The following is a 209,668-nucleotide window of genomic DNA, read 5'->3' as shown; positions in this document are numbered from 1 at the left end:
CAGTAATCTGCCCACAAAGTGAATGAGTTTGGAAGCAGATTCTTGCAATATGTCTCATACCCACCCCCAACACCTTGATTTCAGTCTTGTGAGATCTTGAAATTAGAATTCAGCCAAGCCCTCCCAGACTCCTGACCTACAGAAATGTGAGCTAATAAATGGGCATTTTTTAAGTGGACAATCCAGTAGTTTTTTAAATATAGCCATAAAATTGTACAACCATCATTTCTACATAATTCCAGAACATTTTCATTGCCTCTGCCCCCAAACAAAGCCCATACTTATTAAGTAATCACTCTACATTCCCCCAGCCCCAGAAATCACTAATCTACTTTCTGTCTCTATGGATTTGCCTATTCTGGATATTTCACATAAATGGCATTGTACAATATGTGGCTTTTTGTGTCTGAATTCTTTTGCTTAGCATGTTTTCAAGGTTCATCCAAGTTGTAGCATAGATCAGTGCTTCATTTCTTTTTATGATTGAATAACATTCCATTGTATGGATATACTACATTATATTTCTCCATTCATCAGTTAACGGACATTTGGTTTGGGCTGTTTCTGCTTTTTGGCTATTATGCATAAAGCTGCTATGAATATTTGTGAGAAGTTTTTGAGTAGTCACACATCTTCAATTCCCTTGGGTATATACCCAGGAGTGGAATTGCTGGGTCATATGGTAACTCTATGTCCAACTTTTTGAGGAAGGGTCAGACTGTTTTCCAAAGTGACTTCACTGGTTTAAGCTCCCACCAGGAGTGTACAGTGGGAATACATGCACAGCAACACTTGCTATATCTGTCCTTTTTATTAGAACTATGCCAGTGGGTATAAAGTAGAATCACATCATGGTTTTGATTTGCATTTCCTTAATTACAATTGATGTTTTGTAGGTATTATTATAGGCCACCGAATTTGCGGTAGTGTGTTACAAAGCAATAGAAAACTAATCTAAGTGCCTTCTTTTACCCAGGTGGTAAAAAAGGAAATGGAGCAAAAGTTGATTAAAAAAAAAAATAAGCCATTTGAGTTGAGTGGCCAAAGAAGGCAATAAATGACATTCTCATAAAGCAGATCTGGACTGCTGCGAGTGTGAGTACAGACATCTAAAGTTGAGGCACAGGGCTAAGTCAAGAACAAGGGCAGTTTACTCAGTTATGAAGGTATGAACAGCGCAGCAGACATGGAGTGAACCAGACGAATATTGGTAATAAGTTGCTTCTGGTGTTTTGCTAGTTTCCATTTAATCAGCAACAAGTATGGTTGTATTAAAGGTGCCTCAAGGTCTGAGATATGTTTGATATTCAGCCACAAGTCCCTTGTAGCAGGACATCCAGATGGATGGAGACCCCATCACTTCTTAAAATACATTTCTGGGCAAGCCCCAGGACATGTTTCAATATCTCAAACTCCACTTCTTTGGTCTGGCCAGGGGAGCTTTAGAGGACATTCCTCTCCACTTTACAACTTTGATTGACTGATTCCATTCATTCATGAATGGGCCAAGTTCTGTTCTTGGCCCTGAGGACACAGCAGTGAACAGATCCTATGAGGCTTATGTTTTAGGTGGGAGAGTGGTCAAGAAGCATAAAGTTAATACAAAAGTGAATTATATACTTGCAGAGTGTTGGTGTTATGCAATTTAAAAAGAAAAGAAAAAGCAAACCAGGGTAAAGGAGCTCAGGATCCAGAAGGTGGGAAGGTTCAACTGCAGTGAAAGTGTGGTCAGGGAAGGCCTGCTGAGATTTGAGCAGACTTGAAGACAGTGAGGATTTGGGAAGGTAGATATCTGGTAGAAGAACGTTCCTGGCAGAGAGAAAAGTTACAACAGAGATCCTAAGGCACGATCATGTCTGTTACGCTTGAGACACAGCAAGGGGGTTGGTGCACCTGGAGCAGAGCAAGGAGGAGAGTAGAGGAGATGAGGTCCGAGTGTTAGTAGAGCCAGACCATGCAGAGCCTTGCAGTCATTGCCAGGACCTTGGCTTTTAGGTTGAGTGAAATAGGGGCTTTGGAGGCTTTGAGCAAAGAGTTATGAACCCTAGCTTAGATTTTTAAAAGGATTCTTCTAGCTGCTGTGCTGAGAATAGATGGGGTGGGGGTGTGAGGTTGGGGCAAGGGCAGAGGCAAGAGGGCTTGTAGAGAGGGGTTGTACTGCACTAACCCAGCTGCAAGACAACCATTGCTTGGTTGACCATGGTAACAGGGGTAGGAGTAGGAAGTAGTCAGCTTTTCGATATAGTATTTGAAAGCAGAGCTAATGGAATCTCATGACAGAGTAGATGTGTTAGGAGTAGAGAGGGGAGACAAAGAAAAGATTAAGACATAGTGCCAAAGTTTTTGCCTGAGCCACATGAATGAGGGAGTTACCCATAAGCTGAGATGGGAAAGGCTGTATATATAGTGGGTTTGTGGGTGATCAGGAATTTAGTTTTGGATAGGTTAAATTTGAGAGGTCTATTGGATATCCAAGTGATTGATACCACATAGGCTGATAGATACGAGTTTGGAGTTGATTGAGAGATCTGGCCTGAGGATAGCCATTTGACAGTCATCAGCATATAAATGGCATTTAAAGCAAACCTGAAACACAATCCTTGGTGCTTTTGACATATAGGATTGTTTCCCTTACCCTGAACAAATTCATTTTCTTTGTGCCCATGAAAATTTCTATTTTGTTTCTGAGGGGCGAGTCTTATCCTACCACATCTTGGTGAAGTTGGAAAGGTGCATTGATTTTGCTGACTTAAAATCTCAAGCCCCTGGGATTTATTATTCTACTCCGATCTCTGTTACTACATTATTCATCAGCCTCTTCTCCAGGTGACGTCTCTGAAAAACAGGGCAGCATCCCCGCATTGCCCTTCTTTCTGGGTCATACCTGTGGATGCTATGCCAGCGTTATTTGGCCATCTTTCTACCTCTTCCTGCATTTTCAGTTTGTTGATAGTTTGGAGTCAGATCGGAAAGCTCTTGGTGTGGGCCCCAGTATACCGTCTGTATAGGGAGTGTTAGATGGTGTTTTTAATTCAGCAAGTCATAGGATTTTAGGCCAGTCCTATAGACCATGCTCTCAGGGGCAGGAGGTGAGGCTAGCTGCCAAAGATGCCTCTACTGCCCCAGCCCCTCACCACAGGGATTTGGGATGTGCCCCGGGATGAGGTGTTCCTGACTCTTGTCAGTTGACTATTCTCTGCCCATTTCAGGAATAGAGACACAACGGTCTGGGGTGGGTGCGGCATGTGAAACAGACGGGATTGGAAGTCAGGGCGTAATAAGAAACTGACATCCGGGTTCCCTGTCTTGTGTCACTCTGGAGTAGAGATTTGGGGTCTCCTAGAGTCACAGTGAAAGTGATTGAGCTGGAACACCCCTAGGAGCTTGGCCTGGTTCCTCTCTACAAGCCCCCTGCCCTTTCCCTCCTCTGGGTTCTTGCTTCCCTCTTCCCGCGGGCCTGGTTGTCCTGGGCTCCTCCTCCCCTGCTTCAGGAGGAGAGGGGCCAATTCAGGGACCTGTGACTCAGGCGCGGGTTGGGGAGGATGTTTTGGATGCCGCTCTGCTGACGCTGGTGCCCTCTGTTCTTACATCCTCCTTAATTTACTGCCTGAGGAGGGGGCCAGGGCTCTGGAGAGGGGATTAGATGGTCCACACTGATCTGAGGCAACAGCTGCTGGGCTGGCGGCCGAGGAGTGAGCAGTGAGCAGGCGGTGGGGGAGGCTCATGCCTCCATCAGGGCCGGAAGGGAACTAGGCAGGCATCCGGATGGTGCCCTTAGGTAAGGGTGGCTCTGGAGGAGGCTGCTCTTGGTCTGAGGGATAGGGCTACAAGACCTGTCTGGTCAATAAGGTCAAATCCAGGTGTCACAGGAAGAAGGCCTAGAGGGCCAACTGGTCAACCATCTTGCCAGCTTTCTGGAGAATATTGGGAAGTGTTTTCTTTAGCCTCCTGAAATCCAGAAAGGAGAATATTGGCTCTGGGGCCCTGGTCCAAAGGGAAGTCTTGCCAAGCTCTAAGCTGTCATGTAGTTGCATGAGAGGCCCCCTAAAGTCAAAGCTGTTACACACCAGTTGGAGTGATCCCTTCCACCATGATGGCACTCTTCTCTCATTGACTCTCCACTCACAAGGCAGAAGGCAGACTAGACAGTGGCATTTCCATTTGACAGATGGGGCAACTGAGACCCACAGAAGTTGAGTGCCTTGTCTCAGGTCACACTTGGGGTTGGTAGAATGGATATGATTACAGCCCAATGCTCCTAGCTAAATTGCTCTGCTTCTTGAATAGCAGAGCAACACATTGATATTTGGCACTGGAGGCCAGCATCTCTTCTTCCTTCTAGTTCATAATTCCACGTGATAGTTTTGTCTAACAGAAAATGGCCCAAACATGGGAGCCATAAGCCTGAACTCTTTGAATCAATTAATGTCCCCTTTTGGAGACTTGGTTTTCCCGTCTGTATTATGGATATCTTGAATAGCACTATGACTGTCCTCAAAAGCATAGCAGTCTTGTCTTAATCACTCAAAGGACAGGAAAGACACTGGGGATCATTAAAAATATTGCAGTGAAGATTTGGGCTCTGGAGTCAAAATATCTAGGATCAAATAAAATCTCTGCCACTTACTAACTTTATTTTACCTAGTAAGTTTCTTCCCCTCTTTGAGCTCAATTACGTCATTTTCTGTAGACAAGAGGTAATAACACCTATCACACGTGGCTGCTAGGAGGATTAAAACACAATGAATGCTAAAGGCCTAGCATTGTTTTTGGGGCATAGTAAAGCTGAGTGAATTATAGAAAGACTAGTGGTAATAGTACTTCTTGCTTATTGATACATGGAGCCACTGAGATTGAGGCAAGAACTCCTGGGCTAGTGGACGGTTTACAGCAATGCTTCTCACTCCTGCTGACCAATCAGGATCATTGCATTGGAGATGGATGCTTAACAAGGTTCCTAGGCGATCCTCAGGCTCTCCTGAGGTTGGTAATCACTATCATAGAGGACCTGCTTTGATGGTCAGATAATTACTGTATCAGTTGTTTGTAGGTAAACAGGTGCTCAGACATTTAATAGTTTAAACATTTTCCCTGATTGGCACTTTCACTACTAATTAACTCCTAAAGAGCTCTTCCTTTTCTGGGTCATGAGCAGGAATTCCCCACTGGGGGTTCCCAATTAATGAAGTTTGCCCAGCTTGAGGGCCTCTGGGAAGCAGGCAGGACTAATTATTCTCTACCACCCTCCCGCACTGAAAAAAACCCTGGCCAAATCCTCTCCCTATCCTTCATCAATCTTGTCCCGGCCTCCAGCTGGCTTGCATTAGCTCTGGTTTTCCAGCCCCCAGGGCTGCGGCTGTAGTGGAGGGATTGAGCCAGTCCAGGCTGGATGGATCTGTCACCTGATCCTGGGTCTGTGCCGCAGCCAGTCCTGGAATCTGGGGCAACGTGATCCCGCCCTGCGGGAGCCCCTAGCCAGGCCAGGGACGCCATGGTGGGGCTCAGAACATCCTGGCTGTCCAGGGACCTCTGTTTAAGCCCGCAAGGATAACATCCGCAGACTCTCAGAGCACGTCCTGTCTAAGCCCCTCACCTTAAAGAAAAGAAAACTGGAGCCTAGGTTGGTGAGGCACCTGCCTAAGGTCACATGCTTGTTCACAGCAGAGCCCCGGTCTCTCTCCTCCTAGTGCAGGACTCTTTTCCTGGCTCCTCCTGGAGAAGTTTGTCTGCAGACCTATTGTCTGCATGATGGGATCAGATATGGAGGCTCCTGCTCAACCCCAGACACCCAGAGCAGAGGAAGTCAGGGGAAGGAGGGTTTTGGACTAATGCACATGATCCTTTGACCCAGATTAAATAAGTCGAATTTCAGGTCATTTAAAGGAGAAATTTGGAGAGTAGCAAGAATGGAAATATGGAAACAATTGAAATAAGGGTGATAAGTTTTTAAAATATCTTTTATAGATACTGTCATTTTTTAGTACAATTCAAGAACATAGATGGTTTGGCTGTGACACATGGAGACACTCTCCTCTGGAATCTGAGTTTGCTTTTTACCATGTCCTGCTTGCTTCACCCAGCAGTATGGAAACCCAGACCATGAAACAAACTTTTATAGAGGAAAGTTTCATTTTGTTCTTCAGTTGTTGAGGGAAAGGTCAAGATAGTTCTCCAAAGACTGATCTTTTCCACATCATTCCATTTTTTAATGCCTGGATATTTTTGCATCTCACTCAGACCTAATTCTCCTGTACCTGCTAAATAGTTTGAGGCAAATCTCTAGGACAAGAAATGGTTCTGTTAGAGTTCTGAGGGCAAGGACAGTGGGGGCCATATCGCTATCTGGTCTTGGTCTTAAAAGTACTGAGATGCCAAGCAGCTCTTAACTAGAGAAGGCGAAATGGCCACCTTCCCTTAGGGGCAGCCTGGAGCTCAGAGCTGGCTTCTGGCATGAGTCTTTGAGGGTGTGAAAATGTGCCTGCCCTTTAGTAAGAGTGGTCATTTGCTAAGAAAGGACCTACTATATCCCAAGGGCTTTGCAGACAATTCTTTTGTAAGGTTAAGTATTTTAATCCCTATTACACACTTTAGGAAATGGAGGCTTAGGGCAGTCAGGTGATATGTCTAAGGCTACTAACCTACCAAGTGGCAGAGCCAGGATTTGAACCCAAGTTTATAGGATTCAAAAGTCAGTAGGTATTTCTTCAATGCCTTTTGGGTAGAAGTGTGGAATACCATATATCCCAGTTTGGTTGAGATACACTGGTTCCCGTTTCTTGCTCCCTTTGAGTTTATTTCCCTATTGTTTGCTCTCAGAGTTCAGAAAATTGTTTAGGAAGGTTCCGTTGAGTGTGTGTAGCCTCTGGTGTTGCACCACAAACCCCTGGCCTGCCCCTGATTTCAGCCACAGCAGTAGTGGACAGTTCTGTGCAAGCTTGGACTCAGTCTCAATGTCCTACCGCAAGTAGGAGCCAGAGTCTTTCCAGATTCTGATCTGAGGTTTCTTTCACGACACAGAAGCTTGCTTACAACCTGCAAATGCTGCCTAGAGGCACAAGGCAGTTAACTTCCCTAGAAACAATTTTCAACCAGTAAGGGGAGATGGTGGATAAAGACTCCGGGTATCACCTGTCAGGTGCACACTGCAGGAGACGTTCTATAAACTTTTCAGAGATTCCAGAAGAATTGAGCCCCTACACCTATAGACATGAGTCCAAGGAAACACCCTCATTTTAGATTTTCCTACTTCCCTATCTCACTCTTGCTACTCCTATCTATCTGTGTCCTCAGATCAACTTCCAAGTAGATAACATTCAACAAGTCCTTGTCTCAGGTTCTGCCTTCTGGGCAACCCAAACCAAGATGGTTTGCCTGTGCCAGGAGGGCTGTTTGAATTGGGGAGCAGCACCATGAGGGGCAGAGGGAGTGACACCTGGTGACAGCAGTAGGAAAAAACTTTACACAAGGTAAATTCTAAGGGTTGTAGCAGCTGGGGCCTCCTATCCTTCTCTGGAGATTCTCCTCATATCAAACTCCTGGAGCTCCTGAAGTTTCTTTCCAAGAGGGAGGCATCGCATGGTTTGTGGGGGCCTGAAGACATGTGATTTCTTGACATTTGTGGCAGTGGGTGGGATCCTCACTCAATATGGTGATTTAGGAGGGGGTTAGAAATGTCCCTAGGCCCTTGGTGATGGCTTCCCCGGACTGCCAGTTGACTAGTGGGGTTGTCTCAAGCAGTGACTATCAGCAAGGCTGTCCCTGGGATGACTGACACCTGACCGCGATTTCAATTAGTCAGTTTCATTGGTCACAGAGCCTGGATCTTGCAGGACACGGGGCAGGAGTGCTGTTTTACCTGGTAGTATCTTTGGACCTGATATCCAGCCTCATCCTAAGCCTCTGTATAAAAACAAAGCGGGGGAATTTAACCAGGCAGAAAAATCAATTTAAATGCTTACAGAGAAACAGTAAGGCCCAACACTGCCGCCTCATTTTCATGAGGTGAGTCACTCAAACCGTTGACCTCATGGCTGATCTATGAGCAAAGGCGTGCTGGCAGTTGCTGCTGGCACAGGAACGGCTTCAGACCTGTTTCCTGGAACACTGGCGCCAGGCAGAGCTCAGAGTGGCCTTTTGCCATTAGGTCAGATCACCTCTCCGAGGAGCAAGTTCCCAACACAGAGATGCAGGCTTTCCTGTGACTCTGTGACTGGTCAGTTTCACTGAATAATCCCCTTTTCTCAGTTATTGCCTGGCCGGTTTAATCACCCATCTGTCACAATATGCAGCTCTCATTGGTCAGGTTCACCATATGCTCTCCAAAGCCCTTGTTCTATGATTGGTAAGTTCCACCATCCAGTCAGCTGAAACGAACCTCTGCTTGGTCAGCTCTCATAAACCTTCCATCCAGTTTCTAGGCTAGTTCCTGCTATGATCATCTGAATTTATGCTGCTCTCATAGACCTAATGTGAGCATTCCTATTTCATTCCTTTTCCCTGTCTTGTAGGTTTAGAAACAAAGGTTTGGAGGTGAAAAAGACCTGGGTTTGAATCCCAGCCCAGCCACTTATTAGTTTCATAATTGTAGACAAATTATTTAACTTTTCTGTGCTCCAATTCTAATAGCTAAGAGCCCTGGAGTCAGATGGGTTCAAATCACAGATTTATTATTTGCTGACTGTGTGATTTCAGATGGGTTACTTAACTTCTCTGAGCCTCACTGTTTTTGGCTATAAAATAGGGATATTAGTAGAACATACCTCAAGGACTTGTTGTGAGGCTGAAATGCCATAATTACTGTAAAGTATTTGGCACACAATAAGTTCTCAATAAATGTTAACTCTTTTTCTTGTGTATTTAGAAGGAAGGAAACTTGAAGAACAATAAAGACCCAGCCTTATCCTCAGGTAGCTAAATATTCCGTTCCAAAGGTCAGCCAATGTGCAGACCTGGGTGATGGTCAGGACAACCCCAGCAACAGGTCCCACCTGGGCTTGTCCCTTACAAGGTGCAGGCAGACACTCCAGGTGTGAGCCAGAGGGCCAGGAGGGGCAGCAGGATGTATAAGAACATTGCGTTAAGATCAGTGACTCTGAAAGACCCACATGAGTCAGAGAGGGCAATAGTATTGGCTATTAATTATGCTAAAGCACTCAATAATTAGCATGAAAGCATTAGCAAAGAAACAAACACCCACCTTACGTAGGATTCAGATACAGGATCTGGATTCAAACACATGACTGCAGAATCAGGATGTATAACAATTATTACAACGAAGGAGGTAAGATCTAAGGTTTCTGTTTTTTCTGTTCTGTTTTGTTTTGTTTTGTTTTGTTTTTTGAGACCAAGTCTTGTTTTGTCGCCAGGCTGGAGAGCAATGGCACAATCTCGGCTCACTGCAATCACCACCTCCTGGGTTCAAGCAATTCCCCTATCTCAGCCTCCTGAGTAGCTGGGACTACAGGCATGTGCCACCACGCTGGGCTAATTTTTTGTTTCTTTAGTAGAGACAGGGTTTCACCATATTGGCCAGGGTGGTCTTGATCTCCTGACCTCGGCCTCCCAAAGTGCCGGGATTACAGGCATGAGTTCTAAGGAATCTTAAAGTGCATCTTTGCACTGCTCTATTAATATGATTATCTGCCAGTTGCCCAATAACACTTAATTACCATCCTACTAGTCTTTAATTGGTTAAGCAGTGACAAGACCAAAATATATCATACAGATAAAGATAAAAGCATCAGTGGGTTTACAAAAATGGCACAAGAAATTGTTATACTGGTTAAATTCAGCTTTCGGAATTCAGACTTGATTTTGACAAAGAATGTTTCTTTTGCACTTATTACTCTAAAATCTTTGGATTAGACTATAATAATATAGACTATTTTTATGTGCAAATAATATTTTATGTGCCTATAATCATATAGCCTGGATTATTTTTATGTGCAAAAATTATGTATATATATATATATATATATATATATATATAGTCAGTATATTGTGAGGCGCTGTGAAAACTGGTTCTCGCCTGCCCTTTGCCAGAAGAATCTGAATGTTTGTATGAGTATTAGCAAGGATGAATGCTGTAGTGGTTGCTAGCCCTTTGAGACTTGGCTGTTTGTTACCTGAAAGTATATAGAAAAGTATATAGAAACTTTCATCAGAATTATATGGCAGGGATCATCTATAACTTAGAAAAAAAAAAACTTCCTGATACATGTTTCTCTTCTAAGTGGTTTGGGTTTATACCCTACAGCATTTCTTTTTCTTTTTTTCTTTTTTCTTTTTGAGACAGAGTCTTACTCTGTCACCCAGGCTGAAGTGCAGTGGTACAATCTCAGCTCACTGCAGCCTCTGCCTCCTGGGTTCCAGAGATTCCTTATGCCTCAGCCTCCCGAGTGGCTGAGATTATAGGCAGATGCCATCATGCCCGGCTAATCTTTTTTTTGTATTTTTAGTAGAGATGGGTTTCACCATGTTAGCCAGGCTGGTCTCAAACTCCTGTCCTCAGGTGATCCACCTGCCTTGGCCTCCCAAAGTGCTGGGATTACAGGCGTGAGCCACTGTGCCCAGCCTCAGCCCTACAGCATTTCTCCCATCGACTTTCAGGCTGTTGGGCTGAAGTAGGAAAGGAGAAAGAGATGATGTAAGAGAAGTCCCTTTAGACAGAAGGGGAAGCAGAGAGCTCTTCCTGAAAGGATAAAATAATATCAGGATGCTGCCTTAGTCCAGAGATACAGGGGAGAGGAGAGAGGATGGATGCCCTGATAAAACCACACACTTCCAAGTTTTAGGAAATGCTACAAGAGTTTGTGCTGTGGTTGCATTTTCTCCCTGCCCCACTCATATGCTGCACGCTGTGTCTAGACTGATAGCCCGAAGCAGCCTTCACATGATTTTAAAGAGATCCAGACGCATCTTCATGGCTGCGGCAAGCAGAAAAGGTGACGCGAATTAAGAATCGGCAGGCCTGTCTAAAGATTGCCATGGTGTGGAAGTCCAAGGACCCCCATGGCTCGGAAGTCGGAAGACTCCCATTACAAGAGGCTGGGAGTAGGCAGCCCAAAGCTGGGGTTTAGGTGGGAGCTGTAGCTGAGTTTCACAGGGTCAGTAGCTTGAGCAGGAGCCGAACAGCAAAATGACAGGGCTATCTTTCAGAATGTAATCACCGAGTCATTTGCCGGTACTGAAGGCACAGACTGAGATTGGTCAGCAACGGATAAGGGAAGGAGGAAGTTCACGTCTAGAGACCAGGTGGACTGATCTATCCCTTTCCCCCAGGTGAGCAGAAGCCATATGGCTTAGACCACAGGTCCTCCTCCATGCCATTGTGCTATGGAGCACCCCCTTTTCTTGTCAGTGCCTCTATAGCATTCAAGGGGAAGAAAGAGGAAGGAGTGAGTGGGGAGTACCTTGAAGAACTGAAGTACTCACCAAAAGAGCATGCATTTACTCCAAGGCAATTTTAACTTGAAGAGTTGGAGTGTACAATTCTTCCCCCACCTTCAGTTCATTTGGAGACTTTAAAACAAGTTGAAAACATATAGAGAACAATAACATATTTTCTAGCATAGTTGAGTTGTAATGCATAAGTTGTAATCCAGTTACAAAATGTACAGTGGACAGCATGCTTGCCCTAAAGGCTGTGTAACAACCAACTGTTTTAAATCACATTTCCCACATCGTAAAACTCTCTTGTTTGAAAGGATAGTACTTTAAATTTTTTTTGTCATATGCTCCAAAGCATAGATGGTTCTCTGATCTGCAGATTCTTTGGGGGAAAGGATTATAGTCCATCATTTTTCATCCTGTAATTGATACAGCAACTGCCCATTGAGACACAAGATTTCAGAGGCCAAATACAGCTACTGGCTTTGTTTGCATTTCACCAATCACATTAAAAGATGGGTGAAAAATCCAGTGTGGCAGACACACCAAAGGAATAAAAACAATTCTCAAGTAAGCCTCCAGAATTATGATCAATGCTGCTCTGTGAAAAATCATAAAAAAGGCAAATGGAAAAAATTAAAATTGAATTTGCCAAGATAGTTACTTTGAAATATTACAACCAGAGTGCCTGCATTTATGTTGTGTGTTCTGCAGTTTCAACAATTCCTAACACTTTTGATTTTGGCAGAATGTTCTTTCTCGAAATTAAAAATAAAGACCCTTTGGCCAGACACGGTGGCTCATGCCTGTAATCCCAGAACTTTGGGAGGCTGAGGTGTGTGGATAACCTAAGGGCAGAAGTTCCAGACCAGCCTGACCAATATGATGAAACCCTGCCTCTATTGAAAAATACAAAAATTAGCCAGGCATGTTGGCGTGTGCCTGTAGTCCCAGCTACTTGGTAGGCTGAAGCAGGAGAATTGCTTGAACCCGGGAGGCAGAGGTTGTGCCACTGCACTCCAGCTTGGGCGACAGTGTGACTCCATCTCAGAGAAAAAACAAACCAACTAACAAACAAAAACAAACAAACAAAAAACACCTTTAAGGAACTACAGGAGGCAGCACTTGACTTGTGAGGGTAGCATAGCTTAATGAAAAGGCTCAAAAATCTGGAACCTCCCACTCTCTCCCAACAGAAATTGCAAAATCAGAGCATACCCTTTGTCATTTGTATAAAGCTCTTCATAGCAAGAGAATATTGTTTGATTGTTATATTTTTGATATTTGTTTTACATTTTCTGTTTTTTTAAATGAATAGTATTTTGTTTTAAGCAGTGAACCAATTGGTGATTAGTAATGTGCCCAGTTATTATACTAAACTCTATTGTGCTCAGTGCTGGATGGAGGTATGGCGAACGTCACATTGTGGTCTGTTCCTCCTGCCAGAAGGTCTTGCTATTCCCCAAACATCTGCTTGGAACTCCCACTCTTGCAGTCCTGTGGGCGAAGGCACCTCCTTTATAAAACGTGCTCACCTGCACAGTGCGAGCAACGCAAGAAAGAAGTAGACAGGAGAGGAGGGTAGGAGACAGCCACAGAAAAACACTTTTACTGAGAATGTGCTGGGCACTGTGCCGAGCTCTTTATAAGCATATCGTTACTATTTTTTTTTTAAAAAAAACCTTTTTATTGAAGTATAATACACATAGAGAAAATGCATATAAATGTACAGCTTGATATATTTTCACAAAATGAGCACAGCTGTGTAATTTAGCTCCCAAATTGAGAAACAGGCCATAACAACACACCCAGAAGCCTGAAAGTGTCCCCTTCCAACACTTCTGACTCTACCAAGGGTAAGAGTCAGAAGGATAATACTATCCTGACTTCTAGCACTACAAATTAATTGTGTCTGGTTTTTTTCAAAAAAAATTTTTATGTTTTGAAATTATCTTAGACTTACAAGAAGTCACAAAAGTTGTACAGAGTGTTCTTGTGTACCCTTTACCCAGCTTCCCCCAATGATATATTACAAAATTTTTTTTTAATTTATTTATCTTTTTTTGAAATGGAGTCTCAATCACTGTCACCCAGGCAGGAGTGCAGTGGCGTGGTCTCAGCTCACTGCAACCTCCGCTTCCCGGGTACAAGCAATTCTCCTGCCTCAGTCTCCCAAATAGCTGGGATTACAGGCGCCTGCCACCACACCCAGCTAATTTTTGTATCTTTAGTAGAGACGGAGTTTTGCCATGTTGGCCAGGCTGGTCTTGAACTCCTGACCTCAGGTCATCCGCCCACCTTGGCCTCCCAAAGTGCTGGGATTACAGGCGTGAGCCACCATGCCCAGCCTATATTACAAAATTACAGTATATCATCAGACAGGAAATTGCTGTTGGTACAATACTACTAACTTTGCTACAGACTGTGTTCAGCTTTCACCAGTTTTTACATGCACTCATTGTTTTCGGGGTACAGTCCCATGAAATTTTATAATATGTTTAGATTCATGTAAATTACCCACTATGATCTTTCTAGAAAAGAGCCAGGCAGCCTGATTGCTGTTCTTTCTTATTTGTCCCAAAGAAAGAATAAAGAACACAGAAATATCTTTATGCACTAAGATGTTCACCACACCATTGCTTATGCCCGTGAAGACATCCAGTTTGGAAATAAGTGCTTTGCCTTAGAGCAATAAGGCCTCCATCCAAGGCCAGCCAGGCTGGTCCTCAGGATCCCAGATTCAGTACAGAGAAATAAATCTAATATTGACTTGGCTTTAAGAAGGCAGTCACAATACTTGATATAAAATCATTTAGTCATTCATCAAATATTTTTCAGTCACCCATTGTGTTCTATGCCCTGGGCTAAGAAGTGGCTATACAAAGATGACTCAGACACTATTTCTGCCCTTAAGGAGTTCATAGACTAACCAAGGAAGAAGAAATATAAGGGGTGAAGTAAAAGTCAATGTAAGTGCTGCCCGGACATGTGCAAGGTGTCCTGAGAGCCCGAGGAAAAGAGAGAGTTATTTTCCTTGGGAAATAAGGGAAAGCTTCCAGGAGGAGATGGTATCTGGATTTTCCAGATGATAAACTGGAAAGTAATTTCAGGCAGTGAAAGCAAAGGCGTAGAGAGGGATTCTGTCTGTGCAGCTGAATTATAGGGTGCATAAGGGTGGCAAAGTGCAGAAGAGGGAGGAGAGCAATTAGGACAGTAAACTGGGGTCACATGTGGAGGGTCCCGAATGCCAGGGTAAGGAGCATGGGCTGCATCCTGCAAGCTGAGTGGGCTGGAGAAGGGGGCATTAGGATAGCAAGAGAATGATGATTCGGAAATGTTTTTGAAAGACAGATTGGGGAAGGGCAAGAATGGAGACTGAGTGATCAGGTGGGAGCTGCTTGTAGTTTTCCAGGAGAGGAAGGAAGAGGCATGGGGACATGAGGGCTGAGGATGGAGGGAAACGGAGTCCGAGTGCCATTTAGGAGGTAGAATCCAAAGGCCCTGTGGGTCAAGAGGATGTGAGAGGTGTAATAAGTCTCAGGTTTCTGACTATGGCAATTGCATATCCTTTACTGAGATGGGAAACCCAGGAGGAGGAGAAGCTAAGGGGATAACAGCTGTGGTTCAGATCGTGTTGAGTTTTAGGTGCCTAAGAGGAGATATCAGGAGGCCCGTGAGTGGATGAGTCAGGGCTCAGAGAGAGATGGAGGCTGCGAGCTTGTTTTGGGCCTCACCAGTCTAGAGTTGGTGTTCAAAGCCTTTGGAGGAGAAGAAATGTGTATTGAAAGAAAGGACCTGAGGACAGAACCAAGAGGAGTCCCTACCTTTAAGAAAGGGAAAGAAAAGCAATAAAAAGACAAAAGGGGAAAAGCCAGTGAAAGAGGCAGAGAAAGAACCGTCAGAAGAGAGGAGGAGAGAGTAGTGTTCTAGGATGAGGAAGGAGGAGAGAGCAGGAAGGTAGGAGCAGTCAATATGTCCTATAATGCTGAGAGGTCCAGGTGGCTGAGGACCGTGAAGTGCCCATTACATGCAGGAATGAAGTGGTCAGAACAGGGTAGTTTCCACAGGGTGTGAAGAGTGGAATCCAGATAGCAAGACATTGAGTGGGAACTGGGGAAATGGAGGACAGTGAATGGAGACAGTGTCTTTGAGGAGCTCGACTAGAAAGAGAAGGGAAGAGACGGGCAGTGACGGCAGTGATCAGGCACGATGGAGGGTTGAAGGAAGGTGTGAAGCATGGTGGTGGCCACCATCCTCTTCCCACCCACTGCCAGTTAGGGATCTCTCTCCTCTTGCAGGGCTTCCCACAGAAGAAAGTGCCTGGGTCAAATGTCTGTCATTTTCCCTTTGGGTGTGTGAGTGTTTGTAGTGTGTGCATGCCTGTGTGCAGACAGCTGTAGTACGGAGCCTTTGGGTCAGAGCTCTGACTCCTCACCTGGTCTGGAGGCAGCCCTGGTCAGCCCCAAGATTCCCGAGAGGATGGGCCTGCTTCTTTTTCTCTAAGATGAGGACAAGGAGCTGGAAGCAGGCTGCGGACCATCAGGATCTGTCAGCAGCCCCTGTAAGTCTGCCCACCATCTGGGCCCTATCAGACGAGTGGGGCTTTTCCTACATTAATCTCTGATGAGCTTGGCCTGGCTTTCATTTCAAAAGGCTCCACTTCATTTTCTGTCTTCCACCCAGCCCCTTCTTTATGCCCCTTCCCCAGGACAGGACTAAAAATTATGCTTTCTCCCTTCCTTGGTTTCCCAACGCAGCTGGGGCCAGAGAAAGCTTTGAAATTGGAGCAAGTCTCAGGATGAAGAAAGAGGGGGTGCTGAGTAGGGGTGGGGAGGGACTGGAAGTGGAAATGGCCAACAGAGCCTCTGAGGGAGGGGCAGAGAGCAGAGATCTTTTGGTGACTGATTCTGACCCCTCAGGATCTCTGATCCTTTTCTTCTCATCTCCCACCAAATATCCATCTGTCACCCCTGTCCTTCCTCTCTTTGTCCCACATCCCTGGAAACAATTTCCTATAACTTCTACTCCTCCCATCCCCATGTGTCTCTGCAGACCAGGCCAACTCTGTGTGTCAGGGAGTGAGTCTGGGCAAAAGCTGACCTGTTATGCTTGAAATCGGGGGCTTTCAAGGCCATGAGCCAGGGGTTCTTGAGCTTGTTCTTCTATCTTCCTCCTTCCACATTCACTGTACAGTACAGGAGACCAGTGTTGAATGGCTGTGTGCCAAATGCAAAATAGGGTGTTGGGTTAACCAGTGAACAGAGTTTGATGTATCTCAGAGTCCAGGAATCCTGGAAGGTCAGAGCTAGGAGACACCTTGGGACATGTAGTCCAGCCCAACTACTGTACGTAAAGGAGTGCCATGGCCCAGGAGGAAAGAGTGATCACAGAGGGAGTTGGTGGCTGGGCCAGGATGAGAACCTGGCAGTAATGCTCCCATTCATGAATCGGTCTAGTGTGGGTCGAGCTACAAGCATAAAAGATGCTCCATGGGTCATAATTCAAGGACCAAGTGGTATCCACAGTCAAAGGGGGTCAGGGTTGTAGTAAAGATGTCTCATGATAGATCCGGATTCCACAGATTGGAGATGAGGGATGGGTTGGAGCCAAAGCCAAGGACCAGTTTGTAAGAGGATTGGGGAATGAGTGGAGGATAAGTGGCTCAAAATAAAAGGCAAGGAGCCCAGTCTTACTAAATTTCTCCTTCTGTGAGTCTGTGTCTTTCTGTTTGCATGAAGAGGAGATTCGTTCAGTGATGGAAGGCTGATCATATGGATGCAGGATGGATTTGGCTACACATAACAGAAAACCCAACCCAAATGGGTTTAGACCAATAAGAGCATCTATTAACTCACAAAATAAGTTCAGAGATGAAGTAAGACTCAGAACTGATTGATTCAGCAGTGCAGTCATGTCACCAAGGATTCAGGTTCTGTTACTCAGCTTTGCCTTACTCCATTTAATAATGTGGTTGCCTCTTAGTTGTAAGATAGCTGCCAGCAGAAAGCTGGGTTTTTTTTTTTCATTTGTTCAGTTTAATGGGAAAGAGGAAAATAATTTCTCCCCCAACATGGAATGTACATCTTTCTCGAGTCTAATTGGGCAACTTTAGGTTACATGCCCATTTCTGGACCAATAATAGTTACCAGAAGAACCCTGTGCTTATTGGCTTAGACCAGAGATTGGCAAACCATAGCTCATGGATCCAAGAAGTCAGGACATAAGCTAAAAATGGTTTTTGCATTTTTAAATGGCTACAGTGTAATGGTTATATAATTACCCATGTAATAGCTTTCATGTTGTTTTTTAGCCTTCAAAGCCTAAAATATTTACTGTTTAGTCCTTTAAGAAAAAGTTTGCCAATCCCTGGCTTAGACTAGTTAGGATCTACCCCTGACGTTGGGGGTGAGTTCAACTTTCTCTGAAGCCCATGACTATGCAGAGGACAGGCGGATATCTGCATAAAATTGGGTTTCTCTTTGTGAAGGAGAAGGTTGGTAGAACTGGGTAGAAACCAAGAGTGTCCATTGTAGCATAAAAGATAGCCATATAGTCAAATCTCATGAAAACTCAGGTGCAACCATTTAACAAGATTCACAGAGTCTCAAAAGTAGTTTGGGAACTGGAAGCTCATTTACAGTCCCGTGCTATCTGGTAACCTCTTCTTCAGCATGAAAAATATTTTTGCTTTTTCCATATCAGCCAAGATCAACCACACTCTTTAGTCTTTATGTCTTTCACATATAATTTTTCCTACCTTCTGCTTACTAGGATCCCTGCTTACTCTTGCCTTCTGCTGACTGATGCTTCTACTCTCTGTCTTTATTCACAGACAACATGATTACCTTGGAAAACTGTATGGAATATACAAATACACTTCTAGACCTAGTGAGTTTAGTCAGGTGGCATGATACAAGATCAATATATGAAAATCAATGGTGTTTCTATATTCCAGCAATGAACAATTAAAAGTTAAAATTTAAAGAATAATTCCATTTATAATAGCATCAAAAATATGAAATGCTTTGAGATCTATCTGTCAAAGACTGTGCAAGACTTGTGTAATGAAAACTGCAAAACACTGCTGAGAAAATGTAAAAGATCTGAATAAATCAAGAGGTAGCCTGTGCTCATGGATTAGAAGACATAATATTACTAAGATGTCAATTATCCTCAAATTGATCTATAGATTCAGTGCAATCTCATCAAAATCTTAGGCTTTTTTGTAGGAGTTGACATGCTGATTCTAAGATTTATACTGAAATGCATGGGATTTATAATAATGAAACAGCTATGAAAAAGAACAAAGTTGAAGGACTCACAGTACTTGATTTCAAAAGTTATACAAAACTACAGTTTTTTGTATTTGTTTTGAGTTAATTTTGGCACATGTTGTGAAGCACAGAATGAGCTTCATTTTAAAACATACAAATATACAATTGTTCTAGCATCAGTGAAAAGAATATTCTGTTTCCATTCAACAGCCTTTGTGCCTTTGGTGAAAATCTGTTGTCCATGTATGTGTGGATCTACTTCTGTCGTTTCTATTCTGTTTTATTAATTGATTAATCTATCTTTATGCCAATAGTAAATTGTCTTGATTACTGTTGTTTGGTTCTGTTTTTGGACTTTCTAGTTTGTTCCATTGATTTATGTATCTATCCTTTAGTCAATACCACATTATCTTAATTACTGTAGCTTTATATTAAATCTCTAGTTTGTTCCATTGATCTATGCATCTATCGTTTAGTCAATACCATATTCTCTTGATTACTGTAGCTGTGTATTAAATCTTAAAATCTAGTAGTGTAAATCCTCCAAGTTTGTTCTTTCTCAAAATTTCTTTGTCTACTCTAGTATCTTTGCTTTTTCACATAAATTTAAAAATCAGCTTGTCAATATCTACCAAAGAAATTCTGCTTGGATTTTTATTGGAATTCCATTGAGTCTATAGGCCAGCTTTGGGAAAATTGACTTTCTTTTTTTCTTAATTGAGACAAGGTATCTGTTGCCGAGGCTGGAGTGCACTGGTTCCAAAAAGGCTTATGCAGCTTCCACCTCGTGGGCTCAATCTATCCGCCCACCTCAGCCTCCCAAGTAGCTGGGACTATAGGCATGTGCCACAACACCTGGCTAATTTTTGTACTTTTAATAGAGACAGAGTTTCGCCATGTTGCTCAGGCTGGTCTCCAACTCCTGGGCTCAAGCAATCCACATGCCTCCCAAAGTGCTGGGATTTCAGGCATGAGCTACTGCGCCCGGATGAAATTGACATCTTAATGATACTGAGTCTTCCAATCCAAAACCACATTTATTTTGTTCTTCCTTGATTTCTTTCATTAGCATTTTGTAGTTTTATACATCTTGCACATATTTTGTAAGCTTTACACTTAGTATTTCATGCTTTTTGGTGCTATTGTAAATGGTACTTGCTATGGACTAAACTACATCCCCCCTCACCCCAAATTCATGTATTGGAGCCCTAATCCCCAAAGTGACTGTATGTGAAGATGGGGTCTTTAGGAGATAATTAAGGTTAAATCAGGTCATAAGGGTGGGGCCCTAATCCTATAGGACTGTGGGCTTAGAAGAAGAGGAAGCTCTCTCCCTCTCTCTTCTCCACTGCCACCCTTTCCACTTTCCCCATGTAAGGACACAGAGAAGGCATCTTTCTGCAAGCCAGGAAGACAGCTGTCAACTGGAACCAAACTGGCTTTCCCTTTGATCTTGGGCTTCTCAGCCTTCAGAACTGTGAGAAAGTAAATTTTGTTTTTTAAGCCACCTGATCTATGATATTTTGTTATGGAAGTTTGAACTAATACAGTACTTATTTTAAATTTTATTTTCAAAATATTTATTGATGATATATTGATGTGTCCTACAATCTCACTAAACTCACTTTTTAGTTCTATAGTTTCTTTGTCTATTCTTTGGAATTTTCTGCAGAGGCAACCAGGTCATCTGTGAATTAGAGATGGTTTTATTTTTTTTTCTTTTCAATCTGTATACATTTTATTTCTTTTTCTTGATGTTCTTCACTGTCTAGAACTTCCAGTACAGTGTTGAATAGAATTGGTGAGAAAAGACATCCTAGCTTTGTTCTCAAATTTAAAGGGAAAGCATTCAGTCTCTCATTATTAAGTGTGATGTTTCCTTTAGGGTTTTTTCAAATGCCCCTTATTGGATTGAGAGAGTTTTTGTCTATTCTTAATTTGCTGAGACTTTGTATCATAAATAAATGTTGAATTTTGTCTCATGCCTTTTCTGCATTTATTGAGATGATCTTATGTTTTTCTTATTCCTCTGTTGATGGCAAATTACAATGATTTTCAAATGTTGAACTAACCTTCCTTACTGGTGATGATATACTAACTTCCACTTGGTGATGATATACTACTCTTTTTCTGTACTACTAGATTTTATTTTCTAGTATTTTCTTGAGGATTTTTATAACTATGTTCATGAAGAATATTGGTTTGCAGTTTGTTTTTCTCATAAAATTTTCTTGTGGTTTCAGAATGGGGATAATGCCTGCCACATAAAATGAGTTGGGAAGTATTCTTTCCTCTTTAATTGCCTAGAAGAGTTTACATATAATTGTTATTATCTCTTCCTTAATATTTCATAGAATTTGCCAGTGAAGCTATCTGGTCCTGGAGTTTTCTTTGTTGGAAAGTGTTAAATTATTAATTAAGTTTCTTTAATAGAATAGTGTTATTCAGATTATCTAATTTTTCTTGAATAACATTTGGTTGTTTGTATGTTTCAAGAGATTTTTGTATTGCTTTTAAGTGGTTAAATTTATGGACATTATATTCTCGCAATAATGCTTTATTCTCCTTTAGTGCCTGTGGGATCTGTAGTGATGTCCCTTCATTCATTTGTGATATTGATAATTTGTATCTTCTGTCTATGATTGATCTGACTATCTAGAAGTTTATCAATTGTATTGCTCTTCTCAAAGAACCAGCTTTGGATTTCCTTAATTTTTTTCTATACTGTTTTCTTTTTAAATGCCATTGATTTCTGTTATTTTCTTTATGATTTCCCTCTTTCTACTTGCTTTGATTTAATTTACTCTTCTCTTTCTGTTTTTTAAAGTGAAAATTTAGAAAATTGATTTAAGGTCTTCCTTTTTTAAAAACATAGGCGTTTAATGCTATAAATATTAATTATACTGTACTTTACCTGCACCCCACAAATTTCAGCATATTGTGTTTTCATTTTCATTCAATTAAAAATATTTACTAATTTCTCTTATAACTTCCTCTTTGACCCTCTTTGACCCTCTTTGACAATAAATGCATTGATTAATTTATAAATATTTGTGGCTTTCCCAGATATTTTGTTATTAATTTCTAGTTTAATTCTGTTTGTTAAGAGATTTGTCTTTACATAATTTCAATTTTTAAAGCAATTTCTTGAAGTTTTTAATGACTCAGAATATATTGTCTCCTGGTGACTATTTCATGTGCACTTGAGAAGAATGAATATTCTGCTGTTGTTGGGTTGAGTTTTCTTTAAATGTCATTTAGGTCAATTTAATTGGTAGTGATCAGATCTTCTATATCTTTACTGATTTGCTGTCTACTTATTGTATTGATTCCTGAGAGAGAAGTTTTGATGTCTCCAACTATAATGGTTGATTTGTCTATTTCTATTTTAAATTCCATTTTCATTTCATCCAAGTTGTTAAATTTGTGGACATTGTGTTTTTCACAATCATATTTTATTCTTCTTTAGTGTCTGTAGAATTTGTATTGATGTCCCTTCATTAATGGCTGATGTTGGTAATATATTCCTCTCTCCCTTTTGTTCTAGATTAGTTGTGCTCCAGGAAAATCAATTTTATCAAGCTTCTTAAAAAACAAAACTTTGTTTTTATTGGTTTTTGTCTATTGTTTTTCTATTTTTATTTCATTAATTCTAACTTTATTATTTTATCTTTTTTATGTTTACTTTGGTCTTAATTTTATTTCCCTTTTCCAGCCACACAGAGTGGAAGATGAGATCAATGATTTAAGATTTTTCTTCTTTTTAAATACAGGCAATTAGTGTTATAATGTTAGATGTGTCCCACAAATTTTGACATGTTGTGTTCTAATGTACAATTATTTATAATTTTCTTTTTAATTTCTTCTTTGATCCATGGTATCTTAAAGGTGTGTTGTTTTATTTCTGAGTATTTTGAGGCTTTCCAGAAATCTTTCTCTTAATGGTTTCTAACTTAATTCCATTGTGGTAAGAGAAAATGCTTTTTATGATAGTGTTCTTTTAAACTTAGGTAGACTTGATTTATGGCTTAGAATATGGTTTATCTTTGCAAATATTCCATGTCCATTTGAAAAGAATAAGTATTCTGCTATTGTTTGATGGCATGTTCTATGAATGTAAATTAGTCCAGTTGGTTGATAGTGTTGTTCAAGTCTATAGCCTACTGATTTCCTGTCTACTTGTTCTATGAATTATTGGTAGAGGAGTGCTGAAATCTTCAACTATAATGATAATTATTTTTTTACTTCCTGTTTTTTGAAGCTCTGTTATTAGGTATATGCAAATTATTGATTGTATGTTTTCTTGATTAATTGACTCTCTCATCATGAGATAACCTTTTAAAAAATCTCTGAGAGTATTCCTTGCCCTGAAGTCTGCTCTGATATTAATATATCTACTTTCTTATGATAAGTGTTTGCATGCAATTTCTTTTTCTATTCTCTCCTTTTTAACTGACATGTGTCTTTATATTTAAACTGTTTCTTGTGACAGATATAATTTGACCATTTTTTTAAAGCCCAATTTTAATCTCTTTTTATTGGATTATTTAGACCATTTATTTTAAACATAATATAATGATGTAATATAATACTATGATAACTGGGTTTTAATCTATCATCTGGTTATGTGTTTTGTATTTGTTCTATTACTCTGTCTTTTTTTTCTTATTTACCTTGTCTCCTGCTTTCATTTAGAGGAATTATTGTTTATGATTCCCTTTTATCTCCACTATTTGTTTATTAGCTATAATTCTTTTGTTTAAGTGATTGCAGAACAGTTTAAAATAAGCATCTTTGACTTATCTTTATCACATCACATTCTACCTTCAAATACTATTGGAGGTATATAATTTATATATTATATGTAATATAAAATTTGTATGTAAATATATAATAAGTACAGAATTACATGAAGTATATAATAATGGCTCATAAAATCTTTGCAAACATACTTCAAGTAAGTTCAAATTGAAGTATATTATACCTTCATATAATATTCCCCATTGACTATTATACCATTGTATGTATAATGGACAACAGTATACATTATACAACCTTACAACAGTATACCTCCATTCCATCCTTTGTGTTATTGTAATCATACATTTTACTTCTTCCTATATAAATTACCACATGGAACATTGTTGTTTTTGTTTTAAAGTGAGTTTTTTTTAAAAAAACATATTTTCACTGAGGTATAATTTAGATAACATAAAATTTACCCTTTGTAAGTTTACAGTTCAATGACTCTTAGTAAGTTTATATAGTTCTGCAATCATTGCCACAATCAATTCTAGAACAATTATATTACCCACTCATCCCCAAATTTTCCTCCTGTCCATTTGCAGCCAATTCCATTCTCATCCCAAGCATCAGGTACCCACTGATCTGATTTCTGTCACTATACTTTTGGATTTTCTATGAATTTCATATAAATGGAATAATACTGTATATAGTCTTTGGTATGCAGCACCTCATGCTTAGCACAATGTTTTTCAGGCTCATCCATGTTGTTGCATGTATTAATAGTTCATTTCTTGTTTATTCTTGAGTAGTAGTTCATTGCATGTGTATATCGTATTTAGTTTGTTCATTCCTGTGTTGATGGACATTTGTGTTTTTTCCAGTAAGGACACATTATTATGTATAATGCTCCCTTGAACTTTTGCATGCAAGTCTTTGAGGGACACAAATTTCCATTTCTCTTGTGTATCTACATAGAGGTGGAGTTTCTGGGTCCCATGGAAATATACGTATAACTTTTTAGGAAATGTTTAAAATGGCTGTACTATTTAAATTCTTACCAGCAATATATGAGGGTTCCATTTATCCACATTCTCACCAAAACTTGCTAGGTCAGTCTTTTAGACATTTTTGTAGACATTCTAGAGGGTGTACAGTGTTACCTCATCATGGTTTTAATTAGAATCTCCCTAATAACCAATGATGCTGGGAATCTTTTCATGTGCATTCATATGCTTAGTTGCTATCATACAGTCAGGTGCCGCACAGCAATGTTTCAGTCAATAATGGACTGCATATACAAACGGTGGTCCCATAAGATTATAATGGAGGTGAAAAATTCCTATCGCCTAATGATGTTGTAGCTGTCATAATGTCGTAGTGCAACACATTATTCACATGTTTGTGATGATGCTGGTGTAAACAAACCTACTGTGCTGCCAGTCTTATGGAAGTATAGCATATACAATTATGTATAGTGCATAATACTTGATAATGACAATAAATGACTATGTTACTGGTTTATGTATTCACATACTATACTTTTTATGATTATTTTAGAGTATACTCCTCTACTTACATATTTTAAAATTAACTGTAAAACAGCCTTAGGGCAGGTCCCTTAGGAGATATTGCAGAAGGAGGCATGGCTATCATAGGAGATGATGCTCCATGTGTATTGTTGCCCCTGAATACCTTCCAGTGGGACAAAATGTGGAGGTGAAAGTGATATTGATTATCCTGCCCCAGGGTAGGCCTAGGCTAGTGTGCATGTTTGCATTTTAGTTTTTAATTTAAAAGTTTTTTAAATAAAATAAAAAAACTTTTAAATAGAAAAAGTATAGCTTATGGATGTAAAGATAGAAAACATTTTGTACAGTGTGTTTGTGTTTTAAGCTTAGTGTTATCACAAAACTCAAAAAGTTAAAAAAGTTTACAATAAGCTAAGGTTAATTTATTAAAGAAAGAAATATTTTAAAATAAACTTAGTGTAGCATAAGTGTACAGTGTTTATAAAGTCCACAGTAGTGTACAGTGATGTCCTAGGCCTTCACATTCACTCTCCACTCACTCATTGACTCACCCAGAGCAACTTCCAGTCTTGCAAGCACCATTCATATAAGTGTCTTTTACAGCTTTTAGATGTACCATTTTTTATCTTGTATACTGCAGTTTTGCTGAAACTTTTCTATGTTTAGATACGTAAATACGTACCATTGTGTTACAATTGCCTACAGTATTCAGTACGGTTATACTCTGTACAGGTTTGTAGCCTAGGAGGAATAGACTTACCATATAGTCTAGGTGTGTAATAGGTTATAACATCCAAGTTTGTGAAAATACACTCTAAGATGTTTGGACAACAAAATCATCTAACAATGCGTTTCTCAGAATGAAACCCCATCATTAAGTGATGCATGACTATGTCTTGTTTGGTGAAGTGTCAGTTCAAATTTTTGCTCATGTTCTTATTAGTTTCTTGACTTATTATTATTGCATGGGTGTATTTATGGACTCTACTCTAGTCCATTGACCTTTATGTACATTCTTAGGCCCACACTATGCTGTCTTGATTAATGTAGCTTTATAATAAGTTTTGAATAAAGTAGTTTAAGTTCTCCAACTTTGTTCTTTAGCTATTCTAGATTCTTTACATTTTCATATACATTTTAGGATCAGCTTGTCACTTTCTACCAAACAAGCTTGCTGGGATTTTGACGAGGATTTAGATTGAATATATAGATAAATTGGGGAAAATTGCCAACTTAACAATATTGAGTCTTCCAATCCATGAACAAGGTATCTCTCTCTAGTCATTCACATCTTTTAAAAATTCTCTCAGCAATGCTTTGTAATTTTCAGCATATAAGTCTTACACGTTTGTTAAATGTATTCCAAAATATTTTATTCTTTTTATACTATTGTGATTGCAATTATTTTCATAATTTAATTTTTAGGTTGTTTGTTGCTATTATATAGAAATGCATTCCATCATAAAGACACATGCATGTGTATGTTCATTGCAGCACTATTCACAATATCAAAGACCTGGAATCAGCCTATCAATGGTAGACTGGATAAAGAAAATGTGGTACATATACACCATGGAACATTATGTATCCATAAAAATGAATGAGGCCATGTCCTTTGCAGGAACATGGATGGAGCTGGAGGCCATTATCCTTAGCAAATTAACACGGGAACAGAAAACCAAATATCACACGTTCTCACTTACAAATGGGAGCTAAATGATGAGAAAACATGGACATGTAGAGGGGAACAACATACACTGAGGCCTATTGAAAGGTGGAGGAGGGAGAGGATCAGGAAAAATAACTAATGGGTACTAGGCTTAATACCTGGGTGATGAAATAATCTGTACAATGAACCCCCATGACATAAGTTTACCTACATAAGAAATATGCACATGTACCCCTGAACTTAAAATAAAAGTTAAAAGAAAAACGGAAATACAATTAATTTTTGCTTATTGAGCTTGCATTGCATTACCTTACTAAGTAGGTAGCTTTCTAGTCATAGTTCTAATAGCTTTTCGTGTTGTAATTTCCTTAGAATTTTTTACATAGATGATCCTCTAATTTCTAAATAAAGATAGTTTTTACTTTTGTCATTCCACTCTATGCCTTTAGGTTTTTTTTTTTTCTTACTTTATTGACTGGTAGAACTTCCTGTATGATATTTAATAGAAGTGGCAAGACCATAAATCCTGCAAAGTTTATATTTCTGGATAAACATTTAGTCTTTGGTTATTAAGTGTGATACTAGTTGAAAGTTTTTTGTAGATGCCTTTTGTTTTGTTGAGGACATTTCCTTCTATTCCTACTTCTTTGAGAGGTTTTTGTTTTCATCAATGAATGTTGGATTTTATCAGTGCTTTTTCTGTGCCTATTGAGATGATTATGTAGAATTTGCTCTTCATTTTGTTAATATGGTGTATTACTTGATTGTTTATTATTTGATTTTTAGATGTTAAATCAACCTTGCATCAGTAAGACAAATCTCACTTGGTCATAGTGTACAATCTCTTTTATACATTGCTGGATTTTGTTTGCTAATGTTTTGTTAAGGAGTTTTGTATCCATGTTCATGAGGAATATTAGAATGTTGTTTTGTTTCTTGTCATGTCTTTGTCCAGCTTTATAAAATAAGTTCCCTCCTTCTCTCTCTTCTGGGAAAGTTTATGTAAGATTTGTGTTACTTATTCCTTGAATGTTAGATGGAATTCACCAGTGAAGGCATCTGGGCCTGGGGTTTTCTTTGTGAGATAATTTTAATTATTAATTCAATTTCTTTATTTGATATATGTCTTTTCATATTTTCTCTTCTTTCTTGAGTCACTTTTGGTTATTTATATCTTTCTTATAATGTTTTCACTTCATTTAACTAGTCTAATTTGTTGGCATGAAGTTATTCATAATACTCTCATCTAATTCTGTAGGGTCTGTTTTGATGTCCCCTCCTTTATTCCTGAGTTTAATAATTTGCGCATTTTCTCTTCCATTCTTGGTCAGTCTGGCTAAAAGTTTATCAATTTTGTTGATTTTTTATTTTTTGAGGCAGGGTCTGGCTCTGTCATCCAAGCTGAAGTGCGATGGCACCTTTACAGCTCACTGCAACCTCCACCTCCCAGGTTCAAGCAATACTTCCACCTCTGCCTCTGGAGTAGCTGGGACCACAGGTGTGCACCACCACTCCTGGCTAATTTTTGTATTTTTGATAGAGACAGGGTTTCACCATGTTTCTCAGGCTGGTCTCGAACTCCTGGGCTCAAGCAATCCTCCCACCTAAGCCTCCCAAAGTGCTGGGATTACAGGCATGAGCCACCACACCCAGCCTGTTGATTTTCAGAGAGTATATTTTTACTTTCATTTATTTTTCTATTGCTTTTCTGTTTTCTATTTTGTTAGTTTCTGCTCTGATGTTTACTAACTTCTTTCTGCTTAGGCCTTCATTTTATGGCCTTCTGGAGTGAGAAGCTTAGATTATTGATTTTGAATCTTTCTTTCTAATGTGTTTAAAACTATACACTTTCCTCTAAGAACTACTTTACTTGCATTCCATAATTTTTGATGTATTTTGTTTACATTTTTTTCCAGTTTAACATATTTTCTAGTTTTACTTGTAATTTTTCCTTATTTTACTTTGAATAAATTTTCTTACTTTATTTTATTTAGAAATCTGTGTTAATTTTCAAGTATTTGGAAACTTCCAAGATTTTTTTCTTTGGTTGATGTTTTACTTAATTCCATGATGACTGGGGGACATACTTTGTATGATAACATTCCTTCAAAATATATTGAGATTTATTTAATAGTTTCAATAAAAGTGTTATTGAACACTTGAAATGTGTTTATTTTGCTGTTGTTGAGTGGCGTGATCAATATATATCATTTAGGTCAAATTGGTTAACAGGGTTGTTTAAGTCCACTATATCATTGCTGATTTTCTGTCTAGTTTTTCTATTAATTTCTGATAAGAATATTAACGTTTTCAGCTACAACTCTTGAATTGTCTATTTCTTCTTTTGATTATGTTAGGTTTTCCTTCATATATTTTGGGGCTCTGTTGTAAAATACTTTTACATATATAATTGTTGTACTTTCTTAATGTATTCAGCATATTATCATTATGAAACATCTTTCCTTGTCTCCAGGAATATTTCTTGTCTTAAAGTCTACTTTTGCCTATGTTACTATATCCTCTCCAGCTTTCTCTTGGTTACTATGTGCAGAATATAAAAATTTGTACTCTTCCCTTTCAAATTATTTGTTTCTGGATCCTGTCTCATGCATTCAGCATATACATAGTTCTTATTTTTCTTATCCAGTCTGACGATCACTGCATATATAAGTGTATGTAATATAACTATATATATCAGTTTTATTGCAATATAATTTACATATCACACAATTCACCCTTTTAAAGTATACCTATGGTTTTTATTATACGTTTTTTATTATATTCATAGGGTTGTGCAATCAACTGTTGAACATTTTTATCACCCTAAAAGAAGCCCAGTACACATTAGCAGTCACCCTCCATTTCCTGCAACATGCCCAAGCTCTAAGCAACCACCAATCAGTTTTCAGTTTCTACAGATTTACCTACTATGGACAATTTATATAAATGGAATCATGAAATATGTGGTCTTCTGTGACCGACTTATTTCACTCAGCATGATGTTTTCAAGGTTTATCCATGTCGTAGTATTTATCAGTATTGCATTCCATTTTATGTCTGAACAATATTTCATTGTGTGGAATTACATTTATCCATTCATCAGATGGCAGACATTGGGGTTGTTTACACTTTTGCTATTATGAATAATGCTGTTGTGAACATTTGTGTGCAGTTTTTGTGTGGACATATATTTCCAATTATTTTTGGTCTATACTAGAAGTGAAATTGCTGGGTCATGTGGTAACCCTATGTTTAACATTTTGAGAAACTGCTAGACTGTTTTCCAAAGTATCTGTATCATTTTACTTGTCACCAGCAATGTATGAGGGTTTCAATTTCTCCATATCCTCTTCAACATTTGTTATGATCTGACTTTTTGATTACAGTCATCCTAGTGGATTTGAAGTGATATCTCATTGTGGTTTTTATTTGCATTTATCTGATGACTAATGATGGTGATCTTCTTTTCCTGTGCTTCTTGGACATGTGTTCATCTTCTCTGAAGAAATGCATGGTCATATCCTTAGCCCATTTTAAAAAACTGGTTATTTTGTTATTGTTTATTATTGATTTGTAAGACTCCTTTATATGTTAGAGATATAAGTCCCTTATCAGACATATGATTAGCAAATATTATATCCCATTCTGTGAGTTGTCTTGTTGCTTCCTTTATGTTGTCCTTTGAAGCACAAAAGCTTTTATTCTGATGAGATTTGAAGTATCTATTTTTCTTTTGTCAGTGGGGCTTTTGGTGTCATATCTAGGAAAGCTTTATTTAACCCAAGGTCATGAAAATTTACTCCTATATTTTCTTCCAATAGTTTTATTGTTTTGTCTCTGACACTTGGGCCAACAATTTATTTGGAGTTAATTTTTATATATTGTGTAAGAAACAGGTCCAGCTTCACTCTTTTTCATGTAAATATCCAGTTTTTCCATTTGTTGAAAAGATTGTTCTTTTTCCCAGTGAATTGTCTTAGCACACTTTTTGACAGTCAATTTACCATAAATGTGAGAATTTATTTCTGGGCTTTCAATTTTATTCCATTGATCTATATGTTTACCTTTATGTCTATGGCATGGCTACAATTTGAAGTGCATGAGCCAACCCACATATAGGCTGATAGGCAGAGTGTGAAAACTTGTGAGTTTTGAGATGGTTAGGAATAACTTCTATCCAAATTGTTGGGTGACCACTAAGCTAAGCTACTCTAAGTACATCATATAAGTGGAATCATACAGCATTTGTCCTTGTGATTGGCTTATTTCATTTAGCATAAAGTCTTAAATTTGCATCCAAAGAGTAGAATGTGTCAGAAACTTCTTCCTATTTAAGAATGAATAATATTCCATTGTATGTACCACCACATTTAGTTTATCAATTCATTCATTGATTGATGCCTGGGGAGTTTTCATCTTTTGGCTATTGTTAATAATGCTGCTATAAACATGGTGTACAAATGTGTGTTTATGTCTCTGCTTTCAAGTCTTTTGAGCATTTGCCCAGAAATGCAATTACAGGATCATATGGTAATTCTATTTTTAATTTTAGGGAAACTACTATCCTGTTTTCCATAGCAGCTGCACCATTTTACATTCCCACCAGCAGTAAACAGGGTTGCCAAATTCTTCATATTCTCACTGACACTTATTTTCTAATTTTTGTTTGTTTAAATAATAAACATCCTAATGGGTGTAAAGTGGTATGTCTTTATGATTTTGATTTGCATTTACCTAGTGATTACTGATGTTGAGCATCTTTTCATATACTTATTATTTGTGTATCTTCTTTGAAGAAATGTCTATTCCAGTCCTTTGGTCATTTTTTAATTGTGTTGTTTGTTTTTAGTTGTTATTGTTGAGCTTTAGGAGTTATCTATATATTCTGGAATCCATTATTTCTTAGGATACCTTTTCTTTCTCTTCTGTCCCTTTGGGCCTTAAGTTTATGGATTTTAGATCTCTTCATACTGTTTTATAGGTCACTAAGGGTCTGTTCATTTTTTTTTCAGTTTTTCTTTTACTCTGTAATTCATTTTGTTATTTTATTTTATTTTTGAAACAGAGTCTCACTCTGTCGCCCAGGCTGGGGTGCAGTGGCACCATCTTAGTTCACTGCAGCCTCCTGAGTTCAAACAATTCTCCTGCCTTGGCCTCTCAAGTAGCTGGGATTACAGGTGTCCACCACCACACTCAGCTAATCTGTATTTTTAGTAGAGACAGGCTTTTGCCATGTTGCCCAGGTTGATCTTGAACTCCTGACCTCAAGTGATCCACCCACCTTAGCCTCCCAAAGAGTTGGGATTACAGGCGTGAGCCACCTGTTCCTGGCCATCACCCTGTAATTCTTTTTTTTTTTTTTTTTTTGAGATGGAGTCTCACTCTGTCACCCAGGATGGAGTGAGTGCAGTTGTGCCATCTTGGCTCACTGCAACCTCCGCCTCCCAGGTTCAGGTGATTCTCCTGCCTCAGCCTCCCGAGTAGCTGGGATTACAGGTGAGTGCCACAATGCCTGGCTAATTTTTGTATTTTCAGTAGAGACAGGGTTTCCTCGTGTTGGCCAGGCTGGTCTCGAACTCCTGACCTCAAGTGATCCACCCACCTTGGCCTCCCAAAGTGCTGGGATTACAGGCATGAGCCACCACGCCTGGCCCCTGTAATTCATTTTGGAAAGTTCCTCTTGTTACATCTTCAAGTTCACTGATCTTTTATTTGGCACTCTTTAATCTGTTGTTAATCTCATTTCACTTAAAACTTTATATTTTCATCTCTAGACTATTTTATTTTTTTAAATATCTCCCGTTTCTGTCTTCATTATGCTTATGTTTTTCTTTACATTCTTAAGCATATGTATAATAGCTACTTAAAAGCCCTTGTTTGCTAATATCATCATCTTTGTCATTTCTAGGTCTGTTTCTATTGACTGTTTTTTTCTCCTTGTTATGGGTCACGTTTTCCAGATGCTTTGCATGTCTAGTAATTTTAATTGGATTCTAGGCATTATTAATAGTATGTTGCTGAATGTCTGAATTTTTTCCCTTAAAGAATATTTAGACTTTCTTATGTCTTATAGCTACTGTGTGTCAGCATGGTCAATTTGAGGCTTTTTTCAAAGCTTAATTAGGGCTTCTTTAGGGTAGCCTTTACTCTAGGTGTAGTTTAATCCTTCTTCTAAAGTATGACCATTTCTGGAAGCTCAATTAAGTCCCGGGATGTTCAGTGAGGAGGTCTTTTCACTTTGGCTGGTAAGAAATGTAATGTCTCTCAGCTCTGCAAAAGCTCCAAGAATTTCTCAGTTTACAATTACCCACTGGTTCTTCACCTATCTTTATGGATATTCAGCCTACACATGTGCACCTTAATGTTCAACCACAGCCTTAATATATGCAACTTTCTGGAGTTCTTTTTCTACGTGGCTCCCTCATCTCTAGTATTCTGCCCCACATATTTCAGTTGCCTCAGACTGCCTGAATTTGATCTGTCTTCAACTCAGCGAGACCACCCTGCTCTGCTGGGACATGCTCTTCCCTGTCTCTTGTTCCAGGAAATGATCCAGGCAGAATTTGGAACTTTCTAGTAAGATTTATTAATTCTTCACCTATTTCCCTTCTCTGTAGGATCCTAGCCTTGCACTGCCTGTTGCCCACATCTGGAAACATGTATGTCATGTATTTTCACCAATTTTCTAGTTGTTTATAATTGCAGGGTAGGTTGAGTACCAGGTATTCTTTGTGATGGAAGCAGAAGCTATATATGGTTTTAATTTCTAGAAACTTTTTTTTCTGATTGTACTTTATTAGCCTCCTATTTTTTAGATACAATATCCTCATGGATCATCCTGGGAATATTAATTAGAATACTGTTCATGCTTTTCCTCTTCCTTGAATTGATTGACTTTTCATTGAGGGTAAGTTACCCTGCCATTTCAACTTGGGCACCATTTTGCCATTGTCCATTCTTTTCAAATAGATAATGAGTTTTAACTGGCTGGTAATATGTATAATAAAATTCTGGATTAATTAGAATTGGTACTGTGAGGGTTTTCTTAGCAGCTATGTAGGCAAGTGGCTGGAGGAGACATACCATAACCATTCACTCATAGTTGATGGTGATTTCTATGGTCACGGTCCTCTGATGGTGGAATCACAGGGATATTTACCAAAAATGATCTCCTCTAATCTTCATGTATTTCTCACAGTTATTGTAATTAATGTTCCAACTTTACAGTTGAGGAAACTGAAATTCAGGGAGGTTCAGTAATTTGCTAACATCACAGAACTCATGAGTAAAGCAACCAGGATTAGAGTCTGGACCATCTTTCTACCTATACGCTATGCTGCCTCCCATTTGCTTTATAACTTCAAGAAATTTCCTATTTCTGACCTATTGGTGGAACTCTTTCATGTTTTCCAGTACAGGCGCAGATATTTTCTAGTGTTAAAATTTCTTTTGTTTTTTCATCTGGCTTTTGTGAGTATTTTGAGAGTATTCATGACCTTAGTTTGTGTTTTCTCTTAATCTTAAGACTCTAGCCCACATTCTTTCCATATTGTAAACTATTTCCTTAAGTTAAGTTCCTCTTTAAGTTAAAGTCCTCAGTGGGACAACTGAGAAAAAGGAAAAGATATTTTTGAGGGACTTCATATATACTTTGTAAAATAAAATTAAATGTTCATAAATTTTACAAATACATTCCTATCAACAGTGCATCAAAATGCCAGCTACTCCATGGGATGTAGTTTTTAATTGGTGTCTCTGGAAGCCCCAAACTTTTAAGATGTTTAATGGTGGAATTTGAGGCACAGTGACACATGGGCAAAGGAGATATTTTTGGGAGCAATTTCTGCCCTGTACCTCCCAAATCCCTCACAGACCCCCTTTCTTCTCGGGCAGCCCCTCCTGCACATGCTGGGGGCAGGGCTTGGGCTTAGGGCACCTCTGCCAGGATCCCACTGATCTATGTTCTTGCCTGACACTCAGCAGCTGTCGTGGAGGCATGGGCTGCAGGCGCTGTTCCCCATGGGCCGTGTGCAGGCCGCAGGCCGGGGAGCCTTTCCCGCCCTAATCCGAGGGGTGCTGGCAGTGGGGAGGGAGACAGCTGGGTGTAACTGATCTGCAAAGGAATGGAATGGTGCAGGCCCCCCAGCACTGGGCTGGGCCGTCTGCAGGCTGCCTGTCCCAGCTGCTGAGCCTTAACCCTTCCCTCTCTTATTTCTTTCTCCCCTCCATTGGGAAGTTGATGTCAGCGAGCTTAGCCAAGTCCCGGGAAACCCCTTGAGAAATAAGCTTCCCTAGCTGGGTCTGTACACCTTGAAAAGGATCCAGCTAGGTGATAGTTTCTGTTGGGGGGCTTGGGTCCTACCTGGGAACTTCCTGTCTCAGATAGAGACAGGGCTTTTGGAAGGCCTAGTGGGCGACTCAGATAGTAGAGGCTGTAAGGTCAGCACAGGGAGGCCCACCCTAGGTTGGAGCTCAGGGAAGATTCTCTGGCAGAGGCAATGGAATGGGCACTCGGTTTGGAGTCTGGCGCTGCCTCCACCATTGCTCACTTTGCAGTGAGACTCTGGGTGAGTCACTGTCATTCCCTGGGATCAGTTTCCTAATCCTGAAAAGGAGGAGTTTAAAGATATTCCTCAAGGTTTAGGAAAGAAGGTTCATAGTGGAAACAATAGCTCCATTTATTAAATGCCTACCATAGGCCAGGACTCTATCTATAAACATTCTCACCATCACTTTGCCAGACTCTCATTTCCATTTTAGTGATGAGGAAACTGAGACTTGGAGAGTGTAAATCATACAGCTGTTCAGAGATAGAACCTACCCCACAATCTAGGCCCTTTACTAGATCCCGAAGATCAGCTCCAAGGATCCGTAAATGGTGATCTGGTTCAGTGGAACAGAGGCAAGATGGCATAGCTGGATAGGGCACACAGAGGCAAAGGCTTAGCAGTGAGCCCTGAGTCTGCTGGATGGAGGGTGGGCTGGGACTGAGTCCGGCTCTTTGCGCCTGCTTTTCTCTTGCCCTGGTCCCAGCTGGGCTGGGATTCCCTGGCTCAGCCCAGCAGCCTCACATATGAGCACAGCCTCTGCAGTTGTCCAGCCCTTTCCCATCCATGATCTCACTTGACCCTCTTGCCAACTCTGTCGCAGAACCTATTGCTTCTCCTCACCATGGGGAACTGAGGCTTAAAATTTGCCAATGTTCTACAACTGCTAACTGGCCAAAGAGAAACTAGAAGCTTCTTTCCACTGCTCCCTCTGGCTTCCAGGAAGAAGGAGCCTGGAGTAACAGGGAGGAAGAGCTCCCAGACACCCAGCAATCTTCTTAGTCTCTTTCTGGGCTGAGAAAGAAAGTGTGAGTGTGGGCTCTGGAGTTAAACAGTTGTGAGCTTGAGTCCTAATTCCTCCACTCTCAAGCTGTGCAAGTCACTTACCCTCTCTGAGCCTTAGCAGCCTCATCTGTTGTGAATGAAGATGTCGTGGGAATAAATGAATGACTGCTGGAGCCAGACCTGCATCTCCCCTCCCTGGGCAGAGCACAGGCACAGGCTGGCATGGGAAGCCCCAGTCAAGCAGAAACTAGGGCTGGGGGGCTAGAGGCCAAAGGGAGGGCTCCTAGGTGCTGCTGTGTTGTAGCTGCTCTGCAGGCTAGGCAGGGACTGTCGAGGGAGAGGAGGAAAAGGACACTCCAGGTAAGGCAAAGACACAGAGGCAGGAATGGACACTGTGTAGGAGGACCAGCTATAAGGTTTGGGTTTGGCTGGCTTGGGAGAGGTACGGTCTTCATGGCCAGTGAGAAACAAGCCTAGAGAATGGTTTATCTCTAGAGAAAGAGTTGTCCAAGGGTGCAGGGGCTGGACCAGTTACCCAGCATGCTGCCTGCCCATCTCCACCCACCCCCACCCAATCCCTGGGGTGCTGTGTTCTCTGGGCAAGGGGCCGGGGGCATCAGGGAGGTGGCAGAGGGAGGGGGAAGCATGCAATCCCAGCTCGGGAGAGACAGCTGTGCAGGCCTCCTGCCTGCTGCAGGGGATTAACTGGCACCGCACAGTATGTTAGGGAGCACCTGGCTCCCCGGTTCTGCCCACCCCTGCACCCTTTAACTCTTTGCTGTCTGGGCTCCTCACCTTCAAGCTTAGAGGTATGTTCACACTTATTCTCCAGTGTCCTCAGTGTTCCATGTTGGAAACAGAGATAAAGAAAGACCTAAGGTGGGGTCTGCCCAGCCAGAGGTATCTGTGTCATCACTGTCCCTCCTCACGCCAGCTATGGCCCTCTGAGACCCTGACTTTTCTCCACAGCAAAGCCTTTCTGTTTCCACTGGCTTCTCCAGGGCATACAGTCAAATCACTGCCTACCTCAAGTCCTCCCCTAACTCATGCGCTATCTCTTCTTTTCCAGTCACACTTTCTAGCATTGTCCTCCTCACTCTCTCCGCTTCCTCACAGAGACAGCACTGCCCACCAGACCCATCTTCCTGGGCACACAGCTGGACTACGTTCCCCAGCCTTTCTTGCACTGAGATGTGGCCAGTTCAGGCCAGTGGAATCCGAGTGGAAGGGAGTGAGCCACTTTCAGTCCTGGGCCCTGCAAGCTTCCCGCACATGCTCTCCCTGCACCTCGGCTGGCTGATGCCTGAGATCACAGAGACTCTGGGAGGCCCGCGCTGAAGGTGGTAGAACCTCAAGACAGAGGAGCCAGGATCCCTAAATCATTCTGGACACAAAGCTCTAGCTACCTACTTATTTTGAGTGTTTTTTTAAATAGGAGGAAGGAATAAGCTTCTATCATGTTTGAGCCTTGCTGTGTGTGAAAAAAATAAATGAGGAATTTGGTCCCCTCTCCTCTACCTCCCCATGTGGGACAACCCAGAAAAGCAGGGAAGAGGGGTCTGGAACTCAGAAAAGAGGGTTGGAAGGGGAACAGCTCTGGTGAAGGGAGAGGAACAGGATGTTACCCACGAAGCTGAAGTTAGATATGTAGCGTCTGACTTCCAATTTGAAGCTGTTCCTGAACCCGTCGTCTGCCTTCCCCAAACCACCATGACAAGTGTGCAAGACGTCAAGGCCTTGTGTGGTCAGAGGCTTGGGAAAATGTAAACAAAAGTGCCACACGTGGGTGAGGCCAGGGGGATCTGGGCCTGGGGAGGGGGCCTGTGCAGACAGTGCTTACCACAGTGACAAGGAAAGGGTTAAGGGGGTCTGTGAGCAGGATTGGCTCTCCTCACAGTGAGGTTAGTAAAATCAGCATGTCGCCTCCAATTTGCTCCGGCCTGACCTTGAACGTGAATCATTCTATCACAATGTCCTTATTGATTTCCACAGGAAGAGGATTAAGCCCAGAAAATCAGGGCGGGAACTTGAGCCTGCACCACGGAGAATGGGATGGTTCTGCAGCTCAAAACTCCTCGTGTTTGCAAATACGTCACAGGGGGCTGCAAGCTGGGCAGCCGCCCTGCTCGGCCACCAATCTCTCAGTGGCTCCGCTGGTCCCGGCCTTCTGTTTCCTCAGCTGTGTGTGGCCACTGGAGTTGCCTCAAGCTTTAAGTAATGCACAGAGTGTGGGAGGAAACAGGAATGGGGGAGATGCCACAGATGTCCCTAGGGCCTTCAGTCTATTCTAGTCTCTTCTGATGATCTCCTGGGATCTGAAAAGGCTATTCTAGGACCAAAGTTGCCACTGAACTAGTTGGTGGCTCAACAGCCAGGAAGGACCTTCCTCAATCTTGAAAACTCTTCAAGGGAATGAGACGTGTGTGTGTGTGTGTGTGTGTTGTGTTGTGTTGTATGTGTGTGTGTATTACCCACACAGGTGCATTAAGGAGGGATCATTATGTGTGAAACAACCCACAATTTCCTGTCATCATTTAACATATCCTGGAGAGCTCAGCATGTCAGTACCCAAAAGGGCTACATAATATTCACGAGTGTGGCTGTACCAGGTTGCTTAATCCTTCCCTACTGACAGGCATTTGCAGTTGTTACTAATTTTTAACACTCAGGACAATGCCGCAATAAACATCCTGGCGCATGCCTCTGCAGGAATTCTTTCTTTTGATGCTATCTGTTTCCTATTGCTCCTGTAACAAATTGCCACACATTTAGTGGCTTAAAACACACACATTTATTCTCTTTCAGTTGTAGAGGTCAGAAGTATGAAATCAGCTTCACTAAGCTAAAATCAAGGGGCCAGCCAGCCTGTGTTCCTTCTGGGGGCTCTAGGAGAGAATCCAGTTCCTTGATTTTCCAGCTTCCAGAGGCTGCCTGGATTTCTTGGCCAGTGGCCCCTTACACTAACTTCAAAGTACATCACTCCAACCTCGCTTCTGTCATCCCGTCTCCTCTCTCTGACTCTGACCTGGCTGCATCTCTTATATAAGGACCCTTGTGATTACACTGGGCCCACCTGGATGACCCAGGATAATCCTCTTATCTCAAGATCCTTAATCACATGTGCAGAGTCCCTTTTACCATGTAATGTAATATAAATATTCGCAAGATCCAGAAATTAGGACTTGTACGTCTTTGGAGGACCACTATTCAGCCTTCCATAGCTACCTAGAAATAGGATGTCTTAGTTAAAGGAGATGTGTATTTTACATTTAAATCACCATCTACAAATTGTATCTATTTGATATGAACACTTGCATTAACACTGCTGGCACTGGCTTTTTGGAGGGCAATGGACAACACTAATTAAGGTTCAAAGTCTTCACTGTTTCCTGCCTTCCCTACATTGCAAGACAGGGTTGGAGATTTTCCTCTCATTAATCTTTCACTAAATTGTCTTACCCTGAAAGAAAAAGTCAGTATCCTCAGGAGGGATCTAGGAAAATAGAACTGGGAATTTTGACCAAAAGTTTAGAGTGAGAAGTTGGCTTCCAGTAGGAGTAGGCAGGAGGGGTTGCCTGAGTGGGAGTGGAGGTGAGGTGGCTGGGGGGAACATCCAGGCATGCTGGGACTCCCACAGTAGGGTGTGATCACCAGGAGCTATGGCCATCTGAGAGGACACAGTGGGAGTACAGCAGGAGGGCTGAGAACTGCTGCCAACTGGAGCCAAGGAGGGCCAGGCTACTGAAACTGGGTCACCAACAATGGGTCAGATGTGGGGAACAGGTGTCTGAAAGCCTGGAGCCACCCTCCCGAATTGAGACTGCAGAAAGACATTTAGGCCAAGGCTGGCTGACTTAACCTGGTGCCCTCTGCCTCTGTCTACGCAACAGCTGATGAGGAGTGGCCTGTTCAAAAGCTGCTTTCCCATAACTGGACACAAACAGATGGGAAGGGTGATGAGGTGAGGAATGAACAGCCAGGGACACTATATAGCCAGCAATGGCTATAAAAACTTCCTTATGTCTTAGTCAAAACATCTTGCCATATAATAGAACAAGGATTTTAAACCTAGTTCACTTTAACAGCCATGTTCTGTTTAAAGTCATGTTCTGTTGAAATCAGAGTTCAAAATTCTGAAAACTATTGATTTAGGGAGTGTGTATAGCTAAGGAGATAACTGACTACAAGCCATGGATCACATCATCCCTGATAGAGAAGTTTGGAAGCCTTGTCCCACCCCATCTCTGGCTGTAATGATGAGAAATTAAGAAGTGTGATGTATGCATTTAAGGCTATAAATATTTCTCTAAGTACTGCATTAGCTGCATCTCACAGGTTAATGTGTCATAATTTCAAAATCACCCAGATCAAAATGTTGTCCAATTTCCTTTCTAATTTCTTATTTGATCCATTGATTATTTAGAAATGTGCTGCTTACAAAGCCATAAAGCTTCATTAGGAAAATTCATTTTCATTAGAAAAAGACTCAGGGTCCATGTTAGCAGACAGATGCACCATAAGAAGAGCTTACTTATGAAATAAAAGCCAAGCCTTCCAAGTGTTAGTTCAAAAAAAGATGTTCTACCCTCTCCAGGCAGGGTGAAGCTCTTGCACTGTAAGCACTGACTCCTCTAGGAGTTTGCCCTATTACTGTGGGGTGCTTTCCTAGCCTCCCTCCTTCTCCTTCCCAAATGGGACAACCCAGGAAAGCACCCTCCCATTTGCTCCTTAGGTGTACCAACAGTCCTTCACAGGTGAAGTGTCACTGACAGCCTGTCCCTGGGTGCTCCTTAATCCTACCACAGCTGACATGGCTGCAAAAACGTACTGAGCTCATTGGGAGAACAACAAGGAAAGAAATACAGAAATGTCAAGAGGCCAATATGAAACCTACTCTCTGGGTCTGCCCCATCCACATCTCCTGTAAGAAGCATCTGTCTCTGGGCCCACAGAACCAGGATCACTCCTCAGTCCCTCGCCTGGGTGCCAGCTCCCCAGCTCCCAATGTCCTCTTCCTTCTCCTCATCCCCTTCCTCTAGAAGCCAGTCTCCAGTCCATTCAATTCCAACCAGCAAACACCCACCAATGGTTCTGCTGTGAGTGGGGCATAGTGCTGGGATGGATGGGGCAGAAGCAGTGCTGATGTTCAGGGCCACAAAATAGAGTCTTCTCTTCACAGTGGACACTCCTTCAAGTTCGAAGTAAACCTGGCTCCCTCAGAGATGCTCAGAGGCCTGAAGTCGTCCAGTGGTTTATTGATGAATAAACAGAACACAAATATGGGCACAGAGAGGCTTGGAAACAGCAGGGGGCCATCTTGGCACAGCCTCCTCACCTCAAGGGGCATCCAGCCACATCTTCAGACACACAGGGCAGTGCTGGGGCCTGCACAACCTTATGTTCATGCCCTTCGGTTCCATGTGGCACAAAGTGGCACAGGGGGTGGGAGACTTGCAGAGTGGGGTGTGGAAGGGGACGCTGGCCCTGGCTTTAGGGGACGCTCTGGTTCAGTGACAAGGGTCTCACAAGTGCTCAGGGAGGCTGGGGCTGTGTTTTCCACTGACACCAACAGACACTCTCTTGCTAAACAGTCCCATGGAGCACAGAGGCTGGCACTGGCTGAGCCACACAACCCATAATCAGGCTCCTCTGAGCCCGACTCTGTCATGGCCTTGGAGAAAAGGCACACTGCAAAGCCTGGAGCTGCATTTGCAGGCTGAAGGTACCCCCTCAGCAACCTAGGGCCTCAAAGGCATGGGCTGTCAACCAGCATCCTAGATAAGTAGTGCTGGGCCCTCACTGAGGGTCTCACTCCCCCACTACCGCCTCACAAGGCCGGCCTGCCTGCTGGGAAGGTTGCCTTGGGGTAAGGGTACAGGCTTGGGTCTTCCAAATCCTTTCCTGAATCACCACATCAATACCAGGACACCAGGCACCTTTCTTTGGACTACAGGAGATGTGAAGGTCACTGAGTTCACTCTGATTTCACAGATCTTGGTGAGACAACCTGGGCCCTGGAATCCACCATCTTTGTCTTTGGGAACTCCTTCTGGGCAGCCATCTGCAGGCCTGAGTGTTGCAGGTATAGCCCTCTTTCCTTTTACTGTGTCTGGTTTCTTGTGTAGTCAAAAAGGCCAAGAGAATGGGCCACTGCATCCTGCCCCTGTGCTTGGTCTTGCGTCCAGCTGTGGTTCCCATGTAAACACCATGCACCTTCCCATCTTCCCACAGCTCTCACCCCCTCCACCAAGAGCTGTGGCCAGGGTCACAGAGGTTCAGAGGCTGCTGCCCCTGGACCTAAAGCCCATTTTCCATCTCAAACCAGGGACAGAGGTGAGCTCCCTGAGCCCTCAACTGTGGCACTTTCCCATGTGTGGAAAATGGGGAGCCCAGAAAGGGAGCCAGGATGGGCAGGGGTGACCCTTTCTGGTTACTCCTGTGACCTCTTCCCACCATTCCATGCTCAACACGTGCCAGGTTTCTACCACCTTTAATACCCCCATTCACATTGGGCCAGCTGGAAACAGAAAGTGGGGCTGGCAGAGGTGGTCCAGCTAGCCCGGGCCCCCAGGCCTCAGGACCACTGGCAGGCACAGTCGGTGGGCTCCTGCACTGTGTAGGGCACCCAGGTGGCATTGGTGGCACAGAAGAGCTGCACAGAGCGCCGCTGCAGGCCCACCTCACGGCAGCACTTGCAGAATCGGGCATAGGTGTTGATGTTGTAGTTGTAGATGCTGGCGGATGGGCACCTCCCATCGCAGGACACTAGGTTCACCTGGAATGGGCAGGCCAGTGAGGCAGTCTGTGGTGCTCACACCCCCAAACCCCCTCCATCCCATTTTTTGCTGCCCCACTGCCTTGTGGGCACCACGCACAGGGGTGCTGCTCCTGCATTCATTCTTGCGGATGGTCATGCGGATGGTCACCTTCTTGCAGGAGCGCCCATCCTCCTTACCTGGGGGGACAGGGGGATGAGGCAGCTGTGGCCAAGATCAGGCTTCTTCGGGGCAGCAGGATGGGCCAGCCCAGGGCAGTTAGTGTCATGCTGGAGGGTCTCTCTTCCAGCATTAGCACCCATGCATTAGTGCCCCTCCCCATCCAGGGAAAGCCTTTTAACCCAATGCCCTGGAAGGAGGTGGAGTCAGGAAGGCAGAAACAGAGCAGTGTGAGCAAGTGAGGCAGGAAGGCCAGCAGGGCCCCCTTGAGGACTCTGTGCTAGGGCAGAGAAGCATCTGGGGACAGAGTGAGGCTGCCTCCCCACCCCAGCCCTAATGCCTATTTCTAAGCTGTGTTGGCCACTTTACCCTTACCCCTCTCTGAGCTTCAGTTTTCCCATCCTGAGAGGGCTTCTAGCATTAAGATTATGCAATTTCCTAAATGAGTAGAAACCCCAATCTCTAGTGGGATGCTTCATTCTAATGGGATGCTTTGTTTGGTTTCCATAGCTATCAAATTGGACCAGGGATTCACCCATCTCACAGAGCTGTTACAGGGATGGAAACTAACCAGTGTGGGTTTCCTCTGCCTGGACCATGCCTCTCACAGACAACCAGTCTTGCGGCTCATTCACGCCCTCACCTCCTTTAGCAATTGGCTGCAATATCTCCTCTCCCAGGCATTACCTGATTCCCCTTCTTGAAGTTGCAACTCGCTGCCTCTACTCAGTCCTCCCTCCCTGACCCCTCCCTTGCTTATATTTGTCAAGGGGACAATCACTGTCTTGTCAGAGACACATCGGTAATTATGATGTTGAATCATAAGCTTTATGGCCTTCTTTTGCACAGGCCCCTTCCAGAATTTGTTGTAAGTTCTTTGTGCATTTTAAATAAATATTTCCTTTCACACTTTAATGTGAATTTGTACATTTTGTATTCTTCTTCTTATTGAAGCCCCCCACATTGCATAAGTCAGGCCCCACAAAACTCAATGCTTCCATCCTGGTATATATTTTTATACTTGTTATTCTGTCTCTCCCACTAAATGTCAGCTCCACAAGGCTCTACAGTGCCTAGAACAGTGTCTGGCACATAGTTGGAGCTCCACAAATATTTGCCAGGTACATGCACTCACTCTGTAACCCCAGGAATCCCTTTAGAAATGGAATGGAATCTTTTCTTCTGGTCTCTGAGCCTCACCACAGAGGTTTCCTACTACACCAGCTAGATGGCTGCTGGCCATAGCTAAGTCCACTTTGTCTTCCTCTCTGCTCCGGGAGGCAGGAGAACTAAGGGCTGTCCTGACATGGCCCTCTGGGTCCTGGACTAAGACTGGCTGAGTGACCAGCAAGAGCAAAGCAGTGGCAGTCCGGGGCGTTGGTGGGTGCCAGGTGAGCGGGCCCTGCTGAAGCTTTCCCATGCAAGCCCAGGGGATACAGCTCACTACCCAGCATGCACTGCAGGCCCAATAGCCTGTGCCAGACATGGGGAGCAGAGGCCCTCCCCCTCCCTTGCCCCCAGAGATCAGGCCATCTAGCAGAAGGGACATTGCTGGACATAGCAATGCGGCTGCCTGCCTCCAGTGCAGTGGGCTTCCGAGAGGAGTACCTGGGCGACAGTGGACACTAACCCGTGGAGGAGAGGCGGGACTAACGGGGACCACGGGAAACAGGGTCCCCGGGGAACCTGGGGAGAGGGACATGGGGTGCAGGTCACATGGGAGCACACAGGACATTCAGGGAACATGAGTTTGTGGGTCAGGGATCAGCCATTGAGGCCCCAAGCCTGGCTTTCTTGGAGTATGTGAACTGCACGTAACAGGGCCCCAAGTTCTACTGCCTTCTGGAGATGGGGTCTGAGCACCCTAGGAGGAGGACAGGCACAGGGGAAAGATGTGGGTGGGGGATTGAAGGTGGTGTAAAGCGGAGGCTGACTGGGATGTGCATGTGCACAGGGTTGGGGGCTACAGTTCTGGATGGCCAGGGCTCCAGGAGCCAGGTATCAGGACAGGTGCACAGAGCTCGCACTCAGACTGTCAGGGACCCTGGAGGCCTGAATCCCGCCCAGGAGGCTCCTCCAAGACCAGGGCGTCTGACTATGGGAGAATTTATGTGGGAGCATCTGGGCTGGGGGCCTTGGCAGGGGCAGGAGGAGGCGAAGTAACTGGTGAGCTACTGACCTCCTGGATGCTATGCCCCAATGTCCTCTGGCTGTGACAAGAAGCAGAGGTTTTGTGTGGGAACAAGGACATAAACATGGCCTCCAGCCATCTGCATATTTGTGCCAGTGCCATGAGCCCTGTGGTGTGGGTGTTATCCCTTCATCTACTCAGCCCAGAAGAGCTATCATTTTAGGTGCCAGGCCAGGAACCTGGTCCTCTGTCCCCTGACATGACACCCTGTGCCCCCATCAGAGCCCCCCACCCCTGGGCCCCCACCATGCTCACTCACAGGTCCTGCAGCATCCTTCCAAGGAAGGTACCACGGAACCCCCAACCTGGAGAGAGGAAGTCGGGGGAGGTAGGTAGGTGTGGAGACCCCTGTCCAGGCCGGGAGCCAAGATCCCAGAAACAGGCAGAGTACAGGAGTCTTGACTCTTCTCTCCCCGTGATGCCCCAGGGCAGGAGCATAGGCCCCTTGCCAGGCCATGGGAGAGCCACGGGGGCTAAGCTGCCACTAAGGCTGCACGTAGCCCCCTTGCGGCGGGAGCCTGGGTCAAGATGGTGCAGGGCCTCCCATCTTTCCTGGGGCAGTTCCCCTCATGTCTTCCATTGCCTACCCCACTGCCAGTGCTTCCCAGCACAGAGGATAAGGGAGGGGAGGGGCGCAGGGGTCACCCACTTGGGTCAGTGGCCTGGGCTCTACCTCAGCCCTGGACAAATCATCCTCTTCCTCTAGGCTTAATTTTCCCATCTCTAAAATGGGGGCAAGTATCCGTTAAAGCCCTCCTCCTCTATAATGAAATGGGTAAAACAATGGATGGGACAGTTCTTTGTACATAAGTGTATGTGTTGGGGGGCAGGTCTCAGTATGTGTGTGTGATTTTGTGAGCACATACATGAGCATCTGTGCGTACATGTGTGATTTTGCATGTGTGGGTGTGTGTATGAGTGTCATTGAGTGTCTGTGTATATTTGTTTTCTAGGGAAGAGTCGGAAATCTTCAAATGTCCACTGTTAATCTCAGGGACTTTAATAATTCAACAATAACCCCAAGCCTTCCAGGAAATCCTTTTCTCTGAGGTGCGCCCATACTGACAGTTGTCCATGCTAGTGCTGGACACCTGCCAGCCATCACAGGACTGAACTGCATCTGCGTGGCATGTGTGTGCAAGAGTGTGCTTATGTGAGTGCCTTGAGGTGTGATGACGCGTGGTGTGTGCATTGGCATGCTGATGTGAATGTCCCTGGAGTGTGTGGTGTGTGAGTGGCTGGTGGCCTGTGTTGGTGTCTGGCTGAATGTGCCTAGAACATGTAACAGTGTGTGTTTGTGCACATCTGCATGTGGTCATGTGATGTGTGAAGAGGCAGGGTGTGATGTGGTCAGGGCAAAAAGAAATGCAGAGAGACATATGGATTTGGGGTGGCAGTGCAGGCACAGGCTCCAGGGAGCCCTTCTTCCTGCACTCCTGCACACAGGGCCCCCACCCCACCACCAGTGAGACAGCTGATGCCCCTGGCCTACAGCCTCAGTGGAGAAGGAGGCACTGACCTTGGCACACTCAGTCTCATTGAGCGGTGGGCAGCTTATGGGAGAGCGGACGAGCACGGCACCCAGGGGCGTGCTGCTGCAGTGGTGGCGGGCGCAGTCTGCGATCCAGGATGCCCCGGGCTGGAGGGCACAGAAGTGGGTAATGGGAGCTGTGGCCAGATGGACAGCCTGCACAAACCCATAGGGTCTGGGAGCCTGTTTGTACCCAGCCCTGGCCTGCAAGCCAGAGAGGGCCCTAGTCCTGGTGTCCCCTTCTGGGACACCCTCCTAAGTGGGCAGCGAGGGGGCTGCTTACCAAGAACAGGGAGGTGGTGCCATTGGGGAAGGTGAAGAGACAGGACACGTTCCTGCAGGAGCCGCAGCAGGCAGCGAGGTCCCGCGGGTGCTCGTACTCCTGGTTCTACAGGCCAGGGCGGGGTGGGCCTCAGCCAGATGCCCACCTCCACCCTGGCTCTCCCACTGCCTGGTTATCTGTGAGGGACCCCAGAGCCTGGAAGGGCCCTCTGTAAGTGCTCGAGAAGAGGCGCTCCCAGCCTCCTTCTGTCACAGGCAGCTAATCATCCCTGTATCTACCCTGAGCCTCCCTCACAGCAAAGAGCATCTCCACCCTTTCCAAGCCACTTCTGCTAAGTAAGGATGCCAGTTTTTATTCCAGACAGACCTCCATTTGAGTCTTAGTTCTTGTAGGACTTTTGACAAATGACAGAGTCTCCCTAAGCCTCAGTTTTCTCCTCTGAAAAATGGGAATAATTCTAACCTCCTTTATCCAAGTAATATTTATTTAGCCCTTACTAGAAGCCAGTCACCATCCTAAGTACTAGGCATGAAGAAGTGCTCACCAAATAGTAGCAACACAAGCACGCAAACCAAAGGGACAGGGAATGTGCCAGGCATTCCGTAGGCACCTAATAAATGTGTGCTGTGTCTGTCAACACTCACTCTTTCCAGGCACTAAATCCGTCCCTTCTGTTCCCCTTCTGGCCTCTCCCAACCCAGTCCCTTTCTTGGCACTTTCTACAGAGGTTTCTGAGGGCCCCTCTGACTTGTCCTGGGGGTTTAGGGCAGCTTCAAGGGCTCCTCTGGCTCCTGGAGCACCCAAGGTCTGCCGGGCAAGCCCTCCCGACCCCACCCACCCCGCCCTGGGCTGCACCCTACCGCCTCGCAGTGGATGTCACAGAGCACAGAGGTGGTGTTGATCTGGTAGAAGCTGGTGAGAGGGTCAAGCACGGTGGTGCAGCGGGAGGTGTGGCACACGCCATCTGCAGAGAGCTCCACCACTGTCTGGCCGGGCTGCATCACACCCAGCTCGCGGCTCAGACACACCGGGGCCTTCACTGGATGAGCATGCAGGGCGGCAAAGGTCATCCAGAGCCCAGGCACCCATGCCCCTCCTGCCTGGCTCTGCCCCAAGGCTTCCCCCACTCACCACACTCGTACTTGGCGCAGCCACACACATTCTCCACGCTGTGCATGAACTCCTCGTCCAGCTGGGATTTCTCCCACTGGGTGGGGCAGAGGCAGTCAGCACCCTGGGTTGGGGGCCAGCCTGGCCCTCAGGAGCAGTCTGCCACCTGGGCCCCTCTCTACGTCAGTCCCTCCCTGTGGTGGGCAGGAGGGGGCTGGCAGGCCTGGGGCCCCTCAGCAGCCTGGAAGCTCAGTCCCAGTGTGGCTACCAGGCCTCCCCAATGAGGAGCACTGTCCAGTGTCCTCCCCTTTCACAGAGAGGGACAGAGCTCCGGGTGGCTCACACTACTTCTCACCTTTCTTCAGCAATGTTAAGGAGGGAGGAAATGGGGGACAGAGTGAGAGGAAATGTGTGCTGGGGTGGGGAGGGTTACATATAATTCAGAAAAGGACTGTAAACACGACTTCACATTTCTTAAAGTATTTTCACTTCCCTCAGTGGCCATGCAGCCTGGTGGCTAAGGGCATGATCTCTGGAGACAGATTTCCTTGGTGTCAGCCCTGGCTCCATGATATACTAGCTTCATGACCTTAACCTTAGCTTCCTTGTTTGCAGGATTGAAAAAACAACAGAATCAACCTCACAGGGTTGTTGTGAGAATAAATAATACACATGAAAGCCCTAGGAAAGTTCCTGGCATTTAGTAAGCTCTCAGTAAACATTAGCTACCGTCATGATTGTCATCAACATCATGATCATCATTGCCATTATCATCTTCACCACCACCATCATCCTCACCATCCCCACCACCACCATTGTCATTGCATTATCACCACCATCACCATCGTCACTGCATTATCACCATCACCATCACCCTCACTGTCCCCACCACCACCATCATCATTGCATTATCACCGTCACCACCACCATCATCCTCACCATCACCACCACCATCATCCTCACCATCCCCACCACCATCACCATTGCATTATCACCACCACCACCAGTACCACAACCACCATTATCCTTACCATCCCCACCACCACCATCTTCATTGCATTATCACCATCACTGCCACCACCCTCATCCTCACCATCCCCATCACCACCACCACCACTGCATTATCACCATCGTCACTACCACCACCATCCTCACTGTCCCCACCACCACCATCACCATTGCATTATCACCACCACCACCACCATCATCCTCACCATCACCACCACCATTGTCATTGCATTATCACCATCGTCACCACCACCACCATCCTCACCAACCCCACCACCACCATCATTGCATTATTACCATCATCACTGCACTATCACCACCGTCACCACCGCCATCCTCCTCACTGTCCCCACCATCATCGCCACCATCAGCATCATCACTATCATCTTCATGATAATTTTCATCTTCATTGTACTTAATCCTTACCACAACTCTAAAGCATGATTATGTCCACTTTACAAAGGAGGGCACCATACCCAGAAAGCCAGTGGCAGAGCTTGGGAAAAGAATGCTGACTTGCAACCCCGGGTTCCTTGCACTAGATTAAAGGAGCAGATTCTCTAGAGGAGGGGATAGAGAGGAAAGGAAAGGGGAGCAGACCAGGGAGTGTTGGGGGAGGAGCGTCTCCATACCAGATGGCACCGGGGCACCGGGATTGTGTCACAGTCACATTCTGAAAAACACAAGGGGCCAGGCCCCACTTCATCAGGGATGTCCAGGTAGGAATCCCCTGGGTACCCTGGACCTCTCACTGCTGGCACAACCCGTCTTCTGAAGACCCAGCTCCAGGCCAGGCCTGGGAGAGGAGAGGAAGAGGCCCAAATCTCAGCCTCCTTCCATCCCTGGGGGCAGGAGAAGGCCTGCAGCTCCGCTGGTTAGGTAGGTGGGCAGTGATGGGTTCTGAACACCAAGCTCTCCACTGGGTGTGGAGCGAGGATAAATAGGCAGATGGGCCAATCACAGGTTTCCTTTTGTCACCTGGATTAATCCCTTCACCTGGTCCAGAGCCTATTCTTTTTATTTATTTTATTTTATTTTTCTTTGAGATGGAGTCTCACTCTGTCGCCCAGGCTGGAGTGCAGTGGCACTATCTTGACTCACTGCAACGTCCACCCTCTTAAAGGCACCTACCACCGTGCCCGGCTGATTTTCTTGTATTTTCAGTAGAGACAGGGTTTCACCGTCTTGGCCAGGCTGGTCTTGAACTCCTGACCTCATGATCCACCCGCCTTGGCCTCTCAAAGTGCTGGGATTACAGGTGTGAGCCACCGTGCCTGGCTGCAGTAAGGACTTTTTAAGACGGAAACCCTCTTTGGAATGGGAAACTTGCTTTTTCCTTCTTTTATCCTAGAGAGAAAAGGCTGTAGGAATGCTCAGCACTTGGAGTGCGGATGCAGAAGGAAGGTGATTCTGGTGGCTTCCTCTAGAGACCCTGCAGGGGACAGATCTGAGAGGAGTGGACGGTGGTAGGCCGGGCTCCCTCAACCCCTCCTCAGCAGGGCCACTGGATCTCCCAGCGGGGAGGCTGTCCTGACCACGGACTCACCACAGGATTTGTAGGGGCAGCAGCGGTCGGGGCTCCACACCTCCACCAGGGCAGTGCCCAGGCCACACTGCACTTGGGGACAGCGGAATTTCTCACACACTGTGGGGAAGGAGAGGTGGGTGACACGTCAGTCACAGGCACCTGGGGATGTGAATCCTCAGAAGGGCAACACTGGCTAAAGAGAGGCTACCCCCAGCTCCTCCTTAGTGACCCCCACTGTCCTCAGAGCCCCAGGGAAGAGTCTGGGCACCCGAAGTCTCCCCAGGGAGCTACTTCAGGTCCTGGTGCTGTGCCTGTGAGGCACTGGTGACATGACAGGGTCAGAACATCAAGCTCATTAAATTGGGCCTCCTCAATCTGGAGTCACCCTGCAAGAGGTGGTCCGAGGAGAGCCAGCCATTAGGGTAAGGTCTGCTGACGGGGAACATCCCGCTCTAACACAACCTTTCCCACCCTGTGGAAACTTCATCCACTTGAGGCCCACCTGAGCATGCCCTGCTTCAGCTGATGCTACCCTGCAGGGCCCGCACTTCCTTTCTTCCTAGTCTTTAGGCTGACTTTTCTCAGTTCAGGATTCCTCAGCCATTCTCATTTGCTGGGAGAACAAGGCAAGGGGTGAGGGAACTCCCTGGGTGCAACGTTTTGGTGGATAGGGGAGGGGCAAGGGTCAGCACTAAAGGTGAGGATCTGAAAATTGTAAGAGTTACTTGATTTACTAATAAAGTTATTGGCACAAGCAAGGATTATCAAATGGTGTTCCAAAAAATTATGAGGGAGGGCATTTTTATGGTGTCAAAGTAATAGGCTATTTTCTGGTTGGAAGAGGAAAAATGTAAGATGGAGAGATCTTAGGATTATGGTCATCACCCTAATCTGGGCCAATGTTAACCTCAATTCTTGTGACTCAGCCAGATAGTGTGTGGCACCCGATGTGATGTGCTATGAAGCTCATGCACGCACTGTCTAGCCCCAAATTTTTAACTTGAACCCATCAATCCTTAGATGGAAATTTCAGTTTTAGGAAGCACAGAGGCCCAGGGAACAAGGTAAGCAGCTCCAAAAGAAAGCAACTGGCGAAGTCCAGAAGCGGGGCCTCTCTGCATGGTCATGGCATGGACTCTACAGTGGGAGGTCATACAGGAAAAGGGACCTGTGCTAGGATGAGAGATGTGAGGCATGTCATTATAATGCATGGTCCAGGACTGGATCCTGGATTGGACAAACAGGAAGAAACGGACTGGGCATGAGATGAGTTGAAAATGTATTAACATGGAAAGGTAGTGATTGTTCAATGAAAACAGCCAGTTTAAAAAAAAAGAGTACGTCCAGGATGAGCTGATTTTGGTAAACCACACACATCTATATAAAGCCATAGAGAGAATCTGGAAGGATATGTATCCACTAAAGCATTGGCAGTGGAATTATCTAGCAGGTAGGAAGGTGGTATTTTCATTTTCTTGCATTTACTTGGAATTTGTACTTTCTACAATGCATATACAGTGCTTTTGTAATAGCAAAAGTATGACGAAGACTGGGAGAAAGTGATGATATCAACAGCCTCTGTTTTGGAGCACCTACTGCATACCAAGGACCATTTGGTCCTTCACAAAAATTATCTCTAATTTCCACAACAGCCCCTCAAGGCAGATACTATAGCATCGCTATTTTACAAATGAGCAACCTTGGCTCAGAGAGTAAGGAACTTGCCCTGGGCTGCACAGCTGGTAGACAGCCCAACTGAGGCTCAGAAACCAACTGACTATGCCCATACTCCATCCATAGGACTAGGCTGCCCCCCGAGAAACATGGAAAGAAACGTGAATACAGGAGGAGGGCTGAGGGGGAGGGGTAATGATAGAAAGAGAAAGACAGAAGAGAAGGAGAAAGGATAGTGAATCTGTCCTCACATCTGTCTTGCAAATACTGTGGCAAGTGGGCCAACCAGCTCCTGGTCAGGTGCGGCCAGGTCATCTGGGCAACTCTCATGGGATGGGAGCCTACATTGTTTCGGAGGTGGCTCTTCACATTGAACCAATCAGAGAAGCCCTTGGGTGTCCTGGTGGAAGCCCCTCTCCTATTCTGTTCTGTGTAAGAAAAAACCTCATGCTTCTCCTATTATCAGTGTGCAAAGCAATTTTTGTAAATTGAATAATATTTAAATAGAACCATTTTGTTCATTTTCATCCATTAGGTTTGCTTACAGTCCATAATGCTGGCTGCACTATGCTTAACAGTTACTACTGTGGTACTATGCACATAGTGCATTCTATATCAAGGTACTATGAACACAGTACATGATATGCACATACTATACATGTCTACATGTATATACAGTATCATACATACAGGTACCAGGCCCTATAAAAATATTGGAAAAAGCATACTTTTATTTATAATTACAAAATAAAAGAGCTTCAGAGGTTTTGCAACACAGGGCCTTCTGTGATACAGCCTCCAGGAGCGGGCACTATGGCGACACAGTGGCGAAAGGGACCCTGAAGGGGAGCCTTGGGTCAGTCAGGGAATGAGGACTTCTTATCAGTGCTGTGGGGGATGGAGGGACCCAAGTATTTGTCCTTCAACCCTAGCCTCTGTCTGGCCCTTGGGGGCCTCCATGGAGGGGACAGGCCTGGACTTCCCACCCTCCAGCCTGACAGCCTGACCCAGCTTCTTCAGGTGGGCCTGCACTCGTCCTGGATTCAGCTGCTCGGCCCCTCCAGAGCTCACCACCTGGGGGCGCTCTGTTGCTCCCTGTCAACCCCCATTGGTCCGGGGTGGGAACTCTGTGAAGGGCCCCTTCCTGCCGCAGCCCGCCATGTGCCCAGCCAGGACTCACCACACTGGTACAGAGGGCAGCAGAGCTCCGTGGTATTCCTGTGCACGGTGAGCGCCTCCCCTTCTTGACATTCGGGGATGGAGTCTGGACAGTCGCCACAGGCTGAGGGGGAAGAGGGTCAATGCTGTCACAGCAGTGCTCTCATAGGGGCTTGGCACATAGCACGTTGCTGGGGGTGGGGCCTCCTCAACAACCCAGGTGTGGCAGGAGCTAACTAACGGCAGCATCGCATGGTCTCACGTGATCCGTTCTGGAATCAGAATCTGGAAGTTCTCCCTCATGTCCACCCAAAGGCTTACACAGAACAAGCACCAGTTTCCTCGTGCTTAGTAATCTAGGGGGAACACGGGGTCGGTGTCCTCTTCCTCCCACACTGTTTCCTGGACAGTGAGCTTGTCCTTCTCCCTTTGCCCACCCCATCTGAAGACCCCCAGCCTTTCCTCCCAGCTGCCCAAGGACACAGGGGTGAGGCCGGCGGACTGTGATCAGGCTGTGTGCGCTGGCGTCTGGTGGCGGCGACCCACCGCAGAAGTAGGAGGTGCAGCAGGAGTCCCCCAGGCGGCCCGCGATCAGGATCTGGTCCTGTCGGCAGCTGGGGACCAGCTCTGCCTCACAGAGATCTGGGTCACACTCTGGGGAAAAAGCTGAATTTAGGTGCTGGGAGAGGAACCTGCCTGGCCACCCCGGGGCCCCTGCCCCCAGAGCTGTCCTCCCCCCACTGCCCTCAGTCCGTCCCCCACCCTCCCCACCCCGGGCCTCTCACCACAGCTGTAGCTGGGGCAGCAGGAGTCCTCCTGGAAGTGGGTGAGGAGGCGGTGGCCTGGGCGGCATGTGGGGGCGAGACCCTCACACAGAGTCTGGTTACACACTGGCCCCGGGGACCACAGGGCCTGTCACCTCGGGGCCGGATGTCCCCACTGCTCTCCAGTGGAGAACACTGGACAACTGCCCAACCCCTGGACGCCTGGCCCCACTCCTCCCCCCAGCCCCCAGGACCCATACTCCTAGATGAGGTCATTGAGGGTCACACGAGGGTTCAGGGCTGGGACAGAAGATCAGCAAGAGCTAACATCCATTGACACGCACCCCATCTCACAGCAACCCCAAAGATGGGCCCGATCGATCATCAGCTCATGTCCCAGGAGAATGAACCAAGGCACAGAGGATGTGAAATAATTTGCCCGAGGCCACAAGGCTACAGGTGGGGGAGGAAGAGTGGCCAGGCTGCCTGGCTCCACAGCACTCCCTGCACTGACTCCTGAGCCTCCGCCCCTGCCCCCAGGGAGGGTTCTCCCCTCCTCCAAGCTCACCCCCTACAAGACACTTTGCTTTTCCTAGGCCTTGTCCTATCCATCAGGGTTGGTGTGCAGGGCTGGAACCTTTTAACTGTTTTACAGTTGACGTCCAAGGAAGTGAAGGTGGACACTCACCACAGACAGTCCCCAGGCAGCAGGGGTCCTTGGTGGGTAGGAGCAAGGCCACCTCCCCGAATCGCAGGCAGCTCTCAGGGCGGGGACTGGGGCAGCCCAGATCCACCGGGACGATGGTGTCTGAGGCTTGGCACTGGTGCTGGCAGCAGCCGCTGAGGGAGCTGTTCCAGGTCTCCCCCAGGGCCCTCGGCACCCCCATGCTGTCAGTGCAGGCTGCAGAGGGGAATGGCAGGGTGCGAGGGACTGAGGAAGGTGAGCCCAGACCTTCCCAGGCTAGACTCTCCCTGGGTTACTGGCCACCCCTAAGCAGACCTGAAAGGATGCAGACGGGACTCAGCTGTGGACAGCAGGAGGCGAGGCTGAGGCCGGCTTTGGAGGCCCCCCACTCAGGGAGGGGAGGAACCTACCGCACTTGGCCTCCGGGATGCAGAGTGCAGAGTGGCGCCGGTGTAAGATGGTGCCCTCGGAGCAGACGCAGCCCTCGCCCAGCACCTGGCAGTGCTCTGGGTCCAGAGGCCCTAGTATCCCATCCTGGCATGTCTTGGGTGGCTCACAGGCTGTCACACATGCCTGGTATGTGGAGTCGCTGGAGCACAGGAAGGCTGCAGGGGCACAGTGGGCACCAGGCCTACCTCAGACCCCAGGCAGGGCTACCCACTGAGGGCCAAAAGAACAGGAGGGGATGAGGAGAGGGCTCAGAGTGTCATCAGCACCTCAGCAGAGAGTGCATAAGTTAAAGGGCTTGGTGACATCACCTCCTTCCTTAGATCAGGACTCAGCGAAGTACAGCCCACAGCCCAAATCCAGCCCACTGTCTGTTTTCACAAATAAAGTTTTATTGGAACACAGCCATGCCTGTTCATTTATATTCTGTCTCAGGCTGTTTTTGTACCAAAAAAAGGTAGAGTTGAGGACTTATGACTGAGACCATATGGCACACAAGTCATCAAATACTTACTTTCTGGCTCTTTACTGAAAAGGTTTGCCAACCCCTTGCTCTAGATCAGTGTTTTCAAACTTTTTTGATTGTAAAAAGCAGATTTTACATTGTGGCCTAATACAAGCATGTAGAACAGTGGTCCTCAAACTCGACTACAAAAGAATCCTTTGGGAGTTTTTGAGGTATCATTGTGGGGAACCCACCCCAGGCCAGTTGAATCTCTGATTGTGGGGCCCATGCATTTTCAAGTTGTCTGAGTGATTTCAAAGGGTATTTAGGATTGAAAATCGCTTCTATATAAAATAAAAAATCTGTTTTACAAAATCATACCTAAACTTTCTATGAGCAATACACACTGGTATTTTCTATTCTATTGTATTTTTTAAAATGCTGGTGCTGACTCCCTAAATTGATTTCATACCCGCTGAGTTGGGATCCACAGTTTGAAGAACACGACCCAAGAGGACTTTTGTCTTTTCCTCTTTTACTTGTCATATTGTGGGTGTGGCCTTCCTGTGAGCCAATCCCAGCCTTTCTGGACAGGTTCACATTTATAAATCAACCTACCCTAGCCCAGGCCACCCCTGTCGACCCTACCAGTCAAACCTAATTGGGGGAGGAGGAGGCAGATCTCATTTCCTTCCTGCAGGAAGGAAGGGAAACTCTGGAAGAAGAGAAACGTGAGCAAAAAGGAAGCAGAGGGAATAAAGGTGTGCTGGACGGTGTCCGTGGGGCAGGTCTATGTGAGCACTCGGCACACGTTCCCCCACATCCTCAAAACCACCCTGGGCGAGGGCGATGGTTACAGTCTCCACTTACAGAGAAGAGACGCAAAGAAAGCAAATACTAAAATAACAATACAATTACTATGTGTTAATATGTTCATATGAATCATAATAAATATGTGTTCATTAGTATAAAATGTACTTTTATATAATATAAAAATTAAATATAAATTAAACATATGAAATATTTATAAATTTACTAATGTACATAAATCCATGAATGATTAAAGCTGGGAAAGCATACATGAACTTGGGGCCGGGAGCCTTTTCCCACTTTAACAGGGGACGGGAACAATAGTCACAATGGAGGGTCCCCCTGCCCCGCAAACTCACGGCAGTAGTCAGAGCGCCGCCACTCGATGCACACATGAAATTTGTGGCACATGGCCACGTACACAGTCAGGGCCACGCAGGGCTGCTGCACGTACTTGGTGTCCCGGATCCACAGCTCACAGAATGACTCCGGAGGCACCTGGACATATGCATCAGGCAGTGCTGGTTACTCGGATGGCACATATCCCAGTGCCCAGCTCCTCCCCTCCCTGCCCAAAAGGAACAATGAGCCTCTGCAGGTAGGTGCTGCCATCCCCAGCCAGCCCAGGAGGTGTCCCCAGTGCTGGACCCAGTTGGCACATACAAAGCGGTGGCAGGCACTGAAGGTGCGGTTGGACACCATGCGAAGGCAGGGCGAGCAGTCAGTTGTGGCGCAGCTGTCTGGGCGGAAGCGGGTCTGGCCCACTGAGGTCAGGGAGCTGGGCACCTGCCAGCTGTCCAGAAAGGGAGCAGGGTCCTCAGCCCCACCCACCACTGAGCCATCCTTCAGGGTAAGGTCATTGGCTGCATCTCCATCACAGATACCTGAAAGGGGCCAAACAATCCCAACAGCCACGATCATCACTACCACTCCCATGTCGTCAGCTCTCACTCTTTGTATTCCTCACAGTTCTTTGAGGTCAATAATACCATTATCCCCATTTTATACGTGAGGGAAATTAGGTGAAGGGAAGCTAGGAAACCTGCTACAAAAGAAAATGTCTTTGTACTTAGGAAATACACATGTATTTAGGGGTAAAAGGATACAATGTCTTGAAGTTATTTTCTAATGGTTCCGAAAAATGCATATATATATATATATATATATATATATATGTATTGCATGTGCATATAAAAATGTGTACACACACACACACACACACACAGAGAGAGAGAGAGAGAAGGAGAGAAGCAAATGGGGCAAATCTGGGTAAAAGGTGTACACTACTTTATACTGTCTTTGCAAGTTCTAAATTTTTATAAGCTTTGCTATATTACACCAAAATAAAAAGCTACCCCCCAAAAATCTGCTTTACCAGTGATTGCTAGCTGATTATAACAACTGTTCCTTCTTTTTCCTGGGCAGTCAGTGTATTTTTCCCAGATGCCCTTGCAGCTGGGTGAGATCATCCGATTGAGTCCCAGCCAATGGCATATGAGTGAAGGTGACGAGTACCACCTCCAGGCCTAGTTCATAAAAACTTCCCACCTGTCTCCTCTCCTGTGAATTTGGAAACTCATGTTGACATGGCAGAACCAGAAGATGGAAGGACTCTGGGTCTCTGAATCATTGCTATCCATTTGGGAACTTATGTATGCAGGAAATAAGCTTCTGTTGTGTTAAGGCACTGAGATGGGGGCAAGGGTGAAGTTTATCTGTCCTAGCTTTTAATGTGACCTAAACTTCTGGTTTCATCTCCCACATACCATCTATGTGCTCCAGACACACACTTTCCTGCCCACAACTTTGCTCAAGCTGCTTCCTCTGCCTGAAATACTTTCTCAGATGTCCTTCCTTCAAGGATGCCTCAGATGCACTATCCATGACATTCCAAAATCTGTGTAACAGTCATTGGCTTGCAGGTCAACCTTTCACAAAAGATTGTAGCTCTCTGAGTGCAAAGACTCATTTTCTTTTAGATTCTCAATTATCTCACCACTCCCCTAAGTTTTTCTGGCAGGGTGCCCAGCTGTCAAATGTTCATTCAAATAAAATGGAGATATAAATGATCCGACTTCTGTTCTAACACCTCTAACCATGATTCTGTGAATATAAAGCATGATTAAAGGCAAACTCTTATTAATATATTATTAATGGTTCCCATGGTCACACTTTGGGTCTTGGCTTTAAGTCAATGAGGGGTGTCCCAAAGGTATCCTAGGGAGGGGTTGGCTCACCAGGCTACTGCTGACCACAGTGCTCTTTGCTGGCAATGAACAGAGGAGAAGGAAGAAATGATGAGAAAAAGATGGTGGTAGTGATGGTGATGGTGTTGGTGGTGGTGGGGATGGTGGCATGTGTGTAAGAAGTGTTTAAGAATGGAAGCACCATAAAACAGGGATTTTGTCTGTTTTGTTCACTGTTTTGTCCCCAGCGACTGGTACATGGCAAATATGTGTTGCACAAAGGAAAGAATGAGCATGGAGCTGAACTTCATGTGTTAGTGCATGTGTAGAGGGAATTTGGATGCAGAGGGGCATGAATGTGAATGTGTGAATGATCACCGGGGTGCAGGTGGAGGATGGAGGGTGTGTGTGTGTATGTGTGTGTGTGTGTAAGTGTTTTTATCTCACCCATCGTCACAATCATGGTAGTCTGTCACGGAGTGCCCCATGAGTGTCCATGTGCTTATGCCCCGGCAATGAGCAGCGGCCCACATCCAGGCTTGTCCCATATCTCTTTTCCTTATGAGAATACATTCAATCCTTTAGGGCATGCTCTGCAATTGTGCTATGGTCTGAAGAGCATTAGTTCTGTGTATTGTGGCAGCTCTGCTGTGTGCCCTTGGGTAAGGCCCTTAATCTCTCTGAGCCCCCTTTCTTCTTTAGTTCAGTGGGGATACTAATGGCCATCTCTCAGTGCTGTTGTGTGGATGACCAGGAATAAGTGAGATAGACTGTGGAAGTGCTTTGTGAAATGCCCAGGCTCATGCAGATGGAAAGGATTATCCAACATTAGAAGGCTGTCAGGGAAGCTGACAGACAATCCCGGCTGAAGTGACAACTGGCTGAGTCCAGAGCCCTCTACTATCTCCCTACTGGCAGCTTTGGCCCCAGGACACAAGACGTTGGGCCTCCCTGCCCTGACAGCTCTGCTGCTCCAACCTCTGGCCTGGTATTCTGTCCCAGCCTTTCCTGCTCCAGGAGGAATTATGTGTGGGGGCAGAGGTGGACCTGGGAAGCATCCCCTCCCCGCAAGCTGGGTTCCACCTCACCGCACAGGCCATGGCCCTGGGCCTTGCTGGTTTTGCTGGCCTCCACGATCATGAGTCCTGAGCTGTGGAGCCACTGGATCTGGATGTCTGAGGGAGTCAGGATCATGTACATGTGGCCTGTGTCCTCAATTCTGAATCCATACCTGGTCACAGGTGGCCACACAGGCTGCGAGTCCACAGTCACCTTGGGAGGGAATTCAGTGTGAGCACAGCTTGTCCATCCATTCATTCATCCATCCATCCATCCATCTGTCCGTCCATCCATTCATCCATCCATCCATCCATCCACCCATCATCTGACAAACATTTATTAGGCATCTGCTATGTGCCAGGCTCTGTTTCAGGCACATGCAGCCAAATCACCGTCGAAAGTGGCATGTGAGGATTCTGAAAATATCTTTATTGGAAAAATACAATGAAACAAGAAATGCAACAACAGGAGGCAAGCTACATCTTAATGCCCAAATAAACACAAATCCTTAGCCCTTCCAATCACTCTCTTCTTTCCTGATTCTGTTCAGATCACTTCTTCTGGGAGTCTTTCCTGATTCTGTTCAGATCATTTCTTCTGGGAGAGTCTCCCTAAATTCCCAGCCTTGGGGCTACATACCCCTGCTCTGGGCTTTCCTCATCTCTGTGCTGGCCATTAAGTATCTGTTTCCACATCAAGATATCCAGTGAACTGAGTTTCTTAAGGGCAGATACTATGCCTGATTTACCTTTGAATCCCCAACACCTGCTTTTGAGCCTAACATAAATTGGGGCTCAATCAATATTTGTTAAATATGCAACACACTCTAATTCTCACAAACACTTTAAATTCAAGGCTACAACCTCTTCTACATATTAACAAGGTTAAATTTGGATGTACCATGGGTTATTACAATAGTTTTACACTGAAAAAAAATGGAATACAAAAAGATTAAGATTTTAAAGTATTTATAATGAATTAACCTCCTCCCTTCAAGATTAGACTGTTTTATATGCTCCTGAATGTCAAGTGGGTCAATAAAGAAATTATGAAAAAGACTGAAACTTTTCTTGAAACAAATGATAATGGAAACACAACATACCAAAACCTACAGGATACAGCAAAAGCAGCACTAAGGGGGAAATTTATAGCTATCAGTGCCTATATCAAAAAAGAAGAAAAACTTCAAATATGTAACCTAACAATGTATCTTAAAGAACTAAAAAAGCAAGAGCAAATCAAATCCAAAATTAGTAGAAGAAAAGAAATAATAAAGATCATAACAGAAATAAATTTGAAATAAAAAAATACAAAAGATCAATGAAACTAAAAGTTTGTTTGAAAAGATAAACAAAATTGACAAACCTTTAGCCTAACTAAGAAAAAAGAAAGAAGACTCTAATAAAATCAGAGATGAAAAAAGAGGCATCACAACTGATACTGCAGAAATTCAAAGGATCATTAGCAGCTACTATGAGCAGCTATATGCCAGTAGAAGAGAAAATCTAGAGGAAATGGATAAATTCCTAGACACATACAACCTCAAGATTGAACCACAAAGAAATAAAAAATCTGAAAACACTAATAACAAGTAATGAGAAGAAGCTGTAATAAAAAGTCTCCCAGTAAGGAAAAGCCTGGGATCCGATGGCTTCACTGCTGACTTCTACCAAACATTTGAAGAAGAGTTAATACCAATCCTACTCACACTATTCTGAAAAAATAGAGGAGGAGGGAATACTTCCAAACTCATTCTATGAGGCCAGTGTTACTCTGATACAAAAACCAGACCAGGACATATCAAAAAAAGACTGCAAGTTGTTATTTCTGATAAATATTGATGCAAAAATCCTCAAAAAAATACTAGCAAGATGAATTCAACAATACATCAAAAAGATCATTAATTGTGACCAAGTGGGATTCAACATATGCAAATCAAAGTGATACATCATATCAACAGAATAAAGGACAAAAAAACCATATGATCATTTCAAATGATGCTGAAAATGCATTCAATAAAATTCAACATCCCTTCATAATAAAAATCCTAAAAAAAACTGAGTATAAAAGGAACATACCTCAAAGTAATAGAAGCCATATATGACAGAACCACAGCTAGTATCATATTGAATGGGGGAAAATGAAAAGCCTTTCCTCTAAGATATGGAACATGACAAGGATGCCCACTTTCACCACTGTTATTCAACATAGTATTAGAAGTCCTACCTAGAGCAATCAGACAAGAGAAAGAAATGAAGGGCATCGAAATTGGAATGGAAGAAGTTAAATTATCCTGTTTGCAGATGATATAATCTTATATTTGGAAAAAACCTAAAGATTCCACCAAAAAACGATTAGAACTGATTTTAAAATTCAGTAAAGTTGCAGATTACAAAATCAACATAGAAAAATCAGTAGCATTTCTATATGCCAACAGTGAACAATCTGAAAAATAAATTTAAAAAGTAATCCCATTTACAATAGCCACAAGTAAAATTAAATTATCTAAGAATTAACTTAACCAAAGAAGTGAAAGAGCTTTATGATGAAAATGATAAAACACTGCTGAAAGAAATTGAACAAGACACAAATGGAAAGATAGCCCATGCTCATGGATTAGAAGAATCAATGTTGTTAAAATGTACATATTACCCAAAGAAACCTACAGATTCAATGCAATCCCTATCAAAATATTAATGACATTCTTCACAGAAATAGAAAAAACAACCCTAAAATATACATGGAATTATAAAAGACCCAGAATAGCCAAAGCTATTCTGAGCAAAAAGGACAAAACTAGAAGAATTACATTACCTGACTTCAAATTATACTACAGAGTTATAGTAACCAAAGCAGCATGGTACTGGCGTAAAAATAGGCATATAGGCTGGGTGCAGTGGCTCATGCCTGTAATCCCGGCACTTTAGGAGGCCAAGGTGGGCAGATCACCTGAGGTCAGGAGTTTGAGACCAGCCTGGCCAACATGGTGAAACCCTGTCTCTTCTAAAAACACAAAAATTAGCCAGGTGTGATGGTGTACACCTGTAACCCCAGCTACTTGGCAAGCTGAGGCAGGAGAATCACTTGAACCTGGAGACAGAGGTAGCAGTGAGCCAAGATCGTGCCACTGCACTCCAGCCTGGGCGACAGAGTGAGACTCTGTCTGAAAAACAAAAACAAACAAACAAAGAAACAGACATATAGACTAATGGAACAGAATAGAGAACCCAGAAACAAATTCATACACCTTCAGTGAACTCATTTTCGACAAAAGTGCCAAGAACATACATTGGGGAAAAGACAGTCTTTTCAATAAGTGGTGCTGGGGAAACTGGATATCTGTATGCAGAAGAATAAAACTAGACCCCTATCTCTCACCATATACGAGAACCAAATCAAAATGGATTAAAGACTTAAATCTAAGACCTCAAACTCTAAAACCACTACAAGAAAGCACTGGGGAAACTCTCCAGGACATTGGTTTGGGCAAAAATTTCTTGAATAATACCCCAAAAGCACAGGCAACCAAAGCAAAATGGACAAATGGGATCACATCAAGTTAAAAAGCTTCTGCACAGCAAAGGAAACAATCGACAAAGTGAAGAGACAACCCATAGAATGGGAGAAAATATTTGCAAACCATACATCTGATGAAGGATTAATAATTAGAATATATAAGGACCTCAAACAACTCTATAGGAAAAAAATCTAATAATCTGACTTAAAAATGCACAAAAAATTTGAAATAGACATTTCTCAAAAGAAGACATGAACAGTGATGCAAAAATCCTCAATAAAATATTGGCAAACTGGATCCAGTGGCATATCAAAAAGCTTATTCACCACGATCAAGTAGGCTTTATCTCTGGGAGGCAATGTTGGTTCAACATATACAAATCAGTAAATATGATTCATCACATAAACAGAACTAAAGACAAAAACCAAGGATTATCTCAATAGGTGCAGAAAAGGCTTTTGGTAAAACTCAACACCGCTTCATATTTAAAACTCTCAATAAACTACGTGTTAAAGGAACATACCTCAAAATAATAAGAGCCGTCTATGACAAACCCACAGCCAACAACACACTGAATGGACAAAACCTGGAAGCATTCCACTTGAAAACTGGCACAAGACAAGGATGCCCGCTCTCACCACTCCTATTCAACATAGTATTGGAAGTCCTGGCCAGAGCAATCAGGCAAGAGAAAGAAATAAAGTACCTCCAAATAGGGAGAGAGGAAGTCAAACTATCCCTGTTTGCAGACAACATGATCCTATATCTAGAAAACCCCATAGTTCCAACCCAAAAGCTCCTTCAGCTGATAAACAACTTCAGCAAAGTCTCAAGATACAAAATCAATGTATAGAAATCACTAGTATTCCTATATACCAACAATAGCGAAGCCGAGAGCCAAATCAGGAAGGCAATCTTATTCACAATTGCCACGAAAAGCATCCAATACCTAGGAATACAGCTAACCAGGGAGGTGAAAGATCTTTACAAGGAGAACTACAAAACACTGCTCAAAGAAATCAGAGATGACACAAAGAAATGGAAAAACTGTCCATGCTCATTGATAGGGAGAATCAATATTGTTAAAATGGCCATACTGCCCAAAGCAATTGATAGATTCAATGCTCTTCCTATCAAACTACCAATGACATTCTTCACAGAACTAGAAAAAAAACTATTTTAAAATTCATATGGAACCAAAAATGAGCCCGAATAGCCAAGGCAATCCTAAGCAAAAAGAAAAAAGCTGGAGGCATCATGCTACTCAACTTCAAACTATACTTCACGGCTACAGTAACTAAAACAGCATAGTACTGGTACAAGAACAGGCACATAGACCAATGGAACAGAATACAGAGCCCAGAAATAAGGCCACACACCTACAGCTGTCTGATCTTCTACAAAGTCACCAAAAACAAGCAATAGGTAAAGTACTCTCTATTCAATAAATGTTACTGGGATAAATGGCTAGCCATATGCAGAAGATTGAAATGAGACCCCTTCCTTACACCATATACAAATATTAACTTAAGATAGATTAAAGACTTAAATGTAAAAGCCAAAACTATAAAAATCATGGAAGATAACCTAGGCAATACCATTCTGGACACAGAAACGGCAAAGATTTCATGGCAATGATACCAAAAGAAATTGCAACAAAAGCAAAAATTGACAAATGGGATCTAATTAAACTAAAGAGCTTCTACACAGCAAAAGAAACTATCAACAGAGTAAACAGATAACCTACAGAATGGGAAAAATTTTTGCAAACTATACATCTGACAAAGATCTTACATCCAGTATCTATAAGGAACTTAAACAAATTTATAAGAAAACAACAACAAACAAACTACCCCATTAAAAACTGGGCAAAGGACATGAACAGACACTTCTCGAGAGAAGACATACAGTCAGCCAATAAGCATATGAAAAAAGCTCAACATCACTGATCATTAGAAAAATGCAAATCAAAACAGCAATGAGATACCATCTCACACCAGTCAGAATGGCTATTACTAAAAAGCCAAAAAATAACAGGTGCTAGCAAGGTTGTAGAGAAAAAGGAACACTTATACATTGTTGGTGAGAGTATAAATTAGTTCAACCATTGTGGAAAACAGTGTGGTGATTCCTCAAAGACCTAAAAACACAACTACCATTTGACCCAGCAATCCCATTACTGGGTATATACCCAGAGGAATATAAATTATTCTATCATAAACACACCTGCACACATATATTCATGGTAGCACTACTCACAATAGCAAAGACATGGAATCAACCTAAATGTCCATCAATGGTAGACTGGATAAAGAAAATGTAGTATATACACACCATGGAATACTATGCAGCCATAAAAAAGAATGAGATCATGTCCTCTGCAGGAACATGGATGGAGATGGAGGCCATTATCCTTAGCAAACTAATGCAAAAACAGAAAACCAAATACTGCATGTTCTCACTGATAAGTGGGAGCTAAATGATGAGAGCACATGGACAGGTAGAGGGGAACAACAGATACTGGGGTGTACTGGAGGGTGTCAGGTGGGAGGAAAGAGAATATCAAAAAATAACTAATGAGTACTAGGCTTAATACCTGGGTGACAAAATAATCTGTACAACAAACTCCTGCGATATGAGTTTATCTATATAAGAAACCTGCACATGTACCCCTGAACTTGAAAGTTATAAAATAAAATAAAAAATAAGACATCCAAATGGCAAACAGGCATATGAAAATGTTCTTACATGGATCATCAGAGAAATGCAAATCAAAACTATAATGAGAAATCATCTCGCTCCAGTTAAAATGGCTTTTATCCAAAAGACAGGAAATAACAAATGCTGGTGAGGATGTGGAGAAAAGGGAACCCTCACACTTTTGGTGGGAATGTAAATTAGTACAACCACTATGGAGAACAGTTTGGAGGTTCCTCAAAACACTAAAAATAGAGCTACCATATGATCCAGCAATCTGGGTATACACCCAAAAGAAAGGAAATCCGTATATCGAAGTGATATCTGCACTCCCATGTTTGTTGCAGCACTGTTCGCGATAGCTAAGATTTGGAAGCAATGTAAATGTCCATCAGCAGATGAATGGATAAAGAAAATGTGGTACTTATACACAACAGAGTACTATTCAGCCACAATAATATGAGATTCTGTCATTTACAAAAACATGGATGAAAATGGAGGTCATTATGTTAAATGAAATAAGCAGGCACAGAAAGACAAACCTAACATGTTCTCACTCAAGTGTGGGATCTAAAAACCAAGACAATTGAACTCACGGACATAGGTGAAGGGTAGTGGAGGGGTTGAGGAAGAGATGGGAATGATTAATGAGTAAAAAGAAAAATTAAAAAGAATGAGTAAGACTTAGTGTTTGATAGCACAACAGGGTGACTACAGTCAATAATAATTTAATTATACATTTAAAAATAAATAAAAGACTATATAATTAGATTGTTCGTAACACAAAGGATAAATGTTTGAGGGGAGGGATATCCCATTTTACGTGATGTGATTATTACACATTGAATGCCTGTGTCAAAATCTCTTATGTACCCCACAAATATATATACCTACTATCTACCCATAAAAATTAAAAATTAAAAAAGGATGAGACTGTTTTATGCAGCAAATTATGCAGCACGTGAACTATTATGTAGAGGGAGCCTCAGCCCAGGAGTCACAAAGAAAACTTTGTGACCCTAGGAAAGCCCCTGGCTCTCCTAGCCTGAGCCTTCCTATTTGTACAGACAGAGGATTGGGCTTCATGATCCATGAGCAGTCTCTGAGTTCTGGGAGTAAACATACATACCTGAAGCCCAGAGAGGAGCCTCGCCTGCATTCATAGGACTCCAAGCAAGGACAAAGAATAAAAGTTTAAAAACGAAGGACTTAGACTTCCATTTCTGACCAAGGTGGAGTAATAGGAACTGGATTTACCCTCTTGCCTTAAATGATCAAACAAACTGACAAAATATATAAAACAACAGTTTTCCAACGTGAACAGTTGGCAATGCAGGAGAGTGATCCCTGAAAACAAAAAATGGAAACAAATGAGGCAAGCCTTATGATTGTCCAAGGTTATTACTTAGAGAGTTTAGAGGCTGCAGTGCAGGGAGCAGGAACCCAGGTAGAGCCTGGTGGTTTCCTAGAGTTTAGAAGACAAGAGATAGACATTCACAAAGGCCAAGGTAGCTAGAGTTTGCATGGCAGACAGAGAGAGAGAGAGAGAGAGCTCTGAAGCTTTGCAGAATCCCCCTCCAACCCTGTCCTGACCCTGTCCTGAATTTTCAGCTGAATATTGATCAATGTATGTAGGTGAGAAAACTACCTGAGACTAGGGAAAGAACCACCTGAGAGGAACAGACAGAAAAATCCACAGAGCTAGCACAGGGCTGAGAATAGTAGAAAAACCTCCTAATATGTAGAGTATAGGGTAGGGTATGCAGAAGGGTGTTGCTTTAGTAGCAGGGAATTGATATGTAGGATAAAGAATAAAATCACACTCAGAATAAAGGCTACTTTGGCTTTACCTAACAAAGCTTAAAGGCAAGCCTCAGAAGGATCAAACTGTTTCCAAGTAGCAAAACTACTACAAAGCTCAAGAATATTTTCAAAAATAAAATGAAAGAATATCCAGCATCCAACAAGGCAAAACTCACAATGTCTGGAATTCAATTTAAAAACATTGTCAGGCATGCAAAGAAGCAGGAAAATACAACCTATAATGAAAGAAAAAATCAATCAGAACTGACTGAGAAATGACACACACGGTAGACAAGGAAATACAAACAATTATTTTTAAAATTGTTTTAACTATATGTGCTCAAGAAATAGAGGAAAACAGAAGGTGAGATGTTCATGATATAAAAAGACCCAAATCAAACTTGTGCAGATGAAAAATATCATGTCTGAGATGAAAACCACTGAATGGAATTAATATGTTTAGACACTATAAATGAAAAGATTAATGAACTTAGAGCAATAAATACTATCTGAAATGAAGCACAGAATTAAAAAAGACCCAAGAGAATGATGAGCAGAGAGCATAAGTGATCTGTGGGTCCACTTCAAGTATCCTAAAACACATGCAATTGAAGTCCCCAAAAGAGAAATGAATTACCAGGCCTATCATAACCAAATTGCTTAAAAACAACTATAGAAGGAAAATCATAAAAGCAGCAAAAAGGGGTAGAAAAAAACTACATTATGTATGAAGGAACAAAGAATGACAGCAGATTTCTTATCAGAAATAAGCAAGATAAAAGATAGTGGAACTTCATAACAGCACTATTCAAAATAGCCAAAAATATGGAAACAGCTTAAATGCCCATCAATAATGAATGGATAAACAAACTGTGGTATATACATACAATGGAATATTATTCCAGCCATAAAAATAAATGAAGCATTGATACATGCTTCAATGTGGATGAACCCCCAAAACATGGAGCTCAGTAAAAGAAGCCAGACACAAAAGGTCAGATATTGTCTGACTCCACTTATATGAAATATTCAGAATAGGTAAATCCAGAGACAACAGGCAGATTGGTAGTTGGCAGGGGCTGTGGGGAGAGGTGACTATGAAGAAACTGCTTAATGGGTATGGGGTTGCCTTTTGGGGTGATGAAAATGTTTTGGAGCTATACAGAGGCAATGGTTGCACAATATTGTGAATGTACTAAATGCCATTGAATTGTTCACTTTAAAATGCTTAATTTTATGTTTTGTCCATTTCTCCTCAATAAAAAAAAGACAGGAGCAACGTCTTATAAAGTACTGAAAGAAAAAAATATCAGCCTATAATTCTATACCCAGTGAAAGTATCTCTTAAAAATGAAGGAAAGACCAAGACTTTTTCTGACAAACAAAAGCTGAAAGAATTTATCACCAGTAGATCTGTACTACATAAGTGTTAAAGGAAGTCTTTCGAGCAGAAGAAAAATGATACCAGATGTAAATCTAGATTTACACAAAGGAATAAAAAGCACAAAATGGTAAATATGTGGTTAAATATAAACTTTCCTTGTTTTAAAAATCTCTTTAGAAGATAACTGCTTAAGGAAAAATAATAACAATTTACTGTGGAGTTTATAATAATTATAGAAGTAAATTTTATGACAATAACACAAAGGCTTGGTGAAAGGAAATAGCAGTATACTGTTGTAAAGTTCTTATGGTATATACGATGCAATATAATATTATTTGTAGCTAGTCTGTGACAAAGTAAAATTACATACTGTAATATCTAAAGCAACCACTGAAGGAGAAAAAAAAAGTACAGACAATAATCCAACATTGGAGATGAAATGGAGTCATTAAAAACAATCCAAAGAAGGCAAAAAAAGGAAGAAGGAGGGAACAAAGAACAGATGTCACAAATAGAAAATAAATAGCAACAATATATAAACATCACTATGTTGAGGACCAAATTAAACATAAATGGTATAAACATCCCCAATTAAAAGGAAGAGATTGTCAGATTGGATCTTTAAAAACTGAAGGCTCAACTATTTACCCCCTGCAAAAGTCCCAATTTTATTTGTTTGTTTGTTTGTTGAGACAGGGCCTCACTCCTGTCACCCAGGCTGGAGTGCAGTCGTGCAATCATGGCTCACTGCAGCCTCAACTTCCTGGGCCCAGGTGATTCTCCCACCTCAGCCTCCTGCATAGCTGGAACTACAGGCATGTGCCACCATGCTTGGCTAATTTTTTAATATATATATTTTTAGTAGGGATTCTGTTTTGCCATATTGCCCAGGCTGGTCTCGAACTCCTGGGCTCAAGCAGTCCACCCGCTTCAACCTCCCAAAGTGAAATTACAGGCATGAGCCTACATGCTGGCCAAAAATCCCACTTTAAATAAAAAGCCACAAATAGGTTAAAGTAAAAGGATTAAAAAAGATACATCTTAGATATACATATTAGGTATACACGCTAAAACCAATCAAAAGAAAGCTGGAGAAGCTATTACAGGCAAGTCAGACAAAGTGGAATTCAGAACAAAGAGTTTTACCAGGATAAAATGGCCATTTCCTAAGAATAAAAGAGTTAATTCATCAAAAGGACATAACAATCCTGCATGTTATGCACCTAAATAACAGAATTTCAGTATATGTGAATAAAAAAACTGATAAAACTCCAAGGAGAAATAGACAAATAAACAATTACAGTCAGATATTTCAACATTCTCTCAGTAACTGAGAATAAACAGATAGAAAATTAGTAAGAATTTAGAAGGCTTGAACAACACTATCAGGCAATTTGACCTAATTAACATTCATAGAACACTCCACCCAATAATAAAATACACATTTACTTAGAGCATGTTCTCGGACATAAAATAAATCTTACTAAATGTAAAAGAATTCAAGTTAGACAAATTATGTCTTATGAACACAATGAAATTAAATTAGAAATCTGTAACAGAAAGGCATCTGGAAAATCATAAAATATTTGAAGATTAAACAAAACCCTTAATTCATGGGTCAAATAAAAATCAAAAGGGATATTTAAAAGTATTTTGAACTGATTGAAAAAGAAAACAGCATATCAAAACTTGTAGGATGCAGTTAAATCAATACGTACAGGGAAAATTGTAGCACTAAATTCTTATATTAGAAAAAGAGGCCAGGCATGGTGGCTCACGCCTGTAATCCCAGCACTTTGGGAGGCCAAGGCGGGTGGATCACGAGATCAGGAGATCGCGACCATCCTGGCTAACACGGTGAAACCCCGTCTCTACTAAAAATACAAAAAAATTGGCTGGTGCCTGTAGTCCCAGCTACTCGGGAGGCTGAGGCAGGAGAATGGTGTGAACCAGGGAGGCAGAGCTTGCAGTGAGCCGAAATCACACCACTGCATTCCAGCCTGGGCGACAGAGTGAGACTCTGTCTCAAAAAAAAAAAAAAAAAAAAAAAAAAATAGAAGAAGAAGAAAGTTCTCAAATTAATGACATAGACTTCTTCCTTAACAAACTAGAAAAAGAAGAGTAAGTTAAACCTAAAGTAAGCAGAAGAAAGAAAATAATAAAGATAGCAGAAATCAATGAAATAGAAAACATAAAAATAATAGAGAAAACCAATAAAGCCATTCTTTGAGAAGGACAGTAAGTTTGATAAGCCTCTAGCCAGGCTAGTCAGGGAAAAGAGAGAAGACACAAATAACTAATGTCAGGAATTAGATATGGCACATAGATTCAGATCCTACAGAAATTAAAAGTATAGCAAGAATATATGATGAACAACTTAATGTTTATAAATTTAACAACTTGGATGAAATGGACAAATTCTATGAAAGATGCAAACTACCCAAATTTACCAAAGAAGAAATATATAACCAAAATAGCTCTACAGCTACTAAAGAAATTGAACGTGTGTTTTAAAATCTCCCCAGAGAAAAATCCAGGCTCAGATGGCTCCACTGTTGAATTCTACCAAATGTTTAAGGAATAAATATTACCAAGTCTACATATACTTTTCCAGAAAATTAAAAAGGGGAGAATACTTTCCAACTCATTATGTGAGGCCAGCATTACTCTGCTACCAATAGTAAACTATCATATTACAAGAAAAGAAAATTTAGACTAATACCTATCATAAGGATACAACAATATATAAAAAGGATAATATAACAAATGAAGTAAATTCCAGGAAGGCAAGACTGGGTTAACATACAAAAATCAATGTAATTCATCAAATTAATAATGTGAAAAAGAAAAACAATGTGATTATCCAAATAGGTGCAGAAAAAAGCATTTGACAAAATTCAACATCTACTCCTGGTAATAAAATCTCTCAGAAAACTAGGAATAAAAGAAACTGTTCTTAACCTGATAAAGGACATCTGTGAAAAGCCTACAACTAACATCATGCCTTACAGTGAAAGACTGAATGCCTTCTCCCTAAGATCAGACAAGGATGATTGCTCTCAAACTTTCTTACTCAGCATCACACTAGAGGTCCTAGCCAGTGCAATAGGTGAGAGAAAATAAATTAAAAGCATACTCATTGGAAAGGAAGAAATAAAACTGTCTCTGTTTGGAGAAGACATAATTGTCTATGTAGAAAAACCCAAAGAATTTAAGAACTAATAACTGAGCTTAGTAACGTTGCAAGATACAAGCTCAATATGCAAAAATAAGCTGTATTTGCATTAGTAATAAGCAATTGGAAAGTGAAACAAAAACAACACAATTACTTACAATAGCACCAAAAATATAAACTACTTAGGAATAAGCCTATCAAATATGTATAGGATCCTTACACTAAAAACTACAAAACACAAATAAAAAAATCAAAGAAGCCATAAAAAAATAGAGATGAACCATGTTCATGCACTGGAAGACTCACCAGTGTTAAGATTTATTCTTCTCCCAAATAATCTATATATTGAATGCAACTCGAAATTCCATGAAGACATTTGGTAGAAATCAAAAAGCTGATTCTAAATTTCTATGAAAAGTTAAAGGAATTAGAATAGCTAGGCCAGGCATGGTGGCTCACGCCTGTAATTCTAGCACTTTGGGAGGCTGAGGCAAGAGGATCCCTTGAGGCCAGGAGTTTGAGACCAGCCTGGGCAACATAGTGAGCCCCCATCTCTATACAAAATTTAAAAATTAGCTAGGCATGGTGGCATACACTTGTTGTCCTCTACTTGGGAGGCTGAGGTGGGGGGATTGCTGAGCCCAGGAGGTCGAGGCTGCAGTAAGCTATCATTGCACCACCACACTCTAGTCTAGATGATAGGGAAAGACCCTGTCTCTAAAAAAAAGAACAGACAAAACAATACCACCTAATTTTAAGGTTTAATAATAAGTAATGGTAATCAAGACACTGTAGCATCAGTGAAAAGATAAATAGGACAAAATAAAAAGCATATAAATTATCCCAAACATTATTTTTTTTTTTTGAGACAGTTTCGCTCTTGTTGCCCAGGCTGGAGTGCAATGGTGCAATCTCAGCTCACCGCAACCTCCGCCTCCCAAGTTCAAGTGATTTTCCTGCCTCAGCCTCCCGAGTAGCTGGGATTATAGGTGCGTGCCACCATGCCCAGCTTATTTTGTATTTTTAGTAGAGAAGGGGTTTCTCCATGTCGGTCAGGCTGGTCTCAAACTCCTGACCTTGAGATCCGCCCACCTCGGCCTCCCAAACTGCTGAGATTACAGGCATGAGCCACTGTGCCTGGCCAATTGGTTTTTAAATAAAGATTCAAAGACAATTCAGTAGAGACAGAATAGTCTCTTCGAAAAATGGTGCTGGAAAAATTGAGTATTCACATTTGAAAAATGTACCTCAACTCATACTTTGTACCATTTACAAAAATTAACCTAAAATGCAACATACACATAAAAGTAATACCTAAAACTATAAAACTTCTAGAAGAAAACATTAGAGAGATTCTGTGTACCTTTGGGCAAGGTTCATCAAGTACAACACCAGTATCATGATTCATAAAAGAAAAAACTGATAAACTGGACACCATCAAAATAAAAAAACTTCTGTCTTTCGAAAGACACTAGTAGGTGAATGGAAAAACACTCTACAGACTGGAAAATTAGATTTATATGTGATAACGGGCTTGTATCCAAAATACACAGGAGAAGTTCTCAAAACTCAATAGAACAACATGATCTTTAAAATGTGCAAAAGACTTGAACAGATACTTTGCCAAAGAGCATATACCATGGAAAATAAACCCATGGAAAGATGCTCAACATCATCAGTAAGCAGAAAAACGCAAATTGAAACCAAAATGAGGTTCTATTTGACACTTATTAGAATGACTAAACAAACAAACAAACAAACACATGCCACCAAGTGCTGGCAAGGATGCAAAGTTCCTGGAGCTCTCATCCATTGCTGGTGGGAATGCTAAATGCCTGCTCTGGAATACAGTTTGGCAAGTATTGTAAAGCTAAATACATCCTTCCTGTTCAACACGGGAATCTACTCCTGGGGGCTTTATCTACACAAAACCTGTATGTAACTGTTTACAGCCACTTTATTTGTTATTGTACCAAACTGGAAACAACTCAAATATCTTTCAACTGGTTAATGGATAAATAAACTATGGTACATACATAAAATGGAATACTATTCATCAATAAAAAGGATTGAACTACTGATCTGTGCAACAATGTGGATGAATGTCACCATATACTCTGATCAATTTATATGACATTCTGGAAAAGGCATAACTATAGGGGCAGCGGACAATGGTTATCAGCAGGTGGGGGGAGGGGTTGACAATAAAGAGGCAGGAGGTAGTGTTTGGGATGATAAAACTGTTCTATATCCTGGTTGGAGGTGGTAGTTACATGACTGTGGGTGCTTGTTGCAACTTGTAGAATTGTATACTAAATACGGTAAATTTTACTGCATGTAGATTATATGTTAATTTTTTAATGGAAAAATTTTATAAACTAAGAAATGAAACTCAGGGAGTTTTCTGTTCAAGCCTCCATCCCATAGGAAACCTACTGTCCGAAACCCCGCTCCTAAGAGCACCACAAATGTGCCGCACCCTGTGTTCAAGGGCAGATTCCAAAAGGAAGGCTGCAGATCAAGGCTCAGGAATTGGGGGCAGACTCACAACTTTGGGACCCGAGGAGGAGACAGATCAGTACCCTTTGCCCACCTGTTGGGAGGAGCAAAGGTGGGCCCTCTGGAGAGGATGCCCATATGGGGGTGGGCTGTTGTTGGATTCCCCGGCCTCCTTGACAGAGGTGAACTTAGTGAAGCCAGTGAAGCTTAAATTCACGGCTCCTCACTTCCTGGTAGGGGTCCTGGTAGTAATGTGCTCATGTGGTCATAGGTTTTTGTGAAAATTGCAAAAGTGAGATATTTTAGCCATAAATATTTAAACCCACTGTCTCTTGCCTTTCCGACTTTTTCTCTGTCACAACAATATCCCATCCCTCCTGGTATACTTCCCCCCCTGACATTGGTGTGGCCACAAGCATTCTAATTATAATCACTTCCAAATATACCTAATTTTGCATTATTTTCTTAAAAAAGGTCCCCTCCCCACCCCTGCCCTGAATCATGATTCAGCCTCACAGCCCCTCCACCCCTGGATGCCCTGTCCCTCAGCTGACTGTGGCCCTGCCCTGGAGGATGGCTGTTTGATGCACTCACCTTTCGGTTGAAGCGATCAATAGTGACCTGATGGGCCAAGTGAGTCATGTTCAACATCACCAGACAGAATGGGGGCCAGTTCAGGTGCCCCTGCAGAGAGAACCCAGCCCTCATCAACCTGGAGCCCTGTCCTCTGTCCCCCTCCAAGTGAGTGGGCACAGCAAATGTGAGTACAGTCTCCCCTGACTACCCCCTGCACTATGCCAGGGGCTCCCATCAGGCTGGGCAGATGGTGCCCAGGATTGCATGGAACCGTTGCGGCTCCATCTGACCTCATGCAAGCCCAGACCAAAACAGAAAAAAAGGAAGGAAGGAAGGAAGGAAGGAAGGAAGGAAGGAAGGAAGGAAGGAAGGAAGGAAGGAAGGAAGGGTAGGGCAGAGAGGGAGGGAAAGAAGAGAGAAGAAATAAGGAGAAAGACAGACAGACAGAAAGAGAGAGCGAGAGAGAAAGAAAGAAAGAAAGAAAGAAAGAAAGAAAGAAAGAAAGAAAGAAAGAAAAGGGAGAAGAGAAGAGAAAGAAGCTACCACTTTCCACCTGACTTATGGGGACATCCTAGTAGGAGATTCCCTGCAGCCAGCACCCATGACCTCGGGCCACACCATTGCAGTGACATCCCAGCTCCTCTGCACTTCTGTGCCATCCCTCCTACATGGCAGGAAGCTGGCACAAGCTGGGAATGGGACAGGCTGGGGCCAGGAGGTGGCACACTCCACTCAATTCTTTCCCCAGCCTCCCAGGGAGCCGTCACCTGGGAGGCCCTGCCCATTCCTGGAGACAGAGGGAGCTCAGGGGGGCTTCCACATCTGTCTTTGCCTCTGGTACCCTGGCTCACTGCTCTGTCTCCCCTTTTATCCTAGTCCCGTTCCTAGTCCCCAGCAGGGAGGGAGGTATGGGGCAGGCACCAGGTTGGCACTTTTGCAGTCCAGTACATGGACGGTGACCATTTCATCTGGGCTCTGGCTGAGGATGTAGATGGCCTCCTTGAACAGAGCTACGTGGCTCCCATCGAAGGTCACGAAGCTCAAGTCAGGGAAGATTGAGCACCGGCCTGGGGGAGGGGCAGGGCACAAGAAGAATAGGTGGATGCCTCCAAGACCAAGGCCGCCTAGGAAGATGGGGCAGGTTCCTGGCCCTCTTCCTGGATGGATGCAGAGGCCTGGGGTCTGGAGGGTGGCTCAGACCAGGCATCACACAGATCAGAGGTCACAAGCGTAGGAAATCTGCCAGGTCGGGGTCCCACAGGAGGGGAGTCTGGGACACACAGATCAGGGATGGCGGTCATGCTGGGGTAAGGATACAGGGAGGATGCAGGAGGCTCCGCTGATCCCATGACTCACAGGCACACTCCCAGAGTGGGCAGCAGCGGTCCCCACCCACCCGCACGGCGAGGCCCAGGATCCCACAGCGAGGGGGAGCAGCACCCTGGGGACAGTGCTGGGACTGATTCACGCGAATCAGCTGGCCCTCCAGGCAGATGTGGCGGACGCAGTCCTGCTCGGCGATTGGCTGGGTACAGAGTGGAGGAAGTGTGAGTGCCTATCAAGGAGCTACAGCCCACCCTGCAAGCTGTGATGGCACCAGATCCTTCCCACATGTAGGTCCTAGCGGGGCAGGGGACCTTCTAGGGAAAGAGGCCCTCACCCCCCACTCTCCACAAGCCATCTGGGGCCTGGCGCTGCACTTAGTGTGAGCTCGGGGGTCAGGGACCGATTCCCTGAGACCTCTGCAGATCTGCCTGGCCTGCGCTGAGAGGTCTGGGTACACAGGCATGTATACACACTAGCTCACACTCACAGAAACCCTAGCATACTTGCACAAGCCTATACTCACAAACACACACACACACACAGTTTCTCACAAAGGCACAAAGATGCACATGAGGATGTCTCAAACACCATTCCTCACACACACAAGAGCACATGCAGATACAGGAGCGCTCATATTGTCTCACACATGTGAACACAAACACACACAGCAGTCTCACACAGGCACACACTCACAAAGGCACACACCAGCACACACACATTGTCACCTGGGCATCACACTAGGCCATCCAATCAGCCCCCCAGGGCCTAGATGGGCCAGGCGGAACCCTGCTATGGCATCAGGGGCCAATAGGAGACTGGAGAATTTTTCAGGGACCAGGAGCATGGGGCAGGTATGAGGATAGCGACTAAAACTCCATCTAGCAGGGAAGAGGAAGGGATGAAGGGAGGGGTCACATACAGGTGGCCAGAACCCTGGCAAATCACTCACAACACAGGTGGTGGATGTATTGGCCTCAGTGGTAGTTGCCAAAGCCTCCGCCAAACCCTCTACGATGCTCAGGGCTGGGGCTGAGTGCCCAGATGGTTCTGTGGTGGCCTCGTCCACCGGCTCTGCTGCCAGGTGAGGCCCTGCCGAGGTTCCATGGGCCTCAGCCAGCTGAGGCAACAGAACCAGCATGCTGTCTTGGGGGGCCGTCCTGGCTGAGACACGGCTCAGGGGATAGGATGTGGGCACTGGCAGAGCTGTGCCTGCCTGGGCTCCCTCGGGCTCAGCCACCAAGGGCGTGAGAGGGTGGCTCGTAGCAGGCATGAGCTCTGTGGGCCCACCCTCTGCAGAACCATACATGGAAGTGGGCAGAGACACTTGCTTGGGTAGGATGGCCACCTTCCCTGTGGTGCTCTTTCGTGGGACAACAGATACCATGGAGGCTGTGCCCTCAGCCACAGGCAGGACTCCAGAGGTTGGCAATGTGGCTCCCAGCAGCAGGCCTGGAGCTGTGCCTGCTGCTGGGGGTGCTATGTGAGCGGGTGGGTGAGCCTGGGTCATTGCTGCTGGAGTGAAAGGCAGTACTGGGCTAAGTGTCTGAGCAGGCAGAGTCGTGGCCTGTGGCTGGAGTGGAGTGGTGATGACAGAGGCTTTGGGGCCGGGTGTGGCCACTGGGGCAGATGTGCCCACCTTGGCCAGGGGCAGGCTGGTGTCGGGAGGCAGGCCAGAGAGGAGCTGGGAGGGACGAGTTGACTCAAGGGACATGAAGGGTGTGGCTGCCAGCCCGTGAGTGGCTGTCGACAGGCTGGCGGCAGCTGGGGTCTCTGGGGGCAGAGCTGGAGACCTGGTGGCCATGGTGGTATGCTGGGCTGGGCGGGGTGGTGCAGTGGGGAGTGGGTGTGGCTGTGGGGAGGCAGGCGAGCCCATGGGCTGGCTGTGCCCGGCTTCGCCCTTCTCTGTGGATAGCACTATCTCCAAGCTCCTGGTTGCAAGGGGACTGACAGGAACCTGTTCTGCTGCTGTTCTAGCCACAGTTAGAGGGGTGCTGGGACTTGAAGCACTCTGGGCCTGGGTGGGCTGGGGGACCCCTGTCCTGCTTATGACCTTAGTTACTGCAGGTGTCAGCACAGCCTTGTGGGATCCCAAGGAGGTGGGGGACCTGGAGATGGCTCCAGGGGAAGCCACAGGTCTGGAGGAGGGACTTGCTGTCAAGGAGGGCTGTAGGGGTGTCGTCCTAACAGGCAAGGAGCCATGGCCTCGGACTGTCACAGCCTTGGTCATGAGCGGGAAGCGAGGGGCAGGGGGTGACCGGGAGGAGACTGTGATGTTGGGGCTTCCTGCAAAGATCACAGTCACCCTTGTTGTCTCCATGGCACCTGACACCATGCCAGGTGTGGGTGTCTGCAGTGCAACAGGGAGGGATGAGGACTCTGGTGTATGGGGGATGGCCAGGAGACTGGCAGTCACTCCCTTGCTGGCTGGGGCCTCTGTGGGGCCAGCGGGGAGTTGAGATGCAGTGAGCTCCAGTGGCTGCTGCAGGGTGGTCTGGGTGGGGCCTGGAGACACCACTGGCTCCTCAGTGGCTGTCATTGGTGGGTTCAGGGCTGTGGTGAGTGGGGCAGCTGGGGTGAGGGCTGGCCTGTGGGTGGGGATCCTGGGGCTTTCCTGTGACAGCTGTGGCTCCTCATCACTGGGAGTGGGCAACCCTTGACTGGGAGGGAGGGTCTCATTGCCAAGGGCCTCTGTGGGAACCCAAACTGCTGGCTCCACACCTGCGGAGACAAGAGAAGAGGTTCAGAAGGCGGGGTGACTGCTGCCCCTGGGGGTCATTGCTGGGCAGGGCTGTGGTGTGAGGCTTGAGGACTGGCACTCTCGGTGATGGGGTGAGGGCAGCTTCTGATGGCCAGAAGAAGTCAGCAGGTCTGGACTCTGCCCCAGACGTCAGACCCTGACCCCAGAACCAAGAGACCTCAGGTCTAAGTCTGGCTGCACCACCTTCTCACCATGTGACCCCACTCTGGGCCTCATATCTCCTCTCTGTGAAATGGGGCGAATAGACCGGATGAGGCCTCTGCGTCCCCTGTGCCTGTGCCTCTTTCCAAAGGTCCCTGTGCTGATCTTGCTTCTCTGGGACCTGGGAGCTTTGAGGCATGACTGCTCAGTGAGACCCTAGGGACTTAGAGGAAATCTGAGGGAAGGATGAGAAGTCTGGGCCACTTACAGTCCTCCAAGTAGACACATCTCTGTGTGACTTCATCCAGGACCTGGGGGGTGGGGCACACAGGGACACAGCCTTCTACCCTGAGGACAGAGCAGGGAGCAGTTTAAAGGCCTGAAATACAGGCAGGGCCATCTCTTTTTCTCTCGATTGAGCACAGGCCTTATCCTTTCTTATGACACATGTGCGTGCACACATGTGCTTATTACGTGTACACACACATGACCCTCCATAGAGATGCTGTCACATATGTACAGGAGCACACACACCCAATGTGTATGTGGCACACTCCTGCACACTTCTACCCCTCAGACCGAGAGGGAAACACACACACAAGCAAGGTACACTTCTGCACACACTCATGTACATGTTCACCTGTGTCTCTGCCTGGGCACATTCTCACATGGCCTCACGTACCCCCTCCAACCCTGCAGGACTCCAAAATTTTTACATATACATGCAAACACATCCACAGAGACTCCCACAAACATCAGTGAATACACCCTCACACATGCACACAGCTGCACACAACACCTGCATACATGCAGCTGTGTACAACGAATGCACAGTTGTAGTAGTACACACACAAACACACGCAAGGCTCTGCTGCATGCACTTCATGCACAAATAGATACTCACATATGCTGACATATGTGCATATACGGAAAGACACAGTTACCGTGGTACACACATCCCCATACACTCAACATATGAAACACTCATACACAAGTGCATGTGAGTGCACACACACACTAGTGCACACACTTTGGCTCCATGCCCACAGCCCCTGGCATCTCACCTGGGTACGTCCCGGCAGCTGGCTGCCTGTGGGTCCCGGCAGGTTTGGAAGCAGGGGCTGGCACAGGCATCGTAGCGCCACTCGCAGATGGGGTAGGCAGCCCCCGAGGGCTTGGCATCTAGAAAGTGAGATGGGGCAGCAACTGTGGGTCAGGTGAAGACACAGAGGGAGTCCCAGAGCTCAGCCCTGCCCCCCATCCTGTGGAGGGGACAAATGGACCCATGCAGGGAAAGCAAATGGGGAAAAAACCACGCTAAGGAGAAACTGCGTTCATGGTGGTTGGGGTGAGTGCCTGGGGGATCCTGGGGACGGGGCTCTGGGAGCTGAATGCAGGACTGAGGACAGGGAAGGACTGAGGACAGGGAAGCTCTGGCCCCGGCAGTTGGAGTGAGGCTTCGAAGGGTGACCGAAGAAGAGGCCTGGACCCCTGATCTCTCCCTTGGGATGCCCTGCCACCCACCCTGCCCGTCTGGGACCCTGGTGCTCAGGCTTGCCCTGCATCCCAGGACACAGTAACCTCCTCCTTGCCTTGTCTCTAGCAGGGCTATTGCAGAACTCCATGGAGGCGAGAGGCTCTCCTTTGCGGGGTGAGGGGAGGCACTGGGGGATCCCTTCCCCTCTAGCCCAAAGCGTTCCTGGGCACCTAGCCCCAGAGAGCTTGCAAGGGAGGTGTTATTCCCCAGACTCAGCCCTCTCTGTTCCCAGAGGGCCCCTGAAGGGCCTGAGAGTGCAGGTCGTGTGAGCACCACCCTCACTGCCCTGGCGGCTGGGCTAACTCTTAAACAGCACTGGGCGCTACCCAAAATATCTCACACGGATTTACTCATTCAACCTCATCATCGTCCTAGGAAGTAGGCGCTATTATTGCCCCCACTTTAGAGAAGAGGAAACCCAGGCACAGATGATGCTGAGAAAGTGAAAGGTTTTCAGAGGAGATGTTCTCAAAAGAGGCCCTTTGGCTAGCACCTTGACAAATGAGGGAAAAGTCTGCAGCCTATGGGGGGCTTGGAGGCAGACAAGTAGACCCCAGGCTACCTCGGCACAAGTGACCAGTTTCTGAACACACAGCCTGAACAGGGAGGAGTGGGTAGGCTCCGAAGCAGGCTCCAGGGAGCAGCCCCCACCGGCAGCTCCTCCAGACGCCCTAACCTGAACACTGCTGCCAGCTGTAAAGAAACCTGCTTTTCCAAAAGTCTAACTTACATTTAGGGAGCACCTACTATGTGCCAGCACAGGGCAAAGCCCGCGAGACACAGCCAGTCCTCACAGCCCACTTCCGAGACAAATATCCCCATTCCACAGGTGAAGAAACCAAGTCAAGGAGATGAGGGTTGTCCTCCAAGGGTCTAGGACCAGGGTCAGGATTTGAACTCAAGGCTGTCCAGCTTCAAAGCCTGGGCTCATGCCACTCTGCCCCAGTGTCTTCCGGAGAGGGACCCAAATACTCCCATCATGAACAAGTCTTGTCATCATGGCCAGTGATAAATCTGTCCCATGTCAAGTTTAAGGGCAGACTCGATAACTGACCGCTGAAGGGAAGAATGAGCTCACCCAGCCCTGGCTTGGGTGGGGTGGGTGATGAAATAAGGAGGCTGGCTGAAGACACATTTACTTATGTGTACATGCAAATGGATCCACCCACAGACACAGGTACCCCCAAGCCCCAAGCAACACAGAGAAAACAGTGAAGGAATTATGATCGCCTTCTCCAGGGTTTAGGCAGAGAACAATATTTTGGGGACAGACACACCTGGCAGGGCAGACCCTGGACCCCCTTGGCGTTGGTGGAAGGTCGGGGAGTTGCCCCATCCCTGTCCAGGTGCTTGGGCCTTCCATTGAGAGACGAGATTGCTGGCCCCCAGACCTATCCCCCTTGTGCAGTCCTTGAACTCATGGGGCAGACATGTGACCTCATCAGCAAGAAAACTGAGCCAGCGGCTACGCATGCTGCAGCCAGGATCACACCTCCCCTCACTTCCACAAAGGCTGCTATATTTTTAGACAGTGTAATTGGCCTGTGGCAGAAGGCAGGACCCAGGAAATTGGCTGGACCCCAAGCACACTGTCCGTGGCTCCCTAAGCTGTCAACATGGAGGTTGGGCCACCTCTCATCTCAGGGTGGCACCCATGTGGCCCCCTGTGCCAGGAGAAGGAGGATTCTGCCTCTTAGGGGTAATTGGAAGGGTGAAGTGGGGACAGGGTGGGAAGAGCAGTGGACTGAGAGGGCCAAAGGGCCGAGGGCAATGGCAGGGGGTCGCCTACCCAGAAGACGGAAGAGTGTGCCCCGGCGGAACACCTCTGTGTGTTCGTACAGCCGCAGGGCCAGCACCGGGCCCAACGCATAGAGGAAGGAGCTGGGCTTGGCCAGGGACTCCAGGGCCACCAGGCCTGCCTGCCGTGTGTCCCGGTGCAGCAAGAAGGAGGCATGCTGTTGGAAGGTGTCATGGCCCTGCCACTTAGCCAGCTCCAGAGACCCGTTGGCTGTGACGTGAAGGAAGAAGTTGGGTCTGTCTGCTGCCTCCAGGGACACCACATCTGGGTCTGCAGAGAACCACATGGGGAGGGTCAGTACAGGCAGAGGTCCAGACTGGTGGGCTGCGGGAACAGCATCCTGGCACACATCTGCTCTCTCAGCGACTCTGGATGGCAGCACGCCTGCAGACCAGCAGGCCCTGCCCCCTACACCAGCCCCCAGACCACCTACTCTGCCTGCCAGCTGCCCCTCACACCATCTCTGCCTGAGGGCGAGCGGAGGCTTAGAGACCCCCCAGCTGCTGAGCCTCGGGAAGGTAACTGAACTATCTCCTTCCCTCCCCTTTGCACCCCTCTTTCCATTCTTCCCTCCTTCTGCAAACATGTTTGAGTGCCCTCAATGTACCAGGCACTATTCTAGATACCCAGGATCCATCAGTGAATACAATAGAGGCAACTGCCCTGATAGGGTTGCATTGCATTAGACATGTGGGGCATGCTGAAGGTTGGTGATTTGCCAGGCTATAGGGTCCCCAGCTTGGTCCTGCTCCTCACAGAATCCCACAGGGCCAGCATTGGCAGCCCTTCATCCAACTCATAGATAGGGAGAGGGTCCCAGAGAGAGAGAGAAAGGAGCTTGCCCAGAGACCCAAAGCTTGTCTCTGTCCTCTCATTCTGGTCTCCATAACTGCCCAGTTCTAGGGCATGGGAGCTGTATGCCTAGTGGGCAGTTTCCCCTGCCCAGGGCCTTATGGGTCTCCTCAAGTCCCAAATCCACAAGCAGGCACAGGGAGTGAGCAGGGGCGGGAATCCCAGCTCACCACCCTGGCTGTGATGTGGGCAAGCACATTCATGCCTGGGCTGTTGGAGGGATCATCAACGAGGTGTGTGTGAAGCGCCTGGCACAGCCTGGTGCTGGGTGGGTGCATCTTCAGCCCCTTCCATGTGTCCCCTGTGTCCCCAGGAGGGACGATAGTGTCACTGTCACACCTCCCTGGGAAGCTGCGAGAATATGGCAGGTAACGGAGACTGGCTTCATTATTCATGTTAATAATCACAGCTGCTGTTTACACATGACTCACTACGTGCCAGGCACTGTGCTAAGCAAGCTGGTTACCTGCAGGTTTTGAAATTCCTACGAGAACCCTGTGAAGTGAAAAATATCTTCATTCAGCAGCAAATATTTACTGAGTGCCTGCTGTGGGCCAGGCCCTGTTCTAGGCACTGAGGCCAAAATAGGGAGCAAAATGATGAAAATTCTTGCCCTCATGGAGCTCACCATCCTGGGGGCTGTGGGGTGGAGAGAGAATAAATTTCTATGAGAGGTTAAAAGGTGGTGATATTACAATTCCCATTTTACAGAGGAGGGAAGAGAGGCCCAGGGTCAAACTGACGGCAGATGAGGGAGGCAGGGCTGGATGCAGGCAGGCTGAGACCAGAGCCCAGCTATCTTCATCACCACATGGCTAGCTCCACCCATGGGATGCAGGCGTGGGCATGGGCAGCCCAGCATGGTAGGGCACTGAGTCCCAGCCCCAGCCCGCTCCACCGGATGCGTGACCTCAGGCAAGTCACTTCTCCTCCCTGGGCCTTGGCTTCCTCCTTCAAGAAGGCGGGGTTGGCCCGGATCAAGGCTTCTCCACTGTTTTCCCTGCAGTCCTCCTAACAGGGCAGAGACCTTGAGATGCAGAGTCCGGGGCTGTACTGTAAATATTCGAGTGACTTCGCCTGCCATCCTCTGTATTTCTTGTTTAATGCCTCGGTTTGGAAGGCAGCATGGCAGAGGAGTTTGAATGAAAGACTCTGGAGCCAAACGGCTGGCGCCTGTCACTAACAAGCACTGCAACCTTGGGTAAATCACCTAATCTCTCTGGGCCTCAGTTCCCTCATCTGTAGATTGGGAAAATAATAGTCCCTACCTCCTAAGATTGTCATGAGGATTAAATGAGTTGCTATACATGAAGCGCTTAGAACAGTGCCGGCACATGAGAAGTCCTACAGAAGGGCAACCTATGATTATTAATAAATAAGTAACCTCCCCACCACAAAAATCTTCAGGTAACACTAGCACCCCGGTGACCTGTGTCAGGCTGTGGTGGTGACTCCCCAGAGCGGGAAGCCTGGGCCTCAGTAACTGCTGAGTCCTCCCCTCTGTGATGTTTCCTGCTCTCCACTTCTTCGCATAACCATCTTTCCCATCCTTTAAGGCCCAACTCGAGGGACACCTCCTCCATGCAGCCACCCTAGGTCCCACCTGGAAGGCACCTTTCCTTGGCTGCCCAGGACCCTGGGCACAGCCCAGGAGAAGCAGTATGGGAAGGGAGAGGGAGGAGCTTGGGTCCCCACTGGGCCCATGAGACCCAGGCCTGACTCTGAGACGGAGCCTGGACTGGAGCCCCTCTGGGATCCTGCCCCCAGTGACGTTCTCTAAGGCCAGGTGACTCCGGGGTTCTGCTTAGCATGCCCATAAACCTAGTGGAAAGGCAACACCCCCTCTGGACTACACATTACCTACTAGATTAAAATACTGGATGGAGAACAGAAAAGCCTCACTAAGCAGATGGCCTGCCACATCTGGAAGGTGGTGAGATACCCTTCGTCAGGCAGGAATGCACAGATCTGGAGATCAGAAATGTTTAGGGAGGAAGTGCTATCTTTGGGGGTGGTGCTTCTAGCTGTCCTGCGGCCCAGTGCCTGACTCCTCACTCCCAGGCCTCCTTGTGCAACTACGTGATTCTGCCAGGTACCACCTACCTCACCCAGGCTCACACCACCGTGAACATCACCTATAGCTAGGGATGTTGGCCGTGCCTGGGGCTGGGCAGGAGCCAGGACGTCCCTTCCCCTCCACAAAGCCCTTCCATGGCTCCCCATTGCCCTCAGGATAAAGTCCCAAATCCTGAGCTTAGCTTACTAAGTAAGAAAGAAGTTTCCCTTCCTGACTCCTTCTTACTCTCATGGGAACATCCTCTATTTTAACAAGCCTCTCCTGACTCTAAGACTGAGTTGGGGGCCCCCTCCCCAGTGTTCTGCCTTTGGGCACGTCTGTCTCCTCGATGGGACTGTGGGCTTCTGATGGGCAGGGACCTTGTCTCTTGTATCCCTGATTTCCCAGTACCTGGCTCTGTGCTTGGCATGGGATTAGGGCTCAGTGAAAGGGTGGGAGGCAAGAAGAGAGGTAGAGGGAGAAAGGGAAGAGAGGAGGGAAGAAGGGAGAGAGGGAGGGAGGGTGAGATAGGAAGAGAGGAAGGAGGAGGAGGAGCATGAGGAGGGAGAGCTGCCACTTGGCTTTTCTGGAACACAGCTATTGCATACAGCAAGGTACAGAGGCACACCTGGGCCTTGGCTGCCCTGGCGGTTAGGGGAGCAGATGGAGAGCATCTCTGCAGAGGAGAAGAAGCTGACCCAGAAGCACCATCTCAACTGGGAGAGGGGCACTTGTCGGAGCCCCCATTTCTCCGGCCACTACAGATTCTTAGGGCCTCAGCACCCTCCCCTCCTCCAGCACCCTCCTGCCTCCCAGAAGAGCTGGAGTGGGACTGGGATGGGCCTTACCATGGGCCTTGGCCTTGTACAGAGCAGCTGTCAGCAGGAAGCTCACAATGTCTGCTGGCGCCACATCCTCTGTCCTCACTAGGACTATGTCATCGCCCACCGCCTTCATGCCCACCAGAGCACCACCAGCTGCCAAGCTGGATAGCTGATAGGGGCCCTTACCTAGCACTGGAGAGAAGAGGCCCCATCAGCAACCTGGCCCCATGGCCTGCGCACCTCCCATACCTCCTGCCCCACCCCTTGGCAGCAGTGGGGTGGGAGGGCAAGCTACCAAGGAGGAACTCTTGATGGTGTCCTTCATCCCAGATCTCAGGGACCTTGATGACCCCGAGAAGGAAGGGACAGGATTCCCAGGCTGCCAGCCCCTGAAAGGAACAGACCCACTGCACAGTGCCTGCGTCACTTCACAGGGAGCCAAGGAAGAAGGCCACCCACAGGGAGCACCTGGGCCCCCCAGTTTCTCTCCACAGCCTTCCCACTGCCTGAAACTTCACCATTACAGCCACTGCTCTATTCAAGGTCCCCTCTGGAAGAAGACGTCAGATCCGGTTTCTGCCCACTCCAGGCCTGAGAGACGATAAACCTGCTAGTGTTTATCTAATTATTTCAAACACATGTCACTGTTGAGTCTTTAGAATTCCTGTGGTTGTCAGTATAGGTTGGCACAGAGCATGGGCTTCCTGGACAATCACGTTGTAAGGATCTTCCTGCCTCTGCTGTGCCCCTGCCCTCCAATGCCTCCTCCCCACGGCTGCTGAGCTGCCCTCCCAGCCACGCCCCCTGGTGGGATGCACCAGTGGCTCCCCATGGCCCTCAGGACAGAATCTAAAGAGCCCAGCTTGAATTCAGAAGCCCTTCAGCCCTCAGCCCCTGCCCACCTCCCCTACTCCCCCCACGCCCTGGCTCCTGCCATGCTGAACTTCTCTTGCTCTTCCTGGAAGGAGCAGTGGTGTTATTTCCCAGCTCACATCTCATCACACCGTTCCACCCACTCAGAGTAGTCCTCCCCGTTTTGTGCCTGGCAAACGCCTACTCAACCTCTGGGGCCCAGCTCAAATGTCACCTCCTTGTGAAGCTCTCCCTGCACCCTCTCCTGCCACATGCAAATGTTGTCCCTCCTCCTCTGTGCCCCACCAGCTCTTGGAGCATGGCACACACCAGTTACAGCTCTTCGGATGAGGATCTGGATGGGAGGCCCACATCTGTCACCCCCCACTAGATGGGAGACAAGCAGTGCTGGCTGTGCTGGCAAATGGCTAACAATGAGATCTCAAACAAAAAAAAAAAAAGTGGTTTGTAGGGCTTGTGGATTTCCATGGCGTAAACACTCCCACCAGGGGTCAACTGGAAACTACCAACCGAATGTGGAGTTAGAAACACAATAGGTGCTAGAGAGGCGGCGTGAGCCTGCTCCGCACACCGCTGTGGCAGGACTCAGGGACCACTGACTTCCCAACACCTGGCGGGCCTGGACCAGAGCAAATGCTAGTAGAACGGAGCAAGGATGGGTGAGTGGGTGGGTGGGTAGGTGGAAGATGCTAGAAACAGCTTGTCCTTTGCCAGTTACTGCCACCCAAAATGCCATGGAAGAGAGAAAACGAAACAGCTCCATCTTGCTGAAATGTCTTGCCTGATGTCAGACAGATCCTGTCTGTCCCAGGGACCACAGTTCCCCCATTGCAGGCTCATTCCTTTACCAGTTGAAGGTCTGGGGCTGTCAAGAGCCCCCGGGGACTAGCATTTTGGCAGAACTGCAGTCCTGCGGATGCTCATGCTACACCCTGGTCCGCCCGTCATCTCGCAGGCCCCCAGAGGGTATCCTGTCTCCAGTCTCCCCCTCCCACTTCACCCACCACAGTCAAGCCAAAATCTGATAATGCAGGCAACTGAGGACAAAAACTCTGGGCCTCTGCCCACATAGGCCTGCTCCTGGCAGCACAGTCCCTGGAGGAGGGTCGGGGATTGGAAGTCAAAGGCCAACAGCACTGAGGACCAAATGAGCATCTCACTCTGCCAAGGTCTGACCCTGGCCCAACTGGATGAAGTTCGGTGCTAAAAACTACTCCTGGGCAGCCCTTCTCTACCCCCACCCACCCAATCCCACTGATTAAATTGATGAATTGGCTCTAAACTGGACATTAACCTCCCCTGGGTCTTTGGTTATGACCTGTGTTTTCACCCTCGTTAATCTAAATGCCAGAGCATCTCCCGGAACCCTGAGGCCTTGGCTGAGTTTGAAGATGAATGTGGCAGGCCACATGTTTTGTTCCACCCATAGTCAGAAACGGCAGTTTGTGTCTGCTTTTGCCAAAAGCTAATCTTCGGGGAACCCAAGGTGATGTTCTGTGGGCCTGATGAGCTAGATTATGAAGGCGGAGGAGCTGGTGCATCAGTGAGAATGGGGTTTTTCCTTCCTGGTGGGGCTGCCCTGCCGAGCACAGTCCCCGGGAGCTGGCCTGCCTGGGCCCCGGACAGGGGCTGCAGGAACTGCTGAGGATAGAGGTGCAGGACACCCCTGGGCCCTTCACTGTCAGGGCTCTCTCTCTGCATGATGGGGGCCCTCCCAGTCCGGGTCACGGCTCTTCCAGGGCCAGCAGCGCCTCGGGATGGCTGATGCTGTGTGGCGTCAGGACAGGGCTGGCAGTGCCTGAGCCCCTGAGACTCTGCGTGGGGAGGAGGGGCTTACCTTTGTTAAAGAAGTCACAGTCATACGCTGAAAGAGAGAGAACAGGAACTTCCTGAGAGCCAGCCCAGAGCCTGGAACAGACAGACAGAGCCAAGGCTCCCAGCAGCCCAGCCTCCCTTCTTCCCCAAGTGCTGGGCCTGGCCTGCCTCCCACATGTCAAGATTTGGGAATGGTCATGGATGCAGATGTCTTAAGTGGAGGAAATAGAATGGCTCCTCTCTGGGCCGACAGCACGAGGCTCAAAGACTGGCACACAGTAGGCACCTCAGCGATGTGTCAAGTAAATGAACAAACGAATGAATGTTGAAAAGAAGCGGGTGTATTTTGTGTGGCGCTAAAGAGCAGGATTAGAACCAAGGGGTGGGAGTTTTAATCAGAAATGTTGCGGAAGGCCCCCAGAGGAATGCAAGCACAAGATGGAGGCTGGTCTTCCAAGAGCCTTCGGTGGGAAGGGGACCGGGAGCCCCCAGCATCCCCGGCTTCTTCAAGCTCCTTGCACTGCAGAGGCGCTTCCACCAGCCGAGCTGTGAGAAGCTCCCGCAAGCGTGAGCTCAGCTTGCCCTCTAGTGGTCATGCCCAGCACCACACCCTGTTCCCCTAGCCCCTCAGCTGCAGATTCTCAGTCCACTGAGGTGTGCCTGGGACCTTGCAGGAGACCCCTAAAGCCAGCAGCAAAGCCATGAGGAGCCAGGCGGATAGACCTGGGGTAAAGCTTAGGAGCAGCATGCTTCACACATAGGCATGGTCTGAAGAGAGCCACCGACACACTGCAGACCCCAGACCACAAGGTCAATGCATCTGGGGTCACCCTCCAGAAAGAACACTAGGAGTCAGGAGACAGGCCCGCCATGTGGCTAGGGGCACGTGCCTGCCTCTCCCTCCATCTGCAGACTCAGAAGGCTGAACCAGAAAATTAGAAAATCTCCAAGTTTCTGGTTTCCAGGGTGTACCCAGTCAAGGGGTGGTAGCCGAGAAGAGTCATTAAAAAGCCATCTCTCTAGAGTCAGACCTGAGTTCAAATCCCACCTCCCTCACTCATCGGCTGTGCATACTGGACCAAGTTACTTAACGTCAGTGAAATTCAGTGCCCTCCTCTAAGGTGGGACCGCTACGTACATCTGCCCCATAGACCTGCCAGGGCCTGGACCAGGGTAAGGCAAAGTGCTCATCTTGGATGTGAAATTTAAGGGGCTACCAAAAATCTCAGTAATCAAGATAAATACTATTTTAATGCAATATTTTTAAAACATCAAAATTAATGCAAAAATATCCATGATAAATAAAATATTACAATTTAAAAATAAAGACAAGATCATTAAGTCTCCCACTGAGCCAGAGTAGAGACTGAGACAAAAGGAAACATTAATACTATTGATCCTTTGATAGTTTGTTCATCACAGTATTTTTACGGCAATTTTTATTTTACAGAAATATTATATTGAAACATTATTTCTCTTGATTACTGCATTTTTGGTGCCCCCTGAAACTTTGTACCCCAGGTAAGCACCTCAATCACCTCCCCCTAGTCTTGCATATTAAATGAAGTAATGCACATAGGCACAAGGCCTGGCACACAGTGGACCCTCAGCAAGTGTCCTTCTGCTCCACCTTCTTCCTTTGGCATCTTGCCTGCAGGCCTCAGGGCTCTGGACATGTCAGTACCAGGTGTCCATGAAAAAATGACAACAACCCCCACATTAGCACAGGGCACTGTGCCAAGTGCTGTACATGCAATGCCTTGTTTAAACCTCACAGCACCCTACAAGGTAGAAGCAGTTATCTTCACCCTTCTATTACAGACGAAGAGACTCAGAGTGTGAGGAATATGTCCCAGGCCAACTCAGTGGAGCTTGGGGCCAAACTCAGTTAGTCTGACCCCAGAGCGCAAGGCTGTGTAATGGCCATCGCACCCCAAGGTGAGGTGCTTGCACGAGGAAAATCCTTTGGTGCATGGGAATAAATAAAAAATAATCAATGAAGAATTTAGCCTTCTTTATATTTTCTTTCATCTTTTAAATATTAATTTTTAAATCTGTTTACATATTTTACATGAAGAGTATATCTATGGATGCATATCTATGTACGCATATGTATGTGCACAAAATGATTTTACTTGATAGGGGTGTGCAATGAAAAGCATCTGCAGACCACCATTACTCTGAATAAACTGATCATCTGTGCTGCCTCTGATGGGACCTGCAAACCTCAGCTGACAAAGGACTTCTATATTCATCACGCAGTTTGGTCCTCAGAGTCAACCTGGGGGGCAGGTCTATTCCTGTTTCTCAGACAAGAAAATTGAGCCCCAGAGAGGTTGGGTGAGTTGTTTGAAGTCACATAGCTTGCGAGTGGTAGCTTTGGGTCTAGGCTCCTGACTTCTAACAAAGTGGCTACGAGCTCGGGTTCGCATTGGACTCGCTAGGGATGAACCCTGGCTCCTCCACTAACCTTGAGCATGTTACTTGATCTCTCTCTCTAGGCTGTTTCTTCAACTGTAAAATAGGAAATATATAGCCCTGTTTCAAAGGGTAGTTGTAAGAATTCAATGAATAACACGCCCAAAGCAGTTGGTGCTTGGTACATTCTAAGTACTCAGTAAATGCTAGACAGACTGCCAGTACCCCTAGGGCATGCCCACAGGTGACACTGTACTCTGTCCCCTCAGGTGATTGTCTGGGACACTCACGGCAGAGGCGGGGGGTTCGCCAGTCAACAGCCACCCCATGCTGGCAACACTGGTGGGCATAAGCGGAGACGCTGGCACAGAAGCACTCACAGTCACCACCCCGGCTGCAGCCACATGTGTCTGTCAGGCAGTTTGAGTAAAACCAAGTGACATCAACCTGGAGAAGGTCAGAAGTTAGAGGTCAGAGGACAGATCCCAAATGTCAGATCTGCATCTTTTCAGCTGATGACTACCAGCACCAACATGAAGGGACCACGGGATAGGGTGAGCTATCCTGTCTCATGAGGTGTGAAGGGAGAAGGACAAGGAAGCGAGAACTCCATGGTCCAGGCAGATGTCCACTTTTGAGAACTAAGCTCTCTTCTCTCCTTAGTCTGGGCTGTTTGATCCAGGAGCCAAGAATGGCTGAACAGTAGAGCCTGAACTGCCTAGCCAGGGCCAGAGACAGCCAAGGCCAATCTGACAGCAGCCTTCAAGGCCTGCAGGGTGCCATGCAGTGCTGAGCCCCAGCCTCCTCTGTGTGCACTGAAGCAAAACAGGCAATAGGTGGTGCCTCAGCATGAGGGCTTTGGGTCCACCATTTAGAAGAACTTCATGATAAGGAGGAAGGGCCAGATCAAGATGGGCTTGAAAAGGGCACAAGCTCTGTTTGCCTGGCTGTCTGTGCCTGGTCATCTGGGGAAATAGGACGGACTCATCTGAGCTGGCTGGAGGCAGGGGAATGGCAGAGGCAGATCTTCCCTGGAGATCTGAGCTGTCTCCTCTGAGACATGGGGGAGTCTGAGAGCTGAAGGGATCCCAGGACAGTGGAGGGGGCACTCGGGAGGAGCCGAGGCTGGGGTCCACTCACCACAGGGTGGCAGATCTCAAACACCTCACTGAGCAGGATGCTGCACTCCTTCTTGGCAAATGGTTCTCGGAGAGGATTCAGGACACACATATCCCGAGGATCGAGGGTGTCTGGGCACTGAGGGGCAAAGGCAGGGCTGTTGACCTCCCTACTTGCCAAATACCTGTTGCCTGACATGACAGACAGATTTTAGGGTGGCCGCCATGATCCTTGCCCCCTGATATTCAGGTCCTTGTAAAATCTCCTCCCCTTGAGTGTAGAAGGGACCTATACCTTGCCTCAAACCAACAGAATATGGCCCAGGTGATGGGATGGACGTGTCCATGTGTATGTGATCACACGATTCCCAACATGAGATCCCAGAGCCCATCTTGCTGGAGTCTCTCCCTTGCTGGCTGTGAGGAAGCAAGCAGCCATGCTGGGGGACCCCACATAGATGGAAGTGTCAGTGGTCTCTTGGAGCTGAGGGTGGTCTCTGGCCAAAAGCTGGCCCAAAATATGGAAGCTCCCAGTCCTACAGTTGCAAGGAGCTGAATGTAATCAACAACCATGTGAGCAGATGAGGATGCAGTTCCTTCCCCAGTAGAGCCTCCAGATGAGAGCCCAGCCCTGGCTGACACCTTGATTACAGCCTTGTGAGACACTAAGCAGGGAACCAAGTCAGGCCGTGTCCTGACTCCTGGCCCACAGAAACTGAAATAATACATGTGTGTTGTTTAATGCCACTAAGTCTCATAAAATTTTTACATAGCAGTAGATAACTAATACAGATGTTTCTGATGTCTGCTGAATCTCCTTCCTTAGACTACATTTTCACTGGAGAACCCCATGGTATGCCGAATGGGATTAGCAAGAGAGAAATATGATGTACATGGGGGTGTGGGGAGAACAAGGGTTAGTCACCCACTGAGCTTCTCTAAAATGGGGGTGTGTTAGGGCGCACTTTTCAGAGGCTGTGGGAACCCTTGTCCCACCTCAGGATTTCAGAGGCTGTGGGAACAGCCCTGCCCCAACTGGAGCAGTTGAACTCCAGGCCATGCACGACTGCTTCCCTTACCCCAGTCTACATAGGCTCATCTCCGTGTACTTCCCAGCAGGGCATTAAGATCACTAAGTCCAGGAGAGGCAAATATGTAACACTCATATCACCACTCTCCACTGCTGCTCCTATGGCAGACATAAATAATCGATCACAGTCCTCCTTCCAGCTGAGCTTGACACAGATCTTGGATGTTTCTTAACATAGCTCCCAAGCAGTCTCTTTTGACCAATCAGAGTTGTCACATGAAGTGAAATCTATTCATCAGCCCTCTGTTGGCCCAGTCCCCTCTCTTTGCAGAGGAATGGGACTTACTCAAGGTCACCCAGAAAGTCAATGGATGACCCAAGACAAGAACCCAGGTCTCCTGCTCTCAACTCAGTGCTGTTTCCCCCACAGCTCACAGATTGGCAGCCTCAGTTAGACATCTCGCAGACTGTCCTTTGGGCAGACCCCCTCATTTCTATCTCTGCTAGTGTTGCCCTTCCTCTCAGAGACCTTATCTCTGATATATTCATCTATTTAAGCATGGCCCAGCCTTTAAGTGCCAGCACCACTCTCATCTCCTTCAGGAAGCCTTCCCTGATTGCCTCAACCCACCTCAGTCTCTCTTGGTCTCTTCTCTGTGCCAGACCTAGTGCCAGGCACTGGGAAGCATCATCATGAGTGACCATCTCTCCTGGGACAGACTTTATCACCTTCCCAACCCTCCACCACCCTACCAGGGCTTGGTCCAGGGTAAGGTGGGCAGCTGGATTTGTGAGACAAGACTATGCATGATCTTTGGGCCATAGGACAGAGTCTAGGGCTAGGGATGCAGTCAGAGGCTGAGAGAACATTGCAGGAGAAACCTCACACCAGCATCCCTCTTCCCTGACCTTGGGCCGGGTTCAGTGCTGGCAGCGCCCATCTGAGTGAGGGGCATAAGCCAGCCTGGAAGAGAGGCTTTACCTCAACTGCAGCCCAGCTGCTGCCAAACTCCTGGGGGTTAGTTAGCTCTAGGTTCTCCGGGGTCCTCATCTCATTGATGGTTTTTAAGTCAAAGTTCCCACAGAGGCCCGCCAGCTGGCCCTGAAAGGAGAGAGGACACCATGGTCAGTTGCAGGCCTGCCAGAGGTGAGCCACGGGCAGAGGGGTCACCATGAGCCCAGGAGTCTATCATAGACCTAGAAGCCACTGCTGAGGTCACAGTTTGAAGAGGGATGGAGCAATGTCAGAGGAGAAGGGGCCCAGAGCAGGGTGGAGGAGAGAAGAGAGGCATGCTCTTCTTGGCTCCTCAGGGAGGGTGCAGCTCACCCAAGGACACCCAGGGCTTGGCTTAGCCCCAGGCAGGAGCAGAATGTCACTGCTCATGTAAGTACCTGCCACTGAGGCCCAGCCTGGACGTGCACTGTGGTTCTCTGGTCCCACAAGAGGGTGATGTGCTCCCGTGGGAAATGCACCAGTGTGAAAAATCCCACTCGCCATGTGTGGACCTCCTGCTTGTCATCCAGGAAGCTCTCTGGACTCTAGAGGGACAGAGATGGTCAGTCCTGAGCCCAAGTGCCCCCTAGCGCCCAGGTCAGCTATGCCTGCAGCCAGGCCCTCACCAATGCCTCTGCCTCCCTCATACCCTGACATTGGCCTCTGTGTTCCTGACCCTGGCCAAGAGGAATTCAGTCTGGGCTCCTAACTCAGTGGCTCTCCAAGAGAAACTGCTATGGTAAGGAAGCCAGTCCTCAGCCCTCTTCTGCCCCAACCCTGGTAACCTGTAAATTGTCTACACAACCTTCACAGGCACTGAGCCTTACAGGATTTCCGGAGTCATCATCAAAGACAATGAGTGAGTTCCCAACGTTGATGGAAATAAATTTCCTGCAGATCATGCCAGAGCTGTAGCAGTTCACATTCTCTACAATCACAGAGAAGCTGACATCTGATGTGCTCTGAGGAGAGAATAAGTGAGTCCAATAAAACAAGTGAGAAAGGAGATCCTGCCAAGAGGTACAGAGGTGGAGGAACACGCACTCTGGAGTGGCTTTCAGTCCACTTCTACTTTGTGTTAGCTGAGCTGTGTGACTTTGGGCAACTTCTGTTCTCTGAAGCTGTTCTGGTTTTGGATGCCTAGTGCGGTGTTTAACATGTAGTGACTCCCCAAAATATCTGATGAATGAATGTATTAATAAATATATAATAGGGATGATTGTGTTGATAGGGTATGGGGAAGAGGCACTGTCTCACATACATCCTTGATGCTAGTGTAAGCTTTTTGAAGGGGAATTTGCTGGCATTGAATATTTTAAATGTATGTAGCTTTTTATACGGCAATTCTACTTCTAAGAACCTGGGGATACATCCACACAGGTATTCACTGCAGCATTTAAATATTGGAGACAACCTAAATGTCCATCGATGGGGAAAAAATAAAGCAAACTCGAGGGCATTATTTCTGTAGAATTCTACACAGCTGTTCAAAAGAAAAAAGTGTGTACCAACTATATGAAATCAAGTCCAAGGTATCCTCTTAAGTAAAAAAAGCACATTGTAGAATCTTATTCACATAAACTAAACAAAGTGTGTGTGTGTGTGTGTGTGTGTGTGTGTCCATGTCTCACAGAAAAATGTTCTTGCAGGATTCATCCCTGACTGGAATGGTTATTTAACAGGAGATAGGAACAGAAGAATTGGGAAGGGGAATATCTGTTTTTAATATACACCGCATTAACCTTTAAAACTTTTTAAATAAAATGAGGTCAATTATCTTCATCTTGTGGAGTTACTGCAATTATGTGAAAGACCCCAGTACAGTGCCTGCCCTATAGGTAGGATTCCTTCCATAAAAGGTTTTGTCATTGTTATTATTATATGTTATTTTTATTATTGATGTTACTCTTATAAGATGAGATAGGCTATTAGCAAACCCAAGGTCCCCTGGGTGACACTCCTCCACCACATCAATGCCCATTCCTCCTGGGGTAGGGATCCTGCCTTCACTGTGCCCCCCACATCACCAGTTTTCTTCCTCCAGGTGAGCCAAAAATTATAACCTGTGACTCCTTTAAGCACACCAACTCTCCAGTCAGATTTCTTGGTCAAACTTGACCCCAGCTCTACCACTGACTGCTGTGTGACCTTGGGCAAGTTACCTAACTTCCCTTAGCCTGAATTGTTACATCTATAACATAGGATCCATAAACTTTACCTTGTAAAGCTGCTGTGATATTTAAGTGAAATAATCCACAAAATATGGCTCAATATGCCCCTAGGTACATAATAAAGCTCAAAAAGCATTAGCTCTTGCTATTATAGACAGAAAAAAGCACTGGGACCCAACAGAGCAAGATTATAACGGTGAGCAGACAGGCAGTGTGGTATCTCAGGACTGGTGAGCCCCATCTGGCCCTGAGCTTGTGCCTCAGCACTTCTTCCAGTCTCTAGATAGCCCCACCTCAGGGCTTAGATCCCCGATCACCCAATTCTGCATCAAACTGGAGTCCAGAGCACCAGAGTGCCCTGACAGCTGTGCATGGAGCCAACTGGGCAGAAACATCCGGGAACTCACCTTGACCAGGTGCACTTTGCATGCCCCCACGAAGTCAAACGGGAGCCCATCAAACGTGCGGTAATGCCGGTCCCCATAGGCAGTGCAGGTGGAGGCGCAAGGGTGGAGGGTGCACTGGAATGAGCCCCGCTGGCACACACTGAAAAACACATGCCCAGACCAGCTCACAGGGCACACCCATCCCATACCTGAATACTCATGACAGAGCCATGGCTTATCGAATGCATGTGCACTGTGTCCCTCGGCAAAGAGGTCAACAAACACCAACCTCTAACAGGAGCCTGGAGGGCAGGATTGTGATTTCATGCAGGAGACACAGGGGCTCAGAGAGGTTATGAAACACAGCCAATAAATAATGGACCTGACATTTAACCCAGATCTATTTAACTCCAAAGTCTAGACTCCCTTTACCACTCCATTCATTCACTTACCCATTCATTCTACAAATATTAGGTGCCTACCATATCTCAGGTATTCTTCCAAAATTTTGTGATACATCAGTGAATAAAACAAAAAGAAAACCGTCTGCCTCTGGGAATGTTTATTCTAGAGGGAGAAGAGATACATTAAATAAAAAATAATAAGGCAGTGCGAGTATGTACTATAGTGCATTAGAAGGCAATGAGTGTTATGGGGGAGCAGGATACAGGTCACTGGGAATGCGGGTGGAGTGGGTTACAATTTTAAATAGGGTGGTTGGGGCATGTGTGAGTAGAGACACAAAGGAGGTGACAGAGTTAACTCCATGGGCATCTGTAAGAAGGGTATTTCAAATAAAGGGTACAGTCTCTCCAAAGTCTGTGGGGAACACTCGGGAGACAACATGGCTAGAATGGAGAGGGCAAGGGCAAGAGCGTAGAAGAGGAATTCAGAGGGGCAACGGAGGGTCATGTGACATGGGTCCAATAAGGCCACTGTAGGAAGGTTAGCTCCTGCTAGGAACTGGGGGGGGTGGTGGGCATTGGAAGACTTGATCATGGGAATGACACTGTGTGATTTATATTCCACTCTGGCTGCCGCACTGAGCCTAAGCTCAAGGGGGTCAAGGGGAAGCAGAAAGACCAGCTGAGTGGCTACTGCAGCACATCAGGGAAGAGATCACGGCAGCCTGGAGCAGGGTAACAGCAGTGGAAAGAGTGAGAAGTTGTGAGATTCTGGATGTATTTTGAAGGTAGAACCAAAGGGATTTGCAGACAGGTTGGATATAGGTAGTGGAAGACAAGACTCGAGGTTGACTCCAGGTTTTTTGGCCTGAGCAACTGGGAGAATGAAGTCTTCATCAACTCAGATGGGGAAGGCTGAGGGAGAAGCAAGTTTGAGGGGGAAGATCAGATGTGCTGTTCTGGACATGTTGAATTTGAGACCTCCATTAGACATACATATGGTGATGTCAAGTAGGCAGTTGGATGTGTGAGCCTAAGTTGAGAAGCATGGATTGGACTACAGGTAGAAATCTGGTAGTCCTCTGCCTAGGATGGGCCTTGTAGCCATGAGATTGGGAGAGTTCACCAAGGGAGTAAGTATAAATAGAGAGGAGGAGAGGTCTCTTGGGTTGCTCCAATATCAAGAGGTTGGAGAAGAGGAAGAACCAATGAAGGAAGCCGAGAAGGAACAGGAAGAGAGGTCGGAGGAAAAGCAAGAGGAGGTGGTGTCCCAAAAGCCACATGAATGGAAGTATCAAGAAGGAGGGAATAATGGAAAAGTGATTAACTGTGTCAAATGCTGCCCACAGGTCTAGGAAGGTGAGGACTGAGAAAGGCTAACTGGATATGGCAATATGGAAGTTACTGGTGACCTTAGTAGGAATAGTTTCGAAGGAATGATGGGGAAAATGCCCGACTGAAAGGGCTTAAAGGGGAACGGGAGAACAGAAAGTTGAAACAGCAAGTATTGAAAAAGTGTTCAGGTAGTTTTGCAATAAAAGGCGAGCAGAGAAATGGAGCAGTTCCTAGGAGGTTGGAAGTTTTTCAAACGATATATTTTTATGCAATAGGGATGAGCCAGTAGAGAATGCAAATTGTTTATATGGGAGAAAAGAGGGAGAGATGCTGCAGTGGTTCCCCTAGGTGGACAAGTGAGGAACTAGGACCCAAAGGACAAGCGAAGGAACTTCACTTTAGATAGGAACACGGACACTTAGTTCATCTGTTGTACGGGCAAAATACATGGGTACAGAGCCTGGAAAGTTCTCTTCTCATGGCTTTAATTTCCTCAGGGAAACAGGAAGCAGGATCATCAGCTGAGAATAAGAGGGGAGGAGGTGTCAGGGCTTTGAGGAGAGAGGAGAAAGAGTGGAATAGTTATCTAGTGGGATGAAAGAGCAAAGGAGACCCGGGAAATACAGTCCGAGAGCCCATCAGCTCTAAGGGTCTTTTCGACCCTTCTGAGCCCATGAATTTAAAACGAGAGCTGGCAACCGGGTTTTGCACATCCCTCCAGTCACATTCAGCTGCATGGATGCAGGTACAAAGGAAGTAAAGGTGTGGATGTCACCAGGGTTGTGGTTTTGCCAAACAAGTAGGGCAAAGCAGGAGGAGGAACAGAAGTGGGGCTAAACTCAAGGAAGTGATTATGGTTCTGGACCACAGGTTGAGGTAAAAGGGAAGGGGAGACATCGAGGGGGTGAGAGGCAGCAGAGAGGTGGTAGGGATCATGGATGAGAAATCCCTGTGGGGTTGCAGGATTGAGGGAGTCAGGGTATGAGAGGGAGTGGAGTAGAAAGACAGAAGGTGAGGTGAGACGCATTGGGATATGGGCTGGGTGAGTTGTTGGGAACGGCAAGATCTACAAGATGACTCCTCACTCCACTAGGGTGGAGAAAGATCTTTGGAAGAGAGAGGATGAAGAATCTGAGACGTCAGGAGATACTAGAAGCACCTCTAAACAGATACTAAAATCTCCAAGAATTAGGGAAGGAGTAGGGTTGGCAAGAGTCACAGAGCTCAGTGCCAAAATCTTTAGAAGTAAAGGGGCATGACCCAGGGCTCTGTGTCTGACAGCAACAACGAGGGACAGGCTCAGTCATGCACTGACTCCACGTGGCTTCCTAAGCCTATGTATCCATCCTGTCATTCACCCATCTACATGACCTACAACTCAGCCATAAATGCATAACTGCTGGAAATACTCCCACTGTAGCTGACCATGCTGCCAACCATGGCGACACGGAATGCAGAGCTGGGAAGGGATGGGCAGCCAGGCTCCATCCTGGTAAAGAGATCCCAGCAAATGCTCGAGTCACACCAGCGCAACACATCTCCAGCACCCACCTCCCCACGGGAGAGCAGCTGGAATCTGGGCCACAGTGGCAGGTCCTTCGAGGACAAATGTTAAGGTTTGTCCCTGTATTAGGAGGTAGAATTTTTACAACTGAGTTAAAAAGTAAAAACTTGCCCATCTATCTCCTAGTTTTCTATGGAAGAGAGGACATCCACCCTATGGCCAGTCAGCCTCTCCTATGAAGGCAGATGCCTCCTTGTGTCAGGGTTCCAAATCCTAAATAATCCCAGCTCTTCAGCCTTGGCTCCAGACTCCTTACCACCTCTGCCTTGGATCTGATTTCTGAGCACAAGGCACTCACAGGAGAGGATTCAATGTAACTCAGCTACCCCCTGCCTGAGGGTGAGGGTGCTGCTACAGGGGCTGGAGTCCAGGGAAGTGATGGAAGTGAATCCATCTCAGGGCCTGAGCACCCCTGGGCAAATCCAGGCCAGCCATCCCCAGTCTCTCACCTCATGTGCCTGGCATCCCTGGTCAGCTCTGGCTCACCACAGTCACAAAATCTCAAGAAAAAAAATGAGCACACAGCCTGTGCAGAGGTCTGTGTCTTAACATTATACCCAGGGACTTCTGGGGTCAGACAGCCAGGGCTCTGACCCTACAAGTACACTCTGATGTATCTGGAGAAACCGGCCTTGGAGCAGATGGGCTTGACCGTGACCCTGCTTCTATGGCCTTCCTCTAGGCCAGAGAAACGGGTGGTTTCAGTCCCAGCATGGGACAAGGACTGGGGGCCATGCTCCAGCTAGCCAGATGGGTCTCTGAGATAGAACGTCTCTGAGCTTCTCTGCTGGGCCCTGAAGTTCCAGTGCCAGGGGCTTCCTGCTCACCTCAGGCCACCCCTAGCTGGTTCTCCAAATTGGAACAGTGACTGGGTTTGCTCTCCAGCATCAGGGCACATTCATCGTTCCTCACCCCGTCCCCCAGCATTCTCTCTATCAGAAAGCTGAGTCTACCCACTGCCTACCCACCTCTGTGTGGCCCAGAACAGGCCCTGCAGAATTAACCCCGAGTCTGTTTCCACAGAATCCAATCCAGGGGCACACACTCCCACATATGCACACTTACATTACTAAACAAATACCCTCACACGTACTTTCATACACAAGAATGTACCTATTCACAGGCAAACACAATGCACATTTACACAGATATTTACACTCACATGTGAATACAAATATGTATAGCGATTAAACACATACATCCACACACTTTGCACATACATGTGCACACATTTTAAATGGATCCATATGCACAAAAATATATATAAACACACCTGTCTACATAAACAAATTTCTAATTGTATATATTCACTGACATACTGAGATTTGTGAATGCCTGCCTTTTTATATACATCCATGTACATGCATGTTCACATATGCACATGTGCATTTTGGATTTGCACTCACACTCATATGTTCATATAAATATGCAAACAAATTGCCATGGTTACAAATATGCATGTATACACATTCATATACATGACTGAACAAACATACTCATGTAAAAACAAAAATATTCCTTTGTATGCATATACTCCTATGTGTACACAAACCCCTATACCACACACAACACACAAACGCACAACATGAATACAAACATAATGAAACGGGAATGCTAGACTATACTCTTGATTATGCACCCATATCCATGCCCCCTCCCAGCAAAAAAGCAAAGCCTGCTTGGGACCCTCACTTACCAGGTATGGCAAGGAGACATCACCTGGTCCCCAGGGAAATACTCCTTCCCCTTCCAAGTGCAGGGGCACTCCTCTGGCAGGAAACATGCATCCCCATGTCTGAGCAGACTGTAGAGACACAGCAAGCAGGCGGTCAGGAGAGCACTCTTCCCATAGCTGCCATCTGTGGAGGACCCTGCCTCAATCTGGATGCTCGGAGGTGGCTCCCAGCATTTACCCTAGAAGAGACTGACTGTGTATTCACTCCCCATCCTGCTGCTGCTCAGTGAGGTTCAGAGGGACCTTGGTAACTGGAAAAACCAGTAACAGACTAGGCCCAGCCTGAGTCTCTGTCATCCATCAAGAAGCAAGGCTTATCTCTACCAGCCACAGCCCTACTGACCAGGTGGATGCCAGTTGCTCCTCAGGCACTAGTTGTATACTAATGAACAGGTCATGGATATGGGCGATGACCCTCCTACCCAGGTTGTTCATGGAGCTCTCAGACCACAGGCCCCAAAGCAGCAGCGCTGCTGTCTTCTAGTCTGGTTTCCATGAAATCTGAGCACTCCCAGGCCGGAGCCAAGGATGTCTCAGGGCACTTATTAAAGATCTCAGGCCATAGCATCACGCTAGATCAGGCATCAACAGGATACAGCCTGGGGCAGGGCTAAGAACACAAACTTTGGCAATAAATAATTTTTTGTTCAAATCCAGGATCTACCTGAAACAAGTTACTTAACCTTCCTATTTTATTTTTCAAAAGAATACAAGCACATGGGTTAAAGAGGTGAAAAGAAAGGGTGCTACAGGCATTATACTCAAAGGAGTCCCTTGTTAGTTGCTCCTGTATCCAGATTTTCTGCCTGGAAGCACTTTCTGGACTATAGTACAGGATGATGGAACCCAAGCACGGCACGATGCATCACTGAGGGGAGCAGAGAGAAAATGGGGTTGAGGGCTTCTGAAGTGGCCAGCATATCCAGGTCAGGATGTGAAATAGAAGGGATTAAAGTCAAAGTTCTAAATTAGAAATACAAGAGCAAACTAAATCCAAAGTAAGTAGTAGGAAAGAAATGAATATAAGAGGAGAAATTAGTGAAATAAAAAACAGAACAATAGAGAAAAATCAGTGAAACCAGATGCTGGTTCTTTGAAAAGACCAATAAAATCGACAAACCCCTGTCTAAACTGAATGATAAAAAGGGGGACAGGAATACTCAAATTACCAATATCTGGAACAAAGAGGAGATATTGCTACAGACTCTACTGATAGTAAAAGGAAAATAAGGAAATATGATGTACGATGTTAAGTGAATAAATTTGACAACTTAGATGGAATGGACAAATTTCTTAAAAGACACAAACTGTAAATATTCAGCCAATAAGGAATAGGTAAACTGAATTAGCCCAATATCTTTAAAGAAATTAAATTTGAAGTTAAAATTCTTCCAAGAATTTTAAGTGGTAAATTCTACCAGGCACTTAAGGAAGAAATAATACAAGTTTTAAACAAACTCTTCCAAAAATTGAAAAGGAAATCATACTTCCCAACTCATTTTATTAGACCAGCATTAATCTGATACCAAAACCAGACAAAAACATTGCAAGTATGGAAAACCACAGACCACAGAATATTAAATAATACATCAGTCACAACTGGGGTTTATCCCAGGAATGTAAGACTGGTTTAAGATTTTAAAAATCAACCAATGTAATTTGCAACATTTATAAAATAAAGGGAAAATATCATATGATACTCCAATAAATAAAATCAATTGACAGGCTTGGTGCGGTGGCTCATGTTTACAATCCCAGCACTTTGGAAGGCCAAGGTGGGAGAATCACCTGAGGCCATGAGTTCAAGACCATCCTGGCCAACATGGCAAACCCCCTTCTCTACTAAAAATATGAAAATTAGCCAGACGTGATGGCCCATGCCTGTAATCCCAGCTACTCTGGAGGTTTAGACATAAAAGTCAGTTGGACCTGGGAGGTGGAGGTTGCAGTGAGTCAAGATTGAGGCACTGCACTCCAGCCTGGGCGACAGATTGAGACTCTTTCCAAAAAAAAAAAATCAAATGACAATTCAATACCCATTTATTATAAAAAATTTGCAGCATAATAGAAATAAAAAGAAACTTCCCCAATCTGATAAAGATCATTTGCAAAAAAAACTACAGCAAATGTTAGAATTAATGGTAGAAGATTGACTACTTTATCCAAAACAAGACAAAGGCAATGATTTTTACTTCCATCACTTCTATTCAAAAGTATACCGTAAGTCCAATACAGCACAATAAGGCAAGAAACATGTGAGATGTAAAAATTTAAAATAAAGAAGTAAAACTATCTTTATTCACAGATGACATGATCACTTACTGAAATTCTAAAGAATCTACCCAAAGAAAAGCCACTAGAACTCATAAATGAATTTAGCAAGATTGCAGAATACAAGGTCAGTATGTGAAAATCGACTGTATTTCTATATTGTGGCAATTAAAAAACAGAAAATTAATAAAATAATACCATTTATAACATCAACAAAAACAGCAAATACCTATGAAAAATTCAATGAAAAATGTGTAAACCTTTACATGAAAACTATGAAATATTGCTAAGAGAAATTAATGAAGACCAATAAATAAGAAAATAATACCATATTTGTGGTTTGGAGGACTTACTGGTGTTAAGATGCCAATTCTCCCCAAATTGATCTATAAATTCAACACAGTTTCATTCAAAATCTCAGGGGCTTTTTTTTTTGGTAGAAATTGATAAGCTGATCCTAAATTTACTCGGGAATGCAAAGACCTAGAACAACTTTTTGAAAGAAAAGATAAAAGTTGAAGAACTCTCACTTCCTGATTTCAAGGCTTACTATAAAGCTCCATAAATCAAGAGAGTGGATATTGGCATGAAGACAGACAAATAGATCAATGGAACAGAAAAGAGTTCTGAAATATACCCACGTGTATACAGTCAATTAATTTTTCACAAAAATGCCAAAGCAATTACATGGGGAGAGGAAAGTCTTTTTAAAAAAATAGGGCTACAATCACTGGACGTCCATCAGAAATAAAATAAAATAAAACATACCTTGACTCCATTTTGCAACATGTGTAAAATATAATAATTTTAAATAGGTCATAGGCTTAAATGTAAAAGCTAAAATTGTAAAGCTGGCCAGTTGCAGTGGCTCCCACCTGTAATCCTAGCATTTTGGGAGGATTTCTTGAGGCCAGGAGTTCAAGATCAGCCTGGGCAACATAGCAAAACCCCCATCTCTACAAAAAATTTAAAAAATTTGCCAGGTATAGTGGTGCACACCTGTAGTCCTAGCTACTCAGGAGGCTGAGGCTTGAGCTAAGGAGTTCAAGGCTGCTGTGAGCCGTGATGGCACCACTGCACTCCTGCCTGAGCAGCAGAGCAAGACCTTGTCTGTAAAAAAAAATAATAATAATAAATTAATTATTTAATCCATTACATTTAATTGTAAAGCTCCTAGAAGAAAACATAGGAGAATATCTTTGCAACCTTGAGGACTAACTATAAAGAAAAAAATGATAAATTAGACCTCATCAGAAATGAAGGAGATTTTTAAAAGAAAAAAATTAGACATTATCAAAATTAAAAACTTTTCATCAGAAGTTTTTAGATACTTCAAGGCATGTTAAGTAAATAAATAGGCAAACACACATTGGGAGAAAATATTTGCAATACATATGCCTGACAAAGGACTTGTATCTAAAATACATAAAAAATTTTTACAACTGAATCAAATAAAAAAAGACCAAATTTAAAAATGGGCAAAAGACCAGAACAGACACTTCACAAAGAAAGATACACGAATGGCCAATAAGTATATGAAAAATTACTCATAGTCATTAGGGAAATACAAATCAAAGCCATAATGAGATAGGACCATGTACTTGCTGAAATAACAAAAATGGAAAAGACTGAAAACACCAAGTGTTAGTGAGGATGTGGAACAGTCAGATTCTCATATACTGGACATGTAAAATTGTCCAATCACTTTGGAAAACAGCTTGACAATTTCTTATATAAATATGAATCTACCCTAGGACCCAGCAATTCCACCCTGAAATGTTCATCCAAGGGAAATAAATAGCAACCTTAGTCAAAATAGTCCCAAACTGAAAACAACCCAAATGTCCATCAATGCTTGAGCAGATAAATAACTGTTTTCTTTTTTGAATCTTGAAAACTTTATTGCTGAGCTAAAGAATCCAGATCAAAAAGGTTTGTGAGTGTGTATGTGTGTGTGTTTGTATATATATGGATCTTTTTATGTAAAGTTCTAGAACAGGAATAACTACTATATAGTGACAAAAAGCCGGCCAGTGTTTGCCTAGCACTCACAGGGGTAGGATTGACTACAACGGAGTATGAGGGAAACTTTGTTGGTGATAGAAATGTTATATATCTTAATTATGATGATATATACATAGATGTCAAAATTCATCAAACCATACACTAAAAGTAGGTACATTTTATTATATATAACACCTTTGCAGATAAATAATTGTATATTCATACAATGGAATACTACCGGGATAGAAAAAGGAACACACTACTGATAGATGCAACAAGGTAGGTCAACCTCAAGAGTTAAGGAAGAGAAGCCAGGCCCAAAAGGGTATATAGTGTATGATTCTATTTACATGAAGTTCTAGAATAGGCAGAACCTATCTATGCTGATGTGAAGCACAGCAATGCTGGTGGGGGCGGAACTGGCTGGAAAGGACTGACGAAAGACTTGTATCTAGAATAGATAAATATTATATATTCACATTAGGGAATATATAGGGCGCCAACATTAGGGAATTTTCTGAGTGACAGAAATGTTCTATATCTTCACAGGAGTGTGGGTTACAAGCAGGTATCAATTTGTCAAAGCCTAACACACGGTATACTTAGGATCCATGTAATTTACTGTATATAAATTATGCAACACTTCCTAAAAGGAAAAAAAGAAAAAAGAGTGAGGCATCAAAAGCTCACTGGAGGCTCCTTATTTAAGGAGGACCAACCATTTTGTTGAGAAACTCCCAAAATGTCAGTTTCTGTTGTATTTTTCTATTGGCCCAGCCAATTTTCAAGGGAAGAAATCTCTGTCATCTCTGGGCTGGGAGGCGAATGTCTCCATTTGCTGGGATTCCACTTGCTTTTCACTGAATCTCCCTGTTTCCACGATGCATCTCACCCCTCCTGGTGCCTCCAAGACCAAAGTCTCTGATTTGGTTTCTCTTGAAACTCTCCTTTCTCCTGCTGGATGGGGCTGGAGCAGTGGTGTGCCCGCAGCAGGAGCAATAGGGGATCTGGAGGCCAAACTCCTCCTTGCACAGACTTGCAACCCAACCTCCTGTCTCCCTCCCCCCACACCCCCTTCTATTTATTCCTCTTGGATGAACTCTTCAGGGTGAACTGCTGGGTGCTCAGGTAGATTCATGTTTATATAAGAAACTGCCAAATTATTTTCCAAAATGCATGTACTATTTGTTTCTCCTTGGCCTTCCCCTCTGCAAGGCCACGTTCCTTCTTCAAAAACTACTGATCTTCCACTCTTCTCTCTTTGTCCCTGGGGATTTATACCTTTTTACCCCATTATCATTTCACTGTGGTTGTGGGAGGAAGCAGGAAAGAAAAAAAAGCACATGCTTAATTCACTACATTTTACCTGAAGCCACTTAACCCTTCTAAGCCTCTGTTTTTGTGCTTAAAACAGGAATAATGACACCTTCCTCCCAAGGTCATTATGAGAATCTTACAGGCCTGGGCACACTGCCTATCACCTAGTAGAAACACAATAAATATTGGTCTCTTGCCCCTCTCTCCCCATAATTGCATCAGACACCAGTGAAGGGCTGGCTCACTGCCTTCCTTCTTCAGCCCCAAGCCTTGTCTCCAGCCACTTCTTGAGAGGTCTTCTCTGTTGCCCACCATCCATTACTCCCTCCTTGCTCTTAGCAGACCTGTCTGCATCTCTGAGCACCTGCTGTGTGCCCATAATGGGGAAGAGCATGCAAGGACTCAAGGCTTTGGCCTCGGTCTTCAAGGTGCCTTCAATTTGCAAAGTACCCTCTCTTTACCTTGTAGGGGACCTTCTCACTCCAGGGACCCCTCAGGGAGGTTATTTGCAAATGCATGGGATCCAGATGAGAAGAAACAATGCTATCTGCTCACATAGAGTGTTTACTCTGTGCCATTTTACAAATGAAGGAGCTGAGGTTCAGGGTAATTAATTAACTCAGTTAGGAAGTGGAAGAGCCAGGGTTCAAGCCTGACTCCAGAGTCTGTGCTCATTGTGCCTCACTGCCTAGTGGCCCCAGGGCCCTTGGCTCAGACCCTAGATTCAAAGAAATATGGAGGCACACAGACAGCCACAGACTGTTCTTTGGAGATTCTTAGATACATCATTGAGAAGGGCATGGTGGCCAGACAGTCGGAACTCTCATACACAGAGGTGATCATGGGTCCCAAGGGTCCTAGGCAGGGGTTGTTAAGGATGGTTGGGCATCTTTGGGAGCCCTGTCCCAGCAAGAGGATGTTCCAGGATGGTAGGAAATGCCTGCCCTTCCCTTACAAATTGAGACTGTACCAATTTCACTTTGACAAGCCCCTGAGGCATGTGTGTAAGCTCCTTAGAGGGCCTTTGATACAGCACGCAATGGGTCATTGGCCAAACTGAGCCCAGAGCCCAGTCTCCCGGTCTCCAGTCCAGCGCCCCTTCCACTGTGTCTCTGTGGCCTTGCTACTACTCTTGGCAGTGAGTGACCCTTGGTTCCTGACCCGAGACACCCTGGCTTTTCCTGACCTCAGGCTGAGAGGCAGGCTGTGCACCCAGGATGGTGTCACAAGCGGCCTTCAGTGACAAAGATACTCCTCAAATGCCACTCCAGGGCCCAAGTGGCAGCAGGTGGTCAGGCCTAGGGTTGCTTGCAGGTTCTCTTTCAGACACTTGCCTGGAAGGGGCAGGCTTACAACCCACATTATGATATCTATATAGATGACCATCACGGACCTCATGTGCTCTGGGCCAGCGGCTGGGCTTGGAGTAAGGAGACTTGGGTTTGAGTCCTGGCTCTTTGGGCACCACTTCCCTCCACCCTTCCCCTGGCCTCGGTTTCTTCACCTGCAAAATGGGAATCATGGTCCTCCCCTCCTCTCTACCATGGATGCGCTGAGACTGAAGGAGGTAATAACATGGAAGTGTCTTAGAAGCAGTAAAGCTCCAACTGACTGTCCCCTCCCCTTCCTACCCTAGAAGCCCTGATCCCCATGTCATTTTCCTTGGCTTTCAGGCCTGGGTCACGACTCCCAGGTGACCACTAATCTCTGCATAAGCTGAAGGGCACAGCCGGCTGTTGCCAAGCCATGGGATGAGGTGCCAGCTGTCTTCTCAGCCCAGACCTGGGAATGAGAATGGGCAGAGCTCGGTGTCAGGCCCTGGGCCACGTCGGTGTACAGAGCCCACACAAGGCATGCCCACAGAGCCTGACTCTTGCAGCTCTCACAGCTTTAATGGCAGGGTTTTGGGGACCTGGGAATGAGATAGTTTTCTCTGGGTGGGGTCTTCTTTTTTTAATATTTTAGGGGCACCAGCCCTCCTCCTGAGGGCTCTGGTCAGAACAGTGCAGAGGAAGAGGTTGAGAGCTGAACTTGAGTTTTCTCTCCAGTGGCCTCCAACCCACTGCAGTGCCCAGCGTGCCAGACACCCCACTCAGTGCTTCCACTGAGTGAGCTCACTGATTCCTCACAGTAGCCTGTTAAGGTGGTAGGCCTGATGATGGTTCCATTTCACAGATGAGCGGCCAGGGCTCTCCCTCCTCCAGCCCACACTCCAGGCTGGATCCCCAGCCTCTCCTCTTTCCCAGACTCCTCTCTGGCCATTACGGCTGTGGCTGGCCAGCCTGGGCCAGTGCCTTCCTACAAGGCCACGTGATGTTCTCCCTGCCCCCACTCCACCCTGTGGCCCTTGGTTCTGCCAGCCTTCAGAGTCACGGTCCCACGACACCATGGGTACTTACCCCTGGGGACAGGCGCAGCCCGAGAGGCAGGGGCCACGGGCTGACATGCTCAGGTTCAGCAGTTGCTGCTCACACGTCCTCTCCCTGCTCAGCTCCAGGTCCGTGTGCAGGTCGCTGCAGTTCACGAAGACCTGGCCTGCTGGGCAGGCAGCAGCTGGAAGAGAAGAAGATGGGAGCGGAGGCCCTGGGGCCTCAATGGGCTCCTGGGCTACAGGGGCAGCAGCTGGAGGATGGAGGGAGAGATGGGTTCGGAAGTCTCCTCCCGCCCTGGTCGCTCCTGGGCATTGCTTGGTTTCCCAGATACGCCTCACAGAGGGAGGGGTAGATGTGTGCTGTCTGTCACACAATAAGACCGCGGCCACCAGGACCCATCTCTGCATGTCCTCCATACCAGACTGCTCCAGGCGCTTCCCCTGCATCATCATATTGAATCCTGCAACAACTCTAGGAAGTATTATTGTCCCCCATTTTCCCAAATAATGGAGTGAAGCCACTTCTCCTCCTCCCCAAAGTCACCATAAAGTGAGAAGTGCCCCAGAGGGACCAGGAGCAGGGCTAGAAAGAGGATGACCAATCAGTGTGGCAGGGGGGCCAGAGGACTCTGAACGACAAGGACAGTCACGGTCCTGTTACCACTATTTCTGTGACAAGAATGCACCCTCTCTCCCTGAGCCTTCCATAAGGTCTGCCCCGCACATTCACACTGTGTGAGTGATCTTTTTAGGAAAATTAATAAAAAGGAGCTGAGTTCCATGCCCAGGCTGGGATGAACCAGAGAGAAAGGAATAGGCACAGGAGGTGAGATAAAAGTCCCAAAGAGCCAGAAATCCAAAGCCAGAAGTGACCAAAGGAAAAGCGCTTCCAGAATTAGACACAAAACATGGGGAGGATGCAGGAAACTAGGTTATATGCCAAAGAGGAAATGAAGGCCCAGAGAGGTAAAGTGGGTTGCCCAGGGCTGCACAGCTAGTGAGTGCCGGGGAAGATTTGAACCCAGGCTGGATGATTCTGGAGGCCCTGCTCCTAACCACCTACTGTATGATTATTCTCCAATCCCTTCCTCCACCCCAGGAAGCCCTCCCTGAATGCTCCAGCCCCCAGGCCCTACTCCACCTCACAGCCTCTCAAAGGTTGACCCCCCCCCAACCACTGTTCCACCCCATCCCTATCTCTGTTGCCTAGGAGGGTCTCAAAAGCCCAGGCTGTCCTGCCCACCTCTGTGATCCCACACCTAGCATTGTCCTGGGCAGAGTCCGCCTCAGTAGATACATGACAGCTCAGACAGAAAACATCAGGACCCAAAGGAAGTCAGGAAACTGCCCAGACACCCAACGTGGTTGCCCCAGATCATTGCCCTGAAGGAAGACAAAGTCTCAGCCTCTCCTCTGCAGGCAGCAGAGACAGCCACTAGGGTGGGGCTGAGGCTGGGACAGGGCTTCAGGTGCCATCCTCCAAGCTGGAGTCTTTGCCAAGAGGGCAAGGAATACGGAAGGCCCAAAGTAGGGCAAAACCTGGAGTGGGCTTGCCACAGCCTGATCAGTGCTCCACTCCCCACTCTCCTTTACCATGTGGAGCCCCCAGAAGGGCCCCACCCCTCCAGCCACCCTTACCTGGGGCTCTGCTATCACAGCTCATGACTCCATCTTTGCAGTGGCTGCAGAGAGAGACGGGCCCTGGGGTTAGCCGACCCAGTCACTGCAGGACCCAGACACCCCATGTCGCTGCACTCGGGTCACTGCAGAGTTCAGAAAGACACCCTCACTCACTTCCCCCTCCCTGCACAGAGCAGGGTTGGGTGTCCCTTCACAGAAAGTTCCATCAGCTGCACTGTCTTCAGTCAGCAGCCTCCCTTTAAAGAGAGGACAAGAAGGCTGCTACCTACAGAGCTCACCAGTGGCCCAGGGATGGGATGTCACTGTCTCCGGGGGGATAGTCCACTCCCTGGAAGTGGCAGGAGCACTGGTTCCTATAAAAAAATGGGAGCAAAGAAAGGTGAGCAGGCTCAGGAGCTAGGGCAGAGACTGCCAAGGACAGGGACCCCACCCTCAGCCAACCAGGTGCATAAGGACACAGGGAAAAGTAATGGTATCTACAGTGACATGTGACACATCTCCAGCAAGCAGAAAAGCCAGCCTGACACCAGGGATAGAGGTCACGGCTGGGTCCCAGATTCAGAGCCATGCACCAAGCTTAGACAAGGAGTCACTGGTCTCCACACACTCCTGCAGCCAGCCTCATTTGGACCGAGGAAGGGAGGGGCAGTAAGAACAGGAGCACAGCTCCTGAGCCCATGCCATGTCAGGAACAGGGCAGATATTCAGCTGGTGCTGCATCCTGGCGCAGGTGTCCTGGTCACTCACGCCCAGCATCTATTCCAATTGCTCAGTGCCTGTGCTGCACTGGTTGTTAAGTACATTGACCTCTGGCCAGGGACACCCAGCCAGGCCCTCTGCATACATAATCTCATTGATTCTTCGCAGGGGTTCTGTAAGGTAGGGATTCTTATGCTGTCTTTCTTCTTTTGTGCAGGTCATCTAAGGGCAAAGGCTATGTTTCCTCCTCACACAGCTCCCACAGAACCTGCCGATTATAGGCACATGCAGGTCTTGGAGCAGGGCAGTGAGTTACGGACAGGACGCCGAAACTCTTCCAGCTCCAGTGCTGCTCAACAACCACCTCCCTCTCTATATATAAGCCACACAGACCCCTTTCATTGGCAACACTCAACATCAAGGGGTGAGAGCCTCCAGGCACACATCTGGATCTCAAGGGAGGATTCTGTAGTTTGGGAAGGCCTATGAGTGATTCCTACTTACCCTAAAGGGGCCTCTCTCCAGCCCTGCCACCATTTGAAGACCACCAGTCAAATGTGTATCATTTTACAGACGGAGAAACAGAGGCCTGGAGGGGACCAAGGACCTTGCCAGTCGCCCCAGGATCACGTGGGGTCGCTGCCTCCCACTATCCTCCTGCTGCTCTGCCCTCCAGCTACACTGAGAACAAGCTGGGCCTTGGGCCACCCCCTCTTCCTGGAGCCCCCTTCCTCACTCCCTCAGGTCTCTGCTCAGACCTCACCTCCGCAGAAAGGCTTTACTTCCAGGCCCACCTCAAGTAACACACCAGGAATGGGACTCCCTGCTCTCACTCTGCCTTACGTGGCTCAACAGCTCTTGTTGCCACCTGTCCATTAAGTGTCTGTTCATTTATGTGTCTGTCTTGCAACCCTAGAATGTGAGCTCCCTGAGGGCTAAACTCTGCTTTGTTCATTGCTGAATTCCCAAGCCCTAGAAATGTCTGGAACATACCAGAAAGTCAACAAATTATGTGGAAGGAGAGGGGAATGAGGAGAGAGAGGGCCCTTGGGCTCTGTGGGGTTGTTGTGTCTTGTGAGGAAGCTGCTAGAATGGCCCAAAGGCCAAGGCTGAGGAGAGATCTGGGAGGGAGGCCCCAAGGAGGGAGCCCACCCACCTTACCCACCAAGGTCTGGCCTGCAACTGTGAGGGGAAGGAGGGACACAAGAGGCCCAGCCAGGTTCCCCAGTCTCAGATGCCCTGGAGACCCCTGGCCTCACCTTCCCACCCGACTCAGAGATCAAGCTGACCCACTCACCGGGGGACACAGAGGTCAGCCTGGGTGTCCAGATAGGTGTCCGGTGGGCAGGCACAGCCCTCCACACACTCGTCTCTGCTCAGGTCATCGCCACCATCAACCCCACAGGCCTCAGGGCTGGCCAGGTCCTGGCAGGTACGTCCACACGGGGCCACGCAGGGGCTATACTCCTTGGAGGCCTCACAGGACAGTGCTGCAGTGAGGGAGGGGGGGTGCATGCTTTGTCTCCCTCATCCCCACAGTTATGTGGAGTGGGGCTGTCATTCTGATGAGGAGAATGGAGATCCAGAGAAGTTCAGACATTTGCCTGAGGTCACACAGCAGGTCAAGGTCAGAGGCAGGATTTGAACCCAGGTCTGACTCCAGAGTCCCACTGCCTACCAATACACTGGAACGGCAAAGCAGCGGGTGGGTCCTTCTACCAAGTTCAGCCTGGAAAACCACTGGCAGGTCCTTTCCTCCAAAAGGCATTCCTCTGAGGCAGTGACATTGGGGAAGGGGTAGAGATCACCACCTGCTAAGGCCCTGCACCCACCCCGTAACTCACACATAGACACATGCACAAGCCCAAGTGTGTGGACACACACACACACACTCCTACCCCCTCACTCCCCTGGCTGTGTCACACACAGGTTGTGGATATCAACTGTGCTCCCTCTAGCAGCCTGTTTTGCTCCCTTTGTCCCAAGACTCAAGACTGCCCTCTCCTTGTGTGGCCACTGTCCCACTCCCCCCAGAGTCTCCTACACTCTGTGGGATACAGTAGATCCACTGAGACCATCCAGTTCAGCTGTTCTCAACCCAGGCTGCACATCAAAGCCACCTGGGGAGCTTCTGAAAATGCTGATGCCTGGGCCCCACTGCCAGATGTGTTGCCTTCGTTGATACTCGATGTGGCCCAGATGTGTGAATCTTTTGAAAGCTCCTATGGTAACTCTAATATGCAGCCAGGATTAAGAACCAGTGGGCCTGTCCAATCCCTTCTGGGGAAACTTTGGTTCAGAGAGAATCAGGGCCCTGCCTAGGGACACACAGCAAGTCACCTGCAGGGCTGGAATAGAACTCAGGCCTCCTGACTCCCAGTACAGTGCCCTTTTCATTTATTCAACAAACATTTGCTAAAAGCTTACTGAGAGTCAGGCCTTGTGCCAGAGCTGGGGACACAGAGGTGATGAAGACATGGGAAGGAGCATAGCCCAGGGTCAGGGTAGGGACGGGTAGGGGCTGGCTCATGATATTGAAGTTGTGTGTGTACTCAAACCCCAGGGCAACAGCCAGTGGTCTTTTGAAAGGTGCAACGCAAGGTGGCTCTGACTAGGGTGGCGGAGGTGGTGAGAAGTGGGTGAATTTGGGATTAACAGGACTGACAGGACTTGAGATGGACTGGAAGTAAGCGTGACAGAAGCAGTCCTGAGTCACAGGTCCCAGGTGTTATGCCTGAATGATGGAGGGGATGGGGGCCCTTGGCAGAGATGGAGGGTGCAGGAGGAGAAGCAGGCTCTGGGTGCAGTCAGGCTGGAGGAGACTGGAGGGCATCCCAGTGGAGAGTTTCAGGGGCAGGGGACACTCAGATCTGGAGCTCTGGCTCCTCCAGCTCAGCCTTACATGGGTGGGGCACTCACCACAGGCTGGCAGGCGGGCGCGGAAATCAACGGGGAGCCCGTGGCGCCGGCACAGGTGGGCGTAGTGGGCCAGCGTGGCGCACAGGCAGGGCTGCCCGCAGCGGCAGGCATCCCTGCGGCACTGCTCAAAGTAGGGCACGGGGCTCAGGAACGCAGAGCAGGGCGCAAACAGCTCCCCCGTGAGCACACTGCAGGCCTGCACTGAGTAGGAGGCTGGGGAAGGAAGAACAGGAGCCAGGCAGTCAGGGGAGTCAGTCTACCTGGTGTCCCAGGATCAGCCTCTCTCCCTCCCCATGGCTCAGGGGTGTGTGTGTGTGTGTGTGTGCACATGCAGTACGGATGTAGGCAGCCACTTCAGCGTACAGCTGGCTGGGAAGGTATGGGTGTGGTTTAGTACATCTGGGTGTGAATATGCGGCTTGACAAAAATCCCTGGAGCTTACATTCTGGTCAAAGGAGACAGTCACTAAAAAATTAATATACAAACTTCAAAGGTGAAGAAGGTAAGAAGCGAGAGAAAGCTAAGAAGCAGCATGGGTGTATGAGTTAGGCAGGAGGGGCAACTGCAATTTGAATTCAGGCAGTCAGGAAGGCCTCAGTGAGGGAGTGAGGTTTGAGCACAAATCTGAAAGAAGTGAGGAACTGAGGCATGTGTGTGTCTGCAGAAACAGCATTCCAGACAACTGCCAAGTGCAAAGGCCTGGAGAGGAGAGCAGTCCTGACTGTGTAGAAAGAACAACAAGGAGGCCAGGGCAGCTGGGGCACCGCAGAGGGCGGTGAGAGTAGGAGGTGAGAAAGGGGGCATGGGCAGAGAGGGTGGGGCCTGGTGGGGCCATGGGGCTGACTTCCGCTTTTGCCCTGAGATGGAGAAGCCAGTATAAAGGTGTGTGTGTATATCTGATAGTGGAAGAATATGAGGCTTCCTGCCTGCCTGGCCCTCACTGTCTCTCTTTTCCCCTCCCTGCTGCTCCTCCTTTTCTTATCACTCCTACAAATTTGGCCAGCACTCTCCTGCCCGGAGTTCCCTTTTCATCTCTCTCAAAGCAGTCCTCCCCACCCCACTCAACCATGCTTCTCCTCTTCCCCCACCAACTCACCGGCTTGCAGGTGCACATCGCAGGGGTCCAGAGGGGAGCCAGGGACCAGCGGGGAGCAAGCAGAAAGTGTTTTCCAGGAATTGCCAAAAAGTTGTGGGGTGCTCTCAGGTACACCCACTGGAGACCTGCAGCCATGTCATAGCCATATTCACACACTTGCCCATGTGGACTTAGGGGGCACAAATAGCATAGATCCAGGTAACACCTACTTGCTCATATACACACACAGTCATAATCTACACATCCATATACACACACTCAGAGGAGCACGTGTACTCACCCAAATATGTAACATGTATACGCACACACTCTCGACACACACACAGAGCACTAATATATGCCAGACATGCATATAGCCAAAGTGGTCCACACAGCCACATTCAAACACATAGAATCATGGATGTACACATGCATGCGTGCACGCACGCACACACACACATACACGCAGACACACAACATTTAACAGGCCCCAAAAGGGCTCAAAATGGGCTAGGATTGTACACTTGGGGCGGGGAATGAATATGGCTTCATTCCCCACCCCCAGCTCTTCAGGTCAGAAAAAGAAACAGGGACATCATGAAGAGTATCAAACACCATGGGGGTAAGACTTTTCCTCCCCCTTTCTCCATGGGCAGTTACTGAAAACTCCTTGGCTTGCCCTTTGGCTCTCTCAGTAGGAAACCGTCATACAAGAGGCAGTGAAGGGAGGAAGGGGGATGAGCATGTTTCCTAGACATCACAAGTCTCCAAGAGTCACCAAACCCAGGTGTAGGTGTTGAGCAGAGGGAGGTCATGGTCTCTCTGGGGGGCAGGTTCTGCCTGGCACCCACCATGCCCAAATATTGTTCTGGGGCAATGAGCACACTCATATTATGTAGGGCAATATTCCTACCCAAAAGTTACATTTAGGAAAGTGGCAAACAGCTTACACACTAAACCAAGGTCTCCCCCTACTATTTGGCCAGCTACCCTAACATCTGCCCTACTAGGCAAAGCATAGTAGAATGCCACAGTTTTAAATATATATGCATTGAAAAGCTCTGAGCTTTATTTTGTTCTTGTTCTTCGCAGCAAATCTGAATTCTCTGTTTTGGCTAAAGAATGCCTCCCCTGTTTCCTTCTGCATCCCCTAATGTGTGGAACTCGAAGGACTGGCCAGGATCTCCAGCCTTTAAAATCAACCCTTTGTTCTCCTTTCAAGGAACCTTCCTAAGTTCCTAACCTACGTCTGTGCCCAAATATGTCAGCTCACAGAAAACAGCCTTCCCCTGAATATTGGGAGGCTCACGGGGTGCAAACTCAAGAGCCTTCAAGGACCAGGTAGGAAAGGCACAAGGGTTAGACTGGCCTGGTGGGTTAGAAAGTGGGAATGTTAGTGTTCTTGGCTCACTAGGGGCTTACACTCACCTAAAGGTGGTGTCCACCTCAATTAAAACAAACAAAACCATGAGCCAAATCAGTCAGTCTGAGGTCCCCGGTTTTAAGACCTCATTCTAAAACAGCATTTCTCAAGGTGTGGCCCATAGACCTCCCATACTGGAATCTCAGAGGTGCTTATCAAAAATAGGATTCCTGAGTCCACCCTAAATCTTGGGGAGCGGGACTCAGGAATCAGTGTTTTAATAAGCTCCTGAGGTGATGCCACACATAGAGGACTGTGAACCGCTGCTTTAAAGAAACATAATTAAATTTAAATGTAGAGAAATCAATAACTAATGGTGCATGCTGGGCACAGTGAAGGCCCACGGGAGAGACATTTAGGCAGTGCCTCTAGATACCCAGCCCTAAGGGGCCCATTTCCCCTCTTCTTCGGGTTCCGTGGCAGGGCTACGTACAGGAAGTCGTCCTGCGTGTTGCCATTGAAGGTGCCGCAGAGGCCCACGGTATCCTCCACCCATCGCTGGTCCACCTGCAGGTACAGTCGGAGCCCTTCACGGTCGTAGAGCACCCGCACGCCCACGTTCGTCCTCACCCGCAGGAACACGGAGGACAGCCTACGGATCTCAAAGGCGTCTGGGCACAGAATCCAAAAGGGGAGAGTGGGAGGGCAGCCAGTACACACCCCGCCCACCACCACCACCTGCCTGGCGCGCTCAGACTCCCACGCCCGGCCCAGTCTTCGCCCCCTGCCTGCCTGCCTGCCTGCGTGCCTGCCATGAAGCTGGTTTGGGGAGGCTTGAGGAAACCCTGTTCAGTGATGAAATCAGGACCCAGAGATAACTTCCCACTGCAGCCTGGGCTGAGAAATTTTTTTTAGCATCAAGTGCCAATTAAAGCTTTGCTCCCACTAAGGAACTGGTACATGTTTCCTCCTCTAGCAGAAGGAGGATTCTGTAACTACCCATTCTCTTCACAGTGGCCACAACACAGTTTTATTATGGAAGCTCATGATACAATTTTAGATTCAAGTGTAACAAATTTAAATTTTAGATTTTATTGTAGAACATTTTATACCCTTTATGGTTTATATTTATTTCTGCAGCCTGTTGACACCCAGTGCATCCCCACTCCTCCCAACCTTGAGCCCCTGTTGTTGTTTTTCTTTCTTTCTGGTGCCAGGTTTTTATTTCTTAATCGTTTTGCCATTTTTGTTACATGTGTTTCTTATGAGCTACATATAAGTTCCTTGTGGAATCAGACAGTATAACAAGTAGTTAATAAACAAGTTATGAGAGTCAGGATGGGAAACACCCATGTATATGTTCATGTTAGGAGAAGCCATCATACTACTAGGAAGCCCACTGTCCTGTTGAGGTGGGACAAAGACACGTTTTTGGAGTCCACATTTTTGTAACCAAAGTGTCCCCTATCCTGATCTACCCAGTACTAGAATATGAGTTTTTGCCAGGGTAGCAGTGCTTTTAGCCAGAGGATCCTGGGAAGAGAGGTCCAAACCCTCAGTTCCCAACTAGGTCTGTTGTCCACCCCAAACCGTACCATCTGTGTATGGCGGGATGATCTTGTACTGGTCAAACAGAAGGACATCCCCTGCCTGGGTCAGGGTCACCTGCCTCCGAGGGTCCTGGTGCAGAATCACTGACACTGACTGGACACAGGCTCCATCTTGGTTCTGGAGAGATAGAAAGGTCAATGGGGCAGTGTTGGTCTGACCCTCCTGCTGGATACAACAGAGCCCTCTAGGGACAGAGACCCCAGCCCAGCTTGAGAGACAGTTTCCTCAGAATGACAGACAGAGCCCCAAAGATATCAGGGATCATCCAACCAAATACCCTTGTCTGGGAATGGGCAGGCAGAGGCTCAGGTTGGAGAAGGTTAGTAGCAGAATGCGATAACACTAATAAAAATGGTAGTCAACTCTCAGGTTATCTAAAGACACAGAGCAGAGATGGAACCCAGATGGCCCAGAGTCCAGCCTGAGAAACACTGGCCTCCCCCACCTCATCACAACCCAGAACTTTAATTTCATCCCTTTGTGGGTGTTTTTATAATTCATTTCATGTTCACATCCTGCACTCCACTGACAGGCAGGCAGGAAATGAGGTAATATTCTCTGGGCCTCAGGTTCTCTATCTCTCAAATGGTCACACATTGGGCCCCTTTTATACCTCCCTCCACAGGAAAACATCCACACAATCATTCATTTAAACACTTAACTGAGCACCAACTATGTGCAAGGCATACTGTATCAGACTTTATGGATTCAGTGATAAGACAAAGTTTCTGTCCTCAAGGAAATTACATACTTGTGTGGGACACAGACATTAAATAAGTAATTACAAAGTTGATTACTCAATTGTAATTGTGATCAGTGCTGTAAGCAGGTGTAGAGTGTTAGAAAAGCATATGACTGAACCAGACTTAGTCTGCAGAGGTAGGAAAGGCCTTCCTAGGGAATGATAATAACATAAAATTATCATAATAATAAAAGCCATAATAATACCACAATATTATTATGATATTACAACCAACAACTAACTTTCATATGGAATTAGTATGTTCAGGTGCTGTTCAAATCTCTCTCTATATATTCACTTGCCTAACTCTCATAGCAATCTGATTAAGAAAGTGTTACTGGCTGGGTGTGGTGGCTCACGCCTGTAATCTCAGCACTCCGGGAGGCCAAGGTGGGCGGATCACAAGGTCAGGAGATCAATACCATCCTGCTAACACGGTGAAACCCCATCTCCACTGAAAATCCAAAAAATTAGCCGGGCATGGTGGCGGGTGCCTGTAGTCCCAGTTACTCGGGAGGCTGAGGCAGGAGAATGGCGTGAACCCGGGAGGCGGAGCTTGCAGTGAGCCGAGATCTCGCCACTGCACTCCAGCCTGGGTGACAAAGCGGGACTCTGTCTCAAAAAAAAAAAAAGAAAAGAAAAGGAAAGAAAGTGTTACTAACATCCCCATTTTGCAGATTAGAAAACCAAGGCACACAAAAAGGTGACATATAAGTTGAAATCTGAAGGATGCATGGAAGCTAGTTGGGCAAAGAGAGAAGAGGAAGAAGGAGACATCCAGGCAAAAGGAACAACTTGTACAAAAGCTCTGTTACAGGAAGTCGTTTAATGCATTCAAGGGCATAAAGAAGACTAGAGGGACCAGAACCCATCAGGCAAAGTGGTTTAAGATAAGGTTCAAGGCTGGGCACAGTGGCTTATGCCTGTAACTCCAGCCCTTTGGCAGCTGAGGCAGGAGGATCGCTTAAGCCCAGGAGTTCAAGACCAGCCTGCTCAACATACAGAGACCCTGTCTCTACAAAAATAAAAAATAAAAATAATTTTTTAAAAAGTTCAAGAGGTAGATAAAGGCCAGCTTAGGCAGAGCCTTGAAATATTTTTAGACTTTATCTTAAGTCCAACAGCCAACCTGAGAAAGTGAACCAGGAGAGTGACACAGTGAAATGACAGAATGATCAGGGATTGAAACTTTAAAGAAATACATTGTGCAACCAGCCACAACCATCCTTCTGAGTTCCTGCCCAGGAGTACAGAAAATCCCTGAAACAGCTGAAAATCATTGTATCTAAAACATCATCTTCTTTGTTCAACCCACTCATCCTCTAGTCCCCTCTGGACATGTCACCTGTGTGGGAATAAAGCCCACACCCTTTAGTCAAAAGTCTCAGGTTCAAATCCTAATGTAACTGAAAGCTATGAGACCTTAAAGAAGTCACTTAAATTCTCCATATCTCAGTTCTCTCCTCTGCAAAACAGAGATACAACAACACTTGGTTGTACCCAATCCTACCCAGTTGGGTACAGATTTTTAAATGTGCATAAAATATTTTAGAGGTTGCATTTACCTCCAAAAGCCCACAGAACTTCACTAAGAGTGAAACTTGATGTAGGCAAATTCTAAAAATCACGTAGGAGGGGATCCCAGGATGAAATGTAGATGATAACAAAAGAATCCAACTGCATTACAAATGTATGAAACAATCTCAGTGAAGAGAGTGGGAGGAAAGGTGTTGACATAAGGAACTTTGTAAATAAGTAGAATTTATAAGACTAAAGGCAAAAGAAACTGAGAACAAAAACTGTACTTTAGTTGATAAAGTTATTTCCTATAGAGGTATGCGTTAATAATAGGAATATACATGTATACTGGAATTGAACAATTAGGTAAATGGATGGTGTATGGTGAAGGCCAGGTTTCTTACTGTTAGAGTGAGTGTTTACAGATAAGCAAGAGGAGGAAGCTAGAATGATCCATGTGGAATGGATTAGAATTGGACCATCAGTATGAAGTCATGTTTAGCACATGTAGCTACAGATGGTTTTATAGAGAAATATTTATACTTATGTGTATATACTAAGATAAACATGGATATGCATATACAGTCGGCTCTCCATATCCAGGGGTTCTGCATCCATGGATTCAACCAACCATGGATTGAAAATATTTGGAAAAAAATATGGATGCTTGCTTCTGTACTGAACATGTACAGACTTTTCTTACCATTATTCCCTAAACAATATAGCATAACAACTATTTATATAAGCATTTACATTGTATTAGGTATTATAAGTAATCTAGCAAGGATTTAAGGTACACAGGAGGATGAGCATAGGTTATATGCAAATACTATATACCATGTTACATAAGGAATTTGAGCATCTGCAGATTTTGGTATCTGTGGGGAGTGGGGTGCTGGAACACAGATAATACCCACATTATCTGTGGAAATACCCCACAGATAATAACGGTATTTCCTTTCTCTGTCAGCTGAGAAGGCCTAAAAGAAGTCATACCCCAGTAGCAATGAGCACACCTCATCCCCTGATCTTGATTCTAATACCATCGTCCAATAAAAGGAATCAGGAGAACCTGGTAATATTTTTGGAGAAATGAATGATACTAGCACTGGGACAGGAACTATACAAGATAAGCCTGGTGCATCTAATAGGCCCAGAAAGTAAAGACATGAAAGCACACACACACACTCAAGCCCCACCACCACTAGCATATACACACGCAATAATGAAGGTATGTCAAAGGGACACAGGAGTCAACTGTATGATCTCCCAGTGCCCAAAGCTGGAACAATTCAAGTAAGAACATAAAGGTGTAGTGGATTATAACTCAAAGTATAAAATAAACAGCCATGAGTCTATGCTGATATAAATAAGTAAACGGGAGAAAAGAGACAAATCTCCCTGGCAGAAAAGTTCTAAATAATGCATGTAGATTCTCTGCCTTCAAGGAGGGGGAGAATAACTTCCCACTCTGTAAGTGTGGGTTGCCCATAGTGACTTCCTTCCAAAAAGAACAGTATGGAAAGGGGGAAAAAGGAGTAAGTTTACAGTGGAGAAACCTGAAAAACACTACCTCCACCAGATGATCAAGGTCATAATCAACAGTGATAAACAATGTTGATAGTATATATCACGGATAAGATGTGATGAACATGGCACTTTACCTCTGTGATCTTCCTCCCAAAAAAAACCATAACCCCAGTCTAACCATGAGAAAAAGAATCAGACAAATTCCAATAGAGGGGCATTATCCAAAACAGCTGACCAGCACTCTTCAAACTTTGAAGATTATCATAAACAAGGGAAATCTGAGGAACTGTAACATCCATGAAGGGCCTAAGGAGACATGATGACTATATGTAATCTGGTACCCTGGATCAGAAAATGACATTAGGTAAAAAACTATAGAATCTAAATAAGGTATGCACTTTGGCTAATGATAATCTATTAACATCGGTTCATTATTTTTAACAAAGATGTCAAGGGAAACTGGGCGTAAGATAAACAGGAACTCTAGGTACTATCTTTGCAATATTTCTGTAAAGCTAAAGATGTTCTAAAAAAGTCTACTTTAAAAAAACACTTTGAGGGCTGCAAACACTACACAGATTCTGGGGTGGATGTGTTCAGATGCTGTTATAACATCCAACCCTAGGTCGGGCTCAGCTCTGCCTCCTGCTGGCTGTGGATTCTCAGAAATGCCCCAAGCCTCTGTAGGCCTGTCTCATCATATTTAAAATGGGGAGAATGATAACTACCACATGGGGTATGTTAAGACTTAAAGTACATGTTTTTTGCAAAGTAGTTAGTCAAAGTTCAAGGCACTGTGCAAATATTTTATCATTGTCATTATCATCCTCTCTGTGAATGTCCCCACTCCACTCCATTGCTGGGCACCCAGGAGTGCAGTCGCAGCTTCATCTTTGACTTCTCTCCCACACACTCCCCGCTTCACCAGACACAGTCAGTCAGTTGCCAAGTCCTTCTGCATCTGCTTTAATGGATCCTGGAATATTCCAACCTCGTTGTTTTTCTCATATAATCTAATCAACCCTTGGAGTGACCTCCCTCCCTCTCCTTACCCAGGCATACTGATTTCTATGAATATTTTTAGGCTCACTTTTTAGGTCACTCAGCGCAAATGCCACTTCTGTCGTGAGGTTTTCCTTTTTTCTGACCTGTAGGATTATTTCTTCCACAGAACTCCCCTGTGACGGCACTGATCATGTTGTAGCTTGTATGGAAGCTGTCTGAGGACACGCTGACCTCCCTACAGGCCACAAGAGCCTGAAGATAGGATCAGGGTCTGATTACTCTGTGTAACCTCACCATGCCCAGCACAGAGCTGGCACAGGGCTGGCCCTCCATGGGTCCATCATGTGGGTGAAGTCACAAGGAGGAGAGCTCGCCCAAGGTAAAAAGAACCTGCTGTCAAGAGGCACTGTCCCACAAAGAAGAGGGTTGACTCAGGCCAAGGCTGACCCACAGCCTATCAGAGACATGGTAGAGAGAAGGGCTGATGGCCAGGTGTGGTGGCTCACACCTATAACCCCAACACTGGGAGGCTGAAGAGAGTAAATCACATGAGCCCAGGAGTTCGAGACTAGTCTGGGCCACATGATGAAGCCTCAACTCTACCAAAAAAAAAAAAAAAAAAAACTAGCCAGGCGTGGTGGCACGTGTCTGTGGTACCAACTAATTGGGAGGCTGAGGTGGGAAGAGCGACTGAGCCTGGGAGGTTGAGGCTGCAGTGAGCTGAGATTGCGCCACTGCACTCCAGCCTGGGTAACAGAGTGAGATCCTGTCTCCAAAGAAAAAGGGGGGGGATTCTGAGTAAGGGACCCTGAGACCCAATAGCCCCCAGGATTCTGTAATTGGGAAGGAGCAGCTGGGCTGTGTCTGTGTGTCCTGCCACCCTCAGGATGTGATGGGAATGACCCCACTTTTGAGGAAGAGCAGTTTCCTGACTCAGAGAGCAGCCAAGCCAGGGCTGGGCCATTCTCTAGCAGAAAGAAGGGAGGGGGACACTCAGGCCAAAAGGAGAAGAAAGCCCAGTCCTCTGCCTCATCCACAGTTCAGCCTGTGTCTCCAGGGCCATGGAGTGACACCTTCAGCTGATGCCTGCTCACATTAAGGGCCCTCAGTGCTGGGGGCTGGAACAAGGCCAGCAGGGAGGCAGGACTGTGGGGCAGCTGCCCTGGCTGTGGGTGTGAGCTCCTGCTCTGATGCACAAGGAAGAGCTTGGGCACAGCCCAGACTGGGGCTTCCATTGTTGGCTGAGCATGATCAGCCCAGGGACAACGGAGTCTCTGCTGAGAGACAAACAAACCCCATCTACCCCAGACTTGCACATTGGCCATTTTCTCAGTTATGTTCACAGGTGATTGACACAGTTCAAGGGTCATGTCCTCCAGGAAGCCCTTCCTGATCCACTTCACACCTCTGTCACCCAGTGCCCAAGTAAAACAACAACAACAAGAAGTTCCCCCGTAGAGATCCACCCTGTGCCCTCCATGTTCTCACAGCTGCTGTAGCCCAGTTACAACAGTTCAGTTGCCTGCCTTGCCCACCAAACTACAGGGCCCAGGGAGGTGGAGCCATGTCTAATTCATCCCAGTCTCCAAGACCCAGCTCAGCCTCTGGCACAAATAGGTATTCAATGTTTGCAGAAGGAAGGACAAAAGGATGGAAGGAAAGAAGGAAGGAAGGAAGAGAGGGATGAATGTTGAAGGTGCAATCCAATGAAGCAGAGACGATAAAGTTAAATTAAACCAATTTTAGAGATTTTTTTTTAAACACTGAGGCCCACTGCATGATCAGGAATTCCAGTTAATAATTTATAAGGAAGAGATTTTTGTGTGCCATTCACACTGGTCTTTCTAACATTGTTTTGAGCTTATTTCAGTAAATATTTTGGAATTTTTTTTTGTAAAATGGGTGTAATTTTCCTAATACAGGTGTGCAACAACAAAAGAAGTTGCCTGAATGCCAGTTCAAATTGTTCCGTATAAAGATGCTCTTAAAAGACAGAGTTATACTAGAACATTCATTCTTTTTTATTTGAAATTTTAAGTCATGTCCTTTATAAAGACCATAGCAGTGAAAAACGGTGTACTTTTTAAAAAATTGTGGAATATAAAATGTTTGAAAATTTTAATTTTCTTTATGTGTGAAGACACATAAAATATGGGAGGAAACCAACAATCAAAACTAACTTTTTGTAGATAGACATTACATTTCATTTTTTTTTTTTTTTTTTTTTTTTTTGAGACGGAGTCTCGCTCTGTCGCCCAGGCTGGAGTGCAGTGGCACGATCTCGGCTCACTGCAAGCTCCACCTACTGTTTCAATGCCAACATATTCTACAAGAGATTTGTTTCATAAATTAATGGATTTAAAAGTAGGTGCCAGTGTTACACTTTCATATACATACATATATATATATATATATATATATATATATATATATATATATATTTTTTTTTTTTTTTTTAGGTAGTAAAATCCTAAAACCAAAAACCCACCGAGGTCCAGAAAAGGGAAGTGACTCAGTCAGCAGAGAGCAGAGGTGCTTGGGCTGGAGTCCAGTCTTTTCCCCAGAGAGAAGAGGCAGCAGTTGGGGGCCATGGGAAGACCTGAGCCCTGTCCTAAGTCCCAGTCTCTCTTGGGGGCAGTAGGCAGGAGTAGCTGGGTGGATCGGGCCTGGGGATCCCCAGCTCTTACCAGGCCACATGGGGCATTCTGCAATGTCACGGTGAAGGTGCCCGAAGAGCGGCTCTTGGCCAGGATGTACTGACATGTGGCGGGGAACGTGTACCGGCGGCCATCAAAGGTTGTGAAGTGAATGTCACCAGTCACTGAGCACTCAGCTGAGAGGTAGAAAAAGGCCACTGACCCATGGGAGCCGCCCCAGGGGAACTCTGCCCTGCAAGCTCCAAGTATGAGGAGGACACAGCACCCTGCCCTCCAGAATAAGAGCAGTATAAGGAATGAGGCCTGGCCCCTGAGAGCCCTGGGCAGTGGGAGACACAGGCTTGTCCCCAGAGAACTCTCTGAAGAGAGGTACAGCCCTGCCCTGGGGATCTCCCTCGGAGGGGAGACCAGGGCCTAGCCTTGAGGACCAGCCTCAGGCCAAGTACCCCTAGCTCGGGAAGGTCTTTAGATATACAGAACCTATGGAAACCCCTTCTCCTCACGGAAAACCCTTCCTGGCAGGGGCTGGAGCCAGACCTTAATCAGGCAAAGTGATTCTGAGGAAACAGGGGTCCGGGCTTAGCCAATGGAACTGAGTGACATCCCCACCCGCAGCAAGCCTGGCCCCCAGAGATTCCTTGCCCCAAAACCTATCAGACTGGTAGAAGGGATCCTAGTGCAAGGTGGGGGGCAGACATACCTGGGCAGACAGCTGTGCTGCACTCCCACTTGCCTGAGGTGCATGTGCTAAAACACAGAGACCAAGGAGGCAAGAGGTCACCCCTCCAGGCCTGAGCTAGATGCTGGGAAACTGCAGGGCCCACAGCCCTCAGTCTTCCCATCTCTAAAATGGGTGGTAGAGATTTCCCCCATGGATTGGATCTAATGAGACTCCCCTGGGACTCAAAGGTACTGAGTGAGTGCCCCGACGCCAGCCATTAGTGCTCCCAGATGGGCAGCCCTCGTGGAAAGCCTCAGCGGCCATGCCCCACACCCTGCTTCCCGGCAGCAGACACAGACCAAGCATTGCAGTCTTCCTTCACCACAGAGCCAGGTGGGTACAGAGTCCCGTGAAACTCACAGGGACACTCAGCTGGTGCCACGCAGCCCCCATCCTCGAAGATGAGCCCTAGAGTGACAGCAAAGGGCCAATTAACTCACCTTTGCCCCTGTTCATAAACCATTCGTGGCTCCCCAGGGCCTGTGATAAAGATCCCCTTATCTAACTTCTTTCATCTCTGAACCGACTTCCAAACTTTCTCCTCTATAAATCCTTGGCTCAGGCCAGAAGTGAACACCTTCTGATGAAAGAATCCCATCCCTAGACCTTTGCTCAGAGAACTGCCCACAACCCCATCCCCAACCTGCACACGAGCTTCTCCTCACCACCTCTCAAAAGCCTGTCACCGCATCAAAAACAGCTTAGGTGCCAGGCACCACCTCCTCCAGGAATGACTTCCCTGACAACCTCTCCCCATTCTGAATTCCTGTATTTTTTCTTATCTGAACTCCCCTGAGCTGGCCTTCACCACATCATACCTTAGACTGGTCATATGAGCGTCATATCTCTGAAACCAGATTCTGATTCCCAAAGTCAATGGCTTTATTTTTATATTTTTTATCTCAACCATCCTCCTAGCCAAGCACACTATAGATGTGCTGCAAGTTTATACACTGAAAACCAGTCCCCATACATGGACCAATGCTTAAACAAATGTATGTGTATACATAAACCAATGATCTGTTCTCATACACACCTTAAGAAGCGCAGTCCTGATTAATTTAAATATCCCTATGAAATCAAATGTCCTGATGAATCTCTCGAGAGGCTGCGGTTCTGTCCTCACCCTCACTTCCCTTAAACCATTTATTCATTTGTTAATTGTTTGCTCCTTCCTTCCTTCCTTCCCTCCCTTCCTTCTTTCCTTTTCTTCCTTCCTTCCTTCTTCCCTTCCTTCCTTCCTTTTTTCCTTCCTCCTTCCTTCTTCCCTTCCTTCTTTCCTTCTTTTTTTCCTTCCTCCCTCCCTCCCTCCCTCCTTTCCTTCCTTCCTTCCACAAACAGGTATCTTCTGAACTCCTGTTTCGTGGCCATCTGTGCCAGGCCAGGAAGATGGTGCCAGGCACCTACGTCTGCCCCTAGCATACCATTGGGGCAATAGCAGCCGTCCACACAGGCGATTTCACTGTCCACACAGGATGCCCGGGGCTGGCAGGAGGCAGGGCAGCAGGCGATGCACTCATTGTAGGTAAAGGCCTTCTCCTTGCAGTGCACAGCTTGGGAAGGAGGGATCCATGGTCTCTCAGCTACTGGCCCCAGCTCTGCCAGGACCCAGCTCCTACCCCAGGCCGTGGAGTGGGGATGGGAGGGAGGGCTTTGATTTTCATGATTTCCTAGTCCCAGAGGGAGCATTGGGTGCCCAGGAAATTGACAAGTAGAAGGAATTGCAAGGGGAGGCTCTGAGAATCACCCAGGCTAGCTCCTCCCACTCTGAGCCTCAGTTTTTTCATCTGTCACATGGCGATAAAACCTCGGGGCTGTGAGTTCTGATAACTGTGATTCTGAGCAGGACAAGACATTGAGCTGAGGCCTGAGAATGCCACCCACAGCCTGAAGGCCTCCCTGCCCCACTACTGGGCTGCACCTACTGCATTGCCGGAGCTGGGTCCTCCAGCCTTGCAAGGGCCGCCCTGCCTGGGCACACGCCCGGGCATACTCCGCCAGTGCCCGGCACCATGTGGCTACATCACCCATTGATCTGTGCAGAGAAACCAAGGGTCACACTGGAACAAAACCCAAAGTGCCACCAGCCCACCAGCATCCCGTAGAGACTGCCAGGGCTTCAGGGCATCTCTCCTCTCCACCCAGCTGGGAAAGGCTGCCCAGGAAGGCATCTAGGTGAACAGATCCCTAGACTTGAGCTATAAATCCTGGATTCTAGTCCCAGCATTGCCACTAACTTGTTATGTGACCCTAATGGGGTCCGGCCCCATTTCCAAGCCTCAGTTGAATGGGGCAGCTCTGTCCCTCCTAGGCAGATAAGAATTTCAGAGCCTTGGGAAGCAGATCTGGCAGTGCCTGGGATCACCCAGTTTGGTGGCCCGTGTGCTGAGCACTCACTCCAATACTAGAGGGTTCCCCATAGCCCACACCACCCCTACTCACTGGCAGAGATCACTGGTACAACTGGCTGTGAAGGGCAGAGGGCTGACGTAGGCGTGGCAGGCGTCAAAGGGGGGCCGCAGTAGAGCCTCACACTGCTCGTACACGCCCTAGAGCAAGGGACCAGGAGCCAGGGCTAGGGGCTGGCAAAGCCACACAGCCCCACACAGAACCCCAACTTGAGCTGCGGGGAGAGGGAGAGGAAGGCAGAGAAGAGAGGGATGGGGTCAAGGGGACCAGCCATTCTGGGGTCCCACAGCCAGTGGCTTTCGAAGAGTTGGATAGCAAGTCAGGCTCTAGGGTAGGGGAGTTTCTCCCCAAGCTCCAGACCTGCATGGTTCCTGGGTTCTGCTGTAGGCACGGTGGGCGAGGCAGGGAGGAAGTTGTGGGCCCTGGAGGCTGGTTAGGGGCCTGCTCCTGCCAGCTGTGCACAAACTCAACCACGTCGTCAGTCAGCTTCCCTGGAGGAGGGAGCTGACATCATGATGGGGCAGCGATGGGGTCAGGTGGAGGGGAGGGACAGAAGGCTCTGAGGGAAAGCGGATCCCAAGGGATGGGTAGGGAGTTTTGAAGAATCCGGTCTCCTGAGCTCCCATCCCAATCAGGGTTTCCCAACTGAGCCATTCTCCTGAAAAAGCTGTTTGATAGTAATAGCCAAGAATGCTCGGGAACCTGTAGTAGCTCCCTATGGCTCCAAACTCAGGGGATGCAGCACCACGCACCGGAAAGAGAACTGGTGTGTGAGCCTGAACAAGCTCCTGTGTCTCTCTGAGCCTCAGTTTCCCCATATTTGCCATAGGGAACATAATCTCCCAGTGAGATTGTTGCAAGGACTACTTGAGATGATGCATGTAAAGTGTTTAGTATGGTGTAGGTGCTCAAAAGGGGTCACGACCCTTCTGGCCAGAGCCACCATGATTTGGCCCTGAACGCTTCACTCACTTCCTACCACTCCTCCATAGGTGTCTTTAGCTGGGCCATTTCTCTTCCTGGCTGTCTCTAGCCCTCTGCTCCCTGCCTACCCCATGCCCCACAATGCAGGGTCAATCCCACCTGCAAAGTGTCTATTAGATCCCCCACAACCCTAGTGGGAATTCTTATCATGACTATTTTTGCAGATTAGGAACCTGAGGTTGACAGTAGTTTAAGAACATGCCCAAGGACACACATTTGTTAGGAAGGGGTCCTTGGCCTTCCACTGGGTCTTTAATACCATGACCACGACCCCAGGGCTCTGTTCCAAGTCCCCTCCAACCCCTCCCAGCCTGACCTGTCCCCCATCCCCACCAACACCCCTCAGAGGCCACCTGTCTGACCCTCACCAGAGCTGGTCACCAGATCATCCTTGGGGTCAGCATTGTTGTTCCCACACAGCCCATGGGTCCAGCCCAGAAGCTCTGGACTCATCTTGATGTAGACAGCCGAGGCACCATCCCAGGCCAGTGTGAAGGCTGACTGATGCCGCACGATGACATAGCCGGCAAGCCGCTGCAGACGTACGCTCCCCATGACATGTGGCAGTTGGACCCTGCAGGGCACATCCCAGAGCTTCAGGGTATCCACAACACCTCCACTAGCCCAGTCTCTTCACCGAAGGAACAGCCAGTCCCTACCCCATGATCCAAGGCCCCCACTTCCCCTCCCCATGAATTCCCAGAATTCCCAGGTGCCTGGAAGTATACCATTAGAGATGGATTCTTTTGTCTTTAGAGATTTTTTAAGACGGCAATTTCCTGGGCAGGAATAAATCTTAGAGTGAGTGACTCCAAGTTCCTTTCTCCCAGACAGGATAGAATATAAACAAACATCTGCTTTATTTTTTTGGTGGGGAGCAGGAACCAAGTGGAAACAGAAGCCAAGAGAGGAGGAAAACTGGGAGTGCAAGAAAAGATGGCGGGCTCCAGCAGCCTTGACCACTTTCCTAGTTTTCCTGGTACAGGGACCCCTAGCCAACCTGGAATTTGGCAACCTTCAACCCAGCAAAATTTCAGGAAAGGGAAACAAAAGTACTGTCTAACTAGCCACAAGACCCATTTACCAATTCTTCATTCACAGGAGAAACCTATAGGCCATCAATTTTACACTCAGCCCCAGAACAATTGCTTGGTCACCCAGTTTCCAGATCTGAAGCAGGAGATGAGGACAGGGAGAAGTGTCATTACAGGAAGACCCCATGACAGCAACAAGAAGTGACAGTGGACAGCAAGGAAAGGAAAGAACAGTGAGGAAGAGATGCAGGAAAGATTTCACAAAGGACTACAGTCTGGGGCATTTTAGTATGGGAGCAAGGGGTCCCCACTCCTCTGGTGGTCCTCCAAGCATCCCTGTTGGCCCAGCAAGATAACTGACATTCACAATGACCCTGTGTCATCAGAAATGGAAGTGTACTCCGAATCTGCTGAGAGGAGGTAGAAACTGTGTATGATCCATTTGGGAAGATTTTGGGAGGGAAAAGTAAGCATGCTTATCATGATAAACTCTCAACTCACTGGAAAACTCTATTTTCCTGAAAGCCTGCTGTCTGGAAATCTGCAATATCTGAGAGTTCCAGGAAAAAAAAATCATTCTGCAAACCCCACTGGCAAGAAACCCAGTGATCTGCCAGTATGCTTCCGCCCAGAGAGTGGAAATTGCTGTTTGTCCCCAGAAAACAATTTCCTTTGGGCTTGAGAAGAGCGGATGCTCACCCATCCACCACCACCAGTGTCAGGGATAGGACAGCTCGATGTGGAAGGTGTTAGGGTTACCTCATGCCTCCATGGGTGACCTCCTTGGCCAGATGGATCTCCTGCTCACCCACAAAGAAGAGGCTGACAGCCCTGGAGCAGGTGTAGGGTGAAGAGCCACACTGCGGGTCATTGTGTACCTGAGTAGGGAGTTCAGAGGCCGGTTTGCAGGCTCCTGCCACAGGCCTGACCCTGAGCTTCGCATCTTATTGAGTTTTCACTAATGCCGATGGCTGTCCCCTGCATACCAACTGCCTTTCCTCTGTGATCTCGCTCAGTCCCCATACATCACAGAGGGGAGGCAATGGATTCACAGAGAGGTGAAGTGACTAAGGCCACACACAGAAAACTAGGAAATCCCAGAGCTGGGATTCTAGCCCAGGTCTGGATGGCTCAGATTCCAGGGCTCTTCCCAGTCAATCATGCCATCTCCGTATTTCTGAACTTTTCTCTTTATCCTACCCAGGAAATACCATCAGATTGAAGGCCAACAGACATATTCTACCATCTCACACTCATACAGAACACAAACACACACATCTATACACACCCCATAAATTTCTCCCATGACACTCTCAGTGCACACACTATACACACACTCCCCTTCCCCCATGCCCCTGGCAGGTACAGATTGTAACTTTCCCCTACACCCATCGGCACACATCTCACTCCTGTGCTGCTGTCACACACACACACACACACACACATCTCCTCTGCCCCCCCCATTCAGACAGAACCCAGACTTCAAAGGCCATAGACCCAAAGGATGGGGTGGGGTAGAGGGGAGAGCTTCCCAGAGCTTATCCCTGCCAAGTGTGGAAACCCTTCCCAGGAAGGCACCTTCCATCAGATTACTGTTCAATGTGATTAAGCAGGCTGGAGCCACTTCAACTACAAGTGGGAACTGTGAAAGCTACCCCATGGTCTAACTAAAGGGTTTTCAAGCTTTTGTGACCATGACCTACAATAAGAAATATATATAACTAAAAATTTTACAAAATAATACTTATCTCTATCATGCGTAATACACTCTTACAATATTTTCTATTTTATTTGTCTCATTTTTTAATGATGGTTGTGATTCGTTAAGTTGATTTTGTAACCCACGAGTGTATGGCAATGCATTAGTCTAAGTAATTGTAACATATCCATCATGAAATGATAGGTCATGAAAATCTCTGCTATGTGATAGGCCGAGGCAGAGAGAGGAAAATTGGTTGCAGTTCCCCGCCCATCCAGGGCATGGCCCCTAGAGCAGGCTCATAGGTCCATGACTGAGACAGAAGGATCACAAATGGCTAGCAGAGGGGAGACACTGAACACTGGGGTCTCCCCATACCCCCAACCCCTTGACCCTAACTCAGTACTGACCAAGGTGCCCTCCAACAGAGCTGGTTCTCCAAAGAGACTTTCCTCCAGGTGGAGGGGTATTGAGCTGTGGCTGAAGGTGACTCCCAGTTTAGCACACAGGTTAGGCATGAAAATCAGGCCTGCATGACAGCGGCTTTCACACGTGTTCCTATATTTCACAAACCTTTACTGAGCACCAATCCAGGCACTGTCAAAGAGAAAGACATGACCCCTGGCCTAGGAAGCTCACAGCTGGTAGAGAAAACCAACCCAAAACCAGACCTTTGTAAGAGAAATACAATGACAGGGTCATAATATGGAACTTTGAGTTACCCAGTGAGGAGCTCTTCAGCCAGCTTGGAAGGTCAGGAGATCCAGGATGGCTTCTTGGAGGAGGTGACTCTAAACTGAGTCATCCAGGACGTCCATCATTTCTCTGAGGCCCTATTCTCTTTCCTAGCACCCAATGATCTTTTTCCCCAGAATGTTCTCAAGTCTGCCCACACTCTCCTACTCTTCACTTGGCTAACTCCAATTTATTCCTTAAACCTCAACTTAAATGTGACTTTCTCCAGGAAGCTTTCCCAGGTCACCATCCTTCCCAATAAACAGGATTAGGTTTTCAGGACATGTTCGTTTAGCATTTGGCATTTCTCCTCCATAGCACTCATTTGCACCTGAAATGAGTCATCTGATTTGATGTCCTTCTTCATTAGACTATAAGTTCTGAGAAGACAAAGATTATACCTGTGTTGTTGTCTACAGGGCCTCCCGCCACCAGACCTTATGCCAGAAAAGAGTACAGTATGCACTTGGTAAATACTTGATGAATGAGTGGCTCAATAAATGAATGGCCAGGGTGAGTGGGTGAGCGAGAGCTGTGGAGTCCCCAGCTCCTTCCAGGTGCAGACTGCCTGGGTGGGAGCTGGGGGGCGATGCAAGGAGGAAGGTGCCAGTCTCTCTAACTATGACAAGTAGAGCCCAGGCCAGTGCAGCCTCCAGGGCCTAGAGAAGCATTCCTGGACCGGCAAGGCAGGGGAGGCCTCACCTGGATGGAGAAGCTCTGTCCCTCGGGCTCATGGCGACCCACCAGGGTGTAGCTGCCCTTTCCGGAGAGGTAGTAGTAGAGCCCATCAAATGTCTCCACGTGGTGCTGCCCCCACGCCCGGCAAATGCTGTCCCTCTCAGGGCCGGCATTGTACACTGAGGGAGAGAAAAGAGAACCTCTCTGTGTAGCTACAGTGGGCACCAAGCCAGAGACTGGTGGGTTCCAGCCCTGGAAGTGCTGCTCCCTTTCCCCCTAGCTTTCCCTGCACCCAGGTCCCTTCCTGGGGGTGGGGTGGAGCCCAGACCCACCCATCTGGCAGCGCGGTCCAGTGGCATTGAAGCGTCTGCAGTCACAGAAGGCTGGGTGCACACACTCGCCTCCATTGAAGCAGGAGAACAAGTCTGCATGGGAGACACAGAGTCATTGCCCCATCAAGCTGAGATTGGCAGAACCCAGGGAGGCAGCCCTCTCAGGCTTCACAGGATCCAGACCCCCATAACAGGCAGCCCCAGCCCCAACATTCCTCAGCAGCTAGCACAAGCTGGTGCCTCAGACCACAGCCCTGCCCCCTCCCTGGCAAGCCGGTGGGGTGGGGTCGCAGGGCATCTGCCTTTGATGTGCATCAAGTGGCCCCCAGGCCAGCCCCACCTGGGCCTTCAGTTCCTAGAGCTGTTCCTGGCTAGCAAGCAAGGCAGGCAGAACTGACAATGGGGAGCATGTGGGGTGAGCAGGGGGACTGCCCAGGAGCAGCAGCTGCTGCTCCTCCTCACTGCTCCACACACTCAGGGAAGAAGCCACGGGGGTAACTAGGCAATGGAGGAGAGGCCTGTAGCAAGAACAACCATAGACGAAGAGAAGACAAAGCAGAGCAGAGGGCAGCGAGGAAAGGAGCTATGATGTGAGAGGACAGGTGGGAGACACAGGACAGGTGAGGGACACAGGACAGGTGAGGGACACAGGACAGGTGAGGGACACAGAACAGGTGGGAGACACAGGACAGGTGGGAGACACAGGACAGGTGGGGGACACAGAACAGGTGAGGGACACAGGACAGGTGGGAGACACAGGACAGGTGGGAGACACAGGACAGCTGGGGGACACAGGACAGGTGAGGGACACAGGACAGGTGAGGGACACAGGACAGGTGGGAGACACAGACGGGTGAGGAACACAGGACAGGTGAGGGACACAGGATGGGTGGGAGACACAGGACAGGTAAGGGACACAGGACAGGTGAGGGACACAGGACTGGTGGGAGACACAGGACAGGCAAGGGACACAGGTCAGTTGAGGGACACAGGACAGGTGGGAGACACAGGACAGGTGGGGGACACAGGACAGGTGGGGGACACAGGACAGGTGAGGGACACAGGACAGGTGGGAGACACAGGACAGGTGGGGGACACAGGACAGGTGGGGGAGGTAGGAACAGACACAGGACAGGTGGGGGACACAGGACAGGTGAGGGACACAGGACAGGTGGGAGACACAGGACAGGTGGGGGACACAGGACAGGTGGGGAAGGTAGGAATAGACACAGGACAGGTGGGAGGAGAGGCCACAGACCTAGGACAGGTGAGGGGGACCATGGACACAGGACAGGGAGTAGGGGCTACAGACAACACAAGATGAAGGGCAATACCACAGAAAGTAGAAAGAAGCCACAGAACCGGGTGGGATGGAGGGGGAAACAACTGGACTCACTGGAGTCAGCCTGTGAGGGGGCAGTCCTGGGCCATGGTCATAGGAACAGGACTCTAGAGAGGAAGCTGTCCTCAGGCAGGGAGGAGAATGCCAAATGGCATGGTGGCCGGGGCCAGGGTGGGTGGAAGGAAATGCCAAGCAGGAAAAAGGGGTCATGGAGGCCTGAGGGAAGCCCCACCTGCCCTCTGCCCTTTCAGGCCTCTGCCAGGGCTCTCCCATGCACAACCCATGGACCACAGTGAAGGTGCCACTTACAGGATGGTGCACACTTGGCCCGATGGAGCCGCCTGTCCCAGGAAGACATGGCCACAGAGTCTGGGGCTTCAGCCTGCTTGTGAAGACAGGAGGAAGAGAACACATCGAGGGCTGACCTCAGGACGGGTTCCCAGGCAGGCTTCCTGGTGGCCACAGCCCTCTTTGTTCATCTCCCAGAGGGAGGAGCCCCTGCCCCTCAGTGCCCCAGCCACTCCTCCTCGCCTGGCCCCCTCGAGAGGCAGAGGAGAATATTTAGGCCTGCCCTGGGCTCAGAGGAACAAAGGCTTAGCTCTTACCTTCCCAAGTGGCATCTCTGTGGCAGACCATGAGGCCCATGGCTGGAACACACCCCCTCCCCTCCATGCCCCAATACCTGCCAGCCTCCTTTTCTTCCCTTTCTCCCAGTAAACCCTTATGTCCTCCACAGCCTTACACACAATCCCTTGTCTGGATAACGAGCATGAGGCAGAGCTAAGGAACAAAGGCAGCCCCTCACCCCAGGTCAGGGGAACATCTCACCCCCACAGCCACCCCCACCCCAACCTTCCTTTGGGGTTCTTCCAAGAACAGCAAAACCAGCAGCCCACAGATCAACACCCACTGTCCTCACAACTCAGCTCCCAGTCAGGACTCCTGCCCTGATACCTCAGGTCTAAGGAGGAGACAGGCCAAGTGTGGCTTAGAAACCCTATTTTCCAGACAGAACTCCCAGAGCATGGTCTCTCCAGACATAAACCGCCTGAAATCAGGACTGTATAACAACAGGGGTGTTCAGTCACCACAGGACTAGATGACTTATACACCAGCCCTCTCAGAACTCTAGTCCGAGACGTCTAATGTCACCTGGAACCGGCATCCTGGGCACAGTTGGCTCCTCCTCCCTTAGAGGTTCAGCCTCCTCATTTGTACAATGTCCCCAGAACCCTGTGCCAAGCATTGTGCTGGATGCAGTGAACAGGGCAGAGTCCCTGCCCTCTTGGAGCTTACGTGCTTGTTCATAGGGCCAACAAGCCACAAACTGCATTGTGGGTATTTACCTCACATGTCAGCCTCCCTCGTTGTCATCCAGCAAAGGACTTGAACATAGGAAATATTCAGGCCCTTGGTCCCTGGAGCCAACCCCAGCTCTTGGCCCTGCCCTGGCAGGCACAGCCTGGCCACCTTGTCCCTGACGCTCACACCTTTCATCTTCATGGTCTTCCTGACATCTTAGCCAGATTTTGGTGTCCTCACCTACTTTGGCCCCTGGTTCCTGGGTTCTCCCGAGCAATCCTTACCCAGTCGACCCAGCCCCAGCCCCAGGAGTCAGGTTTCCCACCCGGGTACTAGTCTATCTTATGGGGCCCTCAGAGACCACAGGAAATAGGAGAGGGCAGGGTCACAGGAAACAACTCGCATCCTGTAGCCACTAGAGAGCTGTAATTAAACTCAGTCTTCGTGTCCTCACTCTTCACTCCCACTTCAGATGTGGCCTCTGAGATAAATGAGTCATGAGGATGAGACAACCTGTGATGCAAAGAGTCAAAGCCATTTTCTAAAGGATTTCTTAAATCTTGTCCAAATGATTAGTCTTCAGGGGCTAATCAATCAGGCGCTCTTAATCATTTTTATGCCACGAACCCGTTAGATAATTTAGTGACCCTATGTGGACACCTTCTCAGAATAATGTTTTTAAAAACATAAAATAAAGGATAAGGTTACAAAGGAAATCACTTATATTGCAATATCATTTTATGAAAATATTTTATAAAAATGTATAATTTAGTAATATTTGTGCTTCTTTAATAACTCAATAAATAAAAGATCTGGCAGTGGGCCTTATCACTGCCAAAATTTTGAAGTAGTGATGAACATAAATGATATCTTGAGACAGCAACATTTATAAGTGGTAGGAAAATATCTGTCATGTCTATTGGTGACAGTCAAAAACACTGCAAATACTCTTGTGGTTTGTAGACTATAATAATAATTGAAAAGGATGCTGAATTTCAGTTGGATTGAGGTTTCTGTAAATAACAATGTGTTTTTATTTTCCCCCATCCATGGACCCCTGTCTACAACAATTCTCTAGAAAATGGTTGAGCTCTGTAGAAGCGGGACAGCATTGAAATGATGATTGGTTGCCTACTGGTCTGGGGCACACCCCCACTTCATGAAGAGGGCATTACAAACAGGAGCCCTTGAAGTATCCCTGGTACATGGGCCTCAGTCCCCCATCCCCCAACTCCTGTCACCTTAGAGGGAGGCCATTCTAATTCCTTGTTGCTCTGAGGAGCAGTGTGAGAAACCTCCCCGGGTTGCCTGGTCCACTCACTTATGACCCTTCCCCAAGGAAAAGGCGGGATGCCTACCCTGGAAACCAGCACGGGAGGATACCCACAGGGAAATGAAGTGTTTGGAGAAGGGTCATCTCCCCCACTAAAACATGGGGATTCCTGAAGTCCTGTATGCACGGCCTGGCTCTGCCAGGAGCCTTTGCTCCACCTGCTCATTGCGGGGCCCCCGCAAGTCATCCACCCACCTCAATTTCCCTACCTACCAAAAAATGACTCCATTACCTTCCAACTCAAGCAGTATTTGACTGTGATTCTAAATCTTAGGGCCTGGAAGTGTGGGCAAAGAAGAAGTAAAAGATCCAGGAAATCCACATCAGAGAAGAAGCATGCCCACACCATCCCCCCTCACTCCACCTTGGGGTCTTCATGTCTATTTCCAAAGGGCAGGAGTTGGGACTCATTGCTGTTATAAACGATTCTCCCCAAGCTGCTGGCTCAAGGGGCTCCCCAGAGCTGACCGCTGGGGCTGGGGCAGGGGCACTTGAGCTGAGGCTCAGCTGCTTTGGGGGACCTAGCTGCAGGTGGGCGGAACTTATAGCTCATCTGTAGTTATAGAAAGAGGGAGACAAATGCGGGCCAGGATTAGAAAGTAGACCTGAGTCACCTGATCCAGAGACCAAAGAAGTTTGGCAAAGGGAGAAAACAAAACTGCCACCTCTCCCGCAAACACAGAGGACCGTGCAAAGATGGGCAGTGGAATGGTCAAGACTCAAAGGATGGAGGCCGGGCTCAGTGGCTCATGCCTAATCCCAGCACTTTGGGAGGCTGACACAGAAGGATCACTTGAGGCCAGGAGTTCAAGACAAGCCTGGGCAACATAGTGAGACTCTGTCTCTACCAAAAAAATTGAAATTCAACCAGGCATGGTGGCACACACCTATAGTCCTAGCTACTCAGGTAACGGAGGCACCAGGATCACTTGAGCCCAGGAAGTTGAGGCTGCAGTGAACTATGATTATGCAACTGCATTCCAGCCTGTGTCACAGAGCAAGACCCCGACTCAAAAAAAGAAAAAAAAAGGCTCAAAGGATGAGTTCAGGGCTCTGCTTCTCAACCAAACCTTCCTTGCATCTTCCACCAGGTGGCCTAGTTTTTGTCTTGCCTGCATTCCTGAGGCTCCGCTCAGGGTATGGAGAGGAGCCTCTGACAGGGTTGAGGGCCTTCGCAGGCCAGTCAGGGAAAAGAGAACTCCATTCTTCTAAACGTTCATCTTTCTACTTTTACCTGCCAGAAGGGAGAGCTCAGCTCTCTCCTGAAAGAGCCCTGGTGCCCACCTCTCCTAAAAAAAAAAAAAAAAAAAAAAAAAAAAAAAAAAAAAAAAAAAAAAAAAAAAGAGTGGACTACAGACCCCCAAGAGATTAAAAAGAATAGAAGGGTTTTATGAACTTGCACACCTCAGACACATACCAGGAACCTGCTTGTTCCTTTCTGAACAACTCCAGAGACCCCTCCTGTAACCTACAGAGCTCCCTGCCAGCCTCAGATCCAGATAGACATGAGCTCCTGCTCAATGAAGCCCCCTCCCCAGACCCCCCTTACCTGGCCTCCCACGACTGTAGCCGTGTCCCCCATGGCAAGGGTCACCTCCTGGTGGCTGCTGCTGGAGGAAACAAGAGTCTGGCATGGATGGGGGGCTAGGATGGGTTATGCCTCCCCGCAGTCCCCTGGCCTATCCCACCCTAAGTGCTAAAGCCCTGGGGTCACTGATGCCAGAAATACGGATGGGAGCTGTGGGTGGGGCCACCACAGCTCACACCTACTCACCTGGGTTCCCCGGCTGGCTCTGGCTGTGGCTCTGCACTGCCCCACAGAACGGGTGCTGCGGCTGGGGAGGGGGATTATTCTCCACTCAAATTGTGCTTCTCTTTACTGGGGCCTCCCACCACCTGGCCCCCACTGCTAGAAAGCCTCTCCCACGCCACTGAGCATTCCCCCATTCTCCCTCCCTGCAGCCTTCTCAAATCCTTTCTCTCCCTGATGACCCTTCTCCAGCCAGGATCTCCCTGTTTACTCTCAGTCTTTGGCCCCCAGCTCTCTCTAGTTCCCCACCTCGGGTCTCTTCCACCCAGCCTAACTTTGGACTCTTTCCCCCGCGGTCATAGGCCTGCCTCTGTTGGCTTCGGGGTCCCTCCTCCCCTGACTGTACCTCCTGGGTGTCCCTCTGCTCTCCCTCAAACCTCTCTTTCCTCCCTCTCTCCAACCTGCGCGGGCCCATTCCTCATTCCTTTAACGTTTCTCATTCCTCGAGCCCCCGACCTCCCTGAGTCCACAACCCTCTCACCGAGGCGCTGCACCCGCAGGGACTCGGCTGCCTGCTCACCCCAGGGCAGCCAGACACAAAGCAGCCAGCAGAGCGCAGACGCCAGGACTCCCATAGGGACACGAGGGGACCGGAGGACTTGAGCGCAGGGCCAGCCTCCCGAGGTGCCTCCCCGGGCTAAGGCAGGGTCACACCTCCACTCCGCAGCCGAGGTCCCTCTTGCTCTCATGCCCCAGGGCTCCCTCAGCCCCTCCTCCCAGGCTCTCAGCTCCTCCCCGAACTAGAGTGACAGGAGTACCCAGCTTATTACCATAATTTAGGCGCCTGTCCATAGCCCAGCCTCTGCTTTTCTTGGCCTGTGGCCACACCTCCCCAGGGGAGGCTGGATTCAGATTACTCAGCCCTAAATTTTCTAGGGAAGCATAGAGGCAGCCTATGCAACCTCCAGCTCCCCTTACCTGGGTCCTGGAAGCCCAATACCAGAGACCCAAGATGCAGGTATGAGTCTGGCCCTATCCTCTCCTTTTACAGAGGGCCATGCTGAGGCCCTGGGACATGCCACTCAGGGGTCAGTGGTCAATAACAGAGCCTGCAGAGTCCTAGCCTATGTTCCCACCATGCCCCACCTCAGCTTCCACCTGGGTCTCCACATCCGTATCCTATGACCAGTTTTGAGCACCTCTAGGGAATGGATCATGCCTTAGTCCTCTGAATGCCCAGCACCAGCTCCTGTCCTAGCTCAGGAAATGACGACTGAATAATAAAAGTGTTTTATACTCCTATGTTATTGCCACCATCAAGGCCAAACTTTGACAAAACAACTTTATATGTGTGAACGAGGTCCACTGTCTGCCCAGGAGGAATTTTAAAATGGCGAAAACATGGGACTGAGCACCTGGGGAATCTGTATATCATTCACTTCATCATCACTTAGGGAACACCAACTAGATGCTAGGTCTTACAGAGGATGATGATGATGGTGGTGGTGGTGGTCGTGGTGGTATTGGCCCCAGTAGACTTCTAGGCAAGGGTATAGATTTGAGATGCATTCATTCATTCACTCAACAAATTTGTTTGGCATTAATTCCATGCCATGCACTGTTCTAGGCATATAGTGGTAAATAAAGCAAACACAGCTATCTTCACACAGGAGGAAGCTGGGGGCACAGATGGGAAGATGAAGAGGAAAGAGCTAAGGATGGAGCCTTAAGGAATGCTGGTTAAGGAACAGGCAAAGGCTGATTGTCTCCAAGGAAGCTTGAAACAAAAATTCATGAGAGAGGAGAACCAGGTCTCAATGCTATTCTCGAAACAAAGCAGGGGGCATTTTAAGGTGGAGGGAGTCTGTAGGGGTGATAGCCAATGTAAAATAAGGATTGGGGTGGCAGGTGAACAGCATTCCCCTGGGTAAGGACATTCATTCACCTCTGCCAGGATTCTAAATACAAAATAAACAGCCATATGATATTCTTTTCCAATGTAGAGAATCAATGAAGTAAGTCGGAGGGGAATGCATTTTGTGTGGCCTTTTCTGGACCATTCAAAAATCCCACACGTCTTTCCATTTTATCGCTGACTTAATAGTTAATGCTAAGGTGAGAAAACAGATCATATTTTAAGGTTCTTCTCCAAGAGAGATTTACATCTTAAACTAGGCAATAATTTAGCCCAAACAAAAATAGTGTGCTTGTAAAACTTCAGCTACTGGGGAGAGGGACACAGAGGGGTGTTTAGGTGCCCCAGAGTTACAATTGTAAGTGGTTACCTGATGTAAGCTGCTGTCCATCTCCTTGCCCCTGCCCTTGACAGGGCACAAAGGGCTCGGGTGCCTCCCTGGGTTAAGTTCAGGCACAAGCCCCATACTTAGCCTCTGATTTACACATTTTTATCACCCCTCTCCTAGCCCCTCTTTCCTTTCATTCCTTTCCAGGCCTGGTTCATCATTGTCTTTGATGAATCTTTCCTTTCATTCCTTTCCAGGCCTGGTTCATCATTGTCTTTGATGAATCTTTCCTTTCATTCCTTTCCAGGCCTGGTTCATCACTGTCTTTGCACCAAGCACTAGACCTAGGAGTTAAGCAAATGCTGACCAAATTGAATTAAATGAACCAGAGGGTCTGGGCCCTGGGTGAAGATCAGCCATAGATCAAAATGTCACTGCCAGGCTCTGCCAGGCTTCGATGGATATGTGAGTGTGTTGGGTTTGGGTTTTGTTTTGTCTTGTTTTGTTGGGGGTGGAGGTGTTAGGGAAGGTGGGAGGGGAAATCAGTTGAGGGGGGCACTCTCACACACACTGATTCAGACCCCTGCGGCCCACAGTAAAACCCAGCCCTGTCCCCAAGTAATTCACAGAACAAGGATTGATTTCTCCCTGGTGGAAAAGTGCAGGAGGAAGCCAGGACTGAAGGTACGCTGGAGGTGAGGGCGTAGCAAGGGCTGACAGTCCAGGAGGGCCATGAACCTCGACAAGAGTATCCAGGGAAGGCCGGGCGCGGTGGCCCACGCCTGTAATCCCAGCACTTTGGGAGGCCGAGGTGGGCGGATCACGAGGTCAGGAGATCGAGACCATCCTGGCGAACACGGTGAAACCCCATCTCTACTAAAAATACAAAAAAAATTAGCCGGGCGGGGTGGCGGGCGCCTGTAGTCCCAGCTACTCGGGAGGCTGAGGCAGGAGAAAGGCGTGAACCCGGGAGGCGGAGCTTGCAGTGAGCCAAGATCATGCCACTGCACTGTAGCCTGGGCGACACAGCGAGACTCCGTCTCGGGGGAAAAAAAAAAAAAAAAAAAAAAAAGAGTATCCAGAGAAAACGGACTAGATTGCCCCGCGCCCTGCCCGTGTAAATAGTTTCCGTATCTCTCTATTCCGGTCCCCACAAAAAAGTCCCAAACCTCCTCCCTACGTCTCCACGATCTTCTTCCTCAAACGCATGTGTTCAGGTACCACTTCCAGAGAAATACCAGCTTGAAGCCCAGCTACTGCCACCTCAGGCCCATAGGCACACTGGGGCCCATTTGCTCCCAGGCTTCAGTGGGAGGCGACGATTCAGCACCGGCGACTCCAGCCTCGCAGCGGCCCCGCCCCACAGAGGCCTGGCCCCGCCCCTCCGCGCTCAGGCCCCGCCCCCAGCTCCGAGGGCGGCTGGCCCGGTCGCGGTCGCGGCTCTTTCCAGCTCCTAGCAGCCGGGCACCCGAAGGAACGGGTCGTGCAACGACGCAGCTGGACCTGGCCCAGCAATGGACCGAAAAGTGGCCCGAGAATTCCGGCATAAGGTCAGAGCTGCAGGGCGCCCCAGGCTTCTGGGACTCCGGAGTCCTGGGCGCGGTGGGTAGGGGGTGGACACCCCGGCACTGCCCCTCCCTTTTCCGGCCCCACCTGATGGCTCTGGTTGGGCTGGGACACCCGAGGGTCGTTTGGCTGGCAGCAGGGATCCCCAGTAAAGTGAGGGAGGGAATGCGGGGACTCCCGGCTCAGGGACTGCTAAACGGGTCGATCTCTGCCAGCCTTTCTCCCTCTGCCTTCCAGGGGCAGGGACGTCTCTGGGGTTTGAATTCCTTCCAGTCTTGGCCGCTTTTCTGAGGTGCCCTCTTTGTGGGCAAGCCCCTCTCCTTCCTAGTGCCCCCAGCTCAGGGCTGTTGAGGCATGTGGTGATAGTCTGGGGCAGTATCTGAGAGGTGAGGGTTGGCAGAAGGGAAACTAGACGTCTCTCTCTCTGCCTTTTGACCTCAGAACATGAGTTAGAAGCATTTCAGCCCTGCCTGCCTAAGGGCGTTTCTTAGGGTCTGAGAAGTAGCTGAGCAGCTGGTGCTGACCCGGGTGCGGTGGGGAGGAAGGGAGGAGGTACTGAGGGCGTCGGAGCTGGGCTCTGGCCGGCCAGATCCTTCAGGCAGAGCCGGGTCCACCCTGGTGTGTCCCAGTGAGGGGCCTCACTGGTGGTCTGGGATTCTCAAGGACCATCTCTGGAAGTGGCCAGGTTTCACACAGGGCATTTTGAGAATGATTCACAAAGCTGTGCAGAATCTGCTGAGGCCCTGAGACCAGAGAGGGCCATCAAAGAGATCCAGCCCACTTCCCCACCAAGCCTTAGGATGCCTCTGAGTCTGGGGATGAAGCCGCTGGGGGGGGGGGGGGGCGCGGGGGTGGTATCTGGAGCTCCCCACGGGCCCTGCCTGAGGGGCAGGTAACTATTGATAACTGTGTGACCCAAGGCTCTCCCAAAGACCCCAGGGGCAGTGTCTTTAGACCAAGCCAAACCTCTTCCTGGTCTGAGGGCTGAGCTCAGGTAGGGCAGGTCAGGGTGCTTAACTCCTTCCTTCCCATAAAGAGGCCCATAGGAGCCCAAGGAGCCAGCCAGTGTAGGGGCCACAGGGGCTTGGGGCCAAGGGCCCAGGGTCAATTATTCATTTAATAAGCATGTTTTGAGCATCCTCTCAGCCATACCCAGTCTGTGCCCTTTGCTGGTGGTGTAGGTGGGAGGCAGACCCTACCCTGGTAATTACCCATGTCTGGGTGCTGCGTGTTGAGGCCAAGCTTTTGTAAGGGCACAAAGGGACAGCTCAAACTGGCAGAAGGCTCCTGAAAACAAGGTCTTGGGCATCCCTGGTCCTGCTCCCATGGGTGGGTGATAGCTGGAAGTTCAGTAGGAATTTAGGGGCTGGCGAATACCAAGGGGAGCTTGAGAGAGCATTCACTGTTACATCCTGTTGCAAAGAGACATGTCGGAAGAAATTTCAGCCACTAAGGACATTTTGTGAGTGTAGATTTCAGGCAACCCAGTTTGAAGGAGCTCAGCCTTCCATCCCCCAACCCAAGACTCAGGGTTGAATTTCACTTTCCTGCCCCTGGCCTGAAATAACATCAGGTCTTCTGCCTTCACTCTGTGGGGTACCTGCTCTCTCTTTTTTGTGAGAATCATCTCCAGGGTCCCTGGTGTCTGATGCAGACCCTGGGTTTGCCCTGTTCCTCTTCCCCAGGTCCCACAGGCTCCAAAGGGCCTCAGACCTCCACGTTTCCTCTGCCCTACTCTTCCTCATCGCAACAGTCATTACTTATTAATATCCCTGTGTGCAGGCAGGGCAGGCGCCATGCGCTAGGCAAGGCCCAGGCTGGACTTTGTGCCCTGCTGCCTTGGAGACAGCCACAGCCTTCCCCTTCCAGGTTGGGGATCATCCAGGAACTGGGGAGAGAGGATGAAGCACAGAGGATTTTACAGCTTGCTGGGAGAAATTTACAGCTTGCTGTTGTTTGCTTCGTAGGGGTCCCTTCCTTAGTGTTTTGGAAGAAATGGTTTGTGATCTAAATCCTTAGTTGTTGGAGGTAATATTTAAGGTAGTGTGTTATAATGGAAAGTGCTCTGTGACCTTGAGCAAGTTACTTAATCTCTCTGTGCCTCAGTGCTCTTACTTGTGAAAAGAGATAACAATATTTAACAAATAAGGTTACCATGAATGCTGAATGAGACCTACATGTGTGTGGGGAGCTTAAATAGACCCTGGCACTTAGGGAGCTCTCAAGAAATGTCCATGTTGATTATTATCTGGAGTTAGCAGAACTGGGACCAAATCTTAGCCCTGTCACTGTCAGGGAGACCTTGACCAAGCCACCCACTCTCCCTGAGTTTTAGTTTCTTCAGCTATGAGATGGAGTTTGTAGTACTTACCTCACAAGACAGTCAAAACTAACTAGCAGTTAAAGTACTGGCTGCTCTGGGCCCACAGTAACCACAGTGTTTCCAGCTGATACCTGCAGAGTGTCCAGTGGGAGCCAACAGGCTCCAGGCATCGACTCCCTTTGATTTGTGAAGTTACCCCAAGGCCGCCAGGAGCACTTGCATGCCCTTCCAGTAACTAGTAGCAACCTTGGGCCAGGATTTGGGGGAGCAGGGCTTGGTCAGAAACTGTTTTCTCCCTCGGAGAACCAGCTTTCAAAGGGAGACTGCTCCTCTGTTCGCAGCACCAGCACATGGCAGGAACTTGGTTACTCATTGGCTTAAAAGTATTTATTGCCTCTTCAGCAATCATGCATTTATGAGCATAGCTGTGTATTCTGCCTGAGGCCAGGCATCTGACAACCGGTTGGGATGAATAAGATCAGAAAGAGCCACCACTCTCTAGGAATTTGTTAATCATTCATTTATTCACATAGGCAATAAATATTGACTGAGCCCTTAATATATGCCAGGCAGTACTCTAAGCATCAAAAAACAAAATAAAGCCCTTGCTGTCTTAGACAGTACATTCCAGTAGGGAAGACAGACAGTTAAAAGGAAATCGACAAAAGTGTCATACAATGCCAGATAGTGATAAATTCTATGAAAAAATAAACTAAGATGGGGAGAGAGAGATAGTAAGTAACAAGGTAGGCAGTCACGAAGGCCTCTCTGAAGAGGTGACATCTGAGCAGAGACCTAGAAGAAGTGAGGAGAAGGAGCCACAGGGATACATGTAGAAGAGCATTCCCTAAAGTGGAAGCAGCAAGTGTGAAGGCCCTGAGGCAAGCAGATGCCCGCCTGTATGGAACAGCAAGTAGGACAGCGTGTCCCAGAGGAATCGTGAGTGGAGAATGGTGAGAAATGGGTCGGAGGGGTGGTAGGGGCCTGGTAGGCCATGGTCAGGTCAGGATTTTCTTGTAAGTGTGAGTGATTTACATTTAAAAGGAATTGTTCTGGCTGCTCTGTAGAGAATCCACTGAGGGGCCCAAGAGTAGAAGGGGGACCTCAGTCAGGAGGCTCCTGAAGGGGCCCAGGCCAGAGGCAGGGGCTCGGCCTGGTGAGAATGGGTCGGATTCAGGATACATGTTAAAGGAAAAACTGACAGGCTTTGCTGATGGATTGGCTGCGAGCGTAGAAAGAGAGGCATCAAGGGTGAATCCATATTTGGTGGAGACGGAGCAGGTTGGTGGAGACAGAGCAGGAGGTGGTGGAAACCTAGCGTTCCACTTCGAATGCTGTAAGTTTGAGACGCCTGCTAGAGGTGACTGAGAAGGCTGTAGGTCTGGCCTGGAGATAAGCATCGGTAGGTCCTTGGGGGTGTGAGTGGTATTTAAACCCCTGAGATGAATGAGGTCACTTAGAGAGACGGTGCAGATGGAGAGGAGACCTAGGACAGAGCCCGGGGCACCTCAACTTTTGGAGGAGAAGGAGCAGCAAGCGAGGAAGGAGAGCAAGGAGAAGCAGGGCGTGATTGCTGTGCCAGGCACAGGGTGAAATACTACAAACTAGCTGACATGTCAAGAGCCTCTGAAAAGATGAAGGGCACTATCTATGTCCTTGATGGTGGTGATGCTTTCACACGTGCACATTTATCCCCAAACTCATCAGGTTGTATACACTAAATATATACAGCACTTTACATGTCAGGCATACCTCAATAAAGTGGTTCCAGAAAAACAAAAGAAGTCAGGTGTGGCGGCTCACGCCTGAAATCCCAGCATTTTGGGAGGCTGAGGTGGGAGAATCACTTGAGTCCATGAGTTTGAGACCAGCCTGGGCAACATAGCGAGACCCCATCTCTACAAAAAATACAAAAATTAGCCAGGTGTGGTGTTGTGCACCCGTAGTCCCAGCTACTTGACAGGTTGAGGCAGGAGAATCAACTGAGCCTGGAGGTCGAGGCTGCAGTGAGCTGTGGTCACACCACTGCACTCCAGCTTGGGTGACAGAGTGAGACCTGGTCTCAAAAAAAAGAAAAAGAAAGAAAGTAACAGAAAAGGAAAGAAAAGAAAGAGAGAGAGACAGAGACAGAGACAGAGAGAACCCCAGACAAGAAAGAAAGAAAGCAAAAGAAAAAGAAAAGATGGATGATAAGAAAACGAGAGTCAAATAAAGCCTGGTACCACTGGGATGCACACTGTAAAGGCCTGGGAAGAAGTGTGGCTGGATCTATTCATCCCACTAACATCTACAGAGGGCCACTCGCTGCCCGCTGCTGTGGATATAGAATTTATGTCCACTTATTCTCACTTAGTTTTATGTAACAAACACAGGACTTACTACCTGCCAGGCACTGTTCTGAACTCTTCATAATTATTAACTCATTAAATTAATACTAAAAAAAATGATTAATCTCTCATAGTGATTAAATCCCATTTTAAAAAGAGATGTTAGTCCCCATTTTACAGATAAGGAAACTGAGGCACAGAGAGGAGCAGACCCAGTTGGGGAAGGGGTTCTTTGGCTCCACCACCACACTCACAAGCCAGGCCTGTGTCTGGGCCACACAAACGCTTGTGGGGAGACAGGAGGGTAAAGGGAGAAAGTTCAGCACAGCTTGGTGAGTCCCATGGCAGAGTTGGGGACAAAGTGCTATTGTGTGCACAGAGAAAGATGTGGCCAGCTTTGTGTGGGAGCCTAAGGAAAGACTTGGCCAAGAAGAGGTGACATTTGAAGTGAGTCTTAAAGATAGAGGAGGAGTCCACAGAGAGGAAATACTGCTGGTACCACCATTGCTAATGGCTAACCAGGGTGGCAGCAGGGAACAGGTGGCTCGTCCAAGGGGGAAGCCAAGAAAGCTTTATGAACAGGTTCTACAGAAAAGGGCAGGATTAAATGACCCAACAAGCTGCACCCTGGGGCCAGATGCAGGAGGCCAGCATCCCTGAAGGGGCCAGTAGAGGGAAGGTTACCAGAACAGGTGAGAACCAGGGCTGCCAGAGAGGCCCAGACAGCAGCTGCAGCCTTGGGTGGAGGAACCTGCCTAACTGTGGCCCAGCAGCCAGCCCCCAGGGACTAGGAGCCTCAGTTCCTGTCTCCCTACGCCTCTCATCTCCTGCTTGTGCCTCCCGATGGCTGAACACAGCAGAAAGCCAGAGGGAAGAGGAGCCCAGGCAGAGCCCTCTGGACAAAGGGCAGGGTGGAGAAGGCTGGAGGCATGAAAGGAAAAGATCTAGCACACATTTTGGAGACCTTGAAATGTCCCAGGCATTGTCATACGTACTTTACATATACTCACTCATTTAATCCCCGCAACAGCCCAAAGAGACTTCATCAAGCAGAACAACATGCATTATTTAATTTGTTCTGGCTCTCTTTCTCCCTGTTTGGCTGGGTGCACACCTAAAGTTGAATCTTCCTGAGTTGACTGTCCCATGGTTCCCCTGTGTAGCTATCCTGAAGGGCCAGTCCATATGGGGGAATACAGAGGGATGAGACTGGAGGGTACCACATGGCCAAACCCAGCTTTTGCCTCCAATACCCTAGACAAGGGGCCTGAAGATTGTGAGGGTGGAGATGCTCCCTGTCCCCTCCTCCCTCCCACACAGACCAATAGCACAGTGCCAGAGAAACATCAGTCAGCAAATGCTAATCTAGGCAGGGCTGGCAGCAGGGGCAGGGGGTAGCAGGGATGATAATAGAGATCCCCAACAGCTATTTGTAGATGGTGGGCTCCTTTAGGGCTTCTGTGCTTAATATCAAGAGGGATCCGAGAAAAGGAAAGGCTTTCTAAATCTAGTCGGAGAAAGAAGACTGGTGTCTTTCCCACAGTAGGTGTTCAATAAATGTGTAATGGACAAGTGGACAACAAAGGAGTTATATTTCATAAGTGGATACCATGTGGTAGTTTGAAAAAAACAGAGGTTTTGGAGCCAGTAGGCATAGGTTGGGGTCTCAATTCTGTCACTTCTCTGAGCCTCTGTTTCCTCATCTGTAAAATGGGGATGATAACGTTCACCTCAGAGGGTTGTTAGGAGATTAAAGATAATACACGTAAAGTTCCTCAGGCAGTGGACAGTCAGTAGGGAGAGGCTGGCTGGGATAAGTGAGCCAGACAGAAAGAGACTCAGGCTGGGAGGCAGGTGAGGAGGCTCTAGACTCTGGAAGAGGGGACTTGGGCCTCATCTGAAATGAAGGCAGGATTCAGATGAGAGGAGGGAAGCTGTCCATTGTGGATAGTTGGAGTCGCTGGGACCTACTTCTTTGTGATGAATTGGAAGTGAACTAAGGGGAGGCAGACCCAGAATATATGTGCTGAGGACCAGTGGAAAGGTGGTGACCCAGGCCTGGGCCAACAGGTCAGAAAGAAGGCTCTAGACTAGAGCAAATAGAGTTCACGTTTCATCAACAGACGCCACTGGGCACCGTGCGCCTGTGTGCATGACATGGTTCTGGGTTCCACAGGGAAATGAAGAACATGTTTGGAAGGAAGGGAAGAAAGGAGTGTGGGAGACTTACTGCGTGCCTAGTGCTTTGTATGTACCTAAGTACAGGGTACTGGGACAATGGTACAAAGCACCCTAGAGCAGGGGCTCCCCAAAACTGATCCTCGGGCTAGTGCTAGGCAGAATTCCAGAAGAGAGGAAACTATATAATTTTTTAATATTGGAAAAGTAATTTGATTTGGACCACAGGGAAGACTACAAAGAAAAAGTAATTTAAGTGATGGTGGTATTGTTACTGCACGTTCAGGCTTTAGAGAAACTTCCATCTTTCTCAGCTTTCTTTTCTGGTGCCTTTTAATGCCTGAAGAGTGAGGTGTGAGTGTGTGTTTTCACTCAGGTGTGGTCAGAGAACAAAGCAGTGCTGTTCTCTCTGAGTCTTTCTGAGATATTTCTGGGTGAGAATGATCCCTCCCTTTGCAGGATCTCCTGTGTAACCAGTTTTCAAGTTTTTGATGATCTATCACTTAGATTCATATTTAAAGAGCATTCTACATAAACCAGATCTATTTTCCCTGTTAGCTGTTGTGGTCTATAGAGAATTGTTTAAATGGACAAGTCAGACATGGAGGTAGATGGAATGTTCTGAGTGAGGACAAGGAGATTCCAGTGTGTCAGGGGAAGGATCTGTTCCACTGCAGCTGAGTCCCACTTGGGATGTGGTGAAGCGAGCAAGGGCAGAACTGAGGACAGGGTTTGAGTGACCTAACCGGTGACAGTGGGTGGACATGAGGCCAAAGAGTTGAGCTCTGCAGCTGTCTCAGGAGACAGGTAGGATGAGACCTCTGGGAGCAGTGGTCAGTGCTGGAGGGCTGCTGACAAGGGCCAGGAGCCCGGGACCTTCAGGGACAGGCTCCTTTCCACCGAGACCATCTCCAAGTGATCTGTGCTTGGCCCAGGGAACGGAGAAAAACAGAACCCTAGACCCTAACATTGCAAGTTACCTTACTCTTCTACCTCAGTTTTCCACCTAATGCACAATAAACGTGGTCTAAGGAGGACAGTTCCTCACTATTGGAATCTAATGCTACAGCAAGATACATTTCTGCAAAGAGGGATAAGAGGGAACTTCAGTCCTAAGGCCTCAGTCAATAAGAGATTCCCTCTCCCATCTTCTTTCTTGTGTCACCACCCAGGGTTATAACTAGGCTAGAAGTCTTTAGTCAGGGTGTCCTCTCTCCAGCCAAAGCAGACGTGATTTTTATGCTCCCCTTAGAAAGTAGAACACTTGGGTTCAAAGAGTCATTCAAAAGATGTCCCATTTTCTCACTCATTATAGGCCAAGCCAAAAGTGTTTTCTTAACAGTGCAGAGGAGAGAGATGGGGCTTAGAGATAAGAAAGGAGTTCTTGAAAGCAAAGGGTTTGAAATTTTGGCCTAAAGGGACCTTGGGAGTTATTTTCCCCTGCCAGGCCTGAGTCACAATCAATGGTCATCGTGGCGTAGCAGAAAGAACATGGGCTTTGGAGTCAGACTTGGGTTCACATCCTAGCTCTGCTTATTAGCTGTGGGACACTGGGTGAGTTGACTTAACCTCTCTGATCCTCAGTTTCCTCAGCTGCAACATTATGTGAGAATATTGGCCCCAATGTGATAAACAAATGGAATAAAGCCCATGAAAAGCTCCTGGTGCCACCGCATGGGGCATTATGGGGGCAACATCATTTCCCTTCCCCTTCTGTTCCCATGGTTACCTCCCTCCCACCTGAACCATGTGGGCATACCAGGAGGCAGGCAGATAAATTCATTCAATACTTCTTTATTGAGAGCTTATTATGTGTTGGGCACGAGGAATTTAGAACAAAATAGACCTCATCTTTCCCCTCATGGGATTTTTCTGTCCAGCGAAGGTGACAGAGAAAACAATTCACAGAGAAAACAAACCTTAAATTACAAATTGTAGTCGATCTGTGAAGGAATTGAAACATCTCCGGGGTGCAGGAGTCGGTTCTGTCTGGGTAGGTGAGCAGGGAAGACCTCTCTGGAAAGGAGGTGGCCAGGCAGGGAAGTGGGGGAAGCAGTCCAAGCAGAGGGAACAAGCATACGCCAAGGCCCTGAGGCTGGAGAGCGTTCGGCCTGTGGGAAGAACTGAAAGGAGGACTTTGTAGCCAGGAAGACTGGTAGGAGAGGAGATTGGGCTTTGATAAGTCAAAGTAAGGAGTTTGGATTTAGGTTTGGTTTGGGGTACAAGAAACTACTGAGCAAGCAAGCAACATATCTAATTTATAAAGATATTTCTCACCCCTGCTGCTAGGAGAGTTCATACTCCTCCATCACAGCCCAGTGTGGGCAGCCCAGGCCTGTCTCAGGGAGGCACCCCTGCCCCACAGGCCTGAGCAGAGTGGGTGAGAGAATCCAGGCTATGTAGAGAGATGAGCTTTCAGAGGTGGTGGATGCGAAAGGCCAGCCTCCCACCCTAAGATTTAGTACCACCCACTCAAGCAGATGCTTCCATCTCCTGTCATCTGGGAGCTCCTTTTTTTTTTCTTTTTTTTTTTTTTGAGATGGAGTCTCGCTCTGTCACCCAGCCTGGAGTGCAGTGGTGCAATCTTGGCTCACTGCAACCTCCGCCTCCCGAGTTCAAGTGATTCTCCTGCCTCAGCCTCCTAAGTAGCTGGGATTACAGGGGCATACCACCACGCCCAGCTAATTTTTGTATTTTAATAGAGACAGGGTTTTGCCATGTTAGCTAGGCTGGTCTCAAACTCTTGATCTCAGATGATCTGCCCACCTCGGCCTCCCAAAGTGCTGGGATTATAGGTGTGAGCTACCGCACCCAGCCCTAGCTGGGAACTCCTTGCACTGAGGTAGGGAGAAAGCAAGGGTGCCCTTTTGGAGCAGGTGGGCTGAACTTCTGTAGCAACTAAAGCCCAAGCTGTGAGTCAAGCCTCCCAAGTTATTCTCACCTTTAATGAAATGCTCAGTCTGATTTTATAGGGAAGGAGGTACTGTCAGATCTAGGCCAGAAATCTGCATTCTGTACCCCCTGCTCAGGCCAGAAATCCCAAGGGCTGGGCCCAGCATGTCCCCTCTGTGGTGGGATGGACAGACTGCCCCGGTCTTCCAGAACCCTTGGGATACCCACAGAAAGAGGTAACGCTGCTCTGGCCCTCTTCTGAGGACGAGTCAGTGGAGAGCCTGCAGCTTCCAGCTGCAGCCTCTCTATGAAGGGCTGAGGCCCTGGGCTGGGAGGCTGGAGGAGAGAGGTACCCAGTGACCCCCCAAGCTTCCACCTTGCTCTGTTACCTGTTCTTGGGCTGAAGAGAGACCCAAAAATACGGTGTAGAGATTCACACTGAGGTAACTCAGGGAGTGGAATTCAGGGCCTCCCGCTGGGATTGAGGTGCTAATGACACAACTCCTGAACCTGACCTTAGAGTGCCAGCCATTGACGTCAACAAAGTTGAAATGATGTAACCTGACTCTCCCCCTGTGGGGCTTGTGCACGGGCCTGGGGAGGGGGAAGGAGTGGCCATGAAACTGACTAGTGGACAGAACCCAGCTAAGGTCAGGACAAGACAGAGTGAAGGTCCCCTGGCACTGATGTTACAGAAGAATTCGGTGGTAAGGGGCTTCTGGCGAGTGGCATGTGCTATCTGAGCGAGTGGCCCAAATCCTTCCTGAAAGCATTTATCCGGCACTACAGCCACCATCAGGTAAGACAGTGGGCTTCTTCTGGCCTTGGATGACACAGCCATGGGGGTGAGCAGCAGCACTGCCATGGCAGTGTGTCACTGTCACATGGGGATTCACATATGTACATATGTGTGTGCATCCCCGTGTGTGCACATATTGCCCCACCTGGGGACGAAGGGTGCCTGGCCACATCTGGAGGGGCAGCGGTACTCCTGTGGCCACGTTGGGGTGGTCTGCATAGGTCTGATGCATTGGGGTCAGAGGGGCAGCCTGGCCTGTGGCTCCTCTTCTCTCCTCACAACTCCAGCCCTGAAAAGCTGCTGGGGAGGCCCTTGGGGATGAACTCTCCTCACAACTCCAGCCCTGAAAAGCTGCTGGGGAGGCCCTTGGGGATGACCTCTCCTCCCTGGGGTCTGCTATTGGGGGGGTGGTGCTGAGCCTGGAGCTGTGATTCTGCTATTGGATTTTCCAGGTGGATTTTCTGATTGAAAATGATGCAGAGAAGGACTATCTCTATGATGTGCTGCGAATGTACCACCAGTAAGTGTGCTGGGTCCAGCTCTTGTGGACCACTTGGGTTCCTTTGTCTTCAGGGAGCCCTGGGATGGGTTGTTCTGAGACAGAGGAGCTCAGAGGGTGGATGCTCACTGCTCCTGGAAATCAAATGGACATACCATTCACTCATTTCAGCAACTATTTACACAAGTACTTTGTACTTGGCTTTGTACTAGGGGCTGGGTATACTTGTGAGCCAGACAGATTGGTCTCTGTTCTCAGGTTGCTCACAGTCTGATGGAGGAGGCTGTCTAGTAGCCAGATAGATTCTATAGAGCATGATTGTTGGGACAGAACAAGAAATGCCAGCTGGCCACAGCCCTTGCATCAGATGTCTCCGATCACCCACTTGCTTTTTGATTCATTTTGTATACTTTATAAGCTCCTGCCACTGCTGGGCACTGTGCAGAATCTGGAAATGAATTAGATCCACTTTCTTTCCTTGAGTAACTTGTGGTCTGGTGAGGGGAGATGAACATACACTGCAAACACAAAGAACTCGAATATAAGTTACATCAAATAACTGCTAAGTAGAGGTAAAAGCAGAAATGTGAAGAAAGGAGTTTTCCTTTCCAACTGCGAGGGAAGAGGAAGGACCAGGAAGGCTTGAGCAAGGCTTTGAAGGATAAGAAAGATTTGGGGCCAGGCACGGTGGCTCATGCCTGTAATCCCAGAACTTTGGGAAGCTGAGGCAGGAGGATTGCTTGAGCCTAAGAGTTAGAGACCAGCCTGGGCAACATGGTGAAATCCCATCTCTACAAAAAAATACAAAAAATTAGCTGGGTATGGTGGCGCGTGCCTGTAGTCCCAGCTACTTAGGAGGCTGAGGTGGGAATATCACCTGAACCCAGGAGGTCAAGGCTGCAGTGAGCCACGATTACATCAATGCACTCCAGCCTGGGCAAGACAGCAAGACCCTGTCTCAAAAAATAATAATAATAAAAGAAAAAGATTTTGGTAGGTGGAATATCTGGGAAGGGCATTCCAGAATGAGGGATCAGCATCAGCCAAAGTGTGGAGGCATGAAAGCAAGGGTGTGAATGGGATAAGTAATCTGGGGGAGTAGGACTTGGGAGGACACGGAGATCATAAATAGCCACAAGGCTGGAGAAGCTCCATGGGGACAGGTCATGGAGGGCCTTGAGCCTGCTGAGAAGAGTGGACTTTGTCCTCTGGGCAGTAAGGGGCCATCAAAGGGTTTTAAGCCAGGGAGTGCCTTACACTGAGAAAAGATGACGTGACAGTGAGTACGTGGGCAGGCAGCTGCAGTCGAAGGTCTGAACAGCATGAGGGAGGAGGCACGTGAACTGTGGTGAGGTGAAATTGACAGAGCTTAGCAGCAGATACGAGTGGAGATGATGAGTGTATGAGGAATTGTCAGCATCTCACACAGAGCTTTCCCCTCTGGAAAGATCCCAACAGCCGAGATAGGCAGCGCTGAGTTTGAAATCCTGGCTTCATCTCATCTGCAAAATGGGTCAACAATCCCTAGTAGACTGGTTTCCTGGGGATATTTATATAAGAGAACAAAGTCTTCTCAGGCACTGGCCCGGTGTGAAGAGCTCTGGGCTCTTCAGGAGTGGTCTCCTCCATTCCTAAGCCTGGGCCCAGTGGCTGAAATGGCTTCCTCTTGGAATCCCTGGGTGCCTGAGGTCATGGCCAGGGGTGATGCTCCAGGCATTCCCGGCATCTCCACAGGACCATGGATGTGGCCGTGCTCGTGGGAGACCTGAAGCTGGTCATCAATGAACCCAGCCGTCTGCCTCTGTTTGATGCCATTCGGCCGCTGATCCCACTGAAGCACCAGGTGGAATATGATCAGCTGACCCCCCGGCGCTCCAGGTGCAGAGGAAGCCACCAGGCTGGAGGCAGGGGGTGGAGAGGTCACCCTGGGCAGGGCAGTGCTGGCAGCCAAGCTGCACCATCACCGACCTCTCCTGTGTGGCAGGAAGCTGAAGGAGGTGCGTCTGGACCGTCTGCACCCCGAAGGCCTCGGCCTGAGTGTGCGTGGTGGCCTGGAGTTTGCCTGTGGGCTCTTCATCTCCCACCTCATCAAAGGCGGTCAGGCAGACAGCGTCGGGCTCCAGGTGAGCAAACAGAGTCTGGGGGAGGGGGAGCGAGGGCCTCGGACCTCCTGCCTCCCCCTCATTCATCCACTAGGCTGTGTGGCACAACGTGGAACACCCACTTTTCTGAGCCTTCGGGCGAAGAAGAGGCTGGCGCATCCTGATGGGTGTTCTTAGGCTCATAGAAATCAGGCCGCAGGCAATTGCCTGTTTTCTTGAGTGAAGCTGGTAACCTGGCTGCTGCCTACTTCCAACTGCTGCCTCCTTCCAGCTGCTGCCGCTGCACTTCCCCCCACCTCCCCTATTCCCCAAGAGAGGAAGACAGTGATGCTGACATATGAAGTTTTGGACCTGTTGCCTTTTACCAGCAGGGGGAAAGAAAGCCTGGTGCAATGTGATGCCAAAGAGCATAGACTCTGAAGCAGGGTTAGCCGGGTTCAATTCTGGCTTTGCTATTCATTAGGCTGTGTGACTTGGTGGAATGACTTAACCCTGTGCTTCAATTTCCTCATCTATTAAATGAGTTGCCGATAGTACTGTCTACCTCGTCAGGTTTTGTTAGTAAATGAATTAATAGTAGAAACTGCTTATAGCAGGGCCTGGCATACAAATGCTGTGAGTCTGGTAAGTGAACAGAGAGAGGGAGATTTAAGAAACGCCTGGAATGTGCCAGGTCACATCCTCACAAGCAGTCCTTGCTATATGCATTGAACGGATCGTCCCCATTTTACAGAATTAATAGAGGCTCAGAGGCCAGTAAGTGGCAGAGCCAGGATTAGAAACTGGGTCTCCTGACTGCCAAGCCCAGAAATCTCTCTTCAGCAATGCAGGTGCCTCTCCTTTGGGGTCCCCACACCTCAGGGCCTGAGCAGAGATGGGCAGACCTCCAGGTCTCACTCCTACCTGAGCCCAGGGCTGTGTTTTTGTGTGTTGAAATAAAGGAGGCCCTCCCACCATCACCAAGAGCTTCCAGCGGGTTTGTTATCAACATCCCAATCCGGGCTGCCAAGCTTGGGGCTTCAAGGGGCTCGAAGGCTAATGGTACAAGACACTGTGGCATAGGGGGTGGAAACAGGGAGCTGACAGACACCGCTTTGTTCTAAATCCCTGTCTCACGGCTCCCTGGTGGTGTCTGAAATTTCAGCCCCTTCATTATTTCTTTCCTCTGCAGCACATTTTCCAGCTCAGAAATGCAGCCAGAGAAAACACATAATGAGCGCCTCTCTTGGCGTCAGCTGAGGCCGCCTTTTTTCCAGGGCGAGCTCTCTTAGGACAAGCAGTTCTCAATGCTGCCTCGATGACTGGGGGCGTTGGGGTATTTTAATGAGACCTAGAGTTTTACCTTCCTGGCTGTTTCTCAGGCTTATGAATTATCGGCCCTTTCTCTAGCTGAGGGGTTCATCTCTCCTTTGTGCCGCTGTCCCTCAGATCGTTGTATCATCGTGGCCCTTGCACAAAGGGCCCTTTGCAGGGCTCCACACAGGGCGAGACGGGGAGGAAAGTTGATCCTGCAACCTGAGCCAGGGGCTGTGTGGGAATCATTCTGACTGGGGTTCTGGGCAAATTCCCTTTAGGAATAAGACAGGGAACTTTACTCAGAGGAGCTTCGGGAAAAATGGCTGCATCCATTGACCTGTCTGGGGTTCATGTTTCTGGGGAGATCTCATGCCTGAGGGCAGCTGGAAGAAGATGCTGGAAGGCAGGGGATGAGCAGGTTCAGATACAGCATGGCTGGGCTAAAGACCTGTGCTGATTTGACCTGTGAGGCTGGGTGCCCAGTGGTGGGCTTGGACCCTCCCACAGGACCCTCTGCCCTTGTCCCCTGCTGGAGATACTTGGTTTTTGTATTTTTTTCCCCCAAGAATATCCTAACTTAACCTACATCCTCTGCCTTGCACAGGGCAGCCTGTGACATACAACTTGCTGTATATTCCAGACCTAGAAAATTATTCTGTGTGCTTTGGTTTTCCCTGTCATAACATGGACAGCTGCCTTTGTGTGGGACTTGAGGGCTCTGACAGGTGGCAAGGATCCAGAGAGGGCAGGATGCAGGGAATTGCAGCTAGGCTTGGCCGGATGCCCTTCTTTTCTACTTCCAGACACCCAAGAGACACCACTTGTCTATCAGGGAGACCTGACTTCAAATCCCACGACACTGTTTACTATTGGGGTAACCTTGAGCAAGTCACTTTACCTCTCTGAGCCTCAGTTTTCTCATCCGATTAACAGAGATAAAAACTCCTGCTCTGCAGGGTTGTTGTGAAAAATAGGTGGAAGGAGTTAGTCTGGCCGCTGTCCTTGAATTACATGTTCCCAGAAACCTAGAGGGTTCTTTAGTGGGCCCCCACCCCAGTGCCATTTTGAGCCCTTGGCCACTCCTGTCAGGTCCCTGAGAAGACTGGGGTCTGTGTCCCGGAGTGGGAGGGAAGCGTCCCTTGGAATAGTGAGAAGGTGACTCTGTGGGAATGCTGTAGAGGGCAGGAGTTGCCCTAGAGGACCCCTCGGAGGCTGCATGTCCACCCAGCCCCTACCTACCTAGACCCACAGGGAGTCCAGCTTGCGTCCCTCACGTGTGCCAGCAAGTCTCCAAAGGGTGAGCATGTGTGTTTCGAGTTAAGCCCCCAGCTGACCTGCACTGGCCTCAGACAGGAACCTCTCCAGGAGCCAGTCTCTGTTTTGCAGCTACTGGCTGTGTGACCTTGGACAAAACCTCACTTCCTTGGGCTTCAGCTTCAGCTGATATCTGAGAGTTCCTCCTGCCCTATGGTTATTAAATGAGGAGCTCCAGAATTGATCCCCAGGGCCAGGGTGCCTGGAGGAGCCGGCAGTATCCAGCAGGGGGCAATCTCACCACGGCTCTGTATCCAGGGCTGGCTGCCCAGGGCCCATCTCAACAATCCGCTGTGGCCTAAGCCCTGAGAAGAGAGATCTGAGCTGAGTATTCAGGGATCAGGACTAACTCATGATAACAATAGCAATCATGTATTGAGTGCTTACTGTGTGGCAGGCACTAGCTGTCTTTACATGCACAAGTTCACTTAATTCTCACAACAACCTTGGTATTCCCCATTTTACAGATGAGGAAAACAGGTTCAGACAGTTCAAGAGACTTGCTCAAGGTCATATAGCTAACAATAATAAAAGAAGGGATTTGAACCCAGCACATCTGATGCCAAAGCCCTGTGCTCGTTCACTGTTCTTTGCTTGCTCCCAAAATAGGAATTCAGAGGTCAGGGCCACAGCAGAGTTAAAATGTTCATCAAGTTTCCATATGATGGGAAAAAAAAAATCGTATGTGTGTGTGTGTTGGTGATGTGAGCTTGGGTCAGGAGTCACAGAAGGTCCCCACCCCAACTCAGTTACAGTGTTGTAGCAATTAACAGAGGTAGGGAGCCAACTTCCTAGGGGTGGGTTGGGACAAAGTCCCGGTAAGAATAGCTTAAAGCTGAGTGAAATGTCACCCTTCGCATAGAATCCAGAATCTGATGGTGCCCCAGTGGAGTGAAAGGGGCACCAGAGTGAGGGTGCAGAGAGTTCTGAGATCTTCTCCCAGCTCTGCTGCACAGCTGCTGTGCCCCTCACCCCTGTCTTGGTTTCTCCATCTGTAAAATGGGGCAACAAGACTGCTTGGACATGCCACCTGAACCTGGGATCCCCCGGGCTGATGGAGGGTGGGTTGGTTGAGATCAAGGCTTATTCCAGGGGATGGCACAGCCACCCTTCCCTTTTCCGGAGAGCAGTCCGGGAGCATCTGGTGGTGAGTCTGCCCCACTGCCTGATGCTCCCTCCACCCGGTGCTCCCTGCCTCTCTCTGTGGTCAAGGTAGGGGACGAGATCGTCCGGATCAATGGATATTCCATCTCCTCCTGTACCCATGAGGAGGTCATCAACCTCATTCGAACCAAGAAAACTGTGTCCATCAAAGTGAGACGTGAGTGAGGCCAGAGCAGGGCAGTACTCCACGACGGTGGGAGGGAGGGAGGGTGGGGGAGCAGGGCAGTACTCCACGACGGTGGGAGGGAGGGAGGGCGGGGGAGCTGTCCTAACCACTGTGCCTTTCTCCCGCAGACATCGGCCTGATCCCCGTGAAAAGGTGAGAGGTCCCTCCTCTGCAGGCCAACTCTTCCCTGTGGGCCCAGGGTCCTGGTATAGCCCTGGGGTCCGGCTCCCACCATGCCAGCCCTGCTTCTGGGCCAGTGGAGGCTGGAGGCTCTGGACATGGTGGATCTGGATGTGGGGCCTGGTTCCTCAAACGTCTCTCGCTAACCACCCTCCCATCTATTTTCCCTTCCCATCAGCTCTCCTGATGAGCCCCTCACTTGGCAGTATGTGGATCAGTTTGTGTCGGAATCTGGGGTAAGGGCCAGACCTCCTGTGATGGGGTTTGGGTGGGGTCATCTTCAAGGAGGGGTGGCCAGTCCTGAAGGGAGGGCTTGCTCTAGAGATGCACCCTCAGGGGCTTCACACAGGCCCCCAGGGCAGCCAGCGCACCGCTGTGGGGCAACAGCCCTCGGCCAGGCCAGGCTGGTGCAGACACATCCCCAGGGACGGAATGATGATCTGGCTGGCGTGAGTTCAGCAGTGCTCGCCCTGCAGATCCCACAAGCTCAAGAGGCTGCTTGCACGCATGTGGACACTCCGTGATTCTGCTTCTCTCTCTCTTTCAGGGTGTGCGAGGCAGCCTGGGCTCCCCTGGAAATCGAGAAAACAAGGAGAAGAAGGTCTTCATCAGCCTGGTGGGCTCCCGGGGCCTTGGCTGCAGGTGGGTGGCGGGCATGCCCTGGGGTCATTCGTGGCCAGTGCACCCCAGCAGGCCCCTATTGCCCTCCCCTTCCTCACTGCCACTTCCGAGGAAACCTTGCCCACCAGGGGTGTGACTGTCCATGGGTGATGATACTTTTTTTGTTAGATACAGGGTCTGACTCTGTTGCCCAGGCTGGAGTGCAGTGGCGTGATCATAGCTCACTGTAGCCTCAACCTCCCCAGCTCAAGCAATCCTCCCGCCTCAGCCTCCTGAGTAGCCGGATCTACAGGAACACACTGCCATACCCAGCTAACTTTTAATTTTTTTGTAGAGATGGAGTTTTGTTATGTTGCCCAGGCTGGTCTCAAACTCCTGGGCTCAAGTGATCCTCCCACCTCAGCCTCCCAAAGTGCTGGGATTAGAGGCATGAAGCACCACACCCAGCCTTGGTGTTGACACTTCTTGGTGCCTGATTTCCCCTCTGAACTTCATGACAGGCCTTTAGGGCCAGAGGGTCATCTCTAACAGAGCCCAATTTACAGATGAGGAAATTGAGGCCCAGAGGCAGAACAGTGTTACCTTGTGGGCCCTTGAGTCACTGCAAAAGGAGCCTGTTCGGCTGGTCATCTCTGTCACAGCTCTCTTGTCACTTATTAACTTGTTGGCTTCCTTAAGAGGCAGACAGGGAATTCCGAACAGACATTGGGCCACACGGGGCTTAAGCATGCAGGTGCCACCGTTACTCAGATCCCAGTTCCAGCCCTGCTTTCCCACTTAAGAGCTCTGGAACCTTGGGCCAGTTACTTAACCACTTTGAGCCTCAGTTTCTCCCTCTATAAATGGGCGATAATAATTCCCACATCACAGGGTGGTTGTGGAGAAAGTAAAGTGCCAAGCTTAGTACCTGCTAAATAGTAAGCAGTTGGTAAATATTAGCTATTATTATTTAAGTTGTCCCTGTTCTTTCCTTTCATTCACATTTATTCAATGTTTTGTGCCAAGCACAAGTGATAAAAAGTCCCACCTTTCTGGGAGACAACAGCCTAATCTAGAAGCCAACCAAGTAAATAGTTATAATATAGGGTGATAGGGACTCGAATGGGACTACATTCTGCGTCCAGGATGGCAAATAGGTGCCATCTCTAGTCAATTAGTAGCAGCTCCCTGGAGTGCTGCTTTGAAAAGCATTCTAAAGCTGTATCCAGGATTGTGGGAAAGAGTGCTGTGATCAATGAGTGACTTCTGCCACCAATCTAGGAAGGAATGCAAACAGTACATGTACCATCCTTGCCGTAAATGTCATAGGAGCACTAAGAACAGAGCGGCTAGTTTAGTCTTGGGATAGAATAAGGGATCTGAGCCAGGCATGGTGGTGCGCACCTGTAGTCGCAGCTAGGCTGAGGTGGGAAGATTGCTTGATCCCAGGAGTTGGAGGTTGCGGAGAGCTATGATCACACCACTGCACTCCAACCTGGGTGACAGAGCAAGACCCTGTCTCTAAAAAATAAATTTAAAAAAATAAGAGGATCTGGTGAAAACCTTATAGAAGGGATAGCATTTGAGTCTTAAGGAATGGACAGGAAAGTGCTAGAAAGAAAGAAGAAACAGCATATGAGGTATATTAGGTGAGAGGTTGGGTAGGAAGAATTACAAGGATTTTTCTGTGGCTGTTGCCCAGGGTAGCAGTAGAAATCAGGCTGCAGAGGGACACAGAGGCTGAAGAGGTAGGCAGTCGAGGGCCTTCAGTCCTCAGCTCATGAGTGACCTGTATCCTGAGCACTGGACATGGGTTACCTGTATCCCAAGCACATATTTCCCACCTCCCGCAGCATTTCCAGTGGCCCCATCCAGAAGCCTGGCATCTTTATCAGCCACGTGAAACCTGGCTCCCTGTCTGCTGAGGTGGGATTGGAGGTGAGTGACGCTGGGCCAGCCCCAGTGGGGGCCCACTGGAAATTGGGTCAGACTGTGATCCCGCGGTGACAGGGGCAGGTGCCTTTCCACATGGCCCTCTTTCAGTGGACACTGAGGGAGTAGGAGCCCTACCCACCCTGCAGAGAAGGCTTCACAGAGTGGGGACGTTTGACCCTTCTGCAGCCTTCCCCAGCTCTGATAGTTGTTGGTCCCCAGCTTGGGAATGTCGTAATGGTAATCAAAGAACGGACCTTCAGTGTCCACTTGCATCGGACATTGTTCCATGCCCTTTACACTTCACAAGAACGCTAAGGGTTAAGTACCACCATTATCCCCACTTTACATATGAGGAAACTGAGACCCAGAGAAAGTATATGATTTTTCCAAAATCGTGTACCTCGTATGGTAGGGCTGGGATTCAAACATAGGTGGTCCAATCCCAAAGCAGGAACCCTTAACCTCTTCTTTGGACAAGTTACTTCATGTCTCTGTGCTTCAGTTTGCTTACCTGTAAGATGGGGATAATAAAGCCTTTCTTCCAAGGTTGTTGTGTGGGTTAAAGTAATTAATATGTATTCTAGAGCTGTGCCAAGCATATTGTAAGTGATCAGTGAATGTTAGCTATTCTGTTATGACGATTCAACACAGCCTGTGCTAAATGAGAAGCTCAAAGGTTCCCGCATCTACAAACTGTGATTTTTAAAGCAAATGTCATCAAATTTAGCCAAAGAAATGAACATGTAATGGTATAATATTTGATAGTTGATAAGATAGTTATGAAGTAGGGGAGTGCCGGGGTCAGCTTTAAGCCCTCGCAGAGCTCCACCAGAGCTTTCCAACTGCTCCATTCATCAGGAGGAGCTGAGGTACCGCCACTTGAAGATCCAGCATCTGACCCAGAGCCCCTGGGGGAGCCCGTCCTGCAGATGAGCGAGTGTACAGATAGCGCAAACACACTAATCTTTCTCCATTTCCCCACCAGACAGGGGACCAGATTGTCGAAGTCAATGGCATTGACTTCTCTAACCTGGATCACAAGGAGGTGAGATGTGGGGGTCTTCACCTGTTGGCCCTTGTCATCTCCACACCCCACTTCTCATCCCCACCACCCTGGAGCCTGGGGCCTTCGGTGCTCTCTGCCTGGACTGCTGTGGTCTGTCAGGCCTCGGCCCACTGTCCTTCTGTCCCCACAGGCTGTGAATGTGCTGAAGAGTAGCCGCAGCCTGACCATCTCCATTGTAGCTGGAGCTGTAAGTCCAGAATGAGCTGGTGGGAGCCCCTTGACCCTCATCCCCAGCCCCTCTGACCTTTGATCTCTGCCACACACTCCCAGGGTGGCTGGTCTCCTTCCCTGAAGCTCTGACAGAGCAGAGCGACAGGACTTCTGCCCAGCAAGAAGTTTGGGTCAGGGATTGCGGGAGCCGCAGTGCCTGATGGTGCTGAGAAGACCACCTGCATCTCGGCCCCCAGGGGTGTGTCAGGGGATCCCCAGGTTCCCCGGGGGCTGAGCAAGGGGCCTCTTTTCTCCCACGAGGGCCGGGAGCTGTTCATGACAGACCGGGAGCGGCTGGCAGAGGCGCGGCAGCGTGAGCTGCAGCGGCAGGAGCTTCTCATGCAGAAGCGGCTGGCGATGGAGTCCAACAAGATCCTCCAAGAGCAGCAGGAGATGGAGCGGCAGTGAGTGCAGCCAGCCCTGGATGCCCTGTCCCGCCTCCCACCCCACCATACGACCCCACCTAGCTTGCTTCCTGCCCACTGTGTCCCCAGCCAACTTCCTCCTCCTCCCTGGAGGCCAGTCCTCAGACCAGATGAGTTTGGTGGTAGGTCAGCGTATCCATCCTTGGCCTCAGACCACCTGGCTCCTTCCTCCTTGCTGAGCAGAGGCCCCTGACTTCCAAGATTCCAAGAATATGGAAAATAAGCATCCTACTAGCAGTAGGCTCTAGCTAGCTAGGATTAGCTACCAGCTAACATTTGTCAAGTACCTCCATAAGGCTGGTGTTGTATTAGGGCCTTGTTTATGTTTCTTAATTCCCACAATAGCCCTGGGAGGTAAAGAGTATTAACCCCATTTTAGAGGTGTGGAGACTGACACTCAGAGAGGTGAAGCCACTTGTGTCTAAAGTCACACGTGGCCAAGCTGGGATCACCCCCAGGCAATCTGGCAAGTCCCCACAGGGCTGCCCTGCCTATAGTGATGAAGCTCACACTTGTCCGGGATGATTGAAATGATGGCCTAAGAGAATAAATGGGGTGAGCAATTCATAAATCAAAAACTACTGTCAAGATCCAAATCCAAATACATTTTAGGCATTTAAAAGTATTTCATGGCTGGACGCGGTGACTCACGCCTGTTATCCCAGCACTTTGGAGGTCGAGGCCGGCAGATCATCTGAGGTCAGGAGTTCGAGACCAGCCTGGCCAGCATGGTGAAACTGTATCTCTACTAAAAATACAAAAAAAAATTAGCTGGGCATAGTGGCATGCGACTGTAATCCCAGCTTCTCGGGAGGCTGAGACATGAGAATCACTTGAACCTGGGAGGCAGAGGTTGCAGTGAGCTGATATCGCACCACTGAACTCCTGGGTGCAAAGTGAGACTTTGTCTCAATCAATCAATCAATTAATGTATTTTGAAAAGGAAAGAGGAAAGGCTGTCCCCATCTCCCCCAACACAGAGTTAGCTGGGAGTATTCCACCTGGCTAGGAGCCCCTGCTTTGCTCCTGGGGTCAGTCCAGGCCCCGCCTGTCATCAGTCACCTTACCTAAGTGTTTGGAGGAGGGTGCATGGAGTGTGGCCTTCACATGGATCTGCTTCCCTCCTCCCACAGCCCAGCATCTCTGCTCAGCCATGCCAGACAAAGCCACGCAAGAGCACAGCGTCCAGACTTTGTTAGATAACGTCCCCCAAAACCAAAGCTGGTCCAGGCCTCCTAGGAAGGGAGCCTGGAGAAAAATCCAACTTTTCTCCAAATCAAGAATTCACAGTAAGGAAGAGTTCATTTCTCTTGCATAGGGCCAAACATGCCAATCTGCATTTGTGTTTCAGAAGGAGAAAAGAAATTGCCCAGAAGGCAGCAGAGGAAAATGAGAGATACCGGAAGGAGATGGAACAGTGAGTACCTCGGCTCCACGCGTGTCTGTGCATGAACATCAGTGTGCTCAGGGGAGTGTGGCCAACCACAGGCTGCCTCCAGAACCAGTTTACCTGGTTCTCTCATCCCCTGGTGGGTCCTCCTTTATTTGTAGTAAAGCCTGTCATATTATAGTAACTGAAACATAGTCTCGTATAATTGCCAAGGTGGGGTTCACACTCAATTTAGAATACAAGCTCGGGGACTTTGCTTGATTCATCATGGCTAGAACCATGAGGCTTCTCCCCAGGCTGGCTGGGGCTCTCCGATATGCAAGAGATGGGCCTATGAGGGTTCTGACTCCAGTAACAGGCATGGGGGTCTCATTTCAGGATTGTAGAGGAGGAAGAGAAGTTTAAGAAGCAATGGGAAGAAGACTGGGGCTCAAAGGAACAGCTACTCTTGCCTAAAACCATCACTGCTGAGGTACACCCAGTACCCCTTCGCAAGCCAAAGTGTAAGTTTCATGAGCCGAGGGGAGAGGCTAAGGGAACTAGACAGAAATGCTGGCCCTCCCTCCCCTCACCACCACCTCCTAGATGGATAGCCCTTGGTGCTCTGGGCTGTGGTTCCTTCATGGAGGGGCAGCTGTGGGTCAGAGACCATCTGCCCCAGCATCGAGGTAGGAGGGATCTGTCTGCTCCCCTTGTTCACGGGCCAGCTCCACATACCCAGCTCCCAGGTCCCCCACAACACTAACACGGGCAGGCTGTCAGGCTGCTGAAGAGGGAATAAGGGCCATGGCGAAAGTGGACTAGCTCATGGGATTACTGTCCTAATGTTTTGGGTACCACGTCCTCCCCCTGCTTGGTTCTGAACAGGGGCTGGGGTGAAGCCAGCAGCAGAAAAGAGGGGAAGGACCTCACATCAGAGAAGGGCTCTGGTGGTCCAAGGTTGATTCATAACTGTGGGAGGAGCTTACTAAGTGTCTCCAGCCCCTATATCCCTGTATGTGGACCAAGGATGGAGGCAGGAACAGGACAAGGAGGCCTCTCCCAGACACCCAGCTATGGGCTGTGGCTGTGCTGTCCTGGGGCCTCAGCTCATACTCTCCTCACCATCTCCTCTCTTCATCTGTCCCACATCCTCACCTCCATTTTCAGTCTAGGCCTCTACCACCTGCTCCCTGACCACCTTCTCAACCCCAGCTTCCATATGCCTCTTTAAGAGGCAGCCCACACTGTCAGAGGAAAACGGGGACCATGACAACCACAAGTCCAGGATTGCTGGTTGGGTCCTTACTCCTGCCTTCCGGCTGTTTTGACTTATAGTTGACACAGGACAGGTCCTACTCCAGCCGATTGTGCTCAGCTGACCTGGGAACCTCCAGCAAGGGGCTATTCTGGACTCAAGAGCCCAGGTTCCCCATCTCTGCTGTGGGGCAGTCATTTGGCATGTTGTGATGGGGTCTGGACAGCTCTGTCCCCAACTTTGGGTCACATATGAGACCTTTGGGAATGTCAACCTGCCAACATAGGCCACTTGCACCAAGGAAGAGGTGCAGGGCATCTGGATGGTTCCATTTCACCCCTCCCTGGTGCAGTCAAACAGCTCCCAACACATTTCTTCCTGGCAGCAGGGCAGTGTCATCTTCTGGTCCTCTCAGAAGGACAAAGCACACTCTCATCAGCCTCCCCCGTGACATTCAGTATCAGTTGAGGATGTGGCCAGAGCTAAGATCCCCATGAATGATCGCTGTTTTAGACAGACAGCTAATTTGCTCTTACGAGTGAAATAGGAGCTTCAGGAGAGAAATCGATTTTAATTGCTTCTCATGGAAGTAATCCTAGTCAATTTGGTACCTTCCAAGAAATTGGGCCTCAGCTTCACAGCAAACACACCCTCTCAGGAACAATAGAAAATAAAAACCCTTTCACTAGCTGGTTATTTATTTAGTGCTTTTTAACCAAATCAAGCTCCTTGAATAAAAAGACCAAGAATTTTGCATTTGCTCGAGGTAAATGTAATCTTAGGCAGCTCCACAAAGCACAGGATGGATGACCCCCGCCTGCCCGCTGAGCTGGGACAGCTGCTGCCTCTATCTGTCTCTGTATGCACCAGCAATTTAATTCTCATTTGGACCTAAGGCAGGAAATGCAGTGAGGTCCCTGAGCCAGCTCACCTCCTGCCTCACTCCCTGTTCCCGGGGGGCTAGCATGGTCTCAGCTGAGTTGGTCCAGCAGGCCTGGGCCCCAGCCAGCTCCTATCCAACCACCCTTCAACTCAGGGACCCAGTTTGCAATAGGTTATACCTGACTCAGGCTTCTATGCCTGCAAGGGGTGGGCCCTGCTTTTTTTTTTTTTCTTGAGACGGAGTTTCGCTCTTGTTGCCCAGGCTGGAGTGCCATGGCGTGATCTCAGCTCACCTCAGCCTCCGCCTCCTGGGTTCAAGCAATTCTCCTGCCTCAGCCTCCCGAGTAGCTGGGACTACAGGCATGCGCCACCAAGGCCAGCTAATTTTGTATTTTTAGTAGAGACAGGGTTTCACCATGTTGGTCAGGCAGGTCTTGAACTCCCAGCCTCAGGTGATCTGCCCTTCTCCACCTCCCAAAGTGCTGGGATCACAGGCATGAGCCACTGTGCCTGGCCCCGGGCCCTGCATTTTTTAAAATAAAAGAGCATGGGGCATCTCTTACCTAGAAAATGAAGTCACTCATCCTAATTATGTGCCTGGGACTGACTGCCCCCCAACCTGCCCCAGGGGGCCCTTAAAATTGCTCCTGCCCACCTACCCGTGGCTGATCCAGCAGACCCCCAACATTTTGCCAAGCCCTGAAGGCCAGGACACCACCACGGAGGCTCCTAACAGACCTTCCCTTAGCTTAGGCAATAGGTGGTTATGCAGGAGTTGCCAGGGGCAGCCTTGACTAAGGATCTGGTAGCTGAAGGATTCTTGAAAGATGGAGATGTTTAAATAGGAGATCTCCAACCTTCTCTCCCTATCCAAGGCCCCATCAACTATCTCCCCCACCTCCACCACAAGAGACCCCATGATTTGGAAGCTGAGGTTATTTTCCTACCGAACTATTAAATAATCATTTGTGTTCCATTGTTTTATTAAGTAGTCCTTGTTAGTAAGGGAGCATCAGGGTTCCACTGTTGGGTAAATGTAATTTGAGCCAAGAGCCAAAGAACTTAACAGCCTTTGCATAGGCCAATGGGCAAGTTCTGTTAAGCTTTTAAAATATTAAAAAGCAGCTCACAAGCAAACTGGTATACTACCTTCCAGAGTCCTAGGGAGGCCGGAGGCCAGAGTCCAAGCTGGAAACTCTGGAATGGAGGGTTTGCTCTTCTCTCCACATTATGTCAAAATTCAGGTCTTCCTAACTGCATGTACCCCTTTTACCTTTTGGGATGTCCCCACCTCCTCAGGACCTTCAGCCTCCATCTGCTGCCCACACTGTTCAGACATCCCCTAGGGTCCCAGAGCTCCAAGGCAAGGGTGATAAGCACAAGGCAGGAGGGTCTGTTCTCCCATTGCAGCCCCTTGCCCTCAAACGTGTGCGATTCTCAGATATTCCCATCCTCCTCACTGCACTTCCCAGCCTTCAGCCCAATACCCTACAAAATGGTTCTCATGCTACCCTCAGATCTGAGTTTCCTGTTGTTAGCCCTTTGTACAGACAGAAAAACTAAAGCTGCCAAGGTTGAAAGCACTGTATGCACCAGCTCAGAGCAAAAAACCTTTGCTCTGCTCTCCTGAACTCTGTCCCCTGCCCCTGACCTCACAGCTCCCATGGAGGAAGCTGATTACAGGTCCCCAAACTCCTGAGAAGGTTCTCCGGCCTCTTGGTCTCCCAAGTCCCTTTTGGTTCACCAGCTTCCTCCTCTTTTCCCCGGGTAGATGATCAGGGAGTGGAGCCTGAGCTCGAGCCCGCAGATGACCTGGATGGAGGCACGGAGGAGCAGGGAGAGCAGGTTCGCGTCCCCGCTTTGCTCCCTGGCCTGGCTGCTCTGCTTACCCTGCCCACCTCCTCCTGACCGCAGTGCAGACACCCAGCTTCAGGGGCCCGGCATGTGTGGGGGCCAATAGAGTCTGTAAAGCTCCTCCAAGCCCCGGCTTGGCCCAAGCACTGTACACAAAGCCTAGAGGACAGGACTCAATGCCCAGGCTGGTAGATCAGCTGTTGCACACCGGTACCACTGAACCGCTGGCTCGAATATTTAGATATTGCCAAATTCCCCCTCTGCTGCTCTGGCCCCTCCCCCAGGACCCCCTAGACCACTCTCAAATCCAGCAACTAAGGAGGTAGTGTCTGGTCCAGCAGGAGGCTTTCAGCATCCTGTTCCAGCACTCAGGCTGGTCCGGGGTGGGTAATTCAGCCATCGCTCTTGGCCCCAGGGAGCTTCAGATTGGGGGTATTACTCTGTGGAGCTGCGGCCTGGGGAAGGAAGGGGGCTGGTGCACTGGTTATCTGGCCTGGATGAGGATATGTTTTCTGGGGGCACATCTCCTGCCCGCTCCTGCTGGAGCTGTGCCCCCACTTCCAAGAGCTGTCCCAGCCACTGCCTTCTCTTTGAATGTTGAAAGCGGAGGACTTGACCTGCACTATGAGACAAGCCAGTTTTGTTCTGTCGAACAACAGTTCTAGGCAGACACCCAGGCTCCCTTTTGTCTCGAGCCATTTTTTGTATGGAGGGACCAGACATGGGTTAGAAAAGGCCTTGTTCTCTTTCAACAAGGCTTTGTATGTGAAGACTGTGATTTGGAAAAGCTCATCCTTCCACAAGGGGTTTTCTCTTTGATGTTCTGGCCCTGACTTCTGAAACCAGTGTTCTGGGGAGAGGCATTTGAGAGTGACCCAGGGCCTGGGAACCGGGGCTTTTCTCAGGTGGTCTTAGGCCTGTTCTGAAACCAAGGCGAGGCCAGGTAAGCCGAGTTGGACAGAGGGTGCAGTTTTGCTGTCGGATCTGCCAATGCTGTTTATCTCACAAAGTCATGCATTCCTTGGGAACCCAGCTCCCATCTGCTGCCCATGGATGCTCTGGCTGAGCTGAACTGTGTCTCATCATTTTGTTATCTGTGTCTTATAGCTTTTGGATGGTTTTATCGTTACGATGGCAAATTCCCAACCATCCGGAAGGTAGGACAGGGTTGGGTGCTGTGCTGGTGTGCTGCTTAGTTTGCTGTGGGTTTTGGCTTTTCCCAAACATTCCTTGTCCTATCAACACTAAATGGTGTGACTTGGCCTGTTCACTTGGAAGGCTAACTCCATCTGCATCTTTGGGTCAAGCTGACATCAAATGGCAGGGTGCCGTTGCAAAGGCAACATTGGGAGAGGGATCCATGGTGTGAGACCTATCCAAGTACCATCTGGCAGTGTGTGCATCAGCACTGGCCCTGATGGGAACAGGAAAGGGGCAGGAAGCTTCTCCTGTGTTTCTCTGTCAAGTAGAACTAGAGACCAAGGCCAGAAGCTTGGGGTCAGACAGAGCAAATTATCGGAGTGGGTGTACCTAGTGCATGTTATGAGACCAGCTGTGCCAGACGCAGCCTGGCTGACGAGGTGGGGATTTGCTGCCTCAGGTTGGGACAGAGACCCACTCCAAGCACAGCCCTCTCCTAGGAATATCTCTGCATGTGCCCAGGATAATGCATTTTTCCAATCTCTAGGACCTTTAATTTTCTCTCTAAATCTTATTACAATATCTCCAGGCCTTGTAAAACTCTCTTGTCCTTGTCTTTCTAAATCACATTGACATTTGATTGTGAAAACATTGCTGTTAATATCTATAATTGGACATTCGAGATGACTTGGTATTTGGAGGTCAGGCAGCAGCATAAATCTGGGTGAGCTAAATTGGATGTTATCACTTGACCAGCGCTTTCTGGCAAGATGTCAGTCCCCCAGAAACCAGAGCACTGGCAGCTGAGTGACCTTGATGATATATAATTCTCCCTGCCTGTAAAATGGGAATATTAACTGTGCCAGGAAAATCTACCCCCTTCCTCCAGCACATTGCTATTAAAATAACAAACAGTAATATTTTTCCTGACAGAGGTTAATGCCTTTATCTAGGAACATAGATCAAGATTTGGATAGCATTGAATAAACTTGGAACAGAGTTCCTCTGGGAATTCCTTCACACATTGTCCTGGTCTCAGAAAGGCCTTGGTCTCATAAGACTATCTGTTTCCCTTGACAGGCTGACTTTGGTGGCTTAGGATGCCTCATTGGGTTAGATTTCTAATTCTTCTCTATATTCTGCCTCTACTAGAACTCAGCTAGAGAGGACAAAACACACAAGCACACACACACATGCACACATAGGATTTTACTTGAAAAAAATAATAAAGGAGACAGATATGTCAAATCTTTTTCATGCACTAATAACATGTAAATGTAAAAGAACTAGAATCTTCTCCACATACCACCTCCCATCAGAAATCATGTCCTTGAAAGTGCTGTTGATAAAGAAATAGGGTTGCCTTTCCCCTATTCCTTAATCTAATTATTCCAGAAACAGCTGGCATTTTGGTTTTCATTTTCACTTCAAAAAAAAAAAAGAAGAATTGCTTCTGAGTAGAATCAATAGCACAATCGCCCCATCTGCCTCACCTCTCAGTCTAGACCAAAAGGAATATTGTAACTGACAGGCCATGGATGTAACTGACAGCTGAAAGGACAACAGAACCATGCCCCTCATACTGGCTCTGAAAACCCGTCATCATTTTTTCTAGAGCCGTGAGAGACTCTTTGTCTCCCAGCAGCTGGAACGCCAAGTCTCCAGGAAATGCAAGTGGGTATCCATGGCCATGATATCTGTGCATAAATTCCCCTTATTTAAAAATATAAAGATTCAGCTCATGTCTATAATGCCAGCACTGTGGGAGGCCAAGACAGGCGAATCACGTGAGGCTGGGAGTTCAAGACCAGCCTGGCCAACAGGGTGAAACCCTGTCTCTATTAAAAATTCAAAAATTAGCTGGGTGTGGTGGCGCATGCCTGTAATCCCAGCTACTTGGGAGGCTGAGGCAGGAGAATCACTTGAACCCTAGAGGCAGAGGCTGCAGTGAGCCGAGATTGCACCACTGCACTCCAGCCTGGGTGACAGAGCAGGACTCTGTCTCAAGAAAATAATAATAATAATATAAAGATTCAGTGTCTTCTATTTCCACCTTGGCAGTAAATCCCTCTGGGGCTCAAGGTTCCCAGGCCTTTGGCCCCGCAGAATTTGTGCCAGGGCATGAAGGATTCATGATTCTGACTAAGCCCTTTCATCAGAATTGCTTGAGTCACTCACACAGACCAGCCCTACTTGCAGGAGCCCACCGTCTGGCAGGGAAGGCAGATTCACACACAGCTAAGTAACCTGTGTGGGGCCAGTCTGAGATCAGTGGGAAATGCCATGGGGCAACTTGCCCTCTGCATCTGTACAGATATGACTTTCTTGGGCATGAGACAGAAACTGTCTACTACCCCACCCAGAAGCCCTGACTCTATAATCTTAGCACTGGTAGTTTTTTTTTCTTTCTTTCTTTCTTTCTTTCTTTTTTTAAGCAACAGAATGGCCATTATTCTTGTGGTGGTCCTGGAGGAGGCCAGGCTCTTACTCTAGCAAGCTACCATTAGGCAGTGTTTCTGGCTCCTCTTGGGAAATTGCTGTCTGAATCTCTACTACGATGGCAGGGATTCATCTATCAACTGAGTCTAGTGAACAAGGTAGGCGAGGAACCAAGCAGGACTCTGAAGCAGTGAGAACCATTTTCTCGAGAGGCTCATACACTGCTCTGGAGGTGGGTCCCAGAGGTGACCATTTCCAGAGCACATTAGCAGTACACAGAGGTGTGTGTCTTTAGGAGAGGAGCTAGGAAGAGTCCCTCAGAGGTCCATAATCGCCCACCAAGTCCCTCCAGCTGTGGATGAATGTTGTGTGTCCATTGCTAGGGAGCTCAATTCCTCATTCCTGGCCTTGGATACTAAGATGATTCAGGAAATTCAAGAGCAGATCCCCAGAAGGCTTGTTGGGGGTGGGGGTGAGCTCAGTGAACAGGGGGTTTCCTCCTTGCCCCAGAAATTGCCCAGGGTGTGGGCTGTCTCTGCTGCCCCTCTCCTGAATGCTCGCTCTGTCCTCCACGCTGTGTGTGATAGGGGCTGACCCTCCCTCCTGCCGTGTTTCCCTTGCCCCCAGCTCATCAGGGCACCATAGAAAAACTAGGACCTCGAAGACTCAGGTCCAAATCCTGGTACTATCACTTACAAGATGTCTGACATTGAACAAGGGACTTTACCTCTCTGAGCCTCAGCTCCTTCATCAAAGAATGAGGATAAACCTACATAGGAGATCATTGGTATAAATCCCTTGGCACATAGGCTGTTCATAAATGATCATTCTCTTCCTGCCTTAGCCCCTGGCTTCCCTGCAACCCCATGAGAGAAGCAGCCAGGAATGCAGGCTCGGTGGGTCTATTTCCTCCAGGAAAAATAAGGAGTCTATTTGCCTTTCATGTCCCTCCCCAAATCCTCTAGAAAGAACCCTGATGGTGAGTGTAAAGCAGTTAAGCCATTCTCTCCATGCCCTGCCTCCCAGTCCTGCAGTTTCCAGCTAGCCCTCAGTAGAGGGGCCCAGTTCAGAGGAAACTGTGGGTCTAGACTCTCCAGGGTGAAATGGTCCAGAGCTTAAGCATGCGAGTAAAATCTGATGTCCCTGGCTCTGAGCCCCCAGGTCTGAGTGTGACTCCTATCACTTCTAGCTTAGGACGGGACCTCTACAGATGAGGCTTGCCAGCCCTCCCAGATTTTCTCTGGAATCTCCCAGGATGCATCTCTGAATCTGAACATGAGATGATGCAGAAGGCATGCGCCAGATACTGGAAAATCAACACAATGCCCTTTATTTATATAGCACTTATTTATTTTTTTATTTTATTTTTTATTTATACAGAACTTTTACAAAGTTCTTTCATGGATGTTATTTCATTGGCACTGGGTGGCAAGCCTGTGGGGGAGGTATTTTTACCATTTTGGAGATGAGGCAAATCAGGCCCAGAGAGGTTAAGGAACTTAGCCAAGGCCACACAGCTAGTTAGTGAACTAATAAGCCAGTCTTTCTGGCTGGTAAAGAGAATGTGTCTCCCACTCTGCAGTAGGTAGCAGTGGCCTTCCTGTCCTAAACCTGAGGTCTGATGTCCAGAGTGGTGAGAGAGCTGGGGGAGGGGCTCACCATGGGATGGTTGTGTTATGTGAGGACTGGATGCCCCATGTGCTGTGCTGTCGACACTATTTGTAATCTTAGTCATATAAACAATGCCACATCTACTCAGAAAGGAAAAGATAAGAAGAAAGCCAAGTATGACAGCCTGCAGGACTTGAGAAAGAATAAGAAAGAACTGGAGTTTGAACAAAAGCTTTACAAAGAGAAAGAGGAAATGCTGGAGAAGGAAAAGCAGCTAAAGATCAACCGGCTGGCCCAGGAGGTATGTGTCCTGCCTGCAGGCCAGGCAAGCATCCCTGGGACACAATGTGGTCGTTCTTCTTGTGCTCCCAGAGGACCAGCTGGAGTTGTTCTCCTCAAATGGCATACAAGGGTGGAGTGAGCCCTTTCCTGCTCCCCAGCCTGGAGAGAGAGATCATGCCACCTGCCCAGGGCCATCTGAGGTTAGCTCCTGGCTTAGGAATTGAAACTAATCTCTTGCTTGGGGGTGTGAGTCTTGCTCCTGGCTTTGGAATTGAAACTAGCCTCCTTGGTCGGGGGGTGTGAGTCTGAGGTTAGCCTTTCTGACCAGATGGTAGGTCTCAGGTTAGCCTTTGATACACCTGGCTTAGAGATTTGAGTCTGTCCTCTTCACTCTACCCCACCAGAGTCTAAGGCTGGGCCTCTCCATCTCAGGTGTGGCTCTGAGGCTACTTAGAGTATGGTCTGAGGCTAACCCTTCTGCCTTGCTTGTAGCTTTGAAGTTAGGCTTCCACTGACCTGTCTACAAGTCTGAATCACTCTGGCCTCCCTTCCCAGGTTATTGTAAGACCAGACCCCCCCCCACCCAACTTAGCTTGGCTCTGAGAATATGGGTCTGAGGCTAACCCCCTTATGCAGGTGGTAGGTGCGAGGTTATCTCCCAATTAATCAGGCTATCAGTCTAAGGCTGCTCCCCTCAACATAGGGTGTGTCTAAGGCTAGACCTCATCAACCTGGGAATATATCTGAGGCTGTCCCCATGAAGACATGTCCAAAGCAACCTTACACCATGAATAATTCCTATGCTAGGTGAGATGGGTAACCTTAACTCCCCAGCTGTAGGAGGTATCATTGTTTCTGCTTCTCTTTAACGCATCCATGAATCAGAATGCCAATTTGATTAGATTGTAAAACCAGAGAAGTCCTGGAAAATGTGAAATGCATTAGGTCTGACATTATGAACAAATTAGCCACAAAATTAAAAATAAGATTGAACTTATGCTTCTGAGGGCAAGGCAGAATGGAGCAGGAAAAAAAAGAATCAAGTTAAACTCTTGGAATGTGCTGGGGGAGGCTACAAAAACTCTATTCTTGGAAAATCATAAGAGCTTCAGGGTTCATGGGGATCTGGGATCCAGCTAATCCCTCACAATACATAAGCCCCTTTTCTGATTTTGCCTACAAGTTCTGCTTAGTGAACTTGACACCCCGCCACTCTCTTCTCCCTTGCTGCCGCCTCCTTGAGGGCCAGTTGGAACAAGCCCAGGTCTCTTTCTAGATAGCTGATGCACCTCACAGTACTCTGGAGTTTCTAAAGGAGTGCTTTCATGCTATTTCTATCCACATGTTATTCAAATGTGCCCTTTGTCCTCTCCTTTCTGCGCCGATCCTGGGTCCCAGGTGTCTGAGACAGAGCGGGAAGACCTTGAAGAATCGGAAAAGATTCAATATTGGGTGGAGAGGCTCTGTCAAACGCGCCTCGAGCAGATTTCCTCTGCTGATAACGAGATTTCAGAGGTAACAGAGCCCTTCTTTCCACATAGACCCTCCTGCTGTCTTCAGAATGACCCACTGTGGGGACAGTGGGAGGTGAGATGACAACTAGCAAATGTCACTAGCCTCACAGTGCCCATCCACTGTCCAGGCCCACCCCTACCACCCCACTCCCCTCTTGAGGAGGAGGGATATGTCTGTATTTCTGGGTATACTCCCAGAGTGATCTCTAAGTCCCAGCTCATCTGCGATAGTCTCAGTTAGGCCTGTTGTCCTGGCATCATGACTAAGAGTCCCCCTTACACTCTCAAGGGCATTCCAGTTTAGACAATGAACTCTGTGAACACCTTACCACCCACAGATGGCATAACTTGGGCCTCTTCTGCATTTGGGCACTCCCTAACAGCAGCCTAGTATGGCCTCAGCTGGGCATCCAGGTGGCAGAGGAATGGCGCCCCATGGTTCTGATGTAAGGGTGGTGGGTCTCCAGTAGCAAGAGAAACAGATTAGAAGAGCATAGTGCTCAATGTATTGTGAAGTGGAGCGCTAAGCAGAGTGACAATTACAGAACTTCCTTGCAACACCCCAGATGACCACAGGGCCCCCGCCTCCCCCGCCTTCTGTGTCTCCCCTGGCCCCACCCTTGAGACGCTTCGCAGGCGGACTGCACCTGCACACCACTGACCTGGACGACATCCCTTTGGACATGTTCTACTATCCCCCCAAGACTCCCTCTGCCTTGCCTGTGATGCCCCACCCTCCACCCTCCAACCCACCCCACAAGGTCCCGGCGCCCCCTGTCCTTCCCTTATCTGGCCATGTGAGCGCCTCGTCCTCCCCATGGGTGCAGCGCACTCCACCCCCCATTCCCATCCCTCCCCCGCCATCCGTTCCCACCCAAGACCTCACTCCCACCCGCCCACTGCCCTCGGCGCTGGAAGAAGCACTGGGCAACCATCCCTTCCGCACTGGGGACACAGGCAATCCAGTGGAGGACTGGGAGGCAAAGAACCACAGTGGGAAGCCCACTAACTCCCCTGTCCCTGAACGGAGCTTCCCACCCACTCCAAAGGTGATGTCCCTGTTCTGCATGCTATGTTTGGAAGTAGGAAGAGTGGGGAGAACTGCTGTTTCCCATGTCCTCCACTGCTCCTGAGAGTGGAGACAGAAAGAAACATCATCTCACCCCATTTTCCAGGAATGCCCCCTCCGTGTGCATGTGTGGACATCCTGCATGTATATGGTGGTTCTCACTGATTTTGAAGTGCTGTATTGTATGGTAAATGGCCTGGGACCTTTGGGGTAAGCAACGGTGTGTCCATTTGATATTCATTGCTCTCTCTTAGCTCTTCTTTGCTAGTGTAGGCTGGTAACTTTCAATGTAGGACTTGGAAGTCTATGTTAATGAATAGCCAGCACTCTGTCACATCCAGTCACTTCCTGATATTATCCCAGAAAGCCTTGAATATGGGAAATGACTCCTGATTTAACGGGAAAAAAAGGGAGGGGAGGAGGAAGCAGGGGCGTATTTGGCTCTGTAAATGAAGTGATAACACTGTACCATCAAATGCAGTATTAGGACATTCCAGTGCCATTTTCTACAGTACTGGCCAACTGCACTGGCTTGAAGTGTAATACCCAGAAATTTCTGGCCAATTTCCAGCTATAGAAAAAATAAAGATGAGAGAGTTCCTAGAAATAATTTACTATTAAAAGAATAGGAATGTTTTTCTTGGATGTTAGGAAGATGAACAGTGTCTTTCTGAAAAAGACATATTTCTTATTAATTATTCATAATCCAAAGACTATTTTGAAACATGCAATCTCTGAGGAAGACAGGGAGCTTGGATCCCATGAAGGGAAAAACAAAATATTATTCCACTCCCGTAGCCATGAGGCCAGGCTTGAGTCAGTGCAAAGGCATCTCATGTCAGCTGAGGGTAGCAGGGGTTGCTGAGGGAGGGCACAGTCAATAGCACCTGACCAGTGGTTTTTATTAACCTTCCCTGCATGGATTTGAGTTCCTGCATGGAGAGCAGGACAAGCATCTCAGAGCACTCAGGAGAGCTTACAAGGAAGGTGGGAGTGAAGAAAGTGCCAGATGCCAGCAAGGCTGCAGCTTCCAGCGAGAGACTCTCAGAGGGACCCTTTCTGGACCTCTGGTTGGGGTCGTGAGCCCTGCAGCTTCAACAGGAAGAAATCTGCCTGTTCTGGGGACATCTTCCCCCAGAGCCCAGCCAGGAGCTGGTTTCTAGAGCTGAGTTAGCCTTGCACAACATTTTTCTCTGTAAGTGGCCTCCATCAAGATGAGCAGTAGCTTTTCCTCAACAAATTTGATTCCACTTTGATTGAGTACCTGCCTGGGGCCTCTCTCTGTGAAGGGGAGAGGGGATCAGTGCTGAAGAGGATGCAGAGGAGATTGACATGCCTGTGCTTTCCAGGACTTTGCCATCTGAAGGATGAGCTGCTGCCCAGGCAGGCTTCTGCTATAAAATATGCATAAGCCATGTGCTATGGGAGGGATTCATTCTAACTGAAGACTGAAGACACCTCTGTAGAGTAGAGGGCTTACGAGCTGAGCCTTGAGGGATGGCAACACATGGAGGATGGGAGCAAGGGCATTGCAAGTGCAGGGAACATAAAGATGACAAGTTGGAGTAGCAGGGAGTTGGACTGCCTGGGTTTGAATCCTGGCTGTGCCACTTACTAGCTAGGTAACTGAACACATGCTACTTCATCTATCTGAGCCTGGGCATCCCTGTCCAAAAATAGGAATGCTAATGGCAGCTACCTATTCGAATCAAATAAGTTAATACATGGACACATTCTAAGTTAAGAATGGCAAGAGTGGCAGGCACATCGTGGATGTTCAGTAGACATTAACTATGGTTATTGATAGTCCAGAGTAAAAGAAAATTTGGGTGAAGCTGCAAACCTGGGATCTTAGCAATCTCAGTGTCAGCAAAACTTTGAGTCAGGATCAAGATTCAAGACAGAGTCCAGACTTCTCAGATTCTTCAAGGCATCACCAAGTTCCCACTGTTAGTTCCTGATCAGAGCCCAGGGAAGGTTAAAAGCCCCCCAACACAAGGAGCCTCTGAAGAACTGGACTATAAATGTCACAAGCGACATCAAAGCCAGGGTTGTCCCAGCCTCGAAAGCTGGGGGCTGTTGTTTGGTTGGCTTCATTTGGCCCACCTCTCACCCTTGTACCACCCACCCTCCTCCTCCCTGCATGCCCCTGGCAAGCTGTCATCAGTGCTGCAGCAGGAAGTGTGAGTGACCACACGCCCACACAGTCAGCCCAGCCACCAGCAGGCCCCAAGTCATGGAAACAAACACCTGTGTTGGCTTGACACTTGTGCCTGCCACACCAGCACCGGCCATAGGGGGGTTTTCAGGGCCAGATCTATCCACAGGCACTGTCCCATGTTCTCACCATACTATTTAGTCATTCATTTGTTCATTCAACACATGCTTATTGAGCACCTACTATATGCCAAGGCACTATGCAGGGCACTGGGAATCCCTGCTGGATAGACAGCTGCAGTCTCCCTTCTCAAGACAGTCTGGTGGGGAACAAAGAAAAGTAGGCACCTGCCACACCATCAGGGTGGAGACGGAGGAAGCACAGGTGCTATAATAAGGAAGAGGGCTGGAGTAGAGGAAAAGCTCAAGGGAGGCTTCCAAAGGCAGTGATGCCCAACTTAAGACCTGGGAGGCAAAGCGGAAGAAGGAAGAGCACGTGCAAAGGCCTCAAGGCAAGAAAGCCTGGCATTTTTTGAGGCTAAAGCTAGGCAGTGTGAGGAGCGTGGCGAGGAGTGAGAGATAAGGCTGAAAAGGAAGCTAGAGAAGCTCATGAAAGGCCTTGGGAGTCAAGCCAATGAGCTCAGTAGTCAATGGGGACACTGGGGAGGGTTTGGGGGAAGGGTTGTGAACTGATTTGATACATCTTGCCCAAAAAGATCAAGTGGGTTAGAGCCAAGCAGATAGGTTGCGTCAGCTCCCCTGGATGCCTCTCTTACTGGTCTTCACCCCATGGCCTCTAGAGACTATGTGCCTACCAACTAGGAACAGCAGATGCTTCACACTGTGGTCCAGGGACTGGAACTGTGGCCAAAGAGACAGCCCTTAAAGACAAGGGACACTGGATAGCACCCATGGCCACTGAGAGAGGGGTCTGAAAGTGTGTCTCCTGGGTGACACTGGCTGCTGGCACCCCCAAGCCAGGCTCTAGCTCAAGCGTCCAATTTCTTAGAGCCGCTCAGTAGTTTCTGTGATCTCAGCCCACACTGTGGCCAATGGGCTTCTCATCTCTCTGCTGAAGATCACAACCCCAGGACCTCCAGCAGTTGAATGACCAGGCTGGCTTCACATGTGCATGGGTGTAGATTTGCATGTGTGTAGAAGTAGCATGGCTGGCCTTGGCCACCCCACCATGACCTCACCTGGGTCCCTGTTAAACTAACTCCTTAGACATTTTGCCCAAGCCCACAGCCTCCACGAGGCCCTGGCGTGTCCACCATCTCCAAACCTGTCATGGTCCACCAGGAGCCCAATTTCATCTACAGGCCAGCTGTGAAATCTGAAGTTCTGGTAAGCCCCTTGGGTCCTCTCCAGGTTGTCTCTAGAGGAGCAGACCAGGGCTACCTCCCCTGGGCTCTGCTGTCTCTGGAGGGCAAGTGAGGTGGGACAAAAATGCAGATCACAGATGCCATCTCTTAACCTTCTTATTGGCCAAGAGATGAGGCCACATGGGTGTAAGTGGATGTTGACATGACCAGTGGAATTTCTGTTCCCCACTTGACTGAACAGCCTGGAGCTCTGTCTAAAAGTAATAATAACCGCTACGACCTGTGAAGAGCCTACTATATACCAGGCTGTGCATGGCCTCAATTAATCCTCACAGCAGGACTGTGAGATGGTTCCTGTGGTCATCCTGTTTAACACTCGAGGAAAGGGAGGTTCAGAGAGGTTACCAGAGGGGCACCAGGTGCCCCAGGCAGAGCCTGGACTTAATACTTACCCTCATGCCTTTCATACTCCAAAGCCCATGCTGTTACCCTCGCTGCCATCTTGCCAAAACCTACAGAGATTCCAGGTGCCCTGGCCCCTGCCCTAAGGCCTGTTGTGGCCTGGCATGAAACACCCTCAGATGGGAAACTGGCCAGAGCAGGTTCACTCCCTTTCTCCAACTTACTTCTCACCTCTCACTGGGACTGGAAGTCTGAGGTGTGGTCCTGGGGAAGTGGGAAATGTCCGCCAGTCTCAGTTACTGACGGCTAAGGGAGCTGGGATTCGTGTGCACCTCCCAGAGGTGCCGACCACTGGCTGGCCTCCCATGCACAGTGAGAAGACAGTCATGTCAGAATTTTAACTTCCCTTTCAAGGAAACTCTATCCAAATGTCAGGGCAGTACAGCTGAGATATTTATTTTGGGCCTTAGCTGTCCCGTCAGCTCCCCAGAGAGCAAAGTTCTTGCTCCTGGGACAGCCTGCGGATGCATCCATGTCATGTTCTCTGGCTAATATCAAGGGGTGGCGTATGCTTGACAACAACTGGGTAGCATCTTTGGGCATTGAGCAGGCCTTTAACATAAGCCAGACTGTCTGCTCGGGGAGGGACATTGGCACGGCAGCCCCAGACTGGCAGGCCCGAGGCCTGGCACCAGGGGGCAGCCAAGACCTATTGGTACTATCCAATGTGGAACTTTTTTTTTTTTCCTCTGGCAGCCACAGGAGATGTTGAAGAGGATGGTGGTTTATCAGACAGCATTCAGACAAGTAAACTGATACCCATTGTGTGTCTGGAGGTCTCCCCACCACCCCCGTCCCTCCCACTCTGTGCCACTTCTTTCTCTCTGGGAGTACCTGGTCAGGTCCATGGTGGCCCCATCTGCCACCAAGCCTCAGGCCAGAGCTGTGTCCTCCATTGCCTGCGCAGGGGTTGGGGAGGATTTCATATCAGATGGGGACCCAGGGCTTATTAGACCCCATGCATGAGCTGAGAAACAGCAGGATCCCCGGGAACTCACCTCTTCTGCTGCTGTTTGTCCAGAGAGGAGCAGGGCAGAAGGAACCCTCAGAGGCCCACAGAGGCCAAGATGGGCCCTCGCTCCAGCCCTAGGAGAGAGGGAAGGGGCTGCTTAGGTGTCTCCCTGTACCTTCCCCTCTTCTTCTCCGGGCAGATCACAGCTTCACCAACCCTGCCTGACACTGAACCAGCGTCAGGGAGGAGGTGGTGGCTGAGGTCCTCCCTGTGCCTAGGGCACTCCTGTGCACAGGGACGTGGAAGTCCTTGCTGGTCCTCTGAGTGGCATCAGGCAGGCAGCCACCTACCTCCCTGCCTCCTGGGGTACCTCCATGGAGCCAACCATTGGATTGGCTGTTTCATCACCAATGAAAGAAACCCCAGGACAGAGAGAGATCTTGCAGCCAGCCCAGGCTTCTCCAGCCTCCTCACTGGTAACCCACCAACAGACCACAAGCTGATTTGACTACAGGCAGGGAGCAGAGGGGCAGTATCAACTGTGCAGTGAGACGTAGGTGTTGGCAAAAGAGGCTGCTCCCAGCCCAAGGATTTGTCAATTTAATCTTTCCAGCAACCCTGGGTGGTAAGTGCTATTATCATACCCATTTTATCTATGAGAAACTGAAGCAGAGAGATTTGAAAATGTGCCCACGATGGCACAGCTAATGTCAATCCCTGGATTTGAATCCAGGAGGTCGGTCTCTGCAGCCTGTGCTCTTAAACACTGCACCATCCTGCCTTAAAGCACTGTCATCACAAAAGAGGCCTTCCAGGACCTGGCGGTTTAGGGCACAAACAGCCCTCACAGGGAGAGAAGCAGGGAAGTGCAGAGTCTAGGCTCCAGAGTTGGAGTCAAACCCTTGCTCCCCTGCCCACTGACTGGGTGACCTTGGGCGTGAATATCACCTCTCTGGGCCTCAGTTTCTTCCTCTGTTGAATGAGGGGTTGAGCTGCCTCTTTAAGGGCCAACCAGCTGCAGTGGCTTATGAGTCTCTGATCTAAATTCACACAAAACACAAGTACCTGCCATCTGGCCCATCCCTGAGAGCTGGTTCTCAGGATCATGGAGCAAGGAGGCCAGAGCCAGCACTGCCCAGCCTTCCAGGAGAAACAGCCGGAGTAGGCAGGGCCCTCAAAGTCAAAGAGCATCGACTCCACATCCTGCCCAATGATCCTTCTTGCCTGTGCATTCACTGCACCCCCTCCTCTGTCTGCTGCCCACACACTGACCTGGATGTAGCTTCCAAGCTGAGCCGAGCTCATGGCCTCTTGGGGTTGAGCCTGGGTGATTGAGGCAAGTGAGGAGGGATGCCAGGCAGATGCTTGGGGATCTGTCTGCTGATATTTGGTGCTCATCTTGTGCCTGGAACCTAGTTGGTGCATTCTGAGGATAGGGGAGTCTGTGGCCTCCCCACCACACAGACCATGGGCCCCATGGGTCACTTGGTGTGGTCTAGGGACCTGCATGCTGTGGGTGGCTCCACTCAGTCTGGCGAGGCCTGCCACGGGGCTCTCCTCTGCTCCCACCTTCCATGGGGTCCAGCCATGGCTCTGCTGCCCTTGTGCTTAGCATCCTGGCCCCTCAGCCTGGGGATGCCCCTGGCTCCCACTCACTGTGTGTGACTCCCGAGGAAGGCCACGTAGTTCAGGCACTACCTCACTGTGTGTTCAGGTGCCACCCACTGTCTTGTTTCTACACCCTGGAGCCATTGTCCCCACAGCATCCCCCATCAAGCCAGGTCCCCTGAGCTGTGTGTCCTCCCTTCTCCCCCAGCTAAAGGGCCAACCTGCGCTCCGCAGAATCTGGGGAGGCCTCTTACCTTCTAGGTAAGCATTACATGAGGACACTGCCAGGCTCCAGGCCAACACTGCTTCTCAACACCACCTGCTTTCCTCTAGGTGTCCGTGGGCTCCCTCTACCATCTTGTGGCTGATTTCCAGGAACAGCCTTCTCTTGAGCTGGATGGGCCCCTCCTGTGGGGTCAGAGCACTGGGTGGAGACACCTTGGGCTTCATCCCCCAGGGCCTGGGCCTGCTCCAGTGGAGACTTGGAAGAGATGAGGTGGGGCCTAAAGGACTTGAGGCTGGGGCTGAGACTTTCAGCAAGGCAGATGCTGCCTCTCCAGACCATCTAGACGTCACTGGTGCCCCTGCAGCCCCTGACGCTTGTGCCGCTGAAGCAGGGCAGGGTCGAGATCCTCTAAAGTCTTCCTCAGCCTCCTGCTTGTCCCTGAACAGGGGTGCCCTGGCTGCTGGGGCTGCCGGCCTCCTGTCTGCATCCTGTACCCTGGCCATGCCTTCCCCCGCCCTACCCCTCACTTCTGACCCTTGGATTCCAACCATTCACCCCCCTACTCCTCAGCCCTGACCCTCAAGGCCCTCTGCTGTGTTGCCCTAAAGCCCTCCCTTTGCTTCCAGGATTTCCGGAAATATGAGGAAGGCTTTGACCCCTACTCCATGGTAAGAGATGACGCTTCTCTTCTGGGCGAGTAACCCCGGGAACAGGGCAGTGTGGGGGTTAGAGTGTTTGATAGTGGTGCATTCTGGGCCTTGGGGTGGGGCACAGAGGAGCCCCAGTGATGCCCCAGCTGCTCTTCCCACGAAGGTTCCTTCCAAAGGGCACTCCAGTGTGAACTGTATGGTACACATGCACGTGTGTGTGTCCACAGTCCCCATGGGGCCTGGGACCCCCAGTTGAAGACCAGTAGGGGTGGGGCTGGGCACAGTCCCCTTGCCCATGTGCTCTGTGGGGCCCAGTGTCCCATAGGTGCCTGGATTCCCATTCCAGCCCTACCCCAAGCGCCATCCTTCAGGCCAGCTCAAAGCTTCCCACTGTCTTTTTCTCTCTAGTTCACCCCAGAGCAGATCATGGGGAAGGATGTCCGGCTCCTACGCATTAAGAAGGTACCTGGGCATGTGGAGGCCGGTGGGCCGCCATCCCTCTCAGTGCCTGCCCCTCCTCCCTTGGTCTCCTGCTTCTACTCTCAAGGTCACTCCTGGGTGGTCTCTCAGGTCCCCACTGTCCTCCCCTCTCCCACGGAGACGCCCCTCTGTTGTAGGGCCACATACCCAGGCCCCACTTGGCACCGAGGCTGCGTTTTCTCCAGATGGCACTGCCGGTGGCCCCATGGCTTCTTCCACTCTTACTGTGGCTCTGTCAAGAGACTCCTTGGTGCCCAGGTGTCCACAGGCTGCTGTCTGCTTGGCTCCCTAAGGCGTGTTTTCCTCTAACCAGGAGGGATCCTTAGACCTGGCCCTGGAAGGCGGTGTGGACTCCCCCATTGGGAAGGTGGTCGTTTCTGCTGTGTATGAGGGGGGAGCTGCTGAGCGGCATGGTGAGTGGAGACCAGCCACACCCAGGTTTGGGGATGATACAGTGGTTAGACGGGGCCCTCCAGGAAAGCAAACAGGTGACCACTTGGAGTGGGCTGACGGTTGCTGGAGAATGCCCTCCCACTCGGGTCCATCCATCCGACTGCCTGTCCAATCCCTGGGGGCATGGGATGGTGCCGGGACCTGTGAGTACACAGCCAAGCCAGATGCCACCGTGCCCTCAGGGGGTCCCCAGCCAGGGTGGGAGACGGACTCAGAATTGCCAGATACTGAAATTCACAGCATGGTCTGCTAAGGGCTGACGGGGAACTCAGAGTGGAGGGAAGCTGTGGGAACCCTGAGGGGCCTCTAACCCACCAAGAGGAAGTGGGAGGCCAGGAGCGCTCCTCAGAGGGGCGAACCCTGAGCTGAGCATTAGTCAATGTCAGCCTCGCGAAGGGGAGAAAGAGCTTTCGAGGAAGAGGAGCAGCACGTGGAAACCCCCGAAACCTTGCCTGTCCTTTCAGTGATGATAAGAGCCGAACGTTTGGCCAGAACTAGCCATGTGCCAGAAGCTATTCATCTGGTTTGCAGCCCTGTGTCTGAGCGTTTCACGGATATTAACTCACTTAATCCTCACAACAACCCTGAAAGCAGGTTCTGTTATTATTCTTATTTTACAGCTGAGGAAACTGAGGCTCAGAGAGGTTAAAGTATTTGTTCAAGGACACACAGCCAGGAGAAGGTGGAGGCAGGACTTGAATCCAGGCAGTTTGGTCATTTTGCTTTACTGTCCAGCACAAGTGCCACCTCTGTCTGAGGTCTTCTGCAGCCTTGTCCCCTCCCAGAGGGCCAGAGGTCCCCATACCCTGTGTCTCTCTTCTCATTTTGCTTTGTTCTTTATCCCCTTATCTACAAAAACACCCTCTGCTGATGAATGAAATCTTTGCAGACCCCAGGCACAGTCTCTTGCTTCAAACCATCACCCCCTTCACCTGTCGGACAGTGTCTGAAACCCCACCATTGGTGATTTCTTCTTCCATCTCAAGGAAGCTCCTGAGTCCTTTGTGGCCCTTTGTGGAGATGTAGGTGCCCTTGGAGGAGGAGCCCCAGGCCTCTTACCTTCCCAGGCCAGAGTGGGGGACCCTATGAGCAGATCCCTTCCAGGCAGTCCTAGGCTGGAGCCAGGCTGTACCATAAGCTGGAGGTGGTAGAATGGAGGTGGTAAGAGGTAAGGGGCAGGAAACAGGGACGGGAAAGGCCCTTGGGGGCTGGCAACCAGGCCTCTGTGGGTTACTAAGGTGAGGTATGGGCATTGGGAGCCCTGGATACAAGTCCAGCTCTGCACCCATGACCTTGGTGACTTCACACTCTAAGCTTTCATTTCAGCCATAGAAGGGGGACTGCCCAGCTGGGCAGCTGCCCCAGCCCATCAGTGCCCACCCAGGCCCCACCTTCTTCTTCTGTCTTCATTTCTCTGTCACCTGGTGACATTTCTGTGATACCTGCCTGCTGTGTCTAGCAGAGAGAGGGGACCAGGATGGATGGGTGACTCTCCTGGGTCCTTACCACTTACAAAGCCCCAACCCAACCACTGCCTTATTGCCCCTGAGACTCTGTCATGGATTTGTACAAAATGAAAATGTGAAAGTCACCCATCCCCAGTTGCACTGCACAGAGGCAACTGCTTTCTATGGTTTGGTCCTACACTGCTTTGAACATAACCAGTCACTGATGAAGCTTCCCTAGGAGCACGTGTGTTTTAAGCCGCCATGGCCACCATTGTCAGTATCATACATCACATTCCTATGGGCCTTCATGCCACAAGGCTCCTGGGTGATCTATTTCAATGTAACCTGGAGAGTGTTGTGTGGACATCAGGACTGGGAGAAATTCCTCCAAAAAGGGCTCTGATGTCGAAGAGGTGTGGAAAACCACGCGCAATCTGTCTACCTCTTGGAAAGCTGCAGTGCATGTTAGCACATTCAAGACTGACAAATCCTGTAGTGAGTAGCTCTGTTCAGCTTATAACTCAGCTTTCCCCAAAATTATTAGATCCCAGGCAACTCTTTCAGGAGCACCTTATTACAGCTTCATTTATTCAACAAATATCTACTGAGGTCCTATTTTGTGTCAGGCATTATGTTAAGTGCTGGGGATATTATGGTGAACCAAAAAGACAATCCCTGCCCATGTGGAGCTGACAGTGTGGTGGGAGAGACCACCAGTAAACAAACAGATTAATGATTACGAATTGTGGAAAATGCCAAATAAGAAAAGATTGGGATGCTGTGAGAGAATAGGCAAGATCTACATTCGACTGAGCGGGGGTCAGAGAAGCCCCCTCTGACATTTCCTCTCAGACCTAGAAGAAGAGAAAGCAAGGTAGGGAACAGCGACATGAAGCCTCTGAGGCAGGAGAGAGCATGGCAGCTCAGGGACCTGAACAGACCAGCATGACTGGCAACAGGGAGGGCTGGCTGGCAGAATTGACTCAGGCCTCATACTGTGCTGGAAATGCAGGTCTGTGTCCCTCTGTAATAACAGAGGCTCATCATCAATGATATCCAGGTTCTCCTGAGCTGGGGTGAGGGGGTGTGGAAGGGACAGGGACGAAATGCCCTTTGACTAGCCACTAACCAGGTGGCTAGTTTCCCCTCATGCTTTCTGAGTCCACATGAGCTTTCAGAACCCAGGCTCCGGTCTCTTCTGCTGTCTGGCAATGACCCCCCTTTGCCAAGCCCTGGGCCAGGCACATGTCACATACAGCCCAGTTGGCCAATCAGCCTCATCTGCCTGCAGGTGGCATTGTGAAAGGGGACGAGATCATGGCAATCAACGGCAAGACTGTGACAGACTACACCCTGGCTGAGGCTGAGGCTGCCCTGCAGAAGGCCTGGAATCAGGGCGGGGTAAGAATAAGGCCCCTCCCTCCTTTCCTCCCTCACCTGCCTGCCTCCAACCCTGGCCTCTGCAGCCAGGCCTCGCAATAGGATGCCTCATTCCAGGGTGGGCATCTGGAGTCCAGGCAACACTTTGGTGACACCATACCCCATCCAGCCTGTGGTTTAAATCTGACAAGATGGGATTCAGAAAAATAAATGTCTATTCCTGACCTTGGATCCAAAAAGCCAGTGGCTTAAACAGACTCCTGAAGCCAGGGCATGGCAGGTCACCCAAGAAAAAGACTTAAGGTCTTTTCTAAGTGCACACTGAACAAGAATCAAGAGAATTCCGGGGGCTACCAGAAAGCATTAACAAAAGCAGAGAACCCAGGATGAAGGAGGGGCTGGTGGGAATCTGCTCTGCACTCATTAGACACCCACCTGGATCAGGGTCACTGCATAAGGTTGCCCAGGCTGTGCACTACATAATCTGAGGGGGTGCCCTTTTACAGACTGTAGTGTGAATGGTGCCTGCTCATGTTGTGCAATGCACAACCTGTGCAACTGTATGCAGGCAGCGGAGCCTGAGGTATTAAGTTCAGTGCCGAGGAAGCTGACCAGATGGGCCTGGGACCCACATGAAGGGATGTGGAGAAGAGGAGACTCACGGGTAACATGATGACTATCTTTGATTATCTGAAGGTCTGCATTAGGGCAGGGGGAGCAGAAGTGTTCTCTCTGATTCTTGAGGGAAGACCTGGATTGGATGGAGGGAAGTCCTGGGGAAAGAGAGAGAGATTTCAGCTCAATATTAGGAACCAGCTCATGGTAGAGGGGCCCAGTGATATTTCCAATACTTTTCAGGGGATACACCCAAGCCAAGGAGGGAGAATGAGGGGCAAGTCAAGGATGGCAGTAAAAGGGATTCAGGTGTTAGGATCAAAAAGCTGGGCCAGAAGTCCCCCACTTGATTGTGCATCAGAAAGTGCGTCGGAATTACCCAGAGAGGTTGTTAAAAGTACTATTTCCCAGGACTCACCCTTGACTTCTGGGGGCCAAGTCTACGAGCCTACACTTTTAAGAAGTTCCCCCAAGTTATTCTGAGGTTGCTGCCTGTCCCCGGTCCATAGATCGACATTTGGGAGCTGAGTGTCATTCAAGGGCCTTGCAGCCCTGTCCTCCATGGTCCCGAAGCCTCAGAGACTAGAAACGTCCTCAGACCATGGAAGTCACAGTGGGGCCCAGGTGGGCCCGTGGGAAGAAGGTGCAGCCTGGCTGATCCTGGGCCGTGGGGCCCAGAAATGGGGATGGAGTGCCGGGGCAGATGCACCATCCAACTGAGTGTGCCCCAGAGTCACACGGCTTCTCCCCACAGGACTGGATCGACCTTGTGGTTGCCGTCTGCCCCCCAAAGGAGTATGACGATGAGCTGTAAGTGTGTGCAAGCACCTAGCCTGAGACCTCTTCTTCCTTCTCCAGAATCTCAGCCACCTTTCTCCAGCCCACCCCCAGCCTTCTCCCAGCCTGAAGGAATGGCCCAAGCACGCAGCTTCTCATAGCCAGAGCTCCTAGAAAACTCTTGGACTAGAGCCCAGTCATTGTCCTTAAGCAGTGTCTGAGCTGCCTCCCGGGCAGTCTTGTCCAAATTCTTCTCTACTATGGGGAATTGAGGCATGAGGTCTTAGACCGGGTAAGCAGAGACGTTGGGAAAAAGACTCAGGATTGTGAATTCCCCACTCAGAACTTTATCCCCTGCCCCATTATTAGATGGTTAGAAGGTGTCTGTGTCCATCCTTCACTCTCTGGAAGGTCTTCCTGATGTCTAACTGCATTCACTCATACTGTGCCTCTAGGCACAGGCTTTTGTCCCCACCCTGTGGGATCTCCAGGGAGCTTTGGCCTAGTCTGTCTCTCTCTGTGATTCCCTGTGTGTCTGTCTCTGTGTCCTGTGGGTCTCTCTGCTTCTCTCCTCCTCCCTCTCTGTCTTTCTTTCACCCTTTGCTTCCTCCCTGTCAACCTCTTATCTGCCCCCCTCTTTCCCCTTCATCCCGGTCCCCTTTCTCTCTTACTGTCTCCTATTCTTTCTTACTGTTTCTCTCCATCCCTGTATCTGAGTCCCTGTTCCTCTGTCCTTGTCATTCTGCATCCATTCTTACCTCTTTGTCTGCCTTTCTCTGTTTCTCTGCCTCTGTGTGGTGTCTCACCTCCATCCTCACCTCATCCCATCACCTCCCCAGCCCTCACCCACCCACCACTCACCCACTCACTGACCATGCCCTGCCTCCCTGTCATGGCTGGGCCTGCTTGCTCCCCGTGGCCAGCAGAATCTGAGCTCTACACATGTCTTGGAGAAACCAGGGTCTCGCAGCTCCTAATTCTGGAACCCAGGGGCTAGGCAGAACCCGAGGCAGGAGCCCAGTGAAAGGAGAGGCCCCATGGAGCTCTGCCTGGGAGTAACCAAGCCTGTTTTGTGTTTCTTGCTCTGCTCTGTGTATATAGAGCTTCTCTTCCCTCCTCCGTAGCTGAAAGCCCCCAGCCGGTCCGAAAGCTCCTTGAAGACCGTGCTGCCGTGCACAGACACGGGTTCCTCCTGCAGCTGGAGCCCACGGTGAATAGGCAGGCGGGCCACAGGGCCCTGTGTGTCCCTGCTGCTTGCAGTGGCCATCTGCTGCCCACGCTCTCAGGAGGTTCTTTGGACTGGCGTCTGGAGGGTACACAAGGCGCCATCCCCGAAGTGCTGCCTGGGGCCTGCTGTTGGCCACAGTGGAATTCCTCAGACTCAAAGCCCTCCCCTCAGGGAAGTGGTGCAAAGCCCAGTCTGTAGTACTTGCTTGGGACCCAGGTGTCCTGACTCATCACGGCCCTGGGACCTGCTTTGGGTCCCAAGCAGCACCCAAATGAGCAGGATGAAGCCCTGGGCACCGTTCTCTGAGGGACACAGACAATGCCTCGAACCAGGCATGTGGGGCTGAAGGAGCCCACAGGAAGCCTGGCTGGAATTGCCCACAAGAGATGTCCTCAACAGAATGTGAAAATTCCCCTTCCTGTGAATGCCAACGTCCTGGGAGCTCTTGCTCCACCATGGCCCCCACACTTGGCCAGAACCAGGGCTATTAAGAGGTTTTGAAGGCTGGTCCAAAGAACCAGGGTTGGTGGATTAGAGTTGCTCGTGTCCTGTTGTGCCCTGTCATGGCCTGAGCCGTGCTTAGACCAAACGGTCTTCTCTGCCTTCTCCCTTCCTTGGCTCTGGGCTCTATCTGTGGGATATACCGTGGAACCCAGCTGTAGGATGTGTTTCTCACCCTGTGATAGGGATGTGCCCGTGGACAGAGCTGGCAGGTGGCTGTGAAACTGGTGTTTGGTGTGGCCTGAAGCCACAGATGGCAGCATCTGGGGCAGACCCAAGCCTGGACTTGACTTTTCTGTTACAACTTTCCCAAAACATTAGGGCCTCATGCTCCCAAGACACTTGGCCGGGTAGACCATGGCTTCTGGGGTGGCCTGCATGGCCCTATGTTTTCTGTTACTTGCCTTTTGCAAGGGACTCTTGCCCCTGTTCCTCCCAGTCTCCTCCTTCCCCCATCCCAGGTGTCCCTCCCGCTTTCTCCCTGGCCTCCTGTGTGCTGTGGCTGTGGCTGCTGTGTAGCCACTTGGGGCCTGCACCCAGAGGGGTCTCCAAAGGGTGGCAGGGCCTTGTGCTGCCAGAGTGGGTACTCCCCGTTGTGGGGCCTTGCTCTGGCTGGGCTGAGTGTGCATCCACAAAGCCTGTATCCACCTGGGCTGTTTCCACTTCCCTGCAGGACCTTCTTCTGAAGTCCAAAAGGGGAAACCAAATTCACCGTTAGGAAACAGTGAGCTCCAGCCCCACCTCGTGAACACAAAGCCTCGGACCAGCCTTGAGAGAGGCCACACTACACACACCACATGGCATCCTTGGGACCTGAATCTATCACCCAGGAATCTCAAACTCCCTTTGGCCCTGAACCAGGGCCAGATAAGGAACAGCTCGGGCCACTCTTCTGAAGGCCAACGTGGAGGAAAGGGAGCAGCCAGCCGTTTGGGAGAAGATCTCAAGGATCCAGACTCTCATTCCTTTCCTCTGGCCCAGTGAATTTGGTCTCTCCCAGCTCTGGGGGACTCCTTCCTTGAACCCTAATAAGACCCCACTGGAGTCTCTCTCTCTCCATCCCTCTCCTCTGCCCTCTGCTCTAATTGCTGCCAGGATTGTCACTCCAAACCTTACTCTGAGCTCATTAATAAAATAAACAGATTTATTTTCCAGCTTATAGGAGTGAGTGTGGATTTGGGCAGCAGATTCAAGGCTGCAAATCAAAAAACCATAAGGTTTGTGGCCCCTATTCAAGGGTGATAGACAGATCCCAGTGCTGTGATCTGGGTCTGACATGAAGGGTGTGATCAAATGGCCAGGGCTGGCTTGGAGCAGAGGTTGAGAAAGCAGGAGATGGGCTGGGCTGGGCTTCAGTGTCTTCTCAGCAGAGATGGTAGGAGATGAAGTCTGTGTGGCAGGGATTTTGCTCAATTCCAGAAAGCAGAGCTGAAGGCAGGAGCCCCGAAGGGTCACCTCATGATATGGGGTGCCCCAGCTTCTTTCAAGAATGTCACGGCCACCAATGCTTCTCCTGAGGTCACCACGACAGCATGTGAGGGAGGAAGATGGCAGGGTCCACTCCCTCCGTGGAAGCACATCCCACAGAAGCTCATGGGAAATGCAAGGGCTTGAGGCAGGAAGGCATAACCCCGGGGGCCCAGCAGGGGGAATGTCAAAGTTCTTCTGGTGACAGGGACCAGGGCTGCTAGCTCTGAGGAAGAGGGTGGGGCTGTATCAGCATGACTCGCCTGACCCCGTCTCTGTTTCCCCATTCCAAATTCCTGTGGTACAATCTGATCAGGCCAAATCACCTGAGCGGGCAACCCTTGGGTTAGGGACCAGTCACAGGTCCAATCAGCTGTGGCCGGGGGTGGGGTCACATCCCACCCAACATGGCTGCTGAGGCAGCAAGGACCGTGGGCAACAAGTCATGATCACCACACCTACCAGAGGATGACTATGACATCCCTCCTCCCCCACCAAACCCTGGGTATGGAAAGGAAGTGGACTCGGGTCCCAAGGGAAGGCAGTCTTAGGGAGAGTGCCTCTGTGTGAGGGGACCACAGGAAAACCCCTTCCTGACGTGGGACACTACAGAGCCCCTCGGGGACACACCCACTGCCCATCCCCCAGGTTCAGCCCTATGTTCAGCTGAATCCCCCACTTCATCCCACAGTGGATGCAGACCAAGCTGGATCCCGAGAACTTGGTAATAAAACAGACAGACTCTCAACACCTCCCAGAATCATGGCAGGGGAGAGGGGCTCAGACCAAAATGCAGCAACTACCATGTGGGACTGAAAGAAATCAATGGGTAGGGACAGAGAGAGGGAGCAGAGAAACTGCCAAACTTTCTGATGTCCTTGATGAAGACAAAGCCACAGTGACCTTCAAATTACTGGCGCTCAGAGACAGCAGCCACGCAGACGAGCTCCCTGTGTTTTCCTGTCAGGCACCTAACCTGGTTCTGGAGAAAATTCCAAAACCCAGGTAAGAGGAGGGAGCTCCTATTTGCTGTCACCCATGTGCCTGGCCTAGGCTAGACCCTTGTCTGCTGTTTCAAACTGCAACACCTGGGCTTCATGCCTGGCCATCCCAGGAGCCTGGTGATAGCAGCCCACACTCAGATGGCATTGACTAAGTGCCAGGTATTGTTCTAAGCACTCAGCTCATACATTCCATCAACAACTCCATGAGGCAGGTAGTATTATCATCAACAACCTCATTTTATTAAGAGACAGTTGATATACAAAGAGGTGAAGTCACTTGCCCCAGGTCACACGGTGAGGAAGTAGTAGAGCTGCGACTCCAGCCAGGCACTCTGGTCCCAGAGACTGTGCGCACCCGTTTCCACCATATGCTCTAGAGGGCAAGGCAGCTCCCATCAGAATGTCTCAAATTCCAGGCCGTTGGCAGAACACTTCTCCCCACCACTGAAGAACAGTGACTGTTCTGCTGTTGCGTAGTGGTCACTTCCTCTTGTGGCCTACAAAAATTTCTGCTGAGGCCTTCAGCTAGTCAGTGCCTGGAATCTCACCATTGGAAATTCACCTGCAGCTGGAGTGAATGAGTTTATCAGCGCTTATCTGGACTTGGTGAGTGAGACGGTAAAGAGGCTTTGAGCTCCTGATTAGAGGAGAAGGGCAGGGAGGATGAGCACTGGGCCGGGCAGGAAGGGGGACTGAGAGGAGGCGGGGGAGGTGGATGGCATAGCCCTCAGCCAGGAGGTCACCGAGGGCTGGCAAAGTGCGTAGGCTATGATGGGCTTCAGCTTCCTTTTTTGTGATGCTCTCTTCATTGTCATCAAGGAAATGAACTCTCATTAGAAAGTTGTCTCATGTTGAACCCAGAGTGCATAGTTCTCTCCAGCAGACATTGACATTAACCAGGTAGGAAGGGAAAGAGCCAAAGAATTTGTATAGAGGTAGAATCTAAATCAGCTCCTGACTCGCTTTGGGAGCCATAGGAACTCTGCTGGGGCCAGAGTCCGTGGGAGGACTGAGCCAGACATCAGGATCCACTTCAGTGACCAAGACTGAGCATTTTAGGGCTAAAACTAGGGCAAGGACTGCCCATGGGCCAGTACTCTCTAACTAGCCAGCCAGGCAGCCACTTACCACTCCTCAAATCTGACCCACAAGATGAACCTTGTTTGCCACCCTAGACCCTAAACCCCCCATCACTGGATGTTCAGGAAAATTGAACCCAAGGAGGGGATGATTTGTCAGGATCCCCCTAAGCTGGTGGCAGAGGTGCCCTTTCTCTGCACCACCCAGTGGAAACACAAACCTAAAAAGCCTGGGAATCCGAGGATGCCCTTTGACTCTGAACTTTTGGCATTCTACACATCTCATTGAAGTTGCTTTCCACAGCTAGTCCCCAGGGTTTGCCGCGCTGGCTTTGAGCCTCTCGCCTCCGTATCTGGGAGTCAGAGGGGAAAGGGCTGAGTTTATGGCCTCTGTACTTCTGTGACTCTCTTTGGGCCTGTGTGGCTGGGAAGCTTGTTCTCACCCAGTTCCAGCCTAATTCCCAAGACCAAGATGAGGATAAGAATCTGTTTCCAGAGCTGAGAGCCCTGTTCTCTCCTGTCACTGCAATGACAATTCCAGCTCTCTGGAGGCCAGGCTGGCCATCCCTCTGTGAGCAGAAGCAGCCCCCTGGAGAAGGCAGGTGGGCTGCCTGACGCAGGGAGAGGGTAGAGGGCTGCAATTGTCTTTCTGGGGCCTGGTGTTTGCAGCCCAGGAGCCTGCCACTGGCCTTTGTAGGAATAAGATTGTTACGAACTACTAGGTGTTTACTACTTGTCAAGCACTGTGCTGAACTCTAAATGTGTGGCAACTCATTTAATCATTACATGGAATCCTATGAGGTAGGCAATGCTGTTATCTTCATTAGGGAAACTGAGGCACCAAGGCGTTAAGTAACATACCTGAGGTTAAATAGATAGTAAGTAGTATAGACCAGGCAGGGCTGCTCCAGGAATCCATGTCATTAACCACAGTGCTATACTGCTTCAAGTGGATGAGAAAGAAACGATGTACGGAGTCTGATTTCATGTGCCCCTCAGCCTGGCATCCAAAATTCTACATCCTCTGGCCCCCAGACCATTTCGCCAGCCCCAGTTCTTGCCAAATGACTTCCTCTGCTTCTGCCACATCATACTCTCTGGTTTCCTTGGCCTGCCATGCTCCATCGCTTCTCTGTGTCTTTGCACGTGTTCACTCTACCCTGTCCTCCTCATGCCTACGTGAACTCCTATGCACCCTTTAAGGCCTAGGTCAACTGTCAAAGGAGGGCATTGAGCCAGGCATAGAATGAGATTTCAGTCAATGTGAGCACACCGCTCCCTCCTGAAATGAACCCTTTGGATTCCAAGTGACAGAAATCCAATTGAAGAGGACCAGTTAAGTGAAAAACCCAGGAGTATATGATGCCAGGTTTGGCTGGATCGAGATATTAAAATGATGTCTCTATTCTGGCCATCTGTGTTAGTCAGGGGTCTCCAGAGAAATTGAAGCGAGAGAGAGAGAGATTTTTATTTTAAGGAATTGGCTCACACAATTGTGGAGGCCAGCAGGGCCAAACCCTGCAAGGCAGGCCAGCAAGCTGGAGACAAGGGAAGAGCTGATATTGCAGCTCCGGGCCAAAGCCAATGTGTTGGCAGAATGCTCTCCTCCTAGGAGGACATAAGACTTTTTTTCTTTTAAAGCTGTGAGCCGATTGGATGAGACCCACCCACATGATGGAGGATAAGTCTACTGCTTTAAATGTTAATCTCATCTAGAAAATGCCTTCACAGCAACATCTAGATGTGTTTGACCAAATATCTGGGCACTGTGGCCCAGCCAAGCTGACATATAAGATTAACCACTGTGCTGTCTCTGGACTCCTCTATTTGGCTTCATTCCCAGATGGGCTCTTTCCACATGATGCCAAGATGGCCTCTGCTATTCTAAATGTATTCCACCAAGTAGTGCAACCCCAGGGGGAAAAGCACACCTTTTTCCTAATAATTCCAGCTAAATCCTGAGGATTTACTCTGATTAGCTCAACATGCGGGTGTGGCCATCCCTGATTAGCCAGACCTGGGTCACACACCCACTCATGCAGCCAGGGTTTAGAGTTAGCCCCTCCAGTACCACATGGACTAGGTAAAGGGGAAAGGTGGGCTCCAAAAGGAAAATTGGGGGCTGTTGCAGAAGGAGAAATGGATCTAAGGCAGACACAGAGGGGTGTCCCCTGAGAACCCTTGTCCCCACAAGTGCCCTTTCTCCTCCTTTTCACCTGTTCTTCCCTTTTCCTCTCCCTGCGACCTACACTGGAAGGGGCCTGTGGCCAAGACACCAGGGGTTCATTCTCTTGGTATGTGGAACCCTCACCAACTCCCAGCTGCCAGGGTTGGGTAGTCGGCCAACAGTTGGGAGTGAAAAATGGTATGTGATCTTGCATGACCACAGGACCCCCAAGGCTAAGATATGAGGGTTCCAATACTTGCTCTCCAAATGTCCAGGGGCGAGAACTGAAATCTGACCTTGGTCACATTTCTTAATTCTCATTTTGGTTTCTTCAGCTATAAAGGGGGTATAAATAGAACTTACTTCATAGAATTGTGAGGATCAAAAGAAATACAGATAAACTGCTTAGAAATAGTTCTTGGCCCTGAAATTAATATTAACTTAAAATCTGGGATGAATGCTATAGAAAGAGCAGCTTGGGGCCCATCTCACTCTTGAGGATGGAGTTTCCTAAGGGGAGGCTCTGAGGCAAAGGGTTGTTCCTTACTGTGCCCCCCCACTTACAGCTGTAGCACTTACACCTGTAGCAACTTCTCCTCTCTGCAGGAAATCCTCTAAGCTCTTTCCCTTTCCCTAGGGACCCCCAATAGACCACCAGTTGAAAGGGTGCATGTGGGTACACACATATGTACATGTTGGGGTTTTAGTATTCATCTTTATTAATTTTATCCTTAATGCACACAGGAGGTAGAAGAGACAGATTTCTTGTCAGTTACCTTACAGTAAATAAGTGTGTCAGCTTCCCTTGCCCCAGACCTTATCCCTGCCTGATGTGTTATAAGCCTACAGGAAAAAATCTCCTCCCCGAGTGGCAGGACACTCAGTGAGAGACCAAAAACAATGGTTTTCTCCATTTATATACAGAAGTTAGACAGCCGTCCCTGCCTCCTCTCCTGAGAGGCGAAGGGAAAAAACAAAACAAAAACCTTTTCTTCTTTGAGAAGGGATAGAAAGAATCTTGGATTTTCACTCTAACTTTTTTGAATGTAAATACTTAGGGGAACAAATGCTGGCGAGGGTGTGGAGAAAAGGGAACCCTCGTACACTGTTGGTGGGAATGTAAATTAGTACAGCCTCTATGGAGAACAGTTTGGAGGTTTCCTCAAAAAACTAAAAATACAGCTACCATATGATCCAGCGATCCCACTGCTGGGTATATATCCAAAAGAAAGTACATTTGTGGTGGGGCACAGTGGCTCATGCCTGTAATCCCAGGACTTTGGGAGGCCAAGGCGAGCAGATCACGAGGTCAAGAGATCGAGACCATCCTGGCCACCATGATGAAACCCCATCTCTACTAAAAATACAAAAAGAAAATTAGCTGGGCGTGATGGCGCGCGTCTGTAGTCCCAGCTACTCGGGAGGCTGAGGCAGAAGAATCACCTGAACCCGGAAGATGGAGGTTGCAGTGAGCCAAGATGGCACCACTGTGCTCCAGCCTGGTGACAGAGTGAGATTCCATCTCAAAAAAAAAAAAAAAGACAAGAAATTAGTATCTGTGAGGTATAGCTACACTCCCGTGTTTGCTGCAGCACTGTCACAATAGTCAAAATTTGGAAGCAACCTAAGTGTCCATCCACAGATGAAGAAAAAAAGATGGTTCATATACACAATGGAGTACTATTCAGCAATAAAAAAGATGAGATCCTGTCATTTGCAACAACATGAATGGAACTGGAGGCTATTATGTTAAGTGAAATAAGCCAGGCACAGAAAGACAAACATCACAGGTTCTCACTTATTTGTGGGATCTAAAAATCAAAACAATTGAATTCATGGAGATAGAGAGTAGACGGATGGTTATCAGAGGCTGGGAAGAGTAATGGGAGGGTGGGGAGGGAGATGGAGATGGTTAATGGGTACAAAAAAAAATAGTTAGAAAGAATGAATAAGACCTAGTATTTGACAGCACAACAGGGTGACTATAGTCAATAATTTAATTGTACATTTAAAAAATAACTAAAAGAGTATAATGGATTGTTCGTAACTCAAAGGATAAATGCTTGAGGGCCCTGGATACCCCATTTTACATGATGTGATTATTTCACATTGCATTCCTCTATCAAAACATATCCCATACCCTATAAATATATACACCTACTATGTACCCACAAAAATTAAAATAAAGAAATACCTAGGGATTTAGGTAGGGAGATAGCATTCTAGTCTTCCTGGCACCTTGGGTCCTTAGCCTGGGGACCTAGCCCTAGCTGTAACCCTTTGGCCCCCTTGGGGAGATAAGAATTTTTTTATCCTTAAAAAAAATGTGGTGCAACACACATAACATAAAACTTACCATTGTAACCATTTTTAAGTACGGTTGAGTGATATTAAGTACATTCACACTGTTGTGCAACCATCACCACCACCTATCTCCAGAACTCTTTTCATCTTGCAAAACTGAACTCTGTACCCATTAAATAATACCTCCCATTCTCCCCGCCCCGCGGCCCCTGGTAATCATCGTTCTCCTTTCTGTCTCTATGAATCTGACTATTCCAGGTACCTCATATGAGTAGACACATTTTATTATCCGTTTAGAACAGAACCATTAACTAGACACGTAGCTACAGATCTGATTCCCATGCTTATATGAAGTGCAGAATGCTTCTAAGGAAGGTGAAAGCACAACTTCTTTTCCTTTATGTCATATACATTTTCAAGTCTCAGGAGACTAGGGCTTTTTACAGGAGCACTGAGAAATTCAAGGAAATGTTATTTCCCCACAGTCCACGTGTGCAAACAGTATGATGGTTGCAGGCTGGCCAATGACAGCAGGTTCTCGGCAAGCACAGAAAGCAGCCGCCTCCAAGGAAGCAGAGTCTCTCCCTCTCTGCCTGTATGTGGCACAGCTGGCCACTCTGGCCACAGACTCTTCATTGGTCAAGGGTGATCCTGAGACCAGTGAGCCAGCTCAGACTACTCTGCAGGCCCCATCACTTACCTGACAGGTACCAAGGAGCAAAATTTTGTCTTATGTGATTCCAGACCCTCGACACAGTCCAACAGCCATCCAGCGGGCAGCTACCTCAGGCCTGCAGCTCCTAACTCTGAGTCCATAAGTGCATTTAGGAAGGGGGATGCAGGGGAGGGGCCTTTAAGTCAGCCCACCTCGGGGAAGGACCAGGAAAGGGTTAACTAGAAAGTGACAACGGAGCCCAGTGCTAAAAGCTGAGAAGCAGGTCGTCAGATGGCTGGGGGATTTGGAGGTGACATCCCCAAGAGGGAACAGCACAGCCTCTGGGAAGGCCTGCTTTTAGCTTCCATTGCCCTGTTCTGGGCACACACAGCAGGTGCTTCGTAAATATAGATTGTCAAATGAATGATGGCTGCCTATAGGAGCAGAAGCTATGTGGGGAACTCATTGGCTGAAAGTTCTGAAGCACTAACAATCCAGCCTCCCTCCACCCCATTATTTTCCATGACTCCCCTCAGCGTGCACCCTATCCTAGAAAGACTCATTTGTTCACTCACTGCATCTGGAAAATTGTATCTCAGCGGCCCCTCCTTTGCACACACTGGTATATCCTTCCCAACCAGGCTATCTTCTTCACCTGTGCAGACTGGGCCAACCCTCAAGGCCACCTCTTCCCCTAAAGCTTCTAGGAAGCTCCCAGACAACTTTTTGTTTTTAAATAAACATATATTTCTTTTGTTTTCCCAGCCATATTGTAAACCCCTAAGGGCAGGGACCATCAGTTATTATTCCTTAACTGGAGACAATGTGGTGGAGAGAAATGGTTCTCAAACTTTAGCATGAATCACAGTCACCTGGAGGACTTGTTAAAGCAGACGTTTGGACTAGAGTTTCAGATTTAGTAGGTTAGGGGCTGACCTGAGAATATGCATTTCTAACAAATTCCCATGTAATCTTGCTGGTCCCAGGGACCACATTTTTTGAAAACCATCAGTACAGAAAGCAGACCCAGCTTAACCTGGGTTCCAATCTAGGCTCCAAATCTTACTGGGCTGTGTGAGCTAGGACAAGTCCCTTAGCCTCTCTGGGCCTCAGTTTCCTAAGGACACAATAATATTGACTTCGCAGGCTTACAGAGGAACCCAGCTGGCACAGCAGGTGCTTAATAAATGCCCATTACTGACTGTCTCAGTTACACATTGGTGCACTCCCTGGCTGAGCCAGGTTATTTCCCATTAGGGGAATGAGCAACACCTCAACACTCTCCTCCCCTACTCCAACCCACCAGGGGACCGGTCTCTGGGGCAGCAGAGGAATTTTACATGATTTCTCTGGCTTCAGTGGAAAAGGCGATGCTTCTCTCCAAACCGCTGGGGTTGCTCTTCTAAACAGAACTTCTCTAGCCTCTGTCCTCTGCCCAAGCCTCAGAGCACTTGCATCATTAAATAATTACCTCCTCAAGGACACACTGGAAAAAAACCTTCAAATTTAATATATTCACCGATTTGAAATTTTAGTGTACAAATTTTAGCTAAAAAATACCTTTTGGCTCAACATGGGGCATGAGGAGGCACTTTGGCAATGTCGTCTTACAGCAGGTAAATGCTAGGTACTGGCTGTGAGTCTGTCTCCATGTTTCTCTCACTCCTAACTCTCTCTCTCACACTCTTTCTCCCTTTCAGGTTTCTGCTTGCCCTGACTGGAGAGGTTCTTCTCTGGCCAAGTACCAGAGAAGGGTCTTTCTCCCTCCTCTCCCACAGAATCATGGTCTCACGTGTAGCCACACTTACCTGCATTTATATAGCAAGTTTTCATCAGTGCACGAGTGGCTTAGTTTGTGCTACTCTAACAAAATACCGTAAGTTGGGTGACTTATAAACAACAGACATTTATTCCTCCTAGTTCTGGAGGCTGGGAAGTCCAAGATCAAGGCACCAGCAGAACTGGTGTCTGGTAAGGACCTGCCTCCTCATAGGTGGCCATCTTCTCACTGTAAACTTACATGGTGGAAGGGGCAAATGAGGTCTCTGGGGCCTCTTTTATAAGGGTACTAATCCCATTCATGAGGACTCTGCCCTCATGATGTAATCATCTCCGGATGGCCCCACCCCCTAACACCATCACCATGGGGATTAGGATTCGGGGGTGGGGGGTACCTAAACACTCAGTCCATTGCAACAAGGAAGTCAACTATATACATTATGTATGGAAACGCACTCAACCAGCCAAGTCTAAGTAAGAACAGGGGATTGATCGTCAGAGAAATGCAAAGCAAAACTACAGTGAGATATTATCTCACCCCAGTTAAAATGGCTTATATCCAAAAGACAGGCAATAACAAATGCTGCTGAGGATGTGGAGAAAAAGAAACCCTCAGACACTGTTGTTGGGAATGTAAATTCGTGCAACCACTATGGAGAACAGTCTGAAGATTCCTCAAAAAACTAAAACTAGAGTTACCCTATGGTCCGGCAATTTCACTGCTGTGTATATACCCAAAAGAAAGGCCATCAGCATATTGAAGAGATATCTGCACTCCCATGTTTGTTGCAGCACTGTTCACAGTAGCCAAGATATGGAAGCAACCTAAGTGTCCATCCACAGATGAACGGATAAAGAACATGTGGTACTTATACACAGTGGAGTACTATACAGCCATAAAAAATGAGATCTTGTCATTTGCAACAACATGGATGGAACTGGAGATCATTATGTTAAGCAAAATAAGCCAGGCACAGAAAGACCAATTTCACTGTTCTCACTTATTTGTGAGAGCTAAAAATCGAAACAACTGAAGTCATGGAGATAGAGAATAGAAGTACCAGAGGCTAGGAAGGGTGGAGGAGCGGGGGGAGGGGGGAATGGTTAATAGGTACAAAAATATAGTTAGATAGAATGAATAAGATCTAGTATTTAGATAGCACAACAGGGTGACTACAGTCAGCAATAATTTATTGGTACATTTTTAAATAACTCAAAGAGGGCTGGGCACAGTGGTTCACACCTGTAATCCCAGCACTTTGGGAGGCCTAGGCAGATGGATCACCTGAGGTCAGAGTTCAAGACCAGCCTTGCCAACATGGTGAAACCCCATCTCTACTAAAAATACAAAAAAATTAGCCCGACATGGTGGTGTGGGCCTGTAATCCCAGCTACTCGGGAGGCTGAGGCCGGAGAATCACCTGAACCCAGGAGGTGGTGGTTGCAGTGAGCTGAGATCATGCCACTGAACTCCAACCTGGGTGACAGAGTGAGACTCCGTCTCAAAAAATAAAATAATTCAAAGAGTATAACTGGATTATTTATAACACAAAGAAAAGATAAATGCTTGAGGTGATGGATACCCCATTTATTCTGACGTGATTATTATACATTATCAAAAGATCTCATGTACCTCATAAATACATCCACCTACTCCGTATCCACAAAAAATAAATAAATAAATAAGAACAGGGGGCTTGCTCTGCAGACACTGCATCCAGACAAGTCCCCCATCCCACCACATCACACCCCCTTCCAAAGGGATAGCTTCCACTCCCGTTTTTGCCTTCTTCATTTATCCCACCCCTGCCTAAGCCCATCCCTGTATCTCAGAAGGCTGCCCCAGTAGGAACCCGGACTCTGACACCTTCTTTGCTGGATGCCCTTGGTCAACCAAGGTTTTCTCTCTGCCTTATTCTCAACTTGGTAATAGCAATCATACTACCTGCTTTAAAGAGAGATGGTGACTGAGCCAGAAAATGTAATAAAAGACTTGGCACTAGGTAGGAACTCAATTATTAAAAAAATAAAAATAAAAATAAATATCAGTGACCATCTTGGGATTTCAGACAAGAAGCCCTCGGCTGACCTGAAAGTGGAAAAGCTTGACTCGAGTGTCTCCTGTGTGCCAGGCTTTCTCACACACACAATCCATAAAAGAGAGGTTATTCTTCCTATTTGACAGCTTAGGGAGGTTGACTAGCCCAAGGTCACACAGCTGGTCAGGGGTAATGCCAGGATCTAAACTTCCCCACCACAGAGTTTGGTTTTAGGCAAGCTCTGCTCAGGGGGTAGGAGCTGAAGTCCCTCTGGGGAGAAGAGAGGAACATACAGGAAATGAGAAGTTATTGAGCAGTGCCCTCGCATCACTTGGCCTCGGCCCCAGCTCTAGCAGGACCCTCCAGGCCCAGACAGCTGAGGCCATGCTGTGCCAGCCAGAGGCATCTGTCAAGGTCCTGGCTGGGCCAGAGAGCAGAGTCCTCTTTGACTGAACTCTGAGAGACAGTCTGCAACACTGTGGCCCTGAGCAGGGAGCGGGTTCAGCCAGCACACCTTATGGGATTCCACAGCATTGGGCCAGACCCAGAGCTGTCCCCGTGCTGTTCACACACATTTCCTTCCATCAGCAGTGGCAGCTGTCTCCAAAGCAAATCACTGCAGGGTCATTTGTGTACCTGCTTCACCCACGGGTATAAGGCCCCAGGGAGCAGGGCCCCATCACCCTCGAATCTTCCCATCTGACCCCCGACTGATGAGAGTGACAGAACTAGGCCTTTCTTTCGGGTTCTAACACAGAGAAAAGGCAAAAGGCACAGATACACAGGTTTCCCCAAAGGTCTGTTCTTTGGGCCTTGCGCTCCTTCCTCAGGAGCCAAAGTCTCAGAAGCAGAAAAATCCTCGATACCCCCAGGATCCCTTTGGGAAGTGGTTAACAGCACAGGCTTTGAAGCCAGGCCTCACTGAGTTTGGGTCTTTTCTTCACCAACTCCTCCAGCTGTGTTACTAGGGAATAGGGCTTAACCTCTCTGAGTCTCAGTTCTCCCGATAGTTGTAACTACTAGGCAGGGTTACCGTGAGATTTAAAACACGTAAAGTGGTTGGCATATACTAAGCACTCAACAACTATTGGTGAAACAAAAAGGAGAAAATCTTATCCTCAATAATCTTCCCAGGAAGAGAGCAGGTTTGGGGATGACCAGCAGCTTGGGAAGGGAGCAAGACTTGCTAGAGAAGTCCTAAGTGGGTAAGCAAGCTGAAGGCAAATATTGACTTGCTCTGGGTCACAATGGGCATGTTTTTTAAAAAAGACACTGTGTGGAAGAAAGGAAGAGGAGATATGAGATACACACAAAGGAGAAGACCACTGGGGGTACAGGAGAAATGCGGGGGTTTACTAAGTTTCTGCTGTGAGTTGTGTGAATTACAACTTTTCTAGCTCTCTGTAAAGAGCTCAGTAAAGCTTTCATTTTTTTAAACCAATGGACTGGGTGTTGGCTGTTTTAGAGGATGCAAGGAGATGCTGAGTTTGACCTTAAGTGGCCTCAAGGGTATAAAGCAACCAGGCCATCCGTAGGAGTTACCCTTCTGCATTGTGTTACTGTCGTGAGGGTGATCTTGGACCAAAACTTAAGTGGGCAAGAACAAGAATGTTATTTAATTTCTGTATCAAGTCCCCATCCCACTAGACTGGCAGAAAACATTAGGCTTGGGCCTTCTTGGATTTCCTTCCCCACCTCCCCAGTTATGTGATGCCAAGAGACCAGGGAGAGTTCGTCTTGTTCCTGCCTTACCCTCGCCATTCAAGTATGGCTGAGGGTCCCCTGCCTCTGTTGTCTAGAGGCCCTGCCCTGGGACAAGAACACCTTTCTTCAAAACAGCCCTTGTATGTGAGCCAGGCACAGTGGCTCACACCTGTAATCCCAACACTTTGAGAGGCCAAGGTTAGGGGGTGGGGGCGATCCCTTGACACCAGGAGTTTGTGACCAGCCTGGGCAAAACAGTAATACCCCCATCTCTACAGAAAAAAAAAAAAATCTTAAAAACCTAAAAAGCCCTTGTATGGATTTTCTAACACAGTCTACACACAGCCTGCCCTTTCTGGGTGGCTGTCCCCCAGCCACCTCTACAACAGACAGGCAGGGAGGCTGGGCACAGGCTCCCTCTCAAAAGAACTTCTCTCTCTACTTCCCTCCTCCTGACATGGGGCAGGATGGAGATGAGACAGGAGATCACTTCTCCCTCCCAGGTTCCAGTTAAGACATTTTGTCTCTACATCAGTCCTCTCTTTTACTGGTTCTACAGTCTTCCAAGTTCCCCTGTGGATACAGGCTTTGAGCACCTGAAGGAGACAGAAAAGGACACATCTTTCCCAGTCAGTAAAGGTCGCCCGAACTTAGGCTCTGTACTTGTTCTCCACTATTCCATAGTATAGATCACACCATGAGTTTTGCTTTTGTCTGTTTTTAACCAGGCCGCTGCTGATTGTGGTTATTGAAAGGGTTTATTTCTTCAACTATAACCCCACTCCATTACGTCACCATTGTCATTGTAATGACCCCCTCTGCCATGATCACTGGAACACTGGCACTCCTAGTCAGCCAGATAGAGACAAAGGCACTAAAGCCAGAACAACATCAGAGCTGGAAGGGACTTTTTTGTTTGTTTGTT

At 48.0% G+C, this 209,668-nt stretch overlaps 2 protein-coding genes across 3 annotated transcripts; one reads left to right on the top strand and one right to left on the bottom strand.

The window, feature by feature from the left end:
* Window positions 1-41,174: 41,174 nt before the first annotated feature.
* Window positions 41,175-142,362, bottom strand: OTOG (otogelin). Its single transcript, XM_016920523.4, has 55 exons — window positions 142,042-142,362; window positions 141,380-141,457; window positions 137,505-137,577; window positions 135,854-135,946; window positions 135,546-135,700; window positions 133,169-133,287; window positions 131,744-131,949; window positions 130,752-130,882; window positions 130,425-130,531; window positions 129,908-130,017; window positions 129,407-129,535; window positions 128,282-128,390; window positions 127,962-128,008; window positions 127,292-127,437; window positions 119,794-119,926; window positions 118,692-118,869; window positions 116,857-116,981; window positions 115,761-115,973; window positions 114,139-114,331; window positions 112,421-112,495; window positions 112,140-112,183; window positions 110,530-110,683; window positions 102,500-102,607; window positions 97,522-97,660; window positions 95,771-95,905; window positions 95,342-95,488; window positions 94,932-95,051; window positions 92,942-93,058; window positions 92,092-92,248; window positions 89,406-89,432; window positions 86,720-86,887; window positions 82,955-83,233; window positions 80,693-80,810; window positions 79,897-79,976; window positions 77,679-79,447; window positions 76,760-76,928; window positions 76,325-76,470; window positions 75,422-75,511; window positions 59,782-59,965; window positions 57,171-57,391; window positions 56,867-57,005; window positions 55,216-55,410; window positions 54,809-55,021; window positions 54,142-54,246; window positions 53,903-54,010; window positions 53,379-53,480; window positions 50,543-50,641; window positions 49,629-49,669; window positions 48,010-48,085; window positions 47,739-47,917; window positions 46,879-46,983; window positions 46,584-46,703; window positions 45,324-45,369; window positions 42,814-42,893; window positions 41,175-42,713 (listed from the first exon to the last, which is right to left on the bottom strand). The coding sequence occupies exons 1-55, from the start codon at window positions 142,327-142,329 to the stop codon at window positions 42,513-42,515; spliced, it is 8,889 nt and encodes a 2,962-aa protein (XP_016776012.4). The 5' UTR covers window positions 142,330-142,362; the 3' UTR covers window positions 41,175-42,512.
* Window positions 142,363-145,211: 2,849 nt separating this feature from the next.
* Window positions 145,212-195,704, top strand: USH1C (USH1 protein network component harmonin). 2 transcript variants are annotated; one of them, XM_016920521.4, is made up of 26 exons: window positions 145,212-145,373; window positions 156,361-156,428; window positions 158,142-158,285; window positions 158,392-158,530; window positions 162,332-162,440; window positions 162,578-162,602; window positions 162,808-162,865; window positions 163,177-163,271; window positions 165,083-165,167; window positions 166,150-166,209; window positions 166,361-166,417; window positions 166,702-166,844; window positions 168,217-168,282; window positions 168,634-168,758; window positions 172,146-172,219; window positions 177,567-177,719; window positions 179,099-179,215; window positions 179,781-180,263; window positions 183,668-183,787; window positions 184,924-184,974; window positions 187,640-187,681; window positions 188,072-188,125; window positions 188,457-188,556; window positions 191,336-191,445; window positions 192,794-192,849; window positions 195,219-195,704. In XM_016920521.4, exons 1-26 carry the CDS (start codon window positions 145,338-145,340, stop codon window positions 195,229-195,231), a joined length of 2,583 nt encoding a protein of 860 aa, XP_016776010.4. In that variant the 5' UTR covers window positions 145,212-145,337; the 3' UTR covers window positions 195,232-195,704. The 2 variants fall into 2 exon arrangements, with proteins under 2 accessions (XP_016776010.4, XP_016776011.4); XM_016920522.4 differs by lacking the exons at window positions 177,567-177,719; window positions 179,099-179,215; window positions 179,781-180,263; window positions 183,668-183,787; window positions 184,924-184,974.
* Window positions 195,705-209,668: the final 13,964 nt, after the last annotated feature.

This window comes from Pan troglodytes, chromosome 9 (assembly GCF_028858775.2).
Source record: "Pan troglodytes isolate AG18354 chromosome 9, NHGRI_mPanTro3-v2.0_pri, whole genome shotgun sequence".
NCBI classification, from domain to species: Eukaryota; Metazoa; Chordata; class Mammalia; order Primates; family Hominidae; genus Pan; species Pan troglodytes.
Note: the sequence above shows the minus strand (reverse complement) of the source record. Positions and strands in the feature narration are given on the sequence as shown.

Coding starts and splice junctions, on each gene's coding strand:
- OTOG (XM_016920523.4), bottom strand. CDS start 142,329: ATGAGAGCAAGAGGGACCTCGGCTGCGGAGTGGAGGTGTGACCCTGCC. Junction 112,496..114,138: donor GCTGACCTCTGTGTCCCCCG/GTGAGTGGGTCA, acceptor ATTTTTTTATAG/GAACCAGTGCTCCTGCCACT. Junction 45,370..46,583: donor ATGAGACTGAGTGTGCCAAG/GTCAGTGCCTCC, acceptor TCCTCTCTCCAG/GTTGGGGGTTCCGTGGTACC.
- USH1C (XM_016920521.4), top strand. CDS start 145,338: ATGGACCGAAAAGTGGCCCGAGAATTCCGGCATAAG. Junction 162,441..162,577: donor TGTGTCCATCAAAGTGAGAC/GTGAGTGAGGCC, acceptor TTTCTCCCGCAG/ACATCGGCCTGATCCCCGTG. Junction 179,216..179,780: donor CTGATAACGAGATTTCAGAG/GTAACAGAGCCC, acceptor GCAACACCCCAG/ATGACCACAGGGCCCCCGCC.